Below are 260,000 nucleotides of genomic sequence, written 5' to 3'. Positions count from 1 at the left end.
CTACATCTACAGGGTGACAGTGGAGGCAGAGCAGACATCTACATCTACAGGGTGACAGTGGCTCAGGAGGCAGAGCAGACATCTACATCTACAGGGTGACAGTGGCTCAGGAGGCAGAGCAGACATCTACATCTACAGGGTGACAGTGGAGGAGGCAGAGCAGACATCTACATCTACAGGGTGACAGTGGAGGAGGCAGAGCAGACATCTACATCTACAGGGTGACAGTCAGGAGGCAGAGCAGACATCTACATCTACAGGGTGACAGTGGAGGAGGCAGAGCAGACATCTACATCTACAGGGTGACAGTGGAGGAGGCAGAGCAGACATCTACATCTACAGGGTGACAGTGGAGGAGGCAGAGCAGACATCTACATCTACAGGGTGACAGTGGAGGAGGCAGAGCAGACATCTACATCTACAGGGTGACAGTGGAGGCAGAGCAGACATCTACATCTACAGGGTGACAGTGGAGGAGGCAGAGCAGACATCTACATCTACAGGGTGACAGTGGCCCAGGAGGCAGAGCAGACATCTACATCTACAGGGTGACAGTGGCTCAGGAGGCAGAGCAGCTGGAAGGGTTCCGGTTCGATGCCAGCTCCTCCCGGCAGCATGTCAAAATGCAAGACACTTAACCCCTAACTGCTTCCGATGAGCAGGTTGGCACCTCGCATGTCAGTGTGTGAGTGAATGAGTGAATGTGAGGGATAAGTTATAAAGTGCTTAGGATAAAAGTCCTATATACTAAATGCAGTCCATTTACCATTTACACAAGATTTACCATTTACACAAGCTACATGTGTTGACTTATTATCTATATCTAAAACTAAGCATCAGCTAGTTTTTATCCTACTGTAGTTGGATGCTTGCACAAATAATTTAGTTATAATTATAAATAGTACTGACAATATATTTATCTACAACTGTATTATCTACATACATCCCTGTTCACATACCTGTAAATATTATATCTATATCTGTACCTACTCGTACTAGTTATACCACTGATCAATATGGCTTACCTTACTACACCTGTATCACTGTGCATGATCATACACAGTGTATATAATCTTCACCTTAGCCTTTTACTACACTGCCACAGACTGATTACATCCACACTAAGATTATTGTACTGTAAAAGATAGCTACTTTATTGCACTGCACTATTTTATTCTACTGCACTATTTTATTCTATCTAATTCTATGTCTATTTATATGATTAATGTACTGTCTGTAAATGGGAGCTATTTTACTGCTGTGAAGCACTTTTGCTGCAATTCTTGTATGAAAGGTGCTATACAATTAATTATTATTATCATTATTATTATTAGTAGTAGTAGTAGTAGCAGTAGTAGTAGTAGTAGTAGTAGTAGTAGTAGTAGTAGTAGTAGTAGTAGCAATAGTAGTAGTAGTAATAGTAGTAGTAGTAATAGTAGTAGTGGCAATAGTAGCAGCAGTAGTAGTAGTAGTAGTAGTAGTAGTAGTAGTAGTAGTAGTAGTAGTAGTAGTAGTAGTAGTAGTAGTAGTAGTAGTAGTAGTAGTAGTAGTAGTAGTAGTAGTAGTAGTAGTAGTAGTAGTAGTAGTAGTAGTAGTAGTAGTAGTAGTAGTAGTAGTAGTAGTAGTAGTAGTAGTAGTAGTAGTAGTAGTAGTAGTAGTAGTATTGTACATACATACACCAGTTTAGCATATATTACTTGTTATATCACATTTAATCACTTGTAACAATTGTATATATTGTTAATGCACTTTACTGTTATATTTTCACTCTGGTTAGATGCCAACTTCTATTCATTGTACTGTACTTGTTGTTGTATGATGACAATACATTTGATTCTAATCTAATCTAGTTGATTCATGTCCCACATGAGGCCTCTGTGGTGTCCTAGCTGTGCCGTAGTCTTATACCTGCTCAGGTGACTCACTGCCAGCTGGCTTTCCTCTCTGGATCAGCCCGTTCTTCTTCTTCCACTCCCCATTGGCAACCATCTCCTTCTCCTCCTGTAGTGGACAACAACAAAAAATTTAACTGCCAGAATGACTGCGTTCTCGATTTTCTTTACAATTAATATTATATAAATAATTGATACCATTAGTATAACAATAAGTAATTTTATTTTCCGGCCGACGTTTTGTGCTAGAAGCTGTCAATATATATATCAAAAATGAAATACTGAATATTAGGTCGACACATTCTTAGGAGTTCCTTTTTGTCTCATTCCAGGTCTGACGGCTGCGACTGCAAAAGAACAAAGACTTTACAAGACACAGTCTCTGTAATCTGTTTGTTCAAAGTCCTGCAATACCGTAACCTGATTATTAGCTCAGTTTATGTAAAAACTGTTTACACTGGCCTTTCTTACACTTTCGTCAACAGTAACAATACGCCTAAATGATTATCACCTGACCTATCAGCAAAAATATAGTATTATTATTTCAATCACAAATGCTATTTGTGTTGTGTCATGTGTAGTGATGCTACTATTTAGATTTATATATATATATATATAATTTCTTATGGGTTTCATGCAAAACTGTTTTGTTCCTAATAACAATAAGGAGTTTGAGACACACAAACTGAAGAAAGAAATCTTTATATTAGTAAAACAACATACAAAACATTGACGAACATAAAGTTCAAATCCTTTTGAACTTCAAATTCATTAAAAATCAATAGTGTGTGATAGAGGTCTGTAATCCTCTGAGGTTGTCCACCAGAATGAGATTAAAGTGCATGCTGGTACCTGTGGTCAATTATGAAGTTCATTACTTCAAATGTTTGGGTGGCATTCTCCTTTAGGAACCACTACACCTGTAGTCATTCTCCTTTAAGAACCACTACACCTGTAGTCATTCTCCTTTAAGAACCACTACACCTGTAGTCATTCTCCTTTAAGAACCACTACACCTGTAGTCATTCTCCTTTAAGAACCACTACACCTGTAGTCATTCTCCTTTAAGAACCACTACACCTGTAGTCATTCTCCTTTAAGAACCACTACACCTGTAGTCATTCTCCTTTAATAACCACTACACCTGTAGTCATTCTCCTTTAGGAACCACTACACCTGTAGTCATTCTCCTTTAAGAACCACTACACCTGTAGTCATTCTCCTTTAGGAACCACTACACCTGTAGTCATTCTCCTTTAAGAACCACTACACCTGTAGTCATTCTCCTTTAAGAACCACTACACCTGTAGTCATTCTCCTTTAGGAACCACTACACCTGTAGTCATTCTCCTTTAAGAACCACTACACCTGTAGTCATTCTCCTTTAGGAACCACTACACCTGTAGTCATTCTCCTTTAAGAACCACTACACCTGTAGTCATTCTCCTTTAGGAACCACTACACCTGTAGTCATTCTCCTTTAAGAACCACTACACATGTAGTCATTCTCCTTTAAGAACCACTACACCTGTAGTCATTCTCCTTTAAGAACCACTACACATGTAGTCATTATCCTTTAAGAACCACTACACCTGTAGTCATTCTCCTTTAATAACCACTACACCTGTAGTCATTCTCCTTTAAGAACCACTACACCTGTAGTCATTCTCCTTTAGGAACCACTACACCTGTAGTCATTCTCCTTTAATAACCACTACACCTGTAGTCATTCTCCTTTAAGAACCACTACACCTGTAGTCATTCTCCTTTAAGAACCACTACACCTGTAGTCATTCTCCTTTAGGAACCACTACACCTGTAGTCATTCTCCTTTAAGAACCACTACACCTGTAGTCATTCTCCTTTAATAACCACTACACCTGTAGTCATTCTCCTTTAAGAACCACTACACCTGTAGTCATTCTCCTTTAAGAACCACTACACCTGTAGTCATTCTCCTTTAAGAACCACTACACCTGTAGTCATTCTCCTTTAATAACCACTACACCTGTAGTCATTCTCCTTTAAGAACCACTACACCTGTAGTCATTCTCCTTTAATAACCACTACACCTGTAGTCATTCTCCTTTAAGAACCACTACACCTGTAGTCATTCTCCTTTAGGAACCACTACACCTGTAGTCATTCTCCTTTAATAACCACTACACCTGTAGTCATTCTCCTTTAGGAACCACTACATCATCATTAGGTGGCTTCTTCGTTCCGAAGGTTGCCTATCACTCTCCAACCCATTCTGTCCCCACTTCTTCTCTCCAACTCCGTGACTCCGCCTCTCACTCCACTCCAATCACAGACGTCGTCTACCCAGCCTCTTCTTGGACTTCCACTTCCTCTCTTTCCATCCCCCTTCCCCATCACCACCTTCTTGAACATCTCCCCGCTGGATCCTCTCAGAACATGCCCGCAAAACTCCATCTTTCTCTTTTTCAACCTCTCCAGCAGCTGTCCTCCTTGCATATCCGCTCTTCTCAGTACCTCCTCATTCTTGATCTTATCCTTCCATGTTATCTTCAGCATCTTCCTCAGTGTCCACATTTCAAAAGAGTCTATCATCCTCTTTGCCTCTTCATTCAGCGTCCATGCTTCTGCTCCGTATGAAAAGACTGACATAACATATGTTTCCAAAATCCTGGTCTTCGTTTTCCAACTTATGTTTCTTCTCAATAATTCTTTATGGTTCCAGAATGCGCCCTTTGCAATTCCGGTTCTTCTCTTAATGTCCATGTTAGCTCTTCCACCTTCACTGATCCAGCTTCCAAGGTACATGTACTCCTTCACTTGTTCAAGTTTTTCTCCATCCACCTGTATTTTACAAACAGTTCCTGGTGTTTTTTCAATGATCATTACTTTAGTTTTCTTTGTGTTTAGTGACATTCCATAGTTTTTGCATTCGACATTCAGCTTATTCATCATGTCCTGTAGATCTTCTTGACAGTTACAGACTATAGCAGTGTCATCCGCGTATCTTATATTGGTGATGTTCTCTTCGCCAAGTTTTACTCCTTTCCCTCCTCTCAGACCTTTTTTCATCAGTGATTCACTGTACATATTAAAGAGTACAGGGGACAAGATGCATCCTTGTCTTACACCCTTCTCCACCGGGAAGTCTCTTGATTTCTCCTTTCCTATTCTAACATTAGCCTTCTGCCTCCAGTATAAGTTGGCAATTATTCTTCGGTCAGAAACTGGTATTTTGAATTCTTCCATTGTTCTCATCAATGTTGTATGTTCAACTCTGTCGAAGGCCTTCGTGAAATCGATGAAGCAAATATACAGCTTCTTCTGTTGGTCTATCGATTTTTCACCAATGATTCTGAGTTGGCAGATTGCATCTCTTGTTCCTTTTCCTTTGCGAAAACCCATTTGGCTATCCGAATAGTCATTCTACTTTAAGAACCACTACACCTGTAGTCATTCTCATTTAATAACCACTACACCTGTAGTCATTCTCCTTTAAGAACCACTACACCTGTAGTCATTCTCCTTTAATAACCACTACACATGTAGTCATTCTCCTTTAAGAACCACTACACCTGTAGTCATTCTCCTTTAATAACCACTACACCTGTAGTCATTCTCCTTTAATAACCACTACACCTGTAGTCATTCTCCTTTAATAACCACTACACCTGTAGTCATTCTCCTTTAATAACCACTACACCTGTAGTCATTCTCCTTTAATAACCACTACACCTGTAGTCATTCTCCTTTAATAACCACTACACCTGTAGTCATTCTCCTTTAATAACCACTACACCTGTAGTCATTCTCCTTTAATAACCACTACACCTGTAGTCATTCTCCTTTAAGAACCACTACACCTGTAGTCATTCTCCTTTAAGAACCACTACACCTGTAGTCATTCTCCTTTAAGAACCACTACACCTGTAGTCATTCTCCTTTAAGAACCACTACACCTGTAGTCATTCTCCTTTAATAACCACTACACCTGTAGTCATTCTCCTTTAAGAACCACTACACCTGTAGTCATTCTCCTTTAAGAACCACTACACCTGTAGTCATTCTCCTTTAGGAACCACTACACCTGTAGTCATTCTCCTTTAATAACCACTACACCTCTAGTCATTCTCCTTTAGGAACCACTACACCTGTAGTCATTCTCCTTTAAGAACCACTACACCTGTAGTCATTCTCCTTTAGGAACCACTACACCTGTAGTCATTCTCCTTTAGGAACCACTACACCTGTAGTCAGGTCTATAGGCCCATTTTTGAGAGGCTCACGTTTCTATTATGGACACCAGACCTGTTCAGATTATTATTTTAGCATCACAGCACTCTTAATGCATATTATCTACTCATCACAACACTCTTAATGCATATTATCTACTCATCACAACACTCTTAATGCATATTATCTACTCATCACAACACTCTTAATGCATATTATCTACTCATCACAGCACTCTTAATGCATATTATCTACTCATCACAGCACTCTTAATGCATATTATCTGATTGATTGATTGATTGATTGATTGAAAGGTTTATTAACAGATTGCAGAATGGGTACAGTACAGTACAGCTCAATACATACAATTGTTAAGGGGATGCAGACCAGAGAAAGACTTTCGTTTTGTTTACATCAGGGTCCCCCATTTTCAATTCATCATAACATATATGACATACAGATAGACAGTACTGCTACATCTATACATTTATGACATACCAGATTTGCAAATACAGTACTGTTTGTGATACAAAAAGTGTCCAGAAAAAAGAGTGTATATACATTTGACGTAGAAACTGTACATTGGGGGAGGTTGGGTGGGTGGGGTGGGGTTGGGTGGGTGGGTGGGGGCTGTACATTGGAGGTGGGGGGGGGGGGTGGGTAGGGGGGGGGACACTGTACACTGTACATTGGAATACTGACAAAGCCATACTTGGTCATTTACTGTACAACTAGGTTAGGACATTTGTAGGGGCCAGTTTCGAATTGCAGTCTCCCGTAGGTGTTCTTTGAGAGTGTTTTTGAAAGTGGGTAGTGATTCACATTCCTTTACAGCTTTGGGTAGGGCGTTCCACATTGATGTGGCATAATTGCGAAACGTGTTTAGTCCCTTGTTTGAGCCGAATCTGGGTTTAACATGATTTGTGGAGCTCCCTCTGGTGTTGTGATCGTGGTATTCACTGACCATTGGGAAGTATTTTGACATGTACATGCTACATGGGTGATCTACTCATCACAACACTCTTAATGCATATTATCTACTCATCACAGCACTCTTAATGCATATTATCTACTCATCACAGCACTCTTAATGCATATTATCTACTCATCACAACACTCTTAATGCTTTTATGCTACAAATTTGTAGTTGTCTGTTTTGCACAGTGGTGGATTAGTCTCTGGTTTTGAGTAATGCCACTATGCCAGAGTCGTTGCTCATCTTATGTCTGTAGAGTGCCACCTGCTATAGTGTTTTCACAGTGTACTGTATGTCCCTGGTGCAAAGCCATGCCTAAAGAATGCTTGGTGGTCACTCAGTTATATTTTCCACAGAAGGCTGTAGTAGCCTGTCGTCTTTTGGATACTTTTTGGCTTGTCATTAGGGGTCCAAGCACCAGCCATTTTGATGAAAGCAGGGCAAAAACAGGTGCAACTAATAACATTAATTATGGGTCCGTTTGATTTAGGTGTGCCAGTGAGCCAGCATTGCTATACTACTGACCATTGTCAATACCGACTACTACACACCTGTATCAAGCAGACCCATAATTAATGTTATCTACACCTGTTTGCCCTGCTTGACATGTGAAAAGGGTCAGTATTCCAGATTTGGAGATGGGCCACAGCTGACAGTTTTGAGAAGTGTTATGCCCTCAAGACAGCCCAGCCCACATGGTCTTACAATACATACAATTGCATTGGTTTACAACATAAAAATGAATACTCTTAATGTTACAAAGGGTCAGATTGAACCGAATATATATATTTATTACTTGAGATCCCTTGTATAATATTTGTATATCGTTTGATATCCCTTGTATATTCTTTGTATATATACACGGAATATCCCTTTACCTAGGTACAAGCCAGACCATAATATTCGTTTTCCTATTGGACAGTGACCCCTAGGTGCCAACGACCATACCCCCAAGTTCGAGTTCAAAGACACCGCCAAGGCATGTCTCAACATGTCCAGGTTTGCGCAGTAATACGAGACAGAACTGAGGTTGGCACTAGATTATTCACCTTACGTATAAATACGGCACAGGTGGAAACAGCAGCAGTTCAGTTCATTCGTTCAAAGTATAGTTGAGTACCAAAACGTTAAAGCCTTCACCACGAGTCAACGACCAAGTGAAGTGAGCAACTTTGCGTCTAAATAGAGCACTTATAACATGTGCGAATAGGATAGTAAAAGTGTCAGAGCTTAGTGAAATAACGTCAAGTTCGACCTAGTTAATGTGAAGTATAGTGCACAGGAGAATCTACACCGGCGAATGCAGAGCCTTTTCCGGCTGGATTATATTGCTTTGGTACCGTGGCTGCTGGAGCAGAGAACCGTCTACCCACTGTCGTGTGGGATCTACCCCTGTGAGGAGCACCCTCGAGCCCGCCTCTAGGACCCGAGGCTGGCTGGCTTTCATCCATGCTGTCGCGCATACTGGATTATAGCTGCTGCTTTTGTCTGCCGATCAAGGGAGTAATGTACCGCCTCCCGTAGCTGGAGCTTATTTATTCCTCGTTGACCCAGACTTTGCTCCCGAACATTCCTCTGCCCTGCCGGCTTACAACCGGAGGGAACCCCCCTAGTGTCTCCAGCTGACTACGAGTGTGCCTTATGTAATTCTTATGCTACAGGTGGCGTCAGTTATACCCATCTTATTATGCTCATGGACTTACGCTCTTGACCTACTTAAGTGTTCTTCGCCTTATAAGCGCAATTCATAATTCTCATTCTGTAACCTACCGTTGCTATAATAATAAATCCCTCCAAATAGAACTTTAGGTGTCATTGTTGTATTCTTGTGTGGGTGTTCACCAGATATACCGTGTACTGTATGGCCAGTAATTAAAGTACATAACTAAGTAGTGGTTTAATAATACCATACTCTCAATACAGTCAGGGAATTGTACCCCTCAGTTACACTTAACTTGTACAATGTCTTGTCTTTTTCTCCCATGTTTAGAAAACAAAGTTCCCTGCTATAGAGAAGTTCCCTTTCTAAAACACAGTTCAAGTCACGATTAATGCAAGTCACGACTGAAAACCATACAAATACAATATCTCACATAGGACATTCCACACTGGCAAGTTAACTAGCGCCAGCATCAGGTCAAACTGAGAACTAGATATCTCAAAGGAATCGCCAGATTGTCATACAATTTGCTGTGCACATTCGTGATATCAAGTTTATGGTGAATCCACAACCTTTCCTCTAGTCTAGTGCAACCATCAGGCCAAACTTTCAGTTTTCAAATGAGTGTATCTCCTGACCTGTTAGTCATAGTTAATCTGCTGTGAATATTCATGATCCCTCGAGAAACAACCCAATTGATTCTGGTCATTCCATTGCCTTTCCTCTAGTGGCAGCATAATGCCATAATGCCCAATGACATAATGCTTAATCTCATAATGCCATATTTCTTTCTTATGCTTCGACGCCCCATATGCTCAATGCTTGGATCCCTGCAATGGCCGTGTGTTGTTATAAAAAAAATTTTTTTTTATTATTTATCTTTTTTACAACTTTTAAAGGTGTTTTTCTTTTTTCTAGAGAAGAGCTTCCACTCCAAATAAACACTGGCCTGTTGAACCTGACCACTTGCCTAGAAAGAGACACGTCAGTCAGTCCTCCCATCCAGCAGAGATAAGAGTAAAGAGGAACCAGAACAATGATGTGCTCTGTTGATTCATGGTCTCCTGTGCTGGTCAGTCCAGGGCTTTGCATGTCTCTGCCTCCCAGCCCCACAGAGAGCAGGCTGTGCTGGTCAGTCCAGGGCTTTGCATGTCTCTGCCTCCCAGCCCCACAGAGAGCAGGCTGTGCTGGTCAGTCCAGGGCTTTGCATGTCTCTGTCTCCCAGCCCCACAGAGAGCAGGCTGTGCTGGTCAGTCCAGGGCTTTGCATGTCTCTGCCTCCTCCCAGCCCCACAGAGAGCAGGCTGTGCTGGTCAGTCCAGGGCTTTGCATGTCTCTGCCTCCCAGCCCCACAGAGAGCAGGCTGTGCTGGTCAGTCCAGGGCTTTGCATGTCTCTGCCTCCTCCCAGCCCCACAGAGAGCAGGCTGTGCTGGTCAGTCCAGGGCTTTGCATGTCTCTGCCTCCCAGCCCCACAGAGAGCAGGCTGTGCTGGTCAGTCCAGGGCTTTGCATGTCTCTGCCTCCCAGCCCCACAGAGAGCCGGCTGTTAAGAAACATTGAGAGGTTCCTCAAACAGGCGGGGGTGAATTCCAGCAGGTGGGATGAAAGAAGGCCATACTTCTGTTTTAACAACACAGCAGCGTGCAGAGTCTACACTGTAGACACACAAGGTGACTTTGCTTTCGCTGTCTTTGCCCCTAGACTCTGGAACCGCTTCTACAATAGTATCGGATCAGCTTAATCTGCTAAAAAACAACCTTTACTCTGGACTTTTCGTAATCTGTTATAGACTGTTGTGTTTTGTGTTTTTGTATCGTGTGTATTTGTTATGATGTATTTTTATGTTTACATTTTGATCTTCGTTTGTGAGGCACTTGTATTGAAAGGTACTCCATGAGTAAATGTTGTCTTACTTACTAACGCAGTACGTTTCAGAGCTTAGTATAACAGCAGTACTCCATGTACTATCTTAATAATGTAGTACTTTATAGAGAGCTTAGTATAACAGCAGTACTCCATGTACTGTCTTAATAATGTAGTACTTTATAGAGAGCTTAGTATAACAGCAGTACTCCATGTACTGTCTTAATAATGTAGTACTTTATAGAGAGCTTAGTATAACAGCAGTACTCCATGTACTGTCTTAATAATGTAGTACTTTATAGAGAGCTTAGTATAACAGCAGTACTCCATGTACTGTCTTAATAATGTAGTACTTTATAGAGAGCTTAGTATAACAGCAGTACTCCATGTACTGTCTTAATAATGTAGTACTTTATAGAGAGCTTAGTATAACAGTAGTACTCCATGTACTGTCTCACAAATGTAGTACTTTTCATAGACCGTAGTATAACAGCAGTACTCCATGTACTGTCTTACTAACGTGGTACTTTTCATAGAGCTTAGTATAACAGCAGTACTCCATTCAAGAGTTTTATTCATCACATACATACCAGGGCATACAGTGAAATGCGGTTGGCCATGCCCGCTTCGATTGTGCAATAAAAACAATAGAATAGTAATAATAATAAAAAGATACTGTACAACAATCACAACAAGTTATTTTCTTAGTGTCTTTTTCCTTCCTTTAAAGTGACCTTTTCTTGTGTGTTTAAAGTGACCTGTGGTGCGTTTGTGTGTGTGCGAGTGCAGAATGTTGTATTGTGTGTGTGTGTGTGTGTGTGTGTGTGTGTGTGTGTGTGTGTGTGTGTGTGTGTGTGTTCATGTATGGAGAGATCAGTGTTCATTGTTCTGATGGCCTGAGGGAAGAAGCTGAGCCTTAGCCTCTCTGTTCTTGCTGCGTGTATACGGAGGCGCTTGCCTGACTGCAGCAACTTGAACAGGCTGTTATTGGGGTGGTGAGGGTCCTTCATTATTCTACAGGCTCTGGATTTGCACCTCCTATTGTATAAGTCCTGCAGGGGTGGTAGTGCAATACCCGTAGTCCATTCTGCTGAGCGCACCACTCTCTGTAGGGCCTTCCTGTCCTGGGCCGTGCTGTTTCCAAACCAGGCAGTGATGTTCCCAGTCAGAGTGCTCTCTACAGCCCCGGAATAGAAGGAGTGGACTGTCTCACGAACGTAGTAATTTTCATAGAGCTTAGTATAACAGCAGTACTCCATGTACTGTCTTACTAACATAGTACTTTTCATAGAGCTTAGTATAACAGCGATACTCCATGTACTGTCTTACTAATGTAGTACTTTTCATAGAGCTTAGTATAATAGCAGTACTCTCAAATAAGGGACTAAACACGTTTCGCAATTATGCCACATCAATGTGGAACGCCCTACCCAAAGCTGTAAAGGAATGTGGATCACTACCCACTTTCAAAACCTCTCTCAAGGAACACCTACGGGAGACTGCAATTCAAAACTGGCCCCTGTAAATATCCTAACCCAACCCCCTCCAATGTACAGTCATTTACCTAGTATGGTTTTGTCAATAGTCCAATGTACAATTTTGTTTGTTTGTACAGTGACTCCTCCCCCCCCCCCTCAATGTACAGTTTTGCTTGTTTATACAGTGTGCCCCCCCCCCCCCCCCCAACCACCTCCAATGTAAATTACCCAGTATGGTTGTCAATATCCCAATGTACCCAACCCCCCCCCCCCCACCCAACCTCCTCCAATGTACAGTTTCTACGTCAAATGTATATACTCCCTTTTCTTGACTCCTTCTGTATCACAAACAGTACTGTATTTGCAAATCTGGTATGTCATAAATGTATAGATGTAGCAGTACTGACTATCTGTATGTCATGTATGTCATATATGTTATGATGAATTGAAAATGGGGGACCCTGATGTAAACAAGACAAAAGTCTTTCTCTGGTCTGCATCCCCTTAACAATTGTGTGTATTGAGCTGTACTGTATTGTACCCATTCTGCAATCTGTTAATAAAGTTTTCAATCAATCAATCAAAACTCCATGTACTGTCTTACTAATGTAGTACTTTTCATAGAGCTTAGTATAACAGCAGTACTCCATGTACTGTCTTACTAACGTAGTACTTTTCATAGAGCTTAGTATAACAGCAGTACTCCATGTACTGTCTTACTAACGTAGTACTTTTCATAGAGCTTAGTATAACAGCAGTACTCCAGGTATTGTCTTCTATCCAGTGTTGGATTATACATTTCCAATAATTGCACGAGTCACGACCTGTGACTGAAACTACAGCTGTGTTGTTTGTCTTGAGGTGTTGTGTATAGTGCACACAGTTTTTATCTTGTGCACAAGGAACACACCGTTTCTTTATATCTGCCGCGTAAGTAACCAGGCCCTGCTCACAGGCCGCTGGCCACTTCACTTATGTAATCATGGAGAAGCAGAAGAAAGAGTGTTTGACGCCGTATTTCTGAGATTTAACACTGTTACAGTGTCTTTATCACAGGATTGTGACGTGAAGGACTCCATCGCTGTGCTTTGGGACTAGACTTCCTTTCCTTAACACAGTGGATTTCCGTAAAGCACTAGCTGAACTGAGGAAAATCTGTTAATGTTTTTCAAACCGTTCAACATATGAGGCTACAGCGTTAACATCCTTTTTGTGTTTTCTATGGTTTTAACACATTAATGACTAACTACTACTAATATTTAGTATTGTAACGACTAGTGCTGTCAGGCAATTAGAAAATTCATCTAATTAATTACAGGATTTGTAATTAATTAATCGAATTAATTGCATTTTAATCGCATAACCATTTTAGGCCTGATATTTTATATTCTATAATCATATTTCAAATTGCATGTGTCTGGATGGCAGAATTCAGTACTGTATCTACAAAACCTTCTGTTTAATCATCTTCCCTTTATTCATTTGCTTAGATTTTTCAGGTCTGGTCAATTTTAGCATGGTGTTATTCACAGTCAAAAAAATATATATAATTGATATTCCCATTTGGTTCATTACAATTTACTCAAGCCTAGTAACAGACACAGTATTTCTGACACTGGGAATACATTCCCTGAGATCCATAGATGTCCCTAGAATCAGATACCAAGAACATGCAAATGGACCATTTAAAAAAAGAATTGTAAATGTTTATTCTACGTTCGTATGGAATGAATACGATTAAAAAAATATATATATAAAAATTATTAATTCTTTTTTATTTGTATTTTTTTAATACATTTTGAGTTAATTTTCATAACGCGATAATTTGCTGTGTAATTAATTAATCTAATTAACGCGATAAACTGACAACCCTAGTAACGACCCAATAACGGAAATGCTACAGTATGTTAAGGAAAAGCCCCACAGAGTTTCTTCTGTTAGGGGTATAGGAACACAACACGTGTGGTTACAGAAGACAAAGAAATGTGATTTTACATATTTATCATACCTTAATTGGTAGGCAAAACGTTTTAATATAGTGTTGTCAGTTCTCACGGCAAATGTAGTGTTTCTACCTCTAACAGAAAATATTATGTGGGGCTTTTCCTTAAAATAATAAATATAGTCATCAGTCATTAATGGGTTAAGACACACAGAAGTTAGACTATGTATCTCTGTCTCTATGTGATTCTCTGAATCAACTTAACCCACTGTGGTAATGAAAGCCAACACTGTGCACGCTCATCTCTCATGCTCATCATAGTTTCTCATGTCATCTGAATTACACCTTATCCAGGCCATAGACACTGACGCGCTTTTCTCCTGACAACGTGTCAGGTTGCAGGACACGCCCTTTTCTCTTGACAACGTGTCAGGTTGCAGGACACGCCCTTTTCTCCTGACAACGTGTCAGGTTGCAGGACACGCCCTTTTTAATTTCACAGTGGATCGCCACTTTGGCCACAGTTCCTAATGAAACACACAACGCTGCATATCTCTGTCTCAGACGTGCAGGAAGATGAGATAATTTCCTCCCTGCTATAATTTAACCACCTAGTCTCGTCTTTGTTTTTCTTTCTCCACATCTCTCATCACAGGGTGCGCTTGTCTCACTGCACCCTGACGCCAGATTACAGGGGAACTAAAGGATGTGTGTATTAGTACAGAAGAGATGTATGGTGCATTCCTCGAAGGATTACAACCGATACCAGTTGAACCACATTTAAGCAGAAATATGTGCTACTAGTCACACCACATTTATGGATATCAGGCGTTTGTGATAGACAGCAGAAGAGTTATATGAATTAACACTCATTGCACACAATATCCACAAGCACACACTCACTTTAAACATTCACCTTTAACATTCACTTTAGACACTATAAGCACTTTTGACCACTATAGGTCACTATAAGCCCCTTCCGGGAAGTGCATAGTAAGTGCATAGTAAGTGCATAGTAAGTGCATAGTAAGTAAGTAAGTAAGTAAGTAAGTAAGTAAGTAAGTAAGTAAGTAAGTAAGTAAGTAAGTAAGTAAGTAAGTAAGTAAGTAAGTAAGTAAGTAAGTAAGTAAGTAAGTAAGTAAGTAAGTAAGTAAGTAAGTAAGTAAGTAAGTAAGTAAGTAAGTAAGTAAGTAAGTAAAGTTTATTTATATAGCACTTTTCACAGAGAGAACTCACAAAGTGCTTTACATACAGCAGAAATAAAATATAAAAATAAAAAGCAAGAACCATTCAAGTGATAAGAGACAGAACAAAAACACAATGCATAAAAAAAAAGAAGAAAAAAAATACATAATTTATACCTGGAGGAGAAGCTCAAACATTACCCAAAGGCCTTGCCACCCATTAACCCCATGTAAACGCTCACCTTGTTTGTAGAGCTAAACCTATATTTTATATTATAGCTATGGATCTAATAACGCCGTCGATTGTCAGTGGGTTTCTTCCGGTCAACATGCAAAAAACTGTTTATTTTTTCATCAATACATTTCCGTTTTATACCGTGGTGAATATGAGTATAGTTGTAGAGTGATTAAGCATTACATCACGCGCAGGAGTGTGTTATACTCATTAGATCACGCCTAGGGGTGGTTGTTAGGCCCGACGCGCAGCGGAGGGTCATTAGACCCCCCTAGGCATGATCTAATGAGTATAACACACAACTTCAAGTGATGTAATGCTTTTATACAATTCACCCAACCTTATTGCTATACAATAAACACACAGTAATTGAAGCATAATGGAGATTTATTCACAAAACCATCCACAGAAAAAGTTGGGCAAAAAGAAAATTGCCTCTGTGTCTAGAAGCAGAGGGAGGTGCTATACAAAGCATGCCATCTAACAACAAACTTCATATAAATCCTGCAATTTATTATTGTTTTGACAATGGGTCATGACAAACCAATTACATAATACAACATATGTGTAAACAACTAAATATTCCAGTTGACTGTATATTTTTTTAATTATTCATTACGAATATATCCATACTTCCATTGTGTCCGGGACATCCAGTGAAATCGCTTCGTGTGACAGTGTCCTTTTGAAGCAGAGGGAGGTGCTACAAAGCATGCCATCTAACAACAAACTTCAAATAAATCCCGCGATTTATTATTGTTTTGACAATGGGTCATGACAAACCAATTACATAATCCAACATATGTGTAAACAACTAACATATTCCAGTTGACTTTTTTTTTTTAATTATTCATTACGAATATATCCATACTTCCATTGTGTCCGGGACATCCAGTGAAATCGCTTTGTGTGACGGCCATTTCTTTTCTTTTTTAAAGTCTGCGATTTTTATTTAGTTTCACAATGGGTCATGACAAACCAATTACATAATCCAACATATGTGTAACGAACTAACATATTCCAGTTGACTGTATCTTTTTTGGAGGATTCGTTCAAAATATATTCATACTTCCATTTGTCTATCTATGGCGGATTCATTCAGTCTCATTCCAAAAAAATTATAAAAAGTAATTCGGTTGTGGGAGGGATCTGGGGTCACGTGGAGTGTGTTATATGAAATAACAACGTCTAACTTGACTGTTTCAGCCAATCAGAATCAAGAAATTTGCATGCCATTGTATAATCCTGTGTAATCCCAGGGAACTCCGTCAAACAGCCCTTTAGTGATATCCACTAAACACGTTGCCATTTCTCGGCTGATTATCGAATCATCCTGAAATCAACGCTAGATTATCGGTATTATGTTTCTTCATGCATGCACGAAAGGGGACAGGGGGAAACCGGCCCTCCGTGCTTTGATCGCAGCCAACGTTGCGTTGCGTTATCGGATCAACGCAAGATTGATAATATATAATCCTTACCTTGTCTATGATGTACTGCAAAAAGAATAATCCAATTATCTGATCGCCATTCCAAATACTGGTTGCGGTAGTGTGTCCCACGTTTACCACCAAAGAAAATGAATGAATGATGGCCAACGATTGGCGGGCTATAACGAGTTAACTAGTTTTTGGCGCAGAAACGGTTATATTATCGTACTTGGCCATCGCGTCCCGCTCTTAAGCCTATCGAGATATACCTCATCTCATGTACCTATTGTACTCCATCAACGAAAAAAACAAGTACACCCACACCTGCCGGATCCCGCCCCTATGGAGGCGTAGCCTATAAGACAGTAGGCATGGTCACCAAACACTCTTCCTCTATTTTCGTTTCCATCATAACGGTCGCAGTGCACCTTATGTAACTAGTGTTATGAAAAGATTAGAGAAATTGCGTAATGTTGAAGGCCTACCGAAGGTTTGCTTACCCCTGGAATCTTCGGGGCATGTTTCAGCGACACGTCGGGCCTATGTTGATGTTTCCTCGTCTGACGGCAGCAGACCAAGGAGCAGCGTACAAGGTTTGGCTCTCGGGCCAGCTTGTACAAAGGTAGGCCCTGTGTCATCAGGCATTAATGTCGGTATTAGTAATGCTGTGAAGTATGTTTCGGCGCCAGGGCCGGGGTGGCTTGGTGAACATTCCACTGCAGTGGACGATTTCCTGGCGATCCTGGAGCCCGCTGCTAACGCTAATGCTACTGATGCTACTGCTAATGCTAATGTTGATGCTGAAATGGGTCGTTGTTGTAATATTCCCCGCCGAGGGTTGCCGCTTTTCCCTCCTCTTGCCCAGTTCATTGATGAAGGTCAGTCGGTTGCTAATGTGGGGGGTTTCGCTGAGTCTTATTTACCTTTTTTACGGGTAAAAGGGCTAACAACAGGGTGCAGGCCGGGTGTACCGTGGTTACGTAGCCAGGTAGCTTTGTTCCTGTGCCCCGGCGGGGATGAACGATGTCCCACCCGGCCGATGCTTGAGAGCAAATCGGCTCGGAGGGTGGCAGTATGGACGGATGAGTGGTATACTGCTGCAGGATGGTTTGTAGCGGCGGCCAGTGTTATGGCTCAGCTGGCTAGTTTCCTATCCACATTGGCGTCGGGTAGTGGGGCTATGGGTCCAGCCGACATTGTAAACATGTTGCATGTTTGTGGTGTTATAGAGATCTTGACTCAGTCGCAAGCTATAACTGCGGGGAGGATTAGGATGCTAATTGATTGAAGCGCATGCGGCCCCATTCTTCACTTCTCATGGGGACAGGGGCTGACACCCAGTTGATGGCTGAGCCTGGGTCTGTCCGTGAGAATGTTGTGCTGTCGCGTGGCTCCTGCACCACACGTTGTGTGATGGATGAGCCTGGTGTTACAGCTGCCACTAGCTACAGTGGTCAGCAGGGGGACTCGAGGCCTCTTCTGTTGAATGCACAGCAAGGGTTACCCCGGCCTCGCCTTCGCCAGGCGGGGTATCACGCTGATGCCTCCCACTCCCGTGAGAGCGGCAGTGGTCTGCAAAGAAGAGGCGAGCGTGATTTGGGTGATAGCAATATCACTGCAGGGCTTCGGCGTGTAGGAGCCCATGGGGTCCTCATGCCTTGCGTGTCTAGCTGCAGAACAACTCCTCAGCATGCGCTAGAGGGGTGTTCAGGGGGGGGGTGTGTGTCAACCAGTTTGATGACAGCTTCTCCCGTATCAAACCGGCCCTTTCTGTCGGGGTCCCCCCTTGGGTGCGTCGCACAGCGGGAGGGACCGGGCCAGCTATCTACTGTTCCTTGCGGCCCAGCATCAGTTGACGGCGGGTGCGCTGTGGGATTATTTTCACATATGGCGACAAGAATGCCGTTTGGGGGGGTGGATAGAGAGAACGTTGAGGGAGGGGCTTGTGTTACAGTTCGCACAACCCCACCCTCCGTTCTCAGGTTTGGTGCCGACCCTATTGTCAGGGTCAGAAGCAGTGACAGCCCTGGCCGACGAGATCCAATCTCTGTTGGCGAAGCAGGCCGTCGTCGTGGTCCCGAGAGAGGACGCGATGTCAGGCGTCTACTCCCGTTATTTTCTGGTACCCAAGAAAACAGGGGGGTCAGACCTATACTGGATCTGTCCGCGTTCAATCGGTTGATTGTAGCGAGACCATTCAGGATGTTGACCGTCAAACTCCTTCTGCTTGCTGTCAGAAGGGGAGACTGGTTCACCTCCATAGACCTGAAGGATGCGTATTTTCACATCCCGATTTTCCCTCCTCACAGGAAGTTCCTGCGGTTCCTGTTTCAGGGCGTAGCGTACGAGTACCAGAGGTTGCCGTTCGGCTGTTCTCTGGCTCCCCGCACATTCACCAAGTGCGTAGCGACTGCGCTGGAGCCTCTACGTTGTCAGGGGATACGGGTTCTATTCTATCTCGACGACATTCTACTCCTCAGTCGTTCGGAGGAGGTTGCCAGGTCTCATACCAGGCTGGTGGTGGAATTCCTCACCAGGCTGGGTTTTGCTGTGAACTGGAAGAAGAGTACACCTCTTCCCAGTCAACAGGTAGAGTACTTGGGCTTGACGCTGAGGTCAAGGCCCATGATTGCAACCCTCTCGGAGCAGCGGAGGGTGTCTATCCTTCACGCGCTCGGGGGTTTCCGTCTGGGAGGGACGGTCTGGTGCAGAGAATGTGGGCGCGGATATGATGTCTCGGGGCGGTCCTCGTTACGACGAGTGGGAACTCCGCCCCGACATAGTCAGACAGATCTGGGATCGGTTCGGGGAGGCCTCGGTAGATCTGTTTGCGAGCCGACGCTTTCACAAGTGCCCCTTGTGGTTCTCGGTCAGTCGAGCAGATCATCCCCCCTTGGGGGTGGATGCCTTCTCGATCTTTCCATGGCCGCCCGGTCTTCTGTATGCCTTTCCTCCTGTACAGCTGTTGGGTCAGCTGTTGGAGCGGATACGGAGGGAGCGCAGGACGGTGGTCCTGGTCGCGCCGGACCGGGGCACGGCAGTGTGGTTCCCGGTCTTGATCCAGCTACTGGTCGCTCCACCTTGGGTTATTCCTTGGTCGGCGACGGCCCTCTCGCAGCAAAACGGGTCACTGTTCCAGTACCCGGTGTTGGGCCAACGCCTGTTGGTGTGGCTGGTGGGAGGGTAAGTCTGGAGGGGATGGACCCTTCTGTGGTTAATACCATCCGGAATGCGCATGCTCCCTCCACTGTCGCGCTTTATGCGGGCAGATGGCGTATGTTACAAGAGTGGTGTAAGGCGGGGGGCTGGGTCCCAGTCTCCTGCCCCCTGGATGCTGTCCTTGGTTATCTCCAGTCTCTCCTTGGTAGACTGTCGGCTTCGACGGTGAGGGTATATGCGGCAGCTATATCCTCCTATCATGAGGGGTTTGAGGGGAATGTCTTGTTCAGCCACCCTCTTGTGAAGCCTTTCCTGCTTGGCGCTCGACGCGTTAAGCCGGAGCAACGCTCTTTGGCTCCGACTTGGGATCTTCAATTGGTCCTCGGTCGGTTGTCCTTGGCCCCGTTTGAGCCGCTCGAGCAAGCGCCGTTGGGACTGCTGTCTTTCAAGACCGCGTTCTTGCTGGCTGTCACCTCCGCTAAACGCGTGAGTGAGCTCTGTGCTCTTTCGGTACGTCCAGAGTGCCTGTCTTTTCGTTCCGATTGCGGTGCCACTCTGCGGCCTAATCCTGCTTTCATGCCTAAGAATATCCGGAGTTCCTTCCGCTCCAGGGATATTGTGGTTCAGGCGTTTCGTCCGCCTCCTCACACTAGTGAGTTAGATGCGGGCCTTCACCTGTCATGTCCGGTCCGTGCTTTGGGAATTTACCTCAGCCGTACTCAGGACCTCAGGGTTACCGATCAGCTTTTTGTCTGTCACGGTGGTTCTCGTGCCGGTAAGGCACTATCGAAGCAGCGCCTGTCCCATTGGTTGTGCGAGGGCATTGCCCTCTGCTACACGTTGGCTGGGCTGGATCCCCCTGGGGGCGTCAGGGCGCACTCCACTCGTGGGGTGGCTGCCTCTGCCGCTCTCCTGGGTGGGGCCTCTGTGGAGGACATCTGTGCTGCAGATTCATGGTCCTCCCCGGGCCCCTTTGTAAGGTTTTACCTCATGGACATGACCGGGGGTTCTGTCTCCCAGGCGGTTCTGGGGTCTGTGGCCTTTCCTGCTTCCCGTCCTTTGGTAGGGTAGCAGGAGTGTGTGGGTATGGGCCACAGTGTGTTAGGGCACACGTGGTTCCGCCTGTGCTGTGTGTTCAAGGGGTTCTAGTTCCCTCTTGCTCGCACTCAGGTGGAGTTGACTGCGCCCCCCCTTCATTAGGAAGGATGGGGTGACGGGGCTCCCCAACCCCTTGATGTGGGCTTACGGGTCCTCAGGGGGTACATTTGTCGGGCCTCGCGTCCGCTCTACCCTATATCTTGATAGGCTTAAGAGCGGGATGCGATGGCCAAGTACGATAATATAACGTAAGGTTATGTATATAACCTAGTTATATGAGTACTGGCTAAGCGTCCCGCTCTTACGCGGCCCTGAGTTCCCTTTTGAGGGATCTTTTACTGGAAACGGGATTTTTGGCGAGGAAGAGTGTTTGGTGACCATGCCTACTGTCTTATAGGCTACGCCTCCATAGGGGCGGGACCCGGCAGGTGTGGGTGTACTTGTTTTTTTCGTTGATGGAGTACAATAGGTACATGAGATGAGGTATATCTCGATAGGCTTAAGAGCGGGACGCTTAGCCAGTACTCATATAACTAGGTTATATACATAACCTTACGTTAACACTACACCATATTGTATCTATTTATTACTACAGATTTGCACTACCTCTCTACCTAATTTTTGCATTTTGCATTTCGTTTTTGCATTTTGTAAATCTTTGGTTTTGTATATTTGTATATTTATATTGTATATTTTGTATAGCGTTTGGTATTTATTCTTTTACTTTTTACTGTATGAAGCACAATTTCAGGATGGTCATATAGAACCAAGCATTTCACTATGATATATACATGTACCTTATATGTGACAAATAAAACAAAACTTGAAACTTGAACTAGAGTAGTGTCTCCTGTACAGGTTGGTTACCCATGAATGCTGCAGCAGATGGAGGACTGAAGGGAGGTCGAGTTAATGCCTGCCTCTCTTCTCTTCTCTTCTCTTCTCTTCTCTTCTCTTCTCTTCTCTTCTCTTCTCTTCTCTTCTCTTCTCTTCTCTTCTCTTCTCTTCTCTTCTCTTCTCACAACATGCTGGTGAGATGGTGGATAACTACAGGTTCCTGGGAGCACTGTACATTAAACAATAAACTGGACAAGGCCGGACAACACAGAGGCCCTCTACAGGAAGGGACAGAGCAGGCTTCCTGAGGATACTGAGGTCCTTCAACGTGTGCAATAGGCTGCTACAGATGTTTCACCAGCCTCTATAGCCGGCGTCTCCTTTTAGCCGTGGAATGCTGGGGTAACATCGACTCAAAGAAAAATGAAAGGTGCTGTAAGTATTTTCTTTGTTCAAATAAATGGTCTACATGCTAAAATAATAGCTCTACATTCTGCCATCACTGATAAAGAGTGTTTGGTCAGTAACATGGGTCTCTCAGTCCCTCCACTCTGCAGTAAACAGAAAATACATTCACTTCATCCATTCAGGAGAGGGAACTCCACACTGAAAAAAATGGTGTGACAAGAATAAGAAATAAAATATGTGCTTTAAACAAGTAGAATAATCTGCCAGTACAGTAAGAATATTTGGCTTGGCAAGATTTCTTGAAATAACTGAAAGAAGATCTAGGATTCTCTCTCCTGATCGGATAAAGTAGGAAGGGATACCAGAGAATGTATTCTCTGTTTACTGCAGAGCAGAGGGACTGGGAGACCCATGTTAATGACAAAACACTTCATATCAGTTATGGCTGTCGGAATGTAGAGCTATTTAACACTCATCTCACAAAGAAATACCACTTACAGCACCTTTAACAAACTGAACAAGCTAGTGAGGAAGGCTAGTTCCATAGTGAAGAGTCAAACTGGTCAAACTTGAGGTGGATGCAGAGAGAAGGACGAGAAAGAAGCTGGATGCTAATGCTTCTTTCACCCGCTCGGCCAAACACACTCTTGTCAAGATGACCATCCTCCTCCCTATATTTGATTATGGCGACACCATCTATAGAATGGCATGCCAGTGTGCCCTCAGAAAACTCGACATACTCCATCATTCCGCCATCTAGTGCACCCTGGCCTTCACCAGTCACCATCTAGTGCACCCTGGCCTTCACCAGTCACCATCTAGTGCACCCTGGCCTTCACCACTCACCATCTAGTGCACCCTGGCCTTCACCACTCACCATCTAGTGCACCCTGGCCTTCACCACTCACCATCTAGTGCACCCTGGCCTTCACCACTCACCATCTAGTGCACCCTGGCCTTCACCAGTCACCATCTAGTGCACCCTGGCCTTCACCAGTCACCATCTAGTGCACCCTGGCCTTCACCACTCACCATCTAGTGCACCCTGGCCTTCACCACTCACCATCTAGTGCACCCTGGCCTTCACCACTCACCATCTAGTGCACCCTGGCCTTCACCACTCACCATCTAGTGCACCCTGGCCTTCACCAGTCACCATCTAGTGCACCCTGGCCTTCACCACTCACCATCTAGTGCACCCTGGCCTTCACCACTCACCATCTAGTGCACCCTGGCCTTCACCACTCACCAGTCACCACTGTGACCTTTATAACCTGGTGGACTGGAGATCTCTTCCCACCAGAAGGCTTCTTCACTGGCTTCAAGTCATCTACAAAACCATACTTGGTGAAACACCTCTCTACCTCTCCTCCCTTCTGCACGTCTCCACTTCTAACTACAACCTAAGGTCCAGCATGCAACTTCATCAAACTCACCATCCCCAATGCCTGCACGGTTTCCAGCCACAGCGCCTTCCGATTTGCTGCTGCATCTGACTGGAACACATTACAAAACACCTTTAAACTCACTTCCCTCACATCGCTCACTGCTTTTAAACTAAATCTGCAACAAATCATAACCAACTGTTGCACCTGCTGACAGCCTCCCAATCGCACGCATAGCCCTCAGACTCTTCTCTCCTCCCCCTCGGCCCCCTCACCTACCTCCCTCCTTCTCCCCCTTTCTTCTATCTCTCTCCCTCTGGTTCTCACTTTCTCTTTTTCCCTCTCTCTCTTTCCTTCTCTCTCTTTCCTTCTCTCTCCCTTATTTATTGTTATCCTATACTATTGCTACTGTAATTTTGTATTTTATTTACTTGTATGCATGTACATAACCTTGTTTTTGTTACAGCCCCACCCCCTCCCTCAAAAGGCCTTTGTTTTTTATCAGGCTGCTTGCCTGGGTAAATAAAGGTTAAATAAAAAAAGATATATATCCTGGAAAACCCCTCCCATCCCCTCTATGAAGAGCTAACCAAGACGAGGAGCATGTTCAGCCATAGACTCTGCCAGTCCTTTCCAGTGCCAGTATAGCCATCAGGCTCCACAACCGTGGGCAAGGACTGCTGCCAACAGCTGCAGAAATGACAACTGGAGAACTGGAGAACTGTTAGAACCGTTGTTCCAGTGTTATTGATAGAGTCTCACCTGTCCAACCGCCCACACCCTCACCTTTATCACCTTTATCACCTTTATCTTTTTTACTCTTGAGTTTCTATTAATATTTTATCTGGTCCTTTACTTCTACTCTGATTTTTTTTTTTATTGTCCATGATCTTTTTATTTATCTATATTTTATTGTCATTTCTATTACCCTGCCTGTACCTGTACGTCCTCTCCCCTGTACTGCTATGACACCTGCATTTCCCCAAGAGGATTCATAAATGAATATATCATGTTATCTAATGATCTGTTCATATCCTATCTTTGAAAGCCTCTAGAATCAATGGGTTATAATAAATGTATAAATATAACGTCTTGCAGATTGGTGTCCCCATAACACAGACATATGGCTGTCACTCAGTAAGCATATTCCTTTATCTGGACTGTGTTGCTGGCTCCTGTCCTGACCAGCCTGTCATCGGCCCAGAGCCCACACCCTTCCAGCGGGAAGCTTATTCAAAGATTACATCGCAACCAGCTCGCTATCAGTTGAACTGTGATATTGGGTAATATAGGAGGGGAAATTAGTTGGACATTGGACTTATTTCTGGCCAAGGTATGTTGAACATCATCACTCTGCTTTTGTCTATTCCTGCGATCTTTGGAAAAGACACCAAAACCTCTCCCGTCTCAAGAGCAATTGCATCATCACACAGCTTCTCACGCACACCACCACAGACTTAAACAAACAACCCCAATGAGTGAACCTCCTATGGCAAACACCTATGTAGCCTTCAGTGTTTATTGTACTTCATACGAAAATGAAGCTGTCATCTGTCATGCCTTGGTGATTAAGAAAAGGCATTACGCTATCAGTGCATTGATTTATTTATTTATTGATTCAAGATAAAGCGTAGTGTCTATACCCCGCTAAAGTAATCCAATACACTTCCACGTTCTTGAGGACAACATTCACAACATTTGAGCAGAGCACGGAGGACAACGGGAAACAGCTGTTCCGTGCATACGCTGTGCACACGCCCTGCAGTGTTATGATTGCACAACTCTGGAGTGCTCATGGAGTTTAAACCAGGAACATTCAGCTTAATTCAGTTGATTGATATTGAATTCAAACCTCAACCTATCCCCAGAGGCACCAGAATATTACAGTCATACATAATATAGACTGATTTAAAAAAAACGTACTGTGCCAGCGTTTGTATTTTGGGGCTTCTTTTTTCCATTCCCTCCGGGATGTAGAGTCAGCCTGAGACGTCCGATTGTCCTCTGAGAAGAGAGAAGGGGGGGGGGGGGGGACAGTAGTTACGATTAACACTGAACAAAATCAATACTAAATTATTTTGCATTGCATTTTAGGAGTTAAAACATCAATTGACTCTCTCAACTCAACAACAGTTGTGATTGGAGGATCAATAAAACAGGGTGGAGTTTGAGATAGGTCAATTGAACCCTTGAGACGATGACTTTTTAATCAATCCAAATGCAACCGTGCATCACCTGAAAGTACTCAAACGCTTTTGTATTTTTATCATTTCTTACGTATATTTTTGTTTTTGTATATGTCTTTTGTATTTTTTATAATTATATATATGGATTGTTGTTTTTCCTGTTCTCTTGTCTTGTGACCACAAATGTTGTTGTTATTGTCTGTTGATCTGTTGATTGTTATTATTATATAGATTTTTTTTATTTTGCTTGCTCTTTATATTGTTTATTGTTGTGTTCTGGTATGTCTTGTTGTATGTTATGTGAAAAAATAAGAAATACAAAAATATTTTATCACAAAAAAAGTACTCAAACTCTACTGTCTTTTACTATTCTTATATACAAGTCTGCACATACATCTGGTTAGCACTACACTCTGTATTACTAATTTGTATATTTTATACCCAGTTTAATCACCTGTACATTGTATATTATTATTGCACTTGTTGTATTATTTATACTGTTATATTTGCACTCTGGTTGGATGCCAAACCTCTTTTCGTTGTACTGTACATTACAACATATTATACAGCTGTATAATGGCAATACATTTGAATCGAATCGAATCGAATTTAATCTAATATATACAACACCCCTTGCAACACTGCTTGTCAGAGGAATTCACAGCAAGATGTCAACACTCAAGCATAGATCGAAAGTAAAAGGCCACAACTGTGCACAACAGTAACCTAGCTCTTCCTGTATACCACAAACAAAGTTTATGTAAATGCAATGACACAGCACTGAGGATGCAACTCTCTTTTCTATACTGTCAGAAACAGAATTTCCACTATAGAGGTTTCACTGGAATTCTGTTGCTCGGGAACAGTTTGGACCCAAATGTATTTCCTGTCATTTATTTCATTAGGAACTAAACCTGGGTCTTTTTTTAGAATGTTATTGTAACTGTCTTTAGACCTTTTCAGAAGAATTCCATTGCTATCCCGTTGCTAGGGAAACAGCCTGGCCCCTGTTTATTTCCTGTCAGCTACTGTATTAACAAACGTTGCAACAGGAAATATAAAGGGGCACAACTGGAATGTTTACGTTATCAAGTTAGAAAAGGTTTATAGGTGACATTTTGTACAATATTCTAAATAAAATCTATTTTTATTGTCAAAACAGTTCTATTATATTTTGGCATAAACATTAAAACTGCTTTCTATCCCTCCAACCACACTGAGTTGACTTTATTCTAATGTCGGATACCTTGGATATAAACCTACTGTTACTTCATTAGAAAGCTGTGAGAGGAATACTTTAATGGCAGTTTAGTACAATGGCGTGTTTTGTCTGTGGAAGCTTATTAAATAAACATGACGAGCGGCCTCCTTGGTAGGCAGGCCTACTCAGCTCTTATTACAGGCTCCAATCAACCAGGCAAATAACCAGTTCACAGCAAAGCTGAAACTTCGACTGATCAGTAAACTAGGAACGATAAGAGCATGCACAGAGTCCATACAAGACATAAGGGGGTCACGTAGAGTTAAACCTGAGAACATGTATAGAAAGGAGTGAAAACACTGGACCGTATTGTGCAAACGAGCACATAGGCTACTGACAAAACATGACAAAGTGCCCCGTGGCTGAGAGAGAAGTGAAGGAGTAGTTGGTGAATAGCCACAGGAAGTGAAGAGGATAGTACAGAAGAATGCAGAGTAATGAAGAGTTTAGGAGGGCGTGTCCCGTGGTAGAATTCCATTGTCCTGCCTGACCCCAGGGAACGTCTTACCTCACTGGAGGTCTCTGGGGTGTCCTCAGTTGTGGTGGTGGTGGTGACTGTTCTTGCCGAGCCATAGCGCCGCATGTCTCCCCTCCTGTCCACTCCTCTGCTCTCTTCTCTCTCTCCCCCCCCCTCTCTCTCTCTCTCTCTCACTCCCCCCCTCTCTCTTTTCCTGAGTTCTGCTCAGGCTCTGAAGCCGACCACTCGCCCCGTGTTGCAGCCAGAGGAGAGTAGGAGGGAAGTTCCACTGTGTCAGTCTGCTGAATGTAGAGGCTCCCGCTATTGTTCATGTGGAATAGAGAAGAAAATCCACAAGGCCTGGAATTCCCTTTTTTCTGCAACCCGGCTGCACAGTCCTGGAGAACAGAAAGCTTGGTGTGTGTCAGTATCCAAACTCCAGTCAAGACTGCACCTAGTTCCACCTGGGATGACGAGGGCTGTCAGTCAGTCACTCTCCCTCTCTCTCTCATGGCCAGTACTCCCATCAGACCTGTCGGGCCACATTTCACCTGCTCTGCTGCACTGCACCTCCCACCTGCCCTCAGAATGTTCCTCAGGGCGGGTCCTCTCTCTGGGGCAGGGACAGGTGCAGCCCAGCGTGTCAACAGGAGAGCCAATGGGAGGAGCTTCCAGTCACAATGAGGACACAATGCAGTACTGAAAGCTCAGCATTTATTTTAAGGATATACAATATGGAGATATGCAGATTCTTGCTGCTGGAAAATTATCTTTTAGAAAACAAATTCTTCTGTATCTCAATATACGCCATTTGTGATGAGAGGGCAGACTGCAGCGTGTCACACACTTCGCTGAGGTGATCGGCTGCAATCTGCCATCTCTCCAGGACCTGTACGCCTCCTGGGGGGGCCCTGAGGCCTGCAGGTCAGACTGTGGTCGACCCCTCCCACCCCGAGGCCTGCAGGTCAGACTGTGGTCGACCCCTCCCACCCTGGACACAGTCTCTCTGAACCTTTAAACACTCCCCTCTGGCAGGAGGCTGTGGTCCATCAGGACCAGCATCTCACAACACAAAAACGTTCTCCTCATCTGCAGCCAGGCTCATCAACAAGCCCCCCCCTACTGACACAGTCCCTTATTCCCTCCCCCATAGACACCACGTGTCACATTGATGGACAGTCTCCACCACCTTTGCACATTCCCTGATTAATATCTTGCACATTCCTGCCTGAACTGTACAGCTTTTTCACTTAAAAAACATTATTATGGGGGATGTAGTTTGGTAGAAAATAGTTCCTGCATGAAACTGCTCACTACAAGGTCTGTGGATTATCTTGAATAACTGGGTCATGATTTCTGGGAAGAGACATTGCTTGTGAGTTTTTCAAATGTATTATTTGGTGCATTGAGGTGCATCTCTACAGCAGATATATCTACAGCAAATATCTCCAACACATGGCGAATCAGACTGAAAGGATCTGGATGGATAAATATGACTAATTACTAGTAATTATTATTTCTTTACTGCACCCTTGTGCATCAATATAATGTGCAATTATTTTTTACTTGATTTACTTATACTTATTTGTACTTACGTTATTGCACATACCTACCGACATTTTATTGTATATAAATACCTGCTTTTTTTATTATGTTAATTGTTGATTTTTATTCCGTTATGCTGTGGAGCAAGAATTCCATTGTACTTGTTGCATATGGCAAATAAAATCTGAATCTGAATCTGATAAAGAAAACCTGTATAGCAGAGTGAAAGGGGCGTTATGGGGGTTAGTATTATTTAGACTCCGGTTTGGGCCTTTAAACACCCCTACCTGTAGCCTACAGCATCTCAACAGCAACGTCAGGCAGAGCACCTGCTATCAAAGCGAATGCATTATGTAGTGGTGATGGTGGAGGACAATGCATGAACGAAGACGCCATGACAAAGCAAAAACAAAACACTGTGTCAAATAATCATATAGGGCAGTTACTGTACATTCCATTCAGTCTCACTCACAGCCAGGTGACATTCCTCACGATATGAAGTCACTCCTTCATAGAAACAGACACAGTATGATGGGGAGCCGAAACTTGAGTTTACCCTACAATACAGAGCCTGAATACACCTGCTTATCAACACACATATCTGTCAACACTCTTAAACACTTTAAAACAGATATTTGAAAGCCTGATCAGTGTCAAGGTATTGCAGCATAGTGCAGTAAGGTTGGACTGTATTTCCACAAAGATCCATCATAATATAAAGAAGAGGTAAACATGGGGACATTCTCAGGACAAGAGAGTGGCATTTCCACAGGTCCAGGAGGGTTAATCAGTACCCAGACCTCAAACAAACCGGGTTGTTTACTCCTGCTATCAGTGGATTCAGCCACTCTGGTGGGCCTCTGCCCCAATGTCATATATAGCAGCTCTCATATTAACATACAACATCTGTAACATTTCAGTTACTATGCAGGTACTATTATCCCATGCTTACAGAGGATTATGTCAGGTGCGCTGCCTGTTTGTGACATGGTTTAGCTGGTTTTTCGAGAACAACTGGGTTCACATGGAGAACACCTTGACATTTGGCTCAGAGCATCAGTAGAGCGTAAAAAAAAAATCCAGAACGTTTCTCTCTCACCTATGAGCGCAGCGGACTAAGCGTCTGTCTACCACGACAGAGACAGTGGGATCGAATCCAGCTGTGGTGCTTCCGGGTTGGCAGACCGTCCATACGAACACAATTGGCAGTGTTAGCGGGTGGGAAACCCGGCGAGGGTGGGTCCTGGTCGTTGTAAACAGCGACTCCTACAGTTCGGTCGGGGCACCTGCACAGCAAGGTGAGGATCTAGGAGAGGTAGTGTGACCTTCCACACGTTACACTCTCCCAGTGAGAGTCCACGCTGCCAGGTGAAAAGAAGCGGTGGGCTGGCTACACATGTGTCGGAGGAAGCATGTGATAGTCTCCGCCCTCCCAGACCGACGGTAGGGGGTAGAGTACGCAACGACTAGGAAGGGGATTGGGAATTGGCATAACGACTAACATTGGGGAGAAAGGGCAAAAAAGATAATAAAAAATAAAAATAAAAATAACTATTTCTCCAACCGTACTGCTGCACTAGGGAGCCATTGCTGTTTTTCATGTTCCACCCTCTGTCCAACGCAATGCATTTCCCCATTGCCCATTTCTAAATTGCCTCGTTTAAAACAAATACAGCATTAACATTGGCATGGTGTACCTTTCTGTGCTTATTCATCCACAATCTCAACATGAAAATATTCGCAATTAATCATAAAAAAAATCACGAAATTTTATTTCAACCAACATTTTTAACAATAATGTTAGTGATAGAAGGGAACTCATTTTGTGCAAAATGGAAAGCTTTTCAATTTCCATGCAGCAGAATTGTTACAATAGCCGATAATCCATTTTCCCAATGATAAATCCCTATACGGGTGGAACAACCAGTGACGTCAGACTACACCCCCCTATAGCTAGTTGTAGATAGGGTGGTCCATAAAGCACTTAAAAACTTTCAGATTGCACAGGAGAGTGAACTGAGATCGTTAAAGCACATTTATTGTTGTTTTTGCAAAGGATTTACAATTACCTATTGTCTGCTATTGTAGCCCAGTTAAAGCCTGCACGCTCAATACTAAACCAATCAGTGAAAGTGATGGTCTCTATGTGTCAGGTACATGGTAGACAGACCGGGAATAGGGTCTAAGGTCCAAAATAGCAAAGTTATCCTTTAACATAAACATTCTAAATAGACCCAAGTTTACTTCCTGTTGAACTGACTGAAATAAACACAGGTCCAAACTGTTCCTTAGCAAGATAATTCCAGGGATGAGCCATGGCAGCAACCAGACAACCTACAGTACACGCTGTAGACCAGACAGATTGACTACTAACTTGCTTTTGTATAATAAGTTATGTGTATTTTAGTGCGGCTACGTGGCGTAGTGGGCAAGGCGCTCGCCACGAAATCTGGAGACGCTGGGCTTGCCTGTTCGAGCCCAGCGCTCCACATTTGCTTTCAGTTTAGCTGGTCGTCCGTACTAATACACATTGGCCGTATTAGGGGGTGGGAAACTGATGGGTGGGGATCGGGCGTTGTGGACAGCGACTCCTACAGGTCGGTTGGTGCGCCTGCGCAGTAGAATCAGGAAGTGTCGGGGGCAGCGTGAGCCTCCCACGCGTTACTCCTCGCCACTGAGAGATCGAGCTGCGCAGGTGAAAAGATGCGACTGCTGTTACCTCAAGTACCGGAGGGGACTTGTGCTATGTATGACTTAGTCCACATTGCAGCCGGCTTGTGGGAGGCAAGAAACAGCGTTCGTGACGGGGAGGGTTGAATTGGATGATACGAAATTGGGATGGGAGAAAATATAGAAAATGGGAGAAAAAGTGGATACAAAAAAAAGTTGTGTATTTTATTTCCAGTTCACACATGTTACAGTAAAGACTTATAATCCTTTCCTTTTCCTTTTTATTCTGGACATCTTCATTGTTTTAACAGAACAGATAGAAGAATTGAGCTCTTCTATTTGACTCCAGAACCGTTCCCTGCTATTAGGGAACTACATGTTTGCTGTCGTAACCAACAACAATAGCTGCTGTTGGTCCATTATGCCATCATTAGACTTAATGGAAGAGCCCAAACACCCTGCTTGAAAGAATGCCATTGTTCTCAGTTTCACAGTGATGTAACTAGTTTCAGCAATCTCTCTGTGGCATCATATAAAAACAGAGCAAACTGGTTATTTGACATCCATCCAGTTGTCTGACTTGCAACTGTGCAGAACCTTCCTGCACTCCAGATTTCTATGGAGCAAAGATATTCACATTGTTGGTTGCAACTCAATAGAAATCCTTTATTAATCCTGAGGGAAATAACTACAGATCGCTCACATTGAACAATAAACAGTTAGGTAGTCAATAGGACTCAAATAAGAATATAATAATATAAAAAATAAGAATAAAATAGAATAAAGAATAAAATACGGTCCGGGATATACATTCAAGCACTGTTGAAAACAAGTACGGTGGCACGTGGTGTAATGGTTAACACTGTCGCCTCACAGCAAGAAGGCCATGGGTTCGGTTCCTGCTTGGGGACCAGGTTGCCGGTTTGCCAGTGTAACCGAGGTACCGCAGTTAGTAAGCGGTACTGCAAGTTAAACTCACTCCCCAGAGGCATACAGACCCGGAAGCAAGAGGTGGATTCACCTCTTGGTACAGTGGTCTGTGCTGTCGGCCCCGGTACAGAGAGACCGGGGTTCAATTCCCACTCAGGGCGATCCCTTAACAGGGGTCGAACGAAATACACAACGCAGTTAAGATCACACCGGCTACATGTGGTGCCGCTAGACCCGGATGCCCTGGGTGGAGTGAGTTTAGGGGGGTGAGTGTAACTGAGGTACCGCAGTTAGTAAGCGGTACTGCAAGTTAAACTCACTCCCCAGAGGCATACAGACCCGGAAGCAAGAGGTGGATTCACCTCTTGGTACAGTGGTCTGTGCTGTCGGCCCCGGTACAGAGAGACCGGGGTTCAATTCCCACTCAGGGCGATCCCTTAACAGGGGTCGAACGAAATACACAACGCAGTTAAGATCACACCGGCTACATGTGGTGCCGCTAGACCCGGATGCCCTGGGTGGAGTGAGTTTAGGGGGGTGAGTGTAACTGAGGTACCGCAGTTAGTAAGCGGTACTGCAAGTTAAACTCACTCCCCAGAGGCATACAGACCCGGAAGCAAGAGGTGGATTCACCTCTTGGTACAGTGGTCTGTGCTGTCGGCCCCGGTACAGAGAGACCGGGGTTCAATTCCCACTCAGGGCGATCCCTTAACAGGGGTCGAACGAAATACACAACGCAGTTAAGATCACACCGGCTACACCAGGTACCCAGGTGGGGTATCTCCCGGGCCTTTCTGAGTTTGCATGTTCTCCCCCTGCTCGCAAGGGTTTCCCCTCCAGAAAAAAGATATAACGGTGATACCAGCGAAGACTAGCGAAGATCAGCATAATGCACGCTGGTTATACCAGCAAAATGCATGCTGGCTATACCAGCAAAGACCAGCATAATGCATGCTTTAGACCAGCATAATGCACGCTGGTTATACCAGCAAAGACCAGCATAATGCACGCTGGTTATACCAGCGAAGACCAACTTAATGCACACTGGTTATACCAGCAAAGACCAGCTTAATGCATGCTGGTTATACCAGCAAAGACCAGCTTAATGCATGCTGGTTATACCAGTGAAGATCCGCATATTTTCCTACTGTATTTATGCTTTTGTTGCCTCGGACTTAGCGTCACTAAGTACTTGACGTACCCATGTACATGTCAAAATACTTCCCAAAGGTCAGTGAATACCACGACCACAACACCAGAGGGAGCTCCACAAATCATGTTAAACCCAGATTCGGCTCAAACAAGGGACTAAACACGTTTCGCAATTATATCAATGTGGAACGCCCTACCCACGGCTGTAAAGGAATGTGAATCACCACCCACCTTCAAAACCACTCCCAAAGAGCACCTACGGGAGACTGCAATTCGAAACTGGCCCCTGTAAATGTCCAAACCCAACCCCCTCCAATGTACAACCCCCCCCCAATGTAGTTTCTTCCCCCTCAAATCTCTTTTTAGACAATTTTTGTACTAATAAACAGTACTGTATATTTGTAGATCTGGTATGTCATAAATGTCTAGATGCAACAGTACTGTCTACCTGTATGTCATGTATGTCATATGTTATGATGAATTGAAAATGGGGGACCCTGATGTAAACAACCCATTCTGCAATCTGTTAATACAATTTCCAATCAATCAATCACTTGATCTTTACCGCTAGAGGGCAGTACAACATCATGGAAACATCTGGACTAAATTCTCGCAGGGTGGCTCCGTGGCACGGAGTCCGTGCCCAACTGCCCATTACATTTGGAACTGTCAATTTATCTTTGATTTGCCTGAACCCTAAAAGCACATACATCTCAATGAGAATTAACAATAAGACAGTTCGTGTTTTAGGAGAAAGGGTCTACAAATTCAGAAAAAACATGTTCACCTGACACCGTTTCCAAACTCCTGTCCTGAGTCGACCGTTTCCAAACTCCTGTCCTGCCCCCCCCCCCCCTCACTGCCCCCTGTGTCCTATTAATCACTCTGCATCAAGTCACTCGAGCACATGCAAGAATTCCAAGAATGGTCGCCTTGTAGCGCTTCCCCAAAAACACACTCGAGCACTGAAGCAGTTCCGAGTGTAGCGCTGCCTGGGTTAATGTGCTGTAAGTGGTATTTCTTTAGTTAAAATTTGTGTTAAATAGCTCTACATTCCAACAGCCATCACGGATATAGAGTGTTTGGTCAGTAACATGGGTCCACTCTGCAGTAAACAGAAAGTAAATGTTCTGGTATCCCTTCCCACTTTATCCAATCAGGAGAACCCTATTTGCTTATTTCAAGAAATCTTGCCAAGCCAAAATGTGCTTACTTTTACATTTGTTGTGGAGTTCTTTCTCCCGATTGGATAAAGTGGGATACCAGAAGATTTATTTTCTGTTCACTGCAGGGCGGGGGGACTGAGAGACCTGTGTTACTGACCAAAAACTCTATATCAGTGATGGCTGTCGGAGTGCAGAGCTATTATTTTAACATAGACCACTTATTTTAAATACAAGGAGAAGAGGCAGATGATGACATCTCCTTTAAAAAGATGTGTTTGTTCTGCCCTGAATGGCAGACAAATGCAGGTCATATCCTGGGGAACAATAGCCAGCAAGCCTTGTTGGAAGAATAAGAATGGTCCGTCCCTCCTCCCTTGTTCCTGCTGTAGTCAGCTGTAAACACCCCCTATAAAAGAATCTCTTTAATGCAGACCCCACACCCAAGCCCTGCACTCGACCCCGTCCCCACCCCCCACAAGCCCTCGTGTGGCCCTCTCTCCCTCTCAGGGATGATCAATGCTCTTCACTCCAGAGACTGAGGGTCAGGCATCTCTGTGGTGTCAGGTGCCCTGGGTCAAACAGAGGGGTTGCAAAGGTAAAGGAATGTGAATCCCTACCCACATTCAAAACTACTCTTAAAGAGCACCTACGGGAGGCTGCAATTCGAAACTGGCCACCGTAAATGCCCAAAACCCCCACCACCTCCTAATAGACAATCTCCTCCCCGCCGTATGTATATTTCCCTCCCACCCTCCCACCCCTTCCTAATGTACAGTCCCCTCCCCATCATATGTATATACTCAGGATCTAGGGGTAACAGTACTGTATATTTGAATACCGTTTATGTCACAAATGTATCAGTACTAAACACCTATATGTCCCTATGCCATAAATGTCATGTATGTTGTGTATGTCATAAATGTCTATATGAATTGAAAATGGGGGACCCTGATGTAAACAAGACAAACGTCTTTCTCAGGTCTGCATCCCCTTAACAATTGTGTGTACTGAGCCGTACTGTATTGTACCCATTCTGCAATCTGTTAAATAAAGTTTTCATTCATTCATTCATGGATGGACATGCTCAAGACACCACAAAGGCCCAAACCTTTCATCTTAGTCATAGTGAAATATTCAATTAAAGTCAGATTCAATGGTAAATGGACTGCATTTATCAACTTATCCCTCACATTCACCCATTCACTCACACACCGACGATGGAGGCAACCATGCAAGGTGCCAAGGGGTTAAGTGTGTTGCTCAAGGACACTTCGAAAACACTGCCGGGAGAAGACCGAATCAAACCGGGAACCTTCCGATTACCAGGCTACTGCTCTACCTCCTAAGCCAGTCGGCCCTTTTCAGTTCATAAATAGATCGTATGTAATTTAGTAATCATACAGGAGGAAAGAAAAACATGACTATAAGCACTGAAAGATTAACTAAGGGTAACTTTATTTTAGTTTCAGCAGAATTGTTTGTCTCAGCAAAATACAAATGTGTATAAAGAGGTAGTGGCAAGAACCATTCTCGCTCCACTCTTCATTCACATGCTGCAGATTTGGACACAGTAAGAAGCCAACAGACAGTGCAAATTGTCACAGTGTAGCAAAAGATCGATTGTCAGACATCTCATCTGTAGAAACTCCCTCAAGTCCATAACGAAAGGATAGGCACGATTCTGACAGGATTGTGTTTAGAAACATTAAACTAGGCACTCAGATGCTCATCACAGGCACTGCATGGCCATATACGTACAGAGGCACATTAAATACACATAAACAAAAACAAAAAAACAAAGACTTACAGCATGTTCAATATTAACACTGTCTTGTTTATGGAAGATTTATTGGAAACATAACTAGTTTTTCAAAGTGTAACATTAATCCTGTACAGAGGTGAGGCACTTTACAGTGTGATAAGTTTGTACAATGCTTTAACTAATATAAATTGTATTAAGACTGACTGATATCAACAGTCAAGCAAGTGGCGACTAGACAAGCGTAAGGAAAGAAGGCTGATTTGATAACTGCAATATGATCACATGAAAGGTACAAAGTGTTTTCCAGTACATGCAGGATACTGTAACATTGATTAATAGTAAGGGGTCCCAAGTTGGCTTATTGTGGATGAATTACAATTCAAAACGATACAAAGGTTTGTACAAAATCCCTCATACAAAGTTCCCTAAAACACATTAGCGGTACCCTTCACTCAGCCAGCCATTTGTATGTTCAACTGTAAATAAATAAAAAAATATTTTGGCTGAACGAAATCCAATTCTGGCACTCTGCACTTCATATACCTGGAGTTGATATTGATTACAAAAGTAAATATATTTCTATTTGAACACATGATACAAAAATGAATATTCAAAATAGAATAGTTTCTATCAGATATAACAATGTGACTTCAACACATTTGAGATGCATACAAACTAGGAATGAACAACTTCATGTTTCAAATAAGCATCATTGGGTATGCTCTCCATTACAGTGCATTTAAGAGTGTGCTTGTAATTGCACTAATGTTAGATTAATCATTAACAAGCAAGTGTAATTTACAATTAACTTGGGAGGGAAAATCTACTCTACAACCGAGTTCACATCTGTATTCTTCCTGTGATCCTGAACAGTTAGGACTTGATTTTGGAACATTAAAGGAACATTCCAACATTTCGGGAAATACACTTCTTTGCCATCTCCCCCAGAGTCAGGCAAGAAGATTGATATCAGTTTCATCTCTGTGTCTCTGTGTCTCCAGTAGCCCCAGAGAGCGTTCCAGGTGCATGCTAGCCTAGCTTAGGAACACGCCAACATTTTGGGAAATTAGCTTATCGTCTTCTCCAGAGAGAGACAAGAAGATAGATACCAGTTTCCTCTCTGTTCAGTAGAAAGCTATCTGGCTGCATGTTAGCCTAGCTTAGCACAATGAATGGAAGCGGAAGCGGCACTGTCCGGCACTTTTGGAAGTGAAGAAATACAACTTCCAAAAACTGACGCACAGAGATGAAACTGATATCAATCTTCTCATCTGACTCTGGGGAAGACGGGTTAATGTGTGTATTTCCCTAATTGTTGGGAGTGCGCTGGCACTTCGTAGGTGCTTGGAAGGTTGAGCAGTTGTTGAGTGTGATGATGAAGAATCCAAACCTTGCAGCTTGGCCAACAGTGTGACTGAGGAAGTCACAGGGGAAACATGTGCACGAACCAACACACAAACAAGAGCACCACAGAATGAAGTGATTATAGAGGTGCACCTTCCGACCACCTAAAAAAAAGGAGCAAGTCTCTCAATGATGTCATACAAAAAGAAACCACCAGCCGCCTGATATGAGTGACTCTGTGGATGGTGACAGTATCCAGGGTGATTTCACATCATGGACAGGGGGACATCTTCTCATGTATACATGTCAGCACTACATTGGAAAAAGAAAGAAAGAAGCTCATTTGGATACAAAAGCTCACACATATAAAAATCTAAATAAATCGCAATCCATTGTCAACGGTGCAACTCAATGCTCTGTTCTTGCAAAAAAATACCCAACTGCCAAAGATCACAGAACACAGACATGTGACTCAGCCCCCCACCCCGTCCGTCCGTCCGTCCGTCTCTATACATTTCCTGGGTCGACAATTGTATTGTGAAAAAGGAAAAAGGAGGGATATGTGCACAGTTTTCCGAGAGCATGTGGAATGACGAGTGTTCGCTTCAGAAGGGATGTCTATCCATTTGGTCCTTCAGCTATGCATAAACATATACAGTATATACAAACACACACATATATATATATGCAGCTAATCTATGCATGTTGTCTTCATGACCCGAGTGTCAGTCTACAGGGTGTAGGTGGACATGATGTTGTCTTGACTCGAGGGGCGCTTGTTGCCGGAGGACGAGCTGAAGTAAGTCTCTCCATCGGTGCTGATGTCGTCGTCGTCGTCATCGTCGAGATTGTTCAGCAGGGGGGCGGAGTTACTCTTACGCCTTTGATGACACACACACACACACACACACACACACACACACACACACACACACACACACACACACACACACACACACACACACACACACACACACACACACACACACACACACACACACACACACACACACACACACACACACACACACACACACACACACACACACACACACACACACACACACACACACACACAGTATGAGTAAGGGTGACAGTACAGAGCTGGTCACATGATTACATATTTCACTTGGTGGACATATCTAGCCCCTTTCGTGACTGTGATGCACCGAGTGAATCCACAGTCACTCTCAGCTACGCCGCGACCAGGCTAAAAAGAAACTACCAAGCGTGATCGGGGGGCTCGGGGTGGGTCAAAAATATATCAGATATGAATTTCAAAGATACCCAGCGTACAATATGGGTTTAACACAGCTGTAGCTGAGGGGTACAATTCCCTGACTGTATTGTTAGATATGATATTTAATACCACTACCTCATGTACTTTAACTTCTGGCCACCCAGTACAAGATATAAGTATGATGAACACTTTCCCACCTGATGAAACGAACCAACACAAATGTACCAAATCGAATATTTAATACAGCAAAAGGTGTATACAACATTCACTTAATTACATTTATGATTTGAAATATTGAATATGCACTTTTATGGCAAATGAGTATTCGTAGGTAAATCAACATTGAATGTCCAATCTCTGGTTGCGCAGGGAGTAAGTATACAACCTGGAATATTTAGGAAACGATAGCGATGGTACTTAAATGATTATAGCTGGATACACTAAGGGGGGGGGGGGGTCCCGCTGGTTGTAAGACAGTAGGAGGGGGGGGGTTAGAGAAGCCGCTGGCGGTATCCCATCTGGCCGACGGTGTCTTGGGAGAATCCAAAGTCTTAGACACAGTGCCCACAGAACCTCGGGCCGCAGACGAATACAGCTGGACCCTCTGTGGAACGGTATCTGCCGGTCCACAACGGAGAGACGTGGTGCGACCTCACGTGTAGAGCGCCGCCTCACCTGGAGTCCTCTCCGGGGGGTAATTCCAACACTCGACAGTGTTGGCCTTTATCCATGGAATAATCAAAGCACACAAAGCATAATCCAAGAGCCGTGGAAGGCTCGCCGTCGTCGGGTAGAGTAATCCAATATACAGGTCCAGTCGCTCTTGACCCGGAGCTCCTCGGATGCAATCACCACTAGGGGTCTGACCAGCCTGGTTAAGCGTCCAGATAACGTCAGGAACGATGGGGGTACTGATAACTGTAGAACTCGAACCGAACGATGCACCATACATAAATAGACTATTATTAGCTTAATAGAATACGTCCAACTCGACGGTATGGTGCCAAACTATGACCATTCAACTATTAATCTACACGATATCTCAATGCCTATTCTGGGCCAAGTAGGCCCTACTACACCGCACGTGCTTCGTGGGGAGGCTTTTGCGTCTGTCACTCTGTTGGAGGGTAAAGAACTGGACTAGAAGAAAGTTCTACTTTACGAGCGCCATATATATATGCGCTATGAACAAATAGTACCATTCGTATTTCGCCCGGCATATTACTGCGCGGAACCGGGGGCTGCCTCGACATGTTAGGCGGCACGATTGAACTTGAACCTAGGGGTATGGCAACCTGGCGCCAGGTTCTCGTCCAATGGTAGAATGAAACTATTATGGGCTGTTTAGTAGAAACGGGGATATTCAATGCATATTGTACAAGGAATATACAGGGGATATCAAACGATATACAAATACAATTAAATATATATATATAAATAAATATACATATTCGGTTTAATCTGATCCTTCACAACAACAGCTTTACAGTGGGGTCTGGAAGCTCTGAGTTGCTAATAAACAGTTTAAATCATTGTTACAAAACGAGTGGTACTTACAGAGCGAGCCGTCTATTTCCGCCATTGGTGTCACCGCGCATGCGCACCAGGCATTTGCTGCATGCGCGGTGACACCAATGGCGGAAATAGACGGCTCGCTCTGTAAGTACCACTCGTTTTGTAACAATGATTTAAAACTGTTAGCCTGGTCGCGGCGTATCTGAGAGTGACTGTGGATTCACTCGGTGCATCACAGTCACGAAAGGGGCTAGGACATATCCAAAGTTATCCAAAACGCCCCAGAGGGAATCGAACCACTACAATGGCGCGACCCCGGTCAGTCGCCTTTGGTTTAGCTCCGCGACGATTATGCACATTTTTAGCTATTATGTTTGTTTTTTCGACTTTTTTTATTAAATCATCACTGGCGGGTATGTCATACGACCGCCAGACACTTATGGACCTAAACTCCGGACTCAAATTGGAGTTGGGAGACACTTTATGCCCAGAAGGGCTAACAGAAATCAAGCGGGAGAACGGCAACAAAGGAAACGGCAGAAAGAAACATAGAGGTAGACGAGGCGGTATCAGACTTAGATTAAAAAGATCTGCTTACCGTCCAGCAATTCCATCCATCTTTCTGGCGAATGCACGTTCGTTGGAGGGAAGGATGGACGACTTGAGAGCGAGGGTCCGATTCCAACGGGAGATGAGAGACGTTAATATCATGTGTTTCACTGAGACATGGCTCAAGCCAGCAACGCCGGACAACAGCGTCTCTCCATCGGACAATTTCACCGTCCTGAGAGCAGATCGCACGGCAGCCTCTGGGAAGAGCGTCGGAGGTGGGGTCTGCATCCTCACGAACAATCTCTGGGTTAATCCCAAGGAAGTACATGTCCTCTCAAGTTCATGCTCCCCAGATATGGAACATCTCCAGATCCTGTGCCGTCCGTTCCACCTACCCCGTGAGTTTACCGCGGTCATTTTATCCGTCGTGTATATACATCCACAGGCAAATACCGGCAAAGCGCTGGGGGAATTACACGACCACATCAACAAACAGCAGATCAAGCACCCGGAAGCCGCGACGATAGTGACTGGTGACTTCAACCAGGCAAACCTGAAAAAAGTGATGCCGACCTTTTTTTCAGCACATCGCCTGCTCCACAAGAGGGGGGAACACACTCGACCACTGCTACACCCCGTTCAGAGCTGCCTACAAGGCTGTGGCGGCTCCGCCACTGATGGGCTCTGTAAGCGCGAGCGATCACGACTCCATCTTTTTAATCCCAGCATACAAACAGCGATCACGCGAAGCCGTCGTGTCACGTGAGACAAAAAAGTGGGCTGACGAATCAGAGGCCGAGCTCCGTGACGCGTTCAAGGATACAGACTGGGACATGTTTGAAGGAAGCGCCAGTGACGTCAGCGAGTATGCTGATACCGTTGTAAGCTACATAACTACAGTGGCAGACGGCATTGTCCCCACAAAGAAGGCGCAGGTTTTCCCAAACCAGAAACCTTGGGTGGACAGCACTATAAGAACAGCCCTGAACTCACGCACCACGGCTTATAACCTGGGCAGAGAGTCAGGAAATATGGAAGAATACAAGGCTTCAGTCTACACTCTGCGCAAGGCTGTTAAACTTGCTAAGAGGACATATGCTGAGAAACTGGAGACACAAATGGCACAAAACGACACAAGAGGCTTGTGGAGGGGACTGAAGACAATAACTGACTACAAAGTCAGCGCCCCCGCAATGGGGAGCGACGACGCCTCTCTAGCGGACAAACTCAACTCCTTCTACGCTCGGTTCGGTGTAGACAGTGTCGCCGCTAGCCCTCTGGCTAGTGACGTCACTGGCGCACCGGCTGTTGTGGAGGGGGGGGGGCAACCGCGGGGGGGCGGGGGCGCTCTCTCGTTGTCGGTACACAGTGTGAGAAGAGCATTTATGCAGGTGAACACCAGGAAGGCTGCAGGCCCAGATGGTATAACAGGACGCATACTTAAGTCCTGTGCAAACCAGCTTGCCCCGGTGTTCACCGCCATATTTAATCAATCCCTGGCGGAGTCAGTAGTCCCTGCCTGCTTCAAGATGTCTACCATCATCCCTGTACCGAAGAAACCCTCCCCAACATGTCCAAATGATTACAGACCGGTGGCACTCACCTCTGTGGTCATGAAATGTTTCGAGAGGCTGGTCAAGGACCACATTTGTGCCTCTCTCCCCAGCGATATGGACCCTATGCAATTTGCATACAGGACAAACAGGTCCACTGATGACGCGGTCTCCCAGGTACTGCACAGCACTCTCTCCCACCTTGACCGTCAGAAGGGGGGCTATGTGAGACTGTTGTTCATTGACTACAGCTCAGCGTTCAACACCATAGTCCCCACCAGACTGGTGGACAAGCTGATCGAGCTAGGCCTGAGCTCCGCCCTGAGCGCCTGGGTACTGGACTTTCTGAGTGAAAGACCCCAGGCGGTCAGGGTGGGGGGTCAGACCTCCAACACCATCACCCTGAGCATCGGGTCCCCCCAGGGCTGTGTTCTAAGCCCCCTGCTGTACTCACTCTACACACACGACTGTGTGGCCAAGTTCAGCTCCAACTCCATTGTGAAGTTCGCCGACGACACGGTGGTGGTGGGGCTGATCTCGGACAACGACGAGAAGGCCTACCGGGAGGAGGTTGAGGTACTGGAACGTTGGTGCCAGGACAACAGCCTGCTCCTGAACATTGGTAAAACCAAGGAGCTGATCGTGGATTATAGGAGAGGACAGCGGGAGACACACACACCACTGAGGATTAACGGGGCTACCGTGGACAGGGTGAGCAGCTTCAAGTACCTGGGGGTCCACATCTCAGAGGACCTGACATGGTCAACACACATAGGCACAGTAGTAAAGAAAGCGAAGCAGCGCCTCTACCACCTGAGACAGTTAAGGAAGTTCAGAGTATCGGGGAAGATACTCCAGTCCTTCTACTCAGGAGCTGTAGAGAGCATCTTGACCGGAAACATCACTGCCTGGTATGGGAACAGCACGGCACAGGACAAGAAGGCCCTACAGAGTGTGGTGCGCTCAGCCGAGCGTACCACGGGTATTGCGCTACCTCCCCTGCAGGCTCTATACAACAAGAGGTGCAAATCCAGAGCCTGCAGGATAATGAAAGACCCCCACCACCCCAATAACAGCCTGTTCCAGCTGCTGAGGTCAGGCAGACGCCTGCGAATTCTAGAGACTAAGACGGAGAGGCTTAGGCTAAGCTTCTTCCCCCAGGCCATCAGAGCCTTGAACAATGAACATTGAGAGACACAGAAACTGAACTATCCACACACAAGTACATACACGACACGCACGCTGAGCACGCTCACACACTAGCAGCCACTTTAACACTCATGCCGCACACACGCACACTTATGGCCAGAGGAAAGGCCACTTAAAGTAGTATAACTTCAGGAACAGTGTATTGCACTACTAAAGCTAACTAGCATGTCCTATATGCTCTGTAAATACTAATGTACAGATACCGAGATGGCACACCATGTACCTGTTTATTGCACTGTTTTATTGGATTCTAGTAATATGTTGTACCACTGTATTTTTATTGGACTCTATTATATGTTGTACCACTGTATTGCACATCGTCGCGGGCAAGACCAGCCGCATTTCATTGTATACCTGTATACCGTGACAATTAAAACTCTTGAATCTTGAATCTTGAATCTTGACCTTGGCAGTTTAAGTGCCTTGCTCTACCCACTGAGCTACACGGGACCACAGATGTGTTCAGATGTGTTCAGATGCATCAGCCTGCACAGCTTCCTTTACACACTGCATAGTTATTTTACATTTAGTCATTTAGCTGATGCTTTTATCCAAAGCGACTTACAAGTTCTGTACAACAAGTCAGCAGGAAGGGTACAACTCTGGCAGCTAAGGGTCAGTAACATTGTTCGTCAAACAGTGTCGAACTTGAGTGCATAATATTAGCATATAGTAGATAGTAATATAGGCAAGGTCGATTCGTTAGTAGGAGAGTGCATACTAGTGAAAGAGCGTGTTTTTAGTCGACGACGGAAGATTGGGTGGGTTTCAGCTGTTCTGACTGTGGTGGGAAGTTCGTTCCACCATTGTGGAGCAAGGACCGAGAATAGCCGGCTTCTCTTTGATTTTTATAATAGCTGAACATTATAAACGTAGAGACATACAACAAGCGTGATTTAAACCTTCTCCACCATGTTCACCTCATCTCGCTGCGCAGAGCTTTGAGCTGGCTCTGCAACTGATCGTTGGCCTCCTGCTGCTCATCCAGGTCTCTCTGTAGCTTCTTCTTGCCGTGCTCCAGGCGGTCGATCTCCTCCTCGGCCTCGTCCATCTGCCTCTTCAGGGCCTTCAGACGCAGGTTCAGCTGCCGGGGAGCACATGGCCAGTGAGTTACAAGGCAGACGCAGAGGCTTAGAGGGGAGACACACTGTGGGGAGGCGCAGGGGGGACGCCATCCTACACACAATGTCAACATTTGAAGAGCCATAACTTGCACGCTGTAAATAAGATTGACACGACTTTGTACACATATACAGCTGTTATTGGTCTACAGGTTTTCCAATAAGGCCACCCATGTCCACCATGGTTTCCCCCTGTATTACTCCTAGGCCTATTGACCTGGTCCTCATGAAACATGCTGTGTGGGATCTAGTGACCAACGTCTTTGCGTTCAGGCATCAACCAAGTACATTACTTGCCCTCTGCCCCATCGACATGTTTCTGTGTGGTTCAGCTATCAGAACGTCCTCTTGTGTGCTGCTGACATGTTTCTGTGTGGTTCAGCTGTCAGAACGTCCTCTTGTGTGCTGCTGATATGTTTCTGTGTGGTTCAGCTATCAGAACGTCCTCTTGTGTGCTGCTGATATGTTTCTGTGTGGTTCAGCTATCAGAACGTCCTCTTGTGTGCTGCTGATATGTTTCTGTGTGGTTCAGCCATCAGAACGTCCTCTTGTGTGCTGCTGATATGTTTCTGTGTGGTTCAGCCATCAGAACGTCCTCTTGTGTGCTGCTGATATGTTTCTGTGTGGTTCAGCTATCAGAACGTCCTCTTGTGTACTGCTGATATGTTTCTGTGTGGTTCAGCTATCAGAACGTCCTCTTGTGTGCTGCTGATATGTTTCTGTGTGGTTCAGCTGCTCACTCTGTGCCAGTATTTCCTGAGACTCCCAGAGATTCATTGATCATACTCACACGGCTGACATTTTGCTCTGTCCAAAGGGCCCTCCCTCCACAATGTGAGACAAACTTGTTATTTTCAACACTCATGCAAATGCAAATGCAAATGTAGACATGTGTTTACATTGCCTGATACCATAGACTAAATAATCTGTTTGCTGCAACAGACGTGTTGTGCCACATGAAGCATCAGTCATGTACCATACTGGACAAACAAGTGTTTTTTTGTGTTTTGTGTGTTCCACACCTTCAGGCATTGGTAGCTTCCGCAACTTCTTGTGTTGCTTCTTTAAAACATCACTATTGCATATAGATAAGAAAACAAGCTGGTGAAGAATTGTGGAAAGATGAGGAGAGATGGATTGAGTAGAAGTGTACAGAGACCCACTTGAGCTCGGAAATACCACTTAAGGACAAGAATGGGAGAATATTTCTGACAGAAGAAGAACAGAAGGTTGAACACTTTCAGGAAACACTGAACCAACAAGAACCTACCGACTCCTACACCTTCCATGAGGAAGAAGACACACCTCAGCTGGACCTTTCTGCTGGTCGGATCATAGAGGAGATTAAATAAGGCTATCAAGAAACTAAAGACCAATAAAGCAGCTGGACATGATCAGATGCCAGGCAGAACAGCTTAAAAAAACAGCAGCGAAGCTATGACAAATATTTTTACTAAGTTGTGCAACCGCTGTTTGTTGGGAAAAACATTGTTTACTTATGGATTGGAGGCAAGGAGCCATTGTGAAACTGCCAAATAAAGGAGATCTTAACAACTGTGGTAAATGGAGAGGAATAACCCTCCTTTCTGTCCCTGGTAAAGTGTTCTGCTCAGTGCTGGTGAATAGACTCAAAGATGCTCTAGATGTGAGAAGAACAAGTTGAATTCCATTCCATTCCAATAGATCCTGCAATGATCAAATCTTTGTCCTGAGAAATGTTGAACAATGAACAATGCCTTGGAGTCCAAAAACCAAAATCTCTATCAACTTGACTTTAAAAAGGTGTTTGATATTAGTATACAGTGTTTTCCCTGAAAAAAATATCAACAGTGGTGCTGTGCTGTGCGCGCGCTGCCGGAATCCATATTAGCACGTGCCGCGGGAATCCATATTAGCACGTGCCGCGGGAATCCATATTAGCGCACGGTGCCGGAGAAATAACTTAAAACTACCTTAGAATTGTTTGAGATGGTTATTCATGTTCATGGAGAAGTGCTCTGGAGGCCCAGGTAGCTGCAGATATGTACACTGCAATTCTTTTTATCTTATCAAGTGAAAATATCTTGTATTTGGTACAATAAGTCCAATATTGAGTAGAATTATCTTGAATTATCTTATTCCACTGGCAGATAATTTTGCTTATTTCAAGTTATTTTCTTGATTTTGGTTAATTTAATCTTGTTTTAAGAAAATGTTAATCTTGTTTTAAAAAAAGAAATTTTTATTAATTTTCTTTTTATATATTCGAATCCCATGCCCATCGAACGAAGCTTCGAAGCTTCAAAGTATTTAAGACAGCCCTACTAATAACACTTTAACCTATTGGTAAACTAACGTATTGATTTCATGCATTCATGATGAAACATAATACCTATTATATACCTTTGAATTGGAAATAGTAGCGTGTCCAGGCGAGCAACACGAACGCTTGTACAGTAGCTAAATTCACATATTGCTCCATAGCGCCGTTTTCAGGAATGAGCCAGGATCACTCTGAAACTATACAATATTCACCACGGTATAACACGCGAACGTATACATGAACAAATTTATTCTTTTTCACATGTTGAGCGATGGATAGTTTTTTTTTATTTTATTTATTATCTTTTTCCCCCTCCTTCTTTTTCCGATTTTTTCTCCCATCCCACTGTTAGTCGTTATGCCAATTCCCAACCCCCTTCCTGGTTGTTGCGCACTTTCCCCTACTGTTGGTCCGAGAGGCCGGAGACTGTCACATGCTTTCCTCCGACACATGTGCAGCCAGCCGGCAGCCAGCCTGGCCGTGCAGATTCTCACTGGGAGAGTGTAACGTGTGGAAGGTCGCACTACCTCTCTCCAGATCCTACCCTCGCTGTGCAGGCGCCCCGACCGAACTGTAGGGGTCGCTGTCCACAACGCCCAGGACCGACCCACCCACGGCTCCCCTCCCCCTAACTCAGCCAAACGAGTTAGTATAGCGATCAGCCCGAGCCAAGGCAATGCTGACTCTCCGGGAGTCGAGACTGCAGCCTCTTGCATTGGTGACGAGCACAATCTCCGCTACGCCACCTGACCGCCCGAACGATGGATAGTTAATGTCAAATGAGCCATAGTATTGTCTCCATAGCTATAATATAGAATATAGATATAGCCCTGCAAACACCGCCACGCACAGTGAAAATCCCTATCTCTTAGAGCGGTGGCACAGTAGGTACAAAGATGGCTAGACCGGCTGGCACCTAAAGTGTTAATTGTGTTGAATGTTAAATTACATTGAATAATATGTAAAAAGGTAAATCATTAACAAAAATTTAATAGAGCAAAGGACCAAGGCAACTTCCTTGGGGGACGCCACATTGAAGGGTTTCCATATCTGAAAGTGTCGCATTAAACAATACCCTTTGTTGTCTGTTAACCAAGTAACTATTCATTAATTTAATAGAAGATTAATTGAAATTATATGCTAATAGCTTCCCAAGTAGGAACTCATGATCAATGATATCAAATGCTGCGCTAAAATCCAGAAGCACAGCACCCACAATTGACTTTCTGTCTATGTGTTTCAACCAGTTAATAAGCGATGTTAGTGATGTGCCTGTGGAGTAGCCGACTTTATATGCATGCTGGTATTCTGAGTTAATGCTGTTTTCCTCCAAATATCCCTGAATTTGCTTACATAAAATGTTCTCAAACATTTTACTTAATACAGGCAAGATACTCACAGGTCTACTATTTGGCCCATTGAAGGACTCCTTACTGTTTTTCGGCAGGGGAGTGACTTTTGGAATTTTCCATAACTGTGGATATACACTTTTCTCAAAACATACATTAACACTTTGAATGCCATCCACGAGTTTTCTCGTGTTTACCCCCCCGCGGGTTGAATGCCCACTCACGAGAATATTCGTTTTATTCGTTTTCTTTTATTAGCAATCTGAAATCATATTGCATCAAGCGAGTCTACCGTTGGAGATCCAGTCACCCCAGGCGCTCAGATGTGAAAAAAGCGCCCCCTATCGTCTTCCAGATGGTAAATCACCCTTTTGGATTGGACTCAATGATGGGAAAAAAAAACCCTGCACTCCACATTTTACTTCTCACTCATGTAACCGGGGTCTACCAGCTTCACTCTGTAGCCTCGGAGCCGCGGGGAATATGTGTTTTACTGTATACACGATGGATCAATCAAATGAGCGATTTTTTTGAATGGCGATCGGGAATTGGAATACACCATTTGGATACCATCTGATCTCAGGTAAGGAATCTATGTTATCAGTATTAGGATAATCAGACTAGTTTTCACAGAGATATAAGCTTTTATGTGATTGTGTGTTATCGCTGTTTTTTTTTTTTTTTTTTTTTTATTATTGCAAAACAAAAATTATTAAAAGTCAGTACTCAACACACAATGCATAATGAAACTAACAGTCAAGGTGGCTAAAATTACATGCAAGTAGAGAAACAGAAAACAAAAAAAAGTCTATAATAATATTTTACCGTATACAGTGTATATCCAACGAAATTACCAATTATACAAATGCCTTATACAGGATATACCCCTAATACCTATTTTCTAAAACCCTACACACATATGCTCCAGCTCGAACCCCCCCCTTATCGCTGTTTGACTGTGCGCGCCGTCAGGAAATAGGAGACTCGATTTTCGGCTCGCCGCAAGAGCGTGCGTGCGTACACATATACTATCGATAATCGAGTGTTTATTTTAAAACGATTCATGACATGGCCGAACAATGACAACGTTCTAGAATATTCCAGTAAAAGGCGATTATCATGGAATGTGTTGTTTTTTCCGTGAAATCGAGTGATTTTCAAAATGCTAGAAAACGGAAATGAAGCGATAAAAAAACAATCTGCCATGACAATGTTGACTGGAAAATGAGTCTTTGATAAGCGACGGGCAGATTAGACACATAGCCATAATTTAAAACATAGATTAGGCGATATTAACGTTAACATTGGAGTGGATGTGGGCATTCAAGGGACTAATAAGAAATTACACTTGGGCCGTGAAAGTGTTAAAGATGTGACAAATAGGCACCGCTACAAACTCGGTTGCTAGCTGCAGTAATTTACCGTCCAGATTGTATATCTATTGTATATCCAGATTGTATATATATACACAGAGAATACAATTCATGGGGCATGTGCTGAGGATGCCAGGAGAACAGGCCCCTAAAACAGCCATTAGTTGGCAGCTGGCTGGGAAGAGGAAGCGAAGCAGGCCAAGGCTAACATGGAGGAGAACCTTCCTTAAAGATATGGAGACAAGGGGCATCCACCCAAACGGGGTCCAGAAGGAGGAGGAGGAGGAGGAGGAGGAGGAGGAGGAGGAGGAGGAGGAGGAGGAGGAGGAGGAGCATGGTGCCAAAGACTGAGTGAAGTGGAGAAAACACAGCCCAATGCACTTCAGAGTGTGGGAGGAACTAAGTAAGTCTAAGTAACTCTTTGGTTACGCCGATGTGTCCTTGGTACTCCTCCATTGGCTACCGTGTTGATGATCCAAACATTAAAGCTCATTCTACAGTAGAACTTGAGTCTTTCTGTAATAAGATCATCTACTAATAGATTAGATTAAAAAATAAGTTTGGCATCCAACCTGAGTGCAAATGTAACACTAAAGTGCAATGGTAATAAACAATTTACAGGTGATTAAACGGAGTATAAAATATATAAATTAGTACTACTGAGTGTAGTGCTAATCAGATGTATGTACAGAGTTGTAGCATTATTATGTACAGTGATACAGGTATAAAGACACTATGATACCTGGCATCGTGTGTGGCTCACGCAGGCTCTCAGCCTTGAATGAAATCTAGCAGCTATTGAAGAAAAAAGGAAAAGTCACTAGCCGTAACTAGCACAGGATCCCTGTCACCAGCGTTCTCCTAGTAGGGGAGTAACACAATTGCAACATCCGCTCCTTTAGTCTTAGCAGTATGGCTCTTAAAAATAGGCTAGTTAGGGCTCCCCAGTGGCCCGAACCACATAGCGCGCTCAGCCGCGACACGGCCGACCCGGGTTCGACTCCCGAACCCGTCGTTATTTGCCGAATGTCTTCCCCCCACTCTGTCTCCCATTCCTCCTCTGTCTCTCCCTACTGGACTGCCCAGTAGAAATAAAGCGATAAAACGCTGAAAAAAAAAAAAAAAAAAAAAAAGGGCTAGTTAACAAAACATATAATCCTCCAGTAAAATCCCTCTCACCCCGTGAATGATGCATGTTAAAGGACATAAAATCATTATTAAAAAAAGGAGCAAAATTACGGCAAGACGTGATAAGTCTACTGATATATATATTTTTTTAATCCTCTTTTTCTCCGCCTGACTTTTCTGTGCTTTTCCTCCCATCCCAATTTAGTCGTTATGCCAATTCCCCCCTCCCCTACCAGGTCGTTGTGCGCATGTGCCCCCTAGTGGTCGGTCTAGGGAGCCCTGAGGTCTACCACATGCTTCCTCCGGCACGTGCAGAGACAGCCAGCGGCTCTCTTTTCACCTGACAGCGCGGACTCTCATTGGTGAAGTGTAACGCATGGGAGGCAGTGTTAATTTTGTCAACGAAATTGATGACGAAAGATCTTCGTCAACAAAGCTTTTTCCCGCGACGACGAGACGTGACGTCACGTTATTGAAGACCATGTGACGCTAACGTCACTAAATTATTAATTAAATATCGTTGACCACAACTGAGGACACAAAAATGTAGTTTACAAAAACCATGACGAATTCTCTCTTAATTTATGTTGACTAAAACAAGATGAGACAAAATAATTATAACTTTTAGAATAAGTCACGTTATTATTTCAGCATTTCCGATTTCCGTTTCCGGGTTAAGCTCAGCAGCGTTTATGGCTAAAAGCCAAGCTACATAACATACGTGAGGCTAAAAACCGCGTCCCAGGTCTCTCGTGACTACAGCTTATATCAATAACCATGAACGGAATCAGCTACTCTCTCAACACTCCTGCGGCAGCCAAACAGTTCTACCAAAAGAACATATAAGACGACGGAGGCTGAGAGGATGGCTGCCAGAAGAGCTAATAGCTAATAGCCTGGGAGTTGGGATCTATATCCCAGACACAGACTTGCTCTCTTTCATCTGTGTACACCCACTACTATCAACATTACACATGGATACAACAAGGACAAGACCACGTTCACTTAAAAAGGTAATGTTGGTATGAAAAGAAAAGAAACAGACGAGTACTAACACTGAGATTGACCCTGCTATAAGTTGTTAATGAATCCCTTTAGCGCTTGAAGTGCACTAAAACGTCGTAATGACTTTTTATTTTTCATATAATGTTGGGTACATGCTCAGTAGAGTTAGAACGCTCCCGGTCTTAGGGGCTGTGATATTTTTTGGCTAGACTATACTTAATAAATAGAATTGCATTATTTACAATATAAAAATATAAAATGCCTTTTTTTCATTAGCGAAAACTAGACAAAAATCATCAGTTTTCTGCGACTAAATCTAGACAAAAACAAAAAAGACAAAATCGAGACTAACACTGACTATGACTAAAATGCTCAGACATTTATAGTAGTTGACTAAAACTGACTAAACGAAAAATAAATGCAGATGACTAAATATGATGAAAACGAAAAAGGAACACATGACTAAGACTAAAATGAAAATAGCTGCCAAAATTAACACGGAGGTCACGCTGCCTTCACCACTTCCTGTCTTTTGCTGTGCAGGCGTCCAGACCTGACCTGTAGGAGTCGCTGTCCACAACGCCAGATTACCACCCATCAACTTCCCTCCCGCTAACTCAGCCAAACGAGTTAGTATGACGGCTGGCCCAAGCCGGAGGCAATGCGGAGTCTCTCGCATTGGTGACGAGCGCAATCTCCGCTGCGCCACTCAGCCGCCCTAGGTCTACTGATATTGAGCCACTTTATAGGGAGGTGTAGTCTGACGTCACTTTAGTTTCCCGCGCGATCCACCCGTATAGGGATTTATCATTGGGAAAATGTATTATCGGCTATTGTAATAATTCTGCCTTATGAACATTGACAAGCTTTCCATTTTTGCACAAAATGAGTTCCCAGATTACCACCCTTCGACTTCCACCCGCTACCTCTGCCAATAGAGATAGTATGACGACTGGCCCAAGCCGGAGGCAATGCTGACACCTGGATTCGAGACCAGAGTCTCTTGCATTGGTGACGAGCGCAATCTCCGCTGTGCCACCCAGCCGCTATTATTTACATCTTAAATAGCACTTTGAACTGCAATCCCCTGTATGAAAGGTGCTATACAAATAGTTATTATTATTTATTTAGAACAACATATATATATATATATACACAGTCACACGCATATCTTTAAATAAATGTTATGTTTATTGATTTTTTATTTAATTTTTTTTACAAATTAACTAAAATGTATATTTAAATACAAAATAAATAAAGGTATTGTATTTTACAAAATAACAAGTATAAAACAAGGGTAAACAAATAAATGAAAGTATTTTACAACTGATTAAACAAAAACAATCTGGCAGCAATGAACTACTCTGCTGCTGATTGAGTATTCTAGCAGTTCTTTTTCAGAAAGATTAACTCGTTCACTCTCTCTGGTAAGAGCTGAGCCCGCTCCACACTCAACTGTGTCCCCCGCTTTGGAGAAGACCTGCTCTGCGGTGTGTTTCCGTCTTACATAACAGCCTAATTTGTGGTTGTTTACCGACGTCACATCCACTACTCTTCTGTCCCGCCTGTGCCGGCCTGCACTGTAGCCTAGGGAGCTAACGTTATGTCCGACGATTAGCTAACGTTAAATGGGTTATGTGGAACTATAGAAGGAGTAAGCCGACTGCTAAAAAGAAAACCCACCGCAGCAGCGCAAGCACATAACAAAAGAAAGTTTCGAGAGGAGTGAAAGTTTGAGAGATAGTGGTGTTTCAAGAGACTGGCTATATGATGCTGGGCTGTAGTGATCAGTTGTTCCGTGTGGCGCAAGTATGTCAAAAAGAAAAACAGAAACAACACGTTTGTCATCTGTAGTAAATAAATGAAGCTGGAATCCATTTGTGACCATGAACAGAGCCAGTGTCCCATTGGCTGCATGTCTGTGTCCCGGATTCAATCGGAGCCTCTCCTCTAAAGACGCTCTGTGGCTAGGCTAACAGCCATGTCAGAGCAGAGGTGGAAACTGAGCTACACTTTCTAACAACCTGCCCACTGTACCAAGATATCAGAGACATATAATCCCCATGAATTGAAAACACCCAAAGAGAGTTTGAAAACATGTATTGTATTTGTGCACGTGTCGTTGACATTAATGTGCGGTTTCGTTTTGTGGTAAACAAAACGTGACGTCATCGGATGGATAGTCGGGTTAACTCGCCATTGCTTGAGCGCCAATCACGAGTATAGTCGGGTTTTAATCGTTATTTCTTTTATTAGCGATATCCATTAATTTTCATCCATCCAGCCTGATGTTATCGTTGGGAATGGGTCTGAGCTCGCAAAATGCTACGAGGGCCATTTCATGTATGCACAAGGAAGGATAATAATGATGATCTAGCGTTGATTTCAGGAAGATTCGATAATCAGCTAAAAAATTACAACGTGTTTTGTGTATTCCACTAAAGGGCTATTATCGCGTCGTTCTCTGGAATGACTAGAAATCACCAAAACTATACTCGTATTCAAAACGGTATAAAAAGGAAATGTACCGATGAAAAAACAATCCGTTTTGTACATGTTGACTGCAAGCAACTCACTGATAATCAACGGGTGTATTAGACCCATAGCCATAATTTAAGATATATTTTAAGCACTCGCAAATCTCCCACTCCTCCCATTGATTAAAGCGGTGGCGCTCTAGCGCCCTCTCACGCACTTAAGCGTGGCGGTCAATGAGTTAAAAGTACCGAATTCGGGGGAGCTCCAGTAGCTCACCGCATATCTCGGCGCTATTTCTGCGTCGGGGAAAACCGTGCTGCGTCACGGATCTGGGGGACTCGAGTTCGATTCCCGGACCCGCCGTCATTTCCCAGAATGTCTTCCCCTGATCTATATCCCGTTTCACCCTATATCTGTCGGTCATGCTTGACCAGATAAGCGATAAACGCTAAAAAAAAAAAAAAAAAAAAAACGAATTCGGTACCCATCCCTAGTGATCGCTACATGTTTCAGGTTCGGTAAAATAGACATAGAAAAGAATCTCAGAGCGATCGCTCAGTCCTCTGAGGAGAGGAGTTCTTGCAGACAAAAAAAAATCTTTTCCCCACACTAAACTATCCCAGTTCAAAAGGTAGGCGATACTGCCACCTGGCAGGATTAGATCGTCATTGTAATTTTAACATAGGCAGTGGTGCAAGGGAGACACAGGGAGGTCTGCGCAGTGGTTAGAATGGGGATCAGAGGAAAAAGATCAAAGGATCAAAACCTGAGTATACTCGGGTTTTGGCACTTAACGGTTGGCGACAAAACCCGACTATACTGGGGTTTGGCGCAGAAAGGGTTAACAGTGCTGTCGCCTAATAGACGTCACGGCCATTGACAGTTGCGCTGAGCTAACTAGTTATCAGTGAAATCTAAAATACCTAACGTTAGTTAACATTATCTGATCTGATTTTTTTTGCAGCCTGGGTAAATAGTTAATGTAAATGTAAATAGCGTATTTTTGTACATAGCATTGCTAAAACGTTGCATTAAGCTAACGTTGAATGAATGAATGAATGAAAACTTTATTAACAGATTGCAGAATGGGTACAGTACAGTACAGCTCAATACATACAATTGTTAAGGGGATGCAGACCAGAGAAAGACTTTCGTCTTGTTTACATCAGGGTCCCCCATTTTCAATTCATCATAACATATATGACATACATGACATACAGATAGACAGTACTGCTCCATCTATACATTTATCATACCAGATTTGCATTTACAGTACTGTTTGTGATACAAAAAGAGTCCAGAAAGAAAGGAGTATATACATTAGGCGTGGAAACTGTACATTGGATTGGGTAGGTGGGGGGGGACTGTACATTGGAGGTGGTTGGGTGGGTGGGGGGGGTTGGTTAGGAGTGGGGGGGGGTTCGTTAGGAGTGGGGGGGGGGGGGGGGGGGGTTGGGAAGGGGGGGGGGGGGTTGGGTAGGAGGGGTGGGTGGGGGACACTGTACAACTGTACAAACAACACTGTACATTGGATTATTGACAAGACCATACTTGGTAATTTACTGTACATTGGAGGGGGTTGTGTTCGGACATTTACAGGGGCCAGTTTCGGGTTGCAGTCTCCCTTAGGTGTTTTTTGAGAGTGTTTTTGAAAGTGGGTAGTGATTCACATTCCTTTACAGCTTTGGGTAGGGCGTTCCACATTGATGTGGCATAATTGCGAAACGTGTTTAGTCCCTTGTTTGAGCCGAATCTGGGTTTAACATGATTTGTGGAGCTCCCTCTGGTGTTGTGATCGTGGTATTCACTGACCTTTGGGAAGTATTTTGTCATGTACATGGGTACCTTGGTCGTGTAGTGTATCTTGTAGACCAGGCCCATTGCAAGTTGCTGTACTCTGTCGTCTACTCTAAGCCATCCTAGGTTGTCAAAGTGGGCAGGGGTGAGGTGGGTTCTAGGAGTAAGGTCAAGCAGTAGTCTGACCAGTTTGTTTTGAGATGTTTGTAATTTTGTTTTTAGCGCCTTTGAGGTGCTTTGGTACCATGAGGTGCAAGCATAGTCGTAGTACCCTTGAATGAGTGCTCCTGCTAGAGTCTTCAGGGTATTCTTGTTTACCAGTGAGGAGATCCGGTACAAGAATCGAGTTCGTTGGTTGACTTTTTTTTATTACATTGGATGCCATTTTGTCACAGGAAAGATTTGCCTCTAGGATGGAACCCAGGTAGGTAATATCTTCTTTCCTTGTGACAATATTGTCACCCACTGTAACTGAGAAGCCGTCGGTCTTGCTGAGTTTGTTATTTGAACCGAAGAGAATGGACTCTGTTTTGCCCATGTGTAATGATAGTTTGTTATCAGCGAGCCATATGCAGATTTTGCCTAGTTCCGAGCTGAGGGTTTTTTCAACCTGTAACTTGTTCTTGTCAGAGACCAGCAGGGCTGAGTCGTCCGCAAACAGGAACAAGTTGCAGTCACAAGCTGACGACATGTCATTTGCATAAATTAGGAACAGTAGCGGACCTAGTATGCTTCCTTGTGGAACACCACAGTTTACTGTGAGGGGGGGGATAGGGTACCGTTTACCTCCACCATCTGCTCTCTCCCCTCCAGGTAGGATTGCATCCAGCTCACTGATAGACTATCAAAACCAATTGCTTTTAGCTTGTCAATCAGAATGGTGTGATTGACAGTGTCGAAGGCCTTTTGTAGGTCCAGCATGACCATGCCGCAGTATTTGCCCGCGTCCACCTCTTGTTTGATGTGGTCGTTTAAATAGAGAAGGCATGTGTCAGTGGAGTGGGATGTTCTGAAGCCAGATTGGAATTCGTAGATTAGATTTTTTTCCGCAAGGTATTTTTCGACCTGTTCGTATACAATTTTTTCCATGACTTTCGAGATGGAGGTAAGGATAGAAACAGGGCGGTAGTTGCCTGGGTCTAATTTACTGCCTTTTTTGTGCAGAGGGGTCACTCTCGCAATTTTGAAGTCCTTGGGGACGTGTCCCTGTTTTATGGAGAGGTTTATTATGTGTGTGATGACTGGGGTGACGTTAACATTAACTTTACCCATAGCTAACGTTACCTAGCTAAACGTACTAGACGTTAGCAATGTCTACTGTCGCCAAAGTGAAGTGTAGTTCCTCAGTGAACGAAAACGTAAACATTGTTATTTTGCTACTTTTACGATTAATTGCTAATTGTTTCATGTTGAGCTATAGATTGTGGATGAACACACACAGAAAGTTACACCATGCCCATGTTCATGCTTTATTTGTTTTAAACGAGACGATTTAGAAATGTGTCCATTGGAAATACATTGCAATTTCAAGTGAGGTGGACCGTACAGGAAACAACAATGATGTAACCACTACACCTCCCTATACCAAGGATAAGTATAAGATCTGATTTGGGAGTCACACAATTTCTGTAAGGAGTCTACGTAGCATGTACTTATCTAAAGTCTCTAAAATGATCTAAAGTACAGTAACCCAAGTACAATTCCGAGTTATTTGTGCTTCAGTATTTCCATTTTAGGTGACTTTATACATCACTACAATTCAAAGCAAATATCCTACTTTACTCTACTATATTTGTAGAGTATATAACACATCTGAGTACTTATGCTGTCGGGGCCCGAGTTAACACATCACTTCCTGTTTACCATGCACTTTTCCTAAATGCCCGTTCTTCCCACTGCCCAACAGCACCGAAGGTAATTTCACACATCACTTCCTGTTTACCATGAGTCTTTCCTAAATGCCCGCTCTTCGCACTGCCCAACAGCACTGAAGGTAATTTAACACATCACTTCCTGTTTACCATGAGTCTTTCCTAAATGCCCGTTCTTCCCACTGCCCAACAGCACTGAAGGTAATTTAACACATCACTTCCTGTTTACCATGAGTCTTTCCTAAATGCCTGTTCTTCCCACTGCCCAACAGCACCGAAGGTAATTTCACACATCACTTCCTGTTTACCATGAGTCTTTCCTAAATGCCCGTTCTTCCCACTGCCCAACAGCACCGAAGGTAATTTAACACATCACTTCCTGTTTACCATGAGTCTTTCCTAAATGCCTGTTCTTCCCACTGCCCAACAGCACCGAAGGTAATTTAACACATCACTTCCTGTTTACCATGAGTCTTTCCTAAATGCCTGTTCTTCCCACTGCCCAACAGCACCGAAGGTAATTTCACACATCACTTCCTGTTTACCATGAGTCTTTCCTAAATGCCCGCTCTTCGCACTGCCCAACAGCACCGAAGGTAATTTCACACATCACTTCCTGTTTACCATGAGTCTTTCCTAAAAGCCTGTTCTTCCCACTGCCCAACAGCACTGAAGGTAATTTAACACATCACTTCCTGTTTACCATGAGTCTTTCCTAAAAGCCTGTTCTTCGCACTGCCCAACAGCGCACTGCTCAACTGCACCAGAGGTCATCTGCACCTGACTGGATCCTACAGATGGACTCGCTCTACCAGTGGTTTTCAAACTTGAAAGCATGCCACAAGCAAGGGTTGACGTAGAACACAATCAAAGTGCACTAGAGGCGTGTAAACATGCCCTTGTGCTTCAAATTGATTGGCCTATACAATCTCCTTCAAAATCTAACAAGCCAACTGCCTGTCAATCGAAGCAGGTTGGACTTGTTACAACTTTGCCAAAACCGAAACAGAGGGTATATACACATTGTGAGAGCAAAAAAAAACAGAGAAAATGGACTTTGCAAAGGTTATATGAGGTAGGAAATGTTTGCAGTTTGCAGACTATAGAATAACAATAGACAACTCTGTTTATTTAGGTGGAAATGTGAATATAAACAAAAGTGAGCCGTTTATAAGAAAACTTCATTTCATGTTTGTTTGGTCTCATGAATATATAAATAAACTTGACCAAACTGAAAAGAAACCATTTAAAAAAATGTCCACTGAGAATATACTTATATAGTCTACTCAGCACCAGTGTTAATTTTGGCAGCTATTTTCATTTTAGTTTTAGTCTTAGTCATGTGTCAAGTGCTCCTTTTTCGTTTATCATATTTAGTCATCTTCATTTATTTTTCGTTTAGTCAGTTTTAGTCAACTAAATGTCTGAGCATTTTAGTCTTAGTCAGTTTTTGTCTCAATTTTGTCTTTTTTGTTTTAGTCTAGATTTTGTCGACGAAAATGGATGACATTTTTGTCTATTTTTAGTTAACACTTTCCGTGCCAGAGCTCGGTGCCCCGGAACCTCCTTGAATGCCATCATCCACTTCAATGTTAGCATTAAAAACGCCTAATCTATGTTTTAAATTATGGCTATGTGTCTAATCTGCCTGTCGCTTATCAATGACTCATTTTCCAGTCAACATTGTCGAAGCGGATTGTTTTTTTATCGGTTCATTTTCGTTTTATAGCATTTTGAAAAGCCCTCGTTTAAGGAAAATATAAAGATTCCATGATAAGACATTTACTGGAATATTCTAGAATACACAAAAACGTTGTAATGTAGGGGCTGCTGTACCAACGGGAGACTCGGTTGATGAAATATGATTTCAGATCGCTAATAAAAAAATAAAAACGATATTTGTCGTCATCGGCACTCAGTGGGGGGGCTAATAAAATGAGTTATGTCGTCCGTGGCACTGAAAGTGTTAATGTACTAAAAAAATAAATAATTTATATTATATAAATTAAAAAAACTTTCTTTTCCTTTTCTTTTTTACAGCTACTGTTTTATATATACTGTTTTTTAGTAATAACTAGAAAGTAGGGATGTCCGATATTATCGGCCTACCGATATTATCGGCCGATATCGGCATTAAAATGTGATATCGGAAAATATCGGTATCGGTTTTCAAAAAAAAAAATTATAATATATATATATTTTTTTACATTTCTATAACCTTTATTTACCCAGGCAAGCAAGTAAGAACAAATTCTGATTTTATTTATTGTCAAAAGTATGCATAATGTTGTGTTAATTCCACAACAAGAGATATGTAATGTTAATTACCTGAAATTATTCCGTTTTTTTGGGGGGGGGGGGGACCCTGCATATATCAGTATCGGTTGATATCGGTATCAGAAATTAAGAGTTGGACAATATCGGTATATCGGTATCGCTAAAAAAGCCAATATCGAGCATCCCTACTAGAAAGTAATGGTATTTATTCAACAACAGGTGATTGTATAGATTAGTATTAGTATCATTAAATGACAACTATGCTCAACTATGCTTCACCCACGGAAAGGTTGTTGGCACATTGGTTCCACACGGACATTATACGTTGTTGCACTTGCTTCCAGAAGGCTCCGTTTAGGTCAGCTAGTAGCAGAGGCTCTGTTGTGATTTTTAATGCACAATAAATATTCAACATTCTCTTTTGAGACTCCGCCTCAGACTCTTATCATTTGGCACTAAAAGCTAAACATTGTCACCGGTATGGCTGTCCGCAACATGTCATTAATTGTGTGCGAGAGGTCGATCAGTTAGCCACATTAGCGTGAGCTAGGTTAGCCACTAGTTAACGTGAGCTAGATGGAAATACAAACAATGTAATGTTACTGGTGAAAGTGATTTATCTTGGAATGCTCCTTTGCCAACTTGCTGTACTTTGCTTGCAGGTCTGCAGCTGGATAATGAATAGTCCCAACTTTAGCCAAGGTAACGTTAAGCTAAAACTAGCTTTTCAAATAGCTCTTCAGCTAATGCTAATAACAGAGCTCCGCGGCACACTGCTCTGTCGGGACGATGGCATTATAATTATTTTGTCTCGTCTTGTTTTAGTCAACAATATCAACATACATGAAGAGAAATTTCGTCCTGGTTTTTGTAAATTAAATTTTTATGTCCTCAGTTGTGGTCAACGATATTTAATAAACTATTTAGTCTCGTTAGCGTCACATGGTCTTCAATAACGTGACGTCACGTCTCGTTGTCGTCATGAAAAAAACCTTCGTTGACAAACATCTTTCGTCATCATTTTAGTTGACAAAATTAACACTGCTCAGCACAGCCGATTTCAGCACTCAAAACAGCAGGAACACTGACACAATTACCACTTTCACTCAGTGGTTGAATGATAAATAGTACTGAAAGGACTGTTAACCAATGCAAGGTTTATCTGTGTGTTGCGTTTCTTGTGTTTCTATTTGCGGACGAGTGAGAGTATAGATAGATAGATATATTTATTTGTCCACTTTCTTGGAAATGTGTCTTTGGCTTCACCATAGTTGCAATCAACAAGATAACACAGTACAAACACCATACAGGCACAAAAGATATTGGCCCAAAACAGCCTAATATATAGTCAAATGAGAATAAAAAACAACACAAACACAGACAGAGGTTCAGTTACCTAACCAGTACCATGGTTCAAATCTAAATCTAAGAATTCATCAGCGCAACGGGATGGTAAATGGCTGCTTTTTTATATAGCGCTTTTATCCAAAGCGCTTTACAATTTGTTACTCACATTTTACCCATTCACTCACACATTCACTCACTCACACACACCGACGGCGGAGGCGACCATGCAAGGTGCCAACCTGCTCATCGGGAGCAATTAGGGGTTAAGTGTCTTGCTCAAGGACACATCGACACGATGCCCCGAATCGGCAACCTCCGGATTGCCAGACGACTGCTCTACCTCCCGAACCACTGTCGCCCCTATGGGATGTGGGATGAAAGCTTCTTAAATATGTTTTCTGGGGCTAGGGGAACTCTATAGCGCCTTCCAGATGGAAGCTTGTCAAACTCACCATGAAGGGGATGCAAAGGATCAGACAATATTTGCTGAGCCTTGTCTCTATTCCGAAATACATATAACTCAGACAATTGTTTTTGTGGTTTCCCTATAACTTTACTGGCCATGTTAACAATCCTTGCCAATTTATTGCCTACCTGGTCCCTCTGGTCCTGCATGGAGTGGTGCTCCTCATCCACCTGCATCACAATCTCCTTCACCTTCCTCTCCAGCCTGCGGTTCACCAGCTGTAGGTTGGCGCGCTCCCTGGAACACATGGCTTGACGGGTTAACTAGACGTCATGTCTGTGGGTCTGACCACTCATAACAAGGACATCGAGAATACAGCAAGCCAACTTCATAGACTAAATCCCTCAGTCTCTCATTGCGTGTCCCTATTACCTCAAACCTAGATGTTGCCATTAGACTGTCTAACCCGAAATAACCAAACCCCTCTGCTCTCTAACTAGTCACCTCTCCTCTCCATCTGTCTCTTACCCCGATCTCATTAGACTGCACCTATTTATGCTGTTTCCCCATCTAAACCAGGCCTACCCAAACTTGGCCCTGCAAAGTGTTCCACAGAATATAAAATATTCCACATTTGCATGCAGTTTAATAACATCTAAAAGGTTATTTTTAAAAAGATTGCTCATTGCAAGGTACATCGACGAGCATCTTGATTAGCTAGTTTATCAAAGCAGAATAGGCTAAAGGCTGCAGACCACAGTAGAAATGTTGTGGCGCAGTAGCTTTGGAGTTTCAGTCACAGATCCAACCATTCGTCAACATGGCTGTAAATTGTTTAGCCTATTGATAATTGTGCCCAATAGTGAAAAAACGACTACATTAGGCTATAGCCGATTTAATTATTCTGTTTGGGGTTTGATATTTTTAATGGTTGGACCTTTAGGTTTTGTCAGATATGCCTGATGATATTTAATTAACTATGATCATAAGGTGATAAACAGGTCAAATAGACCAAATGACAAAGAAGCAGAAACACTGAAGAACAGAACGTTAGGTTATGACTATAACCAAGTTCTGTTAGTTAGGGGCGATGCTTGGCATCGCCTTCTGCACTATCTCGCGTACGTGCACGCGTACTGAATAAACCACAAATGTACCTCTAATACCAGTATTAGTCTGACCACACCCCTCATCAGCTTACCTTCATAAGCAGGTGTGTGGTCACCTGCTCTCCTCCTTCCCAAGCTTTCACCACAAGGTGAGGACAAGGGCTGCAGCGGCGTCCGATGCCAAGCATCGCCCCTAACTAACAGAACTTGGTTATAGTCATAACCTAACGTTCTGTATCGTTAGTGGCTTAGCTTGGCATCGCCTTCTGCACAAGGGAGGCCAAGCGGAGCCACTTGGCTGACAAATACACCCCGCTGACAGCCCCCCAAAACCATCAGAACAGGGAGGGCCGAGCCCCCCCGACCCCCCCTAATGGAGGGTAGCCCCCCTATTAGGGACGTCACGGGAGGGCGACGGACCCGACCGTGCGAAGAGGCACTCAAGCAACTCAACGCACAGGGTGAGCAGACCGTGGCTTGACCCACGACTACACACACGCACAACCCGCATGCCACCCGGGAACGAACGGAGGAACAACCTCGTTACTGCCCCCAGAATCACGGGGTCAAGGGCAAACCCAACCCCGTGGCAAGGCCGTAGCAGCGGAGCACGAAGGAAGACCCAGACCCACCAAAAGGACTGGACTCCCTGGAATGGGGGCCCGGAGAAGTCCATGATGCCAGCATCAAGACCCCACCAGGTGGGCACGTAGTGCCCCGCCCCCCACATCGCCAGCGTATTCGGACAAAGGCCCCTCAGTTACTGCACCTGGTATTCCCAGGCGGAACCAACCAGGCCAGTAAGCCGAGCGGGCCCCGTCCCCCCAATAGTACACCGCCTGGCACACTGACCCTGCAGAATAGGCAGTCAGCATGGCCGTAAGCACACAAAAAAGGTTAACCAACGGAAGCAGGCAGCGCACCGGGGAAAAACCAGGCAACAGGCTGTTAACCCTAGCCTGGAGACTGCGGACGAGACAGGCGCCAGAGGGGACAGCTGAACACAGCCGCCCCGGCGGAAGGAGCGTAAGCTGGCGGTGTTGCATGACCAAGCCTCCATTTAACAACCCCCACCCAGAGGGGTCGAGGCAGAGAAGGCTGACACGATTGGCAGACGTCATGAACGTGCAGGGGCACCCTCAACCGGTGAACCCGGGAGTTGACACTGCTCCAACACACCAGGGAATCAACCACCTCGGTGTTACCCAATGCGGTGGTTGTTCCTATAACCCCTCAAGAAAAAACTCCAAAACACACCTGCGGGTATACACCGGCTATACCGCAGTACAAGTGTTTCAGTTTCCAAAAAGGGTTAACCCAGGCCTACGGGTCGCAAACATCACTTCGGACCGGGCCTGGCGGTACGGGAAGCACAGGGTCACCAGAGGAGGTCAAAAAACCACCCCCACAGGCCCCTCTTCGCCATGCGTGAGAGAGGAGCGAAAAACAATGGAGAACCAGCCCCTAAGCACACCGTACCTGGTATTCCCCGGCGGTCTCCCAACCAAGTACTAACCAGGACCAACCTGTGTAGCGGCCGAGATCCGACGAGATCGAGCGCGTACAGAATGGCATGGCTGTAAGCCATGACGACAGTGCTGAGTAAAAACATACCCAACCAGGGTCTCCATAGCGCTTAACCCTGTGACACCCAGACCGACCTGGCATTTTTCCCCCTGAAAAAAGCCCAAGTCCCTCAGGGTACCAGAACAGCAGATCTGCATCCCCGGCGGACAACGGGTTCAACTGATCTGGACCAGCGTGACCAGAACCAGTCCCGTGCCCTAACCACGCCGACATGCCCCAGGAAAAGGGCAGATATGCGTGTTGATCTTAACATGAAAAGAAGGCGCCACCCAGACGTCGGGACGAACCGCGCCTGGTGGCCCACCCCAAGGGCGTGAGACCCCACTACATATGTTCAGATCCATCCCGTCATCATCCCCCAGACATGAACGAGGATCCGTCGACAACCCACCCAGGTCATGGGATGTGGTCGCCGGAAGAGGAAAAACCCCCATCTCAGTTGCTTTATAAAAACGCTGTTTCAACCACAAGCAACTAAGGCGTGCCAGTCAATCGCCTGTTTACAGCGAGCTAGCACTATACGTGCGTCGGGACACACCCCCATCAATGAACAGGCTATTTAGACCTGCCATTGAATCCCCAAGGCGCCCAGGGGAACGACAAGAGGGGTGTGACACTCCCTAACTCCAACACTTCTGGAATAGAAAGAAGGAAGCATCAACAGTATGTATCCCAGTCTACACAGCCGGGGTAAAAAATGTTCACATTTTTACATCCCACCACCCTCCCATAGGAAAGAGACGGGGATCCCCAGAGAAACTTCCCACGCGAGCTGTACAGATTGAAAAGGATATATTGCACCTTGAGCCATGTAAAAAACTGGTTTTAGGGCCTCCGGGGAAGAGGCACCGAACCCATACACACTCAATAAACGAATTGAATCGAATATACATACAATAGAAAAGGACCCTTCTAGAGGGTCCACTCACTTTGACAATCTGAGGAGGAAGGCTCTGTACTCTGATGGAGGCTTCCTCACATGGATCACATGGAAGAAGGAGTCCGAACTCACAGAAGGCCTGAGTAGGCGCTTGGTGAGGAGGAGCCCTGACCACCCCCCCTGAAAACAGATCCATCACATGGACCTGAACAGCACACGGAAGTCCTACCAACAGAGACGCGCACGGTGACGTACTCTATGGCGGGGGAATTCCTGCGGTGCACACGCCCAATATACCAGGCCGTGGGACCAGGAACTCCCTCCCCCCCCCCCCCCCCCCCCCCCCCCCGTAACGTGCCGAACCGCCACGTGACGGGAACCTTGAAGGACAGGGGGTGTACCCCTGACCGACAGAACAACGGGGAGAGGAAAGGTTACCAGTTCACCCCTTTACGACCCCACACCCATGATACGACGTAACGACAAAAAGAGAATATGACACAGTCATAGTCAACCCTATGAAGCGTTTCACAGCTCCACACAGCGCACGAGCTAACCTGCTATCTGATTTTTACTAAGGAAAAACACAGAATAGAGAGGGCTCTAAGAACCCCGGTCCAACATACACATGTGCTTCTGTGGTCAGTACAACCCAGTTGTAGGTCACATGACACACACAACCCATCATCATCACAATGAGAGAATACATCATTCTTGATTAGTATCGACCACAGGCCTTGCTAAGCACACATGACCGCAACCAAACCAATTTCCCTTTAGGAAATAAGTTTCTCCAGCAGATTTAGCACAACCTCAGCAATCAAGCTGAGAGTTACATCGTATCCCTACCACACAAAAGACACAATTAATGCACAACATGTCTGATAGGAGGTGATAAAGTCCCCAGGGAACCGGGGGGGGAAAAACACAATCCTCCTATGTTACCCTCAATACGGCCAGTTAAAACAGGAAAACCTGTTAATGTGTGAACTCACTGTCCATTGTCATTACAGTCTGAGAAAGAACATTCTTTTACTCACTCGTCACCAAGCATAGCTTCATAGGTTAGTTGCCTTAGTAGTGAGTACACGGTACACATAAACACCATGATGTTTCTCACACAACAACCAGATCAATACACCACGACCTGCACAGAGAAGCTACTGCCAGTGACAAAAACAGCTCACACACAACCCGCAACGTATCTCAAATGCATTGCAACAACACACGTTTTGGGAAAAAACACCGTCATTCACAATACATTTAGCAAGGTAAAACCAGAAGACGTGTTATGAGGGTCTGGCCAACCCCGTACCTGCCCGGAACGCAGATCAGCGAAGTGCAGTCATAAGCCACCGTAGAACACAGCCCTCTTTGTTGACGCAATCCCCGTCTAGGCTCAGGCAGGGTTGACGAACATCCCCTGTCAAAGATGACGTCGTGGTCAAGAGTGTAAAACATGTTAAAAATCAAAGCACGTTCAACAGAATAGCATCAAGCTAACGGCTGCTCCAAACGTTCGGGTGCTATCGCTTCCGCTCGCGAGACGCCGATCTACGACGCACGCGATCAGGAGCGAGCTCCCGGCGGCGCGCGAGAAGCCTAAGCTACCCCGCGCCAGGCCACCGACCGGCTAACCGTAAGCTATGAACATGTAAACAATGACATAACACTCACCCAGACAGGCCGCCGTTCTGAACCCTCCTCACTTTTTAAGAGAAAAGAGAAAACAAGACGTCAACACCGCTTCACAACGGTGACAATAACACGTCCGGCGGAATCAGCACAGTACCAACTGGCCTGTATAGCTGACTTTGAACATGAATCTGCCGCTATCGCACATTACATGCACATATCCCCTCGTGAAGGAATACTCTCATTTGGATATGAAAGATGGGGTCTTAACACGGTGACAGAGAGAATCCACTCGTCCAGAACACACAGGGATCACCAGTGTCAATGGTCGCGGCCCACTAGTTAAAACTAAAATGGTCGCCAGACCAAGGCCTTCTGTCGCCTAGACGGCTAAACAAAGGACCCTAGCCTGGGGCCGGTTTCCATAAACTTTGTCTAGTAGCCCCCATAGCACCCACAGACAAGTGGAGCCCGCCAGCAAAACACTACTCACCCAACCTGGAACGCACCGCTCCTCACAACAGCGGCATGTCCGACAGTTCAGCTGTGGCCTGACAGGTTTCACCCCAACAAACACAGCAAGGAACTGCAGTTGAGAAGCATGCAGCGGCGTGCTCCCAATACGAAAACCGGTGGAGGGTTTGTAGAATGATCATCATCTTCTAGACACTCCAGTACGAAGACAATATCGCCGTATTTTCTCGAAAATAGTGAGAGAGAAAATAAAGATATGATGTCAACGTATCCTTGTTTCCCAAGCTGTTCCTAATCCAATTTCTTCCATCATGGTGTCAAGTGTGGGGATCTACCGAGGCACCTCTTCCTTGTGGTGAAAGCGAGAAGGAGGAGAGCAGGTGACCACACACCTGCTTATGAAGGTAAGCTGATGAGGGGTGTGGTCAGACTAATACTGGTATTAGAGGTACATTTGTGGTTTATTCAGTACGCGTGCACGTACGCGAGATAGTGCAGAAGGCGATGCCAAGCTAAGCCACTAACGATACAGAACATACTGTAGAACAGAAACACTGTAGAACAGAAACACCGAAGAACAGAAACACTGTAGAACAGAAACACTGAAGAACAGAAACACTGTAGAACAGAAACACTGAAGAACAGAAACACTGTAGAACAGAAACACTGAAGAACAGAACATACTGTAGAACAGAAACACTGTAGAACAGAAACACTGAAGAACAGAAACACTGTAGAACAGAAACACTGAAGAACAGAAACACTGTAGAACAGAAACACTGTAGAACAGAAACACTGAAGAACAGAAACACTGTAGAACAGAAACACTGAAGAACAGAAACACTGTAGAACAGAAACACTGTAGAACAGAAACACTGAAGAACAGAACATACTGTAGAACAGAAACACTGTAGAACAGAAACACTGTAGAACAGAAACACTGAAGAACAGAAACACTGTAGAACAGAAACACTGAAGAACAGAAACACTGTAGAACAGAAACACTGAAGAACAGAAACACTGTAGAACAGAACATACTGTAGAACAGAACATACTGTAGAACAGAACATACTGAAGAACAGAACATACTGTAGAACAGAAACACTGAAGAACAGAACATACTGTAGAACAGAAACACTGTAGAACAGAAACACTGTAGAACAGAAACACTATAGAACAGAAACACTGTAGAACAGAAACACTGTAGAACAGAAACACTGTAGAACAGAAACACTGAAGAACAGAACATACTGAAGAACAGAAACACTGAAGAACAGAAACACTGTAGAACAGAAACACTGAAGAACAGAAACACTGTAGAACAGAAACACTGAAGAACAGAAACACTGTAGAACAGAAACACTGTAGAACAGAAACACTGTAGAACAGAAACACTGTAGAACAGAAACACTGTAGAACAGAAACACTGTAGAACAGAAACACTGTAGAACAGAACATACTGTAGAACAGAAACACTGTAGAACAGAAACACTGTAGAACAGAAACACTGTAGAACAGAACATACTGTAGAACAGAAACACTGAAGAACAGAAACACTGAAGAACAGAAACACTGAAGAACAGAAACACTAGAACAGAAACACTAGAACAGAACATACTGTAGAACAGAAACACTGTAGAACAGAAACACTAGAACAGAAACACTAGAACAGAAACACTGTAGAACAGAACATACTGTAGAACAGAAACACTGTAGAACAGAAACACTGTAGAACAGAAACACTAGAACAGAAACACTAGAACAGAAACACTGTAGAACAGAAACACTAGAACAGAAACACTAGAACAGAAACACTAGAACAGAAACACTAGAACAGAAACACTGTAGAACAGAAACACTGAAGAACAGAACATACTGTAGAACAGAAACACTGAAGAACAGAAACACTGTAGAACAGAAACACTGTAGAACAGAAACACTGTAGAACAGAAACACTGAAGAACAGAAACACTGAAGAACAGAAACACTGTAGAACAGAAACACTGAAGAACAGAAACACTGTAGAACAGAAACACTGTAGAACAGAAACACTGTAGAACAGAAACACTGTAGAACAGAACATACTGTAGAACAGAAACACTGAAGAACAGAACATACTGTAGAACAGAAACACTGAAGAACAGAAACACTGTAGAACAGAACATACTGTAGAACAGAAACACTGAAGAACAGAACATACTGTAGAACAGAAACACTGTAGAACAGAAACACTAGAACAGAAACACTGTAGAACAGAACATACTGTAGAACAGAAACACTAGAACAGAAACACTAGAACAGAAACACTAGAACAGAAACACTGAAGAACAGAAACACTGAAGAACAGAACATACTGTAGAACAGAAACACTGAAGAACAGAAACACTGTAGAACAGAACATACTGTAGAACAGAAACACTGTAGAACAGAACATACTGTAGAACAGAAACACTGTAGAACAGAAACACTGAAGAACAGAACATACTGTAGAACAGAAACACTATAGAACAGAAACACTGTAGAACAGAACATACTGAAGAACAGAAACACTGAAGAACAGAAACACTGAAGAACAGAAACACTGTAGAACAGAAACACTGTAGAACAGAACATACTGTAGAACAGAACATACTGTAGAACAGAAACACTGAAGAACAGAAACACTGTAGAACAGAAACACTGTAGAACAGAAACACTGTAGAACAGAAACACTGAAGAACAGAAACACTGTAGAACAGAACATACTGTAGAACAGAAACACTGAAGAACAGAAACACTGTAGAACAGAAACACTGTAGAACAGAAACACTATAGAACAGAAACACTGTAGAACAGAACATACTGTAGAACAGAAACACTGAAGAACAGAAACACTGAAGAACAGAAACACTGTAGAACAGAAACACTGAAGAACAGAAACACTGTAGAACAGAAACACTGTAGAACAGAAACACTATAGAACAGAACATACTGTAGAACAGAACATACTGTAGAACAGAAACACTGAAGAACAGAAACACTGTAGAACAGAACATACTGAAGAACAGAAACACTGAAGAACAGAAACACTGAAGAACAGAAACACTGTAGAACAGAAACACTGTAGAACAGAACATACTGTAGAACAGAAACACTGTAGAACAGAAACACTGTAGAACAGAAACACTGTAGAACAGAAACACTGTAGAACAGAAACACTGAAGAACAGAAACACTGAAGAACAGAAACACTGTAGAACAGAAACACTGTAGAACAGAACATACTGTAGAACAGAAACACTGAAGAACAGAAACACTGTAGAACAGAAACACTGTAGAACAGAAACACTGAAGAACAGAAACACTGTAGAACAGAAACACTGTAGAACAGAAACACTGTAGAACAGAAACACTGTAGAACAGAAACACTGTAGAACAGAAACACTGTAGAACAGAAACACTGAAGAACAGAACATACTGTAGAACAGAAACACTGAAGAACAGAAACACTGTAGAACAGAAACACTGTAGAACAGAAACACTATAGAACAGAAACACTATAGAACAGAACATACTGTAGAACAGAAACACTGAAGAACAGAAACACTGAAGAACAGAAACACTGTAGAACAGAAACACTGAAGAACAGAAACACTGTAGAACAGAAACACTGTAGAACAGAAACACTATAGAACAGAACATACTGTAGAACAGAAACACTGTAGAACAGAAACACTGAAGAACAGAAACACTGTAGAACAGAACATACTGAAGAACAGAAACACTGAAGAACAGAAACACTGAAGAACAGAAACACTGTAGAACAGAAACACTGTAGAACAGAACATACTGTAGAACAGAAACACTGTAGAACAGAAACACTGTAGAACAGAAACACTGTAGAACAGAAACACTGTAGAACAGAAACACTGAAGAACAGAAACACTGAAGAACAGAAACACTGTAGAACAGAAACACTGTAGAACAGAAACACTGAAGAACAGAAACACTGTAGAACAGAAACACTGTAGAACAGAAACACTGAAGAACAGAAACACTGTAGAACAGAAACACTGTAGAACAGAAACACTGTAGAACAGAAACACTGTAGAACAGAAACACTGTAGAACAGAAACACTGTAGAACAGAAACACTGTAGAACAGAAACACTGAAGAACAGAAACACTGTAGAACAGAAACACTGAAGAACAGAAACACTGTAGAACAGAAACACTGTAGAACAGAAACACTGTAGAACAGAAACACTGTAGAACAGAAACACTGTAGAACAGAAACACTGTAGAACAGAAACACTGTAGAACAGAAACACTGAAGAACAGAAACACTGAAGAACAGAAACACTGTAGAACAGAAACACTGTAGAACAGAAACACTGTAGAACAGAACATACTGTAGAACAGAACATACTGTAGAACAGAAACACTATAGAACAGAAACACTGTAGAACAGAACATACTGTAGAACAGAAACACTATAGAACAGAAACACTGTAGAACAGAAACACTGTAGAACAGAAACACTGTAGAACAGAAACACTGTAGAACAGAAACACTGTAGAACAGAAACACTGAAGAACAGAAACACTGAAGAACAGAAACACTGTAGAACAGAAACACTGTAGAACAGAAACACTGAAGAACAGAAACACTGAAGAACAGAACACTGTAGAACAGAAACACTGTAGAACAGAACATACTGTAGAACAGAAACACTGAAGAACAGAAACACTGTAGAACAGAACATACTGTAGAACAGAAACACTGTAGAACAGAAACACTGTAGAACAGAAACACTGTAGAACAGAAACACTGTAGAACAGAAACACTGAAGAACAGAAACACTGAAGAACAGAAACACTGTAGAACAGAAACACTGTAGAACAGAAACACTGTAGAACAGAAACACTGAAGAACAGAAACACTGAAGAACAGAAACACTGAAGAACAGAAACACTGAAGAACAGAAACACTGTAGAACAGAAACACTGTAGAACAGAAACACTGAAGAACAGAACATACTGAAGAACAGAACATACTGTAGAACAGAAACACTGAAGAACAGAAACACTGTAGAACAGAAACACTGTAGAACAGAAACACTGAAGAACAGAAACACTATAGAACAGAAACACTGAAGAACAGAAACACTGAAGAACAGAAACACTGAAGAACAGAAACACTGTAGAACAGAAACACTGTAGAACAGAAACACTGAAGAACAGAAACACTGTAGAACAGAAACACTGTAGAACAGAAACACTGTAGAACAGAAACACTGTAGAACAGAAACACTGAACAGAACATACTGTAGAACAGAAACACTGTAGAACAGAACATACTGTAGAACAGAAACACTGAAGAACAGAAACACTGTAGAACAGAAACACTGTAGAACAGAAACACTGAAGAACAGAAACACAGAAGAACAGAAACACTGAAGAACAGAAACACTGAAGAACAGAAACACTGTAGAACAGAAACACTGAAGAACAGAAACACTGAAGAACAGAAACACTGAAGAACAGAAACACTGTAGAACAGAAACACTGAAGAACAGAAACACTGAAGAACAGAACATACTGTAGAACAGAAACACTGAAGAACAGAAACACTGTAGAACAGAAACACTGTAGAACAGAAACACTGAAGAACAGAACATACTGTAGAACAGAAACACTGTAGAACAGAAACACTGAAGAACAGAAACACTGTAGAACAGAAACACCGAAGAACAGAAACACTGAAGAACAGAAACACTGAAGAACAGAAACACTGAAGAACAGAAACACTGAAGAACAGAAACACTGAAGAACAGAAACACTGTAGAACAGAACATACTGTAGAACAGAAACACTGAAGAACAGAAACACTGTAGAACAGAAACACTGTAGAACAGAAACACTGTAGAACAGAAACACTGTAGAACAGAAACACTGTAGAACAGAACATACTGTAGAACAGAAACACTGAAGAACAGAAACACTGTAGAACAGAAACACTGTAGAACAGAAACACTGTAGAACAGAAACACTGTAGAACAGAAACACTGAAGAACAGAAACACTGTAGAACAGAAACACTGTAGAACAGAAACACTGAAGAACAGAAACACTGTAGAACAGAAACACTGTAGAACAGAAACACTGTAGAACAGAACATACTGTAGAACAGAAACACTGAAGAACAGAAACACTGTAGAACAGAAACACTGTAGAACAGAAACACTGTAGAACAGAAACACTGTAGAACAGAAACACTGTAGAACAGAACATACTGTAGAACAGAAACACTGTAGAACAGAAACACTGAAGAACAGAACATACTGTAGAACAGAAACACTGTAGAACAGAAACACTGAAGAACAGAAACACTGAAGAACAGAAACACTAGAACAGAAACACTAGAACAGAAACACTGAAGAACAGAAACACTGTAGAACAGAAACACTGTAGAACAGAAACACTGTAGAACAGAAACACTGAAGAACAGAAACACTAGAACAGAAACACTAGAACAGAAACACTGAAGAACAGAAACACTGTAGAACAGAAACACTGTAGAACAGAAACACTGAAGAACAGAAACACTGTAGAACAGAACATACTGTAGAACAGAAACACTAGAACAGAAACACTAGAACAGAAACACTAGAACAGAAACACTAGAACAGAAACACTGTAGAACAGAAACACTGAAGAACAGAAACACTGAAGAACAGAAACACTGTAGAACAGAAACACTGAAGAACAGAAACACTATAGAACAGAACATACTGTAGAACAGAACATACTGTAGAACAGAAACACTGTAGAACAGAAACACTGTAGAACAGAAACACTGAAGAACAGAAACACTGTAGAACAGAAACACTGTAGAACAGAAACACTGTAGAACAGAAACACTGAAGAACAGAAACACTGAAGAACAGAAACACTGTAGAACAGAAACACTGAAGAACAGAAACACTGTAGAACAGAAACACTGTAGAACAGAAACACTGAAGAACAGAAACACTGAAGAACAGAAACACTGTAGAACAGAAACACTGTAGAACAGAAACACTGTAGAACAGAACATACTGTAGAACAGAAACACTGTAGAACAGAAACACTAGAACAGAAACACTAGAACAGAAACACTAGAACAGAAACACTGAAGAACAGAAACACTGTAGAACAGAAACACTGAAGAACAGAAACACTGTAGAACAGAAACACTGTAGAACAGAAACACTGAAGAACAGAAACACTGAAGAACAGAAACACTGTAGAACAGAAACACTGAAGAACAGAAACACTAGAACAGAACATACTGTAGAACAGAAACACTGAAGAACAGAAACACTGAACAACAGAAACACTGTAGAACAGAAACACTGTAGAACAGAAACACTGAAGAACAGAAACACTGAAGAACAGAAACACTGTAGAACAGAACATACTGTAGAACAGAACATACTGTAGAACAGAAACACTAAAACAGAAACACTAGAACAGAAACACTGTAGAACAGAAACACTAAAACAGAAACACTATAACAGAAACACTGAAGAACAGAAACACTGTAGAACAGAAACACTGTAGAACAGAAACACTAGAACAGAAACACTGAAGAACAGAAACACTGTAGAACAGAAACACTGTAGAACAGAAACACTGAAGAACAGAAACACTGAAGAACAGAAACACTGAAGAACAGAACATACTGTAGAACAGAAACACTGTAGAACAGAAACACTGAAGAACAGAAACACTGAAGAACAGAAACACTATAGAACAGAAACACTGTAGAACAGAAACACTGAAGAACAGAAACACTGAGGAACAGAAACACTGAAGAACAGAAACACTGAAGAACAGAAACACTGAAGAACAGAAACACTATAGAACAGAAACACTGAAGAACAGAACATACTGTAGAACAGAAACACTGTAGAACAGAAACACTAGAACAGAACATACTGTAGAACAGAAACACTGTAGAACAGAAACACTGTAGAACAGAAACACTGAAGAACAGAAACACTGAAGAACAGAAACACTGAAGAACAGAAACACTGTAGAACAGAAACACTGTAGAACAGAAACACTGAAGAACAGAAACACTGTAGAACAGAAACACTGTAGAACAGAAACACTGTAGAACAGAAACACTGTAGAACAGAAACACTGTAGAACAGAAACACTGAAGAACAGAAACACTGAAGAACAGAAACACTTTAGAACAGAAACACTGTAGAACAGAAACACTGTAGAACAGAAACACTGAAGAACAGAAACACTGAAGAACAGAAACACTGTAGAACAGAAACACTGAAGAACAGAAACACTGTAGAACAGAAACACTGAAGAACAGAAACACTGTAGAACAGAAACACTGTAGAACAGAAACACTGAAGAACAGAACATACTGTAGAACAGAAACACTGAAGAACAGAAACACTGAAGAACAGAAACACTGAAGAACAGAAACACTGTAGAACAGAAACACTGAAGAACAGAAACACTGTAGAACAGAAACACTGAAGAACAGAAACACTGAAGAACAGAAACACTGTAGAACAGAAACACTGAAGAACAGAAACACTGAAGAACAGAAACACTGTAGAACAGAAACACTGTAGAACAGAAACACTGTAGAACAGAAACACTGAAGAACAGAAACACTGAAGAACAGAAACACTGTAGAACAGAAACACTGTAGAACAGAAACACTGTAGAACAGAACATACTGTAGAACAGAAACACTGTAGAACAGAAACACTAGAACAGAAACACTGAAGAACAGAAACACTGTAGAACAGAACATACTGTAGAACAGAAACACTGAAGAACAGAACATACTGTAGAACAGAAACACTGTAGAACAGAAACACTGTAGAACAGAACATACTGTAGAACAGAAACACTGTAGAACAGAAACACTGTAGAACAGAAACACTGAAGAACAGAAACACTGAAGAACAGAACATACTGTAGAACAGAACATACTGTAGGCTGATGAGTTATGTCTTCATAGTTGTTACTGGGCACCTTAACCTCAGCCTACCTCTCCCAAAACATAATTTGGTAACTCAGAGACAAAGGTTTCAGCACCATGGGCAGTGCACAGTGCGCCATTTAAGCCTTTTGATTCATTAATATTTCTTGCTCCACCCCCTGATCTAAACCAATCACCTCTCCTCTCCTCTCCTGCTGATGTAAACCAACCACCTCTCCTCTCCTCCACCTCCTGATCTAAAGCCATCACCTCTCCTCCTGATCTAAAGCCATCACCTCACCTCTCCTCCTGATCTAAAGCCATCACCTCACCTCTCCTCTCCTCCTGATCTAAAGCCATCACCTCACCTCTCCTCCTGATCTAAAGCCATCACCTCACCTCTCCTCCTGATCTAAAGCCATCACCTCACCTCTCCTCCTGATCTAAAGCCATCACCTCACCTCTCCTCCTGATCTAAAGCCATCACCTCTCCTCCTGATCTAAAGCCATCACCTCACCTCTCCTCCTGATCTAAAGCCATCACCTCACCTCTCCTCCTGATCTAAAGCCATCACCTCTCCTCCACCTCCTGATCTAAAGCCATCACCTCTCCTCCTGATCTAAAGCCATCACCTCACCTCTCCTCCTGATCTAAAGCCATCACCTCACCTCTCCTCCTGATCTAAAGCCATCAACTCACCTCTCCTCCTGATCTAAAGCCATCACCTCACCTCTCCTCCTGATCTAAAGCCATCAACTCACCTCTCCTCCTGATCTAAAGCCATCACCTCACCTCTCCTCCTGATCTAAAGCCATCACCTCACCTCTCCTCCTGATCTAAAGCCATCACCTCACCTCTCCTCCTGATCTAAAGCCATCACCTCACCTCTCCTCCTGATCTAAAGCCATCAACTCACCTCTCCTCCTGATCTAAAGCCATCACCTCACCTCTCCTCCTGATCTAAAGCCATCACCTCACCTCTCCTCTCCTTCCAGTCTCTCCTCCACCTCCTGATCTAAAGCCATCAACTCACCTCTCCTCCTGATCTAAAGCCATCACCTCACCTCTCCTCTCCTTCCAGTCTCTCCTCCAGCTCCTGTATGCGGCTCTCCAGCTGAGTCACGACGCCCTCTTTGTTGGCCTTCTGAGCACTCTCCAGATGGGCCACTCTGCTCTTCAGGTCTTTGTTCTAGAAAAGAAACAAGAGGTCTCATCAGACACTTGATGATTGGCATCAGATTTTTGGGTCCACAATAACATAACATAATACAATAAAATAAATACTAATAACCATAATAATAATAAAAAGGAGAACAAATAAATAGATGTGAATGGAAGACATGGATTGAAAGATATTAAAAGAGTGATGTGGGTGGATGAGGTGAGGTGAGGGCTTGATCTGAGCTTCCATGCTGTGTGTAGGTGGAAAGGAATCCCAACCTGAGCACGACATAAGAGCAAAATGGCCACCGTGTGAATATGTTTTTTACTCTCCCTTTTCAGGCTATTTATCTTGATTTACAGACATTTTACAAGAAGAAAAAGCATCTAAACCAAAGATATTTGTATATACCGTAATTTTCGGACTATAAGCCGCACCTTTTCCCCCCATTTTTCGACCCTGCGGCTTATATAACGGCTTATATGTGACTCAACGTGACCAAACCCAAAAATGTAAAAATCGAAATATTGCTTTTTTGACTGCATTGAAATGTTATTTATCTGTTCCCCTATTTGCTAAACTTAATACAATTGTAAATGAGTTAATTCTTGTTATTTGTCCGACAGTATTGTGTCCCAATGCTAATTACATGGTAATTAAACATTAAAACACCTGCGGCTTATAGTCCAGTGCGGCTTATATATGTACACATCATTCAATTTAGCTGCTGCGGCTTATAGTCAGGTGCGGCTTATAGTGCGAAAAGTACGGTATGTTGCTGCCCTCCCAAAATAATCTTGCGACCACCCTGAGGGGTCTCAACCCCCAGGTTAAGAACCGCCTCTATAGACAGGAGGGTGTGTGTGTGTGTGTGTGTGTGTGTGCATGTATGTGCGTGCATATACCTGTCTTTCCAGAGCCATCTTGTCACATTCCACATCCTGTCTGCCAGACCTCTCCTGCAGGAGTTCATTCCTAATCTGCTCCACCTGTCAAGCAAGAGCCCAGACACCATCATCTCCACGGTCTGAGAATACTGTTATTATCAGCCACTGCCCGCGTCTCGCTCTGAAAGGATGCCATTGTACTGCGCAATGAGTCAAATGTTAGCATCCGTCAGGGGTGAGAGGGGCCTTAGTTAATTGGTGGGACTGGATATCCCTGGTTGGTTGCATTCCCCTTTACCGTAGCAGTTCTCTCAGGTTAGCTCTCAGTAATTAATGGGTTGTAAAGTTGGTACTAAATCAGTGATGTTGATATTAAACCGTCACAGGCACGAGCCTCAAGAACACAATTATCATCATTCCTCATTAGATCCCAAGGCCCACAAGTCGTTATCAATCCTCATTAGATGTCAGTCTTAGTGCTTTGTGGCTACAGTCTACAAAATGTAAATGTTAGCTTTTTGAAATCGGATGCTTTTACAGATGATTAGCCCCTAAGGAGGCTCCCTGTCAACCTTTCACCTCAGGTTGATTTGCTCGGGTCATGTGGGATTAGACAATTATGAACATTCGCTGGGTGATTAAAATGTCCCCAGTCAACAACTCAACGGCTTCATACCCTGAACCCGGTTCAGAGAGGAACAAACGGTGTGTGAACGTGACCGCTCGGTTCAAAAGGACGGCAGAGTGTTGAGAGGTTTAAGACTAAATCGATAGCAGCGGTGACGGTTCTTTCTCTTGCAAGGAGGGGAGCTTAGAATCGGTGATATTTTTATGCCAATTAGTGGGTGACAGTGGGCCGCTCTGATGAGCGATGGCCCCTATAACTGGCTCTCCCAAACGCAGTGCTTGAGGGAGCTGAATCAGCAGCCTGGAACACGCAGCGAAACTAATCTGCTTTGCGAGAGAGACAGCGGGAGAACAGAGGGGAGATGACTCTCATTTAGACAGGAGAACAGCACCTGGTGCCAGGAGAGACGCAGGTGTTCTGCCTGCCACACTCCCCCACCACAAGACCCGGTAGCCATACAGCGCCCCCCCTCTCACCCCTGCACACCTGAACACACGCACGCACGCACACACACACACACCATCCACTCCTCTTTCGACTGCTCAAAGCCCAAGAGTCGCCTTGACAACGAACCTCAGTCTCATGCTGAAGCAACGCCACTTTGTCAGAGTGCCACTCTTCTCTCTCGGCCACGGCTCCTTTGAAGGAAAACCTTTTAAAAAAGAAAACTAATACTCTACTCAGTCACCTCCCTCTCACTCCATTACTTCTCTTTAAAATCGTGATTCTTGATGATCCATATTTTGAAAGTCTGTTCCACTTCTGTACAACAGGTCAGCAGGAAGGGTACAACTCTGGCAGCTAAGGGTCAGTAAGATTGTTCTTCAAACAGTGTCGAATTTGCGTGCTACAGTCTTGAGTGCCTAGTAGTGTAGTCATCAAAGTAATCAAAGAGAAGTCGCCTATTCTCGGTCCTTGACCCACAATGGTGGAACGAACTTCCCACCACAGTTAGGACCGCCGAAACACGTCCAATCTTTTGCTGACTAAAGACGCACTTCATTACCAAAAAAAAACTCTAACCCTAACTAACCTTACTGTCATGCACTTGTCCTAATATACTAACCTACACTGTAGCACTCGACACTTTGATGAACATTGTCACTCAGCTGATAGGAGTTGTACCCTTCCTGGTTCCTGCTGTCTTGTTGTACAGAACTTGTAAGTCGCTTTGGATAAAAGCGTCAGCTAAATGAAAAAATTTAAATGTATAGACATAATATAGCATAGTAGGTAGCAATATAGGCATGGTAGATTAATTCGTTTTTCTTTTTCAGCTATTGATTGAAGGTGTGTTTTTAGTGGACGGCGGAAAATTGGGCAGGTTTCAGCTGTCCTGACAGCTGACCATGGTGGAGCGAGGACTGAGAATAGCCTGTTTCGCTTTGATGACCCCCCCAGGAGCGCGAAGAAGAGTGGGTCTGAGGCAGCCAGACCGAAGTGAACCTTGGCCCCCATTGCTTCAGACCTCATAATTGTAAAATGCAGAGGTAGCCTAGTGTATATTGCAACAGCACGGACATTGTCAGAACATCACGACTGGTCCATGTAGCCTGTAACACTCCGTCAGCAAAGCTGTTACTCCTGCAAAGGCACAATTACATTAGGTTCTAATCAAATTAAAAAACAGCGGACAGTAGTACCTTCTTGTGTATGGATGAACATAGCCGGGGCCCTGAGCGTTAGCCGCAAAGCGCTGGTCTTTGATATTAACTGCTTCTAGAACAATGTTATTTCCTCCTAGAAAGTTTAGCACCAACATTCCCCTGCTAGGATTACCAAGCAATCCCAAACAAACAAACAAACAAACAAGCCACTCCACATGGACATGTCAGGTAATAATAGTGGCCACTTCCATCAGCGGCTTTATCAGAAGGGAAGGAAAACTCAAGTATTTGCTTTGCCCCTGGATATGAATCACGGGGACTGGACTCAACTCCCCAAGGCGCGGTTCTAGCACATAACTTGCCCGTGAACTCCATAAACTGCAAACTTGAGACATTTGGCAGCTCAGGCATTTTGGCCGAGGCAGTGCATTAAAAAGGGTATTTTGTGAGGATGCTGTTACACCACGCTGGCCGGCTGCCCACCTGAATGATTACGCAAGATCATCTTACCATGCAATAAGCCATCGCTTTTTGGGACTGTAGGAGGGATGCACCTGAGCATGTGCACACATAATTAACACAGAGAGAAAGAGAGAGAGAGAGAGAGAGAGAGAGAGAGAGAGAGAGAGAGAGAGAGAGAGAGAGAGAGAGAGGGGAGATAGAGAGGAGAGATAGAGACAGAGAGAGACACAGAGAGAGAGAGAGAAAGAGGAGAGAGAGAGACAGAGAGATAAAGAGAGAGAGAGAGACAGACAGAGGGGAGAGAGAGAGACAGAGAGAGAGTGAGGAAGAGAGAGATAAAGAGGACAGAGAGAGAGAGAGAGAGAGAGAGAGAGAGAGAGAGAGATAGAGAGAGAGAGAGAGGGAAAGAGGGGAGAGAGAGAGAGGAGAGAGAGAGAGGGAAAGAGGAGAGAGAGAGAGGGAAAGAGAGAGAAGAGAGAGGGAGAGAGAGAGAAAGAGATAGGGAGAGAGAGAGGGTGCAGGAAAGAGTTGGATTCTCCTAAATTCAAATATGAGAAGGCAGGAGAAGGTTGTCCAACACATTCTAAATTTTTATTTCTATAACGTATAACAGGCCAGTTATGTATCCTGTAATTTCTCCTCATATTTTTATATTCAGATTAAATTGTATTGCCTTTCGTTGTTTTTCTTCCATTACCCTGCCCATACCTGTACCTCCCCCCTCCCCCATGCTGCTATTACCCTGCCCATACCTGTACCTCCCCTCCCCCATACTGCCATTACCCTGCCCATACCTGTACCTCCCCTCCCCCATACTGCCATTACCCTGCCCATACCTGTACCTCCCCTCCCCCTCCCCCATTACCCTGCCCATACCTGTACCTCCCCTCCCCCTCCCCCATTACCCTGCCCATACCTGTACCTCCCCTCCCCCCTCCCCCATTACCCTGCCCATACCTGTACCTCCCCTCCACAATGGTGCTATGACGCCCAAATCTCCCCATGGGGATCGATCAATAAAGGAATATATTATATTTGATATTGTCTTATCTTATACTTGGAAGATTGAAATGATATGTAGGTCACCTATTCTGTCCTCCTTTGTGTCAGGGATTAGTTGTTGAACGTATGGTGTTAAGCGGCGGAAGACAAGAGTAACACAAGGCTGAAATGATCTGGAGTCAGTTACAATTTCAAGATGGACATAACAGGTTTGAGTGAGCATAACTGAACAGCGACTGCAGGTCAGTAAGTAGGGCTGTGTGCGTTGTGTATACCTGTTCTCGGCCTCTGTCTATCCTGTCCATCAGTAGATCTCCACTCTGACGCTCTTCATCAAGGTCCAGTTCCAGCTGGGCGATCCGGTCCTGCAGAACATAGCCATTAACACCGTTAACTATCAGATCAATTATGTATTTGTATTTCTTTTATTTGAGGGCTTGGGCAGCCAGTGGTAACAGGGCACACAGTAGTCATCGTTAAGGGCTTTCTCTATGATCAGCGACCACACTGTGTGTATCGGACAACTGTTTCAAACAGGCCTGCGGTAAGTATGACATTACTGGTAGATACTAATGGCCTCTCTGTGCGTCCAGTAAAAAGCTATCTAGCTACAAGCTAGCCAACATTAGCAAAGATTAATGGAAGCAAATATGGACCACTAGCCTAACTGTCGGCCAAAAACACATCTCCTGGAGTTTTGAGCTGGACTAGCTGGTCCGTATCAGCTTCCATTAATTTGTGCTAAGCTAGGCTACCTTGCAGCCAGATAGCTTTCCACTGAAAGTACAGAGAGGAAATTGGTATCCATCTTCTTGTCCGACTCTGGAGAAGACGGTAAGCGCATTTCCCATAATGCCGCCGTGTTCCTTTAATACAGAGAAGGGGGAGGGGAAGATGGGATAGCGGACGTACTCGTACCTCTAAGATCTTGACCTGCCGTGACTTGTCGTCTTTAGTGTGGGTGCTGGTCTCGGCCTCCACCTCCAGGTCGTAGACCCTCTGCTCCTGGCTCTTCTCCCTCAGCACAGCCTCGTCTCTCTCCCTCTTACACTGTCGCAGGTCCTCGTTCAGCCGGGACAGCTGCAGGGAGGACAGGACGCTTATTAGGACACAATAACTAAGTCAAGTGTGGTTCAGCGTGTGTAGAATTATTAGAACATCAGTGCTGATTAGAACCAACATGAATATTCAGTAATCCTGTTGAACTGGTGATCACTCAGCCAATAATAATGAAAAAAGCTGTTATTGTAAGACTGTTGTAACCATGACCATGAATAATAATAATAATAATAAAAACATCTCTATATATTATGATAATGTCCCTTGTGACTAATGTGTCTAGTGTGTAAATAAACCCCACCGTTTCCCTTATATTCAATCACCAGCTGTGTCACTCCAATGCTGCAAAATTACACCCCCAATGTTATTGAAAAATACAACAAAAATGTGCATTCAAGTTGTGGGCTATTTGTTTACTCAAATACATACAGGATAATTAACGTACACAGGTATACAATCACCTTGATGTTTTGCACCTTTTGTTGCAAAGGATTTCAAAATGCATTTATATTCACTCTGTTTATTCCCCAGGTTCCCTTTCATATCATGTTTCAGACTCTGTACACATGTGTACATCAAACATTTTCTAATTGAGTATTTCTTGCTGATTAATCTAAACGGGTTGACTCTCCATTAGCAAAGGCATCAGAGTAAAGGGGCAGTTCACCCAAAACACAAAGAAACAATATTCTTCCCCTTACCCGGAGTTCCATCCATATCCAGATAGTGTTGGTATGATTTGCCCAAAGGTTTGGCGATATCAACCTTAGAGATAGCCCAATACAATGGAGATCAACAAGCCATGTCTTGTGGTGCTCAAAGCGCCAAGAAATAACCAGAACCTGCAGATTCCTCTTGAGCAACGTCAGAAGGATCCGCCCCTTCCTGACAAAAGAAGCCACCCAACTCCTCGTACAATCAACAGTCATCTCCCGCCTCGACTACTGCAACGCACTGCTTGCTGGCCTTCCGACCACTGCCACCAAGCCTCTTCAACTCATTCAGAATGCAGCGGCCCGCCTGATCTCAAACCTACCGAAGTCAGCCCATGTCACCCCACTTCTCAGGGACCTGCACTGGCTCCCCATTGCCGCCTACCTCCGGTCAATGGTCTCTAACTAGTGCTACACACCCTCAAGACCCCTACGCTCTGCATCTTCTGACCGCCTCACACCTACTCCGGGAGGGTCATCAAAGAGAAGTCGCCTATTCTCTGTCCTTGCCCCACAATGGTGAAATGAACTTCCCAACACAGTTAGGACAGCCGAAACCCGTCCAAACTTTCGCTGTCGACTAAAGACGCACTTCTTCAATCATTATCTGAAATGAAAAAAATATTTCAAAATCTAACCCTAACTAACCTTACTGTCATGCACTTGTCCTAATATACTAACCTACACTGTAGCACTCAACACTTTGATGAACATTGTTGCTCAGCTGATAGAGTTGTACCCTTCCTGCTGTCTTGTCGTACAAAACGTGTAAGTCGGTTTGGATAAAAGCATCAGCTAAATGACTAAATGTAAATGTAAACATTTGAGAAAATCAACAGCAACGTCTCTTTCCAAAAATCATGACACGGTTAATCAAGACATTGCTGTTGAGTTTTTCAAATGTAATTTGATGAAGTTGTTGTTTTGAGCGCCACAAAAGAACGCCCATTGAGCTCTATTGTATTGGGCAGTCGGCAGACATCTCTACAGATTTATTTCCTCATATTTTTATATTCAGATCAAATTGTATTGCCTATACTTTGCCTATGTCTTTCTACTATTACCCTGCCCATACCTGTACCTCCCCTCCCCCTCCCCCATGCTGCCCTGAATTTCCCCAAGGGGATCTTATTTGATCTGATCTGATCAAAACCCCCAGAAAATTCCACCAAAACTATCTGGATGGATAGATAGAAACTTTTTTGTGTGTGCTTTGGGTGAACTGTCCCTTTAAACAACATGCATTTAATCAAATTACATTGGTACCACTTCAGATGCAACCCTGAGTACTGGGCCTTGGGAGCAGCACGGGCTCAGAGAGACCTGGTGTGTGAAAACCAATGTTCAGGTTCGCAGCCAAGGCTGATCATTTAAGCGCGTCTCTGCCAAGTCCAAAAGGGTGGGGGCTGACGGGGGATTACAGAGCAGCTGGAACAGTGACTTCATCAGCTCCAGTGATCCAGTGGGATCAGTACAGGAGGAGGAGGAGGAGGAGGAGGAGGAGGAGGAGGAAGCAAGCCCAGCTTTCACAACAATGACCCAACATCCTCCTCTTCCTGTCCACACAGGCGAGGACACGTCAGTGCGGAGGTGGAGGAACAAGGATGAATTAGCTGCACACTCGCTTTCTCAAGGATGGCGACTAATAGCGACCTGACAACACTGAAAAGCTAGCGCACAGAAATGTAACTCCTGAGGGGTGACAACTTTCATTACACTTCCCTAATGTGTATCCTATATATAAAAAAAAAGTGTTCATATTAAACAATTTAACAGGGTGTGCAGGTCCAGTCCGATCTTGCTTAAAATATGTAAATAAAGTATGTATCAAACACAAGAAAAAGGTACATAATGTTTTATAAAAAAATTCAAATGTATATGATCGGTATACGTTATGCTTCATCATGCGTGAAGGAAAGGGGAGGGGGGGGGGGGGGGTCGTTTATAATTCCCCGATCATCAGTAAATGCTTTATGTAGGTTGGGTGATATATTGATCAGATCGGTTTGCTCACAAGGAAACTCACAATCGGGTTGAAAATAACGTTATATTCCTCTTACCGTGGGAATGAAACTGGCGGTGAAAGATCCCAAGTACACGACGCCGATCGCCTAGGTCCATTTCCGGTTTGTATGTCGCAATAAACGCCGAAATCATATTGATTATTAAGTTTAGAAAGCGATCCATTATGTACATAATGTCTGTTGGGAGTCCTGCAACGAGATGTGACTGTCGGATGAACAAAATAACTGACAACTACAGTGTAAGTGTGGGAATTATTGCCAATGTACTTCCCCTCACTAGATTAATTACTTTTACACACCCCACGCAGGTTAGAAGTACCCTCATATATCATAGGTTTATAGTTACTAAATCATGTATAATCAAACTAGAAATATAATCTATGTGGTTAATTGTCCCTTTAGCCTTGCATATAAGCAAAACAACCTGCATGTCTGAGACCTACTGTATATCAGTGAACATAGAAGTAACATACTTACTACGGATATTAAGGACCATGCAGCAGTTTGTCCAGGCAAAACAAAACATCTCTTCCCTGACCTACACAGCTGTTGAGCTGACCAGGCGAGACTGTGGTGATATCAGCACTTGCTTTTAATCTATTTGAGACTGTAAACAAACTGGAGGGTGTTAACGTTTTCACACTCTGTACATTTCAGCCTCAGTCTCAAGTAGGGATGCTCGATATTGGCTTTTTTACCGATACCGATATACCGATATTGTCCAACTCTTAATTTCCGATACCGATATCAACCGATACCGATATATGCAGGGTTTCCCCCCCCAAAAAACGGAATAATTTCAGGTAATTAACATTACATATCTCTTGTTGTGGAATTAACACAACATTATGCATACTTTTGACAATAAATATAATCAGAATTTGTTCTTACTTGCTTGCCTGGGTAAATAAAGGTTATAGAAATGTAAAAAAAATAAAAATAAAATTTTATTTTTTATTTTGTTTGAAAACCGATACCGATATTTTCCGATATCACATTTTAATGCCGATATCGGCCGATAATATCGGACATCCCTAGTCTCAAGTGAACTCGGAGCGATTAGTCAGCAATCGTTGCACTCATGTGAAACAGGACAAACGTAACCCTGAACCACTAAACAGACTTCACTTGAGCATCGTGAACCCAGAGCGCTCTCAGTCCATTTACGGGCGTTCAAACTCTGGGAAGGTTTTTATTGATGAAGTTACAGTGAACGGGTGAATTTCAGGGTTGTATATCTCTGCATTAAATACACGTTGAGTGGTCTGTAGCGCCTTGTTCCAAAACAACAAAAAGAAAACACCTTTTCAAACAACACTGCTGGAGCAGAGTAATGGGCTGCAGCAGCTGCTGTCAATATTCAAAAACAGACCATGATTAATAAGTCATATTAAAACAACAAGCCTGAGCAAATCCATCCTAACGATGGCATAAATTAAGCACAAACTTCTATCCATTCACTGTGTATATATTCCTGTTTACATACTGTACACGCTGTATATACTATATCTAGTATATATCCCATACCTACTTTATTAGTTATACCACTGGCCAGTATGGCTTACTACCATAGTGTATTATACTTGTATCGTACATATTTAACTTTTTTATGCACTTTATTGTTACATTTGCAATTAGTTTATTGTTAGATACCAACCTCTTCTTCTTCGTTGTACTAACTGTACTTGTGTTGTACGATGACAATACATTTGAATCTAATCTAATCTATAATCATAAAGGGCTGAGCTGTAAAGAAGGATGTAGGTGTGAACTGAACGTGGACTGTGGACAATGTGAACACAAAGAGGACAGAGTTAATTTCTTCTTGGTCCTCTTTATTTTTTATTTGGTTAGTTTCACTACCAAAGGTAGTTAACCCTTTCACCATCACACTACAGAAGGTTAACCTTTCACTACCACACTACAGTAGGTTAACCTTTCACTACCACACTACAGAAGGATAACCTTGGTGATGGTTAACCATCTGTAGTGTTGTAATGAAAGGTTAACCTTCTGTAGTGTGGTAGTGAAAGGGTTATAATATATTCTATTATAAACAACAGTATAACAAGAGCCCCACTAATAGTGTTATTCCTCTCATTTGAGAGAGGGTTGCAGGACGTGGCCCAACACACTGAATGTCTATATACAGGTGCGGTTATCATGGGTGGAAAAGTTATCGTCTACAGTGTATTGGATACAATGCATATTTTGTGGCATTAAAACAGAGTAGGCATTTCTCTTTTTCTCGTTCAGCACATCACATGTCAGCACGGAGGACTGAACCATCAGGTTCAAATCTGGCATGTGGTTCTGGAAAGTACCAGCGTTCCCGCCAAAAAAAATTGAAGGGTTGGACTGTGTCACGTTTGTTCTAGTGGTTTACATTCTAGAATCTAGATAACAACTCTCCTCCCCATTCCAGTCTGCTGCCACCAATGACAGGCATGAGGTGCAGAGAGCACAGCGAGAACCGCAGAACCTACAACACCCATCTCTCAATAACTTTACAAGGACTTTACAAGATATTCTCTCAGACATGTGTGTTTCTCAATGCCTCCCTGGGAGTCCTATAGGCTTCCTCTTGTGGTCAGTCTTTTAGTACAATGTTCTATCACATGTTGCCATGTGGTCCGTCTTTTAGTACAATGTTCTATCACATGTTGCCATGTGGTCCGTCTTTTAGTACAATGTTATATCACATGTTGCCTTGTGGTCAGTCTTTTAGTACAATGTTATATCACATGTTGCCCTGTGGTCAGTCTTTTAGTACAATGTTATATCACATGTTTCCCTGTGGTCCGTCTTTTAGTACAATGTTCTATCACATGTTGCCATGTGGTCCGTCTTTTAGTACAATGTTCTATCACATGTTGCCATGTGGTCCGTCTTTTAGTACAATGTTATATCACATGTTTCCCTGTGGTCCGTCTTTTAGTACAATGTTATATCACATGTTTCCCTGTGGTCCGTCTTTTAGTACAATGTTATATCACATGTTTCCCTGTGGTCCGTCTTTTAGTACAATGTTATATCACATGTTGCCATGTGGTCCGTCTTTTAGTACAATGTTCTATCACATGTTGCCATGTGGTCCGTCTTTTAGTACAATGTTATATCACATGTTGCCATGTGGTCCGTCTTTTAGTACAATGTTATATCACATGTTTCCCTGTGGTCCGTCTTTTAGTACAATGTTATATCACATGTTGCCCTGTGGTCAGTCTTTTAGTACAATGTTATATCACATGTTTCCCTGTGGTCCGTCTTTTAGTACAAATATCACATGTTGCCCTGTGGTCCGTCTTTTAGTACAATGTTATATCACATGTTGCCCTGTGGTCCGTCTTTTAGTACAATGTTATATCACATGTTGCCTTGTGGTCGATCTATTATTCCCTTATTTGTTCTTTGGTTTATGTCCAGCCGCTTCGTTATTCCAGGTTATTAATCCCAAATCCCTGCCTCCTTCAAAACATATTTGACCGTTTTGCAACCTAAATATAAAATGTAGCCGAATTTGTTAGTAATAACCCTGCTTAGTTAAGTAAAAGTTAAACAAATAAATAAAAGGTAGACCAAATAAACCCCTGCCTTTTTAATTCATATCACTCACGTTGGCTCGTTCCCATGTTAAACAAAAACATTCCCCACATTCCAAAGCTCTGACAAGGTTAAACCGCTCGATTTCAAACAAAGACAAGTGGTCAGAGGTTACCCCAGTTATATTTTACCATTATACTATTAATTATATTATGGTATGAGCCAGCCATGGTAACCAAGAGGACATAGCTATAATGTCAATATGAACCGTGCAAATCTGAATATTTGGGCTGGAGAAATGTTGGTGGGTACGAAAGGCTCTGAACCACGTAATTCCAAGAGGGAACCTCATGGATGTAACCATGAATAATGAATGTAATCCCACAAATGACTTTTGCAGCGTTCTATACATATAGTCAACCTTGTGGTCTTGGGTCATGACGACTGGACAAACTGTCGTGGAGTTATGGCCAATTATGTCACACGTCATGCCCTTTTTCAAAATCATTGGGTAATGCTGGTCATATGTTTGTATCTGATAGGGCTTTATCAAAGTTTGCAGGTTCAGGAAAGAACTCTCGGAATCTCTATTGATATGATGAGCAATCCACCTCGGGTCTAGAAGGGGCAAGGGGAGTTGAGGTCCATTCCTAGGCCATGACATCACTCTCCAAACCAAGTAGACCAACAGTGAGTCAGAACAGTGTCCCACGTGGTGGGAGGAGGGGGTTGGACTGACCCACTCACCTCATCTTGTAGGGTCTTAGCGTTCAGACGAGACATGTCCAGCTCTACTGCACGTTCCTTCAGCTGCCTCTGGAGCTCCTGCAGCTCCCGGCGGTTCTTCTCCTTGTAGATGTCGATCTGCTCCTGCAGCTCCTGCGTGGAGGACTGGGATGCGTCCACAATGTCACTCATCTGCAGGGGGGGACACAGGAAGTGTTGGTCATCATGCAGCACAAGTACAGTACAAAGAAAAGAGGTTTGGCATCCAACCAGAGTGCAAATGTAACAGTAACGTGCAATAGTAATATACAATGTACAGGTGATTAATCTGGGTATGAAATATAAAAATGTGTACTACTGAGTGTAGTGCTAATCAGATGAATGTACAGAGTTGTAGTATTAATATATACAGTGATACAGGTATAAAGACACTATGGTAGTAAGTCATACTGGCTGGCAGCGTAACTAGTAAGAGTAGGTAAGGGATATGCACAGATATAGTATCTACAGATATGTAAAAGGATTATATGCAGGTACAGACAGATGTGGATATATATACAGTATATGCAGTAAATATAAATATATAAATGTATATATGGGAGAGACATTGGTAAGAAAGAAGAGAATATGGCTCAGTTTACAGTCTGAACACATGGTACGGAACGCGGTCTACTCACCTCCCTCTGGAGTTTCTCCACAGTACGGTCCAGCAGCCTCCTCTCATCCTCGATCTCGTTCTTAGTGTTCTTGAACTGCTCCTTCTGGCTCCTCTCCTCCTTCAGCCTCTCCTCCAGCTCCCTGTGGTCTTGGGTCAGTTTGGTTAAGTTTCTCTGTGAAAACACCACGTCAAGGTGGGGATCACAACAAAGCTCCAAATATAATGTTGGCACAATACCTGTATATAAGATGCTAATGGAAATATCTAAATATGTGGCACAATTATCATGGGTGCAGAACATTTTGGGGGGGGGAAAACCAAACAAATTGTTATTTAATATCAAAAAATGTTAAAGAGTTGAAAACATGTGTGGAGGGTCTTTAACATGTTGCTCAGCTCACCTGCACATCCTCCAGCCGGTTGGTCAAAGCACGGTTGGCATGCGACATCTCCTCCTCTTGCTCCTTGATTTCTGCCAACGACTCCTCCAGTTGACTCCTCTCCCTCTGCGAGTGCACAAGTTACATGAGATTGATGTCATAACATTGATACCCATACAAACAATACATTTAGTAATTTAGCTGAAGTTTTATCCAAGCAGGAAGGGTACAACTCTGGCAGCTAAGGGTAAGTAACATTTGTCAAACAGTGTTGAACTTGAGTGCTACAGTCTTAGGCATATTAGCATAGTAGGTAGTAATATAGGCAAGGTAGTAAAGTGCATAATAGTAAAATACAGTACAAAGATTATTATTTTATTGAATTGCTTTCCCAGATATTGATAGAAGAAGTGTGTTTTTAGTTGACGGTGGAAGATTGGGCGGGTTTCAGCTGTCCTGACTGTGGTAGGAAGTTCATTCCACCATTGTGGAGTGAGGACAGAAAATAGCCTGTTTTGCTTTGATGACCCTCCAGGAGCACTGATAGGAGGGGGTCTGAGGCGGCCAGAATATGCAGAGTGTAGGGGTCTTGAGATTGTGTAGTTAGAGACCATTGACTGGAGGTAGGAGGGAGCCGTTCCCCTCGCTGCACAGTATGCCAGGTCAAGAACCTTGAAGCGGATTCATAAGGCAGTAAGGCGGAATCCAATGCAGTTCTCTAAGAAGTGGGGTAACGTGGGCTGACTTTGATAGGCGGGCCGCTGCGTTCTGTATGAGTTCCAAGTGGTTTGGTGTTGGTAGCCGGGAAACCAGCTAGCAGTGCTTTGCAGTAGTCGAGGCAAGACATGACTACAATACCAACGACAATGCAACACAGCAGTTGCACTGTATCTACCATGTGAAGATTGAATGACTCACACTCTAGACTGTGCCCATCTTTATGACTCACCTCCAGTCTGCCAGTTTTGTCCCCCAGCCTGCTCTCCTGTAGCTTTGCCTCGTCGATGATGCGGTTGAGCTTGGCCACCTCATTCTCCAGCTCCTGGGCCCTCTTACGCAGACGCTCTGCCTCCTGGGTCAGACGTCCTGCTTGGCCCACGGCTACTCCCTTGGCTGCCTCTACGTCGGCCTTCTCCTGGATCACTGCTGCGCTGCTCTGGAGACCAGACAGAAACACAGGGCTTCAATATGACCGCGACATTGGAAAGATAGTGGCACTTGCATGACACGTTTGAGACAGCCTTACATGCCTGATTCAGCATGACTAGCCTTTGTATTGTGGAGATGTAGTACATCAACCTCATGTAATTCCTTCACACTTCATAACAAACCTCAGGGGGAATGCATTACAATAAAGCTAAGCCTCCATTATTCTGCCACTGAATGGCCTCTGCTCTTGTAAGTGGGCCCAGACAAAAGCAGAGTGTCACAAGCAACAGGCCAAGGAGATGGATATGACTGATCCAAGACCTGCTAAATCTTCCCAGGTCCTGGGTGGTCTCCTCTGAATGAGCACCTACACTTAAAACTGGTGGACAGCTTAGAATTGGTCATCCAAGTGTGCAGAGCTGCTCTCCGTCTGTGGGTCTGTCCCTCCATGGCCCAGTGCTGGTGGTGGGGACACAGCGTCTTTGTGTAGACTTGGCTATTGTGACAGAGACAGTGGGAAGAAACAGCCCAGTGTGCTCTTGTTCTGCACCACATGGAATAGTATGAATGGGGAACAGACAGACAGACGGAGAGAGAGGGACGTCACCTACAGGTACAGGAGTTTACGTTGTGGTGACACGCCAACCTGCACATTTGTTCACAAACAAGAATATCTGAAGAGGAGGTTGTGGTTCATGGAATCCCAGAGAACAGGTTTGACAGTTTCCTGTTTATAAGACCTGAGAGAGGAATGCCCATTACATGTGTTTACAACGCAACCAAGACAATGCGGTGGCCTTTAGTAACCCCTATCAGAACCAGGTTTATTACCAAGTATGTTTGCACAGTACAAGGAATTTGTTTTGGTACATTAGGTTCGACACGTGACCCTGAGTGAACGAGATCACAAAAACACAGAGGCTGATTTAAGATACCGAGCTGTAGAATTAGCTTAGATAATGCATTCTAATGTTAGTTTTATTTAATTGTTTTTAACCTTTATTCAACCATGAAAGTCCCACTGAGATTAAGAATCTATTTTCCAAGGGAGACCTGGTGAAGACAGGCAGCAGCAGCACAAAAAACATAAAACATACAGACATGAAAACACAAAAAGGAGACAAGAAAATGAAAAAGAAGTATAGGAATTTCTGGGGATCGGTTTGCATAACCAGGTACATTCAAAAGATTGACACCCTAAGGACTCTGCCTCTAATTCTTTCATTTTTTTTAATTTAAAAGCATTTAACAAGATTCACGAATTGAGTTTCAAGACATTCTGCAACGTATTCCAAGCTGAGGGCCCTTTTTCCAATTTCCGTACAGGCATTTGGACAGACGGCATAAAGAGGTCCTGAGAACGCAAAGAGTACCGTCCAGCACTTTTCCTGCGTGATAAAGACACATGAGTAGGAAGGGAGCAGACCAAGAATGGCCGTATATAAAGGTGTAGCAGTGTATGAGCCTACGGGTGGCCAGGGCAGGTCATCCTACAGTATACAGAACCACATGGAGGGAGGCATGATAAGCTGTGTCAACCATATGAAGACACTTTGCAGAGTTTTAAACATTAAAACATTCAAAAAAAATTAAATAAACTCTACAAAAGAGCCCAAAAGATGTGCCTTGTTCTTTTAATTTGGTCCAATTTTAAGAATGACCCTTATACAATTATCCCCATTAGATGTTCACTGGTAAGTTATGCATTAAATAGGCAGACAGAAAGCAGGCCACAGAGAGCCTATAGCAAGCAACCTCTATGGTTGTTATCACAAATCACTTGACAGTGTTATATATCTACAGCAACAGCCTGGGAAATACCAGGAAGGTAACATGCATGGAACAAGAATTACAGCTTCTGCGATTACCAGTCATGAGTTTAGTTACAGCAGATAGGGATTGGAACAGGGTGTGGGCGGGTGCATGGGAGAGTGTGAAGTGAAAGAGGAGAATCTGACAACGTAAATGTGGTTTAGGTTAGCCCCTCAGCTTCTAGTTGTCGCAGAGCGGAATGCAGAGACTCAGCAGTAATTAGATTTGAGCTACCGCTGGAATCCAAAGTACATCACTCCTCGCCTCATAATACAGCCCTGCGGATGGAAGAGCGGTGTGCCCATTGTTCAGCTAAACATAGCTTGGTGTCCCAGTGATACTTAAGACATTTGTAATTTGTTGGGTTATTCTGGATTATTAGCACTGTTGTAATTCCTCACTGGAACGATGAGGGCACTCCAAGCAGTACGCTCTGCGGCTAGCTGTGTCCCATGGTTTCATAGAGCAATGATGCCAATTCTAACGTGCCATTTTAGAGAAACTGAAGGATGAATGTGGAAACCTGTTTCCCCACAGTGTGACAAGTGCCTAATGAAGATAAATAACAAAATAAAACATTGAAATATCGAATGATCCCTTTAAATGAGCCAGCAGGGAGGAGACGGAGGCCTACCAGGCCTGTCGCCACCTCGGGGTCACTCTCAGCTCCGACTGCCTGGGTCAGCAGGCTTCGTCACAGGAGACTGAGAAACACACAGCTCCACGTGGCTGACTGACTAACCCATATGGTGGCTGACTGACTAACCGATATGGTGGCTGACTGACTAAACAATATGGTGGCTGACTGACTAACCGATATGGTGGCTGACTGACTAACCGATATGGTGGCTGACTGACTAACCCATATGGTGGCTGACTGACTAACCGATATGGTGGCTGACTGACTAAACAATATGGTGGCTGACTGACTAACCCATATGGTGGCTGACTGACTAACCGATATGGTGGCTGACTGACTAAACAATATGGTGGCTGACTGACTAACCGATATGGTGGCTGACTGACTAACCGATATGGTGGCTGACTGACTAACCCATATGGTGGCTGACTGACTAACCGATATGGTGGCTGACTGACTAAACAATATGGTGGCTGACTGACTAACCGATATGGTGGCTGACTGACTAACCGATATGGTGGCTGACTGACTAACCGATATGGTGGCTGACTGACTAAACAATATGGTGGCTGACTGACTAACCGATATGGTGGCTGACTGACTAAACAATATGGTGGCTGACTGACTAACCGATATGGTGGCTGACTGACTAACCGATATGGTGGCTGACTGACTAACCGATATGGTGGCTGACTGACTAACCGATATGGTGGCTGACTGACTAAACAATATGGTGGCTGACTGACTAACCCATATGGTGGCTGACTGACTAAACAATATGGTGGCTGACTGACTAACCCATATGGTGGCTGACTGACTAACCCATATGGTGGCTGACTGACTAACCGATATGGTGGCTGACTGACTAACCCATATGGTGGCTGACTGACTAACCGATATGGTGGCTGACTGACTAAACAATATGGTGGCTGACTGACTAACCCATATGGTGGCTGACTGACTAAACAATATGGTGGCTGACTGACTAAACAATATGGTGGTAGCACTGGAATGAATGGAATGAAGATCAGCATCTCAAATGAGAATGGATCTGGTTAATGAATGCAAGCAGCCAAGCAGGCATGAAAGTAGAACGTGAAGTGAGACATTTTAGTGCATTTTAATGAACTTCTCTCCAGGGCACACAGGGGTTATAATGAGTTTGTTCTGCATCGGGTTGGTGGTGTGAGGTCAGGGAAAGTGGGGCATAGCCTTCATAACAAAGCAGATAAGAGTATTCTCTTCCTCTTCTATTTGCTTTATTTTACATACATAACAAGGTTCACCCCTCATCCCACTCTGACTGGCCCACTTCCCACACTGGGTCATGCAACTGTAAGACCACCACCACCATGCCACACCACACTACCCCCCTTCAACAATGTGTTTCCTACCCATTCCAACACTTTCTTCCACCAGACCAGCTTCAAGCATCCACGCCAGTTTGGGAGCAATCCTGCAAACCTTTCCTACCCCCCCACCACCTCAAATATACCAAAACCTCCAGCTTCTGGCTCTTACTGAGACCTGAGACCGGCAGCCTTATCTACAAACTATAACTTCTCTCACACACCACGACCTTCCAGACATGGTGGAGGCACTGGTCTTTTGACCTCTCTCTCATGGTCTCATGGCTGACATCCTACCTCGACAACCGCTCCTACCGAGTATCAGTATTCGGACGGGTGTCCCCCAGGGCTCGGTCCTTGGACCCCTCCCTCTTCTCCCTCTACACCAAATCTCTAGGTCAGGGAGGGGCAACTGGCGGCCCGCGGGCCGCATGCGGCCCTCACCGACGCTCCATGCGGCCCCAGGCCAATATAAAAAAAAAAATAATAATAATAATATATATATATATATTTTTTTGCATTCGACTAAGACATTGGCAGTCGACTACGGCTCCTTTCGATCGATTAGTCGACTATTCTACTAATAGGGGTCAGCCCTAGTGTGGACATATTCAACGCTGTTGAAAGTGCCGTGCAGCAATATGGGGGGTTTGATAAACTGTCGGCTGTTGTTACCGATGGAGCACCGGCAATGAAAGGAAAACACACAGGATTCTAAAGCAGAGTGGCGTTGAGTGTCCAATGATGCACTGCATTTTACATCAGGTAAGTTCGCTAACATAATTTCCATCTATTGTGGGTCCCTAATAATCAGGGGTGCAGTAGTCATGCCACGCGGTACCACGCCGTCCCAGCACTTTTCTGAGCAGAAGTACGCGCACGGATGTGCACGCGCGCACACAAAAATGAAACGTTATTTCATCTGATGCAGATCGCATGCACAAACATTGAAGTTGACATTCCTTCTATTGTGCGCCAACAGGAGAGACCACAAGTGTCTCATTAAAGACAGAACCATTATTGACCCACTGTGGGGAGGGTGAATGTCATGCCAGTTTGATAAAGGGTCAATGGGAGGCATGTAGAATTGCACAAAAAGGAATTCATTATTCTGATGAGTATTGCACTTGGCTACTTGTTTACTTTTGTAGTGTTCAGATAACACTAATAACACTGAAATGCATGTTATGGATATGAAGCACTCAGGAATGTTTTGTTTAGTAGCAGGATACAAGTTTATACATTTAACAAAATCATTTATTATTGCACTTTTGATTTACTGTTGTAGTGAAATGCAGCAGGAATGCTGCTTTGTGTTTGTTGAGCAGTGGGCTTTAAGTTCATACATTTATTTTAATAGAAGCCTTAATTAATTTGTCATTTTTGTATATATTTGGGTTACACAGCAATACTTTGAAATTCAGCTGTATTTATAAATAGAATAGAATAGAATAGAAATACTTTTATTATCCCGTGGGAAATTAGACACTGCAAATCGCTCAACATTTAAACATTTAGACAGGACAGGTCACAAATTAGAATAATAACACAAATCAAATCAAGTTGCCTATAGGATAAGAGTGGAGTAAAATAAAATAGGATAAAATGAAATGAAATAAAATATACAGAAATAAATACAGTAAGAATATACTGAGCATACTGAGCATGGGGTAAACAATTGTCAATATAATTATAATTTAAATCTAACTAAATGAAATATGAAATATATATTCCAGTATTCAGTGTAACTAGGTGCAGTATGCTTTAGGTAGTGTATTGTCCTCCTTGGGTTCCAATAAGACCTAGATCAATGTCTGGCAGCCGTCGCTGCCCCCTGTTGTGGAGCCTGGAGGCCGCTAGTCGCGTCCTCCTGCCACTATTGAGCTGCCGCTCTGTGCTCAGTGATGCAGTGAGGCACAGTGATGCATTATATAGTCTGATGGCTGTTGGAATGAAGGACTTCCTGTGCCGTTCAGTGCTGCATTTGGGTAGTGTGAGCCTAGCACTGAACATGCTCCTCCTGTCAGCCAAGTCTGTGTATAGTGGGTGGGTGGGGTTTTCCCTGATGGCCTGGAGCTTAGCGAGGCTCCTCCTCTCCGCCACCCTCGCTAGAGAGTTCAGCTCCACCCCAACCACGCTGCTGGCCTTCCTGACCAGCTTATCCAGCCTGGTTGTGTCCACTGCTCTCAGTCCGCTGCCCCAGCAGGTCACAGCGTACAAGAAGGAGGAGAATTCGAAGTTGAAATTAAGCATTACTAAATGCGTTTGAAATGGAATAAAAACAAAGTTACAACAAATTATAATTGTTTATATGCCTTATTTATCACATCTGTGACTATTATGGGCTATTTGAGTGATCTGGTACTACTGGTACTATGGTACAATGCGGCCCCCCAGATTGAGTGTGGAAATTTAGTGGCTCTCACCATATACAAAGTTGCCCACCCCTGCTCTAGGTAGTTAGGGACCTGCACTGGCTCCCCATCACCGCACCAATTCGCTTCAATGTCCTCGACCTGGCATATCGCGCAGCAAAGGGAGCGGCTCCTGCCTACCTCCGGTCAATGGTCTAACTACACCCTCTCAAGACCCCTCCGCTCTACATCCTCTGGCCGCCTCAGACCCACTCCTATCCGAGAATTCTGTCCTCGCTCCACAATGGTGGAACAAACTTCCTACCACAGTTAGGACAGCCGAAACCCGACAAATCTTTCGCAGTTGACTAAAAACACACTTATTGAATAAAAAAAACAAAAAAAAACATATATACATACATACATATGTGTGTGTGTGTGTGTGTGTGTGTGTGTGTGTGTGTGTGTGTGTGTGTGTGTGTGTGTGTGTGTGCGTGCGCGCATGGGGCCATTGGGTGGGGCCGGGGGACAAATACACTGGAGGAAAGTAACCCAGCTCAGCACTGCCCAAATTATATCATCACTATTGCCTGTTTGAAGGATATCATCCTCAAACACATATACACCACCTACACGCCTATTCTCAGTCCTTGCCCCACAATGGTGGAATGAACTACCCACCCCAGTTAGGACAGCCGAATCCCATCCAATCTTTCGCCGTCGACTAAAGACGCACTTCTTCAACCATTATCTGAAATACAATTTAAAAAATTAAATAAAAAAAATCTAACCCTAACTAACCTTACTGTCATGCACTTGTCCTAATAAACTAACCTACACTGTAACACGCAACACTTTGATGAATATTGTTACTCAGCTGATAGAGTTGTATCCTTCCTGATGACCTGTCATACAGAACTTGTAAGTCGCTTTGGATAAAAGTTCTTTGTTTTTTTGTGGAAGTAGCCCTTCTTAAAAATGCATGAACATTCACTGATAATTGGTCTGTAGTGGAGTCTACAAGGTCTACATTGCCGGACCATGTAGAATCCGGACCTTGTAGACTGACATAATTCTGTGCGTAGTTTAGTCTACACAGGCCATATTTCAAATAATCAAAATCTTACTTCATTCATCTTAAACATTCTTGATTTGGGGGATTGGTAGTTCCCATGAAATCTGAAGTTGTTCAAACGACAACAGCGATCCACCTTGAATTAAATCACACTGTGTTGGCTGCGTCACAGTCACGAAAGGGGCTACTTAATCCATTAATCCAATCCACTTTATTTATAGAGCACATTTAAAAACAACAAAGTTTACCAAAGTGCTGTACAAGTCCCACAACATAAGATAAAAAAATATATATATATATATATATATATATATATATATATATATATATATATATATATATAAAAATATTATAATTTTTTTAAATTCGAAGCTTCGAATTAAAATCGAAGCTCGGCCCCGAAGCTTCGATTGCCAAAAAAAAATTCGAAGGTCAGCCCTACACACCACAATACTACATCAACCACACCACACCAAACATTAAACTGTTATTAGGTTTTGCAACAATGTCACACTGTCACAGTGTCAGTGACAAAATGGTCCTACACACCAGTCAGTAGTGTCAGTGGCTTTACCTCCATCTAGCCCAAACCAGGATATACTGTACCAGGATACAGAAACACAGGAGATCCCTCTGCACCAGCTGCAAAAACATGCCCACTGACTTGACTCACAGATCGATTGGCCAGGAGCCACACTGTCCACTGAATAAATTATTGTTGAATACCACATAATACATTTTATTACAGACCATCTTCATATCTTAAATCATTCTACTGTTATACAGTTTGAGAATGAATGACAACTGGATGAGAATAGATGACTTTGATGTAAGTGACATGACAATTCTGTTATAAGACAAATACATCAAAAAGATGCCACCTCACAGTGCTGTATCTATTGGAAAACTAAACATGACCAGAAATAAGAAGAAACACTGATATTTTGACAGAATCGTCCAGCCCTACTCAAAGTTATGTCATTAATTCATGTGCCACATTGCCTTGGGTCAAAGAAAACACTGAATTGACCATATTCACACGGTGGCAAACAGGGTGAAAAGGAATCCCAACCTGAGCATGATATATAAGAGCAAAATGGCTGCCGTGTGAATACGGTCAATAAGAGGAGAGGGCAAGAGAGGCACTCAAGGGTCAAAGAATGCACAGAACTGATCAAGGTAATCTGGAGTGCACGTCATTTTCTGTGTTGTATCAAGTTATCAGGGTTCAAACATCAAGGAAAAGAAATTTCAAAACCATTCAAGCATTCTTGCAATGAATAAGCCTTGGTTTCTTTTGCAAGCATGAAGGTATGTGTTACAATGGCTTCCCTCATTAAAAATAAAAAGGCATACTGACCTAAGTTTAACTGGTAAAGACAGGCCTGCAGCAGGCTGAAAGGAAGGCTCGCTGTAGAAATTAAAATGTGACACTTGAGAGGCGCTGGCATCTCTCCAGTCACAATAAGGAGCCGGTAATCAAATCTTGTCTTGTCCTTCGAGTCATTGAAAGAGAAAGCCTTTAAATGGAGGCTCTATGCTGAGCCAAAACGCAGGATTGAGAGGGTTTTTGGGTTCAATGAGGAATTAAATAGACCAGCTCATTGACACAAAGGAGCTGTGAGGGATGGTGGTATTTTTCAGCTTCAGATAATTGAAACCAAAGCGGTGAAGTATTAACAGTGATTAGATTAGGTATAGATATAGTATCTACAGATATGTAAACAGGATCAGAGAGTATTACAGTGGTGTTACACACTAAATATCCCTAGGTCTTTTCCAACTGAACACCAGTGTTTTTGTGATAGTGAAACACAATCTGGTCAAATTCTCAGCCACTGAGTCGCACATTTTGACGACTGTGTTGGTGTTTCTGTGTATTGCGACTCAATGCTCCCTCTTGCATTTCCAAGTCCAACCTGTTTGGATTTCAATGTACTGTACATCGTTTTCGAATAGCAAATGTTTACATCAGACTGCCGTATGTGGATAGAACTGCTCCTCAAATATTAATCTACCTGGAAGCACCCATCCCTCTCCCCTCTGCTACACGTGATGTTAGCTTGATTCCATAATAGAAAAGGACAGTTACAATCATTTATTGAGGTTGTCGATCTCTATGAAATAACAAGGGATACATAGTTTACATCCATGTCCAAAAACATCAGTAGTACGATACAAAATTATCACAATACTAGAGTCACGCTATTGTAATATTGCGATATATTGCGATTTATTACCCTTTCCAACTGCAAATGATGTCACCAACGGAAAACTTAAAAATAACTTAATAAAAATATTAGTGCTGTCAGGCGATTAAAAAAAGAATCTAATTAATTACAGGATTTGTAATTAATTAATCTAATTAATCGCATTTTAATCACATAACCATTTTAGGCCTGATATTCTATAATCATATTTCAAATTGCATGTGTCCGGATGGCAGAATTCAGTAGTGTATCTACAAAACCTTCTGTTTAATCATCTTCCCTTTATTCATTTGCTTAGATTTTTCAGGTCTGGTCAATTTTAGCCTGGTGTTATTCACAGTCAAAGAAAAAAAAATAAAGAAAACATTTAATTAATATTCTCATTTGGTTCATTACAATTTACTCAAGCCTAGTAACAGACACAGTATTTCTGACACGGAATACATTCCCCGAGATCCATAGATGTCCCTAGAATCAGATACCAAGAACATGCAAATGGACAATTTTAAATAAATCTATAAATGTTTATTCTACATTCAAATGGAATGAATGAGATACAAATACATTTTGCGTAAATTTTCATAACGCGATCATTTGTTGTGTAATTAATTAATCTAATTAACACTAGCATAGCCAACAAGGGGTCACATGACCCCTAGGCATTTTCAATAAATGTATCCTCGGGCGGTCAGGTGGCGTAGCGGCGATTGCTTTCATCACCAACACTGGAGACGCTGGGTTCGCGTGTTCGAATCCAGCTCCCGGCGTTGTCACCAGCTTGGCTAGCCGTTCACACTAATACAATTGGCAGTATTAGGGGGTGGGGAAAGCTGGCGGGTGGGTCCTGGGCGTTGTGGACAGCGACCCCTACAGTTCGGTCGGGGCGCCTGCTCAGCGAAGGTAGGATCTGGTGAGAGGTAGTGTGACCTTCCACACGTTACACTCTCTCCCAGTGAGAATCTGCGCGGCCAGGCTGGCTGCCGGCTGGCTGCACATGCGTCGGAGGAAAGAATGCGACAGTCTCCGGCCTCTCGGACCAACAGTAGGGGAAAGTGCGCAACAACCAGGAAGGGGGTTGGGAATTGGCATAACGACTAACAGTGGGATGGGAGAAAAAAATCTGAAAAAGGAGGGGGAAAAAGATAATAAAAAAAAAGATTTATCCTCGTCATTCGGTCGAGCTCCAGCTCCGTCACTCAATGACTTTTCCTAAAAGTACCCGTTTTATCTGGCACGGCTTCTGAAATTTCAAAATGACTTCAGGAAAATGGAATTAGAATGTTATTTCAGCTATTTCTGCTGAGCGGCCACATCCCTCCTTCCTTGACCCTCCCTTTCACTTTCTCCCTCCCTTTCTCCTTCTCCCTCCCTCTCCCTCTCTTTCCCCCTCTCTATACCTCCCTCTCCCTCCTTCTCACTTCCTCTCCCTCCCTCCCTCCCTCCCTCCCTCCCTCTCTTTCTCCCTCCCTCCCTCCCTCCCTCCCTCCCTCCCTCCCTCCCTCCCTCCTTTCTCTCCCTCCCATCTCCATTCTAAAGGCTGTCAGGTCTTCTGACCCGTTCCCGACGGGAATTAGTGTCATTTTCTCCATGGCTGTGCTGGTGTTAACGCGATAAACTGACAGCCCTAAAAATATACATCATCTGTTTTATCGTCTATCGTCTGTTCGCCTCACTCAAATATTTCTTATTGCAGCAAAATGGGATTTTTCTTTCTTTATTATTATCATTCTGTGACAGTGGATCAGGAGGTAGAGCGGTCATCTGGTAATCCAAAGGTTCCTGGTTCGCTGATGTAAACAAGACGAAAGTCTTTCTCTGGTCTGCATCCCCTCAACAATTGTGTGTATTGAGCTGTACTGTATTGTACCCATTCTGCAATCTGTTAATAAAGTTTTCAATCAATCAATCAATCTCCCGAGCAGCGTGTCAAAGTGTCCTTGAGCAAGAAACTTAACCCCTGACTGCTCCCGATGAGCAGGTTGCCACCTTGCATGGTTGCCTCCGCCGTCTGTGTGAATGTGTGAGTGAATGGGTGAATGTGAGGATATAAATGCACCATTTACCATTTACTTTTTTCTTAAATATTAATACTTGGCACCAGTGTATCGATAATATGATATCGGCATGCAAAATATCACAATATATCGCCGTATCGATTTTGTCCCCCAACCCTAGGGAATGCACAAATGCTCCTAATACACACTTTGATCAGTACACGTCCTCTGCTCTCAGATCAGATCCTGTCAGATGCTGGGACTTCCCTGCTCTGTGCTGCATTTGTCTTGAATCAGAGGCTTCACAGGCGTTTCGGCAGAGTGTGCTCCTGCCAGACCAGGCAGCGGTGAAGCAAATACGATTCCAAACCTGCACCTGCTTTCACACAGGAACTCTACATGCTGAGAGGTAAACACAATGGTGTAAGATAAGATAAGATAAGATAAGATAGGATATTTCTTTATTGATCCCCTTGATTGATCTCATTCTTGTTCTGCCCTTCAATAAGATTAATTAAGATTAAGATTAAGATTAAACTGGACTTTGAAGAAGTCTTTATTCATTGCACACATTTACAATGTCGTCATGCAGTGACACGCATGCGATGGGCGGCACACATGCAATTTTTTCTTTTGGAGCGCTGATTAAATGTTACTCTCTGCGTTTGACCCATCCCGTCGTCCTTCTCCCCCCAAGGGCAGCCCGGAGCAGACATGGGCTGCGGCGTGGGGCCGCGCCCGGGGACCAATCCAAGTGCTCCTGTCCGTCTTCATCAGGGATGCGACAGCGTTAGCGATCTGTTCTGCATGTTTTTCCATTGGGTTTATCTTATTGGGACATGCAAACTCCACACAGAAAGGCCCTCACCTAGGTAACTGGCAACGCGGCAACCTGGTCCCCAAGCGGGAATCGAACCCTGGACCTTCTAGCTGTGAGGCGACAGTGTTAACCACTACACCACCGTGCCGCCAATAAATAGTTACATCATCTTACATGCACCTTTGAAGTAAGCCATTAACCCTTTCACTACCACACTACAGATGGTTAACCTTTCACTACCACACTACAGACGGTTAACCTTTCACTACCACACTACAGACGGTTAACCCTTTCACTACCACACTACAGACGGTTAACCTTTCACTACCACACTACAGACGGTTAACCTTTCACTACCACACTACAGACGGTTAACCTTTCACTACCACACTACAGAAGGTTAACCTTTCACTACCACACTACAGAAGGTTAACCTTTCACTACCACACTACAGACGGTTAACCTTTCACTACCACACTACAGACGGTTAACCTTTCACTACCACACTACAGAAGGTTAACCTTTCACTACCACACTACAGACGGTTAACCTTTCACTACCACACTACAGACGGTTAACCTTTCACTACCACACTACAGACGGTTAACCTTTCACTACCACACTACAGACGGTTAACCTTTCACTACCACACTACAGACGGTTAACCTTTCACTACCACACTACAGACGGTTAACCTTTCACTACCACACTACAGACGTTGCGTTCGAGTTACAAAACCGGAAAAACATGGATGCTCACGCTAAACCTTTTTGGCAATTTTGTCTTACAAATGTACTCTTAGTTGCCTTTGAGAACCAATGGTTCTCGAGCCGTAACGGCACATGGGGCAGGAGCCTATCTCCTGTTTCCGTAGCATGAGGCAGCTTGATGTACAAGTACACCCCTTGGACATGACGCTAGTATGTCGCAAGGACTTCCCCCCAAACCAACCCTTGATGCTGAGTGTCAAGCAGGGAGGCTATGGGTACCATTTTTAAATAGTCTTTGGTATGACTCTGCCGGGGCTTGAACTCCCAGCCTCCCGAACTCAGGGTGGACACTCTACCCACGAGGCCACTCTTAAAACAGCTAATAACGGTAAATGGCTGCCTTTATATAGCGCTTTTATCCAAAGCTCTTTACAATTTGTTCCTCACATTTTACCCATTCACTCGCACATTCACACAACGACGGCGGAGGCAACCATGCAAGGTGCCAACCTGCTCATCTGGAGCAGTTAGGGGTTAAGTGTCTTGCTCAAGGACACTTCGACACGCTGCCCGGGAGGAGCGGGAGTAGAACCGGGAACCTCCAGATTATCAGGCAACTGCTCTACTCCTGAGTCACCCCACAATGTCTGCTAATAACATTAACAATTATACGATGTGGGTGGCCATGTTGAAATGACGACAAATTATGCTGGGGCTTGAACTGGGGGTAGAGAAAACATTCCAGAGTTTGCAACTAGGAACTCCAAGTAGGAGTTATAATCGAATGCAGCGTTACTTCTCGCCGCCATGTTCTTTGTTGACATCACAATGCACCCATGACCTTGGCAAGGTCGAGTTTGTGCAAACGGCAAACAGATACAGTCTTGAACACAGTAACATGTCTAACATGTCAAAGTAACCATTTTAATACTGGAGTAAGCCGAGCATTTTAGCCAAGTTTCTCATAACTCACCGTGAGCTCACCCAGAGTCATGACATTTACATGCGTGAACCCAAAACCAGGTTACGGTACTTGTGCAGCTGGCGGGTAAAGAAACTTCTCAGTCAACATAATTCCAGTGAATGTACTTTTAGTCGTTCTTTTAGGGTCCCATTTTATCATTCCTGATGTAAACAGTGCAGATAAATGCCATCTTATCTGAAGACAAATGATTCCAACACGAACTATGCTTTGATAGTAACCACAGGAACACCAAAACTTTGGCACCAGGGCTCATTCCTTTGGCCATCTCAGCTGTCGAAGACGTCTGCTTTCCATCCTCCTCTTACCAGCTACCCACTAAATCAGCAAGCATGTTGGGAATACAGTGCTATCATCAAACACAAACAGCCTCCACAAGCCGGAGGGGAGGTGCTCCCTGGGCTACACAGGTGTGATGGTCAGAAACAAACACCCTTCAGGTCACAGGAAAAATAGACTCAAGTTAGCTTATGGTGGAGAATGGCTACAGGTCAGAAGCTGTACTGTATCGAGGTGAATGGGAGATTAATTCCTAGGGTGAAGCCACACTCCTACACAGAGCTGCCTCCATGCCTGTACGTCACAGCCTCCGAAAACACCTCTGTCCAAAAGGGCAAAGATTTGTACCAAATCGGGACATTTATGACCAAATTAGTTTGAAAGAAAATACAGCTATAACATTGAATTGGGTGTATACAGAGTAGGGGTGGGGGAAAATCAATACGTAGTAGTATCGCGATACTTTGCGTGGTGATACAGGGACGCCAAGTATCGATAGTTAATTATTCATAAAAGAAAATTTAAAATTAAATTTATAAGGAAGTTGCATTGTTCATTTCAATACCTGTAATAGTACAGTAGTCCACACACACACACACACATGTGCATTCAGTTAAGTTGGAATATGACTGTAATACAAACAGTTCAGTTTGTCAGGTACATGCAACACAGATTACAGTGTTTACATCTGTCTGCTTGAGAAAATACCATGTTCTGCAATAAAAATTATTGAAGTGAGATGAACAGACTGAACTTTATTTAGATAAAACATGTTGACAAAGTTTTACTTTGCAGTTGAAAAAAGGTAATACATTTAATTTGATAAAAAAATAAAACGTATCGTGACGCAAGTATCGCCACAGTATCGTATCGTGAGGACTCTGGCGATAACCACCCCTAATACAGAGTATCACTAATAACCAAAATGAAGCTTGCCTGAACATTTATGAGTTGCAGTGAGGTAATTATCAGAAAAGTAAGTGTGAAAAGTATGGCTGTGTTCATCATTATTTCCATGGACACAGTGAATAAACAAGGCTTCACAGTTGCAGTGAAATAGAATTTTTTTAAATAACTAAAAAGTACAGTTCTTATAAAAGTTATAAAAGTGGGGGGAACAATAACATAATATTATTTATTCAATGTTAACAGAAAATAATACAAAGTCAAGGTAGCACCAGTTAGTTTACTTCTTGTTTGAGATGTTTGACAGTGGAACGTCATCCAACTATCAGCGTAGTGTGAAGCTAGGACTGATAAACCATTTGGAGCTTATGATAGAATCATAACAATATGGCTGTGCATAGGTAGCCTTAAGGTTCAGGGGGGCTGTGAGGGCATCTAGTATTAAGAAGCAGGAATGTCGGGGGGGGGGGGCAGGTGGCGCACGGAGATTACGTTCGTCACCAACACCGGGAGACACTAGGATTCGCCTGTTCGAATCCAGCTCCCGGCGTTGCTATCAGCTTGGCTGGCCTCTCACACTGATACAATTGGCTGTATCAGGGGGTGGGAAAGCTGAAGGGTGGGTCCTGGGCGTTGTGGACAGCGACCCCCACAGTTCGGTCGGGGTGCCTGCTCAGCGAGGGTTGGAACTGAGGAGAGATAGTGTGGCCTCCCACACGCTACACTCTCCCCGGTGAGAACCTGCGCGGCCAGGTTGGCCTGCCCCAGGCTGCACATGCGTCGGAGGAAAGCATGTGACAGTCTCCGGTCTCCCGGACCAACAGTAGGGGAAAGTACGCAACAACCAGGAAGGGTGGGATGGGAGAAAAATCGGGAAAAAGGAGGGGAAGAAAGATAAAAAAAAAAAAAAAAAAAAAAGCAGGAATGTCACTGTGATGGAGATATAACTAAAGAGGCATGAAAGAGTGCCCACCCCCTCAGAGGCTTAGGCACTGTAACAGCAGCAGAGCTGGAGGACAGGAGGGTGTGAAGGGTGTGTGTGTTCTTTCTCCAGAACACCTTGCTATACATGTCTCTGTACTTACTCTACCACATGTTTCACATTCCTACACTGGTGTTGACAGATCTGACCAATACGGACTGTTACTTTACAGCATGTATGGTATCCAGTCAATTGTTTGTTAAACCAAGCAAGTCCACCAAAAGTGTGTGTGTGTGCCACGTGATGCGTGAGTTGTTGCAGAAAGCTGAAAGTTGGAAGCTGTAGAGCATGGATTGGATAGTAAACTTAACATTACAGCGAAAAGTTTGTTAGCTTAGTGTTATCTAAAAGATAACAGTAGTTTGTGCGCATTTCCAAATTGTGCCGACAACATGTCGCCTACTTTGCGTAGTGTTCTACTATTGATTGATTGAATATGCCGTTCCATGAGCGGAGAGACCTGGTGCAGTCTGAGTGGAGGTAATGTAATTATTATTACAAATGGCAACTGACTGTGCGGCTGGGTGGCGCAGCGGACATTGCGCTCGTCACCAACGCAAGAGACACCGGGTTCGAATCCGGCCGTCTGCGTTGCCTCCGGCTTGGGCCGGCCGTCATACTAACTCAATTGGCAGAGTTAGCGGGTGGGAAGTCGAAGGGTGGTAGTCTGGTCGTTGTGAACAGCGACTCCTACAGGTCGGTTGGGGCGCCTGCACAGCAAAGTCAGGAAAATGGCGGGGGCAGTGTGAGCCTCCTACACGTTACTCCTCGCCAAATGAGAGTCCACGCTGGCAGGTGAAAAAATGTGACAGGCTGCCTCCACATGTATCGGAGGGGACATGTGATGCAAGGCTTCCATCCTCCCTACAACTGGCCAGTGGGGGGCATATGCGAGCAACGATCAGGACAGGGGAGGGAAAATTGGTACAAGAGGTAAATTGGGATGGGGAGAAAAATCACAGAAAAAAGGAGGAGAAAAAGTAGATACAAAAATAAAAAATAAACGCAAGACTGTTTTTTTTTTTTTTTTTTTTTCTCCATTTTCCTCCGATTTTCTCCCCATCCCAATGTTAGTCGTATGCCAATTCCCAATCCCCTTCCTGGTCGCTGCACACTTACCCCCCACAGTCAGATCATCTGGGAGAGTGGAGGCTATCACGTGCTTCCTCCGACACACGTCCAGCCAATCAACCGCTTCTTTTCACCTGGCAGCGCGGATTCTCATTGAGAGGGCGTAGCGTGTGGAAGGACCACACTATCCCCCTCGAGTCCTATCCACGCTTAGCAGGCGCCCCGACCGAACTGTAGGAGTCGCTGTTTACAACGACCCGGACCCACCCCGCCAGCTTCTCCCACCCTCTAATACAGCCAATTGTATTAGTGTGAACGGCCAGCCAAGCTGGTGACAACCCCGGAGCTTCGAATCCAGCTCACAGCTCCGGGGTTGGTGACGAACGCAATCTCCGCTACGCCACCTAACCGCCTCGCAACTGACTGTTTTGACAATACGCAGTAGGGTCACAGGGTGTAACGATGTGACCTCACAACGATTAAATTCGATTACGATTCTTCAGGCAACGATTCAATGCATCATGAAATCTCTTCATTTGACCACGATTCAATACATTTTCTATCAGATAATTCCCCAAATGTTGAATACAAATGTGGCTGGGGGAACTGATTCACTGATGACTGGACAATAATAGGTAAATAATATATTTTTTAAAATAAATTTTTATTTAGATTATAACATTTTCAAATCAATGCAGTTGAATCGTCACATTAGGATCGATGCATTTCGATGCATCGTTCCACCCTGCATCGGGTATATTGCTGTGCATTGTTATGTCCGCGGAGCGCAATATCTAGTTTTTGCTACTGTTGTGCTCTTTAAGATGCATTTTAAAAATAGATTTCCCTAAACAATGAATCAAGCACTATTCAAGTAATTCATGCAAATACTTGATTTGGGAAAACATTACTCAAGCCCATCCCAAGTGTTTATAGAATCACACACATTTCAACTCGATAAACTCACACAATACACTTTCTCTTTAAAGACACAAAACAGCCACTCTCTTCATAGGGGTGGCCGTCCATCCCCTTTCAGCGGCATACTGACCCACTTATTCAGCATATCCCATCCCCCGCTGCCATTATTGTGTTGAAACAAACTCATCATTCATCTACTGAGGTCCACCCCCCCTCCTTTTATCGCACAGAGAGAGAGAGAGAGAGAGAGAGAGAGAGAGAGAGCAACACAACTCAGGAACGACAGCTCGTTAGATTAGTGATGGCTTGCCACTGCAATTAACTTGCATAAGGAGCAAAAAATTTGTGCTCCAGTTTCCAGCATTCTTCTCTGCATGGGGCAGCCCGGTCAATGCTAATGTCACGGTGGCACAAAAAGTGTTTGGATGGGAGATGGGAGAGGATTAATACACAACAAGGCACACGGTTTAGACGTCACCTCGCTGATGCCCACACACAGAATGATGAGAGGCCGCTGTTCCACTTTGATCTCTGGATTTCTCAAAACTCAATGTGTTACAAATGTTTGATCCATAAGAGGACATTGGTATTGATGGAGATGGGACACAATTTTTCAATATTTTATACGAACATGCCAACATTATGGGAAATGCACTGGGGTCAGCCCAATAGTCCCACAGCCCTACTGTATGTTCCCATATTTCTAAGATTCTTTTTAAAATTTTGCCCTATGTTCCCACAGCCCAATGGTCCCACAGCCCTATTTTCCCGGACGAACCTTCTACTACCAGAGGACAATTGGATAATATGTTGGGTGTAATTGGCTACCAAATTAAAAGAAAGGGGGATAAAATCAGATACAAAAGTTTTATGAAAAAGGGAAATGTGGGAACATAGGGCCTAATTTTGAGTGAAAGAAATTGCTTAGAAATGTGGGAACATAGGGCTGTGGGACCATTGGTCTGTGGGAACACAGGGTCTAATTTTGAGAAAAATCTTAGAAATGTGGGAACATAGGGCTGTGGGACCATTGGGCTGTGGGAACATGGGGCCTAATTTTGAGAAAAATCTTAGAAATGTGGGAACATAGGGCTGTGGGACCATTTTAGAATCTAAAATGCAATAATTGCCATCTCGGGTTTTTTTCCGGAACAAGGCTTTGAGTATGTGCTCATGGCGGCTATTTAAACACAAAAACACTCATGTTTACCATTTGAGCAAATTCTGAATCTCTTCTAGAAACATTTGATAGCCCCGTCTATCCACAATGGCGCGTGTGTCCCCTGCTGTACTCTCCTAAAGTCCACGGTCAGCTCTTTGGTTTTACCAAGGAGCTGATCGTGGATTTTAGGAGAACACAGCAGGGGACACACACACCACTGAGGATAAACAGGGCTACCGTGGACAGGGTGAGCAGCTTCAAGTACCTGGGGGTCCACATCTCAGAGGACCTGACATGGACAACACACATAGACTCGGTCGTAAAGAAGGCGAAACAGCGCCTCTACCACCTGAGACAGTTAAGGACGTTCAGAGTATCGGGGAAGATACTCTACTCCTTCTACTCCGGAGCTGTAGAGAGCATCTTGACCGGAAACATCACTGCCTGGTATGGAAACAGCACGGCACAGGACAAGAAGGCCCTACAGAGAGTGGTACGCTCAGCTGAGCGTACTACGGGTATTGCACTACCACCCCTGCAGGTCTTATATAACAAGAGGTGCAAATCCAGAGCCTGCAGAATAATGAAAGACCCTCACCACCCCAACAACAGCCTGTTCAAGCTGCTGCGGTCAGGCAAACGCCTGCGAACACCAGCAACTAGGACAGAGAGACTTCGGCTCAGCTTCTTCCCCCAGGCCATCAGAGCCTTGAACACTGAACTCTCCACACACAAGCACACACACAACACACACACTGTATACGCTCACACACTAGCAGTCACTTTAACATGAACACACATACGCTGCACACGCTCACACTATGGTCACTTTACACAATGAAAGGTCACTTTAAAAACAAGAACAGGAGTGGTTCTTGTATAGTAAATAGATGGATAGCAAACTAGCATAAGGACACATAGTATAACTGTAGATTGTATAGTATAGCATTGTATAGTAGTGTACATAAGACCCAGTGCCCCATCCGTAGCTAACAGTGTATTGCACTATCACAGGACCTTAGCATGTCTTACCATGCTTTTGAAAAAAGTCATGTGTGTACAGTGAGTATAGCAGGGGGCTCAGAACGCAGCCCTGGGGGGACCCGATACTCAGGGTGATTTTGCTGGAGGTATGACCCCCACCCTGACCGCCTGGGGCCTTTCACTTAGAAAGTCCAGGATCCAGGCGCTCATGGCGGAGCTCAGACCCATATCGATCAGCTTGTCAACCAGTCTGGTGGGGACTATGGTGTTGAAAGCTGAACTATAGTCAATGAACAACAATCTCACATAGCCCCTTCTGACTGTCAAGGTGAGATAGTGTGTTGTGCAGTACTTGGGAGACCGCATCGTCAGTGGACCTGTTTGTCCTGTATGCAAACTGCAGTGGGTCCATGTTACTAGGGAGGGAGGCACAGATGTAATCCTTGACCAGCCTCTCAAAGCATTTCATGACCACAGGGGTGAGTGCCACCGGTCTGTAGTCATTAAGGCTTGTTGGAGAGGAGCACAGGGATTATGGTTGACATTTTGAAGCAGGCAGGGACCACGGACTCAGCTAGTGATATATTGAATATGGATGTAAATACTGGGGCCAGCTGGTTTGCACAGGACTTAAGTATTCGTCCTGTTATCCCATCTGGGCCAGCCGCTTTCAGAGTATTTATACCCTTGCACATTAATCTCACGCTGTGTTCCGTCAATGGCTTGCAACTCCAGGGACACCAACAAACTGAACAAGCTGATGAGGAAGGCTAGCTCCGTGGTGGGAGTCGAGCTGGTCAGACTAGAGGTGGTGGCAGAGAGGGGGATGAGAAGGAAGCTGTCACAGACTCATACCCCCCCCCCCCCCCCCCCCCGACGCTCAACTAACCGCCTCGGCCAGTCCTTCATACCAGCAGCCATGAAGCCTGGGCAGGGACTGCTGCCAGACATCCAACTACAACTACTAGGAACCTAAAAGGACAATAATACTACCTTATGCATACTGCACCTTATGTGAATACTGTATATTTCAGTTAGTTAGTTAGTTAATTATATTGATTTGTTATATTGTTTACACTGCTTGTTTTTACTACCTGTACCTCCCCTCCCCCTCCCCCATGCTGCTATGATGCCAGAATTTCCCCAAGGGGATCAATAAAGGAATATCTTATCTCATCTTATCTTATCTTACTGAACGCACAGAGAGTAAATTGGTATCCATCTTCTTGTCTGACTCTGGAAAAGACAGTAAGTACATTTCCCATAATGTCGGCGTGTTCCTTTAAGATTATTTTGGGGGACATGTGCTTTACTGCACAGTATGGTAGTGACAGGAACGATGGGAAAAAGAGGTGTGCTATAGGCTATACTGATAAAAAATATTGTGCACGTTTAGAAAGCTTTATATATTGAGTCACAGTGATGCTATTCAGCTATTGTTTGCCGACTCACTTCAAATTCTGGGTCACCTAAGGTTGTAACATCTTTTCTTTTTATCCTTTGCTGACCTTGAGGAAGGTTTATTCATACGTTTATCTAATCTCACTCAGATTACTGTAACTCTCTCGTATACTCCTGTCTATGCCAGAAGTCCCATCTGTAGCTATTGCAAAATACATTTAACGAAATCTGGCCATGTCTCCCCTATATTGACTTAACTGGTTTCTTGTTAGCTTAAGAGTTAATATTAAGATTTTATGGATGACTTTAAAATATGCCTTTATTGATCCCCTTGGGGACATTCAGGTTTCATAGCAGCATGGGGGAGGGGGTACAGGTATGGGCAGGGTAATAGAAAGAAAATAAATATAATTTAATATAAATATTAAATATTACACAATAGACAAAAAGGTGCAGATGAGGGTCTATGAGAGTATATATAGAGGCCCTTTTGTCCTCTCTCCAGGCCGTCATTGTAAATAAGGATTTATTCTTGATTGACCTGCCTGGTTAAATAAATACAAATAAAAATGTATTATTTCTCATCCTCCCCTCTGCCCAGTTCGACTCCCACTACAGAGCAAGCCTTCCTCACCAGCTTGTTCAGTTTGTTAGTGTCTCTTGTGTTGATGTTACACCCCCCCCCCCCCCAGCATACTATGGTGAAAAAGAGGATGCTGGATACTACAGACTGGTAAAATGACAACAGCAGTCTATTGCACACAATGAAAGACCCGAGTCTCGTCATGAAGAACCACCTGCTCTGTCCCTTCCTGTACCTCTGCGTTGTCCAACCAGTCCAGTTTATTGTTCAAGTGTAGTCTCAGGAACTTGATCGACGTGGTCTGGCCTCTATCTATATTTTTGACCTGTTAATCCTTTGTGAGACAGAGTACAGACTAGGATCCTCAGGCAGGGGCCTTCTTGCTGTTCCTAAACCTCCCACCTAATGACTAAAGGTGGTGGACTTTAACCTGCAGGAGCCCCAGGCAACATCCTGCCTGAGAAACTTCTCTTTGCACGGGTACAAGAGAAAAATATCTGTTGCAACTTCTTCAACCAAGGTGCATGAACTGGAAACAACTAGTAAGGGAGAAAGATTCAGCTACTCTTGGAGACCGGTGGATGTTCTAAAAATCTGGTAAATCATAGAAATACTATGTTCACAGTGAAAACCAACGCATTTCTTCTCACCTTTGTCAGGGTTACATGAAAAAAAGAACAATGGAGCATGTAAAATGGCCCCCACAATGGACACCTAATTGGCAACAGACAATCAGAAAATAGGTTACATTCCCAGACTAACCAATGACATTTCCCCATCATAAAAACAAAATAGTGAAAACAAACTACAGGAGGACCACCACCATCCCATCTCTGCCTTATTTTTCATTGGAATTGAGATTATTGAGAGGCGGTGATGTCAATACCCAAAGGAGAATGAGAGAGGCTTTTCGGATTTTCTTTTTTATTTAAATACTTTTTTTAATCTACCCTAATGAGATGAATGAGGAGTTTAATGTGAATACATTTTTATAGTTTGTGTTTTCAGTATTTAGTTTTTATGATGGGGAAATGTCATTGGTTAGTCTGGGAATGTAACATTATTTCCTGATTGGCCTGTTGCCAATTAGGTGACCACTGTGGTGGCCATTTTAGGAATGTAACCTATTTTCTGATTGGCCTGTTGCCAATTAGGTGTCCATTGTGGGGGGGGGGGGGAGGGGGGGGAGGCATTTTACAAGGGTATTTAAGCTCCATTTCTGACATGTAACCTTGACGAAGTCATGTTGTTGAAACCAAGAGTAGCTAAATACGGACTCCCTCGGATAACTTCCAAGGGTCTGGACGACGTTCTTATTTTTCAATGTTAAAAAGTGACAACCCTGCAGAAAGGCGACGTTCACGAGTACTAGCGTAGCAACATTTTCTCCCATGAACGTAGTTTCCAAGCAAATTTGGTCCCTAGCTGCACTAAAATAGTTAATACTGCAACTTGCTGAACACCATAAGCCTGCCAGTGGCCAGTGACCTTTGGTTCCAGTGCTTGTTGATCTAGATCAGGGAGGGGCAACTGGCGGCCCGCGGGCCGCATGCGGCCCTCACCGACGTTCCATGCGGCCCCAGGCCAATATAAAAAAAAAAAAAAAAAAAAAAAAAAATTATAATATTTTTTTATTTTTTTTATTTTATTTATTTTTTATTTTTTTGTATTGTATTCGACTAAGAAGAGTTGGCAGTCAACTATGACTCCTTTCGATCGATTAGTCGACTATTTGACTAATAGGGGTCAGCCCTAGTGTGCACATATTCAACGCTGTTGAAAGTGCCGTGCAGCAATATGGGGGGTTTTGATAAACTGTCGGCTGTTGTTACCGATGGATTCGCGGGGCTTCTAAGGCAGAGTGGCGTTGAGTGTCCAATGCTGCACTGCATTATACATCAGGTAAGTTCGCTAACATAATTTCCATCTATTGTGCGTCACTATAATGACCAATGCGAGTCGAGTGTAGTCAAATTATATGCGAGAGTCGTTAAATCGTTTTTCTTTTTTTTTATCTGATATAGGAGGCTCTCTGTGCCAAGAAGCTTGAATACAGCCATGTTATGGATTTGGTTACCAAGGTTACCAATCTAATTCGTGGAGGCAACAGGTCACTAAACCATAGAAAGTTTGTCTCCTTTTTGGAAGAGATGGACACTGATTATGGCGACTTGCAGCTACACACAGAAATCCGATGGCTGAGCCGTCGGAAAGTACAGGAGCGACATTGAAACACTGCAAATGCAATTCAATGATCGGTTTGAAGATTTCAACGGCATGCAGTCACGGATAGCGCTGTTTGCCGGCCCCCTCACCGCTACGGTGTCAGAGCAGCCCCCACCGTTGCAGCTTGAACTGTGCGAGCTACAGTCAGATCCTTTTTTTCAAGCAAAGAGAAATGAGAGGGGAATTTCGTTTTGGAAACTGCTACCTGAGCCCCGCTTCCCACTCCTCAGGGACTTTGCCCTCTCTATGGCCAGTATGTTTGGGAGCACATACATATGTGAGAGCAATTTCTCAAACATGAAGCACATCAAGTCAAAGGAGAGAAACAGGCTGTCGGATGAAACATTATTTCATCTGATACAGATTGCATGCACAAACATTGAAGTTGACATTCCTGCTACTGTGCGCCAAATGGAGAGACCACAAGTGTCTCATTAAAGACAGGGGGGGGAGGAGATGATGAAGAGGTGTAGAGGGGGGGAAGGAGATGATGAAGAGGTGTAGAGAGGGGGGGGAGAGATGATGAAGAGGTGTAGAGAGGGGGGGGGGGATGATGGAGAGGTGTAGAGAGGGGACCATTATTATTATTAGTGTGGGTGACCTGGCGAAGCCAGGTTGCCACCCACACTATACATATCCATACTCTTTTTATTTATTCTTTATTCCACCGATTTTGCAAACACTTTGCAACACGTAAGCGTTCGCGCCCCATACACGTGAAAGGTATCAAAACGAGCGGCTTGCCTATGGCAACACCGGTCTCCGAACTCGTAAAGTTTCACCGCACCGTCTGGCTACGAATCGACTTTAAACGGTAAAATTTCAGAAATGCATGCAATTTAGAGTGCGAGATCCACCGATTTTCCAAACAACACTCGTGCCAGAGCGTTCGCGCCCCATACACGTGAAAGGTATCAAAACGACCGGATTGCTCCAACTCGATGTACTATTCGAACTCGTAAAGTTTCACCGCACCGTCTGGCTACGAATCGACTTTAAACGGTAAAATTTCGGAAATACAGTGCAATTTAGAGTTTCAAACACTTTGCAACACGTAAGCGTTCGCGCACCATACACGTGAAAGGTATCAAAACGAGCGGCTTGCCTATGGCAACTGCGGTCTCCGAACTCGTAAAAGTTTCACCGCACCGTCTGGCTACGAATCGACTTTAAACGGTAAAATTTCGGTCCCATTGGGAATGCATTGCATTTTAGAGTGTAGCAGCTGAAATAATCTTTTTCCCCCTACCTTGGGTGAATTGCGAGTGTGATCTCAATTTTGGACGTAGAAATAAAACAAACACATCAAAACGATGACACGGCTGTCATCCCGCACACAAAAGAAAAATAAATGGAATTTCTATCTCAACTGACGACCATTTGTTTGAAGGTTCTCCCCCCCATTGACCGCCATGCAATCGCCCTCTAGAAATCAATTTTTTTTTAGCCTTCTGTTCCGATCGCCGAAGGAGTGCCACAATATCGCACGAATGCCACAATCTCGCGCACAACCCTTCGCCTACTCGTTGTAGTGCTCTTGTGCGAGTCTCAACGCTTCATCTCTTATAGTTTTCTTTTAATCAACGTGACAATGCAGTCATGTAAAGAAATTTCAGAATATGCAAGTCATTGTGCTCATGGCTGATTGGTTCAGGCTTAACAGCTGTGAGGCTCAGGGCTCATGGCTGAGCTGACCTGCCAATGACATCATCCACTTAACCCATCATTGGCCATCACTGTGTTGCACTACTGAATTGTTGGACAGCGCCCTTGTGGGTTGTGTCATTGTACTCAGTAGGGATATCCTCTTTCATTTTTCATTGGTCCATGTTGACCACCTTTCATTGGTCGATGTTGACCACTCCCCCGATCCTTAGACCACGCCCCCTTAGGCCACACCCCCTCAGTGTATCTCTTGAACCGTTTGTCGTAGAGACTTGCGGATTGTGCCATTGGTCGATGTTGACCACCTTTCATTGGTCGATGTTGACCACTCCCCCTGTTGACCCCCTTTCATTGGTCGATGTTGACCACTCCCCCGATCCTTAGACCACGCCCCCTTAGGCCACACCCCCTCAGTGTATCTCTTGAACCGTTTGTCGTAGAGACTTGCGGATTGTGCCATTGGTCGATGTTGACCACCTTTCATTGGTCGATGTTGACCACTCCCCCGATCATTAGACCACGCCCCCTTAGGCCACACCCCCTCAGTGTATCTCTTGAACCGTTTGTCGTAGAGACTTGCGGATTGTGCCATTGTACTCGGTGTAATAGTGTAATAGTGTGTAATAGTGTAATAGTGTGTAATAGTGTAATAGTGTGTAATAGTGTAATAGTGTGTAATAGTGTGTAATAGTGTAATAGTGTGTAATAGTGTAATATTGTGTAATAGTGTAATAGTGTAATAGTGTGTAATAGTGTAATAGTGTGTAATAGTGTGTAATAGTGTGTAATAGTGTGTAATAGTGTGTAATAGTGTAATAGTGTGTAATAGTGTAATAGTGTAATAGTGTGTAATAGTGTAATAGTGTGTAATAGTGTGTAATAGTGTAATAGTGTGTAATAGTGTAATAGTGTAATAGTGTAATAGTGTGTAATAGTGTAATAGTGTAATAGTGTGTAATAGTGTGTAATAGTGTGTAATAGTGTGTAATAGTGTGTAATAGTGTGTAATAGTGTAATAGTGTGTAATAGTGTGTAATAGTGTAATAGTGTGTAATAGTGTGTAATAGTGTAATAGTGTGTAATAGTGTAATAGTGTAATAGTGTGTAATAGTGTAATAGTGTGTAATAGTGTAATAGTGTAATAGTGTGTAATAGTGTGTAATAGTGTAATAGTGTGTAATAGTGTAATAGTGTAATAGTGTGTAATAGTGTAATAGTGTAATAGTGTGTAATAGTGTAATAGTGTGTAATAGTGTAATAGTGTAATAGTGTGTAATAGTGTAATAGTGTAATAGCGTAATAGTGTGTAATAGTGTAATAGTGTGTAATAGTGTAATAGTGTAATAGTGTAATAGTGTGTAATAGTGTAATAGTGTGTAATAGTGTGTAATAGTGTGTAATAGTGTAATAGTGTAATAGTGCAATAGTGTGTAATAGTGTAATAGTGTGTAATAGTGTAATAGTGTTATAGTGTGTAATAGTGTAATAGTGTAATAGTGTGTAATAGTGTAATAGTGTGTAATAGTGTAATAGTGTAATAGTGTGTAATAGTGTAATAGTGTGTAATAGTGTGTAATAGTGTGTAATAGTGTAATAGTGTGTAATAGTGTAATAGTGTGTAATAGTGTAATAGTGTAATAGTGTGTAATAGTGTAATAGTGTGTAATAGTGTGTAATAGTGTAATAGTGTGTAATAGTGTGTAATAGTGTAATAGTGTAATAGCGTGTAATAGTGTAATAGTGTGTAATAGTGTGTAATAGTGTAATAGTGTGTAATAGTGTAATAGTGTGTAATAGTGTAATAGTGTGTAATAGTGTGTAATAGTGTAATAGTGTGTAATAGTTTAATAGTGTGTAATAGTGTGTAATAGTGTAATAGTGTGTAATAGTGTGTAATAGTGTAATAGTGTGTAATAGTGTGTAATAGTGTAATAGTGTGTAATAGTGTGTAATAGTGTAATAGTGTAATAATGTGTAATAGTGTAATAGTGTGTAATAGTGTAATAGTGTGTAATAGTGTAATAGTGTAATAGTGTGTAATAGTGTGTAATAGTGTAATAGTGTGTAATAGTGTGTAATAGTGTAATCGTGTGTAATAGTGTGTAAGTGTGTAATAGTGTAATAGTGTGTAATAGTGTGTAATAGTGTAATAGTGTGTAATCGTGTAATAGTGTGTAATAGTGTGTAATAGTGTGTAATAGTGTGTAATAGTGTGTAATAGTGTAATAGTGTGTAATAGTGTAATAGTGTTGCGGGTTGTGTCGTTGCACTCAGTAGGGATATCCTCTTTCATTGGTCTATGTTGACCACTCCCCCGATCCTTAGGCCGCGCCCCCTTTTTGTATCCTTTGAACCGTTTGTCATAGAGACTCGCGAGAGACCCTCTCCCCCGTTGGCCGGCGGTGCACAGGCGTCACCCACACTTTCACAATTTCCCCCGCGCGGAATTGTCTAGTTATTATTATTATTATAACCATTATTGACCCACTGTGGGGCGAGGGTGAATGTCATGCCAGTTTGATTAAGGGTCAATGGGAGGCATGTAGTATTGCACTTTACTTTACTTGTTTACTTTTGTAGTGTTCAGATAACACTAATAACACAAACACAAAGCAGCATTCCTGCTGCATTTCACTACAACAGTAAATCAAAAGTGCAATAATAAATGATTGTTAAATGTATAAACTTGTATCCTGCTACTAAACAAAACATTCCTGAGTGCTTCATATCCATAACATGCATTTCAGTGTTATAATGTTTTGTTTAGTAGCAGGATAAAAGTTTATACATTTAACAAAATCATTTATTATTGCACTTTTGATTTACTGTTGTAGTGAAATGCAGCAGGAATGCTGCTTTGTGTTTGTTGAGCAGTGGGCTTTAAGTTCATACATTTATTTTATTAGAAGATATACAAAGATAATTGATCATTTTTGTATATATTTGGGGTTACAGCAATACTTTTAAATTCAGCTGTTTATAAATTCATAAAGTTGAAATTGCATTACTAAATGCATTTGAAATGGAATAAAAACAAAGTTACAACAAATTATAATTGTTTATATACCTTATTTATCACATTTGTGACTATTATGGGCTATTTGAGTGATGGGGTACTACTGGCGGGACTGCCGATAAACAATGCGGCCCCCCAGATTGATTGTGGACATTTTGTGGCCCTCACCATATACAAAGTTGCCCACCCCTGATCTAGATAATAAGGTTGAGCTGCTGTAGAGTGTGAGTTGAGAGGGGGTAGTGTGGCATGGTTGGTACTGTGCGATATAAGCTCTTAGCGTGAACTCGCTCCGAGGTTGAAACGGCCCCGTTTCTCCAGTTGAAACGGATCTGTAAACAGAGGGCTCACGGGTCCACCCAGGCCACGGACAAGAGAGAAGGCCAGGTGAAACAGATCTGAGATCTGTAAACAGAGGGCCCACGGTTCCACCCAGGCCACGGACAAGAGAGAAGGCCAGGTGAAACAGATCTGAGATCTGTAAACAGAAGGCTCACGGTTCCACCCAGGCCACGGACAAGAGAGAAGGCCAGGTGAAACAGATCTGTAAACAGAGGGCTCACGGTTCCACCCAGGCCACGGACAAGAGAGAAGGCCAGGTGAAACAGATCTGAGATCTGTAAACAGAGGGCTCACGGTTCCACCCAGGCCACGGACAAGAGAGAAGGCCAGGTTCCACCCAGGCCACGGACAAGAGAGAAGGCCAGGTTCCACCCAGGCCACGGACAAGAGAGAAGGCCAGGTGAAAAGGTTCCACCCAGGCCACGGACAAGAGAGAAGGCCAGGTGAAAAAGTACCCAGGCTCTCATATTTTCACACTGTATCATCTAAGTCTGTGTATTGCTCAGCATTTAATTAAACCACTAGGAAAGTATTTAAAGAAAGCTTTTTTAGCTGTGGGCAGTGGAGGGGTGGTGGGATGGGGGAGGGTGGGAGTGTATGTTTAATTTTCTGTTCATTTATTTTTTGGATCAAATCTTTTTTATTTTCCTTTTTTTACACGAAACAAGACAACACAATACAGTAACAATACTAATAAACAAGACATCACAGGACAATAACAGTAATAATAATAATAATAATAACAACAATGACAAGACCATCAGTTAAATCAGAATAATGAAAAATAAAATAGTCATGTATAAATTAAATATATACATGAAAAAGAATATATATATACCTATATATATGTACCATAAGGTGAGATTACCTGAGCACCCATCATCTCCATTATCGACAACCAAGGTCCCCACCCCGTGAGGACCCCGAATCCGGCACCCCAGCGAACCAGAGCATCATGCCTCTTTAACACTCCGACTCACGAGACCTCCAATCAGGGGCCCCCAGCAGTCCGAGACCGCGACCACCAAACCCACCTCAACGGTCCCAAACGCGTGAATATTTTAGGCAACCAACTTGTGTTCAGCGTTTCTCTGATTGGCCACTACGCCCATGTGACCGCGGCAGCGCGAGAGAGCTGCAGTGCGGAAATAGGCTGCATTCTATTGCCATTCTCTGCGACAAACTCTAACCTTAACCAACTCCGAAACAATGCCTAACCTTAACCCTAACCTTAACCAACTCCGAAACAATGCCTAAACTTAACCATAACCTTAACCAACTCCGAAAGAATATTGCCATGCTCTAAGACAAACTCTAACCTTAACCAACTCCGAAACAGCGCCTAAACTTAACCCTTCTAACCTTAACCAACTCTGAAACAATGCCTAACCTTAACCCTAACCTTAACCAACTCCGAAACAATGCCTAAACTTAATTAACAGGCGAAAGAATGCATGCTAAAAAAAAACAAAAAAAAATTTTAAGGGATTCGAACTGAACGCACCGCAGGATCCACAGCAAGGCGGCGAACCAGTTGAGCTAACCGTCGATGTTAAAAGAGGGGGAATTACGGCTGCATAATGCCGCTCCGCTCTGCCGCGGGGGCGTGGCTAGACGCAAGTTGGTTGCCTAAAATATTCACGCGTCCCAAACTGCCCCCCCACGGACATAAATTAGAAATAAAAGTAATAAAAAAAAAAATAAGATTATCCTACTAAAGACATTTACAAACCCCCCCATCGCCCCCCCCCTATAACACGTGCCATAGATATCTCCAAGTAGATCACATCGAGATAAGTGAGAATCCATACCTTCGGGCAGAGTTTGTCTGGGTGTATCCAACGTGAGGCGATACATTTTTTGGCGGCTGTGAGGCCAGCTAGAATCAGTTTTTTCACATGTGTAGAGGTCGGTAATTGAGAAACGTCATTCAGTAGCAATACAGAAGGAGAAACATGTATGGTCAGAGAGTAAATATCTGAGAGCTGAGAAGTAACATTTTACCAAAAGGCTCAACAGGAGGGCATTCCCAGTACATATGCATAAATGTTCCGGTGGCACCGTTTGGACATAAGGTACATCGAGAGTCAGGTCTGAGACCCATTAGATTCAATCGTCTAGAGCAGGGGTTCCCAAACTTTTTAGGCCAGGGCCCAGAAAATAAGGCGTCAGAGAGCCGCGGCCCAATGCACATCGTCAGGCTTTTTTTTTTTTTTTTTTTTTGCCAGGCGACCGATTTTTTAAGCCAAATATCACTTCAATCCTATTAAATTAGTTCAAGTTAGTTATTCATTTATATGTGCTATTTATGAGAGGGCTATCTTGTTGCAAAATAATAATGATAATAATAATAGCCTCATTAAAATACTATTGTTGCTTCGGTTGCTTTCAGCGTTTTATGTGCATAATCTGTTATTTAGTTTGAAATGTTCGTTGAAATAAGTAGATTTTTGGTTTTTGTTTATTTATTAAGTTAATATAAAACCATATAGTCACATTTTAGAATACAATAGAATAGAATTTTAGAATACAACTAGAAACACTGTCCTGGCCTGCTTCTAAGTTCAGTGGCCTGACAAAAGAAAAAAAAAAAGAAAAAAAAGAAAAGAAAAAATCATCTCGCGGCCCACCCGTGGCTGCTCGCGGCCCACCTTTGGGTCGCGACCCAGACTTTGGGAACCACTGGTCTAGAGGTCAGATAAGTCCTGTGAACAAAATTTAGATGAATCTGTTGGTGATCTGGGTTGCGTGAGGATAGCCGGACATTTTCCCAGACTGTAGTCCAATCAAAATCTACATCCAACTCCGGGACATCGTTTCTCCAAATCGTATCCAGGGGGAGGTCTTTATACGAGGACATACGTAAATGGCGATAAAAGTCAGAAACGAAGCCTCTCAATGTCTCTTTGTCATAAAAGAATTTGTGAAATTGGTGATGTTCTAGTGGAACGTTCCATGGAACCCCATGAGCCTTCAGAGCTGCCCTTATTTGTAAATAAAAGAAAAAGGAAGTTCCGGGGAGATCATATCCGTTGGATAGATCCTGGAAAGAGCGGAGACCAGAGTTATCGAAAATATCCCCCAACGTGTGAATGCCTTTCTTTTCCCATCTAGGGTACCTAATAGGCTGTTGTCCAATAAGGAGTAGATTGTTATTAAATAGAGGGGAACGTGTATGCCATCGATGGCGGTTAGTACACAATTTATGGGTGTCCCGCCAAGTCTGGATCACATATGTGATAAGAGGGCCAAATTGTAAATTGCATTGCTTAATTGATATGTTGGTATACACTATATCCTGAAGTCTATATGGGGATACTATCTTCTCCTCCAATGGTTGCCAGGATACGGCTGCTTGAGAGTCAAACCAAGTGATCAATGGTCTCAAAGAAAAAGCTTGAAAATTATATTTGAAGTCTGGAAATGCTAAACCCCCGTTGAGTTTACTCCTCTGGGCAGTGGATCTCTTTAAGCGCAAGCGTTTGTTGTTCCAGTCACCAACAGGAGGAGGCAACGGGAGCATGGAGCTGATAAAGTTAATTCTGGGTCAAATATTCATTTTAATTATTGACGCACGGGCCTGTAATGAATCTTTTTATTTTGACCACGTGTTGAAGTCATTTGTAATCCTGTCACCCAAGCTGGTGTAATTATACCTTACCGTCTGGCTAATAGTGGGGAATATTTCAATCCCAAGACATTTAAAGTGCTCCACCATAAGTATGTTTGCAGGGAGGATGGTAGCATTCGCCGTCTCATTAAGTGGAAGAAAGGCAGATTTTGCCCAGTTGATCTTAAAGCCGGATAGGCTGCCAAAATAATCTATTACGCTGAGAAGATGAGGTAGGCGGGATTCTGCATAAATAAGAGTACATCATCTGCGTATAAGCTGATATGGTGATGTGTGCCCTGAATTGAAACAGGAGATATAATCTGGGATTGTCTTATGTATTGAGCTAGAGGTTCGAGGGATAAGGCGAAAAGTCCGGGACTAAGAGGACAACCCTGTCTAGAAGAGCGAGAGACAGAGAAGAGTGGCGAGCAGAACTTCCCTGTTAAGATCATGGCCGAAGGCCCTGTGTAGAGAACTTTGATCATATGAATGAACCCCTCACCTAACCCCATCCTTCTAAGAACTGCCCACAAATAAGACCACTCCAATCTGTCAAAGGCCTTCATTGCGTCCAAGGACATGACAGCTGTAGGGACTGCAACATCCTTGCTGGCATCAATCACGTGCAGTAACCGTCTGATATTGTCAGTAACCAGGCGTCCTCTTATAAAGCCAGTTTGATCAGGGTGAACTAGAGATGTCATATGCCTTTGAAGTCGGATGGCTAGAACCTTGGCATATAGCTTGAGATCGGCTCTGAGGAGACTTAAGGGCCTATAGCTGCCACATTCAGTGGGGTCCTTATCTTTCTTGAGTAAAACAGATATAAGCGCCATATTGACATCTCTGGAAAAATTGCCCTCTTCGATTGAGTGTAAAATCATTGAGTAATAAGGGACCGAGTACATCCCAGAAAGAAAGATAGAGTTCCGGTGGAATGCCGTCCCAACCGGGAGCCTTGCCCCGTTGCATATCAGCAATCGCCTCCCTAAGCTCATCTAGTGTGATAGGTGCAGCTAACCGCTTAGCGTCATCTTCTGAGACCTGTGGTAAGTTGATTTGATTAAGAAAGTCCTCCAGCTTAGTATGAGCAAAGACCACCTCTGACTTGTACAGGTTGGAATAAAAATAGCAAAATGTATCATTAATCTTTTTGGGGTTGGTGGTTACCTCCCCCTGTTGGTTCTTTTTTTTTATCCACTTTTTCTCCCATTTTTTTTCTATATTTTCTCCCATCCCAATTTCGTATCATCCAAGTCAACCCTCCCCTGTCTCGAATGCTGTTTTTTGCCTCCCACAAGCCGGCTGCAATGTGGACTAAGTCATACATAGCACGAGTCCCCTCCGATACTCGAGGTAACAGCAGTCGCATCTTTTCACCTGCGCAGCTCGATCTCTCAGTGGCGAGGAGTAACGCGTGGGAGGCTCACGCTGCCCCCGACACTTCCTGATTCTACTGCGCAGGCGCACCAACCGACCTGTAGGAGTCGCTGTCCACAACGCCCGATCCCCACCCATCAGTTTCCCACCCCCTAATACGGCCAATGTGTATTAGTATGAACGACCAGCTAAACTGAAAGCAATGTGGAGCGCTGGGCTCGAACAGGCAAGCCCAGCGTCTCCGTCATTCGTGGCGAGCGCCTTGCCCACTACGCCATGTAGCCGCCCAGAGGGGCTGTTAGTTATGCAAATCAGTGCTATATTAACGTCACAGAAACCGTCAAATCAGAACAGTTTAGTTGAGTGAGTGAGGGAGGATCTTGTGAACTCGAGACTAGACTGATGAGTCAATATGGTAATTAGAGACACAGACCCATTGATACTAACCTGTATTACTATAAAACCATGCTAAACACAGAAAAAAGGCATTTATAATGCATGTCCCCTTTTATTTAATTTAATTATTATTGATAGGCAATTTTTTGTTATTCTTATTCGTGATTTGTTTTCTCTACCTAAATGTTTAATGTGAGCGATTTGTATTGCCAAATTTCCCTCGGGATGATTAAAGTATTTCTATTCTATTCTATTATTCCCCCTCATGTAGTTGCTTCTGCTGCTGCTTAGGCCTTGCAATGGATGTTCTCCTGATATCCTTCTAACATTCCTCAAGAAAACAAATTAACGCATACAAAGGTATGGAGGCATACAGGTTTTCTCTGGGGTGGTCCATGATCTCCAAGCTGCTGGGTTGGTTTTGGCCAAGGCGAGTGGCTCTTCTTGTATTGTCCTGTGGATTAAGCTAGTAACATCCAGCACAGCAGCACCTCTCAACGTTCAATTATGGCTGTTTACTTAACGTCAGGGCTCCGTGGTCGAGAGTTTGGCTTGAAAGTTAGCAAGAATTGCATTTTAGGCTTAATGTTAGCTGGCACATCACTTTTGGAGCAGGATGATAAACAGGCTTGGCCTTACACTAACATTACATTTTGGCTTATTGCCACCACACAGAACTATGAGAAGGGTCCATTTGGAGACCTATGATTCTTAAAGCAGTACTTACAAGCACTGGGTATATGATTGTTTGATGTTTTATGAGGAAATTGAGCTAGATTAGAATGTTTGTTAATTCCCTTCCTGTTTTCTCTAGCTGTGGTGGTGATGTTGTGGTGATCCACCACAGCTGAGTGAATGTAGAGGAAACACTGCTGCCACAGGACTTTATTCTCTCAGAGATCAGTGGGGATTATTTTCATCACTATGAATCTATGATGACAGTATAATGTTTTGGTAAAGTCAAAGACAGACAAGGTTTAATTATCTCCATCAAGGAAATTATTTTTGGTTTGTTTGTTTGGTGTGTGCATGTGTATGTGTGTATTTGTGTGTGTGTGTGTGTTACAGTGCTGTGAGCACTGCCTGACCACCATCTGCAGTTCGCGCCACAGCAACGCAGTGGTGTCACGTCATCTGCAAACAAGCCATTTGTCAACTGTCAACTTAAACTAAAGAGAACGGCGCAGCTATTTTGTTCTCTCTTAAAAGGCCCAATTAGCGATCCAAATGTAAACAAAATCGGTAGCCCCACCAGAAGAAACATGTTTTTCAGTGTCTAGTAGACTGAACTCTTGACACAAGGACTAACACTAGACGACATGTAAATATGAACTTAATTCTATTCGCTGTATTTTGTGGCTGTAAAAAGGTCATTGGTAAAGTTTGTAAACACAAATGTAAAACATCTATATTCTGACAATGGGTTAAGAACATTCCAAATAATGTGTTTTCCATCTACAGAGCAAACTCCTCAAGAAGATAATGGTAAAGAAAAAAAACACAGATTGGACCTTTATGACTGTTGTGTTGTGTACAATTTTTGGTAGTTAGCTTAAGACAACCATGCATACCAAGTAAATAAACATTAGAGGAGATGGGTACCAATTAGTGCTGTCAGGCGATTAAAAAAAATTATCTAATTAATTACATGATTTGTAATTAATTAATCGAATTAATCACATTTTAATCGCATAACCATTTTATGCCTGATATTCTATAATCATATTTCAAATTGCATGTGTCCGGATGGCAGAATTCAGTACTGTATCTACAAAACCTTCTGTTTAATCATCTTCCATCTATTAATTTGCTTAGATTTTTCAGGTCTGGTCAATTTGAGCATGGTGTTATTCACAGTCAAAGATAAAAAAAAATTTATTGATATTCTCATTTGGTTCATTACAATTTACTCAAAATAAAATGTTCAATCAATCACCACGCAGATTGATTGATTGAATGAAAATGTTATTAACAGATTGCAGAATGGGTACAATTGTGAGGTTTGGTTCGTTCCCCGCCACACGCTCTCCTGAGGTAGGGTGCCGATTGGTGCATTCCCCGCCACACGCTTTTTGAGCGATTGCCACTTTCATCACGCAGCTGTCATAGTTTGTGATTAGCGCCCCAGAGAGCTTTATATACCTGGACCTTCCTTCTATCGTTGTCGGGTCGTTCTGGAATACAACTGCATTTGCCTGCTTTTTCCCCGTTGCTGTTCCTGGTCTACTTTTTCTCCAGGACCTTTCTGTGGAGAACCGCTGTTGAGAACCTTGTTCCCCGTTTGGAGCTGCGCCTCGTTTTACCCGCTTTACGCGTTGCGCTTGGGTGAGTGGAACCAAACCCCTCTGGATTATTCTGATTGTGTGTTTTAGAAGAGACACTGAAGATTTCGTTTTGTTACCCCTCTGGATTATTCTGATTGTGTGTTTTAGAAGAGACACTGAAGATTTCGTTTTGTTTGCACTGACTCAGCTAAGTTGTGTGTTGTGGGGAACACTGAAGACTGTCACTGTCAATTGGTTCTTGACACAGCTAAGGGAAGGAGGGAACCACACTGCCTCTGTGTTTCGTTGGACTGTTTCTGATATCTCTCTCTCTCTCCGTTTTCCACCTTGAGTAAAAGCTGGGAGTATCTGCAGAGCCGCTACAACGTCACATGCCAATTCCCCACCGCTATCACCAGGAGGATTCTGCAGAGCCGCAGATGACTCTGCCGAAGGCAGTCTCCCTGTTTGTTTGATAATAGTACTTTACCCTTTTTTTGACTCTGTAAATAAATACGCCCTAGTATTTGGCTAACTCTGAACTACCTGTCTGTGCCGTTGCGTTTGAGGTCGGTTACAAACCATAACAACAATACAGTACGGCTCAATACACACACAATTGTTAAGGGGATGCAGACCAGAGAAAGACTCTCGTCTTGTTTACATCAGGGTCCCCCATTTTCAATTCATAATGAATTGTAAGTAAGGGTGCAACTTGCACCGTGCAATCCATTCTTTGTGGATCTAGCCCACAGTATTTCTGACACTGGGAATACATTCCCTGAGATCCATATGTCCCTAGAATCAGATACCAAGAACATGCAAATGGACCATATTAAAAAAAAGTCTGTAAATGTGTATTCTACATTCTTATGGAATGAATGAGATACAAAAAAAATTGTATTTAAAAAAAAATAATAATAATAATTGTAATTAATTTTGAGTTAATTTTCATAATGCGATAATTTGCTGTGTAATTAATTAATCGAATTAACGCGATAAACTGACAGCCCTAGTACCAATATAATATTCCATATCAATATCACTTGCTTTTTCACAATATAATATAGGTAATTAGACAACAGATGACAACTTTTTACTTGCTACAAATGGGTAACTGACACTTCAATCAAACACTTATCTTGTGTCTTAATCCTTTTCTAAAGCTATCCTTGGCCGTCCCATATTACCCAGCAATGAGCTGAGGAGACCGTTAATTCTTCCTCACTAAATCCTTGTTCTACTGCTCCTTTGTGCACTCTACTTAGACCCAGTGTGTCCACTTCAAACTAAACAACAGACCACAGTGTTGCATCATAAAGATAACACTTCACTTCATTATTATATCATCAACATGTCTGTTCCTCTAATGCAGGTTCTAGTGGTGTTTTCAAATGAAAAGAAAAGTGTCGGATGATTTTCTAAATTCCTTGTTACAAGTGTAAATATCCGGTTTCCTTATCAATATGAATGGCTCCTAAACATTAACACATTGAGTGCCAACGATGAGATTAGTCGTGCTAACTCGCCATGCGTTGAGTGCCAATGACGAGTTCTCGTTTTTTTATCGTTATTTCTTTTATTAGCGATATCCATAAATGTTTCATCCATCCAGCCTGACGGTATCATTGGGAATGGGTCTGAGCTTGAAAAGGGCAAATACCGCCACCTATAGTCTCCCGGATGGTAATGCACATCATTGGATTGGATTGGGTGGGCATGTGCATCAGAAAAAAAGTCTGGGGTTTTCCCTTCTCTGGCAAGCAGTATCTGTTACCACATTCACTGGGGAGGCTGGTAGCAGCTTTCGATTATGTGTTTTGGACTATAACGTTGGATCAATAAAATATTTGGAATGGCGATCAGGAATTGGATTAATCTTGATCTTGATTACCTCTTAATGTGAGGTAAGGACTCTATTTTACCAGTATTGGGTTAATCAGATGTTTTTTTCTCAGCCATCACAGCGTGTCTGTGTGTGTGTGTGTGTGTGTGTGTGTGTGTGTGTGTGTATGACGTTAGTGCTGACCAGGTCATGGATAATAGATTTTTCAGCCTGCTTCTCTAGCGTGCATAAGTATACATATACTATCGATAATCTAGCGTTTAATTGAAAATGATTAATAAATCAGCCGAAAAATTACAACGTGTTTTGTGTATTCCACTAAAGAGCTATTATCGCAGAATTTCTCTGGAATTACTAGAACTCTCCAAAACTATACTCGTATTCAAAACGGTATAAAACGGAAATGTACCTAAACAATCCGTTCCGTACATGTTGACTGCAAGCAAGTCATTGATAAGCGAGGGGTGTTTTAGACCCATAGCCATAATTTAAGATATAGTTTAAGCCTTCGCAAATTTCCCCGACCTCCCATTGACTTCAGTGCTGGCACCAGTGGCGGCCGCCACTGGGGGGCGCTAGGGCGCCGCCCCCCCTTCAGGCCCTGCCTGGTTATATGAGAGTAGAACAAGAAAAAGCATCTTTTTGTTTTTAGTTTTATAGCCCTATAAATAATATAATATATAATAAATATAAATAAATGTTTAAAATGAATAATATTTACTCATTTTAAGTATGTTTGTATTTCCAATGCACAATATAACGTTATTATCGCAATTAAAAAACACTCGTTTTCCAGAGCAGGAAGTGACATCACGTTTTTTTTATTTTTTTTTATTTCTCGGCCCGGGCTATACGCGATAGCGCTCTGAGTGCGCGTCACAGTTTGATCGCTGTATCCGTCACAGCCAATCAGTGCATAACGCGTTGTGCGTTGAAATATGACTATTATGTTGGAATCCGGGCGCGATTTGAAGCGGTCTAGCCAGTAGCGTCAAGAATATCTGTAGCCGCATTTCGCGGAGACGCTCTCTGATTGGCCGACGCCAGTATTTTTTTCCGTAGCAGAATTTCACAGAGACGATCTCTGATTGGCCGAATCCAATTTCTAATGTTCCAATTCTAGGTTATTCCGGCTAGGTTGGTTCCTAGGTTGGTCGGTGGAGATAGTTGTGTTGTTGTGAGAATGATGCAGGCAGCTGTTTGTCTTAGACGAGCGTGCCGTGACTGCAAGTTCTTTAGACTGTTAAGCTTAGGCACTCTTTCAAAGTTGGTTAAGGTTAGAGTTTGTCTTAGATCATGGCGATAGAACGCCAGGTAGTTTGCAGTCTGTTCGAGCGGAAATGGACAAAGGAATGTACTTGTGTTGTGCTAACGAGCTAACACTTGGCTAACAAGCTATATGGCGGATGTAGTCTCTCTCTCTCTCTCTCTCTCTCTCTCTCTCTCTCTCTGGTTAACGTTTGTAAATAGTTTTTTTTAGGAGCAGTACTGTTAGGCTACTGCTGGCCATTCATGAAGCGAGACATTGCTGATTGTTTATTTATTTTATAACACAAGACTATGACTACCAACTGCCTAGCCAGCCGTGTATCAATCTTGGATGCAATAATAACGTTACGTCGTTACCACACTGACTATGTCGATGGCTCATTGATTTAACTACTGCAGCTCTCTCGGATTGAAAATACGTGGATTATGGCTTGTTCAATATCGTCTATGTTTGAATGAATGAATGAATGAGAACTTTATTAACAGATTGCAGAATGGGTACAATACAGTACGGCTCAATACACACAATTGTTAAGGGGATGCAGACCAGAGAAAGACGTTTGTCTTGTTTACATCAGGGTCCCAGATTTTCGATTCATATCGATAGTTTAATAGCTAGCCTTGGCTCGTTTAACAATATGCAAAATATGTGTACAGCCCTGAGAGAGAAGGAGAGAGGGAGAGATCTGCCTGTGTTTGGAGACGGGGCAAGTTTTGTTTCTAACTTTTCTATTTATATATTGTGTTTCAAGTTGTGAATTAGAGTCTAGACTATACTTTATTTGACTGGTTGTGTGTTGTTGTAGTAACAGCTGAGCGACTCGTTCATAAGAGCCGATTCATTGCCGTGAGCGTGAGTCGAATCGCTCACGTCTTGCCATGAGTCTGTTGCGTGGTACTGTACTGTACATGTTTGCAAAATGTTTGGTATAGCGCCCCTAGTGGCGAAGTACCCACCGGCCGCCACTGGCTGGCACTCTAGCCCATATATGGTCAAAGGGGCGTGGCACTCAATGTGTTAACAGACTAGGTTCCCTACTATAGCTGGACTCACCAACCCACACTGTTTGATTGAGTGGTGTGATTGAGGCCCAGTCCACACGAGCGCTGGATTTAATATAACCATGATTGTATGTGTGCAGTTGCACTGTTCGGCCACACACAACCGGGGGTTTGCTACACTGCAACCCCGGTCTTTGAAAACCGGAGTCCAGGGTGAAGTTGTGCGGTTTTGCGGGTGCGTGTGGGCATAGCAACCGAGGTTATTCCCAGTGTTTACAGCAGAGCTGTCGCAATTATTTCCCATGTTCATGGCAGACTGTCAAACAATAGCAAGTTAGCAACCGAGCGCGAGGTAGAGAGATTAGAGCAGAGCCAGCTACACCAGTGTTTACAGCAGAGCTGTCCCAAGTAGCGTTATATGAAAATGATTGTAACAAACTTTTGTTCGAAACGTATTGTTGAAGAGTGTGATCGACTGATGTCTTGTTGTCTCATTCCTGACCCGACCAGAGTAGCTGTAGCTGCGGCTAAACTAAACTCATGTGTTGTCAAGTTATTGTTATAAGGAACCCAGTCCAGACTGCATCCCCTTAACAATTGTTTGTATTGAGCCGTATTGTATTGTACCCATTCTGCAATGTGTTAAATAACGTTTGCATCCATTCATAGCATCCGTTATCACATTACGTTAGCATTTAAGCTATATAGTATACATAGATAATTCCATTTACATTAGCATGTAGCTAACAACACCGGCAGTCTTTTGTGAGACTAAACTATCCGCTCTTGGTGGTAAATTGTGTTGCTGTTGGTTTTGTTTCATCAACAAATGAGAGGCAGAACACACATATCCTGTTGGCAAAATGACATTTAAAGATGGCGGCTATGGTGTTTCTAAACAGGAAGTGTAGTGAGCGTTCAACCTTTTCTGATTGGTTGAAATGGCCTTCATGTCTGAACAACATCGCCGCCTACTGCTTTGACATTGTACTACATGTATCGGTTTGCTGGTTTTCCAGCCGCCGTGAGTACGCAATTATATGCGCTTGTTCACCTGTGTGGACAGAGGTTTATTTTTTTCAAACTTCGGTTACATTAAATCCAGCGCTCGTGTGGACAGGGCCCGAGTCTACACATTCCTCATTCACAACACTGAGTCAGTGACATCAATTAGTTAGTCACTAGGCCAGTGACCCGTGTGCCACAATGTGGTAGTGAAAGGGTTAACCCCATGTAGTTGGTAGTGAAAGGATTAACTTTCCGTAGTCTGGCAGTGAAACAATACAATTTCTGTAGTGTGGTGGTGAATGGGTTAACCTTATGTGGTGTAGTGGTGAAAGGTTAATGGATAACTCCAACATTTTGGGAAATTAGCTTATTTAACATCTTCCCTGGAGTTAGACAAGAAGATGCATACCTTTTTTGTCTCTGTGCATGCATTAGGCTTAGGGAACAGACGCTCCGTTAGCATAGCTTAGCTTCATCACTGGAAGTGAGGCAGGACAGTACCCTGACGTTCCCTACAGGTTTGTTGATATTCTCATTCCTTCAAAGGATCTGAACCGATTGAAGTTTATGGATACCATGACTTAAAATCCTCTTACCTTGACGATTAAAAGCCTCCCCAATTTAGAAAACAGTAATCCAATGGCTGGTATTGATAATATACTACTAACTACTGGACGCTCGGAGCTAACCGGAGCTAACGCAGAACAGGATGTGTAAAGCAAATATAATGACTTCCTTTCTGGGGTTTTCAAAATAAAAGTGCGACGTTTATAGCAGCGGAAAACGTTTATTTTGTACATTATCTAACGTTAACACGAACCTAAACTAACGTTACTTCTTCCAAAAAGTAACTAAATTACTTACTCAGTTACAAATTATAAAAGTAACTAGTTACTTCAGAAAGTAACTATTGCGTTACTTTCAAGATTTTTTTTACATAAACAACATACACAAATCTAAACTATTTTAATATTGCTGTGGGACAAAGTGAGACTAGCCTCCAATCAAATGCCATGTAGGCTATGTAGATATTATAATTACTATGTTTATATAGTGGATCATACAAATACAAACAGAATAGATGTTTTGGAACTTTTGATATGTATTGCCCCTCAACAGGCCACAACTGGGCAACATTAAATTATGCTTGTTAAGCACTATACCAAAAATAAATAACAAATATATACTGATTGATTGAACATTTTAATTAACAGATTTCAGAATGGGTACAATACAGTACGGCTCAATACACACAATTGTTAAGGGGATGCAGACCAGAGAAAGAGTTTCGTCTTGTTTACATCAGGGTCCCCCATTTTCAATTCATGACATTATGACGAAAGTCTTTCTCTGGTCTGCATCCCCTTAACAATTGTATGTATTGAGCTGTACTGTACTGTACCCATTCTGCAATCTGTTAATAAACTTTTCAATCAATCAATCAATGACATACACAACATACAGATATAAGAATCTAATCGAATCATCTAAACTAATCTAATCATTACATTTAAGACATGCATGACATACAGAGATATATCTCTGAGCAGCTGAAGCCTGTGCTATTAAACCAGGAAGTGCAGCACTGTTGATAAGGCTGTCAGCACTGCAGTAGAGCCACTCAGTGCCCTGCGCTGCAAAGAGTGAACACAAAACGCTCATGGACCCGCGGTCTCATGTTGACATTGTGTTGTTGGTTGGATTCGTTTTTAAGCTCAACGTACACTACACGGGCCGCGGTCTCATGCTGACTGATCAGTGATCGCTTGTCTTGTCGCGCTGTGTGTCAGACTCTGGATGCTTTAGACACCCGCCCACCTCCACCTCTGATTGGCTTACCATGACATTGTATTCAACCTCAGCCAATCGTCAGCATGTATGCTTGGCTCGCGCACTGTCCACTAAACAAGGAAGAACATAATTATTGCCTCTCGGCGCAGAGATATGTCTGATGAAAGAAACAGGTTCATTCATAGTAACGCGCCGCATTTTTTTGTAGTAACGGTAACGACGTTATTAAGATTGGAAGAGTAATCCGTTAGATTACTCATTACTGAAAAAACGAACGCCGTTAGTAACGAAGTTACTTATAGTGCCGTTATTCCCATCACTGGTTACAACTAACCTAAAGTTAGTTTAGGTTCGTGTTAAGTAAGGGATAATGTATAGCTACGAGGTCATTGTCGCAAAATAATTGACCGACACGTAGTTTAAAATACCGAGCCGCTTCGGCGAGGTGTTTTAAACGTCAGTGAAGGTCAATTATTTTGCGACAATGACCGAGTAAAGCTATACATTATCCCGCTTATTACATGGCTAACTTACTAACAATATACCTAATTCATTTGACAAATCGCAGTTGTTCTGTGGCTCTGTCAGCCCAAATAAAGTGATTATTATTATCGCGGGCAGCCTCTGTTCTGGCTCCGCTGTAATCTACACACACTCCGCTGTCAGTGCAGCCGCGGCAGGTGTGTCTGATTTGCTGCACTGATGTGGGCTTGATTGCGAACAGCTGCGCACATCGGTCATTATTGTCCCACAGCGGTCATTATTGAAAAATAATGACCGCTGTCGGGGGGCTATTGACCAATCACAAGCAAGCATTTCGGCGAATGTGAAAACGCCATGTAATAACGTTAGATAATGTACAAAATAAACGTTTTCCGCTGCTATAGACGTCGCTCTTTTATTTTGAAACCCCCCAGAAAGGAAGTCATTGCTCTCGTTATCTGCTTGAGTGTCCGGTTAGCTCCGTTAGCGTGCAGTAGTTAGTAGTATATCAATACCGCGTCTCTACAATTCGTAGCCGCATTTCTGCAGACCCCTCTCTGATTGGTTGAGGCCATTTCTGCAGACCCCTCTCTGATTGGCCAAGCGCAAGCATGAGCCGCGACAAGCTCCTCTAGCCAGGAGTCGAAACTCCGTTAAGCTCCAGAGAGAGAGGCTGAAAACCCACAGTTGTTTAGTTTAGTTTATTCGGATCCCCATTAGCCATTGCCACAGGCATAGGCTACTATTACTGGGGTCCACACAAATCAATACAATACAATAAAATCAATACAATACAATTAATACAATACAATACAATAAAACAATACAATACACCTCAATAACACCTACAAATATTATATAATAAAATATCTAAGTTCACCAATCACACATACCCATCTACTCGATCATGTTTCAAGGCATATATTTTCACTTAAAGCTCAACAATACATCTCAATACAATATACAAATATATTAAAAATCTAAGTTCAACAATCACACATACCCATCTTCTCAATCACCCACTATGTTTACTTAACTGACAGTACCACTCTTTCTTATATGATTTTTAAGGTGTTTTTTAAATGTCTGTTTGTTTTCAACCCTAGTTAGTGCAGGTGGTAAGGAATTCCATGCAGTCATGGCTCTATACATCACAGTCCTTTTCATTGCATTTGTTCTTGGCATCTTTACAGTACATCTTTCTATTGACACATGCCTGGTGGAGTAACTGTGTCTGTTGATTGTGAATTGTATCTCATCATATAGACAAGCAGGTTTTTTGTTCTTATATATATATTTCTAAAAAACATTATGATATTTACATTTAGTCTTTGTTCTACCATTAACCATGACAGTTTTTCATGCATGCTTACTATGTTTGACCTTTTCCTACAATTCAGAGCAAGGTGCGCTGCTTTGTTCTGTGTCATTTGTAGTTTTCCCAGTTTTTCTCTTCCAGCACTTCCCCAGATCCCCGGACAGTAATCCAGATGTGAAAGGATCAGAGCCTGGATAACATGGATCACCAACTCCGGAGTTAGGAATTCTGCACATCTTCTAATTAAAGCCAGCCCTCTCCCCATCTTTTTTGTTATGTTATTTATATGCGTTGACCAGTTCAGATGACTGTCCAATGTTATACCTAGTAGCTTTGCTTCTTCTACCTGTTCAATTTCAGTTCCCCCCATCATTATTTGAAATTTTGGATTAGCAATTAGCATATGGTGTGAACCCATTAAAATACACTTTGTTTTTGCTATGTTTAAAACCATTCTATTCGCTCTAATCCACTCTTCTACTTTTTGTAGCTCTTTATTTAGTGCCACACCCAGATCTTCCACAGAGGAGGATGCCATGTACAGGGTTGTATCATCCGCATATATAGCCACCTTTGCTTGCTCTAAAATTAACGGCAAATCATTTGTATAAATGGTGAATAACAGAGGTCCAAGGCAGCTTCCCTGCGGAATTCCATACTTAACATTTTTCGCTTCAGATAGGCTACCGTTAAAAAATACTCTGTTTTCTACTGTATAAGTAGCTAGTTATCCATGAAACTGACGATGAAGCAAAGCCATAGTCTTTACGTTTCTCCACTGAAGTCCAACATCACTGATCCTGCTAATTTCCTTCTATCAATATCCATTAGACAATCATCTACTAGCTGTGTCAACGCTGTCGCTGTTGAGTAACCATCCCTATAGGCATGCTGAAAATCAGTATTCAATTCATTGTCATTGAAGTAACTCTGAATTTGTGTAAACACTATTTTCTCCATTATCTTCGCTAACACTGGCAAAATGCTCACAGGGCGACTGTTTGCACCCGACAGGTTGACGTTTGCATTTTTCTGTAAAGGAATGATTTTAGCCTCCTTCCAGACTTTTGGACATATACCATATTTAATGCTTTGATTTATAATATGTGTGACCGTACCTGCTACATGCTTTGCTGAAACCTTCAGTAGTCTACCATCCATGTTATCCAGGCCTGCTGGTTTTTCCTTTTTTATATCTGACAACATTTCCTCCACCATTTTAGTGTCAACAGAACATAGACTAAATGAGCATTTTTTATCTTTCATAATCCTTTCTAATATGTTATCATTATATTTTACATTGCCCGACGGATGGGAGCCGAATCCCGGATCCGAGTTTTCTGATGAATAGCCCCAAAACATGGAGGTCGCGAACGCAATTTATACGCATGGAAGTATTGATTACGCCATAACGAATCATTAAAAAAATATACCGTTAACTGGAATATGTTGTGTGTGCCTTTACACATATGTTGGATAGGAATATGTAATTGGTTTGTCATTAAAAACCAATAATAATCGCTCGCCGGCTTCGCTGTCTTACTAATAATAACTAATTCCTTGGTCAATAGAAGTCTCTGTGATACTTTCTGAATATGATTTGGGAACATCAAATGGGCAGGCCGCGAAATAACAACGTTACAATGTACAGTTTCTGACAGCTGGCTGTGTTGTGAAATGTGCATAACGTTATGAATAAACCGCGAAGTCACGCGAAATAACTTTATACGCGAATCTGGTAGTACATTTCCAATCAGAGAGGGGCTTCGCTCAACCAATCAGAGAGGGGTCTGCAGAAATGGAGCTCAACCAATCAGAGAGGGGTCTGCAGAAATGCGGCTACGAATTGTAGAGACGCGAGAGTACCAGCCATTGGATTACTGTTTTCTAAATTGGGGAGGCTTTTAATCGTCAAGGTAAGAGGATTTTAAGTCATGGTATCCATAAACTTCAATCGGTTCAGATCCTTTGAAGGAATGAGAATATCAACAAACCTGTAGGGAACGTCAGGGTACTGTCCTGCCTCACTTCCAGTGATGAAGCTAAGCTATGCTAACGGAGCGTCTGTTCCCTAAGCCTAATGCATGCACAGAGACAAAAAAGGTATGCATCTTCTTGTCTAACTCCAGGGAAGATGTTAAATAAGCTAATTTCCCAACATGTTGGAGTTATCCTTTAACCTTCTGTAGTGTGTTACCCTCCTACACACACTCAGTTTTATTGCTGAAATTGAGTCTACATAGTCCTCATACAAAATGTTGACTCAGTGATCAGTCAGTCAGCCACCTTCCCTCCTGTAGGCCGGCCCTGGTGGGTCCATCAAAAACTACAGAATAATCAGCAATTAATTAATGATTGATTGATTACTTTCCATAGACAAGTAACCTGTATTCAGTCCAGATTAATATTTATTTTCAAGAATCCACCCAATACTACCATAGATTGTCTAAATATGACATTTTATGTTGCAGACAATAGATATTTACCAAATACTGCTTCTTGAGATGTTTGCATGGCCAAGGTCTGATGCCTCATTGAGCACCGGCAGCACCATGATGAGTTGTGTTTACCTGGCAGCCGGACAAGGCCCAGAATAGTGAGAAGAACTCTCCACAGAAGAGAAACAAACAATGACGTCATGTTGTGACTTGTTTACAGAGCGTTGGCGGTAGACGCCAGATGACATACTCCCCTGAGAGAGCAGCCCCTCTGTTCTACAAAAGGAAATGTTGTCATACATTGTCAACGTAGAACGTTGCCCACGGACCCCCGCCGGCCCCACAGGAAGCCCGGGACAAGGAGAACTTCCAGCCCATGAGACAAACAGGAAGCAGGAGCCAAACAGCTCTCATTCAGAACAATGCCTCTGGTGTCTGCTGTCTCTGCCTCCATGGTCCATTTCCCTCACCGCTGATGCTTCCCTTTCTCTCCTTCCTTGCTTCCCTCTCTCTCCTTCCTTGCTTCCCTCTCTCTCCTTCCTTGCTTCCCTTTCTCTCCTTCCTTGCTTCCCTCTCTCTCCTTCCTTGCTTCCCTCTCTCTCCTTCCTTGCTTCCCTCTCACTCCTCATTCACCCCTCATCCCCTCTTCTTTCTATGTGTCCTGCTACCACCACTCCTCTGTTCAGCATTTCTCTTTTGAAGTTAGACAACCTTTGCTGGACAAATAAACCTGCTTCACTACCTAGTACACACTAAAGACAAACTCACAAAACAGATTAGTCATTACCCTTCTTATACAAATAAAATATGGGGGGGGGGGGGGGGGGGGGGCAGATTTTGTTTTCCCTCTAAAATCTTTTGATCTAGAAAAGGAAACGTGTTTACGCTACAGATTAGCGAAATGTCCGCACTCCATTGGGTAAACAAGAGTCTAATATGTTCCCATGAAAAGTGATGACAGGGTGGCTTTATCCGTCACGTAGCCCAGACGCTGCTTTTCTTTCTATCCCGTTTGTCAAGTTGGCTCAGTTTAACTGTTTGAACACCAGTTGAGCTTGAATTCCCCTTAGGAACGTTTCAAAAGATAGGAAAACCGCTTTCTATATCACAATGTCATGGTCAAGATGTTTACATGACAATTCTAGACCTCAAGTCCACTCTCTCTGAAGCTTTACTGCATGTTACATGGTTAAGTATATTAGGTTTGGGCATTTGTGAAAATGGGCAATAATAGTTAATAATGCAAAATGTTCATACCAAATTTCATGAAAAAGAAAATAAATGAGGGCAGAATGGCAGCAGCATTATGGTTAATAGAAAGACGGAAGCATATAGATCATAACTGTCAAAATGCCCTCATTGCTTTGAAATGTCCTGTGGGTGTAAAGGCTCTTGACACCTTAACTGCTTTGCGACTTTGAATGGCCGCTTATGATGACTATAATCTACCTTGTTTTTCAGCCGTCAGCCTGCTGAGGTCACAGTGGGTAACAATCAAGGTAACCAAATGCAGCAAGATGAGTATTGTATCCTGAAGAGGGTAGAGGCACAATACGATTGTTGCATGTATGAAATAAATTTAGGTTGGACATACAAGAGACGATTTTGACATGGTGCAAAAAAAAATCCCGTTTCAAAATAATCCAGTCTCGCTTCCTGGAAAGGGAGATATGATGTGTTTTGTGCAGCATGTGCATAATTCGTGTGGGTTGCTCGCCTGAAACCTATATTATTTCCAGGTCAAAAGGTAAACACGACCATATAGATGTTTCTATTCGGAAAGCCATCATGGGGGGGGGGGGGGTGGGGCGGGGGTCGTTTTCTGACGCTGGGATCGTTACAAAAGCATGTTTTATGATGGGGTTCGGTCAAATAAAACGTTAAAAAATTAGACGTTACCTTTGTCAGCAAGTACTCCACTCTTGCTCCAAGTGTCTTGGATCAGAACAGGATCAATAAATATAACGTTAGATGGCCCGCCAGCAGCGCCAGGGTATCGATCCAGATAACAGCCAGGTATCGTTACATCCAAACAGCCCGTCTGAAAATACTAGAATCCAACATAGTCTGGTAAAAACGCACCTTATCATACATAAGTGCGATCGTTTTGTCTTCTTTATGGTTCTCCAATAGTTCCAATAGCGGTCGCCATTACCGGTAAAGTCCTCAAGCCTCAGAGTGCTCGGGCCCAGCGCCGACTATAACACGGAACAGAATAGGTTACCGACTATAGTATTTCTATGATTTACCAGAAGTGCTGAGTCCAATGTAGTCCGGTGAAAACGCACGTTATCATTCATAAGTGTGATCTCTTGAATCTCGCGATCGCCATAGCTCACTGCTGCTCGCTCTCTCTGCTTTGATAGGAGTGCTAGACACGCCCCACACTAGACCAGTTCAAAAGGTAGGCGATACTGCCACCTGTCAGGATTCGATCGTCATTTCAATTCTAACTTACATAGAGGTCTCTAGAACACACAGCCTAGAAGGTCCGCGCGACTGTTTAGAATAAGAAAATCGGAAAAAAATTACAAAGGATCTAAAATTAGATATCTCGGGTTTGGCACTCAACGCTTGGATTTGAAACATGAGAAATCTCGTGTTTGGCGCTGAATGAGTTAACAGACTTTTTCCTGAGCATTCTGATCCAGAAACATTGCATGATGTAACATTTGGTGCTAAAATAATGGAGCATTGTTCACTGCTGAGTTTGTATCAAACCCTCAGTAGATTTCCAGCTTCCACTCTCTCATTTAAAATGTTCCCACTTGTATGTGAATAATTTCCAAGTAAACACACAAAGAACCCTAAAGTAAATACAATGTGACGAGCAGAACGTTAGACAAAAAGCTCCTATTGTTCCGCGCAAATCATCGTTATTAAAAAACTTTGCACAACAATGACGCACGCTGGTGGAAAGTTACAACTAATATCACTTCAAAGCAATCCTCCCCGTACCCTCTCATGGCCTACATGTGGCACACGTTTCAGTCAAAAACAAACACTCCAAACACACACTGTGCAGCACCCATCATGCAATACCAAACCCAACACAGTCTCTCTCTTTGGGTGTGTGGAATGGGGGGTGGGTGGAAGCGAGGAGGAGGGAATACAAACACCGGAGGAGTGTGTGGGGGGAGGGGAGAGTGGAGGAGCGATGCGGGGAGGAGGGTTGGTTTACCTGCTTGGCCTCCTCCACAGATGCCTGCAGCTTTCTTATCTCCTTCTCGTACTGCTCCCTCAGCTTGTCCACCTCCTGGTCTTGAGTGGCCACCTCCTCCTTCAGTGCTCCTTTCAGAGCCGTCAGCTCCCTCTCCCTCCTCCTCAGCACGTCCTCCTGCTCCTCTTTGGCCATGAGAACCTCCTGCAGTTCCACCTTGAGCTGCATCAGGTCCTGTAGATAGAAGATGAGAAGAAACAGCTGAGTATGACCTAGAAACAAGCGTTCTGTTACTGCAATGTTACCGACCACCACGTCATCAGACCATGACGTTTGATTATATCCCAGAAAAAATCCTGACTTGTTATTATTATGTATAATATATAAATGACACCAGATCACAGCTGATAGGGTAAAAGAAAATGCCCATTTCCAACAGTTCACCAGCCCTAAACAACAAGCACTGTGGTGGTTCCATATGGAGATATTTCTGTGATCTGATCTGACAAACCCGCTGCGCTGACTTCATTGTGCAACTTATTTAACCTGAAATACTGATAACCACTAAAGAATGCCTGTTCTTTATTTAGCTTAACACAATCAGTGTGAAAAATGTGTGACAAATTATATTTTCGTTTGGAGGGTTGAACGTGTGAGTTTTAGGTCAGATGTATAACAGTTGGCAACAATGTCTCTGTCTCTCTCTTCTATTAGCTAAAACACACCGTCCAGGCTGCCACTGATAATCAGTCTGAACAGTGTTACCTGGTTCTCCATCATTAAGAACCATGAGCAGTCTGAACAGTGTTACCTGGTTCTCCATCATTATGAACCATGAGCAGTCTGAACAGTGTTACCTGGCTCTCCATCATTATGAACCATGAGCAGTCTGAACAGTGTTACCTGGCTCTCCATCATTATGAACCATGAGCAGTCTGAACAGTGTTACCTGGCTCTCCGTCATTATGAACCATGAGCAGTCTGAACAGTGTTACCTGGCTCTCCATCATTATGAACCATGAGCAGTCTGAACAGTGTTACCTGGCTCTCCGTCATTATGAACCATGAGCAGTCTGAACAGTGTTACCTGGCTCTCCATCATTATGAACCATGAGCAGTCTGAACAGTGTTACCTGGCTCTCCATCATTATGAACCATGAGCAGTCTGAACAGTGTTACCTGGTTCTCCATCATTATGAACCATGAGCAGTCTGAACAGTGTTACCTGGCTCTCCATCATTATGAACCATGAGCAGTCTGAACAGTGTTACCTGGCTCTCCATCATTATGAACCATGAGCAGTCTGAACAGTGTTACCTGGCTCTCCATCATTATGAACCATGAGCAGTCTGAACAGTGTTACCTGGCTCTCCATCATTATGAACCATGAGCAGTCTGAACAGTGTTACCTGGCTCTCCGTCATTATGAACCATGAGCAGTCTGAACAGTGTTACCTGGCTCTCCGTCATTATGAACCATGAGCAGTCTGAACAGTGATACCTGAATACCTGGTTCTCCGTCATAAAGAACGATGAGCAGTCTGAACAGTGTTTCTGCCATAACAGTGAGCAGTGTTCTTTACCACCATCATGGCGTCCTTCTCTCCATCAGCGGTGGACTTCTTGGCCGTGTCCAGCTCATCATGCATCTCCGACAGCTGGTCCTGCAGATCTCTGATCTCTGTCTGGTACTGCTCTCTCTCCATCTTCACCTGGAACAGCCTGCCAGAGCACACACACACACACAGTCACAACACAATACACATAACATTAATAATATGAATATAAACATTAATATGCACCTGTATCCTCGTTCACACAGAAGAATGACAGCACCTGTGCTTTGGTCAGAACGCATGGCCACGGAGGTTAAGAGGAGCAGCTGGCTGAGGATCAACCAATCACACCCAACCCATCTCCATGCTACAAGACAGAGGGGGCTTGTGTGGTGAGTGGTGACAAGAGCCTCTTCATAGACACTCATACACGCTGGCACAAAGTGTTTGAAAAAGAGAGGCCCCGTTCTGAAGCATCTCATGATGTTGTTACAAGCAGTGGACTGAGAAGAGCTGAGTGATCTCTTTCTTCGGCTGCTTTATCTTCTCCATCTTTTCTGCTTCCTCCGCCATCATCATATTACCGGTTTAATCACATGTCTCTCAATGTCCATCACTATGTCCCAGTCGTGGGACCAACAGGGCTCTGGTGAAAATGCAAAGACTGTACCATTATAGGAAAACTATGATGTAAAGGGATGAAACCGACCGTGGAACATGGAGTCTTTCCTTTTTGATCAGTTTTATGTCAAGTACTTTCAATTGCTTCAATGTATGATAATATGCTACAGTATATAAATAAACATGCCTCGTCTTGCCTTGGAGACAGCAATAGCCAAAGAGAGATGCTGTCTGAGCGGACAATAACTTGGTAATAGGAGTCATATAAATGGAGTTCTTGGAGGATAACAATTAAAGGATGAGACCGGTGCAAAGAACTCCATTGTTGACATTCAATGGTCCGAAAACCATTGAAACAAGTCACAGAGCCATGTCGTTTGTTTCAGCCAGTATCGTTCATCATTGCATCATGCTTATTCCCAGAACTTCTTTATGAAGTGACATCAATTGCCTCTGAAGTAGTTCCAGTTCAGCCAGCCTTGAGCCAATCACTGTAGTTGTTCCAGGAAAAAGTACAATGCCTGCATTCATCGCAATGATGAATTATACTGACCAAAACAGTATGGCTCTGTGACGTGTCTAACAGTTTTATGACGTTTGGATATGAGCTATAATCTGGTGTTGGACAGATGGACTATACATGTGAAATGTGTTGCAGGTTTTGGTCTTTTCATAGGCTATGTTGACAATTAGATTTATTTTTACACCAGCCTCATCCTTTAAGGTTTAACGGCAGATTGAATGTTTGACACTGGTGTGCCAAGCTGCATCCCTTTGGTATGGCATTGAACTCATATCAAATAGCAACAGAGATGGGCAGAGCACCTGACAGCACAGATCCCAGAGAGCCAGAGACATTAGGAGCCATGTGTCAAATATAAGGTCAACACCTTGAAAACCAGCAGAAAGGAAATAACACATCAACACTCAACAACCCAGTAGAGCAGTGGTTCTCAACTGGTCTAGCCTCAGGACCAACATTTGTCCTTAGTCATTAAGTCGGGACCCACATTTTTTAACCACTGATTTATTTCACAAAAGAATTGTGCAGTAATACACAATCCTTCAGGCACTGTTAAAAACATGAAATAAACAAAAAAAATTCAACAAAAGTGCAACTAGGGCTAAAAACCCAATGAAATAAAAAACTATATATATATTATGCTCCTTAGCAGACGCTTTTATCCATAGCAACGTACAGTAATTTGGATAAACCGTGTGCCAAAAAAAAAAGCTCTCCAGAATTCCATTTCCTCGTCCATTCATTCGAAATATGATTCACTTCTGGTTTTCGCTCGTCAACTTTCACCTAGATCCCTTATTCGCACCCCCCACGCGACGTGGGGTATCATTGGAAACAACTCGAGAACCGAGGCACGGATTTGGTCGAGTGAGGTGGCGTTCGAACGGCAAAAAAAATTGATCTTCAATTCCATGTTCGGCGAAAAATGCAGCCCCAAGCCGGTAGACGCTCGCAAAGTGCCGTGACTTTGTGCGTTCTGCGCACATCCGTGACCCACTCAAAATGGCCTCACGAGTCCACGACCCACCAGTTGAGAACCACTGCACTAGTAGAGGACCTACATATATTAATTTCCCTGGGTGTTTCAACCATACAGTAGATGGAGATACACCTGTCAAATTAAAAACAAGACAAACAAGTCATTCAGCAGCCTCCCTAAGATCTAGAAAGCCCAGAAACCTCTCACTTACAACTTGGAAGATCTGAAAATGTCAAACTGTACGAATTTGAAACCTAGACAATCAGTACAAATACAACCAGCGGGTCAAGCCCACACATCAGATGAATCCTGGCGGTCTTTCCTGGCCAGACACAATCATCCACAACACCAAACTGATGCAAAACCAAAGCAATTGGTTTTGATAGTCTATCAGTGAGCTGGATGCAATCCTACCTGGAGGGGAGAGAGCAGATGGTGGAGGTAAACGGTACCCTATCTCCCCCCCTCACAGTAAGCTGTGGTGTTCCACAAGGAAGCATACTAGGTCCGCTACTGTTCCTAATTTATGCAAATGACATGTCGTCAGCTTGTGACTGCAACTTGTTCCTGTTTGCGGACGACTCAGCCCTGCTGGTCTCTGACAAGAACAAGTTACAGGTTGAAAAAACCCTCAGCTCAGAACTAGGCAAAATCTGCATATGGCTCGCTGATAACAAACTATCATTACACATGGGCAAAACAGAGTCCATTCTCTTCGGTTCAAATAACAAACTCAGCAAGACCGACGGCTTCTCAGTTACAGTGGGTGACAATATTGTCACGAGGAAAGAAGATATTACCTACCTGGGTTCCATCCTAGAGGCAAATCTTTCCTGCGACAAAATGGCATCCAATGTAATAAAAAAAGTCAACCAACGAACTCGATTCTTGTACCGGATCTCCTCACTGGTAAACAAGAATACCCTGAAGACTCTGGCAGGAGCACTCATTCAAGGGTACTACGACTATGCTTGCACCTCATGGTACCAAAGCACCTCAAAGGCGCTAAAAACAAAATTACAAACATCTCAAAACAAACTGGTCAGACTACTGCTTGACCTTACTCCTAGAACCCACCTCACCCCTGCCCACTTTGACAACTTAGGATGGCTTAGAGTAGACGACAGAGTACAGCAACTTGCAATGGGCCTGGTCTACAAGATACACTACACGACCAAGGTACCCATGTACATGTCAAAATACTTCCCAAAGGTCAGTGAATACCACGATCACAACACCAGAGGGAGCTCCACAAATCATGTTAAACCCAGATTCGGCTCAAACAAGGGACTAAACACGTTTCGCAATTATGCCACATCAATGTGGAACGCCCTACCCAAAGCTGTAAAGGAATGTGAATCACTACCCACTTTCAAAAACACTCTCAAAAAACACCTACGGGAGACTGCAATTCAAAACTGGCCCCTGTAAATGTCCTAACACAACCCGCTCCAATGTACAGTAAATGACCAAGTATGGTCTTGTCAATATTCCAATGTACAGTTTTGTTTGTACAGTTGTACAGTGTACAGTGTCCCCCACCCACCCCTCCTACCCAACCCCCCCACCCACCCAACCACCTCCAATGTACAGTCCCCCCCCCCACCTACCCAATCCAATGTACAGTTTCTACGTCAAATGTATATACTTTTTTTTTCTGGACTCTCTTTGTATCACAAACAGTACTGTATTTACAAATCTGGTATGTCATAAATATATAGATGTAGCAGTACTGTCTATCTGTATGTCATGTATGTCATATATGTTACGATTAATTGAAAATGGGGGACCCTGATGTAAACAAGACGAAAGTCTTTCTCTGGTCTGCATCCCCTTAACAATTGTATGTATTGAGCTGTACTGTACTGTACCCATTCTGCAATCTGTTAATAAAGTTTTCAATCAATCAATCAATGTATCCTGGCGGTCTATACTGGCCAGACAGTCAGACACCATCATCAGCAACACCAGACTGATGATGTATCCTGCCAGTCTATACTGGCCAGACACCATCATCAGCAACACCAGACTGATTATGTATCCTGCCAGTCTATACTGGCCAGACACCATCATCAGCAACACCAGACTGATTATGTATCCTGCCAGTCTATACTGGCCAGACACCATCATCAGCAACACCAGACTGATTATGTATCCTGCCAGTCTATACTGGCCAGACACCATCATCAGCAACACCAGACTGATTATGTATCCTGCCAGTCTATACTGGCCAGACACCATCATCAGCAACACCAGACTGAGAACTCGCCAAACATAACTACCGTAATTTTCGGACTATAAGCCGCGCCTTTCCCCCCCATTTTTCGACCCTGCAGCTTATATAACGGTGCGGCTTATATGTGACTCGACGTGACCAAACCCAAAAATGTACAAATCTAAATATTGCTTTTTTGACTGCATTGAAATGTTATTTATCTGTTCCCTTATTTGCTAAACTTAATACAACTTGTAAATGAGTTAATTCTTATTATTTGTCCGACAGTATTGTCCCAATGCTGGTGGGAAGACTGTAATTAAACATTAAAACACCTGCGGCTTATAGTCCAGTGCGGCTTATATATGTACACATCATTCAATTTAGCTGCTGCGGCTTATATTCATGTGCGGCTTATAGTGCGAACATTACGGTATATGGAGACTGACATGTATCATCTCATGTTTGTGGTACTGCTGTCTCTGTGCATTGTACTGTGTATGAGGTCCTGTTGTCATCACACCTTACATTTATATTGTATTGTTGTCATCACACTGTACGTTTATGTTGTACTGTTGTCATCACACTGTACGTTTATGTTGTAGAGTGGAAGCATCTAAGTTGTTGACAGGTCTTTGCACCATTGTCACAAACACACCTCCCGCATTTGGCGAATAAAACTTTTCTGATTTCCCAGGAAGCAAAAAAACTGTAATTACAGCACACAATCTGTCTGGGTTGGCCAAACTCTTAAGAGAACAAGATATACTGTATGATAGTATAATCTCTGTCTTCATGTGGATCAACCTGTAAATTCCAACCCAGTGAATTCCGCAAAGCTTTTTTAAATAGTTTCTTCCTTTGATGCTGTAATGGATGTAGGCCACTAACAAGTTAATGCTCATGTTTTCTACTGCATTCTACCAAAGATGACATGTTTCTGTCCACTGTTGGTTTTGCTTGTGACTGAAGCAGTCAATGGAGACAGAAGGTCATGACCTCACAACTCATGTTCATGTGACTTTGTGAGTCATTCAGGTGATATTTCCAGGCAGGTAACGTGTTCAGTTCAATAGATAGTGATGTCTGCCAATGTTGACCCATTTAGACAGTTGCCAATAGACTGAAATGCTCTCTCTCTAATGTGTGCCATTTGTGATTCACCATGACCAGCTTCAACAGGCTCAGCAATAGTAGATTGTTAGATTAATCTAGTAGTTTATTCATTTAAAATAAGCAGAGATTCAAGTCACCAGCATTCAGTGGATCAGTAGGGCACTAAACAGTAACGGCTGAACCGATAAAGTGGGGTTTGAGGCTACAGCTGTTAAAACAATGACAAAACGTTCCATACTTGTAGAACAATAGTTAACCAGTTACAGAACTTCAACAAAAACACAACTGCAGTGTTTCCTACAGGTTTGTAGGTTATTTGTGGTGGTGGTGGGCTTTCTCCAAATGAAACACACTCCACTAATGCTGGCTGCTCTGGTTAAAGGGTTAGGGTTAGGGTTAGGGTTCTTTCTCCAAATGAAACACACTCCACTAATGCTGGCTGCTCTGGTTAAAGGGTTAGGGTTAGGGTTAGGGTTCTTCCTCCAAATGAAACACACTCCACTAATGCTGGCTGCTCTGGTTAAAAGGCCTGACCTGTAACTTCTAACTCATCTTAACCCTTTCACTACCACACTACAGACGGCTAACCATCTGTAGTGTGGTAGTGAAAGGTTAACCCTCTGTAGTCTGGTTGTGAAAGGGTTCAACTTTGCCGTGTGGCAGTGAAAGGGTTAAGCCACGCTTGAGCAGTCTCTCCACTTACTCCTCTAAAGTGGTCTGGAGCTCAGCCTCTGTCTTGGCCAGTTTCTCCTTCAGAGAGGAGCACTCTGCCCGACTCCTCTCCAGCTCCTGCTGCATCCCCTTCAGATCTGTCGCAGTCTTCTGCTGGGCCTCCACCAGACCCTTCGGATTGTCAAATTAGATTACATTAGATTAAAATGTATTGTTAAAAGAAGTTTGCTCACTCCAACCAGAGTGCAAATGTAAATCAGATGTATGTACAGAGTTGTAGTATTAACATGTACAGTGATGCAGATATAAAGACACTATGGTAATAGTCATACTGGCCAACAGCGTAACTAGTAAGAGTAGGTAAAGGATATGTACAGATATATATATATAGTATCTACAGGCATGTAAAAAGGATTATATGCAGGTATGTAAAGACAGATGTGGATAGATAGATATATATACAGTAAGAATAAATATATGTACACGGTATATACAGCATTAATGTACATGCTATCAAACAGTTATATGGGGTATATGCAGGTGTATGAGTAGATATATGGAAAGATTATATGCAGGTACAGACTGATATGTAAATAAATATATATATATATATATCCATCGAAAGGAGCCGTAGTCGACTGCCAATCTCTCAGTCAAGAGATTATAATTCTTTTGGATCATTCCATTTGGGCTGTGGGGGGTGCTTAGTGTCTGATTTAAGTTACTGCCAGTCGACTATCGGCAAATTTTGGCCAATCAAATACAAATACAAATACTATACAAATCCTTAGTCGGGGAGAGGCCTGGTATATGTATATGTATATACAGCACTATTGTACATGTTATCATACAGAGTTATATGGGTAGACTATGGTATGAGGTAGGTAGTTATGATTATTATACACATAAGCAACATGAGCACCATACTACATAAACAAGCTTCATTTGACGTCCTTTTAGACTTCATACATCAGGTTAAAATGCGATATATTTCTGATATGGCAACAGAAAACGTCTACCCAACATCTAGCCAAGAGGTTTATCAATAATCTAAACTCGCCAACGAAGATCAAAGACAGAAGTCATTATGTGACGGGGTTAAGATATTACCATGGCGTGTTCCTTAACTTGACTCTGCAGCTCAGCCACTCTCTTCTCCAGCTCAGTGTTGTGCTCCTGCAGGGCTTTGGTCTGGGAAGCCAGGTCAAGAGACTGGTGGAACAACACAACACATACAATTTCTTTACTAATCCATGCAGAGTAAAACTGATCAGTAATAAGATAATCCCCTTGGGGATCAATCTGTAATAATGAATTAGTCTGATTTAACGTTTTTTTTTTACAATATTCATAATCACTATGTTATGTGGGGAACCAATGCAAGTTTTATAAAAAGCTGCAATAAAGTGTTAGGTGTCAGCTTTAGTATATGGCCTCTTCTGATATTAAGTGTAAGTTATGACTTGCCGAGGCTGTTTAATGTTTTGTGAATGACATTGACCGTCATGCAGAATTAGCACTGACTGTATGCTTTGTATGCTCTCACATAACTAAAACCTCAGCGCCTGAAATAATCTCACAGATTTAACTGTCTGTGAAGGCTACTTAAAATACCACAACAATGTCTCACTTTATTGTCCGTCTGGGCGCTCCCTGTGGCCCGAGTCTTCAGCGTCTGGATCTTCTCAAACACCAGGTTCACCTTCCTCTTGGTCGCATCATCGTTATCACTGCTCCTGCACACACACAGAGAACACAGGTGTGTTAACAACAATCCACTGAAGAGAGGTTAAAAGGACCCCTCTCTGTGTACGGTGGGTCAGTCTAATCCCTGACTTTCTTGTGGGAACAGGCCGACTCATTCCCAGCCTACTGGGGGCCAGCGGGGGTAATGCTTCTTTGATCTGTCACTTCGCGACACACTCAACCTCAGTGCTTCCATCTATTAACTAGGAGGCAAATACAAGGGGTCCGAGTGGCCCAGTCAAAGGTCTGGGCTGCTCTGCCCGCATCCTGCATAGATTAAAGAGTCGCTGGAACACCCGAGAGAGTTGGAGTGTTAAGCATAAATTCCATACTGAAACATTCCAGATTGGAAACCACAGCCATTGATGTATATTCTTATTTATTCATTTAACCAGAAAAGCTTACTTCAGATTGAAAATATATATTTTTTAACAATTACAGACAATATAATTTACAGATCACAAGGTTGAAATATTAAAATCACAGTCACAAAACATCATCTAGTCCAAAGGTATACAGGAGTATATCAGTTCAGTCAAAACAATGGCAGCCAGATGATGTACTCGTCTCCAGTTCATTCCAAGTAGAGGGATCAGCCCGTAAAGTCCACATATAAAGGATGTGTACTGTATGGATCAGCGTCTGTAAAGTCCACATATAAAGGATGTGTACTGTATGTGGATCAGCGTCTGTAAAGTCCACATATAAAGGATGTGTACTGTATGTGGATCAGCGTACGTAAAGTCCACATATAAAGGATGTGTACTGTATGTATGATCAGCGTACGTAAAGTCCACATATAAAGGATGTGTACTGTATGTATGATCAGCGTACGTAAAGTCCACATATAAAGGATGTGTACTGTATGTATGATCAGCGTCTGTAAAGTCCACATATAAAGGATGTGTACTGTATGTATGAGAGAAACCGAGGAGGGCTCAAGCAGCATCACAATAGTGGATGCTTTCAAATGGAACTCATTGGACCCACTGAAGGGTCCAGTATGTACCATCTTCTTCTCTCATTGGACCCACTGAAGGGTCCAGTATGTACCATCTTCTTCTCTCATTGGACCCACTGAAGGGTCCAGTATGTACCATCTTCTTCTCTCATTGGACCCACTGAAGGGTCCAGTATGTACAACCCACTGAAGGGTCCAGTATGTACGACCCACTGAAGGGTCCAGTATGTACGACCCACTGAAGGGTCCAGTATGTACCATCTTCTTCTCTACGATTCTGATCCTGGCCTTTAGCATAAAACAAGGAATTCTGGGACATGTGGCCACTGTTGACATTCATTTATTAAATTAACATGCTCGCTGACAGGGAAAGTCACCCCATCCCCCCCGTTTCCCCTCCTTCAGTTGCTTTTCATTAAACCTTCCTAACCGCGGTTAGTGAGTGTCTGTCCTCTGGGCCTTGAACCTGTGACTCCGTTACAGACCAGTACTTCCATCTGTGTTTCCTTTGCTTTGTCCTGTGACTCCTGACCTGTGGCGCGACACACCCAGAGCAGTTTCCTGCTCTCTCTCCCTCTCTCTCTCTCTGCACATTAACCAAGCCTTGTAGCGCATATGGAATGTAGAACCAAATATGTTGCTGTATTTGTGTGCAATAGACTCCATGAGTAATAGAAACCTGAGCCTGTAATCAGATAGGAATGACAAAAGAACCAGCTAGCTAGAACCAGTTAGCTCATTGGATATATGTATGGACACTGGACAGTTGGACACTATTAGTTCTTACGTTTTTATGTTGTAACCCAGCATACTCTCCCTGCTTAGGGTCTTAACTGTTTCTGATTATGAAAACAAACAGGTTATCATAGCATTTCACTCGTCACCCCTTTCATTTCCTTTAAGTTTGTTCGACTCGAAGCGTGAACTACGCTGACGGAGATAGCGATCTGAAGCTAAACGTGGTAGTATCAGTGATGTCTTCCACCGATAGCTCCTCTGTTTCCCCTCTCTGAGTGAGAGGGGGGATTTACAATGCAGAGGTTAGAGGTGAACATTGTGATAAGTAGACCAGGGTTCATATCCTGCATTCCTATGCGGCAGAGATAGGGATGGAGGAGGAGGAGGAGAGAAAGAGAGAGAGATCAGGGAGGGAGGAATAGACAGAGGGATTCTGTAGGGAAACAAGCCCCAGACAGCTGAATCATCCACAGCTTGGAGGGGAGGAGAAGGGAAAGTGCATTCCTTCACTTTTATCACAGTCAGCCTCAGATATAAACCGCTGGAGTGAACACACAGTGCCGTTTGTGTAACTCGACACAGCTAGGATTCAAATGATAGAATATAAAATATATCGCTATCCACATTTGTCTGTACATACCTGCATATAATCCTTTTTACATAATCTGTAGATACTATATCTGTACATATGTATATTTACCGCAATTATATACGTATATATACCTGTATATATATATCCATATCTGTCTGAATATACCTGCAGATAATCCTTATACAGTATATACGGTACCTATTTATACACCTGCATATAACCCATCTAACTCTGTATGATAGCATGTACAATAATCCTGTATACTGTATATATATTTATTCTTACCATATATATATTCACATCCGTCTGTGAATATTTTATATGTCTGTAGATACTATATCTATATCTGTACATATCCCTTACCTACTCTTACTAGTTACACTGCTGGCCAGTATGACTTACTACCATAGTGTCTTTATACCTGTATCACAGTACATATTAATACTACAACTCTGTACATACATCTGATTAGCACTATCATTCAGCAGTACCAATTTATATATTTTATACCCAGTTTAATCACCTGTACATTGAATATTAGTATTGCACTTTACATTTGCACTCTGGTTGGATGCCAAACTTCTTTTCGTTGTACTGTTGTGCTGTATAATGACAATACATTTGAATCTAATCTGAAATACAATACTGGATTCAAAATACACTATTTTCAGAATGTAAGACATGAAGGCGACATTGGGACATGACAAGTTTAGTTTATGCTAGACTAATTGTTTTTTATAAGATGAATTACAACAAAGACTCTTATTGTGGAATTATAATGTTATAAGATATCGTGTCACATCATAATTTTCCTCGTCTATAAGGCTGTAGTGTTAACTGTCCACTGAATAACGAGAGTAGTTCTCATTGTGGCTGTGTTGACTTGTGTGTGTGGGGGGTTTGGAGAGGAATCTACGTACTTTCGATCCGTCTCCCAAAACACAATTCATTACATGAATCGGAGCACGACTGAACCAAAAAACATCAGAACTCTTGAAATTGCAGAAACAGCTCTGAGGTTACAACTCACCCATCCTTGAGGTAATTAAACAAAATCTGCTTTGCCGTTTCCTCGTGTGTTTGTTGTGAGAGCTCCTGCTGACCTTTCAGGAGATCGGGTGTCACCTGAACAGAACAGGAAATTAGCATAGAGAGAGATCAAACTGGGGCCACCAGCTAGGGCAATAACGTTCTTCTCTCAACAGCCTCAATTCTACGCTAATGAACAGGGAATGTTTTGTTGGAATCTACTGTTCTGAAGTGAAATACCCCCCCAGAGAAATACATAAAAAAAACTAACTGAAAGGGTGGGAAAATGTTATTCAGATACAGACACGTAGCACATTTCTTAGTCTATTTACCTGAACATCTGCGTTAGGCTTCTTGCCTGTGGAGGAAGACGGCCTGGACAAAGGCACTGCTGTCACATTAGTCACAGTCTTGGTGGCAGGCGAAGTGACACCTTCCTTACTTCCTTTACTGCCAAACGACGTGGAGGGGTGACTCTGTGGCTTTCTGTAACCCTGGATGGAGCCTTCTGCCTTAGAAACTGTATTGTGGGGGGAGCTGAGTGCACTGGTGCCATGAGAAGGGCTTTTGGCGCCGGCCCTACCGTCCACAGACGAGACCCAGGAGTCTTTACTGGGCGTCCTCTGCAGGCGGAGCTGCGAGGGCCGGAGTACATGCTCTGCAGACGTGCCCTGGTGCTTACTGAACTCGTCCAGGTAGTTCGACCCTTCCTCCAAGCCAAATGGCAGCGCACTATCCACGCTGCGCGATCGCTTCCTGTCATCTGGGTTGATCCTATTCCTGCGTCCTGCCCTGCCCCTCCGTTGGTGGCCGACATCTTTACCGTCAAACTTGTCGATAAGCTCGTCCACGGCAGGAATGGAACCTGTGTCGATGTCTCGCCCTGTGCCCGGGAGGAAGGGGATGTAGCGCCGGTTCTGGTGGCGGTTGATAGTTTCCGCATACAGGTTCTCCAGCTGGTCGTCCAGTAGGGCCTTGCTGGTGTTGGTGGAGGAGGAGGAGGAGTGTCTGGACCGAGTAGAAGACTGCAGAACCGGACCGCTGGAGTCAGTCCTGCGCAAGGGGAGGACATCGGGGTCATGGCGGCCGCGGTCCAGGCTGGAGTTGGTACTGCTGATGGTACTGGGGGACCTGGCAGAGGTCTTGTTCTGCTCAGTGGTGGGACTGGACATGGTAGAGGGCTGGGGCATGGGTTGGCGCAGGGGCAGGGATATTGGCTGGGCCTGGGGCATAGACGGAGATTGTGCCAAGGGTTTGGGTTTGGCCTGGGGCTGTGCCACCTGGGTATGAGGCACGGACTGGGGCTGGGCTGGTTTGGGCTGAGGCTTAGAGGGTGCCGTCTGAGTCCGTCTCTGGGGTGGGGGCTGTGTTTTCTCCTGTGGTACAGCAGGTTTCCTCTGATCCAGGCTTGAGGACCTGGCATGGGGGACAGAGGGTGAAGTGGATGTGGGAGAGGGACTCTGGTGGAGGCGCCCGGTCTCAGCCAGGGAGAGAGGCCGAGAGGGCATGCTATGGTACCCAGGTTCCAGGGTGTTGCTCTCCGGGTTGTAAGGCTGCAGGATCTCAGGGTGCTTCTGGAAGTTCAGAAGGGTGGAGGACTTCTTTCCTTGCGAGTCTGCAACACCGTTGTGAGGGCCACTATACTCCATCTGCTTCTGAGACCTGTACTCCATGAAGGGGCTGCTAGAACCGGACTCTCCGCCTCCCCTAAAGTCATACTCATGGTAGTTATCAATGAAGGAGCCCTCCGGATCTACATAGCCATTGCTGTTAGGGTCTATATGAGGCTGAGGGCCTCTATCCTGGTTGTTCAGTACAACATAAGGGTGTCCATCTATACCCTGGACACGGATACTGAGGCCGTAGGTTCCACTTCCATTGCTGGGAGCCCTGGAGGGGCGCGCCGGCTGGCTGTAGCCCCGCTGTAGTCCACTGTTAGGAATGCCAGACACTCTATAGGACTCCATCAGGAATGCAGAAGGAGAATGAATCCCTCTCCCTGGATCAGGCAGCCCACCACTGCAAATGAGGACACAAGCTTGTTATTAGTCAGAAATAAATGTTGCCATATAATTCAATGTCAACTAATGTTTCCCAGTTCTAAAACACTCATCGCTGACAAATTCATAACATTTGATTATGTCATCCGATTTCATTTATTTTTCTTGAGTGACACTACTAGGGGTGTCACGATTAGGCTAATCGACTGAATCACATAAATCAATTACAAACAATAATCGATAAAAAATTACGGCATCACTTTACTGTTACATTTGCACTATGGTTGGTTGCCAAACGTCTTTTCACTGTACTGTCCTCGTGCTGTTAATGACAATAAATTAGAATATAATCTAATTTCATTGGTGCCAGTAAAAAGTTCCAAAGAGTCTATCATTTCAGAATCATTTCATTCAGAAGAAGAACTAAGATGCTCTAAGAAGACCCCGTTCAAGGGAATGCGTTAAACTCTATTTCAATGTGCATTCATGGGAAAAATAAAACATAAACTTAAATGAAAATGTTCACGTCTGGGGTTTTATTTTGGGATGAAAATTAATAGTTGACGTGTACCAATTAGCCTAATTGATCAAATAGGCTACTCGTTGGATGAATTGACTACTGACTAATAATGGTTAGTAGCTAGCAGCTCTAGTCTAGACTCAGATAACTGTTCAGCTGAACTTACTGAACAAGAGTGACACAGGGAATTGCCCTTAAATAACAGCTGCCAGTCTTACCAACACCAACCTTGGTCAGCATGAGACAACATCAACCACATCTATCTAAAAGAGCAAATATGACCAGACCAGGTACCATTGGGACAGACATAACAAGCCGGTGACTAACAGATATGGTATAACAAAATGACTGTTTACAGTATGACAAAGCATACAAAAAAGCCTAGCTTTCAGGTAGGGAAAAAAAACATGATTTCAGCAAGATAACATAATGTAGTGTATTGTAATATTGCTCACAGGTGTTGTCATGCTAAACAACGGAATAACTGATACAGTGATTACTGTATTTGGAGTGACTGAGTGAGTGAGTGTGTATGTGTCATTCCAACAGCACCCCCCACCCTGTATCCCCCCCCCCCCCCCATGCTGCTTTGACACCCGAATTTCCCCAAGGGGATCATCTTATCTTATAATTTTTGTTTTTTTTGGAAGTTCTACTACTATGCTTTGTTAAAAAAGAAAAAACATATCATTAATCCATTCATCATACAGTATGGTATTCCTGTGAAGCCAAGACCACTGTCAAGATAATGGTTGGGGGTTTGATTCCCACTGGTGCCACCCAGACTAATAATAAATGTCATGGCACTGTATGGTGCTTTGGATAAAAGAGGTATTATGTTAGTATTATTTTACTACATTCAGTCTTAGCAATTAAAACTTAAACCAGCACTGTGAGAACACACCTAGCAATGGAGAATAGGAAACTATCCGCAAACATGCCTACAACCAAGATGAACTATTCACCATTCTGCAAAGATATTTATGCCTAGAAAGACTGTCAACACACAGAGATCAGCAACCAACATGTGTTTCACTGACAATAGGCTCTTATCAGGCCCCTGTTTGCCTTGCTGATAATGTCCAATTTCAACTCAATGTTACCCAGACAGATTTTGATGGGGGTTAGGAGGAACGGCACTGATAAGGGCTTGGGACAAAAGGTAAAAGCAGAGAGTCCCATTAGAATGGATCTTGCTCAAAGGATGAGACACACATAGGGGGAAATGACCCTCATCCTAAATGAGGCCATGATGAGTCATGACACCTAGCACAGACAGATGATCCCACAGAACCCAAATTCAGCAAGCAGAAAGACAAGTGCAAATAGTACTTCCTGCTTCTGCTCAAGAGGACAGTACTTCAAAGGTTCCACCCTGTACTGAGGGCAGGGGAGAAGAAGGTCACGTTAAAAAAAAAACGTATCCAAAAGGCAAGGTGCTCTGGCCCGGCAGAAGACAACACAATAGCCTTTTTCTCTTGAAGTATTGCATGTATCCCACACACAGGGGCTTTGAGGTGTGTGTGTGTGTGTGTGTGTGTGTGTGTGTGTGTGTGTGTGTGTATGTATGTGTGCTACGATTTCCCTCTCATTGTATTCGTCTCTGCAAGGGAGGAAGCACTTGCTGAGCCAACACCTCCCCTCTGTGCTCCCCTCTCTTCCATAACTACACTACCCTCTCTCTCTAACTTCACTAGAGCACATACACATCAGAGCAAAGGTCATTTGTGAGAACGAGCTAGGATGTCAAGGCCCTGCCTTTGATCTTTCCAGGGGAAAACTGAGCAAAAGAAAAAAGGGAGAATAATCTGCGTGCGCTGAGCGCTTTAAAATGCCATAGCAGTGTTGCTATCAACAACAGCAGTCTTGATCTGTAAAGAAAACATGGTAATAATATGGTTGAAAAACCTAAACACAGTGAACATAAAATAAGTTTACTCTTCACCACCAGGACTGTTGTGATGTGCTATTAGGCCTATTATGGAAATGACAAAACAAGCTATTCACAATAGCCTAAATATAAACAACCACTAAGGTTACTGCATAGGATTTGTACATGGGTAAAGAGAGAATAACAATACTTGGATTTGAAACCAAACTTAAAAGGGGCACTTCACTGAAAAACAACCCCAATGTATTCTGCACATAATCTCACACATATCCCAAGGCTCTAAACAGTTTTGCACACATTAATTTAGTTTGACAGTGATTGAGAGTTCATGAGTTTGAATATCTCCTGCCGAATTTCCCCAGGGGGATTAATAAAGGATCATCTTGTCTTATCTTATCTTCCAGTGATGTCATCAGAGGACATAGAATCCTTGTGTCGTGTTAATTACAGATCAATGAAATGATGTAGATGGAAAATAGAGATATGATTGATTGATTGAAAACTTTATTAACAGATTGCAGAATGGGTACATTACAGCACAGCTCAATACATACAATTGTTAAGGGGATGCAGACCAGAGAAAGACTTTCGTCTTGTTTACATCAGGGTCCCCCATTTTCAATTAATCATAACATATATGACATACACGACATACAGATAGACAGTACTGCTACATCTATACATTTGAGTGGAGTGGGATGTTCTGAAGCCAGATTGGAATTCATAGATTCGATTTTTTTTCTGCAAGGTACTTTTCGACCTGTTCGTATACAATTTTTTCCATGACTTTTGAGATGGAGGTAAGGATAGAAACAGGGCGGTAGTTGCCTGGGTCTAATTTACTGCCCTTTTTGTGCAGGGGTGTTACTCTTGCAATTTTGAAGTCCTTGGGGACGTGTCCCTGTTTTATGGAGAGGTTTATTATGTGTGTGATGACTGGGGTGATGGCGGCTGCTGAGTCTCTGAGGAATTTGGAGGGGATGTTGTCATGGCCAGTGGCCTGGTTCGGTTGGAGGGCGCTCAGTTTTTTGAGTACCTCAGCTTGTTACCATTTCCAGTTTGAAGTCGTCTTTGTGGACCCCTAGGTTCTTGTAGTATGCTACTATGTGTTCTACCCCATAATGCCCTGAGTGGGAGGGTAGTTTGTTTACCAGTGTTGTGGCTATGTTTGTGAAGAAAATGTTTAAGTAATTGGCTACATCCAGCTTGTCTGTGATGAGCGTGTTGTCCGTCTTTATGTTTATGTTTGAGAATCTGGTTTTAAGTTTTTTACTGCAGCCTAGTTGATTATTGAGTAATTTCCAAAGTTCACGTGGTTTGTTTTTGTTTTCCTCAGTTTTGTCATTGATGAATTATTTTTTTGAGGTTTTGATCATGGAGTTTACGTCATTTCTTAGTCTGTTTCTTTCCAGTTTGAGTTCAGTCACGTGGGCTTGGAGTTCACTGCTCTTGCTTTTAGCAAGCTTTGACTGACTTTTACGAAACTCAGAGCATTTTTTGTCTCTGGTTTTCATAGCGGTCAGTATTTCAGTGTGCATCCACGGCTCAGCGCAATTTTTTACCCTGGTGGTTCTTAGGGGGGCCATGTTGTTTAGTATCATTGAAAATTTGGTTTTGAAACCAAGCCAGGTTTCTTCAACCAGTGTACCATTGAGTTCATCTGACCAGTCCAGACTCTCCAGTTCAAGGTTGAAGGCCTCGCTAGAGTAGGTTTTGAGGTCTCTAGATGTGACTGTTTTGTGGCAGCCAGCCTTTTGTTTTAGCTTTTTGCGGGTACAGAATATCATATAATGATCACTTAACCCGCATGCTATAACCCCTTTATTGGAGATCTTGGATTTGTCAGAGGTCAGGATGAGGTCAATGGTAGTCTGAGTTGACTCACATACACGTGTGGGGTTGGGTGATTAGCTGACTGAGGCCGTGCAGATCACAAAACCTATTGAAGGATTTGAAGACTGGATTGCAATAGCTATATCTACATCATTTCATTGAGCTGTAATTAACACCACATATAGATTCAGAGTCCTGGGATATATGTAGGATTATGTGCAAAATAAATTGGTGATATTTTTTTGTGAAATGCTCCTTTAAGAATCAAAACATTATGTAGGTGGCGGTGCTCAAAACAAAGAGAGAGAGAGAGAGAGAGAGAGAGAGAGAGAGAGAGAGAGAGAGAGAGAGAGAGAGAGAGAGAGAGAGAGAGAGAGAGAGAGAGAGAGAGAGAGAGAGAGAGAGAGAGAGAGAGAGAGAGAGAGAGAATGAACTAAAACCAAAGCTATGGAAGAAAACTTAGAAGACTTTCAAATAAGAGGCACAGAACAATATTTGCTGTATGCTGATTGCCTGTCAGATCGGTGTTGCATGCAACAGGTGGCTCACTCCTACTGAATGGACAATCCTGGGCTGTACTTCAAAACGTGTAGGATACAGGTCATTAACTCATCTCTACAATTTAATCCTAAACCGAACTTTCTTTTTTATTAACTATTCTCTTTGAAACAACCGTTCCAACCGAATGGTCCCAGACAGACACAGTACATTTCGAGGATTATTGAAAGAGTTGGCTGGTCAATGAAAACTATTTACTTACCAGCGTCGGGTAGGCTATTCGTTCAATCAACGCAGCTTGCAATGTTTGTTGATAGAAAAAATAATTTTGGGGTAATTAAACACAGAAGCCCACCCAGAGTAGCCTGTTTCTCTAAAATAATTAAGTTGCACGTCTTGTTTTCTGACTGTAAAGTGGTACAGTTTAGACGGACGCGTCGCAGCTCCGCCTCCTGTGAGAAGAAGCACACAACCCCGCCCACCTGTCTCCAAACACTGGACTGATCCCAGAACAGATTTAAACATGAGAATCACTTCCACACTTTAACTCTACTACACTTCTGCACTTTGCGCCACTTTGGCCCCAGTCCTCGCAGCGGGGTTGCCAACCTTTTTAGTTGTTGAGTTACTGTAACCTGTTTTGGGAAAATATGTGTTGTGGAGAAGTCTTAATTTCATGAGCTATATTATGCGTGGTTTTACTTGTTTAGACCTACAAACATCTGACAGAATGTATTTGTCTATTTTGGGGGAGGGGCAACACAGCTGAATATCATCAAAGCAAAACGGCCATGAGTTTAAAAAAAAAAAAAAAACGGTCGATTATTATTTTAATGATAGGGGACATAAAGGATAACTAGTTATACGGGAGGGCATTGGTAGTTGAGCTGTTTCTATTGTGACGCCATTATATCATCAATGGCGGTTGGGCAGATTAGCCCCAATTTGCAGTGCCTTTTAAAACCGATAGCGTCATCTAGTGGATAATCAATGGGCTGCTTTAATGCAGACAGTTGACATGTTGAATGAATGAATGAATGAATGAAAACTTTATTTAACAGATTGCAGAATGGGTACAATACAGTACGGCTCAATACACACAATTGTTAAGGGGATGCAGACCTGAGAAAGACGTTTGTCTTGTTTCCATCAGGGTCCCCCATTTTCAATTCATATAGACATTTATGACATACACAACATACATCATGACATTTATGGCATAGGGACATATAGGTATTTAGTACTGATACATTTGTGACATAAACGGTATTCAAATATACAGTACTGTTACCCCTAGATCCTGACAGAGTATATACATATGATGGAGGGGACTGTACATTAGGGGGGGGTGGGTGGGGAGAGAAATATACATACGGCGGGGAGGGAATATATACATGCGGTGGGGAGGAGACTGTCTATTAGGAGGTGGTGGGGGTTTTGGGCATTTACGGTGGCCAGTTTCGAATTGCAGCCTCCCGTAGGTGCTCTTTAAGAGCGGTTTTGAATGTGGGTAGGGATTCACATTATTTTACAGCTTTGGGTAGGGCGTTCCACATTGATGTGGCATAATTGCGAAACGTATTTAGTCCCTTGTTTGAGCCGAATCTGGGTTTAACATGATTTGTTGAGCTTCCTCTGGTGTAGTGGTTGTGGTATTCACTGACCTTTGGGAAATATTTTGACATGTACATGGGTACCTTAGTCGTATAGTGTATCTTGTAGACCAGGCCCATTGCAAGTTGCTGTACTCTGTCGTCTACTCTAAGCCATCCTAGGTTGTCAAAGTGGGCAGGGGTGAGGTGGGTTCTGGGGGTAAGGTCAAGTAGTAGTCTGACCAGTTTGTTTTGAGATGTTTGTAATTTTGTTTTAAGCGCCTTTGAGGTGCTTTGGTACCATGGCATGAGGTGCAAGCATAGTCGTAGTACCCTTGAATGAGTGCTCCTGCCAGAGTCTTCAGGGTATTCTTGTTTACCAGAGAGGAGATCCGGTACAAGAATCTAGTTCGTTGGTTGACTTTTTTTATTACATTGGATGCCATTTTGTCACAGGAAAGATTTGCCTCTAGGATGGAACCCAGGTAGGTAATTTCGTCTTTCCTTGTGACAATATTGTCACCCACTGCAACTGAGAAGCCGTCGGTCTTGCTGAGTTTGTTATTTGAACCGAAGAGAATGGACTCTGTTTTGCCCATGTGTAATGATAGTTTGTTATCAGCGAGCCATATGCAGATTTTGCCTAGTTCCGAGCTGAGGGTTTTTTCAACCTGCAACTTGTTCTTGTCAGAGACCAGCAGGGCTGAGTCGTCCGCAAACAGGAACAAGTTGCAGTCACAGGCTGACGACATGTCATTTGCATAAATTAGGAAGAGTAGCTGACCTAGTATGCTTCCTTGTGGAACACCACAGCTCACTGTGAGGGGGGGGGATAGAGTACCGTTTACCTCTACCATCTGTTCTCTCCCCTCCAGGTAGGATTGCATCCAGCTCACTGATAAGCTATCAAAACCAATTGCTTTTAGCTTGTCAATCAGAATGGAGTGATTGACAGTGTCGAAGGCCTTTTGTAGGTCCAGCATGACCATGCCGCAGTATTTGCCCGCGTCCACCTCTTGTTTGATGTGGTCGTTCAAATAGAGGAGGCATGTGTCAGTGGAGTGGGATGTTCTGAAGCCAGATTGGAATTCGTAGATTCGATTTTTTTTCCGCCAGGTACTTTTCGACCTGTTCGAAGACTATTAATCAAAGCAGCCTACCCATTTGATAGCGCTACGTAGTGTCCAGAGCATGTCCAATCCGCCGGGATATTACATGATGGGCATGTCTCTACTATAATTAAGAAAATTGGGGGAGAGCAAGAGTGTTATTGTTCATGAAATAGCCAAGAAAAAGTTAAACAAACAGGGATGAATGAATGAATGAAAACTTTATTTAACAGATTGCAGAATGGGCACAATACAGTACAGCTCAATACACACAATTGTTAAGGGGATGCAGACCAGAGAAAGACGTTTGTCTTGTTTACATCAGGGTCCCCCATTTGGGGATGTGCATTGTGCTACTGCAAGCATTACAGTATAACTGTAACATTACAGTACTATGCAATATTGTTAAATGTACCCTGAAGTAGCCCACATATCAAAATATCCCTTTGTACAATTTGTTATCATATTATTACACCTCGTAATTCACACCTAGAACTGCAGCTATGAACAGCATTATACAAGTTATTCTCTTCAAGTTTAGTATCCTATATAATGTCTTACACAGCATCCCCTCATAATCTAAAGCACAACGCCACATTCTACAGTCGAAGTTTATTGTGTCACCTATTACATTGAATCTTTCCTTTCTCTTGGTATTAACCTTGGGAGAGGAAAAATACCTACAGTACACGTTATGATTCTGATGACCAGAGCAAACCTCCATGGTGTTCCATCACTTCAACCAAGACTTCAAATGGACCTTGAATCCACAGTTCCTTGATTCATCTTGTTGTGCGGAGGAAGACGGTTAAGGTATCAGCCACATTGTGTGTGAGGCCCTAGTTGCCCTCTGCCTTTGTAGTGGCCCACTGTGTTTTCATTTGTGTCCGTGGGAGGAGCAATGGGAGAGCCTTTAATCTGAGCTCACTGTGTAGTGTTACAGTAGCACACAATAGGGTCTCTGTTCTCAGATGAGGTGCCACAGCTGGGACCTCTGGGCATGCTCAGTAGAGAGCGCTGTCTGACCCTGACTGACAAGAACTGCAGGCCTTCTAGTGGTCCTCGAACATAATTAATGAGTACTAGAGAAATCAGAGTCAAACGAGTTTAATGCCTGCGTTTGTGATTCCATTGTACCACTATTCCACCACTTGAAGCCTAAACAGAAATATTTCACTATGTGACAGATGGTCAAACCTATCACAAAAACAACAAATGTTAATAATAATTGTCGTAAATGTTCTGGGATTATAGAGAATCAGGGGATTGAATTGGAAGAAAATAAACAGAATTGCTTTGTAGAAGGAAGGAACACCCTACGAGAGGGATAAGAAAAAGAAGGATATTCACACTGTGAGGCTTTTGATCCACTGTATGGCAGTGGGCCCTCTGGATGGACTGTAAAGAAGTGAGCCCAAGATCATCAGACCCACTCACTGGCACCTGACTCGACCTTCAAACACAGTGGTCCCACGCGTACAGAAAACAAGCTCCCCTTTAACACACACACACGCACCCACGCACACACACGCACACGCACATGCACACACACACACACTCTCTCTCCCCCTCTCTTCCTGGGCACAGTATTGAACGACGACAGAGTTATGATTTACATTGCATTATACTGAGCTTGTCACAGACAGACAGAATGACAGTCAGCACTTTAGACTGGCACCTCTGCCAGGGGGCTTGGCTTGGAGCAGACCTGTTAGGATGAGGGCTGTTATGCACAAGGATAATGCTGTGCACATGTCCTAGGACTGTTAGGTGTATTTCTGGGATTTAGAACAGTACATTCATTAGACCAGTAGGAGGGGACTTAGTGATATGACAACGCAAGGTTTAGATTGAGTAACATTGCTTCAACCTGTGTATGGGTTTATTGTCAATTCAGCAATGAAAAGAGCACAAATCTAAATTGATCACAAAATAGACCAATAGGGAGGTGTAGTCTGACGTCACCGGTTGTTCCACCCGTATAGGGATTTATCATTGGGAAAATGGATTATCGGCTATTGTAACAATTCTGCCACATGGAAATTGAAAAGCTTTAAAATGTTGCACAAAATGCGTTCCCTTCTATCACTAACATTATTGTTTAAGCATTTTTGGTTGAAATAAAATGTGGTGATTATTTTTTATGATTAATTGCGAATATTTTCATGTTGAGCTATAGATTGTGGATGAATAAGCACAGAAAGGTACACCATGCAAATGTTAATGCTTTATTTGTTTTAAACAAGACGATTTAGAAATGGGCAATGGGGACATTGGACAGAGGGTGGAACACGAAAAACGGCAATGACGTCACCACTACACCTCCCTGTTTGCTGTGATTGTGAGTCTTGTAATTGTTTAGAAATAAATTGTAATCTGAAATAAGATTATTCTTAAATGTGGAATTGTGAAATGAGAACATATGTAATCATATTGAAAAGTATGTTTAATAATAATAATAATAATAATAATAAAAAAAAAATCGAAATCAATGTATTGACTTATTTAATGATATATGTGTATACATTTGCTTTTGGTGAGAGTGTGTTCCATACAGCATATGGCATCAAATGGTGTCTGAGGAAGGCACCTCTCACCCCGATCACAGACTGTTTGCCCTCCTTCCCTCTGGGAGGCGCTATAGGAATCTCTGTTCCAAGTCAAGCAGGCTCAGATCAGCTTCTTCCCCTCAGCTGTCATCTCACTGAACTCTATACCACGTATGAATATATCTGCATATATTCCTTTTGACATACCTGTATACATACATACCCACTCTGTGGGTATGTATGTATTGTATATGTATGTATATGTATGTATATGTATGTATAAACATATATCCCATACCTACTTTTATTAGTTATACCACTGGCCAGTATGGCTTACTCCCATAGTGTATCACTGTACATAATAACACTGTACATACATCAATTAGCACATATACTCAGTAGCTTTGTTATACTGAATATATTCCATATCATCACTTGTTACATTGTATATTGTTATGCACTTTACTGTTACCTTGCACTCTGGTTTAATGCTTATTTCCGTTGTACTGTACTTGTGCTGTATACTGTACTGGTGCTGTATAATGACAATACATTTGAATCTAATCTATTTCATAGTTGGACATACCTGTCAAATCTACCTTCTAAAACAAAACGCAGAAAGTAGGACCACAGCACTTTTACTATACACTGCTACAGTATCACACTTTATTAAAAAATATAAACATATATTCCATAGTACTTTTCATACCGACTACAATGGTCCACTGGTATAAAAAAAACAAAAAAATGCATTACATACTATAAAATTCCATTTGGCCTAAATCCACTGCAGAAAAGTCTTGAGGGAAAACCATGACGGCTTCACTGAAACACTGCAGTACTGAGCTCACCCTGCGACCTCATCGAACACACGGAGAACAGAAAACACGAGAAGATGGAGAAACAGAAAAAAGTGTTGTCTGGAGAAAGAAAGAAATGCAAATACAATTGAGTTTAAAAAAAGATGGCACATTTATTGTGACATAAATGTTATATACATATTGTGTTTTCTGTTAAGGGACAGAAAATTCAACTTCTTGTTGTAGTTTTTTTCGTGATGTGCATCAACAATACCTCAAATTCGTTTTGACACAAGTACAAATACTTTCATCAATCAACAAGACAGAGAGCGCTTTACGAATCTGGCGCTTGTACGATGTACTAGACTTCGAGCAACAAATCCTAATGTGTTCTTAAAGGAGCACTCCTTTTGAAAAAAAAATTAAGCCGATTTATCTTCCCAATAATCTCACGCACATATCTCAAAACTATAAACCGCCTCGTACAAATTCAATTGATTTGAGGGTTATTGAGTTAGGCGGGGATCACATACCACACTTCTTTGTATGTCGCCCGCGCCTCGCGACGAGAATTATGTATCGCTCCTTGTTCTCCTGTGTCCTAGCGATGTGTGCAGCTGCGTTCTAGAATTTTATTAGGAAAAAGAAGCGGCCAATCTGATCATAGCCTTAATAAATTGGAACGCGTGATGTCACTACGTTACATATTCCAGGAGGTAGTAAACACAGCTCAGTGTATTCATGAAAATGAAAAAAGGCCTTCGCATATGGCTTTCCATAAACTGTTAATCACACGCTAAGGTCTTGATCACTTTTTTCATTTTCATCCTTTCACTGAGCTGTATTTAATACTTCTTGGAATATGTGACATCATACCTTCCATCTCTTTCACTCAATAACTCTCAAACCAAATTAATGTATACAAGACAGTTTGTAGGTTTGTGATGTGTGAGATTATGGGCAGAATATCAGCTTTCTGGGTGGTGGAGTGGTCCTTTAAGAGGCCATTTAAAACATTTCTGATGATAATTGACCATACAGTATTTGCGCTGCGGGCTATTTTGCTTTTATGTCATGCTCAGGTTGGGATCTCCTTTCCACCCTACCAACTTAGCATGAGATAAGAGCAAAATGTCTGCCGTGTGAATATGGTCAATGGACAGGTCATGGTAAATAACTGTACATTTTTTACTATCTAACATAGTAAAATAAAGTAAGAAACTTTTTACTCAAAACTTTCGATTTAAAAAATCTAGAAAGAGTAATATTTAGAATTTAAGAAATATTCTTACAGTATTATTGTATAAAAGCTAACTACAGTGAAAAATAAGCCAAATGTTTTTTTTCTTTTTTGTGTATATTATTTTTGTACTTTTTGTATTTTTATATATTATACAAGAGAAAGCATCTGGGAATAAAGCAAAGTCTAACTTGGCGCACAAATGAGAAAAGGAACAAGAAGAGAGCAGGAAATAAAAACTCAAAAGTCAAAAGAGAGCAACAAAGGACATACATAACTTCATAACTTCAATAAAAAATCTGCCAGTATGAATACACGCTCATGAATACTGAAACAAACAACAAGGCCGCATACAGAGAGAAAACACAACAATGAATGTTTTCACGTTAACAAAAAGAAAGTTGTTACAAAAAAAGTTAATCATTTTTGTAAACTCTTGGCGTGGCATCCTTTAGTATAATAGATTTCCCTTTTTGTTAAGACAATACTCATCAGCATGTGGCGGCCTTGTTGAAGGTGTACATTATGATGGAAGACAATATACAAAGAAATAAATGGAATATAAAGCAAGTCTTAAGACCAAAAGACTTAATATAGGAAGAACACAAAGCATGCACACTGATGGGGAAACATAAAGCTGTGGCGAATGTCTGAATGTTGAAAGAAGACAATCTGGTTGACAAACGCCTTTGTTCATTATTGTACTAAAGGTTCTATAAGACCAGCGATTCTTTATATTGAACAGCATGTGAACTCGTTATATATCGTGTCTGGATTATGGTTGAGTATTTCACCGCTTGAATCGAAGCACCATAAAAAGTGATAACTTTGACATTCTCTTTGCAAATCCACATCTATAAGACAAGATAAGATATTCCTTTATTGATCCCCTTGGGGAAATTCAGGAAATCTATATGCTCAAACCTGGAGAAATTATTTGTTACAATACAAATAAAAAAAATACTAGTGTTTGCTTAGAGAGTAATGATATTGGATACTTGAGATACACAGAAAGAAAACTAGGTGATATATTCATCAGGCCAGGAAATAGAGTGGTCATCGTTCTGCTTCTAGCTCTTCATTAAGAATGTCTGATTAGCCCGTGGCGGGAAATAAGAGGTCATGTGATAACAAACTCCAAAATGTGATAGTTTACATTTAACACTATATGGCAAAGGAGACCTAGGGCAGTGAAGTCCTCTGTTCCTTTAGTTAAGACACTACATTATGCAGGGAATGCTAAGGTTTGCAAGTCATTTGCTCTCTGTATTTCAACTGGGGGAAACAAACAACAAACAAACAAACAAACAAATTACCCCCCCCTCCTTGCAAATAAAACAAAACCAAAACTAAAAAGTTGACCTTTCAGGAAAACTAGAGTTTGCCATTTGTCTGTCACCTTCATCACACAGACTATAGTGTTCAAGCTGGTTATTATGCCAATGCTGAGCTCATACTCGAGTTAAGTACTCTTCTATTTTCCTATTCTATTTCAGTCAGTAGCACAGAGACTGAGCTAATCTACACAGAAACAAGCATAGGTAGTTTTGGTTATAAATGCTGCTCATTGCGGAATGAATAAAATATAAATAATCTTTCTTTCTTTTTTCTTTTTTTAAATGGGCCACTGAAGTCCTCAAGCTTCCACAACCAAGGGCAACTCGTTTGCAGTAGGGAATAAAATATAACTCTAAACTGGCCAATATATTAATGTGAATTATTCTTATTCTTATTCTCGACGTCATCGTAAACTAGGGCTTGCCCTCAATGACCTATGGAGATTAAATAAAGACTGAATTAATCTTACTGTCTAAGTACGGTTCCTTCATCTCGGACGGACCCAAGACTTGCTCAGGGTGGAAGTGCTCAACCTTTTCCTGGTGACACCGGCAAACTGTAGATTCACTGAAAAGCCACGTGCTTCACTCTGCAATTACTTAACTTTCCCTTTAGACGTACACTTCATAGCGCAATAACATAATAAATAGAGGGGGAAAATAAAGAAATAAACAAACAAATAAAACAATTGTTGTTACAATGCATTCGTCAATTCAGTTTAGGCACAAGGCAATTTCCACACGGGGTCAGAGGAGATTGCATCAGTCTCTGATTGTTCAGAAGCGACGTGCTTCTTTCAGACAGTGATATGTGCTGACGTTTTTTTTCTCATGGGCAGACATTTGCTGATGGGACATTGGCTGTTGTCACGGGGACCTGGGTTTTTTCTTCAATCTTAGGATTGGACTTTGTCAGTCTTTGACTTCAAGTGGTCTGTCTCCGGCCAATTTGTGTCACAAACCGTGAGTGGTGTCTCCTCCTGCTGGGAAGCCAACTCACCTGCTCCTATGGTTACCACTGCTATCTTACAGAATACATCGGGATTGCTTTGATCTAGAGGGAGGAAGAGCGGAATATGTGATTCAGAGGCGTACATCAAATAATTGAGCAGCCCATGTACCAAAAGAATGAAACCTTAGACATTATGAATATAATAGGATATAGTAGGATTACAATATCTGTATTGTATTGTCATATTTGTGTTATGGTTTGACACCGACCCCAAACGCTAACGACACAAGAGAGTAGGATTCAGAGTTGCCAAATACGAGGGCTTGTTTATTTGGTAATAGAATAAGTGAAACAGGGAAAGCAGGTCAACAAGAAACAGGTACAATGAACAAGGGGCAAAGTTCTGCTGCTCTGCAGCTTCTCCCGGAAGGGTAGTCTTGGGAAGCAGGAGCAGACCTCTGTACCGCTCTGCAGACTCTCACGGCGGACCTCTCAGATGTAGTGCAAGACCGAGAGAGGGAGAGAGGGAACGGGTCAGTGACAGAGCAGACTTGAAACGAGCTGGAGGACAGGGTGTTATATTCTTCGTGTTAAACAACACAGTGATGTGCAATAATCCAAAAACAGCCCAAGTGAATATCTTCATGTAAACACACAGTGAGCAAAAATCCAAACACCGTCCAAATGTGAAATACTATCTTCGTGTAAACACACAGTGAGCAAAAATCCAAACACAGTCCAAATGTGAAACAATATCTTCGTGTAAATACACAGTGAGCAAAAATCCAAACACAGTCCAAATGTGAAATAATATCTTCGTGTAAATACACAGTGGGAGGTGGAAGATCCCAAAAATATTATTCCATAAGGAAAGAGCAAAAACGATAAAGGCTGGGTGAGTGACTGTCTGACAAAAAGGTGGTAGACTTCAGTGTAAAGGTTACACACGAAAATCGGAAATAGGTCAAGACAGTCAATCTAGAAAAACTCACCCAGACGAGCTGCGTAAAGGAACAGGAACTACAGTGGAGGCGAGCGCGCGCCACGGAGCAGGTATCCAAGCGAAGGCTTCTAGGAATTCCTGGAGAATAGCACAGTGAAACAGAAGCAACGGGGAAAAACATCCAGCGACAAATCAAGACGAACCAACAACTTAGGGTGGGGAAAACGGGGTATAAATAATGAGGGATCGATTGATTGAAAGGCAGTGACAGCTGGGGAATGTGATTGAAAAGCGTGGGGAAGTGAGAGAACCAATCAGCGACGTCTCAGATGACGTCAGCGGGGAGAAACGTGTGAACGAGGGAATTGAAATACTTGACAGAAAAAATGAATGAAAACAAAGCGAGGGTGGTTAAAGGAACAGAACGAGTGAGAAGGCAAGGACAGAAACCTCACAGTACCCCCCCCTCCACGGGAGCCGCCCGGCGACCAGGCCGACCCGGCTCGTCAGGATGGGCCCGATGGAAGTCGGTGATCAAGCCGGGATCCACGATGAGCTGCCGGGAGACCCAGCTACGCTCCTCAGGGCCGTAACCCTCCCAGTCCACCAGGTATTGGAATCCCCGGCCCCGCCGACGAACGCCCATCAACCGGCGGACCTGCCACTGGGGGTGACCATCCACTAGCACAGGAGGCGGTGGATCAGGAGCTGGAGGCATAAGGGGACTGAGGGAGACGGGCTTAACCCGGGAGACATGGAACACGGGGTGGATGTGCATGGATGCAGGAAGCTTCAGGCGCAGGGCCGCCGGACTGAGTACCTTCAGGACCTCGAAAGGACCGACGAAGCGAGGGTTGAGCTTCTTGGCCGAGGACCGTAGCGGGAGGTCCTTCGCGGAGAGCCACACCCTCTGCCCAGGGTGGTAAGTCGGCGCGGGAACCCGGCGCCGGTCGGCACCACGACAGGCGCGCTCAGATGTCCGGAGCAGCGCGGTCCTGGTGATCTCCCAAACGCGACGGCAGCGGTCGAGGTGGACCTGCACGGAGGGAACTGCCACTTCCGTCTCCAGTGCGGGAAAAAGAGGGGGCTGGTAGCCCAGGGAGGCCTCAAAAGGGGAGAGGCCGGTGGCGGAACTGACCATCGAGTTGATCGAGTATTCAACCCAGGGAAGGAAACGACTCCAGGATGCCGGCCTCTCGGCTGCCACACACCGAAGAGCAGACTCCACGCTCTGGTTCATCCTCTCCGTCTGCCCGTTTGTCTGGGGATGGTAGCCAGAGGAGAGACTGACCGTTGCCCCCAATCCCTTGCAGAAAGCCCGCCATACCTGGGAGGTGAACTGGGGCCCCCGGTCAGAGACGATGTCCTGGGGAAAACCGTGAAGGCGGAACACGTGGTGCGTCAGGAGGTCCGCCGTCTCGGCTGCTGAGGGAAGCTTGGAGAGGGCCACGAGGTGGACCCCCTTGCTGAATCGATCCACCACGGTCAGAAGGCAGGTGTTCCCCTGGGAGGAGGGTAGACCAGTGACGAAGTCGAGCGCCACATGTGACCACGGACGGCTTGGAACGGGAAGTGGCTGCAAGAGCCCGGAGGGTGCCTGGTGAGAGGCCTTGCTGCGGGCACAGACCGCGCAGGCCAAAACGAACTCCTTGACGTCGTTCCGCATGGTGGGCCACCAGAAACGACGAGCCAGGAAGGAGAACGTGCGATGGACGCCTGGGTGGCAGGCGAACCGGCTGGTATGGCCCCACAGCAGTACCTGGGACCGGACAGAGTCAGGGACGAAGAGACGGCTCCTAGGGACGTTGCTTGGAGCACGTTGGAAGCGTAGGGCACGCCTCACCACACCCTCGATGCCCAAGGTGATGGCTCCAACCACTCGGGCCTCCGGGATGATGGGAGATGGGTCCTCAGAGGGTGGAGCCCCCTTGGAGTGCATCCGGGACAGGGAGTCGGCCTTCGTGTTGCGGGAACCGGGGCGGAAGGTCAGCGAGAAGTCGAACCGACTGAGGAAACTGGCCCATCTCGCCTGCCGACCGTTGAGGCGCCTGGAAGCGCGGATGAACGTTAGGTTCTTGTGGTCCGTCCAGATGGTAAAAGGCTCCTCGGCACCCTCTAGCCAATGACGCCACTCCTCCAGAGCAGCCACGACCGCCAGTAGCTCCCGATTGCCGGTGTCGTAGTTCCTCTCGGCGGGGAGAAAGCGACGCGAGTAGAAGGCGCAAGGATGTACCTTCTGGTCGGAAGGAGAACGCTGAGATAGGACAGCGCCCAGGCCAGAATCCGAGGCGTCCACCTCCACGATGAACTGTCTCTTGGGGTCAGGGTGGAGCAGGATAGGAGCGGAAGTGAACCTTCTCTTGAGGGAGCGGAACGCAGCGCGTGCCGCTGGGGACCAGTCGAACGGCAGAGCGGGGGAGGTCAGCTTGGTAAGAGGCTCCGCCACTTGGCTGTAGTTCCGGATGAACCTTCGGTAGAAGTTTGCGAACCCGAGGAAACTCTGTAGCTCCTTCCGAGTGGTGGGTTCCGGCCAATCCTCCACAGCCTGGATCTTGCGAGGATCCGCTCGGGTCAAGCCCTTCTCCACGATGAAGCCCAGGTAGTCGACGGAGTTGGAGTGGAAACGGCACTTCTCCGCCTTGACGAAGAGCCGATTGTGGAGGAGGCGCTCCAGCACCCGGCGGACATGCAGGATGTGTTCCTCGAGGGTCCTGGAAAAGATTAGAATGTCGTCCAGGTACACCACCACGAACACCTCCAGCATGTCACGGAGGACATCGTTCATGAGTGCCTGGAATACCGCCGGGGCGTTGGTGAGGCCGAACGGCATCACAAGGTACTCATAGTGGCCCCTGGGGGTCTTGAAGGCGGTCTTCCATTCATCGCCCTCACGGATACGGACAAGATGATAGGCACTTCGGAGATCCAGCTTGGTGAAGAACGAGGCCTGGGTCAGTGGCTCGAAGGTGGAGCTCATGAGAGGTAGGGGGTATTTGTTCTTGATGGTGATCTCGTTGAGCTGACGATAGTCGATGCAGGGTCGCAGGTCCCCATCCTTCTTACCAACAAAGAAGAACCCGGCCGCCACCGGGGAGGAGGAAGGCCGAATGAGTCCTGCTTCCAACGACTCAGAGATGTAGAGATCCATCGCCTTCTTCTCCGGGACAGTCAGACTGTAGAGGCGGCTGCCGGGAAGGGGAGCCCCTTGGCGGAGGTCGATGGCGCAGTCATAGGGGCGGTGAGGTGGAAGGGACTGAGCCCTGGTCTTACTGAATACCTCCATGAGGTCGTGGTACTCGGGAGGAATGGACGAAGGATCCGGGGGCAACTCACCAGCTGGTCTCCGGGGCGGGGGACAAGACGCCGCCTGTAGACAGCGGGCGTGACAGGAGGAGCTCCAGCCCCTGATGGTACCGGAGGCCCAGGCGATGTGGGGCTCGTGCAGCGCGAGCCAGGGCCTACCCAGGACCACCGGGACAAGGGGGGATTGGGTAATGAGGAACTGGATCCTCTCAACGTGGTTCCCAGCAATGGTCAGCAAGACTGGGCCGGTCCGTTGAGAGATGTCGGCCAGGCGGTGTTGGTCCAACGAAAAGATCTCCAAGGGCCTCACAAGGGCCTCAAGAGGTATGTTGGCTTGGGTGGCAAACTCGAAGTCGAGGAAGTTCTCGTCTGCCCCAGAGTCGATGAGGGCCTCCACCGTGGCACGTTGGTCCCCCCAGGCCAGGGTGACGCTCAACAGATGGTCAGGTGGTGCGCGGCGCTGGGACTGGGAAAAACGGCTCACCAGGATCTCCCGGGGTCTTGGTGAGCCCGATCTTTTGGCCGGGTAGGGCAGTCGGCGATACGGTGTCCCGCACCTCCGCAGTAGAGGCAGAGACCGGACCTGAGCCTTGCCTCACGCTCCGCCTGGCTCAGATGAGAGCGTCCCAGCTGCATGGGTTCCTCCTCGCGCACCGGACGGGGAAGCCTGTTACCATCAGTAGTGTTGGGGACGGGGCGTCCAGGAGTCCGGGGTGCTTCAGGAGGTAGCAGTCGGGTCCTCTCGCGCCTTCTCTCCAGGAGGCGTCCGTCAATACGGATGACAAGGCTAAACAGCTCCTCGAGGGAGTCGGGCACCTCCCTGGTAGCGAGCTGGTCCCGGACTGCGTCACTGAGCCCCCTTATGAAGGTTAGGCGAAGAGCAGGTTCGTTCCATCCGCTCTCCACCGCCGCCAGTCGAAACTCCATGACATAGTCCGTCACCCTGCTGCTCCCTTGCCGGAAGGTCCCCAACCGGGCTCCAGGGTCCAGACCTCGGGCTGGATGGTGGAACACTCTGCGGAGCTCCGCCACGAAGTCTGGGTAGGAGAACAAAAAATCTGCTTCCATTGCCCAGGAGGAAGTGACCCACTGGGCAGCATGGCCTGAAAGTAGGTTGGTTATATAAGCCACTCGGGACCCATGAGCAGAAAAACGGCTTGGCTGATGACGGAAAACCAACTCACATTGCATGATGAATGTGGCACACTCCTCGGGATTACCGTCAAACAGCCGTGGGACGGAGAGAAGGGGTTCCCGAGGTGCGAGATCTGCTGGGGCTGCGGGGAATGTTCCTGAAGGGTGTGAGAGATGAAAAGTATTAACGGCGTCGCCCAGCGAGTTAAGCTGGGCGAGAATCTCGGACTGTTGTCCCGCCATAGCGGCCATTGAACCCTGCATAGGCAGGACCTGGTCCCTGAGGTTCTGCACCGCAGCCGCAGCCCGCTCTAGTTGGAGACCGTGATCCCTGGTCAACTCGACTTGAAATGCAAGTGCGGTTCTGACCCCCTCTGTGTCGGCTGGGGTCGTCATGGTTGGTTCGTAATGTTATGGTTTGACACCGACCCCAAACGCTAACGACACAAGAGAGTAGGATTCAGAGTTGCCAAATACGAGGGCTTGTTTATTTGGTAATAGAATAAGTGAAACAGGGAAAGCAGGTCAACAAGAAACAGGTACAATGAACAAGGGGCAAAGTTCTGCTGCTCTGCAGCTTCTCCCGGAAGGGTAGTCTTGGGAAGCAGGAGCAGACCTCTGTACCGCTCTGCAGACTCTCACGGCGGACCTCTCAGATGTAGTGCAAGACCGAGAGAGGGAGAGAGGGAACGGGTCAGTGACAGAGCAGACTTGAAACGAGCTGGAGGACAGGGTGTTATATTCTTCGTGTTAAACAACACAGTGATGTGCAATAATCCAAAAACAGCCCAAGTGAATATCTTCATGTAAACACACAGTGAGCAAAAATCCAAACACCGTCCAAATGTGAAATACTATCTTCGTGTAAACACACAGTGAGCAAAAATCCAAACACAGTCCAAATGTGAAACAATATCTTCGTGTAAATACACAGTGAGCAAAAATCCAAACACAGTCCAAATGTGAAATAATATCTTCGTGTAAATACACAGTGGGAGGTGGAAGATCCCAAAAATATTATTCCATAAGGAAAGAGCAAAAACGATAAAGGCTGGGTGAGTGACTGTCTGACAAAAAGGTGGTAGACTTCAGTGTAAAGGTTACACACGAAAATCGGAAATAGGTCAAGACAGTCAATCTAGAAAAACTCACCCAGACGAGCTGCGTAAAGGAACAGGAACTACAGTGGAGGCGAGCGCGCGCCACGGAGCAGGTATCCAAGCGAAGGCTTCTAGGAATTCCTGGAGAATAGCACAGTGAAACAGAAGCAACGGGGAAAAACATCCAGCGACAAATCAAGACGAACCAACAACTTAGGGTGGGGAAAACGGGGTATAAATAATGAGGGATCGATTGATTGAAAGGCAGTGACAGCTGGGGAATGTGATTGAAAAGCGTGGGGAAGTGAGAGAACCAATCAGCGACGTCTCAGATGACGTCAGCGGGGAGAAACGTGTGAACGAGGGAATTGAAATACTTGACAGAAAAAATGAATGAAAACAAAGCGAGGGTGGTTAAAGGAACAGAACGAGTGAGAAGGCAAGGACAGAAACCTCACAATTTGTCTGAAGTCCTTTTTACTAACTGAATGAATGAATGAATGAATGATTGTATATATATTTTTTTCTTTTCTTTGTTTACACTGTTATCACAGAATGATGCAGCACTGATGTTCCAAGTAAATGTTCCCCTCTGGGACAATACAGTTTATTCTTAACTTATCATATCTGTTGCCTATACTAAATGTATACCTACCTACTGCGTTCATTGTCTACAACTGTCCTACACTGTAATCATGGTAATCATCACTACCTACCTCATACTATATAGTCTACCCATATATATCTCTGTATGATAGCATGTACAATAGTGCTGTATACATATATATACATTTATATATTTATATTTACTGCATGTATATATATATACACATACACACACACATATCTGTCTGAATATACCTGCATATAATCCTTCTATATACCTACTTATACACCTGTATATAACCCATATATCTCTGTATAATAGCATGTACAATATTGTTGTATACCGTATAATATATATATTTATTCTTACTGGCTGCATTAGCTCCAGTGAGGCGTGGTGTACCTGGCTGCATTAGCTCCAGTGAGGCGTGGTGTACCTGGCTGCATTAGCTCCAGTGAGGCGTGGTGTACCTGGCTGCATTAGCTCCAGTGAGGCGTGGTGTACCTGGCTGCATTAGCTCCAGTGAGGCGTGGTGTACCTGGCTGCATTAACTCTAGTGAGGCGTGGTGTACCTGGCTGCATTAGCTCCAGTGAGGCGTGGTGTACCTGGCTGCATTAGCTCCAATGAGGCGTGGTGTACCTGGCTGCATTAGCTCCAGTGAGGCGTGGTGTACCTGGCTGCATTAACTCCAGTGAGGCGTGGTGTACCTGGCTGCATTAACTCTAGTGAGGCGTGGTGTACCTGGCTGCATTAGCTCCAGTGAGGCGTGGTGTACCTGGCTGCATTAGCTCCAGTGAGGCGTGGTGTACCTGGCTGCATTAACTCTAGTGAGGCGTGGTGTACCTGGCTGCATTAACTCTAGTGAGGCGTGGTGTACCTGGCTGCATTAGCTCCAGTGAGGCGTGGTGTACCTGGCTGCATTAGCTCCAGTGAGGCGTGGTGTACCTGGCTGCATTAGCTCCAGTGAGGCGTGGTGTACCTGGCTGCATTAACTCTAGTGAGGCGTGGTGTACCTGGCTGCTCCTCAGAGGCCCAGTGAGGCGTGGTGTACCTGGCTGCTCCTCAGAGGCCCAGTGAGTTCATAATGTGCATTAGCTCCAGTGAGGCGTGGTGTACCTGGCTGCTCCTCAGAGGCCCAGTGAGTTCATAATGTGCATTAGCTCCAGTGAGGCGTGGTGTACCTGGCTGCATTAGCTCCAGTGAGGCGTGGTGTACCTGGCTGCTCCTCAGAGGCCCAGTGAGTTCATAATGTGCATTAACTCCAGTGAGGCGTGGTGTACCTGGCTGCTCCTCAGAGGCCCAGTGAGTTCATAATGTGCATTAGCTCCAGTGAGGCGTGGTGTACCTGGCTGCTCCTCAGAGGCCCAGTGAGTTCATAATGTGCATTAGCTCCAGTGAGGCGTGGTGTACCTGGCTGCTCCTCAGAGGCCCAGTGAGTTCATAATGTGCATTAACTCTAGTGAGGCGTGGTGTACCTGGCTGCATTAACTCTAGTGAGGCGTGGTGTACCTGGCTGCATTAGCTCCAGTGAGGCGTGGTGTACCTGGCTGCATTAGCTCCAGTGAGGCGTGGTGTACCTGGCTGCATTAACTCTAGTGAGGCGTGGTGTACCTGGCTGCATTAGCTCCAGTGAGGCGTGGTGTACCTGGCTGCATTAGCTCCAGTGAGGCGTGGTGTACCTGGCTGCATTAGCTCCAGTGAGGCGTGGTGTACCTGGCTGCATTAACTCCAGTGAGGCGTGGTGTACCTGGCTGCTCCTCAGAGGCCCAGTGAGTTCATAATGTGCATTAGCTCCAGTGAGGCGTGGTGTACCTGGCTGCTCCTCAGAGGCCCAGTGAGTTCATAATGTGCATTAACTCCAGTGAGGCGTGGTGTACCTGGCTGCTCCTCAGAGGCCCAGTGAGTTCATAATGTGCATTAGCTCCAGTGAGGCGTGGTGTACCTGGCTGCTCCTCAGAGGCCCAGTGAGTTCATAATGTGCATTAACTCCAGTGAGGCGTGGTGTACCTGGCTGCTCCTCAGAGGCCCAGTGAGTTCATAATGTGCATTAGCTCTAGTGAGGCGTGGTGTACCTGGCTGCTCCTCAGAGGCCCAGTGAGTTCATAATGTGCATTAGCTCCAGTGAGGCGTGGTGTACCTGGCTGCTCCTCAGAGGCCCAGTGAGTTCATAATGTGCATTAACTCTAGTGAGGCGTGGTGTACCTGGCTGCTCCTCAGAGGCCCAGTGAGTTCATAATGTGCATTAGCTCCAGTGAGGCGTGGTGTACCTCACCTGGCTGCTCCTCAGAGGCCCATGGGGTTGGATGCGTCGATGAGGCCATGGTGACCCCCTGTGTGCCCCAGCAGGGTGTCTCCGGAAACCCCAGACAATTTTTCAGCTTCCCTTCTCTTAAGGCAGGCTGCTTTGGGATTCAAGTTCCGCTCTGTAGGTTCAAGAAAAAACGAAAAATTAAGCTTTGTGCTCAATTACCGTAATTCCTCTAATAGTAACCCCGGCTTGTATTTGTTTCAACTGTAGCGGGTACCAGGCTTGTATTAGGAGGAGGCCTGTATAAGAGAGAGGCCTATATTTCAAATTTTCAAACAGATCATAATGAATAAATCAACATTTTGTGTCAGTTTGAACCCAGTAAAATGTACTGGGTTCATTTATTGAAACCAAGCAAGTACTGTATGAAATACCGTAGTAAACAGTGCAATTACAGGTGGTCAAAAAAAGTTAAATAGTGCAATCACAATACTGGTATAATAATAATAATAATAATAATAATAATAATAATAATAATAATAATAATAATAATAATAATAATAATAATAATAATAATAATAATAATAATAATAATAACTTCGTTTTATACAATTCTGAGGTTGGCTTACTCTCTTGGTAAACATTAACACCATACCATTATATGGTATTTACTGCACAGCCAGGCCAGCATATAACAACAATAACTCTAATATACATGAAACCCGGCTTGTATTAGGAGGCCGGCTTATAATTGCTTAGCTCAACAGCGCACCCGGTCATTAATAGAGACCCGGTTTTTAATTGAATACCGGTTACTATTAGAGGAATTACAGTACGTCAATATTAAACAGACAACATCGATAACATGATTTTGAAACAACAAATCATGAAAGCCAGACTTCGCTACTGTCGCCATTTCCGAGTGTAAACATTTGACACATTCGCCCTAAGGTTCTGATGAATTATTGTAGATGCATGTTGTTTTGTGGAATGTTGCCTAAATCTTGTCAAGTCAAGTCAAGTCAAGACAAGTCAAGTCAAGTCAAGTCAAGTCAAGTCAAGTCAAGTCAAGTCAAGTCAAGTCAAGTCAAGTCAAGTCAAATCAAGTCAAGTAAGCTAAACTAAGATAAGCTAAGCTAAGCTAAGCTAAACTAAGCTAAGCTACGCTAAGCTAAGCTAAGCTAAACTAAACTAAACTAAGCTAAGCTAAACTAAACTAAACTAAGCTAAACTAAACTAAACTAAACTAAACTAAACTAAACTAAACTAAACTAAACTAAACTAAACTAAACTAGTAACTAATAGAGTAATTCCTGGCTCATATTGGTGGGTTCACACAGGGGCCCTGACCTCTGACTTGCTGTTCCAGGCTCAGTATGACGGTCACCGCCTGGTGCAGAATGAGCAGCTTGGTCTGGGGCTTCTCGCTCTTCAGGTGCAGCTGGCACATGCGGCCCAGCTCCTTGAAGGCCTCGTTGATGTCTCGCACCCTCAGTCGCTCGCGGGAGTTGTTGGCCATCCTCCTCTCGCGCTCGCGTTCGGCTTTCTGCTCCGGGTTCAAGTCCTCGTCCTCGTTGATACTGCTGCAGAGGGGAGGAGTCGCCCCAACAAAGGTCACAGTGCTGAAGAGGCTGTTAAAATGGCAGCTACAAGCAGGAACCGCTGTTCATTTAGCTAATGACGGAGAACTCATTCTCAATTATCTCTTAATATGCTGCGTTTTTTTATTGCCGAGCGGGCCGTGTCAACCCAGCAGGGTCAGCTGTTCAATTAGTAGTCGCTGTTGAGAATGATGTCGGCAGGGGAAAAAAAATCTGCCGTGTAGTGTAGTGTAAGTCTGATAACACGGGTACGGGGCATTCTGGGATGCCAGAATTTACTGTTGAGCCTGCTGGAGGTACAAAGTGTGTGTGTGTGTGTGTGTGTGTGTGTGTGTGTGTGTGTGTGTGTGTGTGTGTGTGTGTGTGTGTGTGTGTGTGTGTGTGTGTGTGTGTGTGTGTGTGTGTGTGTGTGTGTGTGTGTGTGTGTGTGTGTGTGTGTGTGTGTGTGTGTGTGTGTGTGTCTAAAGGTGTGTGTGTGTGTGTCTATGTGTGTGTGTGTGTGTGTGTGTGTGTGTGTGTGTGTGCATGTTGTTACCTTGTCCGGGTGCCTCCTCGGGGGGTCCTGATGTCTCTCTTATCGGTCTCATCATCTGACTGGAGGTCATGAGAGGAGTGGTTGTCCTCTCTGTCCTCCAGCTTCAGCTCCAGGGCAGCAGCCACCTGCCCAGCCAGGCCTGCGGCCAGACCTTGTGGGGGGCGAAGGGTAACAGCGTAATCAGATTGGTACCATGGTCTCTTGTTTATCTGATGAGCAAACATATTAGATGGTTTGACATGTTTCTAAAATGAATTATCTTTACAAATGTCATTATCTTAAATAACCTGTGTCTGTGTTCTACAGTACATTGTCCTTACAGAATGAGGGGCTGTATCAACACTGGGAAAATTATAAATATGTGTATTGTGTCTTTTCTGCAGTTCAGCTGTGACAAGAGCCCTCCCTCTTGGAACGAGACATTCAAAATTGCCGCAACAATCGCAGCAGTTAGCCAGACCTTGTATGCGCATGTGAAGATATCTTGATAAAATGTGTGTGTACAAGATGGCAGGCCGCTCGTAAATCTTCTCTTTTCTACCTAAGGAACCTAAAACCGACATTGCAGGCTCGTAGACCACTGCTAGATGGTGCAGGCTCGTAGACCACTGCTAGATGGTGCAGGCTGGTAGACCACTGCTAGATGGAGCACAAGCAGCTCTCTCGTTACAGACACAGAAACAGCTCATTGAGAACAGGACTGAAACAGAGAGGTATAGAGGCTGCAGGAATGCATAATCTGAGTGTTTTTCTGTGTTTTGTTAGGGGACCCCAAAAAGCCCTATTATCAGGCATACTGTATAATATTACCTTTATCTTATCAAAACTAGGGCTGAACCATGTGGGGAATAAAACATATTGCAATTCTTTTGACAAATATTGCAATTGGGATATGATTCACGATATTAGAGCTCTTTTTCCCCCTTCTTTTTCCATTTTTCTCCCCTCCCAATGTTAGTCGTTATGCCAATTCCCAATCCCCTTCCTGGTCGTTGCACACTCTACCCCCTACCGTCGGTCTGGGAGGGCAGAGACTATCACATGCTTCCTCCGACACATGTGTACCCAGCCCACCACTTATTTTCACCTGGCAGCGCGGACTCTCACTGGGAGAGTGTAACATGTGGAAGGTCACACTACCTCCCTCCAGATCCTTCTCTCGCTGTGCAGGCGCCCCGACCGAACTGTAGGAGTCGCTGTTTACAACGACCCGGACCCACCCACCGGCTTCCCTCCCGCTGACTCTGCCAATCGAGCCAGTATGACGGCCAGCCAAGCCGGAGGCAACGCTGACAGCCGGATTCGATACCAGTGTCTCTTGCGTTGGTGACGAGCGCTTAGTCCGCTGCGCCACCCAGCCGCCCCATTAGAGCTCTGTTCTGCAGCACCGCAATACGTCATTTAGAATGGTATTTTGACACACAAACCATTGTCTTTATCAAATATTGCAGCCGCCTGCAATATCAAAATCGCACAATGATTAATTGTGCGGGCAATTGGAAACTGTGGGCTTTATGAGAAGGTTGGTTGGTCCTCTCTGTCGGAGGCGCAACAAACACTGGTATTTGTTCATTTCTAAGGCTCTTATTGGTAAGGTACCTCCTTATACTACATCATTATTGCAATGGAATTTTGGAACCTATGGAACCCGTTCTAGTGACTGGCTGTGTTGTGGCTTCCACCTCGTCACCTCCCGTGGAGACTAATCAGGCGCAATGCGGAACAGCTGGACGCGTCCTGAGACATAGGCACCTGCTGCATAAAATACCTGACAGCTCATCTCTCAGTGCTTGATCGTACTGACCATTGTGGATAGTGTAACTAAATGTCTCTTCAAGTCTTAGCATATGTTTCTCTCGTGTTTTGATTATTCCTGATCTCCGTCATTTGCTTTTCCCTGTGTTTCGTGCTTGGACTAACGCTCGTTGTCTTCTCCTCTCTCCCCATCAAGGAACCGTACCTCCACCCCAGAATTTCCTGCGTCGCTACCCATTAATTTTCCCACTCATTCTTGCTCCCCTGGACTGGTTAGTACACGCACATGTAAACAACAGTCTCTAACATTTACATTTAACACCACATGAGTTTTTGCACATTAGGCGAACTCACCCATATACATACTGTAATTGAAACACACATATTGTTCCAGATCGATGCCATCGGCAATCCTCTAGTTAGGCCTGTCATATTTATACCCGTGCTCGGGGACATGTTATCGCCAGTTTTACATTACATGACTGAACTACACACCGCGTCCGTGTCATTATTGTTGCATACTGTATACAGCATACAGAAACATGGTGTCAGAAGCTGGAACTAGTATTTTATTTAGTTGAAGACTAGTCGGAATCGGACTCCAGCAGCGGTTCATCTACTGAACGAGACAGTCAGGACGAAAGTGAGGGAATTACGTTACCCAGGAGCTCACCAGCGGCAGCTAGAATGGCGGCTAACGTTAATTTTCCAGCACCGTCTCCGATGAGCTTCACAGGCGATTGGAGCGTCAATTGGGAGATTTTTCGGTCCGAATATGAAGACTATGTACTCGTCACGGGCATATCGGATAGGGACAAGAAAATACAAGCTGCAACCCTAAGGAGCGCGATGGGAAGTGAATGCCGACACATTTACCGGCATAACCTGAACCTCTCTGTAGACGGTCAAGGGGATCCTGCCGTCATACTGGACGAGTTGGAGAAGTATTTCAAGCCAGCCAAGAACACTATCTATGAGAGGTACGTTTTCGGGAGTTGCAAACAGGAAGAAGGAGAATCGATTGATGCTTTTGTGACGAGGCTGAGAGAAAGGGCAGCGACATGCGAATATGGACAGTTGAAAGACGAAATGATCCGTGACAAGATAGTCCTTGGTGTTGCCAACGAGAGTATCAGGCGCAGGTTGCTGAGGGAAAAGGGACTTACGTTGATCTCCGCCATCGAGATGTGCCGCGCAACGGAACAAACGGACATGCGAATGAGAGCGATGGAGATTGCGTCAACAAGTCTCTGTGCACGCAGTTGCCAAACAACATTCCAGACACAACCAATGGAAGCAGAGCAATCCACCCAGATTTGGAGACACAGGTAATCCTTGCAAATACTGTGGCAATTCGCATTCAAGGGGCAAAGAACATTGCCCTGCATTTGGGAAACAATGTAAATCTTGTGGAACAAATAATCATTTTGCTAAAGTGTGTCAAAGAAGCAGAAAGGGATACACTGATGGAAAAGTCAACTGTATGGAAAATACAGCGGAATGCTCAGAGCACAACAGTGGTGAGGAGGACTTGTACATGCAGGAGTTGATCGGTGCAGTGCACACCAAAGGAAAGAAATGGTTTGTGACACTACGACTCCACAACAAGACACAGCAATGTCAGCTGGACTCCGGAGCCACATGTAATGTAATGGGTTTCCAAGACAAAAAAAGGCTGGCTCCTGAGGCACCACTCCGCCCGAGTGATACGAGACTGAAGCTGTATTCTGGGGAAACACTGAGTTCTATGGGGATTTTTGAAACTGACTGTACAGTGAGAGGCCAAGTGTACAAACTCTCATTTGAAATTGTGAAGACTATCCAGCACCCTCTACTGTCAGGCTCCACTTGTGAACGGTTAGGTCTCATGCAGTTCACAATTCCAGAGGACGTGCTGAAAGTGGAACATGCACAGCCTGGAGGCTTCACTAAGGAACAGCTGATCAACAAGTACAGTGACGTATTCAACTCTCCTGTAGAATCTGTCCCGGGGGAGGTCCACTTTGACTTGGATCCCAATGTTCCTGCAGTTCAGAGCGCCCCTCGAAATGTCCCCATCGCAATGAAAGCAGCAGTCAAGGCCCAGCTGGACAGGTATGAGGCTGATGGCCACATGGCGCCGGTCACAGACCCTACAGAGTGGAAGATCAGCAACATGGTGATTGTGAAGAAGCCAGAGAAACTGAGAATATGCATTGATCCAAAGTTTCTGAACAAGGCTCTAAAACGTTTGCACTACATCATACCTACCTTGGAGGACGTCTTGTACAAACTGCCGAAGGCCAGAGTCTTCACCTTAGTGGATGCCCAGGATGCATTCTTGCAGTGCAAATTGGACGATGAGAGCAGTCTCATGACCACGTTCTGGACCCCCTGGGGGAGGAAGCGGTGGCTCAAGCTACCATTCGGAGTTTCCGTGGCCCCCGAGGTGTATCAGCGTAAGCAGCATGAACTCCTGACCGGTCTGAAAGGCATCGAGCCCATCGCAGATGACGCAGATGATCCTGGTCGTGGGCTGCAGGGACACAGACAAGGAGGCTGAGAGTGACCACGACGCCAAGCTTGTGGCGTTGATAGAGCGCTGCCGCGAGGTCAAACTGCGTCTAGGCCTAAAGAAGCGGCAGTTCAAGGTGGCAGAGGTGCAGTTTCATGGCCACATCCTCTCATCTGCAGGGCTAAAGCCTGACCCGGAGAAGGTGAGAGCCATCAGCGACATGCCCAACCCGACGGACGCCAAAGGTGTACAGCGTCTCATTGGTTTTGCCAACTACTTGGCCAAGTTCATGCCGCATCTATCAAGTGTCTGCGAGCCGCTGCGACGCCTGCTGGACAAGGACACGCCCTGGCACTGGCTGCCTAAACATGAGACAGTGGTTCGTGAGCTCAAGTCACTGGCTACGACCATGCCCGTCCTGCGCTACTATGATGTGACTAAGCCAATCACAGTCCAGAGCGATGCCAGTCAGAGCGGTCTCGGGTGCTGCCTCATGCAGGAAGGCCGGCCAGTCGCATTTGCCTCGAGAGCTCTGACCCCCACGGAAAAGAACTATGCGCAGATTGAAAAAGAGTGTCTCAGCATTGTTTTCGCCTGCCAGAGGTTCCATCATTACCTATACGGCCGCGACCCAATCACAGCAGAAACAGACCATAAGCCTCTGATTTCCATCTTCAGCAAGCCGCTCCTAAATGCACCCAAGAGACTTCAGAGTAGCTCATGACTCTGCAGAGCTACGACCTGAGGGTCATCTACAAACCAGGCCCGGAAATGTTCATCAGTGACACGCTCAGCAGGGCTACGGCAGATTGCGCTGGCAGAGGAACAACATACCAGCGACACGCCATCTGTTCTCTGCAGCAGGAACAAGAGGATGTGCAGTGTGTGAATCAGGCGGACTACTTAAATGTGAGTAACCAGCGTCTGGAGCAAATCAGGCAGCACACCGACCGAGATGAGTGTCTGCAGGCACTGAAGAACACAGTTCTAGTCGGCTGGCCAGATGTAAAGGAAGAAGCACCTATCATCGCTAGAGAGTACTGGCCTTTCAGGGACGAGATCAGTGTGCAGAATGGAATAATTTTCCGGGGGCAGAAAGTAATCATCCCAAAGTCTCTGCGCCCAGAGATGCTGACACGCATACATTCGAGTCACATAGGAGGAGAAGCATGCTACCGACACGCTCATGAGACTCTGTATTGGCCCAACATGCAGACAGAAATAAAGGACTTTGTGAGCACCTGCTCAACCTGCAATGTGTATGCCCACAACCAGCAGAGGGAGACAATGCTCTCACATGAGCTACCTACCAGGCCGTGGCAAATCCTAAGTATGGACTTGTTCAGCCACAGGCAGAAGGATTACCTTCTCATGGTTGATCACTATTCTGATTTTTGAGAGATTGAACTTCTCCCGACATGTCCGCAGAGACAATCATCAAGCGATGTAAAGCACAATTTGCACGAAATGGCCAACCAGAAAGGGTCATTACAGACAACGGCCCTCAGTTTACCGATCAGTTCAAACGCTTTGCCTCCGAATGGGAGTTTGAGCATGTAACTTCCTCTCCAAGATACCCGAGGGCGAACGGCAAGGCGGAGTCTGCTGTGAAGATTGCGAAGAATCTACTGCGCAAAGCCGCGCATGATGGTGATGACCCATGGAAGGCCATACTGCACTGGAGGAACACTCCCACTGAAAACATGGGAAGCAGCCCGGCACAATGCCTCATGTCCCGCCGACTGAAGACGTCCATCCCGGCTACGAACAGGCTCCTCGAACCAGCGGTTGTGGTGGGGGTCACGGAAAAGCTGCGCCACAGGAAGCAACTTGCGAAATCCTACTATATGACAGATCTGCCCGGGATTTGCCGGAGCTGGAAGTCGGGGAGGCTGTCAGGATGAAACCCCTGCCGGGTGATAACACTGGCCAATGGAGAGTCGGGACCTGCCTCCAAAGGGTGGCGCCAAGATCATATCTGGTTAATGTTGAGGGCTACCTGTACCGTCGTAACAGAGTAGACCTCAGAGTAGCTGAGCCAACGGCGAGGGCCACACACGAAACAAATGGGCCTGAGGCAGCACGAGCTCCGGAGATTTCTTCTCCAGAGACTGTAGAGGCTCCCCCAGCGGTGACTGAGCCACCAAGCCCGGTCAGACTCTCACCCAAGGCCTTTTGTGGCCCAGTCAGTGCCCCTCTTTCAGATGGGCGCACTTACACAAGGGTTGGACGACTATCTAAACCACCTCAGAAACTCACTATGTGATAAATGTGATGTAGCTGTTGCTGTGTGAAAAAGAAGAAAAAAAAGAAAAGATACAAAAACATACTGATTGTTCTATGGTGTTGTTGTTACCATGCTGTTTAACACTATGTTCAAATGTGTTACCATACAGTTTAGCACTGTGTTAGTTCACTTGGAAAAGGAGGATGTTCCAGACCTAGGTTGATCGATGTCATCGGCAATCCTCTAGTTAGGCCTGTCATATTTATACCCGTGCTCGGGGACATGTTACCGCCAGTTTTACATTACATGACTGAACTACACACCGCGTCCGTGTCATTATTATTGCATACTGTATACAGCATACAGAAACACACATCTCATTCACATAGACCGTGGGCACACACACACTTCCCCCACTTAGGCCCTGTTAGTTTAGTACGTTTGATTATTTCTTTTACTTGTCTTTATTTATTAAAGTATCATTATTGTATTACGTGTGTCTCCTGTGTTTGTCTGTCCTGGGTTTCAGCCACACTTGACTCTCTTTAATATTAGCATAACAGGCCAGCCACGAGAAATCTCGTTATTTCATGCCATGCGTTGAGTGCCAACGACGAGAAATCTCTTTTTTTAGTCGTTATTCTTTTTATTAGCGATTTCCATTCATTTTTCATCAATCTAGCCTCACGTTACCACTGGGACTCTCTCTGAGCTCGAACAGGGAACATACAGCCGCCTATCGTCTCTCTGGATGGTATTGCACCCATTGGATTGGACTGAATGAAATGGATGGGAAAAAAAGAATCCGGAATCCACATTCTACTTATCAGGCATGTAACCGGAGACGAGCCCATTCATTGCCGACCATCAGAACAGCGTGGAATAGGTGTTTCCAGTACCCAGCGTTGGATCAATAAACGCGATCGATATTTGGAATGGCGATCAGGAATTGGAATAATGTTTTTGGAGAACATCTGATCTGAGGTAAGGAATCTATTTTACCAGTCTTGGGATAATCAGAGTTTTTTTCACCTATATCTCAGCGTGTCCCATATGTGTGTGTGTGTGTGTGTGTGTGCTGATCAAGAAATGGATAATCGATTTTTCACCCCGCTTCTCTAACGTGCATAAGTACACATATACTATCGATAATCTAGCGTTTATTTGAAAACGATTCATAAATAGGCCGAAAAATTACAACGTGTTTTGTGTATTCCACTAAAGGGCGATTCCTGCAGAATCACCTTTTTTCTGGAAGTTTCCAAAAACGAAGGTTTTTCAAAATGGTATAAAACGGAAATGTATAGATTAAAAAACAATCCGTTTTCGATAATGTTGACTGCAAACAAGTCATTGATAAGCGGGCGTATTAGACACATACTGTACACTGTACATTGCAGATCCGCGGGCAGATCCGCGATGCATTTATTTAAACTTTATTTAACAGATTGCAGAATGGGTACAGTACAGCAAAAAACTACCTGTGGGTTGTCCAGCTTTGACAAATCGCAAATGCAGTTACTGGATACCGACACACATCCCAATGCGTTTGTCCTCCAGACACACGCCGTTCCAAATATTATTAAAGATATTTCCACTACTCCAAATCAAGAATAAACAAATGAATACAAATAGACATAGTGTCAGTGTAACGATCAGATCCTAACCCAACCCCCTCCAATGTACAGTAAATGTCCTAACCCAATAATACACGAGACCCTCTTCTTGGGACCAAGTAAGGTTTCGTCGAAAATCCAATGTACAGTTAGCCCCCCCCCCCCCCCCCCACCCGCCTACCCAACCCCCCCCCCCCCACCCAAGCACCTCCAATGCACAGTTTGCAGTTTGCCCCCCCCCCTACCCAACCCCCCCTCCACCCCACCTACCCAACCTCCTCCAATGTACAGTTTCTTCGTCAAATGTATATACTCTCTTTTTTAGACTATTTTTGTATCACAAACAGTACTGTATTTGTAAATCTGATATGTCATAAATGTATACTACTGTATGTCATGTATGTCATATATGTTATGATGAATTGAAAATGGGGGACACTGATGTAAACAAGACGAAAGTCTTTCTCTGGTCTGCATCCCCTTAACAATTGTGTGTATTGAGCTGTACTGTACTGTACCCATTCTGCAATCTGTTAATAAAGTTTTCAATCAATCAATCAATCAAACCCGCACAGTGCAATACTCTAATTCAGCCATTGGCAATTCAGCCATTGGGTGGGTGGCGCTGCTGAGCGGGCAAATTCCTGAGGGGCCTGACAGCGTGGGGCCTGAGAGCGCTGGGACTAACGTTCTGCAGATGGATACTATTGGGTAAATCTGCATTTTGTTATGATGCCCCTCTAGCTCATGTAATGAACTCCAACAGTCCCTCAAGCTTGAGATTCTCCCCTCTGTTGCAGAGTTTAAAACCTTGGTCTTCAATCTTTGTCAATCACACAAAAGTTCTTTGTGTTTTAATAGATTTTTTATCCTTGCTTTTTGCCTCGTCTTGTCATCTTATTGTTATGATTTTAGATGCTTTTTATTTAGTTTATTTCTGTATACACATGTCTGTAAATGAGGGAAACCTCAGTTGCCTTTTCGAGTTTAAATAAAGGTTTGAAATGAAATACCTCTGAAGGTTTCCACCTGGTGGCTGAGTTCAGAGCTGCAGGTGGGCCCGGCGGTGCTGTTCAGGCTGCCAGCGTCATCCCGGTGCGCACCAACCTGCAGCCACAGACACAGAAGAACATCCATCTATTCATCTCTCCACTGACATGACTTGATACAAAAATATTTTCAATTTAGCTACAGAGAGAAGCTTTCAATGCGTCTGCGATTTTAAGAATGTTAGAATAGCAATACTAAAATCTGATACCAAGAGGCATGTGTACCATGCCAGTAACATGTGTACTGTGCCAGTAACATGTGTACCATGCCAGTAATATGTGTACCGTGCCAGTAACATGTGTACCATGCCAGTAACATGTGTACCATGCCAGTAACATGTGTACCATGCCAGTAACATGTGTACCATGCCAGTAATATGTGTACCATGCCAGTAACATGTGTACCATGCCAGTAACATGTGTACCGTGCCAGTAACATGTGTACCGTGCCAGTAACATGTGTACCGTGCCAGTAACATGTGTACCGTGCCAGTAACATGTGTACCATGCCAGTAACATGTGTACCATGCCAGTAACATGTGTACCATGCCAGTAACATGTGTACCATGCCAGTAACATGTGTACCGTGCCAGTAACATGTGTAACATGCCAGTAACATGTGTAACATGTCAGTAACATGTGTAACGTGCCAGTAACATGTGTACCATGCCAGTAACATGTGTAATGTGCCAGTAACATGTGTACCGTGCCAGTAACATGTGTACCATGCCAGTAACATGTGTACCATGCCAGTAACATGTGTACCGTGCCAGTAACATATGTACCATGCCAGTAACATGTGTACCATGCCAGTAACATGTGTACCATGCCAGTAACATGTGTACCGTGCCAGTAACATGTGTACCATGCCAGTAACATGTGTACCGTGCCAGTAACATGTGTACCATGCCAGTAACATGTGTACCATGCCAGTAACAGGTGTAACATGCCAGTAACATGTGTAACATGTCAGTAACATGTGCAACGTGCCAGACACGCCAGTAACATGTGTACCACGCCAGTAACATGTGTACCATGCCAGTAACATGTGTACCACGCCAGTAACATGTGTACCACGCCAGTAACATGTGCACCACGCCAGTAACAGGTGTACCACGCCAGTAACAGGTGTACCATGCTAGTAACAGGTGTACCATGCCAGTAACATGTGTAACATGTCAGTAACATGTGTAACATGTCAGTAACATGTGTAACGTGCCAGTAACATGTGTACCGTGCCAGTAACATGTCAGTAACATGTGTAACATGTCAGTAACATGTGTAACGTGCCAGTAACATGTGTACCATGCCAGTAACATGTGTAACATGTCAGTAACATGTGTAACGTGCCAGACACATGTAATATTCCAGAAACACATGTAACAGGCCAGAAACATGTGTAACATTCCAGACACATATGTAACAAATCAAAGAAAAGGCCTCGATTTGCTGCATTTCTAACACATCAGAAGCATATTAGATCTCTCTAATCCAGAAAATTGGATCACTTCTCAATAATTTTTGTCATACAGTATAATGACCACAAACTGAAGGTCTAAGTCTATACTGTTCAGAAAAAGCAATGGATTGGATCTGTCTGTACTCATTATCCAATCCAAACCTTCAGCCAATACTACATCCCTACCAGTTACGGTTTAAAAATTATTTATTGAATTCCATAGTAAAATACCCAACTTGTGAAACAGTTTGTGTTCACGTTCCAAGTTGAATCATGTAAATCATGTCAGGGTGTTTGTGATGATTGCTTCAAGTCCCTAACTCCCAACACTGGGGGGTGCTTTGGTGCTGCACTTCACAATATCTAACAGTGTAACACAAACCAGGGGAAACAAAACAATGAAATTAAAGCACATTTATGGCACAGGTTTAGAAACATTCACAAGCTATGAGGGGAACCCTTTCCTGTGTATACTGCACTGTGAGTCATTGCTTCTTAGTTTACACTCTGAGGTTTAACCATCTACCCAAATTAAGGACAGGTCCTATATATCCTACCACTGTAACTGGAGAGCGGTTTGTGTGTTTGTCTGGGGTTGTTTCAGTCTCATGATTCCTCCTCACTCTCACCCGGAGTACTGACTGCAAAGAGGTTGGAATATAGGAAGAGGGAAGTTTCAAGTTTCAAGTTTCTTTAATAGTTGTCATACAGAAGTACAGAATACTTTTGTACAAAATGCTTCTTACTGTTGCGCTCCAGAGACTGTGCAAGACAAGATAAGTATGAAATAAAATAACATAGTAAAATTAGAAGTAAAAAAATGAGGTCACAGTGTTCAGTTTAGACATATGTACAATGTTCGATGCAGAATAGACGTAGTTACCATACAATATACAATACTGTGCAGTGTACTAATATACAATACTATATAGTGCAAGGCAGAAATGGGACGAGGTGCAATTTAGGTACAATTCACAGTAGGTGTACGAGTTGTAGTGCAAATCCTTTATCAATAAATATAAAGTGTAAGTGTGTTTGTGTGATCTAAAGTGTGGAGAGTGGGTGCTGCAGTGTGTTGTTTGATTAAGTGAGTGTGTGCGTGTGGGTGTGTGTGCTGTGTGCATTTGATGGTTGTTGCATAGTGATTATTGTTCGTTTAGCGATTATTGTTCGTTTAGCAGCCTGATGGCCTGGGGATAGAAGCTTCTTCTGAGTCTTTCTGTGCTCGCCTTAAGACTCCGGTATCGCTTGCCTGACCGCAGCAGTTCAAAGAGGCAGTTGTTCGGGTGGCTCGAGTCCTTAATAATTCTCTTAGCCTTCCCCTTGCACCGCTTGTTGTAAATGTTCTGGAGGGTGGGAAGCCCCCCTCCAATTGTGCGTTCGGCTGAACGTGTCACTCTTTGTAGTCTGCTACGGTCTTGTGCAGTGCTATTCCCAAACCAGGAGGTGATGTTGCCGGTCAGGATGCTCTCTATTGTACATGAGTAGAAGTTCCTAAGGATCTTCTGACTGACTTGGAACTTCCTTAGGCGCCTGAGGAAGTAGAGGCGTTGTCGTGCCTTCTTCACAACACTGTCAATGTGTGTGGTCCATGTCAAGTCCTCGGATATGTGGGCTCCGAGGTACTTGAAACTGTTCACTCTCTCAACCGGTGCCCCGTCGATGCTGAGGGGGCTGTAGTCCTTGACCCCCGACCTCCTGAAGTCCACAATCATCTCTTTTGTTTTGCTGACGTTCAGGGAGAGGCAGTTCTCCTGACACCACTGTGACAGGTTCTCTACCTCTTCCAGGTAGGCCCTCTCGTCGTTTGCAGAGATCAGGCCCACCACTACTGTGTCATCAGCAAATTTGATGATGGTGTTGTTGTTCCGCTGTGCTACGCAGTCATGTGTGTACAGGGAGTAGAGGAGGGGGCTCAGAACACAGCCCTGGGGGGCCCCTATGTTGAGCGTGATGGATGAGGAGGTGCAGTTGCCGGCTCTTACCACCTGGGGTCTGCCCGTCAGGAAGTCCAAGACCCACTGGCAGAGGTCATAGTTCAAGCCCAGGTCCCTGAGCTTGGCTATGAGTTTGGAGGGGACTATGGTATTGAATGCTGAGCTGTAGTCGATGAACAGCATTCTCACATAGTTCCCCTGCCTCTTGTCCAGGTGTGATGCTGCTGTGTGCAGCACATGGGCTATGGCGTCCTCCGTGGACCTGTTGGGGCGATATGCAAATTGCAGAGGGTCCAGGTTGATGGGGAGGGAGGAACAGATGTAGCCCTTCACTAGCTTCTCAAAGCACTTCATGGCTATGGAGGTGAGGGCTACAGGGCGGTAGTCGTTGAGGCAAGCGGGCGTAGATTTTTTGGGTACAGGGATGATGGTGGACTTCTTCAGACAGGTGGGGATGACAGCCTGTTCCAAGGACAGGTTGAAGATGTCAGTGAATACCGGGGCCAGTTGGTCGGCACAGACTTTTAGGACGCGGCCGGGGATGCCGTCCGGTCCTGCTGCCTTCCTGATATTCACTTTTTTAAAGATCCGTCTCACCTCATGCTCTGTTACCCTGAACACTGAGTCTCCATCAGCAGACCCCCCCCCCCCCATTGCCGTGGTTTGTAGGCTGGTGTTGTTATTCACAGCCTCAAACCTCGCATAGAAGGAATTGAGATCATTTGCTAAGGAGATGTCACTGTTCAGTTTGAGGGGGGTTCCTTTGTAGTCTGTCATTGTTCTGAGGCCCTGCCACATACCTCTAGAGTCAGCCTGTTCAAACTGAAGTTCAACTTTATCCCTGTAACGCCGTTTTGCCTCTATTACTGCTCTCCTGACGTTGTATCTTGCCATCTTGTGTTCTTCCATGTTGCCAGTCACCAGCCCGGTGTTGTATGCTGATGTGCGCACTTTCAGAGCCTCACGGACGGATTTGTCTACCCAGGGCTTTTGATTTGGGTAGATTTTAATTTTGGTGGAGGGGATTGTTTCTTCTACCTGAGTACAGACAGTCAATCACCGTTTCGGTGTATTCGTTAATATTGGCTGTGTTATCACGGAATACACTCCAGTCTGTGCATTCCAGTGCAGCTTGGAGTGACTCCTCTGACGTCACGGCCCAACGCTTAACCTCTCGCGAGACCACCGGCGTTCGCTTGAGACTTTGTTTGTACTTTGGCAAAAGAAATATTGCGGCGTGATCGGACTTACCGAATGGACTAAGAGCCTGTGACTTGTACCCATTCTTAAATTGCGAGTATACATGGTCTAATATGTTCTCGCCTCTGGTGGGACAGGTCACATGCTGATAGAGATTCGGCAACACCTTTTTAAGACGCGCGCTGTTGAAATCACCCAAAACCAAAATGGCAGTGTCAACATTAGCTGCCTGGAGTTTGTTTACCTCGCCGTGAAGTTTTGAAAGTGCGACCCCAGTGTTCGCGTGTGGTGGAATGTACACTCCGATGAGGATGATGGACGTTAACTCTCTTGGGAGGAAGAAGGGTCGACATTTTATCGTGATAAACTCCAGGTCTGGGGAGCAGTGGTTAGCCAGTTCCTTTGTGTTGCCTAAATCGCACCACTCCTTGTTTATCATGAAGGCAATGCCGCCTCCTTTCTTCTTTAGTGACTCTTCTGCCGTCCGGTCCTTGCGGAGAACGAAGAAGTGGTCTGCCGGTTCTATTGCGTGATTCGGGACATCTGGACTCAGCCAAGTTTCTGTGAAACAGAGGACGTTACAATCCCGAATGTCCCTCTGGAATTGGATCCGTGCTCTGATGTCGTCCAATTTATTTCCTATCGATTGCACATTGGCCAACAATATGCTGGGCAATGTGGTTCTGTGTCGTTTGGACCTCAGTCTGTTTCGGACCCCGGCTCTCTTTCCACGTCTTCGCGGCGGCTTCTCCTGGTCTTGGCCATGGCCATAACAAAGGATCTCGGCGGGCCATTTCTGCTGTTCAGCGATCCGATCCAGAGAGCAATCCAAACGGTAAGTTTTCCTTAATCCAATGTCAATGATTGACTGACGGTCATACACATATAATGCACCAACAGTTGGTGCAAATAAAACTCCTAATACTATAAAAATTAACAAAAGAAAGCACAGTCTCGATGGAGCGATCAGAAAGGCAGCCATCAGTGCAGCGCCAGTTTGACGTGTACCATGGGCGGGAACATTAATAGGATGTGTGACCTCACTGTACCATGGGCGGGAACATTAACAGGATGTGTGACCTCACTGTACCATGGGCGGGAACATTAACAGGATGTGTGACCTCACTGTACCATGGGCGGGAACATTAACAGGATGTGTGACCTCACTGTACCATGGGCGGGAACATTAACAGGATGTGTGACCTCACTGTACCATGGGCGGGAACATTAACAGGATGTGTGACCTCACTGTACCATGGGCGGGAACATTAACAGGATGTGTGACCTCACTGTACCATGGGCGGGAACATTAACAGGATGTGTGACCTCACTGAGGGCGGGAACATTAATAGGATGTGTGACCTCACTGAGGGCGGGAACATTAATAGGATGTGTGACCTCACTGAGGGCGGGAACATTAATAGGATGTGTGACCTCACTGAGGGCGGGAACATTAACAGGATGTGTGACCTCACTGAAAACTCAACACCACGTCATTCACCTGAGTTAGTGAAACTAAAGTGACTTGTGCTGAATAGCAATCAACTGCTTAAATATCAGGAATGTCAATTTCAATATTGTAAATACAAATAATTCCCAATTCGATGTAAAAATCCCAACGACCCAAATCGTTAGCCTAGCTTACCCTAGTTGTTTGTGTAAAAAAAAAGAAGGTGAAATACATCATCAGTATGCGCCCAAAATATAGCAGAAATCCCTTTAAAAAAAGATCAGGAAAAGTAATGAAATATAATATGATAAAATGGGAAATTCATATTATTAATAAATAATATAAATAATTATGGAGGTGGGCCGCGAGCAGCCACGGGAGGGCCGCGAGATGATTTGAATCAATATTTTTTTTTATTTTTTTTGTCAGGCCACTGAACTTAGAAGCAGGCCAGGACAGTGTTTCTAGTTGTATTCTAAAATTCTATTCTATTGTATTCTAAAATGTGACTATAAGTTTTATATTAACTTAATAAATAAACAAAAATAAAAAATCTACTTATTTCAACGAACATTTCAAACTAAATAACAGATTATGCACATAAAACGCTGAAAACAACCGAAGCAACAATAGTATTTTAATGAGGCTATTATTATTATCATTATTATTTTGCAACAAGTTAGCCTTCTCATAAATAGCACATATAAATGAATAACTAACTTGAACTAACTTAATAGGATTGAAGTGATATTTGGCTTAAAAAATCGGTCGCCTGGCAAAAAAAAGAAAAAAAGAAAAGCCTGACGATGTGCATTGGGCCGCGGCTCTCTGACGCCTTGTTTTCTGGGTCCCGGCCTGAAAAGTTTGGGAACCCCTGCACTATAGGATTATATTTGCGCTCCGTACATGCATCATGTATAAAAACAAATGTCCAAAGTCTCATTCTCTCTGTGTAATGACTTTGCTCATGCATGGTGTCACATACCATGTTATTCACACAGAGCCACTGTTTGTCTCATTTCAAACAACCATCTGCCTTTTCACCTTCATTCACAACGAGTTAAGGTCCTTTAACAGTGGAACCGATTTATATTGTGTTTATGTTTAAAGTGACCCCCTGTAAGGACAAAGAGTTCATGAGGGGCAACAAAATGTCACCTTGACCCTGATGTCACTGACGTCATTATTGTGGCGCCAGGTGAACAGAGAGACTCCTAGTGACCCTGTGCTGTACAGACCTCCTGTGGGGCTCCTCATCACAGAGAGACTCCTAGTGACCCTGTGCTGTACAGACCTCCTGTGGGGCTCCTCATCACAGAGAGACTCCTAGTGACCCTGTGCTGTACAGACCTCCTGTGGGGCTCCTCATCACAGAGAGACTCCTAGTGACCCTGTGCTGTACAGACCTCCTGTGGGGCTCCTCATCACAGAGAGACTCCTAGTGACCCTGTGCTGTACAGACCTCCTGTGGGGCTCCTCATCACAGAGAGACTCCTAGTGACCCTGTGCTGTACAGACCTCCTGTGGGGCTCCTCATCACAGAGAGACTCCTAGTGACCCTGTGCTGTACAGACCTCCTGTGGGGCTCCTCATCACAGAGAGACTCCTAGTGACCCTGTGCTGTACAGACCTGTGGGGCTCCTCATCACAGAGAGACTCCTAGTGACCCTGTGCTGTACAGACCTCCTGTGGGGCTCCTCATCACAGAGAGACTCCTAGTGACCCTGTGCTGTACAGACCTCCTGTGGGGCTCCTCCCCCTCCTGTGAGGCTCCTCCCCCTCCTGTGGGGCTCCTCATCACGTTCGTTTGATTGGATGTCGTTGTTTTAGCTCCCGCCCCTTCTTACCAGAACGACATTTATAAGACGTATTTTTTTTCTTTTTTTTCTCTCTATCGATTACTGTCGAGGTGGGGCTCCTCCCCCTCCTGTGAGGCTCCTCCCCCTCCTGTGGGGCTCCTCATCACGTTCGTTTGATTGGATGTCGTTGTTTTAGCTCCCGCCCCTTCTTACCAGAACGACATTTATAAGACGTATTTTTTTTCTTTTTTTTCTCTCTATCGATTACTGTCGAGATATAATAACAAATCTAAAATGTTGCCAAAAATGTGCGCCTGCCTATTGATCCTTTAGTTTAACCCTTTCACTACCACACTACAGAAGGTTAACCCTTTCACTACCACACTACTACAGCCAGTTCCGTCTGTAGTGTGGTAGTGAAAGGGTTAACCTTCTGTAGTGTGGTAGTGAAAGGGTTAACCCTTTGTCGTGTGGCAATGAACGGGTTAACCCTTTGGTAGTGTGGTGAGTGAACCAAACATTTTTACATGACAAATATTTACTTCAACAAATATAGCTACAATATTTGTATTACTGTACTATAATGGGTTTTGTGTGTATGTGGGTGCTTTTTCATTGTGCCATGTACCATGTACATCCATTCCATTCCAGCTATTAATACTGCTTAGAAGTCCTTGGCACTGGGTACTTTTACAGGGTGGGGCAGGAGGGGCAGGGGGCAGGACGGAGGATCCGGAAGAGAAAAACTCTCAGGGGTAAGGGCAGGGTCAAGGACAGACGCTGGAAGCGCTTTGCTCTAGTTTATCTAATACGGGACAAGTTACCAAAGATATAGGACTAAACCCACCCTAAAGTCTGAGCACTGCCTTGTCATTCTGTCCACATTCATAACAGAACAGTTGACTGTTGTCCCGCTGCGTCTGTCCTTTCTGGGCTCCACCACATGTTCTCAAGCTATCTGGTTTCTCCTCTGAGCACGGAGGGAAGGTGGGGATAGCCTACATCAGCCGTGTAGGGTGGGTGTCTTCCCCTTTTCTTATGGAATGTGATCCTCAGTCACTGTTGGCCTCCGTTAACCCCCCCAACCTCCGCCAACCCCACCCCCCTTTCCTACGCTACGCTAATCTCCGCTACGCTCTCAACAGGTGTCCAAACAAGTCTTTGTCTGGAGCAGGAGGAGGGAGGCTGGGGGGCTCTGGGCAGGGTAGATTGCTGCCATTTTCATTGCCGAGGCCTGATTACCATACAGCTGAGGAGCAGCACTGTTTGGGTGCAAAGCCTGTGGGTTCAGACGCACGCTTCCAACCGCTCAGACTTCCTGAGTTGTTAAAAAGAGGCGGCGAGAAGAAGGGGGTTTGGCCAGAGTGAACGGCTGTATCTGTGCCACGCAGAGCTTGGCGAGCCCCGTCTGATCCCACAGCACAGAGGAAGCACTGTGTTAATGCAGACACTGCAAACTCGCTCAGAACCACAACAACACTGTTGCCATCAACCCCCCGACACTCTTAATGAATACACCAGATTCCACACTCGTGGGACGACAGCAAAAAGGATTTCCGTTACAGACCGGAACATGAGAGGACCCTGGGAGGATGATAGCAGTAGTGTCAAACAGCATCCGTGACAGCAAACACGTGTTTTACGGGTAAATAGTTTACCGCCTGTGCTGTGAACTTAATGAGAGTAACAAACCAGAAACATTTAAAATACTGTATTTAGACATGGCAATCAAGGTAAGTGTGAACAAAAAAGGCAGTGGAAAAAATACCATTGTTTTTTATCAGGTTGATCTGACACGCAACATTCGAGAGAGATCTAACCTATAATTGAGATCTTAATTGTTCAATAAGCTACTGAAAATTGCTTAGCGGCATCTCTACACCTTTACCCTCATTAAGAATGTACGGATGTATAAATATGTAAATTGTGCTGAAGCTAAGTGCAGAAGCTAAAGGTTTCAAGTCACCACATACCTGTTAGTGACGTCACACATGCCACTCAGATGTCAGGGATGTACAGAGAAGCTCTGCCTCTCCAGGGGAAGATTGTGGAAAATAAATGTTCCGCACAACAATCTATATAATCAAAGTCATGCCTCCAAGAGGAGTTAACCATTAAGAAAATGGTTTCTGAGTGGAAGGGATCTTTAAAAAAATGTCATTACATTGGTACTGATTTATAATGAGTCAACAAAGTCCCCAAAATCTTGTTTTCCCTCTACAAATCAAACTATTTAAGAATGCCAATATACCCCACGTTTATGTCAATAAATTCCAGATTTTGGCTTTACAATCCAGAATTTCTTTCACCATCTAAATTTCATTAGGTATATTCACATATGTTATCCAACAGTTTGACTTGTAGATGGATGATAGCATCCTATTTTCTTTCTTTCCTTTATATTTCTATTCTTTTATTTTAATTTCTTAGCTAATCAAAAACGTCTGTTTCCCTTTACTGGTGAAGTATAAATCATGTTTAGTTGTCAGATGCCATCAGTCCCTTTATCAAAGGCTCAGGAAATCAATTCCAGACTGAAGAAATCCAACAAACATTCCCAGTATGACCATTTTGCCTGGAATTCTAAATAGTTCCCATCACTTAAGAATCAGTGTAAGAACAGTGTTCTCTATTTCAACATATACTGTAGCCTACATGTGCTCAAATCCCTTTCTTCTCTAAACTAAATAATAATAATAATAATAATAATAATAATAATAATAAAATAAAAATAATCTGCATTCCCCTGTTTCCCAGGAGGCCCTGGTCTGTACTCTACTAGAAGTGCAACAACACAAACACTTCCCAGACAAAACTTCAATCCATTTCGCCTGGTTTTCTCATTCAGCCATGTGTGCATGTCTTTTCACAAGGACAGGCAGAGCTTTGGGCCAGCCATTACACTTATGGAAAATATGTAATTTCAAGTTCAACTGCTCTGTGTGGAAAATGGCAGGGTCCTTGACATGGCTGGTGACTCGTTTTGAACAGGTGGCCTCAGCTTATTTAATAGTCTACTGTATATGGAAAAGTTAGTTCCAAGAATGAATGCTTCTTCTCAGACCATAATCTCGATCAATCTCAATGCTTATATAGGAACATGTGTCGTAAAAGATGTCTATGTCTAAAATATTAAAGATGCTGTAAGATGTATTTTTCTTTTATTAAAATAAGTGGTCTACATGTTAAAATAATAGCTCTACATTCCGACAGCCATATGATCTGATATAGAGTGTCTGGTCAGTAACATGGGTCTCCCAGTTCCTCCACTCTGCAGTGAACAGGACAAACAAAATCTGGTATCCCTTCCCACTTTATCCAATCATGAGAGGGAACTCCACAGTGTTTCAGCAATCATGTGCCTGAAACAAGTAAAATAATCTACCAGTGCAGTAAGCAAATGTGGCTTGGCAAGATTTCTTGAAATAAGTGAAAATATCTAGGGTTCTCTCTCTTGATTGGATAAAGTGGAAAAGGGATACCAAGAAATACATGTTCTGTTCACTGCAGAGTGGAGGCCCTGGGAGACCCATGTTACTGACAAAACACTCTGTATCGGTGATGGCTGTCAGAATGAGATGAGAACAATTTAACACACTTATTTTAACAAAAGAATACCACTTACATCACCTTTAAAAAGGTCTTCTATCAAGTTCTCATACCATTGCTGCTATCCGACTTGGAACCAATGCGGAGGCAGGAAAGTTTGCACCAATGGCTGCTATTGGCCCGTTTTGTGCTTGTTGTCCCAGCAGGGAGTGTATGTCGCCGGGCAGACTGGCGCTGGAGCCCACAGCATGGTTCCTCAGGACGAGGATGGCATCATCCAGCCTGTCCAGACGATCCTCCATCCGAGACTGGAAGTATGGAGAGAGAGAGAGAGAGAGAGAGAGAAGAGAGAGAGAGAGAGAGAGAGAGAGAGAGAGAGAGAGAGAAGAGAGGAGAGAGAGAGAGAGAGAGAGAGAGAGAGAGAGAGAGAGAGAGAGAGAGAGAGAGAGAGAGAGAGAGAGAGAGAGAGAGAGAGAGGTAGGGAGAGCAAGAGAAGACCAGGGAGGTACAGAGCAGCGTAATATAAGCACATTAGGATGAAGATCAAGGACACTGATTGTATGGTGTGGACTCGCTGAAGGAAGAAAGGAAAAAACATCTGACGCACAAGATAAAGACGTTCCAAATGTATGGAGTTGAGCCATTTCAACTTGAGAGTATCCTCATAGACAACAAGTGCCCTCATTTGTATCTAACAGATACACCAGGAACACACTGAGGCTACGTTCACACAGCAAGCCTTTTGGATTCTGATTTATTGCTCAGATCAGATTATTTTGTTTGTTAACTTTTTTTTTAATGCGGCCAATAACAGATTCGATGGATGTAAGGAAAATTGGGATGAATGTCAATCTAGAGTGACATAAAACTTGCATGAAAGTCACATGACTGTTCTGCATGAGGTCGCATTGCAAATAAATCTGACCTGTATCTGATTTAGAACACATAATGGAAGTGGCCCAAATCAGAATTGAAAATATCTGAGTCACAGAAAGTGATTTGGGCCACTTTTTGCCTGCAGTGTGAACATAGCCTAACAAGTGTTAATCATCTAAGCTGATTACCACAAGCTGAAATGGCTAAATAGAAAATAAACAATAGAATGAAAAAGTTAACTTACAAAAATAAATGAGTTTAACTGCATTTCACTGTGTGTGGAATGTGACGTGGAGGTCAAGCTTGTGTGAGAGAGAAAGAAAAAAGAAGGATGCCAAAGAAAAAGAAGTATGAGGACACAGAACGGGTGGCGGCTCCATCTGAAGCAAGGCAGTACCTCGCAGACATCCTTTAAGAAAGACATGGCGTCGTGGAGATGCTCATGCAGCTGCTGGTGAACTCTGTTCTTCTGGACAAAGTCAAACAGGGAGAGTAATCATGAAAACAGATCAATAGTAATGAAATAACCAGAGACACAGCATGGAGAAGAGATATCATCTGTGAATATAAACGCATAGCCCGGATAAAGAGAAACAAGGTTAGAGACGGGAGACAGCTGACAACTAATAATGTTCGACAACTACAGTAATGACTCCCACTACTCTACTAATCCCTCTTACTAGTTACGCTGCTGGCCAGTATGACTTACTACCATAGTGTCTTTATACCCGTAGACATATGTCTGATTAGCACTATACTCAGTAGTACTCATTTATATATTTCAACCCAGCCATAATTTCCTGTACATTGTATATCTATTGCACTTTACTGTTACATTTGCACTCCAGTTGGATGCCGAACTTCTTTTCGTTGTATTTGTAGTATTTGTGCTGTATAATGACAATACATTTGAATTTAATCTAATCGAATCTACTACAACCCCCTCAATCTCAGCTCTCCCTCTGGGTTCACTCCCTGTCCAGATCCTCCCGTTCTCACGGACAGGAAAATGCTACGGCAGCAGAGATACTAAGCTTGTGGGTAAATATTTACTCCCCTCGCCCGGATAATGTGAATGTGTGACGTTGGTGTGAGGTTGTGTGCGGGTGAAAAGTGATCCCTGACCAGGCCTCTGGTTCCAAGGCAGCTCAGGAATCCTGGAGTAGTGGTTCAAGGCAACAGCTGCCAAGAAGGCTCCCCCCGGCCCCCCTATTCTAGCCCCAAGTCCCAACTGCCATCCCAGATTCTCCACTGGCCAGGCCCACAGACCAGAGGACAGATGGTGGGAGGACACACCCCGAGGGACAGGTATTGTTTCACTCTGCCTCTCCCTCAAGCCCCACCTTCCTCTGTGACATTTTTCAGACAGGAATTTCCCTGTAATGCTACCTCTGGCTTTCAAACGGTTAACCCATCTACAGCAAGTTAAGACGGGAGGAGAGGATGGGGGGGGGGGGGGTCCTTACCAGTGAGTGAAGAGAATGGTCGTAGTTGGGGGAAGAGGGGGTCTGTCCACCAGCCCGGGGCCATTGGTTGGTGCCTGAAGAGAGAGAGTGAGACGGAGGGAGGGAGGGAGGGAGAGAAAGAGATACTTGAAGTCAAAGTTAATGACCTAACAACACAGCTGATTGTCATAACAACATGACTGAGGGCTGCATTGTGCTCCACAAACACAAGTTGACACAGCGTAGCACACAGTCCTCACATATTGACGTCCTGGTTGTCAGATTGTTTTGCTGCTCTTTACAGGGTATATTTATCTTAAGGACTTGACTGCACCCCTTCCTTTTTTGATATGCAGTGCAGTATATCATGGAACAGATACACAACAGTGCAGTATATCATGGAGCAGATACAGAACAGTGCAGTATATCATGGAGCAGATACAGAACAGTGCAGTATATCATGGAGCAGATACAGAACAGTGCAGTATATCATGGAGCAGATACAGAACAGTGCAGTATATCATGGAGCAGATACAGAACAGTGCAGTATATCATGGAGCAGATACAGAACAGTGCAGTATATCATGGAGCAGATACAGAACAGTGCAGTATATCATGGAGCAGATACAGAACAGTGCAGTATATCATGGAGCAGATACAGAACAGTGCAGTATATCATGGAGCAGATACAGAACAGTGCAGTATATCATGGAGCAGATACAGAACAGTGCAGTATATCATGGAGCAGATACAGAACAGTGCAGTATATCATGGAGCAGATACAGAACAGTGCAGTATATCATGGAGCAGATACAGAACAGTGCAGTATATCATGGAGCAGATACAGAACAGTGCAGTATATCATGGAGCAGATACAGAACAGTGCAGTATATCATGGAGCAGATACAGAACAGTGCAGTATATCATGGAGCAGATACAGAACAGGGTATTTACAGCACACAGAACAGAAGACGGCGCCCTTAACATAAATTAAAATAAAACCACAGACATGAATTGATCAATGATTAAAGTTCAGTTTAACATGTGACCAGAATTATCATGGTTTCGCAGTTTTCATGATTACTATACTCTTTTTTAGATTATAAAAAAGAAAGGAAAAAATAGTATGTATATAAAAAGAAATAAAAATAATTATCTTCCTTTTGAATAAAATAGTCAGCGGCTGCAGGGCCTCTTTTTCTGCATTAGGGTTGTTAAAGATAATCAAAGTAAAAAATAGTAGTCTATAGCAGACTTGCGTGCACACTGCACACACACCCATGCACATACACACACATGCGTGCATGGACACATGCAGACTTTTTTGGGATTACATTTTTATAGTGTAACGTTTGGCTACTGAAAAATTATTTATAATGGTTAAATGACAATATACAGAACGTACAGAGAGAGATCAGGAGAGAGGGTGGGCGAGCAAGAGAGAGAGCGAGAGAGAGAGGGCGGGTGAGCGCGAGAGAGAGAGAGAGAGAGAGAGAGAGAGGGTGGGCGAGCAAGAGAGAGAGGGCGGGTGAGCGCGAGAGAGAGAGAGAGAGAGAGAGAGAGAGAGAGAGAGAGAGAGAGAGAGAGAGAGAGAGGGTGGGCGAGCAAGAGAGAGAGGGCGGGTGAGCGCGAGAGAGAGAGAGAGAGAGAGAGAGAGAGAGAGAGAGAGAGAGAGAGAGAGAGAGAGAGAGAGAGAGAGAATCTCAGCCTGTCCCATCCACTTGGGGCTGGCAGTAGTAACCTTACAAAAAATCAACAAAATCAACTCAAATGAAAACAAAAGTAAACTCTGGACTGATCTGTGTGAACTGCTCTGTGTGAACTGCTCTGTGTGAACTGCTCTGTGTGAACTGCTCTGTGTGAACTGCTCTGTGTGAACTGATCTGTGTGAACTGCTCTGTGTGAACTGCTCTGTGTGAACTGCTCTGTGTGAACTGATCTGTGTGAACTGCTCTGTGTGAACTGCTCTGTGTGAACTGCTCTGCTGTGAACTGCTCTGCGTGAACTGCTCTGTGTGAACTGCTCTGGTGTGAACTGCTCTGTGTGAACTGCTCTGTGTGAACTGCTCTGTGTGAACTGCTCTGTGTGAACTGCTCTGTGTGAACTGCTCTGTGTGAACTGCTCTGCGTGAACTGCTCTGCGTGAACTGCTCTGTGTGAACTGCTCTGTGTGAACTGCTCTGTGTGAACTGCTCTGTGTGAACTGCTCTGTGTGAACTGCTCTGTGTGAACTGCTCTGGTGTGAACTGCTCTGTGTGAACTGCTCTGTGTGAACTGCTCTGTGTGAACTGCTCTGTGTGAACTGATCTGGTGTGAACTGCTCTGTGTGAACTGCTCTGTGTGAACTGCTCTGCTGTGAACTGCTCTGTGTGAACTGCTCTGTGTGAACTGCTCTGTGTGAACTGCTCTGTGTGAACTGGTCTGTGTGAACTGCTCTGCTGTGAACTGCTCTGTGTGAACTGCTCTGTGTGAACTGCTCTGTGTGAACTGCTCTGTGTGAACTGCTCTGTGTGAACTGCTCTGTGTGAACTGCTCTGTGTGAACTGGTCTGTGTGAACTGCTCTGTGTGAACTGCTCTGTGTGAACTGGTCTGTGTGAACTGCTCTGCTGTGAACTGCTCTGTGTGAACTGCTCTGTGTGAACTGCTCTGTGTGAACTGCTCTGTGTGAACTGCTCTGTGTGAACTGCTCTGCTGTCATCAGCGGTGCATGCGGCACACAGCATCATTAAGGACCACAGCCACCCAGCAGGCAGACTGTTGTCCTTGCTACCGTCTGGCAGACGATACAGGAGCATGGCTACACGCACCACCAGACTCAAAGACTGATATTACCATCAGGCTTCTCAACTCATAAACCTGCAATGTTTCCAAAAAAAAAGATGCACTATCAAACCATGACTGCTGCTATTGAACCTGGTCTGCTTACTGGACCTGGTCTGCTATTGAACCTGGTCTGCTTACTGGACCTGGTCTGCTATTGAACCTGGTCTGCTGCTGGACCTGGTCTGCTATTGAACCTGGTCTGCTTACTGGACCTGGTCTGCTATTGAACCTGGTCTGCTTACTGGACCTGGTCTGCTATTGAACCTGGTCTGCTGCACACCAATGTACAATACTGTTATATACACTTGTCACTTTTTCACACAAATCCCCTTTTCATATACCATAATGTATATAGTGCTATAGTTATTATCACATTCCATTCTCCCATATCTCATAATTAATTCCTTTCTCCCATTCCATTTGTGCAATCTACTGATCTACACATCTACACACAATCTACTGATGTCACTTGTCATATGTATCTAGTGTTGTACTTTATATTGTACTTATGTCACTTATTGCTTTTTACTTTATGGCAAATTTACCATTTAAATTAAAGAATTTCTTTCTTCCTTTCTTTTGTTTTATCTTTATTTCACTAGCGCTCTATTGCGGCTAGTGCTCTTACTGCTGAGCTGACCTGTTTCTCTTGTCAACTACATTACATTACAGTACTACAGTCAAACTGAACTGAACTGATTTAAGGCGCATGTAAGGACACTGGATTTTAATCACAAGATGTTGACAATGGCATAGCCTCAGATGTACTGTAACCAGACAACTCAGAATATAATTGGATAGCATTCATAAATGGTTTATGCTCTTTTCCAGCTCCATTCACCCCACTAATATTTTGATCTGCTCTAATTATGATTGCCAAATGGTTCCAAGAAAATTGTGAATAACAACAGCCTTAGGGTTTTTATACACAGTACTGATTTGAAGACAGGGCCAAATCTAAAGAATGACGTACTTAGGACTTACTTACTGTCAAAAGCCATTTGGGCATCCAGGTAGATGGCACAGACTAGGCACATCCAGGTAGATGGCACAGACTAGGCACATCCAGGTAGATGGCACAGACTAGGACATCCAGGTAGATGGCACAGACTAGGACACCACTTGAGAGGTTCAACATGTTAAATGTAGTAATCTCCTTAAATTGTCAGCTGAGGACCTTCCTTTGATGAAGCCGGCCTGGTCGGCATTAATTATAGATGGTAATACTTTAGTCAGTCATTTATAGTCCACGCTAATTAAGCTTATAGGTCTATAATTTGATGGATCCATTGCTTCTCTATCTTCTTTCGGAATCAATTATATTAATGCTTCATTAAATGTATTAGACAAAGACTCCCGATTAAATGCTTCCAGATAAATTTTTGTTAGCATTAATGGAGTGGAACAAGTTTCCAGTGGCCCTGAAAAACATCGAAGAGGGGGGAAGCTTTAGATGTGCCACAAAGAAATGGCTAGCCAGTGAAGTATAAAATAGCCACGTCTAGGAAGGAGAGGGTAGGGCGTGTTTTATGGGGTTGCTATATGTTTTATTATGATGCTCGTCTAATGTCTGGTGCATCCAAGGACTATTACTTGTTGAGATAATTTCAGAACTTTCAAAACGGATTCAGCTTCTCCTGAATCTGGCTTGACAAAGTGTTTATAGAATTGTTGAAAGAGCTCGTTAATTTCTTTAGATGATGAGACTAATACATCCCACTTCTTAATTACAGGTACAGTATAACAATATTTGTGGTCTGTTGTCTTAATTGTCATCCCAATAGCTTACACACTTTGTCACTGGCATCATAATTTTTTTTCTGAATAATGCATATTCTGCTTTTTTTTATTATTATATATTGTATATATTATTCAACTGCATCCCTTCCTGAAGACTGAGTCAGTGGAGGAGGGATTTAACACAGACACACACACGCGCGCACACACACACACACACCCACGCGCACACACACCCACGCGCACACACACCCACGCGCACACACACCCACGCGCACACACACCCACGCGCACACACACACACACACACACACACACACACACACACACACACACACACACACACACACACATCCAGTGCCAAGTGAAACACAGAGACTTCACCTAAATTAACTTTCCACTCTAAAAGCCCACTAAGGACCTCAGCAGAGCAGCAGAGTACAAACAAATGTTGGAAAGATCAAATAATAAAACCCTTGATTCATTAAGATCAAACCCACAGATGACCTAATCGGGGCTTTCTTGATTACTGTTTTTTGGACTTAAGAGCTTCAGTAGTAATTACCAGGAAATAATCAAAGCTTCATGCTTCCCGAATGCAATGTTCCAATGTGCAATGCGGCAGGCAGGCAGATGAGACCTATGTGGTAGATAATTACTATTTCTATATGTTTTTTCTCATGCTGATGAAGTCAAAATCTTAGAAGTGGTAAAAAAAAGGCGGTCAGGTGGCGTAACGGAGATTGCGTTCGTCACCAAACCCCGGAGCGGCTAGATTCGCCTGTTCGAATCCAGCTCACAGCTCCGGGGTTGTCACCAGCTTGGCTTGCCGTCCACACTAATACAATTGGCTGTATTAGAGGGTGGGAGAAGCTGGCGGGGTGGGTCCGGGTCGTTGTAAACAGCGACTCCTACAGTTCGGTCGGGGCGCCTGCTAAGCGCGGATAGGACTTGAGTGGGATAGTGTGATCCTTCCACACGCTACGCCCTCTCAATGAGAATCCGCGCTGCCAGGTGAAAAGAAGCGGTTGATTGGCTAGACGTGTGTCGGAGGAAGCACGTGGTAGCCTCCACTCTCCCAGACCGACTGTGGGGGGTAAGTGTGCAGCGACCAGGAAGGGGATTGGGAATTGGCATAACGACTAACATTGGGATGGGATAAAATCGGAGGAAAAAATGGAGGGGGAAAAAGATTTTTAAAAAAAAGAGCGCGATATACCTTATATTCACGACGCTAAAAAAAATCAACCAACCGATGGATTGGAAACGCAATGAACCAAATTTCACATCACTTTATATTTTTCCTTGAATATCAAATATGTTCCCTGCCTTGATCTGCTGGCTCTGTTGATAGTGAATATCAAGTTGTGTGTTCCAGGGACAGACTGCTGTAGGCTACAGTAGCCCTCATGCTACCTGCATTTACAAGGTCATTGGGTCTCATTCCCGAACGGATTTACAACAAAAAATTTCCTCTCAGACAGGTTTCTGCCAATTTAAGCAATATTAGCGCTAGTAGCGCAATCCCCCAAACAGAATGTACTTATACTGTACGTAGGGCAGAGCATAGTATCTACTAAATCCTAATGAAACAAGTAACTAGAATAATATAAGCCTACTGTTCATTCATTAGACACGTAGGCCATACTGGCGCATACAACACTCTGGCGGCCTTAATATGTGTACACTACAGTACTGTACTGTATATGTATAGTATATGTACACCACAGTACTGTACAGTACTGTATACATATTAAGGCCACCAGAGTCGGGCGTACCATGAGCGGACTGCATGGTTGACTGTACTACGGTCTACGGGGCGGGCAGCGCAGAGTGTCTTTGCTGCTCTCCTAATGAAACAAGTCATTGGAATAATAAGCCTATACTGCGTTCATTCATTACGCGCGTAGGCTATACAGTACTGCGCGTGCCCGTGCCTGCACGCGCGTGTGTGTGTGTGTGCGCGCTGCAGCAGGTGCACCACGAGCTGTACTATATATGATGACAATACATTAATCTAATCTAATTTTGATGGGTCGCAAAGCGCTTCCGCGTCCATTTTCACACGGCTGCATCACTAGTTGCCTTATAAGGAGCTCAGGAGGCGTTGCTTTGTATGCAAATGACCTGAACGGGGACGCGCATTCGTGTTTCAGACTGGTGCCATTCCCGAACGCAGATATCACAGCTGTGACCGTTTGAGACACTTAAGACATCTTCCCCGCACGTTGGGGACTCGGAGTGAACTTGTCATTGATTCTGTCTCAGTCGGTTCCAAGATAAGTCTTCCAAGAGAACTCTTTGGAAAATATTCAGGAATGAGACCCATTATTATTAGTGCTTTTTATTTTGGGGAAAATATTTTGGCTGGTCATATTAAAAGTCCACTAGCGACAGTGGTTAGAGGGACGGAAATTAATGTCAATCCCTGCTCACCACATACAGATAAATCAAGATGATGTAGTGAAGGGGGAAAAAAACATCCTCTATATTTATCATTTCCTTTTTATTATAATAATAATAATAATAATAATAATAATAATAATAATAATAATAATAATAATAATAATAATAATAATAATAATAATAATAATAATAATAATAATAATAATAATAATAATGTCTACAATGTCTATCAAACTATTCTACCAAACAAGCAATGTGCAGCAGGTAATGCACAATTACATCAAATATTCCTAATGGACTCTGGCGATAACAAATCCTTATTTGTTATCGCCATGGTTATTTGAGGTGGTGTCTTGAGGCTGTTCCAGCTCAGGGCTCTGTCTGGCCTTCATTACAGTAGACGGGTACCAAGCCAGGCTTACACACTGGAGACTACAGTCCACTGGAACACAATCTACACAGAGCTTTGTTTAGGTTTCTTCTCCCTCATTAGGCTGTTTATCCAGGATCCCAAATGAGTTGCAGGCCAAGTGATAAATGTAGGAGATCAAGGGTTGTGGCGTATTAACATTATGAGGGTTTAGAGGGAATTGTAAACCCTAGGAATAGGTTTTTCTATAATCTCATAGGACAAACATGTTGTAGGAATGATACAGTCTATTCGTGGATGGGTGGGTATCACAGACACCACTGGATTGGTTCAGCTCCTACCTTTTCCGATAGAACCTTCTCTGACACAATAGGCATCATCATCCTCAACAGACGTCACTTCGGCTTGATTCTACTCCTCGTACGCGCATTACAAAGCATTAGTGTCTCTTTCCGTTGCAAAGCCGATACCCAGATATATTTCTCTATAAATCCCAGTGATGCGAACTGCCTTTAAGACATGGACCTCTCAATTTGTTTGAGCAATTCAACAAAGCGGTCGATTGTATTTATTGAATTATATTGAATGCTGTAAATAATACAGCAAACTGCTGTGGGCCACTTTTTCCTCTCAGAAACAATGAAACCAAGAGCAAGAGAGAGCAGCTTTCCACCAGCCAACGTCAACGTTCCTAGTTCACACGTCCCATTAAACACACAGCCCTGGTAAAAGCAGACTTTAATTAACAGGGTATTAAAAGTTACTTTGGAAGAGGAAATGAGAGCACTTTCTCTGTTCTTCCTCAGTGTTGTCTCTGCCGTGAATCAGACATGAACTCCTTTAAGCCTCTGCTGGCTGGCTGCTATGAAAAATGTGCCTGGGGCTCTGGTCCCCACATGCACTAGAGAGGGCTAATTGAACACACCAGCCTTGAGTAATGCAGTGTCTCTCGATGTAATCCGTATGATACATTGGACTTTGTGGTTAATATTAACACTGTGCCAACATTTGTGCCAATTTTCAAAGCGCAGTCCTTTTGCAAATAAACCTCAAACCTTTGAATTGAGGTCACAAATAAGAAAGTCCATAAGAAAAGAAAGAAAGAAAGCTCTCTAGGTAGATTACATTTACATTTAGTCATTTAGCTGACACTTTTATCCAAAGCGACTTACAAGTTCTGTACGACAAGTCATCAGGAAGGGCCCAACTCTATCAGCTGAGTAACAATGTTCATCAAAGTGCTACAGTGTAGGTTAGTATATTAGGACAAGTGCATGACAGTAAGGTTAGTTAGGGTTAGATTTGTCTCATTTCAGATAATGGTTGAAGAAGTGCGTCTTTAGTCGACAGTGAAAAGATGAGATGATGACATGGATATGGATGGGTGGGTATTCCACTGCCAGTCTCTCAGGAAAGGAAAGCTGTCCTGATATGTAAACAAGGTGAGAGAGAGAAATAGAGAAGTCTTCCTGTGAGGGTCCGACACAGTCTGCTTCATCACTCACAGAACTCCTCCCTTATACTATCCAGCAGACAAATGAGGCCCTTTGCAGCCGTGTGTGTGTGTGTGTGTGTGTGTGTGTGTGTGTGTGTGTGTGTGTGTGTGTGTGTGTGTGTGTGTGTGTGTGTGTGTGTGTGTGTGTGTGTGTGTGTGTGTGTGCGTGGGGGTACAGCTGTCCATGGTGGGCCGGGGCAGCAGCTGAGGATGAGGGTGGCATACGTAGAGACAGCTGTCGCCACTACATTACCACACATGGCACAACTGCTGGCTGGAACAACACACCGGGATCCCCCCCCCCCCCCCCTCTCTCTCTCTGCCTGTCAAATATCTTGCCTAAACAAGCATATAATATAGAACATGACGCTTATCATGGGACAAGACTGCAAAGCTTGTTCGCATACTGTACATTCAAATTGGAGTTCACAGTTTTCTGGATAGACAGAAACTGCGATATTTAAGCAAATGTGCAATATTTATTTAAGCAGCTCATTGTGCAAATGACGCTCAAGTCCATTTAGAGCAACTTGTCTACAGTATGTGCAAGTTCTAGAACATTCTGTATAACAGAGTCTCCTCATCTGGGAGCCTGAGATGTGTGTGACGTCTGCAGTTTGATGCTCTACCTGGCCTCCAGAAGGGGTGCAGTCTGATGCTCTACCTGGCCTCCAGAAGGGGTGCAGTCTGATGCTCTACCTGGCCTCCAGAAGGGGTGCAGTCTGATGCTCTACCTGGCCTCCAGAAGGGGTGCAGTCTGATGCTCTACCTGGCCTCCAGAAGGGGTGCAGTCTGATGCTCTACCTGGCCTCCAGAAGGGGTGCAGTCTGATGCTTTACCTGGCCTCCAGAAGGGGTGCAGTCTGATGCTCTACCTGGCCTCCAGAAGGGGTGCAGTCTGATGCTCTACCTGGCCTCCAGAAGGGGTGCAGTCTGATGCTCTACCTGGCCTCCAGAAGGGGTGCAGTCTGATGCTCTACCTGGCCTCCAGAAGGGGTGCAGTCTGATGCTCTACCTGGCCTCCAGAAGGGGTGCAGTCTGACGCTCTACCTGGCCTCCAGAAGGGGTGCAGTCTGATGCTCTACCTGGCCTCCAGAAGGGGTGCAGTCTGATGCTCTACCTGGCCTCCAGAAGGGGTGCCAGCGGCGGCCACCACTGTACTGTACCTGCTGAGGCAGCACCCGCTGTGGCCGTCAGGGGTGAAGGAGAGCTCACTGGAGTCGGCGGGTTGGATGGAAAACTATTGCTAGTGTGGTCAGGTGAGTAAATCTGTGAGAAAGAGAGAGAGAGAGAGAGAGAGAGAGAGAGAGAGAGAGAGAGAGAGAGGGGGGGGGGGGGCAGAGATAGAGAGAGATCAGTACAAACAAACCTTTAAAAGCACGACCCGTCATTTGCCCATATTTCTTTTTATAGCTTGTGTTATATTTTCTGGCCGACACTGAGCCAAGATTGGCTCATCAATTCTGTGGACCTTATTACGGAGGAGCCCATACAAAATGTCCAGTGCATCCATATGATGCTTTAACTGTGATCAGTGTCTTGGTTAGGCTTAGAAAAAAGGAAATGAAGCCCACACAATATTCACAACAATATCTTAGTGCTGGTAGTGGTGGTCTTTCCTCGAGTCATGGTCTGTTTGCTCTGGACACCATTCTCACTGCTATACCATCACACGGTCACACTAAGTCAAACGGTCATAATAACACTACTACTACTTAGGGTTGGGATCGTTTGGATTTGAACAATTCCGGTTCCGATTCCGATTCTCCATTTCGATTCCTGTTCTAAATGATTCTCGATTCCGATTCTTTGAGGTGCAGGTCAAAATAGGTCACAGCTTATTTTGCAGGAGATTTTTATTTTATTTTTTTTAATCTTTTATTTTCTTCATACTATTCACATTGTCAGTTGACTTGATACAGTTTAATTTGGTTGCTGTACTGTAACTAGGGTATTAATTAACAAAGTAAAAAATAAAATGTTCCAGAACCGGAAGTTAGGAACCGGTTCCTTTTAGAACCGGTTCTTGGTGCCCAACCCTACTACTACTACTCAATACACACAATTGTTAAGGGGATGCAGACCAGAGAAAGACTTTCGTCTTGTTTACATCAGGGTAGGCGGGTGGGGGGTACATTGGAGGGGGTTGGGTTTGGACATTTACAGGGGCCAGTTTCGAATTGCAGTCTCCTGTAGGTGCTCTTTGAGAGTGGTTTTGAAGGTGGGTAGTGATTCACATTCCTTTACAGCTGTGGGTAGGGCGTTCCACATTGATGTGGCATAATTGCGAAGCGTGTTTAGTCCCTTGTTTGAGCCGAATCTGGGTTTAACATGATTTGTGGAGCTCCCTCTGGTGTTGTGGTCGTGGTATTCACTGACCTTTGGGAAGTATTTTGACATGTACATGGGTACCTTGGTCGTGTAGTAGTGTATCTTGTAGACCAGGCCCATTGCAAGTTGCTGTACTCTGTCGTCTACTCTAAGCCATCCTAGGTTGTCAAAGTGGACAGGGGTGAGGTGGGTTCTAGGAGTAAGGTCAAGCAGTAGTCTGACCAGTTTGTTTTGTGATGTTTGTAATTTAGTTTTTAGCGCCTTTGAGGTGCTTTGGTACCATGAGGTACAAGCATAGTCGTAGTACCCGTGAATGAGTGCTCCTGCCAGAGTCTTCAGGGTATTCTTGTTTACCAGAGAGGAGATCCGGTACACAAATCTAGTTCGTTGGTTGACTTTTTTGATTACATTGGATGCCATTTTCTCACAGGAAAGATTTGCTTTCTGCATCATAACGTTAGCTGTCTGCATCATAACGTTAGCCTTATGTATCATAACGTAAGCTTTCTGCATCATAACGTTAGCTGTCTGCATCATAACGTTAGCCTTATGTATCATAACGTAAGCTTTCTGCATCATAACGATAGCTTTCTGCATCATAACGTTAGCAAAGAGGGGGGGGGGGGGGTAGGGTACCGTTTACCTCCACCATCTGTTCCCTCCCCTCAAGGTAGGATTGCATCCAGCTCACTGATAGACTATCAAAACCAATTGCTTTTAGCTTGTCAATCAGAATGGAGTGATTGACAGTGTTGAAGGCCTTTTGTAGGTCCAGCATGACCATGCCGCAGTATTTGCCCACGTCCACCTCTTGTTTGATGTGGTCATTCAAATAGAGAAGGCATGTGTCAGTGGAGTGGGATGTTCAGAAGCCAGATTGGAATTCGTAGATTAGATTTTTTTCCGTGAGGTACTTTTCTACCTGTTCGTATACTATTTTTTCCATGACCTTCGAGATGGAGGTAAGAATAGAAACAGGGCGGTAGTTGCCTGGGTCCAATTTGCTGCCCTTTTTGTGCAGGGGGGTTACTCTCGCAATTTTGAAGTCTTTGGGTATGTGTCCCTGTTTTATGGAGAGGTTTATTATGTGTGTGATGACTGGGGTGATGGCGGCTGCTGAGTCTCTGATGAATTTGGAGGGGATATTGTCATGGCCAGTGGCCTTGTTAGGTTGGAGGGCGCTCAGTTTTTCGTCTACCTCAGCTGTTACCATTTCTAGTTTGAAATCGTCTTTGCGGACCCCTAGGTTATTGTAGTAGGCTAGGATGTGTTCTACCCCAAAATTCTCTGAGTGGGAGGGTAGTTTGTTTACCAGTGTTGTGGCTATGTTTGTGAAGAAAATGTTTAAGTAATTGGCTACATGCAGCTTGTCTGTGATGAGCGTGTTGTCCGTCTTTATGTTTATGTTTGAAAATCTGGTTTTAAGTTTTTTTTTACTGCAGCCTAGTTGATTATTGAGTCATTTCCAAAGTTCACAGGGTTTATTTTAGTTTTCCTCAGTCTTGTCATTGATACTACTACTACTACTACTACTACTACTACTACTACTACTACTACTACTACTACTACTACTACTACTACTACTACTACTACTACTGCTGCTACTATTGCCACTACTACTATTACTACTACTACTACTACTACTACTACTACTACTACTACTACTACTACTACTACTACTGCTGCTGCTACTACTACTACTACTACTACTACTACTACTACTACTACTGCTGCTGCTGCTGCTACTACTACTACTACTACTACTACTACTACTACTACTACTACTACTACTACTACTACTACTACTACTACTACTACTACTACTAATAATAATAATAATAAACAGCACATTTTCTAAATCAAAGCACTTCGCATTTAAAAGAAAAGGCCCACAATGTGAATACAATTAAACACAAACTGAGGAAAACAGAAGATAAAAGGAAGTGCTGCATTCTTTGTGGCTAAGCTGCTGTCATCAGGGTTTTATGAGGGGATGTTGCTGGGAGTTGGAGTGAAAATGGAAAGAGCTTTCGTGTTTGCAAATGATGTGGTCAAGTGTGAGCATCATGTATAGAGAATGGCTGTGATACTTACACGTCATGTATCTCTATGTTACTCCCTATGACCTCAGTAACCACAGCATGTCCATGTATCAGTGAGCTGTGGTGTTCCACAAGGAAGCATATTAGGACCGCTACTATTCCTAATATATGCAAATGACATGTCGTCAGCTTGTGACTGCAACTTGTTCCTGTTTGCGGACGACTCAGCCCTGCTGGTCTCTGACAAGAACAAGTTACAGGTTGAAAAAGCCCTCAGCTCGGAACTAGGCAAAATCTGCATATGGCTCGCCGACAACAAACTATCATTACACATGGGCAAAACAGAGTCCATTCTCTTCGGTTCAAATAACAAACTCAGCAAGACCGACGGCTTCTCGGTTACAGTGGGTGACAATATTATCACAAGGAAAGATGAAATTACCTACCTGGGTTCCATCCTAGAGGCTAATCTTTCCTGTGACAAAATGGCATCCAATGTAATAAAAAAAGTCAACCAACGAACGCGATTCTTGTACCGGATCTCCTCTCTGGTAAACAAGAATACCCTGAAGACTCTAGCAGGAGCACTCATTCAAGGGTACTACGACTATGCTTGCACCTCATGGTACCAAAGCACCTCAAAGGCATTAAAAAACAAATTACAAACATCTCAAAACAAGCTAGTCAGACTACTGCTTGACCTGACTCCTAGAACCCACCTCACCCCTGCCCACTTTGACAACCTAGGATGGCTTAGAGTAGACGACAGAGTACAGCAACTTGCAATGGGCCTGGTCTACAAGATACACTACTACATGTCAAAATACTTCCCAAAGGTCAGTGAATACCACGATCACAACACCAGAGGGAGCTCCACAAATCATGTAAAACCCAGATTCGGCTCAAACAAGGGACTAAACACGTTTCGCAATTATGCCACATCAATGTGGAACGCCCTACCCAAAGCTGTAAAGGAATGTGAATCACTACCCACTTTCAAAAACACTCTAAAAAAACACCTACGTGAGACTGCAATTCGAAACTGGCCCCTACAAATGTCCTAACCTAGTTGTACAGTAAATGACCAAGTAAGGCTTTGTCAGTATTCCAATGTACAGTGTAAAATGTGTGTGTCCCATACCCAACCCCCCCTCCCCCACCTCCAATGTACAGCCCTCACCCACCCACCCAACCGCACCCCACCCACCCAACCTCCTCCAATGTACAGTTTCTATGCCAAATGTATATACCAGGGGTGGCCAACCCGCGGCTCGCGAGCCGCATGCGGCTCTTTGCCCGTCAATGTGCGGCTCTTCCATCCAAAAAAAAAAAAAAAAAAAAAAAAATTATTTATTTTTTACCTTTTTTTTTTTTTTTACTTTTTTTTTTTTTTATGTCACTCATTCCATAAGGACGTAGAATAAACATTTACAATTTTTTTTTAAATGGTCCATTTGCATGTTCTTGGTATCTGAATCTAGGGACATATATGGATCAGTGTCAGAAATAGTGTGTCTGTTACTAGGCTTGAGTAAATTGTAATGAACCAAAGGAGAATATCAATTCTATTTAAAAAAAAATTATCTTTGACTGTAAATAACACCATGCTAAAATTGACCAGACCTGAAAAATCTAAGCAAATGAATAAAGGGAAGATGATTAAACAGAAGGTTTTGTAGATACAGTACTGAATTCTGCCATCTTTTTTATAATGTAAATTTCTCCACCATTCTTCATCATATTGCAACACCGTTTTTTGCAAGACGTTCACAGAAAGGTAGAGAAACTAACTGCGTTCTGTTTTATGGCAATAACGTTCAGGTTTGTGGGAGATAATCCCAAAAAATAAGAGAAATTAAAAAGTAAATCCAGAAGTCAGATGATTGACAGGGGCTGGTGTGAGCTGGGTAGGGTAGTTTTTCGAAATTTGAAAGCCCTGAGTCTCTTCCTTCAAAAGACTACACTCACTTTTGGCTGTGCCACTTCCTCCTGTCAATATGCGCCGGTTTCCGACTCAATGCCCTGAGATTTCTATAATCTTATATTTCACTAATAACAGTTAAAATAATTGGTAAACAAACATAATGCTGAAAATATACACTTTTACTGTATATCTCGGGCTTAAGAGGTTAACCCTGTGAGGCCCAAATTAAAAAGAAATTAGCAACTTCAGAGGCCAGAGGGTGGGACATATAAACACATTTACTATCAAATAGCATTGTGAGGCTGAACAACAGGACCAATTGACTATACATGTGCTTAAAGGGGAACTATCTTATAAATGGCTTTTTTCAGTGTTTACCATTGTTTCTTAGCTATGTGGACTTATATTAATAGGATATATGTCTCTAATTCTCATATTGGCGAATTCTTCCAATTCTCCTCTCACAATATTCACCCTCACTGAACTGAGTCATCTGAAAATGTGCATATCTGTGATGTCAGAGATTTCTCAGCTGCATAATAATGTGGCAGTTGATGTGGCAGTTGGCACCAGGCCACACAGTGGTTGGAGCCCAGCCTCAAAACGGCTTAAGATCTTGAGGTAGAAAAATGCGGTTTTTAGTACTTGATTAGAAATACAAAACAATGCATTTTTTTTGAAAAAAACCTAGGTGTTCCATAGACTCACAGGAATTGTGTAAAAGTGCCCAAATAGTGAAAGAAATAGTAAAATAGTTCCCCTTTAACATTTTTTAAATAAACATTATTTTTTTAAATGGCTAAAAGTGATTTTGTAATTTTGCAACCGTGGGTATCACAGGGTACTTTTAACCCTGTGAGGCCCAACTAAAAAAGACATTAGCAACTTCAGAGGCCAGAGGGTGAGACCTATAAACACATGAAGGGTGCCGTGACTGAAAAAAAAGGTTGAGAAACGCTGGTATATGGTGTGGCTCTTTGTGGTACCACAGTCATTTTTTTGTGGCTCTTAGTCTCTGACTGGTTGGCCACCCCTGGTATATACACTCTTTTTCTGGACACTTTTGTATCACAAACAGTACTGTATTTGCAAATCTGATATGTCATAAATGTATAGATGTAGCAGTACTGTCTATCTGTATGTCATGTATGACATATATGTTATGATGAATTGAAAATGGAGGACCCTGATGTAAACAAGACGAAAGTCTTTCTCTGGTCTGCATCCCCTTAACAATTGTATGTACTGAGCTGTACTGTACTGTACCCATTCTGCAATCTGTTAATAAACGTTTCAATCAATCAATCAATCCCCTGAGAGGTAATACTGAGGCCAATGTGTTTTACTACAACATGTCAATCACAAGAGCTGGGGGATGGGGGGGAGGGGGGATTAAATCTTTAAAACGTCCACAGGGATTTCATTTGTTTTAACAAATGCTGGATTAAAGCAAGAATGAACCACGTCTCAGAGAACACATGGTATTACGGTTGGATTCCAACTAATTAGCAATGGGGAAAAAACAGCAGATCCAAAGAGATTTCTTTTCCAACTGAAGATCAAATTGAGATTGCAAGAAACCACTTGACTTCTGTGGGGACGATAGAATGCGGTCGTTATCAATAATCTCCTGCTCCATCTTGATCTCTGAGCTTTAGTGTTTCAATCAACTTTAAGCATCAAACTAAAGGGTTGCTTATTGAATCGAACTGTGTTGAGGCCGCTTGTTCTGAAGGAAGGGAAGGAGAGACTGTAAACTTAAAATTGTATACAGTCTCAGTTTGCAGAACGTCTTGAAATGCTTTCATACAGTCTCAGTTTGCAGAACGTCTTGAAATGCTTTCATACAGGCTCAGATTGTAGAACGTCTTGAAATGCTTTCATACAGGCTCAGATTGTAGAACGTCTTGAAATGCTTTCATACAGTCTCAGATTGTGGAACGTCTTGAAATGCTTTCATACAGGCTCAGATTGTGGAACGTCTTGAAATGCTTTCATACAGGCTCAGATTTGACATGCTTTTATTCAGTCTCAGATTGTAGAATGTCTTGAAAACTAGTTGATGACAAATGTTTGAAATCAAGACTCAAAAACAAGTCTCCCAGCGGTTTTGCTTCTCGAGAGCGAAGCTGTTTATAGTCGTGACTCCTGACCCGACGGCGTATGACTGACTTGACTATTCTTTTTTTCTTTCACTCAATGAAATACAGCTCATTTTACTGCAATAAATGAGACTCCGCCCCATCATCAGTCACGCTCCCCCAGGCGGCAGGGGGCCAATAAGCACGGCCCATTTGAAATGGCCAGAACAAAAGCCGCACAAAGGGGCAGCCCGCTGGGTAGAGCCGTAGCAGTTAGGTCCTCTGTCCCCCCAGCGCCCCACGCCCATCCCAGCCCAGGGTCCCAGCCCAGCCCAACTGTGTCCATTTCACTCCAGCATTGTCATGTTAATACAATTGAGTCTGCAAATACAATAAGATTTAATTTGCGATTATGAACCCCCCACACACACTTTTTGGGGGGGGTTTGTGCACCGATTAACCATATATTCCCCAAATGTTAAGCCTATTAAGCCAATTATAGATTAAACCCAGAGTCTGTGTGAGTTGGTTGGACTACAGTTTAATGTTACCAGATACAATTTTAGAATTCCTGCCATACCGATTACCAATACATACATAGACATGTGCCATGTTGAATATTATCAAATAATTATCTGGAAATATAATTTAGAACTATTTGGAAATAAAGCTTGGCTGTCATGCTGCTGAATTGAAGGGCTTATGGCAAAGTAGCGAATGCCAAATGCACAGGGTAGGCTTTATTCCAATCAGTGAGTAGACCATTGTGAACAAGAAGCTCTCGTCAAGCTCCTCTAAGGCTGCGTTCACACTGCAAGCCTTAGTGCTCAATTCTGATTTATTGCTCAGATCAGATTAATTTTAGTTTGGCTGTTCACATCATTTCTTTGATGTGGCCAATATCAGATTCCAGTGTGAACTGGTCACACTCCTGAACTGACCCGCATGCGCAAATTAACAATAATGTTGGCGGCAAAAATATTTGACAAATGTCAATCTAGAGTGACGTAAAATTCACATGAAAGTCACACTGTTCATACTGAGACCTCTATCTGATTTAGGACCACATGTGAAAGTAGCCAAAAGCAGAATTGAAAAGATCAGATTCTACGTGTGCTGTTCACACTCTCATGAATAAAACAGATCTGAGTCACATCAGTTTGTCTGATTTGGGCCACTTTTTCCTGCAGTCTGAACGTAGCCTGCTAGGTAGTAAGTTGTACCCTTCCTGCTGTCTTGTTGTACAAAACTTGTAAGCCGCTTTGGATAAAAGCGTCAGCTAAATGACAGAATTATTATTATTATTATTAGAATGTAAATGTAAATGTAGTAGATAAGTGTGTTTCTATAGTTACCAGTATCAGACCCAAGCCTTCATCCTGCCCCTCAGACCAGAGCCTTCATCCTGCCCCTCAGCCCAGAGCCTTCATCCTGCCCCTCAGCCCAGAGCCTTCATCCTGCCCCTCAGCCCAGAGCCTTCATCCTGCCCCTCAGACCAGAGCCTTCATCCTGCCCCTCAGCCTTCATCCTGCCTCTCAGACCCAGAGCCTTCATCCTGCCCCTCAGCCCCAAGTCTTCATCCTGCCTCTCAGACCAGAGCCTTCATCCTGCCTCTCAGCCCAGAGCCTTCATCCTGCCCCTCAGACCAGAGCCTTCATCCTGCCTCTCAGCCCAGAGCCTTCATCCTGCCTCTCAGCCCAGAGCCTTCATCCTGCCTCTCAGCCCAGAGCCTTCATCCTGCCCCTCAGACCAGAGCCTTCATCCTGCCTCTCAGCCCAGAGCCTTCATCCTGCCCCTCAGCCCAGAGCCTTCATCCTGCCTCTCAGCCCAGAGCCTTCATCCTGCCTCTCAGCCTTCATCCTGCCTCTCAGACCCAAGCCTTCATCCTGCCTCTCAGCCCAGAGCCTTCATCCTGCCTCTCAGCCCAGAGCCTTCATCCTGCCCCTCAGACCAGAGCCTTCATCCTGCCTCTCAGCCCAGAGCCTTCATCCTGCCCCTCAGCCCTAAGCCTTCATCCTGCCTCTCAGACCCAAGCCTTCATCCTGCCTCTCAGACCAGAGCCTTCATCCTGCCTCTCAGACCCAAGCCTTCATCCTGCCCCTCAGCCCTCAGCCTTCATCCTGCCTCTCAGACCCAGAGCCTTCATCCTGCCTCTCAGCCCAGAGCCTTCATCCTGCCCCTCAGCCCAGAGCCTTCATCCTGCCCCTCAGACCAGAGCCTTCATCCTGCCTCTCAGACCAGAGCCTTCATCCTGCCTCTCAGACCCAAGCCTTCATCCTGCCCCTCAGCCCAGAGCCTTCATCCTGCCCCTCAGCCCAGAGCCTTCATCCTGCCCCTCAGACCAGAGCCTTCATCCTGCCTCTCAGACCTGAGCCTTCATCCTGCCTCTCAGACCAGAGCCTTCATCCTGCCCCTCAGACCAGAGCCTTCATCCTGCCTCTCAGACCAGAGCCTTCATCCTGCCCCTCAGCCCTGAGCCTTCATCCTGCCCCTCAGACCAGAGCCTTCATCCTGCCCCTCAGCCCAGAGCCTTCATCCTGCCCCTCAGCTCAGAGCCTTCATCCTGCCTCTCAGACCAGAGCCTTCATCCTGCCCCTCAGCTCAGAGCCTTCATCCTGCCCCTCAGACCAGAGCCTTCATCCTGCCTCTCAGACCCAAGCCTTCATCCTGCCCCTCAGCCTTCATCCTGCCCCTCAGCCCAGAGCCTTCATCCTGCCCCTCAGACCAGAGCCTTCATCCTGCCTCTCAGCCCAGAGCCTTCATCCTGCCCCTCAGACCCCCAGAGCCTTCATCCTGCCTCTCAGCCCAGAGCCTTCATCCTGCCCCTCAGACCAGAGCCTTCATCCTGCCCCTCAGCCCAGAGCCTTCATCCTGCCCCTCAGACCCAGAGCCTTCATCCTGCCTCTCAGCCCAGAGCCTTCATCCTGCCCCTCAGACCCCCAGAGCCTTCATCCTGCCCCTCAGCCCAGAGCCTTCATCCTGCCCCTCAGACCAGAGCCTTCATCCTGCCTCTCAGACCAGAGCCTTCATCCTGCCCCTCAGCCTTCATCCTGCCTCTCAGACCAGAGCCTTCATCCTGCCCCTCAGACCAGAGCCTTCATCCTGCCCCTCAGACCCAGAGCCTTCATCCTGCCTCTCAGCCCAGAGCCTTCATCCTGCCCCTCAGCCCAGAGTCTTCATCCTGCCCCTCAGACCCCCTGAGCCTTCATCCTGCCCCTCAGACCAGAGCCTTCATCCTGCCCCTCAGACCAGAGCCTTCATCCTGCCTCTCAGCCCAGAGCCTTCATCCTGCCCCTCAGACCCCCTGAGCCTTCATCCTGCTGCCCATCAGACCAGAGCCTTCATCCTGCCCCTCAGACCCAAGCCTTCATCCTGCCCCTCAGACCAGAGCCTTCATCCTGCCCCTCAGACCAGAGCCTTCATCCTGCTGCCCATCAGACCAGAGCCTTCATCCTGCCCCTCAGCCCAGAGCCTTCATCCTGCCCCTCAGACCAGAGCCTTCATCCTGCCCCTCAGTCCAGAGTCTTCATCCTGCCCCTCAGACCAGAGCCTTCATCCTGCCCCTCAGCCCAGAGCCTTCATCCTGCCCCTCAGACCAGAGCCTTCATCCTGCCCCTCAGACCAGAGCCTTCATCCTGCCCCTCAGACCAGAGCCTTCATCCTGCCCCTCAGCCCAGAGCCTTCATCCTGCCTCTCAGCCCAGAGCCTTCATCCTGCCTCTCAGCCCAGAGCCTTCATCCTGCCTCTCAGACCAGAGCCTTCATCCTGCCTCTCAGCCCAGAGCCTTCATCCTGCCCCTCAGACCAGAGCCTTCATCCTGCCTCTCAGCCCAGAGCCTTCATCCTGCCCCTCAGACCCAAGCCTTCATCCTGCCCCTCAGACCCAAGCCTTCATCCTGCCCCTCAGACCAGAGCCTTCATCCTGCCCCTCAGACCAGAGTCTTCATCCTGCCCCTCAGCTCAGAGCCTTCATCCTGCCTCTCAGCCCAGAGCCTTCATCCTGCCCCTCAGTCCAGAGCCTTCATCCTGCCTCTCAGCCCAGAGCCTTCATCCTGCTGCCCATCAGACCAGAGCCTTCATCCTGCTGCCCATCAGACCAGAGCCTTCATCCTGCCTCTCAGACCCAGAGCCTTCATCCTGCCCCTCAGCCCAGAGCCTTCATCCTGCCCCTCAGTCCAGAGCCTTCATCCTGCCCCTCAGACCAGAGCCTTCATCCTGCCTCTCAGCCCAGAGCCTTCATCCTGCCCCTCAGTCCAGAGCCTTCATCCTGCCTCTCAGACCCAAGCCTTCATCCTGCCCCTCAGACCCAAGCCTTCATCCTGCCCCTCAGACCAGAGCCTTCATCCTGCCTCTCAGCCCAGAGCCTTCATCCTGCCCCTCAGTCCAGAGCCTTCATCCTGCCTCTCAGACCCAAGCCTTCATCCTGCCCCTCAGACCCAAGCCTTCATCCTGCCTCTCAGACCAGAGCCTTCATCCTGCCCCTCAGACCCCCTGAGCCTTCAACCTACCCATCAGACCCAAGCCTTCATCCTGCCCATCAGACCCCCTGAGCCTTCATCCTGCCCATCAGACCCAAGCCTTCATCCTGCCCATCAGACCCAAGCCTTCATCCTGCCCCTCAGCACTGAGATAACATGAGATAATGACACAAGAGCAGAATGGCCGCCGTGTGAACATGGCCAATGAAAAAGAGGAGGAGAACTTTACACTGAATGCTAAAAGGAGATCAAACTCATCCCATGAAAGTGTGGAGCTACATCAAGTTAAACACCCAGGGAGATGCATTACAAGACGGCTCAGATACCAAGGGTTGATTATTTAAACTAGTGTGTAATCCATAGGCTTTAGGCGTATTTTTTTTTTATGTACAATTCCCTTTCTTGAGTACTCCAGAGTTTAAGCCCACAATTATCCAGGCTTAGGCCCAAAAACAACTGCAAACATATCCTCTGGGCTTATGTAATCAGCATTCAATATAGCACTTAATTCCCAACATGAGCATTGAGGTCACCTTCTTTAGAGACAGAAGCAGGCCATTATTCTAAAACTGTCTCAATTTGCACAGAGAAATCTAAATACATTTGAACGTATGAGTGCATGGAAGGTAGAGATGGGGTTCACACTCTGGAAAGGGATCCAACCAGAGGGGAGACATTCAGCTTTATATCTATCTGACAGCAAACACTTATATCACACTGATGCTGAAAGGGAAAAGAGTGTAATCTTCGATAGTGAATGGATTTTCCAACCATTTACATGTACAACAAATGGGTTGACAAATGGGTTTACAAATGGGTAGATTGCGACAACTATGTTTTTTTTTTTTATCCAAATCCCGTTTAATTCATTCCTGTCCCACCAGGGTGGTGGGATAGATTAAATTCCAACTTGAATCCGGGGACATACTCACAGAGGCTAAAGCTTTTCCCAGTGCATCTCCAGTCTGTGAGCTCCCAGTGGTATTTCCCAGGTTTGCAGCAGCTAAGGAAACAGAGAGCAGGCTTTATAATGGCAAACCCAGACAAAAGAGATCACAGCACATAAAGCAGCTAACCAGCTGCCTGACCCACTGCCATTTAAGACTGGATGTTCAACACAGATAACACTGTAGTCATTAAGTCAAGTCACTCCGCACCGATCAGGATTTAGAGCCAATAATCACAGCACTATTTCAGCTTCTACATTAATTACAAATCCGCTCTAGACAATAAGAAACACTGTGCCATACTTTTTGTGGATCTGTATAAAGCAGTTGATCATCCTTTGCAATTACAACAATTATGTACAGTAGTATTGGTTTGGATGGAAAGGCTTGTGATTGGTTTCAAAATTATTTATTTGAGAGACTTCACTGTGTGAAGTTGGGAAGTGCCCAGTCTGAGGGTGTTCCGCAAGGATACATTTTGGGTCCTCTCCTCTTCACCATTTATATTAATGATATGGTCTCCTCATTGCGTGGTGTTCAAGTCCAGCTTTATGCTGATTCATCTATTGTGTATTGCATTGCTGACTCTGTACAACTGGCCTTTGAGAACCTGCAACTTTCCTTTAATGCTCTTCAGGCAGTTCTTATCAATCTTAAACTTGTACTTAACGCAAATTAAAATAATTCATGCTGTTTACTAGAGCCAGAAATATTGATTATATTAGTTTGTTTACATATACACTGTAAATGGATCTAACATTGAAAGAGTCACTGAATATACAGTAAATATCTTGGCATCTGGCTTGATTGAAATTAACATTTAAATACCATATAGACAATCTTGTCAGCAAACTGTGACAGAAAACTGGCTCATTTTACAGAAGCAGATCCAGCTTCCCTGTGATTAGTAGGAAAAGGATTGTTGAAGCAGTGTTGGATTATGGAGATGTGATTCATAGAAATGCTGCTCCTTCCACTCTTAAATTCCAAGATACAGTCTATCATTTTGGCCTCAGATGTATTACTGGAGATAGCTATTGTACTCACCATTGTTTCCTGTATGATAAAGTGGGTTGGTCTTCTGTGGCAGAGAGGTGAAATAAACATTGGTATCTGTTTATCTATAAGGCCATTGTCGGAATATCGTAATGATGCTGGACTGGAACTTTGGACCCTACCTAACTCGCTCAAATGACTGGCTTATGCTTAAGGTCCCCGAACACGGACTGGATTTGGAAAGTCAGCCTCTTATTTTAGTGCCCCAATGATCTTCAACACACACTAAGAATCTATGCTCTACTAACCTATGGACAATTTAGAACCATGATCACAAACCTCCCTGCCTCAATATGTACCGTCATTTTCGGACTATAAGCCACACCTTTTTTCCCATTTTTCGACCCTGCGGTTTATATAACGGTGCGGCTAATCTATGGATTTTTACAGCTAACGGGGCCCTGTCCACACGAACGCGGGGTGTTATGTAACCGAGCCTTAATGTGCGCGGTTACACTGTTCGCCCCCACACGCAACCGGGTTTTTGGAACACTGCAACCGTGTTCTTTTACAACCAGAGTCCAGGGTGAAGTTTTGTGCGCATCCCGGTTGCAGTGGTTGCGTGTGGGAATAGTAACCGAGATTATTTCCAGTGTTTACAGCAGAGCTGTCCCAAGTAGCTGCGGCTTATGTGTTGTCAAGTTACTGTTATAAGGAACCCAGTCCAAACTACAACAGTCTGCATCCCCTTAACAATTGTTTGTATTGAGCCGTATTGTATTGTACCCATTCTGCAATCTGTTAAATAACGTTTTCATCCATTTATTCTACTAGCGTTAACGTTACTACGTTAATGTACGCTAGCCTCAAATGCTAACTATTTATATGGAAAATGCCAATCACATTAGCATGTAGCTAACAACATCAGAGATCTTTTTGTGAGACTAAACTCTCCGCTCTTGGTGGTAAATTGTGTTGATGTTGGTTTTGTTTCATCAACAAATGAGCCAGAACACACAGTGAATGTATCCTTTTTTGTTTATTGCACCTTTATTGCACTTTGTTTCTTGCTGAAAAATAAATGCTATGTTGCTAAATGTTCATGCGAGGTAATTTAAAGATGGTGGGTTTCTGTTTTTGAGCAGGAAGTGTAGGAAGTGTAGTGATGCGTTCGACCCTTCTGATTGGTTGAAAATGGCCTTCATGTTTGAACTACATCGCCACCTACTGCTTTAATTAAACATTAAAACACCTGCGGCTTATAGTCCAGTGCGGCTTATATATGTACACATCATTCAATTTAGCTGCTGCGGCTTATATTCAGGTGCGCCTTATAGTCCAAAAATGACGGTAACTGTTTTAACAGATTTTATCTGTGTGTATTTTGGTATATATTTGTTATGATCCACCTGTTCCTCCCCCCGTTCAGAGGTGTTTCCCTGCCCCAATCCCCCCTCCTGCTCCCCACGTTCCCCTACCTGCTGGACAAATCTCACAATTTTTTGTTTGTTTCTACCATCTTTGTTTTCGTGTACAGTTCGTCTCGTTTTGTTAGTGTTTTATTTGTAGTTAGATTGTACTTTTTTCCTGCCAGCTTTGCAGAGGTTTTTGTTCGTGCCTTTTTTGTATCTTGCCCTCCACCAGCATCGCTGTGCCTTTGTTCTCGTTTTGTTGTGAATATCTTTGTTGCTGCCTGTTTGAAGTAAAGCTCTATATTTTACTTCACCCCTGGCTCCACGTCTCGTTGTTGCCTATTGCCTTCTCCTTGTCCTGTTTTGCGTTTGGGTCCTCCACCAACACCAATCCCTAACAATATTGTTCTTATTATGTTTTACCGTTACCTAATGTAATCTCGACATCATCGAAAACCAGGGCCCGAGAATTGAATAAAGGAATGAATGAATGAATGAATGAATAAATTAAAACTGTGTATTCGGAGCAGGTAGCAGACGTCCGAGATCACAACGTACTCATGACCCCATCAGTGGCGTTGACAGATGAAGTGTGCGTTGCCGTGATGAATGGCAAAGTGCTGGCGTTGCTTCGATGGAAGCTGGACATGGGAGGAAGACTGGCGTTGATTTCCGGAGACACAGCCGGAGGATAGTTCTGAAAAATAGATAAAAAGAAAAGTAAAATAATTCTATTTGAAGTATGTGGTTGCGTGTGTACTTTGCAACAGTGTGTTCCCTGAGAATATGTCCATGTGTCACTGTCCTGGTAGATTGCGCTGTCCTTTGTTGGTCTGGGGAGGGTGTAGACTACCACATGTCTCCTCTGTTGGTCTGGGGAGGGTGTAGACTACCACATGTCTCCTCTGTCGGTCTAGGGAGGATGCAGACCACCACATGACTCCACCAATTAGGGCTGACCCCTATTAGTCGATTAGTCGAAAGGAGCCGTAGTCGACTGGCCAACCTCTTAGTCGAATATATATAAAAAAAAATAAAAATAAAAAATTAATTATTAAAAAAAAAAATTTTACTCATTCTTTCCGAAAGAAAAGAGGCCTAGAAGCGTGGCTAACGCTAATGGCACGCATACCAGAGGCTAACTGGCTACGAAAACAGGCACAGAGGCACTGAAAGAGGATTTCACCCATCTAATGAACACACTATAGACTAGACAAATATCAATATGTATCCATCAGTGGACCAATTGCATGCTTTTGCAGAGGACAAGAAGCCTTCAGTCAACTCCTTCAGACATTAAGCACCCCCACAGCCCAAATGGAATAATAAATTTTATTTTAAATATTATACTTTTCTTTTTTCTTTTTTTTTGACCAATAGTCGACTAACGGCAAATTTTGGCCAATCATAGTCGACCATCCAAATCCTTAGTCGAGGACAGCCCTACCACCAATACATGTGGAGTCACCAGCGCCAGCCGCTTCTTTTCACCTGACTCGAGGAGTTTCACTGGGAGAACGCAACACACAGAGATCCCCTCCCTGCTGTCGCAACGACCAGGACTCACATCCCACCGGCTTCCCACCCGCAAACACTGGCAATTCATATGAGCGCCTGACCGAGCCAGAGGTACCGCTACCAGGAATTGAACCCGGGTCTCTGCGGTGGTGCTTCTACCTCTACACTACCCAGACACCCCAGGGAGGGTTTATTATTGGGGAGCAGAGCAGCTGCATGCTCCCTGTGACTATTTGCAGCAGGCAGACCACAACAGATCAAACACTGATACAAAGAAGGGTCAGCGGTGTCTCTGCTGATAGTAATCTAACTCAATGTGGGGTCTCTGTGTTGTGGGTATGGGGCGTGGAGGGCTCAATAGGATCCAGATCTGAATACACATTAGACATCTCTAATGCTCTGACTACAACTACAATGGCACTGAGAGAAGCAGCAGCCACGCAGCACACATCGCCCTGTACACCTGCCCTCTAGTCATGAATATTGAATACCACCAGGCAGGGTGATTATGATTATGATTATTGCGCGTCCGCACCAAGCCTACCCTTAGTTGGAAATGTTGTCTGTCGCCATCTTGGCCTCTTTGACCTCAATCACTGGCACTGTCAATATTTGGTACGATTAGTAAAAAATTCAATAGTGCAAGTCTTTCGCTGACTGTGTCAACCTACCCTAAGATATAGCAGACATGCTCCACACACACATATAGACACGGGGACCCTTTTGTGGTTCAGGTGTGTGTGTGCGCGTGCAAATACATTTAGATTGTTTTTGCGATTCTGCTGTGGATAGATTGAGATGATTTTTTCAGCCTGTGCCCTGGTCTGCCGGTGGTGTGAAAGGAAATGATAAAAGAAGGAAGGGTCATCACGTCACTGTGTAGCGAGCGTGAACGCACGTTGGTGCCAAGCGTGGAAACTCTCGGTTCGGCCGACATTGAGTTGAATGGGATTGCCATATCCTCGTCATTTAAACAGGTCATTACCTCGGATGTCAGAATCATCTGCAATTTGTTGCATTGTTAACAAGCTAATGTTTGATATGTTGGTTGATGTACAGTATATTTCCTCAGATAGCTTATATATTTAGCTTATCCATGCATCTCCCATAGGCTTCAGTAGAACTGACACCAACGTCTGGCACCAAGCAGAGCATAGAACACGGGTTGACCCTTCCTTCTTTTCTAGTCTCCTTGGCGGTGTGTGTGTTCTCACCAGGCGGTGGTGTGAGTGCAGGTCGGTGTGTGTGTTCTTACCAGGCGGTGGTGTGAGTGCAGGTCGGTGTGTGTGTTCTTACCAGGCGGTGGTGTGAGTGTTCTTACCAGGCGGTGGTGTGAGTGCAGGTCGCTGTAGTTGCCTGACTGTGGCATGTGAGATGAAGAACCAGCTAGCATCCCTCCGTAGCCGGGCTGGCTCATCCCATTGGACGAGCTCCACGGGTCAGAGGAACTGTGGGTCCCATCTACGTCCAGGATAAACACACGTTGTTATTATTTTTTTTTAACAATGTAACAAAGTTACACATTTATTTTACCTTTATTTAACCAGGCAGGTCAATCAAGAACAAATCATTATTTACAATGACGGCCTGGCGAGAGACTCTCGAAGGGTGACAGAGAAAAAATAAAAAATAAAAATAAAAAGAGACAGACGATACAGTACATACAGTACTGTACATCACAGAGGTAATTAAAACGCACATCAAACAAGCAACCACATAAAATGACAAGGCATGTAGGCTAATAGAAGAAGCAGAACAGACAAATTACATCACCTGTTGACACATTGTTCAGATGCATTTCTCTGCACCTCTCTTTATCATCACCCGTTAAAGGAACACACCAACATTATGTGAAATGCGCTTACCGTCTTCTCCATAGTCAGACAAGAAGACAGATACCAATGTTCCTCTCTGTGCGTTCAGTAGAAAGTTATCCACCTGCAAGCTAGCCTGATTTAGCACAAATTAATGGAAGTGGATACGGACCAGATAGCCTAGCTGTTCACCAAAAACACCAGAGTTAGTGGTCCGTATACGCTTCCATTCATTCATTGTGAGAGGAAATTGGTATCTTCTTGTCTGACTCTGGAGAAGACGGTAAGCACATTCCCCATGATGTTGGCGTGTTCCATAAGCTGAACAAGTTCAATACATTTACATTGTCATTTAGCTTATTACATATTATTACATAGCTTATTCAAACTCAAACTAATTGTGCCAAGGAAGTAACAGTTACATTGCGTGCCTCTTAGAATGGCCACAGCTGAGATCACATCTTTGCTTTGATTATTATAATAATATTATATATATTTATATGAATATGACTGAGGTGAGGCCCATGAAGCGATCCACAGCATACAGTTTCAGTGCAATCAACCACACCCGCTTAATGCCCGCTTAATGCCCGCTTAATGCCCGCTTAATGCCCGCTTAATGCCCGCGCATCTTGGGGTTTAGCCACACGTCTCTTTTATGGCTTCTGGGACTGAAACATGAGCTTGTGGTGGGCACAGCTGAGATAACACTAAACTACGGAGACCAGGGACTCAGACTCTGCATAAACAAACACAGACTCTGGAAGTAACTTGTTAAATGCAGTTGAAACAATTTAATCTACATGAAAGATAGTGTAATTAGTAATAAAGTTTGATATTTTTCTCTCCTTGCGCTCCCATAACTGTCAATCTCAGATTGGACAAATAGCTTAGTTGCAAGGCTGGGAAGATTTATACCATATAATATCACAACATTTTATCAATACATTGATGAAATTGTGAATTTTTGCTAGAAAACTAATAATTGCATTTGACTTAAAATCAATTAGATAATTTATTTAAGGGATATTATTTTAGGGACTTTTATTTTTTTTTTGAAAAAAAACAGTAACAAAACAGTAACCCAGGGATTATGACAGCATCAGAAGCGACCCTGTAGCTGCAGCCGGAAGAGCAGAGTCACAGCGGTCAGAGCAGTAACACAAATCTGAAAGCAGAATCACTCACCAAAGAAAGTGCTTGTGAACATACTGCTGGGGGTCTTCGGGGACGAGTATGACGGAGAATCTCTGTTGAACTCCTCTGTGGAGTTAGGGGACGGGGCGTACACCTACCAGGAACGAAACAGAACTAACAGTTAGGAGACGGGGCGTACACCTACCAGGAACGAAACAGAACTAACAGTTAGGAGACGGGGCGTACACCTACCAGGAACGAAACAGAACTAACAGTTAGGAGACGGGGCGTACACCTACCAGGAACGAAACAGAACTAACAGTTAGGAGACGGGGCGTACACCTACCAGGAACAAAACAGAACTAACAGTTAGGGGACGGGGCGTACACCTACCAGGAACGAAACAGAACTAACAGTTAGGAGACGGGGCGTACACCTACCAGGAACGAAACAGAACTAACAGTTAGGAGACGGGGCGTACACCTACCAGGAACGAAACAGAACTAACAGTTAGGAGACGGGGCGTACACCTACCAGGAACGAAACAGAACTAACAGTTAGGGGACGGGGCGTACACCTACCAGGAACGAAACAGAACTAACAGTTAGGAGACGGGGCGTACACCTACCAGGAACGAAACAGAACTAACAGTTAGGGGACGGGGCGTACGCCTACCAGGAACGAAACAGAACTAACAGTTAGGAGACGGGGCGTACACCTACCAGGAACGAAACAGAACTAACAGTTAGGAGACGGGGCGTACACCTACCAGGAACGAAACAGAACTAACAGTTAGGAGACGGGGCGTACACCTACCAGGAACGAAACAGAACTAACAGTTAGGGGACGGGGCGTACACCTACCAGGAACGAAACAGAACTAACAGTTAGGGGACGGGGCGTACACCTACCAGGAACGAAACAGAACTAACAGTTAGGGGACGGGGCGTACACCTACCAGGAACAAAACAGAACTAACAGTTAGGGGACGGGGCGTACGCCTACCAGGAACAAAACAGAACTAACAGTTAGGAGACGGGGCGTACACCTACCAGGAACGAAACAGAACTAACAGTTAGGGGACGGGGCGTACACCTACCAGGAACGAAACAGAACTAACAGTTAGGAGACGGGGCGTACGCCTACCAGGAACGAAACAGAACTAACAGTTAGGAGACGGGGCGTACACCTACCAGGAACGAAACAGAACTAACAGTTAGGAGACGGGGCGTACACCTACCAGGAACGAAACAGAACTAACAGTTAGGAGACGGGGCGTACACCTACCAGGAACGAAACAGAACTAACAGTTAGGGGACGGGGCGTACACCTACCAGGAACGAAACAGAACTAACAGTTAGGAGACGGGGCGTACGCCTACCAGGAACTAAACAGAACTAACAGTTAGGAGACGGGGCGTACACCTACCAGGAACGAAACAGAACTAACAGTTAGGAGACGGGGCGTACGCCTACCAGGAACGAAACAGAACTAACAGTTAGGAGACGGGGCGTACGCCTACCAGGAACGAAACAGAACTAACAGTTAGGAGACGGGGCGTACACCTACCAGGAACAAAACAGAACTAACAGTTAGGAGACGGGGCGTACACCTACCAGGAACGAAACAGAACTAACAGTTAGGGGACGGGGCGTACACCTACCAGGAACGAAACAGAACTAACAGTTAGGAGACGGGGCGTACGCCTACCAGGAACGAAACAGAACTAACAGTTAGGGGACGGGGCGTACGCCTACCAGGAACTAAACAGAACTAACAGTTAGGAGACGGGGCGTACACCTACCAGGAACGAAACAGAATGAACAGTTAGGAGACGGGGCGTACGCCTACCAGGAACGAAACAGAACTAACAGTTAGGAGACGGGGCGTACACCTACCAGGAACGAAACAGAACTAACAGTTAGGAGACGGGGCGTACACCTACCAGGAACGAAACAGAACTAACAGTTAGGGGACGGGGCGTACACCTACCAGGAACGAAACAGAACTAACAGTTAGAAGACGGGGCGTACACCTACCAGGAACGAAACAGAACTAAGAGTTAGGGGACGGGGCGTACACCTACCAGGAACGAAACAGAACTAACAGTTAGGAGACGGGGCGTACACCTACCAGGAACGAAACAGAACTAACAGTTAGGAGACGGGGCGTACACCTACCAGGAACGAAACAGAACTAACAGTTAGGAGACGGGGCGTACACCTACCAGGAACGAAACAGAACTAACAGTTAGGAGACGGGGCGTACACCTACCAGGAACGAAACAGAACTAACAGTTAGGAGACGGGGCGTACACCTACCAGGAACAAAACAGAACTAACAGTTAGGAGACGGGGCGTACGCCTACCAGGAACTAAACAGAACTAACAGTTAGGAGACGGGGCGTACACCTACCAGGAACGAAACAGAACTAACAGTTAGGGGACGGGGCGTACACCTACCAGGAACGAAACAGAACGAACAGTTAGGGGACGGGGCGTACGCCTACCAGGAACGAAACAGAACTAACAGTTAGGAGACGGGGCGTACACCTACCAGGAACGAAACAGAACTAACAGTTAGGAGACGGGGCGTACACCTACCAGGAACGAAACAGAACTAACAGTTAGGAGACGGGGCGTACACCTACCAGGAACGAAACAGAACTAACAGTTAGGGGACGGGGCGTACACCTACCAGGAACGAAACAGAACTAACAGTTAGGGGACGGGGCGTACACCTACCAGGAACGAAACAGAACTAACAGTTAGGGGACGGGGCGTACACCTACCAGGAACAAAACAGAACTAACAGTTAGGGGACGGGGCGTACGCCTACCAGGAACAAAACAGAACTAACAGTTAGGAGACGGGGCGTACACCTACCAGGAACGAAACAGAACTAACAGTTAGGGGACGGGGCGTACACCTACCAGGAACGAAACAGAACTAACAGTTAGGAGACGGGGCGTACGCCTACCAGGAACGAAACAGAACTAACAGTTAGGAGACGGGGCGTACACCTACCAGGAACGAAACAGAACTAACAGTTAGGAGACGGGGCGTACACCTACCAGGAACGAAACAGAACTAACAGTTAGGAGACGGGGCGTACACCTACCAGGAACGAAACAGAACTAACAGTTAGGGGACGGGGCGTACACCTACCAGGAACGAAACAGAACTAACAGTTAGGAGACGGGGCGTACGCCTACCAGGAACTAAACAGAACTAACAGTTAGGAGACGGGGCGTACACCTACCAGGAACGAAACAGAACTAACAGTTAGGAGACGGGGCGTACGCCTACCAGGAACGAAACAGAACTAACAGTTAGGAGACGGGGCGTACGCCTACCAGGAACGAAACAGAACTAACAGTTAGGAGACGGGGCGTACACCTACCAGGAACAAAACAGAACTAACAGTTAGGAGACGGGGCGTACACCTACCAGGAACGAAACAGAACTAACAGTTAGGGGACGGGGCGTACACCTACCAGGAACGAAACAGAACTAACAGTTAGGAGACGGGGCGTACGCCTACCAGGAACGAAACAGAACTAACAGTTAGGGGACGGGGCGTACGCCTACCAGGAACTAAACAGAACTAACAGTTAGGAGACGGGGCGTACACCTACCAGGAACGAAACAGAATGAACAGTTAGGAGACGGGGCGTACGCCTACCAGGAACGAAACAGAACTAACAGTTAGGAGACGGGGCGTACACCTACCAGGAACGAAACAGAACTAACAGTTAGGAGACGGGGCGTACACCTACCAGGAACGAAACAGAACTAACAGTTAGGGGACGGGGCGTACACCTACCAGGAACGAAACAGAACTAACAGTTAGAAGACGGGGCGTACACCTACCAGGAACGAAACAGAACTAAGAGTTAGGGGACGGGGCGTACACCTACCAGGAACGAAACAGAACTAACAGTTAGGAGACGGGGCGTACACCTACCAGGAACGAAACAGAATGAACAGTTAGGAGACGGGGCGTACACCTACCAGGAACAAAACAGAACTAACAGTTAGGGGACGGGGCGTACGCCTACCAGGAACAAAACAGAACTAACAGTTAGGAGACGGGGCGTACACCTACCAGGAACGAAACAGAACTAACAGTTAGGAGACGGGGCGTACGCCTACCAGGAACGAAACAGAACTAACAGTTAGGAGACGGGGCGTATGCCTACCAGGAACGAAACAGAACTAACAGTTAGGAGACGGGGCGTACGCCTACCAGGAACGAAACAGAACTAACAGTTAGGAGACGGGGCGTACGCCTACCAGGAACGAAACAGAACTAACAGTTAGGAGACGGGGCGTACACCTACCAGGAACAAAACAGAACTAACAGTTAGGAGACGGGGCGTACGCCTACCAGGAACGAAACAGAACTAACAGTTAGGGGACGGGGCGTACACCTACCAGGAACAAAACAGAACTAACAGTTAGGGGACGGGGCGTACACCTACCAGGAACGAAACAGAACTAACAGTTAGGAGACGGGGCGTACACCTACCAGGAACGAAACAGAACTAACAGTTAGGAGACGGGGCGTACACCTACCAGGAACTAAACAGAACTAACAGTTAGGGGACGGGGCGTACACCTACCAGGAACGAAACAGAACTAACAGTTAGGGGACGGGGCGTACGCCTACCAGGAACGAAACAGAACTAACAGTTAGGAGACGGGGCGTACACCTACCAGGAACAAAACAGAACTAACAGTTAGGAGACGGGGCGTACACCTACCAGGAACGAAACAGAACTAACAGTTAGGAGACGGGGCGTACACCTACCAGGAACGAAACAGAACTAACAGTTAGGAGACGGGGCGTACACCTACCAGGAACGAAACAGAACTAACAGTTAGGAGACGGGGCGTACACCTACCAGGAACAAAACAGAACTAACAGTTAGGAGACGGGGCGTACGCCTACCAGGAACTAAACAGAACTAACAGTTAGGAGACGGGGCGTACACCTACCAGGAACGAAACAGAACTAACAGTTAGGGGACGGGGCGTACACCTACCAGGAACGAAACAGAACGAACAGTTAGGGGACGGGGCGTACGCCTACCAGGAACGAAACAGAACTAACAGTTAGGAGACGGGGCGTACACCTACCAGGAACGAAACAGAACTAACAGTTAGGAGACGGGGCGTACGCCTACCAGGAACAAAACAGAACTAACAGTTAGGAGACGGGGCGTACGCCTACCAGGAACAAAACAGAACTAACAGTTAGGGGACGGGGCGTACACCTACCAGGAACTAAACAGAACTAACAGTTAGGAGACGGGGCGTACGCCTACCAGGAACAAAACAGAACTAACAGTTAGGGGACGGGGCGTACGCCTACCAGGAACAAAACAGAACTAACAGTTAGGGGACGGGGCGTACACCTACCAGGAACGAAACAGAACTAACAGTTAGGGGACGGGGCGTACACCTACCAGGAACGAAACAGAACTAACAGTTAGAAGACGGGGCGTACACCTACCAGGAACGAAACAGAACTAAGAGTTAGGGGACGGGGCGTACACCTACCAGGAACGAAACAGAACTAACAGTTAGGAGACGGGGCGTACACCTACCAGGAACGAAACAGAATGAACAGTTAGGAGACGGGGCGTACACCTACCAGGAACAAAACAGAACTAACAGTTAGGGGACGGGGCGTACGCCTACCAGGAACAAAACAGAACTAACAGTTAGGAGACGGGGCGTACACCTACCAGGAACGAAACAGAACTAACAGTTAGGAGACGGGGCGTACGCCTACCAGGAACGAAACAGAACTAACAGTTAGGAGACGGGGCGTATGCCTACCAGGAACGAAACAGAACTAACAGTTAGGAGACGGGGCGTACGCCTACCAGGAACGAAACAGAACTAACAGTTAGGAGACGGGGCGTACGCCTACCAGGAACGAAACAGAACTAACAGTTAGGAGACGGGGCGTACACCTACCAGGAACAAAACAGAACTAACAGTTAGGAGACGGGGCGTACGCCTACCAGGAACGAAACAGAACTAACAGTTAGGGGACGGGGCGTACACCTACCAGGAACAAAACAGAACTAACAGTTAGGGGACGGGGCGTACACCTACCAGGAACGAAACAGAACTAACAGTTAGGAGACGGGGCGTACACCTACCAGGAACGAAACAGAACTAACAGTTAGGAGACGGGGCGTACACCTACCAGGAACTAAACAGAACTAACAGTTAGGGGACGGGGCGTACACCTACCAGGAACGAAACAGAACTAACAGTTAGGGGACGGGGCGTACGCCTACCAGGAACGAAACAGAACTAACAGTTAGGAGACGGGGCGTACACCTACCAGGAACAAAACAGAACTAACAGTTAGGAGACGGGGCGTACACCTACCAGGAACGAAACAGAACTAACAGTTAGGAGACGGGGCGTACACCTACCAGGAACGAAACAGAACTAACAGTTAGGAGACGGGGCGTACACCTACCAGGAACGAAACAGAACTAACAGTTAGGAGACGGGGCGTACACCTACCAGGAACAAAACAGAACTAACAGTTAGGAGACGGGGCGTACGCCTACCAGGAACTAAACAGAACTAACAGTTAGGAGACGGGGCGTACACCTACCAGGAACGAAACAGAACTAACAGTTAGGGGACGGGGCGTACACCTACCAGGAACGAAACAGAACGAACAGTTAGGGGACGGGGCGTACGCCTACCAGGAACGAAACAGAACTAACAGTTAGGAGACGGGGCGTACACCTACCAGGAACGAAACAGAACTAACAGTTAGGAGACGGGGCGTACGCCTACCAGGAACAAAACAGAACTAACAGTTAGGAGACGGGGCGTACGCCTACCAGGAACAAAACAGAACTAACAGTTAGGGGACGGGGCGTACACCTACCAGGAACTAAACAGAACTAACAGTTAGGAGACGGGGCGTACGCCTACCAGGAACAAAACAGAACTAACAGTTAGGGGACGGGGCGTACGCCTACCAGGAACAAAACAGAACTAACAGTTAGGGGACGGGGCGTACACCTACCAGGAACAAAACAGAACTAACAGTTAGGGGACGGGGCGTACACCTACCAGGAACAAAACAGAACTAACAGTTAGGGGACGGGGCGTACGCCTACCAGGAACGAAACAGAACTAACAGTTAGGAGACGGGGCGTACACCTACCAGGAACGAAACAGAACTAACAGTTAGGAGACGGGGCGTACACCTACCAGGAACGAAACAGAACTAACAGTTAGGGGACGGGGCGTACACCTACCAGGAACGAAACAGAACTAACAGTTAGGGGACGGGGCGTACACCTACCAGGAACAAAACAGAACTAACAGTTAGGAGACGGGGCGTACACCTACCAGGAACGAAACAGAACTAACAGTTAGGGGACGGGGCGTACACCTACCAGGAACGAAACAGAACTAACAGTTAGGAGACGGGGCGTACACCTACCAGGAACGAAACAGAACTAACAGTTAGGAGACGGGGCGTACACCTACCAGGAACGAAACAGAACTAACAGTTAGGGGACGGGGCGTACACCTACCAGGAACGAAACAGAACTAACAGTTAGGAGACGGGGCGTACGCCTACCAGGAACGAAACAGAACTAACAGTTAGGAGACGGGGCGTACACCTACCAGGAACGAAACAGAACTAACAGTTAGGGGACGGGGCGTACACCTACCAGGAACGAAACAGAACTAACAGTTAGGGGACGGGGCGTACACCTACCAGGAACAAAACAGAATGAACAGTTAGGAGACGGGGCGTACACCTACCAGGAACAAAACAGAACTAACAGTTAGGGGACGGGGCGTACACCTACCAGGAACGAAACAGAACTAACAGTTAGGGGACGGGGCGTACACCTACCAGGAACGAAACAGAACTAACAGTTAGGGGACGGGGCGTACGCCTACCAGGAACGAAACAGAACTAACAGTTAGGAGACGGGGCGTACGCCTACCAGGAACAAAACAGAACTAACAGTTAGGAGACGGGGCGTACACCTACCAGGAACGAAACAGAACTAACAGTTAGGAGACGGGGCGTACACCTACCAGGAACGAAACAGAACTAACAGTTAGGAGACGGGGCGTACACCTACCAGGAACAAAACAGAACTAACAGTTAGGAGACGGGGCGTACACCTACCAGGAACGAAACAGAACTAACAGTTAGGAGACGGGGCGTACACCTACCAGGAACAAAACAGAACTAACAGTTAGGGGACGGGGCGTACGCCTACCAGGAACGAAACAGAACTAACAGTTAGGAGACGGGGCGTATGCCTACCAGGAACGAAACAGAACTAACAGTTAGGGGACGGGGCGTACGCCTACCAGGAACGAAACAGAACTAACAGTTAGGAGACGGGGCGTACACCTACCAGGAACGAAACAGAATGAACAGTTAGGAGACGGGGCGTACACCTACCAGGAACAAAACAGAACTAACAGTTAGGGGACGGGGCGTACACCTACCAGGAACGAAACAGAACTAACAGTTAGGAGACGGGGCGTACACCTACCAGGAACGAAACAGAACTAACAGTTAGGAGACGGGGCGTACACCTACCAGGAACAAAACAGAACTAACAGTTAGGGGACGGGGCGTACGCCTACCAGGAACGAAACAGAACTAACAGTTAGGAGACGGGGCGTATGCCTACCAGGAACGAAACAGAACTAACAGTTAGGGGACGGGGCGTACACCTACCAGGAACGAAACAGAACTAACAGTTAGGAGACGGGGCGTACACCTACCAGGAACAAAACAGAACTAACAGTTAGGGGACGGGGCGTACACCTACCAGGAACGAAACAGAACTAACAGTTAGGAGACGGGGCGTACACCTACCAGGAACGAAACAGAACTAACAGTTAGGAGACGGGGCGTACGCCTACCAGGAACGAAACAGAACTAACAGTTAGGAGACGGGGCGTACACCTACCAGGAACGAAACAGAACTAACAGTTAGGAGACGGGGCGTACACCTACCAGGAACAAAACAGAACTAACAGTTAGGAGACGGGGCGTACGCCTACCAGGAACGAAACAGAACTAACAGTTAGGGGACGGGGCGTACACCTACCAGGAACGAAACAGAACTAACAGTTAGGGGACGGGGCGTACACCTACCAGGAACGAAACAGAACTAACAGTTAGGAGACGGGGCGTACACCTACCAGGAACGAAACAGAACTAACAGTTAGGAGACGGGGCGTACACCTACCAGGAACGAAACAGAACTAACAGTTAGGGGACGGGGCGTACACCTACCAGGAACGAAACAGAACTAACAGTTAGGAGACGGGGCGTACGCCTACCAGGAACGAAACAGAACGAACAGTTAGGGGACGGGGCGTACACCTACCAGGAACGAAACAGAACTAACAGTTAGGAGACGGGGCGTACGCCTACCAGGAACGAAACAGAACTAACAGTTAGGGGACGGGGCGTACGCCTACCAGGAACGAAACAGAACTAACAGTTAGGGGACGGGGCGTACACCTACCAGGAACGAAACAGAACTAACAGTTAGGAGACGGGGCGTACACCTACCAGGAACTAAACAGAACTAACAGTTAGGAGACGGGGCGTACACCTACCAGGAACAAAACAGAATGAACAGTTAGGAGACGGGGCGTACACCTACCAGGAACGAAACAGAACTAACAGTTAGGAGACGGGGCGTACACCTACCAGGAACGAAACAGAACTAACAGTTAGGAGACGGGGCGTACACCTACCAGGAACAAAACAGAACTAACAGTTAGGAGACGGGGCGTACACCTACCAGGAACGAAACAGAACTAACAGTTAGGAGACGGGGCGTACACCTACCAGGAACGAAACAGAACTAACAGTTAGGGGACGGGGCGTACACCTACCAGGAACGAAACAGAACTAACAGTTAGGGGACGGGGCGTACACCTACCAGGAACAAAACAGAACTAACAGTTAGGAGACGGGGCGTACACCTACCAGGAACGAAACAGAACTAACAGTTAGGAGACGGGGCGTACACCTACCAGGAACGAAACAGAATGAACAGTTAGGGGACGGGGCGTACGCCTACCAGGAACGAAACAGAACTAACAGTTAGGAGACGGGGCGTACACCTACCAGGAACGAAACAGAACTAACAGTTAGGAGACGGGGCGTACGCCTACCAGGAACGAAACAGAACTAACAGTTAGGAGACGGGGCGTACACCTACCAGGAACGAAACAGAATGAACAGTTAGGAGACGGGGCGTACACCTACCAGGAACGAAACAGAACTAACAGTTAGGAGACGGGGCGTACGCCTACCAGGAACGAAACAGAACTAACAGTTAGGGGACGGGGCGTACGCCTACCAGGAACAAAACAGAACTAACAGTTAGGGGACGGGGCGTACGCCTACCAGGAACAAAACAGAACTAACAGTTAGGAGACGGGGCGTACGCCTACCAGGAACAAAACAGAACTAACAGTTAGGAGACGGGGCGTACACCTACCAGGAACGAAACAGAATGAACAGTTAGGAGACGGGGCGTACGCCTACCAGGAACGAAACAGAACTAACAGTTAGGAGACGGGGCGTACACCTACCAGGAACGAAACAGAACTAACAGTTAGGAGACGGGGCGTACACCTACCAGGAACGAAACAGAACTAACAGTTAGGAGACGGGGCGTACACCTACCAGGAACGAAACAGAACTAACAGTTAGGAGACGGGGCGTACACCTACCAGGAACGAAACAGAACTAACAGTTAGGGGACGGGGCGTACACCTACCAGGAACGAAACAGAACTAACAGTTAGGAGACGGGGCGTACACCTACCAGGAACGAAACAGAACTAACAGTTAGGGGACGGGGCGTACACCTACCAGGAACGAAACAGAACTAACAGTTAGGAGACGGGGCGTACACCTACCAGGAACGAAACAGAACTAACAGTTAGGAGACGGGGCGTACACCTACCAGGAACGAAACAGAACTAACAGTTAGGAGACGGGGCGTACACCTACCAGGAACGAAACAGAACGAACAGTTAGGAGACGGGGCGTACACCTACCAGGAACGAAACAGAACTAACAGTTAGGAGACGGGGCGTACGCCTACCAGGAACAAAACAGAACTAACAGTTAGGAGACGGGGCGTACGCCTACCAGGAACGAAACAGAACTAACAGTTAGGAGACGGGGCGTACACCTACCAGGAACGAAACAGAACGAACAGTTAGGGGACGGGGCGTACGCCTACCAGGAACAAAACAGAACTAACAGTTAGGGGACGGGGCGTACACCTACCAGGAACAAAACAGAACGAACAGTTAGGAGACGGGGCGTACGCCTACCAGGAACGAAACAGAACTAACAGTTAGGGGACGGGGCGTACACCTACCAGGAACGAAACAGAACTAACAGTTAGGGGACGGGGCGTACACCTACCAGGAACGAAACAGAACTAACAGTTAGGAGACGGGGCGTACGCCTACCAGGAACGAAACAGAACTAACAGTTAGGGGACGGGGCGTACACCTACCAGGAACGAAACAGAACTAACAGTTAGGAGACGGGGCGTACACCTACCAGGAACGAAACAGAACTAACAGTTAGGAGACGGGGCGTACACCTACCAGGAACGAAACAGAACTAACAGTTAGGGGACGGGGCGTACACCTACCAGGAACGAAACAGAACTAACAGTTAGGGCACGGGGCGTACTCCTACCAGGAACGAAACAGAACTAACAGTTAGGGGACGGGGCGTACGCCTACCAGGAACGAAACAGAATGAACAGTTAGGGGACGGGGCGTACGCCTACCAGGAACGAAACAGAACTAACAGTTAGGAGACGGGGCGTACACCTACCAGGAACGAAACAGAACTAACAGTTAGGAGACGGGGCGTACACCTACCAGGAACGAAACAGAACTAACAGTTAGGGGACGGGGCGTACGCCTACCAGGAACAAAACAGAACTAACAGTTAGGAGACGGGGCGTACACCTACCAGGAACGAAACAGAACTAACAGTTAGGAGACGGGGCGTACACCTACCAGGAACGAAACAGAACTAACAGTTAGGGGACGGGGCGTACACCTACCAGGAACGAAACAGAACTAACAGTTAGGGGACGGGGCGTACGCCTACCAGGAACGAAACAGAACTAACAGTTAGGGGACGGGGCGTACGCCTACCAGGAACGAAACAGAACTAACAGTTAGGAGACGGGGCGTATGCCTACCAGGAACAAAACAAAATGAATATTCTTAATGGGCATGCAGACGGCACTGTTGCGTTCTGGGGGCCGTCTGCACGACTCATCTTTCTCTCTTGATGTGTGGCCGAGAGGCATTGCTCCAACGTGCAGTCCTATACGTCATGTTGATGGTGAGGACTATAAAAGCTGGGTTCATCTACCAGCATGTGTGTCTCAATTCCTCCCAAGCAGACGTTCACAAAGCATGCATTCTGAGCACTAATGTACACACACACACACACACACACACACACACACACACACACACACACACACACACACACACACACACACACACACACACACACACACACACACACACACACACACACACACACACACACACACACACACACACACACACACACACACACACACACACACACACACACACACACACACACACACACACACACACACACACAGGCACTTAATGAGTCGTGCAAACTGACCAAGGCTCAACTAGAGCTGAGCTCATTTTGGGGGCTCATGTTGTGTGGAGTGGATTATCAAGTCTATTTGCATTTCAGATCATCTCAGCTTCTAATGGAAGTATAATGACACCAATTCACAATAAAACGCTTGGTAAATGACTCATTCACTCAAAGAGGCAGAACACAAGAGAGTTGCTTTTCTGTCTTTTTCTACCTACAGGCTGGTGCGAGAGAGTGAGGAACAACACAGTCCCCTCGTCACGGGACAACGACCCAGAGCAAAGGATCTCCCACCCGGACGACACAGAGCCCCCCCCCCCCCCCCCCTCCCCACAGAAGAAGAAATTTACCTTGAACTCGACGACATCAAAACCACAGCAAATAAAAACGGACTACACATTTTTCACCTGAATGTAAACAGCATAAAACATAAGCTGGAGGAAATAAGAAACCTGTTTATTAGCGGTAAGGTAGACATACTATGCTTTACTGAAACTAAACTAGACTCATCTGTAACAGACCCTGAAATTGAGTTGGAGAACTATTCTATTGTCCGTAATGACAGAAACAAGTATGGAGGTGGTGTTTGTATGTACATTCATAAGGACACCAAATTCATTAGCCGTACTGACCTACATCATGAGACAATTGAAACCGTATGGGTGGAGATTCTATTTGAAAGGGCTAAATCTGTTATAGTCGGCACAATCTACAGACCACCAGATCAAACAGGCTTTTATGATACTCTGGATGTGTGCTTAGCTGGAGCTGAGGATGCTGAAAAGATTCTTATTGGGGATTGGAACACGGATATGCAACAAAAAGATGCATCCGCCTTCAAATCCTTCAATAGGTTTTGTGATCTGCACGGCCTCAGCCAGCTAATCACACAACCCACAAGGGTATGTGAATCAACTCAGACTACCATTGACCTCATCCTGACCTCTGACAAGTCCAAGATCTCTAATAAAGGGGTTATAGCATGCGGGTTAAGTGATCATTATATGATATTCTGTACCCGCAAAAAGCTAAAACAAAAGGCTGGCTGTCACAAAACAGTCACATCTAGAGACCTCAAAACCTACTCTAGCGAGGCCTTTAACCTTGAACTGGAGAGTCTGGACTGGTCAGATGAACTCAATGGTACACTAGTTGAAGAAACCTGGCTTGGCTTCAAAACCAAATTTTCATCAATACTAAACAACATGGCCCCCCTAAGAACCACCAGGGTAAGAAATCGCGCTGAGCCATGGATGCACACTGAAATACTGACCGCTATGAAAGCCAGAGACAAAAAATGCTCTGAGTTTCGTAAAAGTCAGTCAAAGCTTGCCAAAAGCACAGGGAGTGAACTCCAAGACCACGTGACTGAACTCAAACTAGAAAGAAACAGACTAAGAAATGACGTAAACTCCATGATCAAAACTGCTAAAAAAAATGTCATCAATGACAAAACTGAGGAAAACAAAAATAAACCATGTGAACTTTGGAAATTACTCAACAATCAACTAGGCTGCAGTAAAAAACTTAAAACCAGGTTCTCAAACATAAACATAAAGACGGATAACACGCTCATCACAGACAAGCTGGATGTAGCCAATTACTTAAACACTTTCTTCACAAACATAGCCACAACACTGGTAAACAAACTACCCTCCCACTCAGGGCAGTATGGGGTAGAACACATAGTAGCATACTACAAGAACCTAGGCGTCCACAAAGATGACTTCAAACTGGAAATGGTAACTACAGATGAGGTACTCAAAAAACTGAGCGCCCTCCAACCAATGTACAATAGAGAGCATCTTGACCGGCAACATCACCTCCTGGTTTGGGAATAGCACTGCACAAGACCAAAGCAGACTACAAAGAGTGACACGTTCAGCCGAACGCACAATTGGAGGGGGGCTCCCCACCCTCCAGAACATTTACTACAAGCGTTGCAAGGGCAAGGCTAAGATAATCATTAAAGACTCCAGTCACCCGAACAACTGCCTCTTTGAACTGCTGCCGTCAGGCAAGCGATACAGGAGTCTCAAGGCGAGCACAGAAAGACTCAGAAGAAGCTTCTATCCCCAGGCCATCAGGCTGCTAAACGAACAATGAATGAACACTACACAACAACAACCACCAAACGCACATAGCACACACATCCACACGCACACACTCACTTTAAACAAACACACTGTAGCACCCACTCCACACACTTATAGCACACACCCACTTTAAACAAACACACTGTAGCACCCACTCCCCACACTTTATATTTATGGATGAAGGATTGCACTACAACTCGTACACCTTACTGTAAATTGTACCTAAAATTGTACCTCATCCCATTTCTGCTTTGCACTAGATAGTACTGTACATTAGTACACTGCATAGTATTGTGTATTGTATATTATATGGTAACTCAGAACATTGTACATATGTCTATACCGAACACTGTGACCTCATTTTCTTCTTCTAAATTCATGCTATATTATGTTATTATGTTATTTGATACTATCTTGTCTAGCACAGTCTCTGGAGCGTAACAGTAAGAAGCATTTTGTATGAAAGTATTCTGTACTTCTGTATGACAACTATTAAAGAACTTGAACTTGAACTTGAACCGAACAAGGCCACTGGCCATGACAACATACCCTCCAAATTCCTCAGAGACTCAGCAGCCGCCATCACCCCAGTCATCACACACATAATAAACCTCTCCATAAAACAGGGATACGTCCCCAAGGACTTCAAAATTGCGAGAGTAACACCCCTGCACAAAAAGGGCAGCAAACTAGACCCAGGCAACTACCGCCCTGTTTCTATCCTTACATCCATCTCGAAAGTCATGGAAAAAATAGTATACGAACAGATCGAAAAGTACCTCGCGGAAAAAAATCTAATCTACGAATTCCAATCTGGCTTCAGAACATCCCACTCCACTGACACATGCCTTCTCTATTTGAACAACCACATCAAACAAGAGGTGGACGCGGGCAAATACTGCGGCATGGTCATGCTGGACCTACAAAAGGCCTTCGACACTGTCAATCACACCATTCTGATTGACAAGCTAAAAGCAATAGGTTTTGATAGTTTATCAGTGAGCTGGATGCAATCCTACCTGGAGGGGAGAGAACAGATGGTGGAGGTAAACGGTACCCTACCCCCCCCCTCCTCACAGTGAGCTGTGGTGTTCCACAAGGAAGCATACTAGGACCGCTACTATTCCTAATTTATGCAAATGACATGTCGTCAGCTTGTGACTGCAACTTGTTCCTGTTTGCGGACGACTCAGCCCTGCTGGTCTCTGACAGGAACAAGTTACAGGTTGAAAAAGCCCTCAGCTCGGAACTAGGCAGAATCTGCATATGGCTCGCCGACAACAAACATCATTACACATGGGCAAAACAGAGTCCATTCTCTTCGGTTCAAATAACAAACTCAGCAAGACCGACGGCTTCTCGGTTACAGTGGGTGACAATATTGTCACAAGGAAAGATGAAATTACCTACCTGGGTTCCATCCTAGAGGCTAATCTTTCCTGGGACAAAATGGCATCCAATGTAATAAAAAAAGTCAACCAACGAACTCGATTCTTGTACCGGATCTCCTCTCTGGTAAACAAGAATACCCTGAAGACTCTGGCAGGAGCACTCATTCAAGGGTACTACGACTATGCTTGCACCTCATGGTACCAAAGCACCTCAAAGGCACTAAAAAACAAATTACAAACATCTCAAAACAAACTGGTCAGACTACTGCTTGACCTTACCCCCAGAACCCACCTCACCCCTGCCCACTTTGACAACCTAGGATGGCTTAGAGTAGACGACAGAGTACAGCAACTTGCAATGGGCCTGGTCTACAAGATACACTACGAGACCAAGGTACCCATGTACATGTCAAAATACTTCCCAAAGGTCAGAGAATACCACGATCACAACACCAGAGGGAGCTCCACAAATCATGTTAAACCCAGATTCGGCTCAAACAAGGGACTAAACACGTTTCGCAATTATGCCACATCAATGTGGAATGCCCTACCCAAAGCTGTAAAGAAATGTGAAACACTACCCACTTTCAAAAACACTCTCAAAGAACACCTACGGGAGACTGCAATTCGAAACTGGCCCCTACAAATGTCTTAACCCAGTTGTACAGTAAATTACCAAGTATGGCTTTGTCAGTATTCCAATGTACAGTGTACAGTGCCCCCCCCCAACCCCCCCCCCCTCCAATGTACAGCCCCCACCCACCAACCCCACCCCACCCACCCAACCTCCTCCAATGTACAGTTTCTACGTCAAATGTATATACACTCTTTTTCTGGACACTTTTTGTATCACAAACAGTACTGTATTTGCAAATCTGATATGTCATAAATGTATAGATGTAGCAGTACTGTCTATCTGTATGTCATGTATGTCATATATGTTATGATGAATTGAAAATGGGGGACCCTGATGTAAACAAGACGAAAGTCTTTCTCTGGTCTGCATACCCTTAACAATTGTATGTATTGAGCTGTACTGTACTGTACCCATTCTGCAATCTGTTAATAAACTTTTCAAACTTTTCAATCAATCAATTCAATCAATGAGACACTGCAAAGCCTAGAGGCCAAACTAGACTAGAGGCCAAACACCAGGTGGTGACGAGTGTATGGGTATGGGCCACAGTGTGTTGAGTCACACGTGGTTCCGCCTGTACGGTGTGTTCAAGGGCTTCTGGTTCCCTCTTGTTCGCATTCAGGTGGAGTTGACTGCGCCCCCCCTTCATTAGGAAGGATGGGGTGACAGGGCTCCCCGCACCCCTTGATGTGGGCTTACGGGTCCTCAGGGGGTACATCTGTCGGGTCTCGCGTCCGCTCTTCCCCATATCTCATAAGGCTCAGAGCGGGACGCGATAAGCAAATACGATATATAACGATAGGTTATGTAGATAACCTAGTTATATTAGTATTGGCTGAGCGTCCCGCTCTGCGCGGCCCTGAGTTCCCTCTTGAGGGATCTTTTCCTGGAACGGGATTTGGCGAGGAAGGGTGTTTGGTGACCAGAGTCATGGTTATATGGGCTACGCCTCCATAGGGGCGGGGCCCCATACAGGTGTGGGTGCATGTAGTTGTTCGTTGGGGATACAGTAGGTATCATAGGAGATAAGGGGTATCTCATAAGGCTCAGAGCGGGACGCGATAAGCAAATACGATATATAACTGACTGTTCTAACTGCACAATATTGATGTAACTAAGAGATTCGATGGGGAAAATGTTTTTAATGCAAAGGTATCAGGACAATTAGTGGTGTAATGGAACGATCTGCATGGATCACCCCCCACACAGTGTTAATTTTGTCAACGAAATTGATGACGAAAGATCTTCGTCGACAAAGCTTTTTCCCGCGACGACAACGAGACGTGACGTCACGTTATTGAAGACCATGTGACGCTAACGTCACTAAATTATTAATTAAATATCGTTGACCACAACTGAGGACACAAAAATGTAGTTTACAAAAACCATGACGAATTCTCTCTTAATTTATGTTGACTAAAACAAGATGAGACAAAATAATTATAACTTTTAGAATAAGTCACGTTATTATTTCAGCATTTCCCATTTCCGTTTCCGGGTTAAGCTCAGCAGCGTTTATGGCTAAAAGCCAAGCTACATAACATACGTGAGGCTAAAAACCGCGTCCCAGGTCTCTCGTGACTACAGCTTATACCAATAAGCATGAACGGAATCTGCTACTCTCTCAACACTCCTGCGGCAGCCGAACAGTTCTACCAAAAGAACATATAAGACGACGGAGGCTGAGAGGATGGCTAGGCTAATAGCCTGGGAGTCGGGACCTATATCCCAGACTTGCTCTCTTTCATCTGTGTACACCCACTACTATCAACATTACACATGGATACAACAAGGACAAGACCACGTTCACTTAAAAAGGTAATGTTGGTATGAAAAGAAAAGAAACAGATGAGTACTAACACTGAGATTGACCCTGCTATAAGTTATGAATCCCTTTAGCGCTTTAAGTGCACTAAAACATCGTAATGACTTTTTATTTTTCATATAATGTTGGGTACCTGCTCATGTAACGGGGAAGCCTGTGGGTATGTCCACAGTCACGGAAACAGGTGTGTTGACGAGTGACTGTGGCAGTGCGGGCTGGTAAATTAAACTCACTTCCCCATAACAGGGTTAACAGACGCATAGGTACGGTAGTTAGGAGTGAATTCACTTCTTAGTGCAGCAACCTGTGTCGTCGCCCGCGGACGCGGGAGCCCCCTGTTCGACTCCCCCTCGGGACATTCTCATTTAACATCAAACACAACGCAGACCCAGTATGATCCGTCACACTCAGTAGAGTTAGAACGCTCCCAGTCTTAGGGGCTGTGATATTTTGTTACCACACTTTATGCACATAGAAGTGCGGTGGCAGGTTCGCTAAGCTAATGTTATTAGCCGAATGCTCTGATGGGGGCCGCCATTTTAAGTTTAAAGTGACGTCAGCGATCTACGGTACGACTCGAGGGACAAAAGGGAAAATGTGTGTGACGTGTGTGAAATTTGTACAGTAGGTCCCAGTGAGAATTGCAATCAGTGTGTACTGTGTATTTACACTATCCTAATGTTGCTTTGTTGGTTAAAATCTATTGACCATTTCAAGGAGTGTTTGGTTACTATTGGGCTTCTAGCCTTCTACTGAACTTATTGTGAATCAGCTGATAGGGTTTTGGCTAGACTATACTTAATAAATAGAATTGCATTATTTACAATATAAAAATATAAAATGCCTTTTTTTCATTAGCGAAAACTAGACAAAAATCATCAGTTGTCTGCAACTAAATCTAGACAAAAGCAAAAAAGACTAAATCGAGACTAACACTGACTAAGACTAAAATGCTCAGACATTTAGTTGACTAAAACTGACTAAACGAAAAATAAATGCAGATGACTAAATATGATGAAAACGAAAAAGGAGCACTTGACACATGACTAAGACTAAAATGGGTACAATACAGTATAGCTCAATACACACAATTGTTAAGGGGATGCAGACCAGAGAAAGACTTTCGTCTTGTTTACATCAGGGTCCACCATTTTCAATGCATCATAACATATATGACATACATGACATACAGATAGACAGTACTGCTACATAAGAAGCACAGTGAAGTTACCGGTTGTTATTTGATTGATTGATTGATTGATTGATTGATTTAAAATGTTATTAACAGATTGCAGAATGGGTACAATACAGTACAGCTCAATACACACAATTGTTAAGGGGATGCAGACGAGAGAAAGACTTTCGTCTTGTTTACATCAGAGTCCCACATTTTCAATGCATCATAACATATATGACATACATGACATACAGATAGACAGTACTGCTACATCTATACATTTATGACATACCAGATTTACAAATACAGTACTGTTTGTGATACAAGAAGAGTCTAAAAAAGAGAGTATATACATTTGACGAAACTGTACATTGGAGGAGGTTGGTAGGTAGGAGATTGGTAGGTGCAACACGGGGGGGTATTTCGTATAACACACTCCACGTGACCCCAGAACCTCAATGTAAATAAACCATAATCACCCTACAAAAACAGTACTGTATTTGTAAATCTGGTATGTCATAAATGTATAGATGTAGCAGTACTGTCTACCTGGGTTTAACATGGTTTGTGGAGCTCCCTCTGGTGTCTACTAGTGGATCTACTGGTTTTGTGAATAAATCTCCTTTATGCTTAAATTACTGTGTGTTTATTCTATAGCAATAAGGTTGGGTGAATTCGGCCATTGTATAAAAGACATTACACCACTTGTAGTCGTGTGTTATAGGAATTAATTCCTATAACACACTCCTGTGCATGATGTAATGCTTAATTACACTGCATAGCCAGACCTCTCTCATGCTAAGTTAGCGCTGTGCAGCACATGAGATAACTCAAGTATGAAGAGATAACGTTGCTGTAATGTTAACTGGGAATATAAGCGGGAGACCGCCACATGTCAAAAATGCTACACGGAGCGTTGAAGCAGAGCTGGATCGTATTAGAGTTGCTTCCTTGCTTGAGCAAAATTATCTTGTTGCAGAGATTGCATTGTGCTGTATTCCATTTTTTTTTTGAAGCTCAGCCAAACTTTCATGTGTTTGCTGCCGTCAGCCATGGTCCAGCAAAAGTAAACAAAACATCTGTGCTCACATGCTTTGCTAACGCAAACACGTAGCCAGTGATGTAACGTTAGGTCAAAGCAACTGGTCCTGGCAGTTGAGTAGCATTTTTTTCTCAATGCAGTTCAGAAATACACTGTAGGAATCATTCTGACAGCATAATATTGAATAAATAATATTGTAACTAAGAGATTCCCTATGCATTAAAAATATTTTAATGCATAGGTATACCAACGACAATAGGTTCACTATGACATGTTATAAACAGGTGGCAGAGAGCGGTGTAGTATCGTCCTCTGGCTTGCAGACGGTGTAACTTCATACTGAATGTAATATTTCAATGGACAATGATGGAAATTAATTCAAATAAAATACTTTGTCCGATTTGAAAAATATTCGAGGATTAAGGTCGTTGGCCTGCTGTCAGCCTACTGTATGTGCGACGTTTCATCCAAAACCGGCCCTGTAGTCTGTGAGATTAGCTGCGGACACATACACGCACACACAAACGGGACCAAATGCGTACCACCTGGTGGAGGTAATGAGTCCCAGCCCCGCCATCTACATCTCACCTGTCTACTTCCAGCCGCGTGCCTCTGTTCACACTCATTCCACTTTTAACCACCTCACAACACAACCAGAGGTTAGAGCCAAGACAGCACCAAGACAGCTGACACTTGAAGGACGGGCTTCTACACGTGCCTTTGTGACTACACTGCCACTAGATGTGGTGACGGGGATAGGGTTGTTTAATTGTCTCGCATCTCGCTCAGGTTGTTCAGCCAGTTCATGAAAAATCACTGACTGGCTAGAATTGTGCAATGCGACCACAATACACGCGATATAATTAAATGAACAGACAAACTGATTTACAAACACACGTGCATTACATCAATGCAGAACCTAGTCAGCTAAGCTGACAGTGGGTTGGATGTTGCTGAGGCTGTAGTTGTCTGGGCGTGTAACTGAAGCACCAGGGGAGGGGAGGGGCTCACACATGTGACCCGCTGGTGTTGGTATGATCCCAGGCTAGCCTCACACAGGAGCCCTGGCTTTGTCCCCCTCTGAGCCCCAATGGGCAGCATATGGCAGTGTAGAATGCTAATTGTCCCCTTTACCCTGGGCTAACCAGTCAAAGCATTAATAAACCATCCCAAACACTGGGAGCCCCATCCTCCCCTAGCCGCTGGCTCAGAGGGTCCGCCTGGGTTTCCTCTTACGAGGATATTAATTAAAGAGCCGTCACTCACAGCACAGGAGTTACACCAGTTGTTTGAGCCTCAGTCTCGTGTTCTAATGGAAAAAACTC

The 260,000-nt window shown here is 44.3% G+C and overlaps 3 protein-coding genes across 6 annotated transcripts in view; all 3 read right to left on the bottom strand.

Moving 5' to 3' along the window:
* The window catches only part of myzap (myocardial zonula adherens protein), a 49,588-nt gene extending 21,415 nt beyond the window's left edge, over window positions 1-28,173 (bottom strand). For 2 of the 3 annotated variants that reach the window (XM_084317726.1, XM_084317727.1), the window contains exons 1-4: window positions 27,714-28,173; window positions 25,682-25,762; window positions 23,810-23,869; window positions 1,909-2,001 (exon numbers count right to left, since the gene is read on the bottom strand). In XM_084317726.1, coding sequence (XP_084173852.1) covers window positions 1,909-2,001; window positions 23,810-23,869; window positions 25,682-25,762; window positions 27,714-27,788 — 309 coding nt within the window. In that variant the 5' untranslated portion in view covers window positions 27,789-28,173. The remainder of the gene's footprint in view (window positions 1-1,908; window positions 2,002-23,809; window positions 23,870-25,681; window positions 25,763-27,713) is intronic. The other variant, XM_084317728.1, reaches the window with a different exon arrangement.
* An 8,402-nt stretch (window positions 28,174-36,575) lies between these two features.
* Window positions 36,576-164,769, bottom strand: cgnl1 (cingulin-like 1). 2 transcript variants are annotated; one of them, XR_014619994.1, is made up of 20 exons: window positions 164,621-164,769; window positions 157,949-159,635; window positions 157,618-157,712; window positions 154,181-154,286; window positions 153,661-153,762; window positions 152,582-152,721; window positions 146,452-146,590; window positions 144,890-145,102; window positions 93,217-93,423; window positions 92,289-92,393; window positions 91,907-92,059; window positions 91,251-91,421; window positions 84,083-84,244; window positions 83,440-83,529; window positions 79,484-79,567; window positions 78,481-78,605; window positions 62,943-63,051; window positions 45,221-45,384; window positions 38,907-39,112; window positions 36,576-38,543 (listed from the first exon to the last, which is right to left on the bottom strand). XR_014619994.1 is itself a non-coding variant. In XM_084319815.1 (19 exons), exons 2-19 carry the CDS (start codon window positions 159,581-159,583, stop codon window positions 38,962-38,964), a joined length of 3,951 nt encoding a protein of 1,316 aa, XP_084175941.1. In that variant the 5' UTR covers window positions 159,584-159,635; window positions 164,621-164,769; the 3' UTR covers window positions 36,576-38,961. The 2 variants fall into 2 exon arrangements, 1 of the variants encoding a protein (XP_084175941.1); XM_084319815.1 differs by having other exon boundaries at window positions 36,576-39,112.
* Window positions 164,770-170,556: 5,787 nt separating this feature from the next.
* The window catches only part of tcf12 (transcription factor 12), a gene marked incomplete at its 5' end in the record, with an annotated part of 523,457 nt that continues 434,013 nt past the window's right edge, over window positions 170,557-260,000 (bottom strand). The window contains 15 exon segments of the mRNA XM_084330674.1: window positions 170,557-174,039; window positions 183,298-183,448; window positions 184,624-184,856; window positions 185,410-185,560; window positions 194,515-194,608; window positions 206,058-206,252; window positions 207,218-207,289; window positions 208,287-208,360; window positions 218,216-218,224; window positions 218,227-218,257; window positions 218,260-218,364; window positions 230,883-230,953; window positions 233,864-234,002; window positions 236,145-236,284; window positions 237,826-237,928. Coding sequence (XP_084186800.1) covers window positions 183,309-183,448; window positions 184,624-184,856; window positions 185,410-185,560; window positions 194,515-194,608; window positions 206,058-206,252; window positions 207,218-207,289; window positions 208,287-208,360; window positions 218,216-218,224; window positions 218,227-218,257; window positions 218,260-218,364; window positions 230,883-230,953; window positions 233,864-234,002; window positions 236,145-236,284; window positions 237,826-237,928 — 1,557 coding nt within the window. The 3' untranslated portion in view covers window positions 170,557-174,039; window positions 183,298-183,308.

The sequence above is a fragment of the Notolepis coatsorum genome, assembly GCF_963971535.1.
Source record: "Notolepis coatsorum genome assembly, chromosome: 1".
In the NCBI taxonomy this organism is placed as follows: domain Eukaryota; kingdom Metazoa; phylum Chordata; class Actinopteri; order Aulopiformes; family Paralepididae; genus Notolepis; species Notolepis coatsorum.
Note: the sequence above shows the minus strand (reverse complement) of the source record. Positions and strands in the feature narration are given on the sequence as shown.

Coding starts and splice junctions, on each gene's coding strand:
- cgnl1 (XM_084319815.1), bottom strand. CDS start 159,583: ATGGAGTCCTATAGAGTGTCTGGCATTCCTAACAGTGGACTACAGCGG. Junction 146,591..152,581: donor CTCCAGACCACTTTAGAGGA/GTAAGTGGAGAG, acceptor GTGCTCTGGCAG/GCTGTTCCAGGTGAAGATGG. Junction 39,113..45,220: donor GCTCTGCGCAGCGAGATGAG/GTGAACATGGTG, acceptor GTGTCATCAAAG/GCGTAAGAGTAACTCCGCCC.